Source organism: Melozone crissalis, unplaced genomic scaffold, assembly GCF_028551555.1.
Source record: "Melozone crissalis strain CALT ecotype California unplaced genomic scaffold, PUWL_Pcris_2 ptg000042l_1, whole genome shotgun sequence".
Taxonomy (NCBI): domain Eukaryota; kingdom Metazoa; phylum Chordata; class Aves; order Passeriformes; family Passerellidae; genus Melozone; species Melozone crissalis.
Window position 1 is genome coordinate 12,043,490 of NW_026535820.1, and position 224,494 is coordinate 12,267,983.

A 224,494-nucleotide genomic window follows, 5' to 3' on the forward strand; every position below is an offset into this window, starting at 1 on the left:
TTTGGAAAAAGACACTAGCGCACCATTTCAGGGCATTTGCTCTGCACAGCAGTGGTGTTTCGTTCACATGTGGTACTCACAGACACCAGCTATCATTTAGGGCTATCAGGGACAACTTTGGGATGCAGACACTGGGTCAGTGTAAATGAACACAGCACAGAGTGACCTCAGGAGCATTGGGCAGATTCACACAAGGCTGAGGATCTGGCCATGTGACTGTTTCCAGCTAAAATTACATTCTTCCCCCACCACACACTGGAAAATTAGAGACTGCAGATCTTTCTAAACATGCTTATGGATGTAGAACACCCTTTCATAAGGTAGGGAGGGCCAAGGAGGAGAGGTTTCTTCTGGAAGGCAGCATGGGATGGGATTGGAAGTGCCACCACTTTTGCCCCCTCGTTGTCACATTCCTTTCCCAGGCCCGGAGGATGAGGCAGTCTGTGAGCCACAGTGGCTGGGAAGGATTGCATTGCTGCAGAGGGACGGGAAAGGGAATGTGGTTTCCTGAAAGGCTTCCAGCAAGTACATGGGAATGGAACACTTGAGAGAGACATGGAGCTGGAAGCACTTCCCTTCTGAGAAACACTTCCAATCTGCTCCTGGGGCCAAATGTAATAACATCTCTGACATTATTATTACAAAGGGGGAAAAAGTCACTCTTTTAGCTTGCTGCTGTGATTTCTCCATTTTGAAACCACACCTTCTCTGAGACCTGGAAGTCATGTGGTTTAACACGCAAGCCAGCTCACAAGGGATGCTTCTTGGACTCATCTCTACCAGCTTATCTGGTAGAGACTTATCACCAAGTCTTACTGAAGGTGCCAGGAATGCTTCTGGCAACAAAGAAAATTAACTTATAGTTATGATTTTCTGCTTAGGTCCCTCTTGATTTATGTGGAATACATTGACACAAATTATCTGCAATACTTTCTTTTTCCTACTGTCAGTCATGAGCCAGTATCTTAGACATGAGGGAAAATTCTGCATAAAAAACATCTATTTTGCCATGTGATGTAGCAAATTTTTGTAGAATCCTTCTACAAAATCTACTACAGGAGAGTCAAACTCTCCCCCTTTCTCCACTTAATACACTATATTGCACAAAAAATTAAATCATTTGAAGCATCTCCCTAAACAAGGTGGCAGGAGAATACACTTAAAGAGAGCATACAAATGGACTTGTGCTGAATATTCAGACTATCACTACAAGGGTTAGGAAATAACCTTTGAAGGAAGAAATTATATAGCAAAATCTGCAGGACCCAGTTTCTGGTTTACCATCCAGGAATATGCTGGAATATGCACAGAAGAGTTACAAAACAAGCGCTGTTGACAGTACAAAGGGGGAAGTATAGCCATTAGGAACACTATAAATTGCACTGACATGAATAATGCTTCTCCCCAGACTTCATTCTAGGAAAAAAAAAGAAAAGGGGGTGGCATTAATTCAGCAACCTCTGTGTCTAAATAGGTTCAGTTAAATTGGTACCATTTTTGTTTAGATAAGGCCTCAGACTCACTGACTCTCTGCAACCCCCTCTTAGTCTTACCTCTAACCACTTTTTCCAGCCCATAGCAGGGAAAAATGTACCACAGAAGGCAGAGCCAGACACCAGCAGTATCATAAGAGCCTCAACCAACAGTGTCTCAGCAAACACTGGGCCAGAATCCACCCCCACACACAGTGAGCAATTCATTTGTTTGGGACTGCTTAAAGAGGCAACTTTTAAGCTGCCAGCTTACTGACACCTGACAGCCATCATCCTGCAGTGCCTAAGTTGCTATAAAACATGAGTCAGTCAATGAATTACATGATTTTTGGAAAATAATAGTAATTTAGAACATTCTTTTCACATTTCTGTGTATGCATCATTTAATCTCGTGGGTGTTTTGGTTTTTGGTTTTTTTATTATTATCATTTTAACTAAGCATATGAAAGGAATAAGAACACAAAAGTTCTTATCAGGATCAGAAAAAAATTTAAAAAAATTTAGGGTTATATCTGTATTTTAAGTAAGAACAGGAATCTCTTTTGACATTTTAGAGAAAAAGATATCTTTTTTTGAGAAAATATAGGCCTAACAATACAGCCCAAAACTGACAGCAAACCTCCCTTAAAACTTAAAATATGTGATTACAAACAGTTGATAGGGAATTTTATCTTAGAAGTCCAGGTAACAACTGAGAAAGCTATTTCTGTAGTATTTCTGGCTAACTCAAATATCCACACACTTCACAGCCTCATTTCCACTGAATTAATTTTTTTAGGAGATAAATACACTGCACTTTGGATGAGGATTTCTTCTTTCAATTTGAGTCTTTCAGTCAAATGCAAACAGCAAAGAAATCAAACATTCATAATAATATATAGAAAGTACTCTCCTAAGCCAAAGAACTCCTAAACTGCAGTCAACTTAGGCAAAAGACTGTACTAATATACCTTAGAATACACAGAATCTTGCAGTCAGAGCTAGGTGGATATGAAACATCTGAATGCAAAGGTTTGGCAAAAAAAAAAAAAACAAAAACTAAACTTAAGGATGGCTAAAGTCATTGGAACCCTTCTTCCTGATGTGAAGTACACCAGGCTGCAGGAGATTCCTTCTACAAAAATGCAAGATTGCCAGAATCTGTGTTGATAAATAATTTATTCCTGAACATAGACATGTTTTAGAAACATAGTTTCTAGTTTGCATCCTTCGAGGAAAGAAATCCAACAAGTGCTTTCAGAACAAGTTCAGCACACACTGATAAACTGAGGAGTCCACAAAAAGTCAGTTGTGGACACTGTGTTTAAATGCAGCAGGAGGAGGAATTTGTGTCATTGTTACCTTTGTGCTTCTCATTCAATACCAGGTTAATAATACGCAGACTTGGGCCTGGAAGCAGGATTCCTCCCTCCCAACAGAGCACCCTAAGCACTAAGCAACAGACTCACACAGCTTTTTTCCTCGCTTTGCTTTGATGAATCTCATGGTCCTTCCAAGCAACAAACAAGTACACCAAACAGTGGCACAAACAGGAAACTACTCCAGGTCATCCCATCCTGCACAGGGTAGAAGGACACTTGGAGGAGAGCCCAAGAGGAGGATTTGATTCCTCTCTCGTCCTCCATAGAGACTAAGGAGAAGATGGAGCCCATGTCTACCCCATTCAGACAAGCACTCTAATCTGCAAGCCTTTGCTCTGGTTACATTGTGGAAGAGAAGTTACCCGCTTGCTTCTGCACACTTCAAAGAGGATGCTGGGCTCTGGATCATGGCTGGATGGAGGAATCTTCCCACAAACCCTGCTGAGGCTTGGCAGTGGCTATTACTTGAGGCACATCCTAGCTGAAGTTCAGTGCTTCCCCCGGCTCACTCTAGACATCTGGCTATTCACTGTGAGGGTTTTCCGACTCATCCCTGTGAATCACCACTTTTTGGTGTACAGTCTGGTGCACTCACACTGATGGTTTCCCATCTGGTGAAAAGATTGCTGAGCTCATCAGACACAGCATTACTTAACAATGCAACAGTTAGAAACAAACTGTTCTGGATCAGTGAGCACCTCTTCACATTTGCCTGGCTTTCTGACTGACTCCTTTTAGCAGAATGGCATGCTATTGGCATCCCCTGTTTTTTATTAGTATGACGGTCCTCATGTACGTCAACAAGAGATTTTCATGTCAGGCCAGCATGACACTGACATCCTTAATCACCAGCAGCCCCATCTGGTTCTTGCAGGGTCCCATAAAAGCAGCATGAATGCCCATAAACTCAGAAATGCCATCAGCACCATGGAGGAAGTTCCCACTCAGGCAGAGTTACCTTCATGTGATCTTCAGGACTGCATTTTCATCAAACCAGGCTCAACAATTATGACAGTGCAGCCTGTACACAAACCAGACAAGAGAACAAGCCATCAATAACCATAAAATGCAGGGGTAGGTGACCAAGCAGCAACTAACTAACAACCAAGTTTAGGAAACGAATGTCATCCACTTTGATTCTGTATTTGAATATTTCCTAAAGTTTTCTATTATTCTACTTCAGCTCCCATCATACTTTCCAGCAAATACTCCACAGAGGCCTCACTGTTTTCTATCCCTGACCTTGACATCATGTTCCATGGTGAATTAATGTGGAATCCCTATTGGGCATCCTGGACTTGCCAGTCCAAATGAGAAAGACAGGAGATGAGAGAATGGAATCACCAAACCTAGCAGAAGTATGGCTAAAATTGTTCTGAAATGTTCCTATTGCCTCCACTGCTCCAAGGCTCCCCATCCTCTGCTGTCATTTTCTTCTCTCTTTTATAAGAGGAAATGGATGCTAAATTAGCAAGCTAGGTTTGCTCTTTAACATAACAATTACTAACAATATACCTTTTCCCCTTTGTTATAAATTACTTTAGTGTGTAATTCAGCCAAATGAAAAGACAGACACCACTTATACACAGAGTCTCCATCCTTTTGTGTGAGGCTAGGATTAGCTGCATTCACCAGCTGAGAGATCTGCAAAATGAGAGCTATTTCCTTCCACTCTAGTGGCATTCATAGCTCTCCTTCAACTACTACCTCTCTTCATCTGCAGGAAATGAACTGTTGCATACAGAAAGAGACTTTAGTCATTCAAGATGCTGAAGACTAGAGCTTAACCACCATTTATTCCACAGATATCTTTTTCTCATGTGAGGTTGGGCCAAAAAACACTCTCCTACTTATACACCAAGCACTACTTGAGTTAAAAGTACCTTTGGAGACTGTCCTTCGCTTCTTCAGTTGTATAAAACACGCCTTATTAGGTCACTCCAGCAGTGGTGGAGCACACCATTGCATAATCACCTACAGCACACTTAGGCATGCCATCAGTCCCACAAAATCTGGTGGCATTCCCAAAAACCCCTTTCTAGTGCTTTCCACTATACCTTTCCCATGTGCACTATGCCAACCTCACACCCATAACATACGGCCCTACACACCTCACACCACAATGTGCCAACCCTTTAGCACAGGGGAACCCAGCAAGCATGAAGGGAAAATGTGAGCCAGAGGAAACTATGGGTCAAACAGCTTCCAGACTCCCATTCCTGCTTAATAAGAGAGAGGAGTAAACACCTGCTTGCATAGGCTTCATGTGCCTTACTATCTTCATGGAACAGGGTTGTCCTTTCCCAAAGAATCAGGGCCTATAGGTATTTGCCTTGTTTCCTTAATGTATTCCCAAAGGCTTGCATGTTCTCTCCCTGTCAGAAGCCTATGGAGATAGACAGGATCAGGAGGACTTACCAAGACCCATGCACATGGCAAAGCCCAGGTAAAGAGGGAGAGCAATGGAGAATTTCCTCAGATCATTAGTGTGCATATGCAGGGGAGATAGAGACTGAAGATGTTGCCAGTGGAATTCACACAAAGCACTGGACAAGGGAATCAGCCTTCCAGTCCACCCTGATCTGCTTTGCAGCCAGACAGCTTGCAACTGCTTACACTACTAAAATCCTGGCATGTCAGCTTTGCAAAAGATAGGAAACATCAAGAGAAATCTCCTTGGTCATGTCTCTGCATAGGTGTCTTGTCAAATCTCTGTGTCAACAGCATCTGTCTCTACGTCTTGCACAATTCTCTGTTGGTCCTGGGAAACCTCTAAACTAAAAGCAAGGAGTGACCATCCAAGCTCTGGGGCAGATGACCTAGAGAAAATAGCACAGAGGTCCCCCTGATGTCCACCCCTGGCAGAAGGGAAAGGAAAAAGGGACGCCCTACTCTGTCCTGCCTTGTGGGGACTCATTTGCTCCATCACCTTGCGCAGACGAGCTGCCACAGTGGCTGTGGTTTTGCCTGCAGGACACAGAACCAACCTCAGGAGCGCTGTGGGGAATTTGCCGTGAGGCACAACACTGATCTTCAGCTCCTGCCAGCCCTCCCAGCTCTATCACCCCAAGTCTGATTGTTTGAAACTTGCCAGCAGGCAGAAGAGGGGAATTTCACTCAGCCTAGGGACACCAAGTTTTGGCCCTAACTGATACCATGATAATGATCTATAAGAGCTAAAGAACTATCTATAAAAACTAGGAATGTTTAGGGCATAATTACCCAATTTGAATAGATCACGAGAGTATGTTTTTCTGAGGACTCAGGTCTTGGATGAATCACACACACTGCAGACACTGGTGTGTCCCTGGCTTGTTCGGATTTCAGGTCTTACACTTCCAAGTCAGAATTTAGTCAAATTTAAAGACCATTGTTACTCACAGTTCACTTAAGAGATCAAGTCTGAGGTTCACAGCTGACCACATTTTCTTCACAAGCATACTGTGTAATTTTAACTCCCTTTTGACTTGCTCTGTCGCAGATCTATTATGAAAAAAATCAATGTTCATTATTAAGAGATTTCTTACAGTATTAAACAGGCGAATTGTGGAAGGGTAGTTCCACAATTGATTTGATCATTGTATCTGTACTAAAATCCTTGAATGATCACTAAGTTGCACCAGTGGATAGGAAGTCTTGTATTTTCAGTATCAAGATATTTGAAAAGCTTTATTTTATTTTCATTTCTCTTCAGCTGAAGTGGTGTGAGAATGGAGTAGTGTCATTGCTCTTGGAAAGACTCAGCTTTGTATTTGTTTTCATGAAGCTTCCAGTCAAATTTTTGCAAACTCAGACATTTAGTTACTGTGGTTTCAATACACACCTCAGCCTATAGATAATTAGCTGAAGAAACCATCAATTCCAATTCTCTGGTAGCTCACCTATCATCACTGGTGTAAACCAACCAGCCTTTCCTCCACCAGCAGCCTAAATTCCCCAAAGCGCTGTTTGCAGATGGGGAAATTGCCTTCACCAACACCTGTTACATCTCATAATATCAGATAGCACAACGTCTGTAATTCTACCTCAGACTCATCCTACAACTTTGTGAGTCACACTACATGTTTCATGTACCCAGTGAACTAAAGCAAACAAACAGGAACTATTTGTATTCTTCTTACTTATGCCAGGGCTTATAATAAACCCCTTTGAAAACACTTCCGAACAGGTAGCAGCTGGCACACAGGTTTTGCCAAGGATTTAAACTAGTCTTTACCTGTTGCAGCTGTTGGGAAATTTCTAGCTGTTGCTAGAAGTGTACTTGTGCCTGCATGCTGGGATTGGGAGTGTGAGCAGGTGTTTTCAAACCACAGTTACATTGCTAACCATGTCTCAGACTCAAAGCCAATCATACCAGCAATGTCTGGCACACTATCCTGCTGCAAAGATTCTCATTCAATTCGTCTTACAACACTGATCAGAACTGCTTTAAGCTACAAAAGCCTCTCCAGCTAATTTCTGAGTACAGCATGATGCTCCTTACTCTGAAGGCCCTTTAAGATCTGACCTTCCACTGTTTTTCCTGCTGTCAGCCAGGACAGCAAAAGAAGAGGTGGTATGCAGGCTGAAAAGACTACCAGTCCTCAATCAGCCCTTTGTCTTCCATGCTCAGCTTTTTATCCAGGGGCAACAGTCTTTTTCCATTACCAGTAAAAATGAGCCCCCCAGTAGGGGTGATGAAGAAACAATAAAACTAATCATTAAGCAGGCCTGCTGAGAAGTGAATTCCAGTCTCAGGTCAGATCTAATTGCATTCTGACACTGAAGTAATGGCCTGGTCATTTATATTAGCAATGTCATGTTTCTTTTTATTTATTTGTCTCCATTCTGCTCCCCATCCCCATAAAGAAAGAAACATAAACATGCAGATTGATAAAAAGATGTACATAGAGATCAAAATACATATATTGTCCTGTGGTGTGCTTTCCAAATTTTTTAAACATTAAAAATTTAGCTCTCGTTAGCCAAGATCAATATTGGAAAAACTAAAAAAATATAGCATGTTGGAAAATGATGAGCAACTTTAAAAGGAAGACTTAGGAAAAATTATGGTGGTATGTCCTATGACCAAGGAAAACCACATACACAGGGAAGAAAAGACAAATTTAATCATGCATGTAAGGACACATGATATATAGGTATAGCTGTGATTTTTGAAACTAAGGAGATTTAGATATTTACCTTTGAGTAATTACAGGGAAAATAGGCAACTTTTGAGTTCAAGTGCACCACATGCATGCACATGGTGTACACACACACGCCCACGCATGTATTCCTGAAAATATAATTATTTTTAGGTCTCTTTCCTCCCTTGCCACCTTCCTTTTACTGCTTTTTTACCATTAATGATGTTTTGCCCCTGTCTGCATCCTAAGCCTCCTCCCCCACTGTTTTTTTGCCCAGCCTCACAGTCAGCCTCACAGCCTATGACTTCTTCCTTCGAGAATCTAAACAAGATGGCTTTGCATCTGAGTGAACACAATGGGCCTCTCTTCAAAGCCAAGCAACATTTTTCCTATCATTGTTTGCAGGGGAAGAGTCACTCTGCACTCTGCTCAGATATTAGGGTCACACAAGCCTTATTAGCTTACGGCTAGATTTGCTGTCCTAAGAGGGTTCGTACAACTAACAAGATCACTTAATCCCTTTCTAGGTCCCTCAGCATTTGTAACAAGTTTTGTAATCACTTTTAAAATAAAATGTTCTGACCTTGCAAACTCACTTGCAAGCCAGCTCAATCCTCTGGCTTTTTTCCCTCCATATAGCTTTTATGACCTCTCCTATCTGGATAGCAAGCCCTTTCCCAAAGTATCTTAGTCCAATCCTCTTGATGCTATCCAGAGCTAAAAGCCCTCAGCATGTGCTTTGGATCCAATCCCTACCTGGCTGCTGTGCTCAGAGAGGCGTTGATCAAATCTGGTAACAACAAATCAGGGCCCAGAAAAAGTAGTTGTAGAACCTGGAGCTGTTCCATCTAATTGCAAGCAGGCTTTCACAACTCATTTACTGAAGAAAACTTCCTTATCAGGTGAGGATGTGACTAACTTCCACCCAGATTTCATGCTGTGGTTTTTATCAAAAACACATGAAATTTTTTTTTTCTTTATCCATAGAATCAGCTTTCCAAACTTGCTTTATCAAAAGTCTCAGGATGGCACAGTGACAATCTTGCCTAGCAATTGCCATGCACTTCATGTTCTAGGGTTAGCCCTGCTAGTGAAGCAGGCCTGCACAGGTATGCCACAGTTATATTTTTGTATTCAGCTCCATGACACGATGAATACACTGCCACTAGTTTCCTAGGTAGCTAGTTTAACCACTCATTTATTCCCAATAATTCCAACCTGGTGAACATTCATCGTTGCTAGGACAGGCATGCATTCCCATTTATCTGCCCACACTGGCTCTTTTTAGTTACCTGTTGTGAATCTCTTAAATGTCACCCATAGAAAGCAAGCTGAAAACATCTGTGAAGGTCTGGTACAGTCCAGCCCTCTCTGTGCACATGTGCCAGAAGAGCCAGCCTGTAACATGTGGACTCTGCTTCCACCTCTGCCACTGAATTGCTGGACAAATTCAAACAAATCACACTACTGGTGCCTACATTTCAGCCTTTCATCGAATGCAGGGCAGTTCTCTAATTCTCTAGGGTATTCTGTGGCTTAATAAACACTTACAGGGTGGGATGGATCAGTGTGCAACAACATGGAAAATACTGGGATTTGCATCTAGGACTATATGTGTCATGGTGTGCAGCAACATGACTGAACAGATTAGAACAGGAAAGTAAAGGAAATGCCACATCCAACCTGCAAGTTCAAAGGGGATTAGGTAAACAAGAAGGATCCCAGGTGGAACCAGGATTAGAGCAACTTGAAGTTGCTACTGCCAGAGAAATGATTAAGAACACTTAAGACCAGTAATTGTGAAGAAGGTATTTAATACCATTTCTGAAAAATATTACCTGCATCAGCAGTGTTCCCTATGTCCTATTGAGACATGAGCACTGACTCAGGCAAGGATGTGCCACCTCCAGAGGAACGACTGCTGACTGCAGCACTTGGGAGCTGCAGGAGCTTCCCCAGCCCTTCCAGGACATCGGAATGGCACCAGGCAGCCAGAGCCTCTTGCATAAAGTACTTCACAGCATCCCCTCTCTTCTCAATGTCAAACTGCCTGGAACCTTCTTCTTCCACAGTCCCACATATCTCAAAACATGAGCAGAGGAATTTAATCGCAAAGAGGCTCCGTTACTCTTATACCCATAAGCTGCTATTTCATTTTATATTTTGCATAAGTAAACTAAATTCATTTTCACCAATTATTTTGCCTTAATCCCCATGTCCTTCCCAAATCTTCATTAAAATATTTAAAAATTTTAATACATTTAGTTTTCCAGTCTTTGTCTTTTTTCCTAAAATAGTGTATTACATCTTAAACTCCTATTCCTTTATGTTTTTTATTTTTATTTTTCTAAATTACAGGTTTGCACCAGAAATTGCTTGGGTTTATACAAAACACACCACTTAAAACTATTATATAAATAGTTTTAACATAAATAACATAAGTAACATAAATGAATGAAGATTGCCATTTTGTTAGATTTTTTTTCTAAGCATATAACACATCACGACACAAATGTGCCCTGGTACAAAAATTTCAAACTCAAGGCTGCTTCAACTTAACTATTTCAGGTCTTGATCCAAAGCTCTTTGAACACAGAGAGAATCCTTTCATTGACTTTTACTCCTCTTCTTCTATACCTCTAAAGGTGTCACTAGACTATCTGGAGATAGAGCTGAGTTTCAACAGACAGCTAATCCCCAAAGTCTGGGAAAGACTAAGCCTAAGCTTAGGAACGACAACCCCAATATTATCCATAGAAGTGATCCCATCTAGCCAGAAAATATTGGCAATTCCTGATACTGTCTTTTTCATATTCCAAAGATAAGATTATTGGGAAGAGTTTCAATGTACTGCGGCAGCATCCAACTATATTAACATATCAGCATTAATAAGGAAAAAAATAAACACATGTGAGAGAGTTGTCCAACACCTATCAACCCTCAATTTAGGGCAACTGCAATTAAAGGCAGCAGCAATCAGGAGCTTGCTAATGGTTCTGAGAACAAACCTTCACTTAAAAAAAAAATCTGGTTTGCAGGACAGTTATTCCAAGGTTTTCTTGGCATTTATGGTTTTTATTAACATCCATATCAGCTTCAGCTCCTTGTCATGGACTGAATTTCCAGAAGCTCTGCTTCATAAGGCTTGTTGGAGCCTATTGTACACAAGAAATTACTTGGATAAAAATTGCTGGAGTCAAGACAGAAAAAAAAGCTCCTCTCCTCTTCCATCCTCTAAATGATTTATAGAGACTTAGTGTAAGAGCATATTTTACCAGTAGTTTTCTTACTCAGGAGGATAACTAATTTAATAATCCCATTGAACAAATGACAAGTCTGATTGTCTCTGGGAGAGAAGTGAAGGAACAAAGAAACCTTGTCACACTATGTTTTTTAGGATGATGTTATACAACCCCCATACCCTTGCCAGAAACTTCTCGTGACTCACTCTCCTCTGAAAACACTGTTATCGATCTCATATTGAGACAATGAAATTTGACTTATTTGGTGTCTGTTTCTGTTCATTTGGCCTTTCACAGAAACCAGAAAACATTTTTAAAAACTGGAATGTAATAAGAAGATTTGGGGATAACTTATTATGGATAAGTATGATAAATAAACAGAGGGCAAAAGTTACTGGGAAACTGAGGTTTCTTCCAATTCTTCCTCTTCTGAGGAGGCAGCAGAGACTTTCCATCCTCAGTCAGAGGAAACTCTGGTTTCAGTCTCAGTCATGCATTAGGAACCAGCACCCCAAGGCCATTATAACAGCAGATGCTCCATCACCAGCAGCTATGTGTTACTCCACCGGGGATACCAAGACACAAAAAGCTGTCTTCTTTACTCTCCTTGCACTACCTAAATTATTCACAGCCACTTCAACCAACTATTGCAGGCCTACAGTAATACTTGAACAGGCCATTTTAAAACCTGATCTTACTTGTACTGAAGGCAACAGTAACCTGATTTCGCTGTGAAGGCACTTTGGGGATCACCTTAGCTCAAAGAAAAGTCACCAGAAGCATACTCCAAAACTTACTTTGGTAAGAGTGAGGAATAATGAAAAAATAGGTCTTTAAACCTTGGTGCTCTACCAAGATTTACCAGGAAGCAGGCAATCTGCCAAACACCCCTGTACTCCTTGCCCCGTTCCAAGCCTTCAGCCTTGCTCCAGAAGACCCATGTTCCCTTCAGGCCCTTTCCACTGCCAGAGAGAGCTATTCGAACCTTGCTGGAGCTTGCTCCCTCTCCTGCACTACCAGGTTATTAAAGAGCCTCTATTCCTCTGCCTGCCCCCACAAACATAAATCCTTATTTTACATTGCCTCTCCTCTAACACTGAACATAAAAGAACATACTTTTTATTGAAGTTTTATCTTTGCCTGGGCTTCTAACAACCCACACTGAACACTCTGTTCTTATAGTCCCTTCTGGATTTAGAGGTATATAAGCTGTTTGTGCTTGGCTGCATGCATTGGTATTTTTATGTTCCTATGTATCTTTATCTATATAGTATCTCTGAATATGCTTAAAACTGTTTCAAAAAAACTCCCTAAGACTTCATTCAAATACAAGTGTAGAAAAGTGATCTGCTGCACACATATTTCCCCATCACTTGAACTTTCACATTCAGCGAGGGCAGCAGTGTTTAATTTTGGCCATTTGTTTTAATTTGTCCATTACAGTTTAAAGGCCATGCCCCAGATTTGGCCCTGTGAAGAAGTATTTTGCTCCAGTTTAAATAGGTACAAGGCATAGCATTTTCACATCATAGAAATGCTTCTCTCTCCTCTTTTTTTTTTCCTAATGTAAATTTTGCAATGCTAATTCCTTTCATAAGGGACGTAGGGATAAGTGGTGGTTTACAGTTCAACCTTCCCCTGGTGCCCATAAATATTTATTGTTCCTTGCCCTGTTTCAAGGCCCAGATGAAATTCATCTTCCTGGGGGGAGGGAGGGGTGCTGGTGGTGGAGAGGGAAGGGATGTGGAAGGGCGAACATCATCTTTAAAGTATAAATGTGAAGAAAACGAAAACAGATGCGTGGAGAGGAAAAGAGAAGCTGGTGGGAACACGGCAGGGCTGGAGCACATTTTCCCTGGGAGACGCGCACTTCCTCGGGACGCCCCGCGGGCGGAGGGCTCCCCTGCGGCCTCATTCCCGGGAGGAGCGGGGAGCCGCCGAGGCGAGGGGCGGGATGGAAACCGGCCAGCTCCCCGGCCAGCTCCGGGCGACGCAAGTGCACCATCCGCCCCCTCGTCAAGCCTCCGTCCTTTCCAGGCAGAGAGGAAAATGCCTCCCCCCACCCCGGGAAGGCTGAGGTCCGGCCCGCGGCGCTGAGGCCCAGGCGCTGGGCAGGGCCGTGCAGCGGGCAGCGGGCAGGGCAGGCCGGCTCCAGCGGGCACTGCCGTGCGAGGACAGCCCTTCGCAGGCGGCGGCCCCGCGGAGGAAAAGGGGGAGGAGGTGCCGGGAGGGGGGACCGGGAAACTGTAACTCATTGTGGATGGGCTGGACTGGCCGCGGTGGCGAGCGCTCGCAGGCCAGCACATCCATCAACCTGCCGAGCGGCCGACAGGCTGGAGCCGCGGCTGCTCCCGCGCTCCCCGTGTCAGGAATGATCCAGCCCAAGTGCGCCGCGTCGGCGCTGCCCGGCCAGCGCTCCGGCCAGCGCTGCCCGCCGGGCTCCCGCACGCCCGCGGGGATATCCCCAGGCTAAACCCCCTCCTATCCCTGCGGCTGCACTCCAGCTTAATTTAATCCCAGCCTGTCCAGTCGCATTAAAAGCCGCGTTTGGTCTCGCATCGCCTCTAAGTCGGCCGTCGCCGGCTCCAGCAGTCCCCGTGTGTGTGAGGGAAGACCCGGGCCCTGGGGCTTTCTTCAGCACTTCAAACGAGGCACACAAATGCTGTCTTTTTTTCTTTTTTTTCCCATTTTATTGTTAAGGAGACTTCCCAGTCTGACCACTCACAAGACTCTCTGGTGGAGGGACCCTCCTCGGAGGCACCAGCCTCGAGCTGTTTCTCCGCTGCTGCGCCATGAATAAATGGCTTTATGAAGCTGTACATCTTAGACTTTGCCATGGAAAACCTGTGCTCAGACTGGTGAGACGCTCCCTTGCTGCCCACTGGTAAAGCCGTGGCCTTAAGAGCTGCAGGAAGCCAAAATGCCTGGGCAGGGGGCCAAATCTCCGTTTGCTGCTTGCCCCCCACCCAGCTGGGGCGCTGGCACAGGACATGAAGGCGCTGGCTGTGCTGCGCGGCCTGATAGGCATCAGCTGCAACACCTCCGCATGTCACGGGGCCTTCGCTCACAGCTCCCGCTCCAAACTTCCTGCACTTTGTCTGCTTCAAGCAGAGCCAGAGCACAGCTTTAGTGATGGAGGCGGTGAGAGTGATTTGTCTGATTTCAAAGCTTTTGCTTGAAGGATTTCAATATTTTTTGCCTTTTTTTTAGAGGTTGATTTAAATAGGCATTTTGAAAATACAGGTAATAGCCCTTGCTATTTTCTCAACATGGTAGACCATTTATATATGATACAAACCTGTCTCTGACATGTTTTCCACATAATTTCCGAATTTTCATCAATCTTTTTGTTTAGTTGGAGCTCATACATCTTAACATGCCCATGTAAATTAATAGATCTGTGTATTATTATTATTTACTATTCAGTTGCACAGTTGTTACCCTAAAGGAGAAGACACAATGAAACATGAACAGTTCTTTCATCTCTAAGAATACCAATGCAATTTGTAACCTTATGTCCTGCATTACGAACACATCAATACTCAGGAGAGCAGTTAGCACATTTTAGCTTTACGTATATTCTCACACCCTTCTGAAATCAAAGGCACTTAACTACAGAATCAAAGTAGGGAAGGGGAGCTTTTGTAAGAATAAACTTCAAAATATAACCATAGAATCAAGGGTGGAAAAGATCTCCCAGAGTCCAGCCACTCAGCACGACTGTGTTTACCACTAAGCCATGTCCCCAAATGCCGCATCCACATGTTTTTCAACACTTCCAGGGATGGTGATCCCATAACTTCCCTGGGCAGCCCGGGAAGCAATGCTTGATTACCCTTTCATTGAAAAATACCCAAACTGCTTCCCTGCAGCTGCAACCTAAAGGATATTTCTGCTTTAGGATTTATTATTCCACCATCGCCAAACTGTTCTTTCTTTTTTTATTGGACAAAATAATTATGTGGTCTATCAGGGGGTGAGGAATTAAATGAGATTCTGTTTTCAAATGAAGTGAGAGGGTGGATTTTGGATGGGCAAATACAATTATTCAAAGAGACTAAGCAAAAAAAAGGATGAATATCCCTATACTTAAAATAAATACACACTCAAGAATTCAATACAATATTTGTCCACAGTACTGAAGCTCTCTAATGGTACCATTTTAAGCTCTATCACTCCTGCAATACCAGCTCAGGAGGGCTACTACAGACACAATGATTTTATTGTGATGTCTATATCTTGATATAGCATGACAATAATATCTATTACTAGGACACGAGAAAAGGAGGAAGCACATAAAATCTGATAAATTCACCTCTCAAATTTCAGAAATTGTTACCAAAATAATTTCTCGCAATATTTAAGTGTTTTCCAGAAAACCTCAGCCTCTGATACCAAGCCAGTCCAGTTCCTGTTCAATCATGTGCTCAATCTGACAGGATAAGATACCAGAATGATTCCCACTACCTCCAGATGAAATTCAAAATGCAGAGTGTGAAAGGTGGCTCTCATGTTTATGAATGAGCACACCTTGGCAGAATCAGGCTCACCTCCAGCACTCTGATCTTTCTACACATGTAATTAGCACAACCAGCCTGGCATTTTCCTAAAAGATACCTCTGCATTTTGAGGACTGCAATTTTTATTCTCAGCATTCATGCATGTGGAGGAGCTGCAGTAATTAGGAGCTGATTTTAGAGAATCTTTGTTGCAGCCAGCAAGGGCAACTGTTTCTGCAGCAAGGCAGGTGGGAAACCAGTGGAGGAATTAGCTTTAGAGTAGTGTCATTCCAGTCTGTAGTGTAGCTGCTGCATTCTTAAGAAATAACATCAGGCTTTCACTGGTGTCTGGAAAACATCATTTGCTGTGCAGGTACTCTGTCAGCTGTTGCAGGACAAAGGACACTAGTGAAAGATTACATATGATGTGTCATTCTGAAAGACTACTGTTCCATCAAACTTTTCCACTTTCAGCAGTACATAGTGCTAGAAAACATAGTGGGGGGAAAAGAAACCTTCCAAAAATACCTTGAAAATATGAAAACAAAATAGTATTACTCTCACCAGTGAAGCATTCTCACCAATGCAGCAAATCTGCTAAAATTCACAGAAAGACTGAAGTATTATACACCAGAGAAATTAATCCTGCATTAATTCTCAAAGGTGGCCATGCATGTGACAGCTTTGTCAAATCATTCATTGTTAACTAAAAGGAAGTTTAATACCTATTAAAAGGGAAACATGGTTTCCTCAGAAAATCTCTTGAAAAAATTGTTGCGATTGCTGGTTTAAGGTGAGCCTATTAAAAGAGTATAGGCAAGTCTTAAAAAATATTTAGGGATCAAAACCACTTTACTGAAATGCCAGCAGTCACATAGTAGTATTTATGCTAGGTGGCTGCCCTGCATTAAATGATGCAGATTAAAAAGGATTCGGCTAGTCAGATAACATTCAAATTATAATTGAATCTGAGCCAGAAATTGTAGATCCAGATACTCAGATATTTATGGAAACCAAATCCAAATGTAACATGTTTCGTAGCTAACAAAAGAATAACAAGTAGCTGTTGCTAGTTACTGGACCTGTCATACATTATTAATTGTGGATCATCCTTGCCAACTCTCATGGTTGTTCTGTGCTCAGGTCTTAAAATAATCAGTATTTTTCTTGAAGTACTAGTTCCTGGAGTCATGAATATGTACAAATCTCATCTTTCTGTCTGTATTCTTTTAGCATGTCCTAACGAATTCTCACAATAAAGTACTACATATTATGTTTTATAGAGAGGGAAATTCAGGGCCTTGTCTTACTTCCTTTATAGTCTGCAGAGGAATTCCAGGTTTATTTTCATCAAACTCCTGGCATATTACCTGGGCCTGCACTGCAATAGGTGTTACATGAAGAGATCATGATCACCTATCTGATCAAGATACTGTGTCTTAATAAGCTATTATCTATCAACTAAGTAATAGTAAGTGGCTGGGGGAGTGCTCTTACCATGTCAAACTGTGAGGTACTTCTAAATTAAAGTGCCTGTTCTGCACTGACTGTCCTGACATCAAGAATACCCCTGACTGAGGAGCTAAAGGAGATCGTAATCACAGCAGAATTAACAGCAGAATCTGAATCTATACTTTTTAATCTTTAATTTAGTAGTTAAATGCTCTGTAAATTAAGTACACAATAAAGTACACCTGGCTTCTGGCCATGTAGAAAATAACCCTACAAATATTGGTCCACTGATTCCACATTCATTTAGTAAGGCAGAAATAAGCCCATTGTAACAAGAGATTGCCATAGGATCCCTATCTCCAGCTTTGCAAATGAACATGCCTTGATGTTTAATTTTCCGTGAGTTCCTCTGCATTTAGGCACCAGCAGGAGGCTATTACACTGTGACAGCCCTCAGTTCTGATGACATTATCTTAAACTTTTCCCAGTTGTCCGTCCTCACCCCTGTTGTGCTGCCGTCATCTATTAACATTCCACTGACAACAATGAAAGATGTTGGAGCGCAGCGCCTTAACCCGCTGGCCAGGCTGGGGTGCTTTCACCTGGACGTACGTTTGGCAGTAGCCATAGAGCTAATGAGCTGGATGACACTGTGCCAGTTCCTCACAAGACTCGTCTGAGATGCTTTGCATTTATAATTTGTGGATTTGTAGTTTTGTAGGGCCAGAAAAAATCATTAGGTCATCAGGCTCTCCTTCTCTGTTACAAAGGCCATACAATTGCGTTCACTTACTCCTGTTGTTAACCCAATTACTTGTGTTTCACTGTCTTCCAAAAAAGACATCCAAAGACTTCAAAAGGTGGCTAACCCACTTCTCCCTTGGAAGTTCATCCCTACAGCTAATCACCCTAAGTATTACACAACTAATATAGGCTTGGGACTAATAAAGCTTAGTCCCCTGTGGATTTGTGTTTCATGGTTGATTGGCTTCTATGCCTAACAAGCTGTGAGCTCTGATTAAGGTTTCTTCCCATATACAGAAGAACATTTTTAAGGTCTTTTCCCCAGGTCTTTGTGGATCCTCTGTGTGTTACTACTGTGCCACCTCACATCATGGCCCTGACAGTACTTCAGATCACTATGTATCTCTCTGTCAGGACTGCTCGGAGAGAGACTTCACCTATTCTTGACCAAATGCTTTCATGAAAGCTGCAGAAACATAATTGCTTTTCAGACTTCACCCCACCAAGAGTGACTGCAGAGAAACATGTTCAAAAGTTACTGGAGGTACCTGTACAAATACATGCATGCACAAATACACATAGCATTGTTACTTGTCTTTTTTTTTTTTTTATAATTGTGACTTATTTCTTTTAAATTGTTTGTTGCTGTCTTCCTCAATATGTTTTTCTTTTCCTTCTCAGCATGTCTTTCATCGCCAAATCATAGTGCCCCTTAGCACCCACAATCTGCTCTGAACTGAAAACATTCATGCACTCAGTATTTATTTTAATATGATGAACATCTTGAGTTACTTCTATTTCTTATCCTATTGAGGTTTTTTTCACAGGTTGGAACAACTTTTATATCTCTTTTCTGTACTCTTGCAAAATTTTTCCCAATACAGACATCATGATATTAAGACAGGCCCATATGCCCTACTGTTTTTCTGTATTTTTCCAAACATCTGAGCTGGTCCAATAAACAAAAATGCATCCCTTGCTACAAATCTTTCTCATATCCTTAGACCACTGTAGTTACAACAACATTGCTAAGAGACAGGAACCGTATGCAGTGTTTTCAGTGTTAATCTCCCCAGTGTCAGATAGAGGTAAAAACACCTCCTTATGCTACTCACAACTCCCCTTCTTATATATCAAAGGACCACATCAGTCTTTTCCCAGAACATCTCACTGGGAACTCATGTTGAGTGACTTGTCTTCTTTGACCTCTAAATCCTTTCCAGAGCTTTCTAAGACACAGTCTTCCTATTGTTCACAGAGAAGCTGCTAATGTTCCCCAAAAATACTATACACATTGCACTAAGAAGAAAGGTTTGTTGCAAACAATTGTTTTGGACAGCAAAAAAGGGTCCATAGCCAAGTTTCCCAAAATCAGTGTAAGAAATATCCAACAGAAAAATTTTAAAATTAGGAAGACTGAAACATACTATACAAATCTTAATTTGTCAAAATATCTGCTTTAATATTGTGGGAGAGATAGAAAAAGTAGAAATGGGAATTCACAAGCCAGTTTTGATGATTTATATTTTGGAGAAAAGAACAGAAAAAATTGTTGCAAAGGCAGGATTTATTTAGTAGTACTGGTAATCAAGCCCTGTGTGTGTGAAACTAGTGAACTGAAATGGTATGAACCAAAATCAGAGGCTGTTTTGAAAATAAAAGGCTTGGCTTTCCTTTCAGGATTTATGATAGTAAAAGTGAATTCATATGTCATAGAGATGTTGAGACACTCCAATTAACTGCTTTGACAGTCTTCAAGAAAAACAGATCTATAACCACTGAAACTATGTTTAAACATTTTTTGGTTTGCATATTACTCAACTAAGATATCTTTTTTCTTATTATTCAACTAAGAATTCTTTTTATTAATCAGCTCCATCTCACCTAACCCCTGTCAGTTTTGCTAATTAAAAAAAATTTGTCTGTTTCACACCATGTTCTTTTGCATCTACAATGAAATTAAGTAAAGACTGAGGAGAAAACAAGTCATTTTCATGTGGGAAAACTATGGCTAGTTTCCACTGGGTCATCTGACAAGAAAATAGCACTAAGTGATGTTGATTTTGGTGATTACATACCAGTTCCTGAGACAACCATTCTGCTTGTGGACCAGCTCCTTGAAGAGCTGTCTGTCTCCAGGAAAAGACTGAAAATGCTCAGCTGCTGTCAGATAAGAAGGAACTTGCTATGCCAAATCCTACCTTTGAGAAAATGTTTCAGGGAAAAACCTCTGAACACAAAACACAGTTAAATGGCTTTTAGAGACAGTTCTGTCTCTTGTACCATATTTATCAAAGATATAGCTGGATTTAAAAAATAATTATAAGGTGATGGTTAAGAGAAGTTCTTGTAGAAAAGGAGTGTTTATCAAGTTGCTTTCAATTGAAGCTTGCAGACAAGAATAATTTTACATTTAATCTTTATTACAGTAGTAGTAATAAAGCAGTAGCACAGTGCACTAAATATTTTATTTTTCTTTATATCTTGTTGAAGAATATTTCCTTGAAGATGTTCTTCAAGGAAAATGAGAATCAAGCCTTTTAACTGTGAGAAATTAATGGCTATTCTCTGTTCTGGTGAGTTAAATGGTTGCAGAGATCTGATTCTGCAAACACTAACACATAGAAATTACATATCTGCATCAAGTTATTTTCATTATCAGAAGCCAACATTGGCTTGTTTATACAGCTTTAAATAGTAAGTGACAAGCCAAAGGAAAAAAACAAATAAAAGTCAGGAAAAGACTAAACCTGAGGCAATACATAAATCTGCTGATACTGCAAAGTCAGCACTCAATGCATCCATGAAAGAAGAAAGCCAAGGGAGGCAAACTGGGCTTCTAACTGTGGAAGTTAATTAGCCCTATTTTTAGCTAGAAGGGAATTTCTGTTTAAAATTCATCCAGGTTTTAGGTTACAAGATTTAAGATTGCAGACCCCCTTCACCCAAAAAAAAAAAAAAATGTGTACATGGCAAATTTGTTTTAAGGCCTTCCACTGAAAAAAACCATGATAAAATACTAAGGCCACCTTGAGGGTTCATCCATATATTCCTTCCAGCCATACAGGAAAAAATATTTCCCATGAGATTACAAACAAAGAGGGATTAATTAGTAAGAGATAATTCTCAGGCATTGCACAATGCATTCATGTCCCTCAAGTCAGCACATTTTACTGAATGATAATGTCATCAGCATAGGTTCTTACTGGTCAAAATTACATATGCATGATAGCTCTCAGTTTCAAGACTATAATAATCTTAAGGGATTTGAATTTGTATCCAGGCAAAGGAGACATCAGTGATATGATACAATTCCTGACTGGAACACTTTTTAGTTCAAACTACTGATAATGAACATGGGGGGATTTGCTTTTGATTTTCTCAGCTTTGGGAACAAGCCTACTGGAAAGCTCATCAGTGGAAGCTGCAGGTGCACACCCCCTCTGAAAATGTTAACCTAGAAGAAAAGCCATTATGCCCCTGAGATAAATACAATGTGATAATTATAGAAAGGCTTCTAAATAGTAAAGGAGGAAAGTTCTGGTACAATCTTCTGATAGGAAAGCAGAAATTTTGACATAAATTTTAGATGAAGCTGTACTGGTTCATGAAAATGCCTTAATTCTCTCTGACAGCAGAGGACTGTTGCCCTAGAGATCTCCTCCAGTCTCAAATTCCCGTATTCATTGGAAAACACCCACTGACATCATTGTAGATGGAGCTGAATTTGTCCTGAATTTGACTGGAAATCTGTCTCTTCAGATACTGAGGTAAGATTTGGAAATACAGCCTTAAACTCTTCTGCTTCTTTAGTTATGTAATAGGTATGCCAGTTGTGTACTACGCTAGGCAAAACCTTTGTATGCACATTTGCAAAAGAAAAAAAAAAACAGCGATAGGGACAGAAGATTGCCATCTCTCTTTAGTGTGCCTAGACACTGTGCCATTGGAACACAAAACAAAATACACAGCAGAGGATGTTTGTGAAAGAGAGGGCAGTCATTGACTGAAGAGAAATCTGTGGCAGTCTTTAGTTCAGTTTCTCAGACAGCTCTAAGGAAATCAAGGGTAGATATCTTTATCATTAGGCAATAAAGCTCCAAGGGAAAAGAATATACTTGTGAATACCATCTCTCTAACCATCTCTGATAAATTAACAGTCTTAATCCCTTTTCCCACTCCTTTTTTCCACCCATCCTTTTCTTTTAGGTGACTACGCCCTTTCACCTGCTTCACCCTCACCCTTGCCAGCTTCAGCACTTGGAGCAATCCAGAGAGCCCTGCCAGCAAACCTCCCGCTCCACTTACTGCAGTGCTGCCCCACCTCCCACCTGCTGCTCCACAGCCCGTGTGAAGAGACTGGGATTGGCAAGGGAGCAGGTGGAGCACTCCGAGAAGGCAGACAGAGGGAATCAGCAGGTTCCCAGCTGGCAGCAGGCAGAATAGGACTTAACTTTTCTCCCACGAGACCTGAGCAACCCGTAGCTACATGGAGTTGCCCTGCAGTCACTATTCATTTTCCAGAGACATCAAAGGTATAGCATGCTACATTTTGCACTGCTTCTTCAAAAAAGAGTAAGATGCTATTGAAAAATCTAGTAAATTGACTGCATTTTCATGATAAAAATTGTAATTGCCTCTGAAGTGGAGTTTAATAATTTTAAACAAAGCTCTGAGGCATTCAAAGAAAAGAAATATAGGACAAAGTATTCTTCTGTAATATAATGCAAACCCCTCACTCAAAAATATGTTAGTGAAATTTATGTAATTAATTAGTGGAACTTAATGAACATTTAAATATGCTGTGCCTTTGGCTGTCATAGGGAAATATTCTGGTCAATGAATGCAATCAAATTAGTTCAGGAACAGTAAGGATTTTTTTTTCTTTAAAAAAGCATGAAAAGTTATCTAGTGAAAATTTACGTCCAAAAATTGAAGAATAAGTACTTGGTATGTAGTGTTTGTGTCTGAGGCCAGTCTCATTGAGAAGCTCACTAGTTCATTGCAATTAACAAATGAAAAGCTTTTCATTAACCCTCATATTTGGGGAGGTAAATAGCTGCATTGCTGGCTCCAAACCAAACCAGGCTTTAGACAAGTGGTTCCTGAGATCACAGCAGCTAAGTACAATATATACATCATGTATATGTTGATAGCAACAACCACACACAGCATTTCACAGAAAGTCAGATTTGCCTAAATTTTCTAGGGTGCTCAACCCAGCAGAATTTTTTCCTGTGATCTTGAATTACATATCTATACAAATGTATAGATATTTTGCCAAATTTTATTTTCCAGTCAAATTACTAGAAAACAACAGCAAAAAGTTCAATGTTTTAAGGAAAACCTAATGTCTGAGTCCCATTGGAAAAGCCTATCAACAACATCAGTTTAGGTAGGAATTTCAGCTAGGACAAGCCTCCTAGCCTTTTGCTGGAGCAACTAACTATTTCAGCTAAAATCATAAAACTTTCTGGAATGCCAAGGTACATGAAGAAAATTTAGATATGAATCATGTTTATTTAACTCTTATTTAAAGGTAGCAATAACTCCTTTGCACTCTTTGGCAGCCTAGGGCTGCTTACAAGTTACACCTGTAACTCCCATTACAGTAATGAGATTATACCTACTCATTAACCTCTAGTGTATTAATGGCTAATTATGTGTCTTACTATTTAAAAGTGGATGCCCCATACAGGTTGTGTGGGGATAGGATGGCTGAATATGAGTGAAGTTTTAGGTGTGTGAAATGAAAAGGTAAAGCTGTATCTACAAAGGGTTCTTAGAGGTTAAATATTTCATATTAGGAGGATATTCATTACATTGTATATAGATTAAATTAATGTGCAGGTGGAATAAAGACAAAGTATTGATATTTTAACTTGCAGCAGGCATTTGCTTCAAAGATGCTCTTGGTCTCAGGGTGAATTTCTTCAGTGCCAGTTTCAGCCTCTCCTTAGAGCACTCTCATGTACCTACAGCATGCAAAAGCACATGATGTGTTAAAAAAAAAAACCTATTCCTGGCTTGTCTTCTGAGACAGTATTAAATTCAGGTCATTTTGACTGAATTTTACAGAATTTGTAGCTACAGTCCTTTTTCAGAATAGAGGTGTTGAAATGTGCTGAGTAACATACAGATGTTTTACCACATTATTTTGTGTAGGGGTAAGATAGGAATATATTTTAAAACATTTCAAGTAGCAATACTATTTACCCATTTAAATTACATTTAACAATGTTTCAATGGGAAGCATTTTGATTCCTGGATTAAAGAAATTTTTATTTTTAAATTCTCTTGAAGTTATTTCTCATGTAAAATATCTTCCTCAAAATTTTATCCAACCTCTTGTTATTAATATTTTGGTTTTTGAAACTGCTAGAAAGCCAAATAACCCATTCTACACAAAGTCCCCTTTCTTAAACAGAACTTCTCAGACAGGGTTTAGCCTGCTGAACAGCATTTAATGACAACCACCAAAGCACAGTTATGGTGTCATGCAAAAGATAGTGTCACAGTGTCTCTAGGTATGAGAAAATTATTTGTTTGACTTGATTTTTTTTTCCTAATAGCACTGAGAAATCCCTTTAGGCAAGACCTTTTTTTTTTTTTCTCTTTGTTTTAATTTTTCCTTAGAGCAAAAAGGAGTGGGACTCATTTGTTAGGTGTGTGAGACTTTGCAGGTCTGGTTTTACAATACACCATTTAGTCTTTGGTGAGGCTTGTTAAACCCTGAAAGAAAAGTCATGCATTGACTGAGTGACGCCACCCTGAGGTTGATTCCCAAGGGAAAGCAAAGATTTGGTCCTGCCTTACAATCATTAGGGTGACCGAGAACACCTTCTAGCAAGTGATAGTGTACCCAGCCTTGGCAAGCTGCATAATGACATTAAACCCAGTGATCTAATTATTCACTTCTAATATAAAGGGCAGGGTTCCCTGGGAAATCAGGAGCAGGGCTGAGAAATACATTTCACAATACACACGGAGGCAGTTTGTCAAGACTCTAACCTGGGAAAATTAACTTATGAAGCTGTCCTATGCATCCAGTGTGCCCAGTTCTGAATAATTTCACATGTATGCAGGGAGGATCTTTAAAGCACTAAATTATCAGACTTGAACACCTTGTTTGAAATATCACTTTAATTTGTTGTGGCTCAGAGATCTTTAACTTCTTATTAATTATGGAGATACATAATGTAAATATATACATAAGTTTAGCATAGAAATTTAAACTAAGCCCTACTGACCTGTGAACATAAGAGAAATTTATAGGTAGAAAAAGCCAATGAGAAAGTCAACAGCACTCAAGATGGCATATAAGATTTTTCTTCAATGTCAAACTTCTTTTTCATGATCATTTCTTAATTTTTTCTTTATTCTGAGTAACCTTGTGTGTTGCCAGGTAACAAATTTTTGCTGTGCAAAGGTACCCATTTCCAAATGTATCCTTAAATACAAACTGAAAATACTTGCATCTTCATTCATTTATACACCTACAACTTTGGATTTGTTTGCAAAGGAATGCCAAAGAAGTCACATGCCAAAGAAGTGACTGTTCTATACCTCTGTACACAGAAAAATAGATTTTTCTACAAGCATATTTCAAACTGTGGAATATTTGAACTACAGCCTAAGTAATTACCTGAGCAGTCTACTGGGAATGTACATATTAGAACAAGTTGTAAAATAATCTCTTCCAAATAGCTATTAAAAACAAAATTACAGATCCTGGGCCAGATTCTCAGCTGTTACAAATTGGTGGCTGTTACAAGTCCCTGACTTCATGTGTGCAAAGGTTGAGCTCCAAGAGAAATTTTATAGTAAAACTAAAAACTACTGAAAAATGAGGTTCAGAGTAGAAGCACAGGTGGTATTCACACCGTCTCCTTCAAGTTCCTTTAGGCATTTAGCCTGGCTTCTCTGAATCATGCCTGCCTCCTCTACACTGGCAGTATGAGGAACCTGGCTTCCTCCAAACTGCGCCATAACAGATGACTAAAGTAGAATCAGTCAGACAGTGTAAATGCCCTGAATACCACAGAAAGGTCGTGTCTTCTGTCAATAAAACTGAATTGCTAGAGAGACTCTGCTTTCAAGAAAAAAAAAAAAAAAGAAAAAAAAAAGTACCAAGCCATTTCACCGTAAAGGTTTTGGTTATTTGCAAAAGCAAATCAGTTGTGGCTCCAATTTCTGCATCACTTTCTAATTTCTCTGGGATTCTCTTAATTAAAAAGTATCCTGAATATTGTCTTGCTGTCTATAATAAGAAAGATTCTTATTTTCTTCTTTAATGACGGTCTAAATCTAGTGTAGTAACCAACTGACTAACACAGGGAAATCCCAATCTTTCAGCTCCATTGTATAATTTATACAATATGTTCAACACTTTCCCACATAATAAACGTGGGAATCCCTTACAACCAGTCCAAGGTCTGAGGTTTTTAGTATGAATCATGTTCACTGCATCCTGGCTTAACCACACCCCCAGCTACTTCTGCTGGGAGCCAAAGAGTTACTGCAATCACCACTGCTAGGAGATACCATGTGCAAAGGCATTATTTACAGCAGGATGCAGTGAAGATGAGAGACAGAGACTGATAACTTTATCTCAGGGGTTACCTGGGAAAGACTGCTCTAGGTCTATTTAAAAGAGTAACTTTAAATAATGAATAAATTAAGAGATATTATCATTCAAATATTACTTCTTGCTATGACAAATCTTTCATGTAACCCTTAGCCAGGTTCTGTTTATTTAAGGTGATGCTCATTTGAATAGTTTGGGAAAGAAGTGCTTTCACTCTACCTGTTATTCAATTTGACAGTTCTTTGCAACATGGGAGAGTCATGTTTGAACTTGTACAGAGAAATGTCATTGTCTTGTCTTAAGAAAAGATATTCAAGAAAATGTTCACATGCATTTAGCCTCCCTGAGTGGAAAATTAATGTCTGGCAGAAGTTTTTATGTAAGGGAGAAAGCAAATGACAGCACGTTGTCCGATCATTAATGCAAAACCGGCAATTTTAATCAGTCTTCAAAAACTAATGTGTAGTTTCTGAGTTATGCTCAGTACTGCACATCCAGCTAGACATTTGCCTGTAACATAGATGTCTCCACTGTACATTTATTCCTATTGCTTAGAGCCCTCATAGATGCACAAACCTAGCACAGACATAATCACTATCTCTTGGTCTTTTCTCTGTCAGGCATATTTCACTTCTTTTATACTGTGTTGTCAGATGAATATCAGCTCCGCCTTTTGCAATCAGGAACAGGAGTTTGTCAAGGCTTTAGGCACTCACTCAAATCTGACCACCTGACTTGGACTTTTGCTCTGAATCATGCTTTGGAAGAACCTCCTAGATACACACCTGTCTGTTGACTCCAGAGGGAACCAAATCTAAAGGCTAGTCAGCTAACTCAGCCACCCAAGTAAGAAACTGGATTGTGAATGTTAAGTAAAGCCAGTCACAGTTATACGGGGGTAAAAAATTAAGGGCAGAAATGGTTCAGTGCTACATTTGTAAAAGTGAGATTTTTAGAGCGTTCTCCTCTCACTAAAGGTAGTTTTTGAAGTGGGAGGAGGAATTCATAAAAGGAATTGCTTTTGCACTATCATGCAAAGGTGCACTAGTCACAATCCAGCCACTTGTTGAATATTGTGAGTTTGCCATGTCTGTATTCACTGTATGAAGCAAGGAGGTCAGAAGAAGGGATCCCGAGTTTGGTTCTTATCTACATCACTGATTCAGTTTGTAATATTAAGCAAGTCAAGTAAGCGGTGTCAGGTAGGCATCACAGGTTTTCCCACATCACAGAAATGCTGTTTGGCTGAATTAATTTATGCTTATGAAGCACTTAAACTTTTTTTGAGAAGTCAGTGTAGTAGTATGAAAAGGAATTTCCCACAGGTTCCAGAGGTGCTGGGATCCAGAGGAACTGAGGCAATTAATCAGTGTTCTTACAGAGTCAGAGCACAGTGCCTCTCTGAAAGACAAGCATACACAAAAGTTAAGAAATTGTTTATTCCAGCCGTAATAGGAAACTTTTGTATATCATTTCCCTGCTTACTCAGAGGCACTTTAGCATCTGTCAGGCCAGGCCTAGCACTTAGCACACAGATCTGAGGACAGAAACACATGCCCCATTTCCTGATAGCAGCTCACCCGCCACTGCTGCCAGAGCCAGGGACCACGCACGCAGGAGTCGCCAGGCTCAGTTCCACCAGTTAGCTGGGCTTCATGGACCAAATCCAAATTTGTGCAGGTGTAAATGAGAGCCACACAATCTGTTCTATGCCTTTAATGAAATTTCAGTTCTGATTACATGGCACTCTCTTCCTTTTAACCATTCAAGAAGGGATAAGGACTGGAGCCAAAAGCTACTTGCCTTCCATTCCTTGCTTCGTTGAGGCATGCAGTATTTCAATCAGAATCCTTATCGACAGCTCCAAACATCATTCCCACCCCTTCCCATTCAGACAGTGCCAGTCAGGTTATACAGCAATCACCACAACATTTAGAGTCCTTCAGGGAAAAAGTGTTTTAGGGCATCCACTCTTTTCTTTTAAATCACTGATTTCAGTCAAAAATCTCTTCAAGTTCTGCAAGAGAAAAATTGCATTTTTCCCTCAAACACCACCAACCCACTCTTCTTTCTTGTATTTGATCATAATTCCTGTTCACTGAGTTGTTCTTTCTCCTGGGTTTATACACCTGTGCTCCTCTCCACTTTTACTCAAACTTCAAGCATCTGGTAACATCCAGTGCTGCCAAGTTTTCCTATGAGAGCAAGCACACTCAGAGGCCAATAATGACAGTAATCACTGTAACAGACAATTTCAAATATTGTGTGTTTCTCTTACACTACAGGGACTGCTGTCCCAGCCCAAAGGGAAAAAAAATAAAAACTGAAAACCTTAAAACTTCCCAAAAAATATGTATTTTCAGCTAGTCAGGAAAGATAATGCAGTGGTTTTATTTTTTATTCTTTACACCTACAGACCCCTACATGCACTCACACATCTAAACTTCAGAGCACTTTATCACTTCAGTCATAATTTAGAAATTTTTAAAGGCCTACGGTGCAAGGCGTTGCAACTGATTGCAGTCTCTTTCTATCACCCAAAGAGTCTGGAAGCATAATCAGTGTTGTATTCCTTATCTGCTGTATTTCCTTGTCTCCTTTTGCACCCTGACAGAGGATTAATCACCTGATGGGAATACCACAGACTGCAGAGATCTGGTGGGAAATATATTTCTGAATGACTTCACACTAGTCAGAAGTTCATGATGTCTATGATTTATTGTCTCTAGTGAATTTCTCATTGCTTTTGAGAATTTAAACTAGTTCAGCTGCTCCTAGTGATGAGGCACAGAATGCAAATACAAGGCCACAGTAATGCTGTGAAGCTCATATTTGGAAAGCAGTTTTTCCAAAATACGCAGAGAAATTATGACTTTAGAACTAAGGAGGAGAAGAGCAACTTACTTTTCAGCTGTTTCCACATTCTCTTCTGGCTGTGCTGTAAAGACTTATACATAGGAAAAAAAAGTAGAAGAACTGGGGCCAAAATCCGAAGTCTTCCTTCAGTTTTCATCACATTTTTACATGGCAAACAACCTCTCAGCATACTTCCATGTAATAAGATACACACATGGAAGAGCAGAAAGAAAAACAAGGCCAAGATGTCAGGACTGCTCTTTGGCATATTCAGAATGTACCAACTAGAAGCTGAAAATAAGAGCAGCTCAGGTAACAGACACTGTTGGACAGATGGGGGTTATTTACCCCAGGAGGGTAGAAATGCTCAGTAGGATCATTCAAAAGCAAAGGCAGATGGCAACATCATACAAATTCTGCCCTGAATAAGGATTTCAGGTTCAGAGCCCTGATCTTAAGGAGCAAATATAGCTGGCTGCCATCACTTAATGTTTCAACTAGTTTTTAAAGCATTTTTATTTCTTAATATCTTCCTCACTGTTCAGTTTTGATATTCTGTGCTATGTCTCCTCTTCAGCCTTGAATATGGTTAGTAATTTCTTTGGTATCACATAACTATAAAAGCAATGTTTACTCATACAAAATAAACACTTTTAACATTTTACAACCTCTAAATATTCTTCTGAAAACATACAGTATCTTCTTCAGCCCAAAAAAAAAAACCATTAAAGGCTGTCTTCACTGAGCAATGTGATAGAAAGGACTAAAAGTATTAAAGACACTGGCAGTGTTTTAAGTGTTAAAAAGTAAAACACATTTGAGCATGCATGTGAGAAAGGATCTGACCACTGACTGGTCTGCCACTCTGTAAAGGGGCATAAAGCCCTACTGATATGAACAACCGCAAGTGACAATGCTAAGCAAAAGTACTGGAAAAATAAGGTTATCAAGAAGGCAGTAAGCTATAACCAAGCTAGTAAGTCAAGCAGCTGTTTAGTCATATCTATATAAAAACCAGAGACTTACAAATTTGAGTGCACAACAAAACCAGAGAACTGTCCTAATGCTTGACTTAGGAGGAAAGAAACACTGTGAGATGAATAATTGGTTAGGCTTTCTTCCCTTTGTCACTCCCCTAACAGTCTGGAGGTGCCTGTCCTCCATTTTGAGAATTTATGTGTTCCCTGAAATGAAGAGAGGTTTCATCTCCTTTCAGCTATCATGTTCACCTCTTTCAGAAGGTTGGCTTTGCCCAAATTGTTTGACAAGGAGTGAGTGAAATCTCAACCTCACTGAAGGCAGTGGGAAATTTGCCATTCACTATAACAGAGCCAGGGTTTCAACAGAAAGTTTATTCCACAGAAGACCAGACTGAATCTAGTCCAGTGTTTGTGAAGTGCTTTGAAGTAGAAAGTGTTGCAGCACAGAAAGTATTGGTATTATTACTATTGCTATTGAGTGCATGACAGAGAAGAAAGGTAGAGACCTCAGAGTGAACTGTAAGGAAACTGATTCTGGAGATCTTTCTCAAAGGTCAGTACATGGTATTTTTCTAAACAGTTTCCTTTAAAAGTGTCTAGTAAAATTCTCTTTCAACCTCAGTACCTTCTTGGCATGTTAATCAGAAGCAGGTCTTCCTACCAAGCCCAGCCATCCTTATGGAAAGCATCCTATCTTTTTCTTCACATACTTTTCCTGAGTTGTGTAACTGGTCTCTAAAGATTAACTGAAATAAATACTCTACAGGGAGTTGGGTTGTTTTTTTGGTGGTTTTTTTTTTTTCAGAAGTGCTGCAAAAACCCACGCTGGAAGGGAAAATCTATGTTTTGCTTTCAGCCTGTCTGTTCCTCCTCTGAACTGCAGTGTGGCCCATGCACTGCACTGGCCCATGGAAAAGAAAGCCTGGGATCCAGTATTGTTGGCAATTATAAGCTCTTCCATTAGTTGTGGTTGTCGTGTATTTATTACCACCAGACAAGACAACGGTTGGTCATCAAGGAAAAAAAAGCCCTCTCCCATGATCTCATTAACTAGTTTATTCTGCCACAGACTCATTCAGAATTCTTTTCAAGTTACATGGACAACACTGCAGTCAGGAAATGTGTTAGCTGCTACCAAAGGAACTATTATTTGGGTCTTGGCTGTTGCTTGCCCCCAGTATTCTCAGATCACAGTCCCTGCAGTTCCCTCAAACATCTTGCTCACTGGAAAAAAACCACTCCCTGTAGGGTTCAGATACCCAGGGACTGATCTTCAGCTGGTGCAGGCTGTCAGGGCTCCCTTAACCTCAGGCAACCCAAGGTTTTAGACTTCAGAGGATTTATCAGCAGCCCAGCAGCTGTGAGAAGAGCACAGCATTAGGTCAGAGAAGGAACAGGCCAGCAGTTGTGAATCAGCCATTGGCACACTCAGCTCAGCTGAGAATTCCCAACCACAGCCTACAGAAGGGAGTTGTTACATCTTGATTAATTTCAAATCACACTGTCTTCTTTCAGTCTCTACCTCTTTTGGTTATCTCAGTGCACAGCAATGGTCCCAGTGGTTGAGATCTGCACAGTTGTGTTCTTGACTCTGATCTTAATCATGTGGCCTGTGATGGAAACAGTGACAAATTACTTCCATCAGTCAACTAAAAAGAAAGGACAAGCCCGTATAGTCTTCTAAATTTAAACTACACTACAAGCCAAATAAAGGCGGTGCTACAAAATATGCAAAAATATTAAATACTCGACTATTTAGTAGGTTTAATTGCAGCTACAAAGAAATTTGAAATACTATAACCTAGGAATCTTCCAAAAACAGTTTCTTCTTCTGATTTCAAACCAGATGGCACTTACTAACAAGCTGGTGAGACACAGGACATTAGCACTGAATGAATGCACCTATACGTCTTCTAGAATTGAATCTGGAATGGATCTGATTTCTATATGAACAACTGTGATCGCATCTATCCACATGCAATCATGTCAACACTTCACTTGATGCTCATACAATTATTTTTCAAGAAGTCTCATAGTCTCTCAGCGCTTTGGAAAATAAGACCACTTCTTTATAAACTGAAATATGTATCTAAATGCCCAAGTTTATACAGATACATTTTAAAACATTGGCAACAGTGAATAACTGCATTAACAAGAGCAAACCCAACTATAACCATCTATTTAAGTATTTGCTACAAGTATATATGTATTCCCTATTTAAACTTACCAGTACAAAATGGTATCAGATGCAACATTTCAACTAATAAACACATTCCTAAGGGAAGATATGGCATGCTTTTCCACCACTTATCACAGTCAAACACAGCAGCTGCATCTGTTCAGGGCAGTTCATATCTCACTTAGCACTACTTTTCATGGCCTGTGACATAAAAAAAGAAGGTACCTGGGCTCACTTCTTAGGAAGATCCACAACACTGTGAAAATCAGTGTTTCCTTCATGTCACACTGTGGGATTCACATTCTCTGAACCTGAGAGAAGCAGTGAGAGAAGCAGAGAAAAGAATGCAAAACGATTCTTATCTCATTCACTGCTCCTGTGTTGTGCCAAAGCAGAATGCAATGTGGAGATTGTTTACCCAGAGTGATGGTGTTTTGTTTCCTTGGCCAAGCGAGTGTGCAGACTGGTGGTCAGCAGTCATGAGATTCTGGGCAGTTGAGTTGAGTTGGGTGCTTGTGAAGTTTAGATTCAGTGTAATATAGTGTAATATAGTATAGAATAATATAGTATCATAAAGTAATTCATTATCCTTCTGATAAGATGGAGTCCTCCTCATCATTCATCCCGGACATCAGGCAAAAATATCACCGATACTGCACTGCTTTTCAGCATCCATGGGTGATTCCAACACACACTGGGTTTTGACTCCAACAGAACAGGCAGATAAGGGGAGAATTTAGAAAAGGAGAAAGATCGACAGAGTACTGATCCCTTTCTGTGCCCTTAAAAACCACACAGGCAGCTTGGGCTAGAGAGACTTAGCAAAAGGGATAGGTTAGTGTTTTACTGCTCTCTGAAATCAGCTGTAACATCCTTATGGATTTAAGGGGGTCAGGATTTCGCTCACTCTGGTTTTTTCCTGACAGAGAAAGCCTAGTGCTTTGCTAAATTAAGTTTTAGCTGGGCTACTTCTTCCTTTTCTGTAATTTGGAGCAGCAGAAGGGCTGGTTCTGCCAAAGCCCTGTGGTGTGCCAGCCCTCTCGGGCCTCCGTGTCTCCTCGGGGTCACATCTGTTGCCAGCCCCATGGCAGAGCAGCACCTCACAGCACAGCTTCCCTGCTGGTGCGAGCACACAGGCACCTCCAGCCATGCACCTCGCCTCCTCAGCAGCTCTGGAGGCCTGCGGTGGGTCGGCTCCACTGATCAGCTGGAGATTTTGTTTAGAAGGCTTCTTTATGCTGTTTATGCTGCTGTCAACACCACAAACCTAACACTGCCACCTTGTTGTTTACATACCTCCACTCCAGGACACCCTCTACTAACACTGCCCAGTGTGTGAGGGTGCAGCTTCTCCTTTTTATTTTTATAAGGTTTGTTAACCACATTGCTATAAGATATTCATTCAGATTTCACCCCAACAGACCTCTTGCTGTCAGCATTTAATTATGCTTGCATTCCTATGTAAATAGAGTGTTAGCCAAAATAGAGCTTTTTATAGAAGATAAGATCAGGCACATCTTTACAAGAAAAGGAAGCTTTGGAAGCTTCTGTACTTCTGACAAGAATAAATTTCTAAATGCAAGAGAAAAATGCATAGAACTGAGCATGTTCTGTCCATGATAAATCACAGTATTGAAAGTAGTACTCTTTATATATCTTTATTTGGAGGCTTAAAAGTACATATTTAATGTGTGTATATAAAATATGTCCTAGTAAGACTACGAAGTCTTTTCAGACTTCCATTGAAAAATACTGTGCACTTAAGATTACTCTTTTTAATGATTCACAGTTCAGAAGAGATTTCAAGCAAGTTTTTCTCCAGAGCTGGATATTAAATTATTTGACAATCTTTTTCTCAGTTTGGCTCATGTATGTAAACATCTGGAGAAACATTATGTTCTAAGCTTAACCACGGATTTTATATCATAAGATAAGCATACATTTTAAATACTAATTTAAAGCTTAAAATACTGAAATCTCATAAATTCAAATAAGTCCCTAGTCTTCCAAGCATAAATGTCCATTACCCTTTCAAATAGTTTTAAAAGAATAACAGAATCCTTCAAACAAAAATACCAGACCCCACTGTGTTTAAATTGATGGGAACTGCAGCAAGCCTCATACAATTTTTCCTCACCAACCATGAGTCTTAACTCAATTGTCAAGTTTGCTGTCACCTTCAATCTAGATTCCTGTGAAAGGTCATGCAGATCTAATGCATTGGCTCAACTTTTATTGTACTGGGACATTGTGGTTAACTTCAGATCTCCAGCTAGCATTCTCAGTAACCACACTGAGAGGCAGAACTGAAATCACATTGAACAGAGCTATTTCCGTGATAACAGCTTTTGAAGAACTTGTGCAAGTTTCTGGGTGATAAGAAACTGCATCAACTATTTGGCTCTTGATTTGGTCACATTCGATGCAGCTGAACAGAAATTAAATACCAGTTAACCTGATGCTGCTCCAGAAATCTATACAGAACACAATTTAGCATTCCCAAAATGAGACTTGACAAGCTATTTTCTTGTGGCAAATTTGCCTTGACAATACAATTTCGATTTGCCCAAAGGCTCCTATGTTTCTAGTATCTAGCAGTGTCAGAAGTAAGTACCACAATAATTTGGGGGCTGATAGTTCATGTAGGTAACACAAGATCTCCTTTCTGAGACACCATTAGGAAATCAGAGCAGAATTTGGTTCACCGTATTTTCACTTGCAAACCTTTAGGTACCCTAAAAATGCTTCATGAGGAAGACAATTAATGAAGCATTTGCAATTAACGTCTTTTATTGCTGAGTACCGCCCCAGTACTGTGATGTAATTCACCTGTGCTGTTTGACCTAAAGGGGAATTTGGCAGTTGGAGCTGAGATGTTCTCACGGATCTGCCCTATTACCTAACTTTACCGACTGCTTCATTAAAGAAGTGTAAAATGATTTCCATATAAATACAAAATCAATTTTATACAAAGCACTCTGAACAAATGTCTTCCCCTGTATGATTAAAAAAAAAGCATTTTATTTGGCTGGAAATGCTTTGATAAACAACAGGTCTCATTCACTACACCATTGAAATGCTCTAATGAATTTTTAATATCTTTAGTTGTTTAACTGGATCTTATTACAAAGAAGCTGAAGACAGGAGCATGATGTTTCCTCCACTGGCACATTTAAGAAATCAGTAGAGGCATGCCAAGAGAATGTTCTGTTTTCAAAACAAGGCTGCAAAACTGAACTCGGGATCAAAAATTAAAAGCATTTTGTCATTGTTTCTAGAATTAAACTACTGCTGCTGATTTGAAATGTATATTACCCTTTCCTCAAACTCACTACTTGGCTCTGTCCTTGACCTCCCTACAGGTATGATATTGCATCTGTGGCTGGCTGACAGGTGGCAGAAACTGATCACATTTGAAAACAAATTAAAGGTGAGAGATCTCTTGCTACAGACAATAGGAGGGAAATTCTGCTATTATAATCTATGTGCCATTAACCCATGAAGTTAAAAACTTTATTTCCACGACACTGACATGCTTCACTTGTAGCTACTATTGCACAGGCCTGCCAGCTGCAGAGATCTTCCCTGTCTGCTCAGTAACCCCGTACTGATTAGCAAGATTGAACTGAGAAAGTTCACCTTACACCATTTTGTCAGGACCTTCATTTACTACCAATGTCCCCACGTCTACTGCAGGTTTTAAATCTTGTATGCAGTCCTGAGCCATAGGAACTCAAGCACATTGAGATGATAAATCATTACAGACTCCTCTAGCATTCTGCTGGTTTTCTGGTGACCGACCTGCTGTGCCTTGAGAAGCCCCCCAGCTTGCATGGAGGCTTTCTTAGCTGTAAAAGCCCATGTATTATCATCACCAACAGAACAATGGAGTTGGCTGCACATGCAGTGGGAGCCCAGAGCACCACTGGACAGAAGAGCCTCTTGCAGAGCTTGCAGAGCAGGGATCATGAGGAGTGTAACACAATGAGGCCCGCGGAGCACTAATGCACGTAGGGGTTGCTGTGCCAGGGCTCCACTCAGCAGGCTGCATCTGCTGGCAAAGTGACAGGGGAGGATTAGTGCTGATCAGAAAGACAAGCTACTTGCTCAGTTTCCTCATGTAAGAAGGAGAGGAGTAATACAGCAGGGGTAGGAAGAGCTTCAAAGCCTGCAAGGACATGAGAACTGTTTCCACACGCACAAAAAAAAAAGGAGATGCATCTTCCAGCAATTTTTCTGAGCACAGTGAAGAAGGTACCAAAGTTCACTCACCCCATAGATTACCCTGAATGAGAAAAAACATGTAGAAAGTGGGTGTCTTCTTCCCAGAACACACTCCAGAGTGTTTGAGAATGTACCTCATCCTCCCCCACATCTGTTTGTTTTATCCATCTGTTATTGCCCCATATTTGATTATGAATTGAAAGCATTCTCCTGGAGCTGCACTCTGAGCTTTTCAAACTGAAGTGTTTGAATAAGGCTTGTCACTACAGGAAGGATACAGAGGGCATCACATTCCCCAGCTGCCTCCCATCACCCTTTCCCCCTCCCTGCACCTCAGGGCCAGCAAGCAGCTTGGATGCAAAAGGGGAGAGCTCTAAGCAGCTGCTACCTCTTCCCTGTTTCTCCTGCTGAGCAGCTTCCATGCAGGAAAGTGGCTCTGTTGCTTGATTTCAAGTTGGAGGAGCCTGAGGGCAAACAGAATGGTTCATTGGGCTGTCTAAGCCTGCAGTGGCACATTAGTAGAGGATGGATTCCCCCCAGTCCTACACAGCCACAAAGGACAGGCATATGAGAGAGAGGTCATGTGGCTCCCCGATTCTCCCTGCCCCAGCCGCAATGCCTGATTAAAGAAATTATCCTAATTTTTCCCAGATGAGTGTCCCAAGGAAATGCACAGTCTAACAAAGCATTTATTCTGGAAAAGTCTGCTGAAATAGGATGTTCTGGCAGTACTCTAAAGTTGGGAAATTCCCTGTCTTCCAGAGGACTTTCCAAAAAGGGGCATTTGAGGGTGATTTTCACTTCCTCTGCACTGGCTGCATTGACACATGAAATAACCTGTTTAAGTCGTGGGCTATGGAGGAGTTTCTTTGCTCCAGCCAAGTGTCCTGCAGAACAAGTTAAAACTCTTCAGCTCAGCCTATCACACTGTCAGAATGTGATAAAAACCATGGCAGCCAGCAGAGCTGGGAGCATCCATATTGTTTGCACACTGTTCCTAGGCGAGAAGAATATAAATCTTTTAAATGTATAGCCTGTTTCTTAAGAAGTAGTTTTGGTTTTTTTCCTGAATTACTCCAATAAGCCATTTGCATTTGATAATTCAACTGATATGGGGGCTGTTTCAGGTAGCAAATTTGCCGCTTTGTTCTTCACAACACGAGGAAATTTATTTTAAAAACAAGTTCGCAACTTCAAAGCTTTATAAGCTGACACAAAACACAGCACACACACACACCACCCATGCTTCGCTTTTTAGCCATTTGCAGAGCCCAAAGCAGTGTGGAGACAACTGACAGTAAGGGGATTGAAAGAGTTTTTCTGTGTGGGCTCCTGCTGCAGCCAGATTGGATGAGGGAATTAGAGACAGGGTGTGGTTCCCACCTCGAATGCCTCTCCTGCAGTTCACAGACCTTCACACTGCCTTATTAACACGCACTTCCCTCTCTCCTTCCAAACATGCAAACTGCGCCCTCTCCCAGGTCCCTCCTTAGCTTAAGGGTGCTGGCATGTTCTCCGCTGACTTTCTGGAACCCAGGGATTTCCAATTATTTCCACATCCTCCTCCTGTTTCTCTTCTGGCTGTGGTGCCTTTGGGCTGCCTGCTTGACTTCCCACTCCACAGGTCTGCAAGGCAAGGGCAGAAACGCCAAAATTAAGAGAGCAGAGTAATATTTGCACAAGGCAGAAGGGAAGAGGAACAAATATAAATTGCCTGGGGCCAAATTTGCTTATTCTCTCTATCTTGCTCCTTTCTGAAAAGGCAGCCTTTGTGTCTCCTCAGGTTCTTGTTAAGCTTTCCAGAGCATCCAGCCTTGTCTCTCTCAGTTGTTAGGAAGCAATGAGGAGTGTCTTCTTTGCTTTTGGGGACAAAAGGCTGCGTCAACAAGGTGAGGTACAGGTTCACTGTTTTATTCAAGTATGTGGCACCACACTGCAGCAGATCTGAATCCTTGAACATACTACTGCAATGTTTTAAATTCTTGCATTAGAAGACATCTTCCCAGAGCAAAAATTGCCCCAAATCTGATAAGCAGTTGTTGCAGAGCCTGCACCTAAGTCCTGTCCAGCACTCAATCTAGCAATTCCCCGACAAAAATTCCAGCTTGGCCAATCACACAGCCCTAAAACACTCCCTTGGCTTTGCAGTGCTTATTTAACTGCTCTTCTATTTTGCTGTGTGTCAGAGACATACTCACTCCATTCCTTCCCGACTGGAAAACTGGTAGCTGCAAGCAGCCTCCTCCAAGCCCTTCCCTGGCCAAGGCTACAAAGGGCCTCCACCCTCCTGCTTGCTCTGGGTACTACTACAAAAAACCCTCTTCACCCTGTTCCCAGGCCAAGTATTGCAGGGAGAGAAGGGGAAGGAAGGAAAAGAAGATAGCAAATGGACTTATTGTTCACAAGAAGGGTGGGGGAAACATAGAGAAAAGCTGACCTGAGATGCAAGGCTTTGTTAGTTTCCTCCTTCTCCTGTAAGGAGAATTTCTGCTGTTCCCATTCTTCCCCACTCTAATCCAGCTCCTACCCCTAAAGGGAGGGGAGGATCTGTGCCTGTCTTTTGCAGGAGTCCTGGCTTGATGCTTTTCTCTAGGAAGCCAGTCAATCAAAGCAGCTCTCCACACTGGCAGAGCTGGGCCTGTGGTGAAGGCCGAGGGCCAAGTTACCGACAGCACTGCAGTTCTTCACGTGCCCCTCTGTAGGATGGCCAGAGTGAGACAGACACCAAGCATTTATCTGGTTAATTACTCCATTTTCTGAACTATTCCTATTTCAAAATCTGGATGCATACACTTGCAGCCCCTAACAATAGCATGTTTGTGTGATTCCAGCTGACCAAACAGCAGAAGTTATTTATAACTACAGATGACCGGACTCTGCTGTATTTTCATTTATGTATTTTTCCTTAGATCATCCATTGGAAAGGGGTCATACTTTCATGTTTCTCACACGCAGAGGCCCTGTAGATTAGCACACAGGAGATGAACCTTGGCAGCCTGCACTGCTGGACTGCCTGAAGAAGAATTCTCACTGCAGCTGCCTGAACCAGGAACACACAAGGGCTAAGGGGGAGGTAATTGTTCTCAGTGCCACACCAGGCAGCAGGTGGCTGAAATGGCAGGACTAGTGATTCTCAGATATAAAGCTTTTTTAAATGACTGCTCATTTGTGGGTTTTTCTTTTGTCAAGGCTCAGTGGCATTTCAGAGGAACAGTCAATGCCTGAGGAATTCCAAAATAAGTGAGTGGAATATTGAGAAGTGGCATTTAGTAAACAGGATAAGTGACCATAAGGTGAAGCCTCTTATTCTTAGATGGGAAACAGAGCCACAGCATGTCCATCCACGCTAACAGAGCATAATTTCCCACCCACATCAATGCACTGAATTAAAAAACACTTTTAATATATTTAGATGCTTCTCTCAGTACAAGCTTAAATGGGGACAGGCTTGAATTTACTTTGGTAGTTAGGACATCAAAGGTTACCTCTTTGAGGCCCTTCTACCTACAATTTTTTCACATTATATGGAAGGCTTACAGTAGGTAAAACACTTTCTGTAGTCCCATCACCATGCAACAAGACAAATTATTCAAACAAACATACTATAACAAAAAACCCCACAAGCTACAAAATCCCTTGTTTCTATGTAGTAAATAGGGCAGTTCTTCACAAGGCTTCTAGAAGAAGCAAGAGACACAAAGGGAGCTGCTATGTCCAAGGTCTGCTTTTAGGGTTGCACACCAAGATTCAGAGCAGCCAGATGGAGACAGCAGCATATTTTACAGTATGCTGATGTATGAAATAGGTCTCACAAGTAATCCTAGCAGATACATACCCAGCCAGAGCATATCTATAAAATAAAGCTACAATATCTTTTTCTTAAAAGAGAGAGTATTAAGGAACTTGGTGATTAGAAATACACAATAAAACTCACAGATCACAGTAAATGGGACAGAAATTAGTCATCAAGGTTTCATTCCTTTATGTTAAAGCACCGTGTGTTTAATTGGTCCAGCCCAAATAACAGAGAAAAATGTACCCAAATAAAAAGCAGGGGTCTTCTTTGGGGTCCTTAAAAATATTAAACTGCCCTGAGGAGGCTGTGTCCATGCAACTGAATAGTGGTGCTGTTCTCTAGTACAAAAACTTTTCCTACTTACAGAGGGTTATCTTTCCCATTTGGTTTTCTTCTTTATCTGTGGGAAATTTAGGCATTTACTAAAGATTTCAGAAAAGGGAAGTCGCCTGGTATTGGGAATTCTGATATCACAGCCGTGGAATGCCACACACTTACTAGCCAAGTGTTTCCATCCCTCTGTATACATGACTCCTTCCTCAAGCCAATAATTTTCATAGCCTTTTGCCCTTTCCATGGCATCATAGCTATTTAGTAATATTTACTTTTTTCCCATCTTGTAAAATATATGACGCCATTGCCTTGCTGGTTCGTGACTGATCCCTGCATAGATCAACTCAAACTCAAGGAGTAGTTCACAGAGTTTGTGTTCCCAAGTATGTTAGTCAATAACCCCTAATTTAGCTAAGGAAAAAGACATCCAAATGATTAAGGGGGAGGTACCACAGCTTTTTTAAGCTTCTATCTGGTGCCATTAGTCTCAGGCACCAGTCTCACAACAGAATTTACTGGAAGAGCTTTTATCTTTTGGAAACCAGTGCCTTCTGGGCTAATACTGAGAATACGTACTTGGCAATATATCCAGCATAGGCCTGTAATTAGCAGCCAGTATAGCACTTCTGTTCAGCAAATGACCAGTTTATTACTAAGGACCTATTTGTATTATCACTATCTACTAAAACTAGACATTATTGTAACTGCTACGTGGTCTAGGCCAGATAAAGTTCCATTGTCATCTTTATGTCCACTTGCAAGAATCATGAACACTGGCTAAAGTGCCAATTTGTCACCAAGTTACAGACTTTCTTTAGAGAAGTGAAGGAAAAATCCAATTGCTGTACTTACATCAGAAAGAAGACTTAAGTTGCCTTTAGCCTAATTCCCAATGTAGAATGGATTGTGAATCATTTTTCTCAACATATGTATTAAAATGGATGAGTTTCCTGAAGGACATTCAATTAATCGACTTAAGGGGCTACACCTTCAGTAAGAGAAAACTCTGCTGCCTACTGACCATTGAGGAATCATCTTGTAAAGAATAGTGAAAATTTAAGAATATAGTTACATGTCTTCTCATCCTGGAAAGTCTGTATTGAAAGAAAAACTGATTTGAAATATGCACACCTAATTTTTACTGAGTCCAGAACATGTCCACATTAATATGTGCTTTAAAATATTTATTTTGCCAGGAAACTCCAGGAATACAGACTTTCTATACTGCAAATCAAAACAGAAGTGTCACAAACCGGCCAAGTTCCTCGTGGTGCCCTGTGGGTACCCCAGAAGCTGTGTGCATTGCATCCTGTCTCCTCAGCATGAGGTCATCTGCAATCTCTGACTCTGAGAAAGGTCCTTTCCTCTTACTGCCTCTAGCAGACTCATGTAAGAATCTGAAATACAAAAGCACAGAGTGTGAACAGAGTAAACCAGAGTAGAACTATTATATCTCTAGTGTATTGGATTTTCAAAAGTGTGAAAAATTTCTTAGAAATCTTACAGACTAAAAAAATTTATAGAATGAAGTGTAATACTGACCCTCAGTCCTTCTTTTACCCTTGAGCAGAAGAAGTAAAGAAACAGTCGTCCATGGGGAGGAAGTTGAACAGACCGGGACCTGCGTTTTCCTCCAGGATGCTCACGCTGGATGACACACTGCCTATGGTATTGCTGCTAGAGACATTCCTGAGAAGCCTGAAAGAACACAGCAAGTGTCTGGTAAAATATGCAGGGATCTCTGCAAGATTCAGGCCAAGCACTGAACATTTTCTTCCTGCAACATTGCTGCCCTTTTTTTTCGGTATGATTGATAAAAACTGTAGTCATTCTTCTCTGTATGGTCAAAGAATAGAATCATAAAATCATAGAACCATTGAGATTTGAAATGACCTTTAAGATCATTGAGTCCAACCATTAACCCAGCACTGCCAAGTCCACCAGTAAACCAGCAGTGACTATTTAGGCTGCCCATCACATATGGGAAGCCTTGGGTAGGAAATCTGTCATACAGGTTTGTGTAGCACCTCTCCCCCAGCTCCAGATGTCGGAGGGGAAGCCATACAAGACACAGTTACAAACCTCAGAAGTATGCTTGGTCTTGTCTATCCCTCATCCGCCACCAGCACTAACACTGCAGATCTGTCCAGTGTGGAAATATGAGTTCAAAAGCCTTTCCACTCTCTCTGCTGACTTCAATACAGCTGCTAAGCTTATGCATGATATGTTTATGTTAAGGGTTTGGTGTAAACGGGGCTTGTTTTGCATAGCTGTCTGAAAATGTCCCATCCCCTCCTTTTCAAAAATGGGCAAAAGACCAAATATTTCTGAAAAGCTTTTAAAATCCTATAGTCTACAGAAGACATTAAGTCTTCTGAAGCAAAATTGAAAATTTGCAGAGAGAGCAGGCATTTTTTTCTGTGAGAATGTTACATTGTTAAAAATGATGAGTTTAAAAACTTTGAGATAATCCTAATCTCCAAACTACACTAAAAAGTAGAAAGGATAATTCTGCATGAATTCTTCACCTTCCAAATGGTTCCTTTTTAAGATTCCTTTAAAGATTTGTCTTTAACACAGGCAGCATAGTAAAAATTCTTTGTAAAAATGAGGATTAGTAACAGCATTTCACATAGTGAAGACTTTGTAATGCACCTCTTCTTTATTTTGGTCTCAGACTCATTAGGAAAAGAGAAAGAGCTTGCAATTTCTTGATGAAGAAATTTAGTGAATGGGGGTCAAAGAAAGTAATTTAATTACTGGCTTAGATAATTTATGTGACAGCCATGCAGTTCTTTTCTGTTAGGCAATGTGTTCATTTTTTTATGTCTAAAGCTTTAACACAGTGTGTCACAGTGCTAAACTCAGAATGTGTGGAAAGCCCAGGGTCTCTGTGACAGAGAATCAGACTGCAAATTAATTAATTCCTCTTTGCTGCTTGGAATGGGGAACTATTAGGCACAGCTTTTTCCAAGTTGTTCCACCCTGAACTACATAGATATGCTTAAGACATTTTCCAGTGGGCAATACAGTATCACAGCAACCTTGCACTGAACAGTACTGAGGAACTCCAGAGACAAGGTGGGGAATGGTGTGAGCTGGGCTCAGCACAATGCTCACATGCCTTTCTCTGGGCCAGGGAAAAGTCTGGTGAAGAGGGCCACATGCACAGCTCCATGAGACCTCATAAAAAGAAGCTAGATCACTGTAAGAAAATACCACAGGCTAATCCAAGGCCACAGGTGGGTGAAATCTCAGTTGGAATATCCCCCTTAATGTCGTTAGGAATATTCAATGCCAGTGAATCTGGCTCTCTTTAGCTCCAAGACTTGCAGACCCCTCTGCAGAAACAATTCATACCCAACTTAGGTAATTCTGGCCCATTGTTACTCTTACTCTGAAGTACAGATTACATTCAAGAGATGGTGTTGAAAAATCAAGGACAAGAAGCAATCCAGTTATTACCTCTGTATTTATCTTCTAGGAGGGGAAAGTGAAGCATGAGACATCAGTGAACCAAGCCCCTTTACCTCTCAGAAAAGATTACATGGGAATTCAAATGTCCTGGTATAATTCACAGATTCCTGAGTTCACATGAACAGCAGCAAAAGAAGAAAATTGCTCCATATCCTGTAGAGAGGAAATGAAAGGTATCTGGAAGAGAAGAATGTGCTGTGTGGTGCGAAAATGCTGTTTTGATTCCTGATGCTAAACATCTGCCATATTTTTGTGTGGAATCACTTGACTTAGTGAGAGAATAGCATCTTCAGGATTGTGAAAAGTCTATTCCAGACTTGAGCTGTCTGAATTGGCAGCTGTGAGAACACCCACAGGAAGCATGGGACCCTGGAAGAAAAAGTGTAGGAGTACATCCTGTGGGGATAGATAAAAGTCAGAGCTGGGCTATGGGAACCTCTTCAGAACAAACATGCAAATACAGTTTCGCAAGTCAAAGCCCCAACTGTTTGTTTAGGGATTTTTCGGTTATTTGTTGCTTTTATTTGGCTTTCACAGAACAGAAACAGAGAAAGGATCTCAGGAAAAAAAAAAAGATGAATGAAAGCAAACCTTAGATGTTTTCTTTATTGTTTGGTGTGGGTTCATGTGCTTCGTGTGCAGTGCCACAGCTTGCTCCATTTGCCTTGTGACAGGAGATTGCCATAACATACCTATTTCTGGTCCACTGGGTCTGATAGTTTGCACACAGCCAATAAGAGCAATGCTAGGGAAGAGCTGCCTGCAATTCCTCACTGTTGCCCTTTCATGGACAAATTCCTCCTCTCACCCATGTGAAATCTTACAGCTCATGAGGAAGTGCAACAACTGGAAAGAAGTTAATCAATTTCTTAATTATTAAGTGCTCCCAGTCACCGAATTCAAATAGCAATTGGTGTCATGGATAAAGACAGCTTCCCATGAATACTGACAGGTGACTGAGAGACCCCCTGCCATAAGAACACTCATTCCCTTGTGCTCCTGTCATTGTGGTAATATGCTTATCTGTCTTCTATCTTTATATGCCCTCCTGAATAAAGCTAGATGGATTTGGTTTTATCTTGCCTAGATGACATTTTCATTTAATGCTTGTACAATATTTTTCTCAGTCTTTCAGGCAACTTTCTGCTGTTTGCACAAATGATACCCTGCAAAATCGATGCCCAGAGATTGATTGCACATTGTGTCAATTAATATTTCCTTTTCCTTCTGAACATTCCTAATTCCTATATCACTGAGAAGGTTGAAAGGGAGGTTTATATTGGCTTTTTGCATACTATCTATTATTCCTTGTGTGACACATGCTGTATACGCTCTTGTTCTATTTACTTTCCTGCATAAATAATCTTAATATTTTCAATTTCTTCCTACAAGAAATATGTTCTATGTAGTTCTCTGCTATTTTTGCTACCTGCCTGGAGTTGGTTTCTACTTCTGCATCTGCCTTTTTTTTTTTTTTTTTTGCATGGGGTTAATAATGAAAATGAGGACATGGCATATTAGATGCAACATGTAATACTCTCAGTTTGAGTGTCTACTTACTTCTAATAAGCAGATGAACAAGTTCTTTATTCTGTCACACACCCAGAAGAGACATTGACTGCATTGTTCATGATAACTCCTTAAGCCTTCTTGTTTCCCAGGAAGTTACTACTACATTCAGAACCCATTAGTACGAAAAAAGTAATTTAAAGTGTATTTTCATCTCCTTCTGTTGTTAGTTTCCTAAAAAAAAAAAAAAAAAAAAGGAAAAAAAAAAAAGGAAACAACCACCAGCTCAGTAGAAGTTTAAAGAAGTAAACATTTTACAAGTTATCATGCAGTGTAGAGAATTGGTGACCATCTCTCAAAGTGCCTTTTGATTCCCCAAATGCTGATGGGAAATATTCTGGAGGCACAAATAGACTGCAGATGTTGGAGACTACATCTTAGAATTCTGCTGAACATATTACCCTACTGGGAGGCTGTTTTGAGTCTCCAGGGACATTCCTCTGAGAGCCCAGCTGATTGTCTCATATTGAAAAAACATGTCCAAGATACATTCCAAGTAAAAGAAAATAGAACAGGGGTACTCTGACCAAATATAAATCATGGGGCTAAAGGGCAGTTTATCTTCCATCCTTCTTCCATTTCTTTTCTCCCCCAATGAATATTCCCCCCAGGGAAACAGACCACTGGGTAAAGGACTGCCAAACATGATGACTCAAACATTAGGCACTGTCCCCAAGTGCTTCACAGATGGTGTCTGGATGGGAAACCCAGATCTTTCAGCACCTTGAGCCTTGCTACTTTTTTTTTTTTTTTTTTTACTTTTTTTTTTTTTAATTCACTGTAGTATTACTTCTGATCTCATGTCAAGCCCTTATAGCACTGTTGCCCCCCACAATGAATCCTGATCCTGACCTTGTAACAAGCAATGTCATTGGCACATAAAAAAGATAGGAGAGAAATCCTAGCAGACCTTGGGGAGTGGGAAAAACAAAGCTAAAATAAACACATTACTTAAAAGATTATCCTGTGTCCAATTGAAAAAAAAATTAGGAAAGAGTCTGCTGCAAAATACAGGCACATTTCAAGTACAGTGCATTAGCAAAATTGCATAATTGTAGGTACTATGAAAGAAAATGTTCTCTGCACAGATTTTATTGGTCTGCTTCTTTTTGTAGAATCCTGTTTGTTTCAGTAAAATCCTGTTCCCTTCAGTTTGCTTTATGTTTCCCCAAAGCTAGCACTTCTTGGGATGCACATCTGGGCCTGGGCAAGCCTGAAAGCAATGGCATATTTCTGTGCTTCTCCAGTACTGTAAGTGCACACTAGACACTGGAAAAGTCCTCTGTAGAAAAAAAAAAAAAAAAAAAAAAAAAAAAACCCAAAAAAACACAGCATTTTTTCCTTCCAAGAAGACAAGCTGAAGAAAAGCTCTGTAAAGCCTTATAGATTATGCACAATGAATGCAGCTATCACAATCCCAAACAAAACATATAATGAGAAATGTGAAATACTCCTTCCTCTCTGTCTCCCCATCTCGCACACACGCACGCACAAACCCAGTTGCAAAGGATAAAAGAAGAGGAATTGCATGATGAGAAGAACCAGGTCCAGCAAGTTTTTTCGTTTTTTTTCTTCCACTTCTTTCTCTTTGTTTTTAAGGTTTACCATCAGTATGATCATAAGAAGCAAAGGAAGATTTGTTCGCTCCAACTGCAAAGAATAAATATCTAGGTGTTTTTGTAGGCTTCATTCTGTTCCAAAGGTTATGTAGCAATTCATTGAAGTTCTCCAATTTACACAAATTCAGCTGAGCAGTAATTGTTTAAATCAATAGAGTTATTTTAGCATGTATAAAAAAGAAATGGAACGCAGACATTTTGTTTCAGTATTCTAATTAAAAGGTCCCAGACTTGAAAGCAGCAACTATTATGTCAGTTGATTTCTCTATTTTATAAAAAGAAGTGTCTGATTAAAGTTGATAGCACTCTGCAGAGCCAATGTCCCTGAGCCAGGGGTTTTACAAGCAGCAGGAACAGGGTCGCAGACACCGACCACCACAGGGTTCCTTACTTGAGGACAGTCTCTTCAGAGTTACACCTGGAAAGATACACTTCTTAACAACCAGTTGTTGAACTGCTAAGGAACCGACAGCATAAATCAGCATAAAACTAGCCAGGTTTCCAAAATGTGCCTAGCAGGCAGTTTTCAAGCTCTGCCTGGTTTTGGAAGCAACTTTGTCAAAATTGGACCCTCTCCACAAAGTTCTTTGATGTTGATGAATCGGTAAATTCCAACGAAAACTTGTTTAGTCAGAATTTTTCTGACCAGCCCTACTTCCTCCTTCTGCCAAGCCTATTTACTCATTCTCAAACTTTCTGTGTGGCTTCAGGCAAAGATTTTCTGCCACAGCCATCCCAGCTGCAGAGTTCAGGCACAGCTCAGCACAAGCTCTTGCCCACCAGGATCCTCCCCTTCCATGTCCCTATGGGAGAGAAGCTCCGTGCAGGAGCACAGCTCCCAGCCTCCCTCAGCATCCATAGCACAGCTCTAGCCAGACCCACGTTGCTCAGGAGGCTTTGTTGTGGGAACTAAAGCACTATCACCCAATTTTACTCCATTATCACCCCAGGGAAGGGGAAGCACAGAGAAATAACCAGTGTCACAGCAGCATTAAAGGTATTGCCTGGTCAACATGGTGCCTGGCTTCATACTGAGCCCAGTGGTCCGTAACCTCTATTGGCATGTTTTGAGTCACACAGAGACTACTGAGAACTAGAGTCCACCATGGACGTGGATGAACCTGTGCATAAAATGGGTAGGGAGGCTGGGAGACAATAGGCTAAGATTATATTAAAGCATTTCTATCCTGGGCTTGCAAAAACAATGCACTGCATTGAGACGAGGTGTTATTGTCTGCTTTTAAGTGTACCCTCCCTTTCAAGTTAAAAAAACTTTCTTAATAAAGTATCTGAGGTCATGCTATTGTCATGAGAGCTTGGCGAGTGCTCAGCAGCTGTCACCGTGGCAGCAGGAGTGTGCCTGGTGCCAGTCCCCTTTGTCACGACAGCCACAGCAATGTAAGGAGAAGGGCCTCGCAGGATGCAGGACAATACTGGGAAGGAAAAGGAGGGAATCCTCGACCTTGGGCCAGGGCCTGGTGGCAGACTGTTGAACCCCACACATCTCAGCAAAGCACAAGGAGTAAAAATTCTTGGAAGCTGCAAAGGTTGCAAGTGAAAACAAAAGATTCTATCATGTAGGAAATAGAACAAAACACAGAGAAATTTGTTTTGTTTTCAGAGATAAAATAAGCAAACAGCACTCTGCAAGGGTCAGGAGCACTGCACCCCACATGCAGCACTCACGGAAGGGAGGAGGACAGAAAAGCTGGAGGGAGTCTGGAAGCAGGTGGGCAAGTGCTCTCTGGAACTTTCCAAATCTTTGCTGCGAGCAAGGAGACTCCCTCATGAGAAAAAGGGTGATGATGCTGTCCACTAGAATCTAGAACATAAAATTGTCTATCCAAACAAAACCCTGATTATGTAATACAATCAAATAATTGTCTTTTGAGCCCATAGCTGAAGCAAGTGATAGAAGTGAATAAATCACTGCTACTGAGTTTTGCCAGTTGGGTGCTTGGAAAAGACCAGAGCAGGATAACTAGCACCAACTTCCTCATGCTTCTGTTAAAGCAAGACTAAAGCCTGTGCCCATAAGTGGCTGCAGGAACAGACAGTGAGGATGGTGTTATTGGTCCTTGTAGGCTTGTTAACTTAATAAATGTTTCACAACTGACATGTTGGAGCATTTTGTCCCCCTTTTTATTTGTATACCAGCGACACCCTTGAGTAGGAGCTGCTTAGCTATTTCTTTCCTGCTCACTTCTGTTCTGAAGAGCCACTCCAGAAATGCCAGCTATTACTAGGCTAACCCTCACCTAGCAATCAGGGCAGCGTCCTTTGCACTCTGTGTACTCTGTGCACAGCTTTCACAACTTTGTGGGTGTTCCTTTAGGACAGGAAGTGAAGAAATAAATCCTATCCCAGTGGAATCACTGGTGTAGCTCTGAACTGGCAGGATGCTACCCAAGCTGCAGTTTGGCTGGGATGCCTAGGCCAGCACCCCTGTATTTTGAAAAATACCTTGGCATTTTGAAAGACCACAAGCAGTCAGAACCTCAGCTTTATTCCTCATCCAAAAGAAAAATACCTCTTGCAGCAGAAAAGCCCCACAGTGGGTGAGCAGGACTGACAGTGCCACCTGCTGAAGCACCCAGGCTGCTCAGAGCCACAATGTCCTTCCAAGAGGTCAAGCAAGGAAGGCCCAGCTGCACAGCCACTGCTGTCAGCCTGGCATTGCAGCACCAGCTCGTCCTGACCAATTTCCTACATGTAAAAATCTCCTCTTGCAAACAAAAAAAATGCACCCCAGTGATGAAGGGGACGGGGGGGTGGCACACACTGGGTGCTGTGGCACTGTGGGAAGGCAGCAAAGGTTTGGGTTTTGTGACATGAGAAAGATGATTGCCTTTGGGTCACAGCAGTCTCTGTGCCAGCAGCCAGGCTGGTTATTACCCTGAGACAATACAAGTTGTTCTTTTCCTTTCTCAGTAATTTCACAGCTTTCAGCCCCTGCTGGAGTCCTTTTCTCACATGTTCCCTGCTCTCTGGTTTGTGGATCCACCCAAAAGATGGCAAAGCTCCCTCACACTCGAAAAAGGATGGTTAATTTAAACAGACTAAGGACATCACTTTTAACCAGCTCCTTTTGTGGTTTCCCTGACCTCCGTCTTGTCAGTATGGGATTGCAAGAAGCCAAGACCTGAAAAAGAAAGGGCACCTGATAGAGTGCTCTCCCTCTCCTAGCAGTGTTGTGTAGTCAGTCACCAGCTCCCAGGAGCTCACATCCAGCAGCAGCAGCAGCACCAACCCATATATCCCCCAACAGCAGGTGCATTATTCCCCTGAGCTATTTACTCATAAGAGCCCTCATGAAGACTGTCCCTCTCTAGTGCGATACCACTATCTGAAATGATACAAAACATCTGAAGAAGGGGAGAATGTCCTTGGTGCAGTCAGAAACAGACAGGAATGGACACCAGGACATGAATAAACAGGGCTGGTTTTGTCTAGACTCAGGTACTGTCGGCCTCTCAAGACAGCATGATAAAACCTCAAAAATGAAGCAGAAAGGTAAACATGCAGTGTCTTTCCTTTGAGGGTAAGCAAATTGCATGGACAATCTACTGAATGAAATGGTGCAGGGAAAGGGAGCTCCAGTTGGTGGGTGACAGAGACAATTTGTTGTCTGAAATGACTTGGGAAACATGAGTGTGGCATGTATTTTTCCAGGCATGCTTACAGCAAAGAACTTCACATGATACTCACAAATCAGCCACCCTTCCCCTTGCACCCTGCTGAACTTTGTTTATGCTTACCATCTTTCCCACTTTTTTTTTTAAACATTACTAATAACCACAAAAAAAAAAAAAAGATCAGTTTCTTGGCTTCACATAAACTGTTCTACAACCTTTTTGTAGAAGAAGAAACAGAAGGGGGAAGGGACGAGCAAATGTGGCATGGGCTCTGTGACTGTGGTTTTTGTTTCCATAAACCTTAGAGCACAAGAATCCATGAGATATTTACACAAATCTTTCCACAATTCCTGTGGCCTTTGGTAGCATTGCATTTGCATGACTTCACCACTGTGGCTGGTTTGTGCTTTCTCAGCAGCCTTGCCTACATCAGGGAGAAATCCTGGCTATTCCCAGTAGTTCTCTGTCTCCCACCCTCAGAAACAGACGCACCAGTGCATGTTAAATACAAGCTGTGTTAATGCAGGAGTTCCTGTCCTGCTTGTTGTCCACTTTCCCAGGGATAGTACAGGAAGTTTCCCAATTCATCTCATAAATGCAAAAAGAGAAAAATGTTATACTTTAAGAAAATATTGGTCATTTAGATCTTGAGGGAATATCAAGGGATATGAAAAGGAGGAGGATGCTTCTGAAAGGTTACTGAAGTTGGGCCAACATGTAAGGAAAAGTGCAAAACAAAGATTTTGCATCAAGAACTCACCCTATACTTGCCTGCCCTTCTGCCATCACAGGATGGAGGGAAGCTGAGTGAATGGAGAGAGTGTCTCCAAGTGAATAGGCTACTGAATAAGAGCTTGGCTACTGAATAAGAGCTTGGCTACTGGGGCTCCGTCTTCTGCTGCCCTCATTGGGGACTTCCAACAATCGCTCTGGTCTGTTTCAATTTCTCAATCTAATAAAGGGATGTTGCTCAACCTTTGCAAAATGCTTTGAGTCAGTGGACAAAAAGTGTTGTGCTAGGACCAAGGAATTTTTTCACTGAATGGGAGTATCAGGTCACTGAACAGACAGGCTGCCAGTTGAGGAAACAAAGCCACGATGTCTTACAGGGCAAGGTGGTCTTGTCCCTTACTATTACACCAGCGGCAGCCCTGGCTTTTCCAGTGTTAGGGAGATGTCTTTAAAAGCAAGGTTGCACCCTGGATGCTTGTTGTGTATGATTTGGAGGGAGGGAGACTAGTGAAGGAGGAGGCACACACCACAATGCGTAAGTCTCAGCTGTGTTGCTGTGGTCTGTGCAGGGCAGGTAGAAATTGCTTAAAATTGCTTTCAAGGCTGTGCCACACCTCTCTTCCCCACTCTGGCTGAGCCTGAGGGAGATACAGCCCAGAGGCAGAAGTAATTTGCAGGAGTTTAACACTCGATATCAGAACCAGTGTTCAATGACATAAGGCAGAAGCATAACCACAGGCAGCTTGTAAAAATTCAGCTTTGTCCCTCACAAGTGAATCCCTAATTAAAACTGCAACCCTAGTCCGCTGTATTTATCCAGCAGAAGGACTCACGCCTGCTACCACTTGAGTCAGCAAGTTTCTCTATTTGCAGTAATCCTTTACTCTGACTTTCCTTCATTATTAATAGAACAATTTTAAACTCTTTAATGTCAGCCAAATGATGTTTCAAATTATATTTGCCAGGGAAAAGAAAAAAAGGATAGTTGAGTGTTCAGGGGAGAAAACTTAGTTATGTTATAGTTCAGGCTGGGAGACTCTGGTGACTCTTAGAAAGTGTTGAAATTACAGGTTCATGACGTGCACAGTGTTGAAACACCATGTTTCTGCAACACTTGGTCCAACACAAACTTGCAATTTCAACACTTCCTAGGTCTTTTGTAAAACCTTATAACTGACCAGAACAAATGTAAATTCCCAAAAAGTCTAAAGCAATGTGCTGCACAACAGGCAGACTGGAAAACCCATTTAATTTCCAGTACTCCTACCCTTACACAGGATAATCATTCCCAAACTATGTTTAATTTGTAAAAAACCTGTCATCCAGGATTAGCTACTCTCACAGCAACATAGTGGTCTCAAGGCACAGCTGGTCTGATCTGAAATGGTAATATCTGTATTCCTCAAACGTGTTAACTTTTTCCCTTGGTGTCACAAAAAAAAAAATCCATGAGGAAAGTACCTGCCTCAGCTTAAGCAAAGGATATTCACCAGCAACCTCCAAAATGTGCTGTCCTGGAGCTTAGCAGAGACCATAATAACAAAATATTAAACACAGGGACAAAACCTTCTTGACCAAATGGAATCTGCAATTTAAAAACACAGCAAAATTTGATATTTAAAAATACACTATGGCATTATTTCAAAATACCATTTGTTAAACAAGCAGGAGGCAAGAGAGCAAGCAGAATCAGGGCTCACACAGTGCTTGTCTGGAAAATGAGAAGAGTCCAGGATTTGTCCTCAACAGGTTACACTTAGCTCATTCAGTTTCATTAAAAAAGGAAAATAATTGTCACTCAGGGAGGACACTGAGAAACAGCTTTATGCCCCAGCTCCTGTAAGCAGCTTGGATCAGGAGGCTCCTGCACCTGAAGCCATTGGAGATGCAGCCACCTGAAGCACTTGGCAGGATGGGGATGCCCCAGATTCTGCTTCTGTGAGCAGACAGGGGACCATCCATGTGTGACCCCACACAGGCATGGGAAAGAGGTCAAGTGAAGTAAACCCTCAGGCTGAAAGTCCACAAAAAAGCCAGGTCCTGTGTGGAGGCTAGGTGGGACTGGATGTGATATGTGCCTGCTGGAGGAGTCCAGGAGGAGTCCCAATACCAGCACATACCCTTCTGAGCACTTACACAAAGCACACTCCAATAATGAGAGGAAATGGGAGTTTAACTGTACATTTCTTTTTTCTTACCTGGCTGTGTTTTGAATATTTAATGGTAATTTTAGTACTTGGGCACTTGGAAAAGGTTAACAGAGAATAAATATGTTGCATGTATTGGGCTGTAAATAGAGTCCCTTACATACCAGTCTGGGTCACTCTGCATCAATCAAACCTGGAATGACAACAGAAACAGCAGTTTTCATGTTATATACAACTAAAGTTCTCATTTATTTTTAGAGAACATAATTTCTTAAGATAGCAGAGAGCTTATTTGGAAAATCATGATAAATTATTACAAAGGACTCTCTTCTCTGCAACTTCTTACAGAAGCTGCTTTTTTTTCTGGACCATTGCAGTGTGCTGCATACTAGGAAGAAGGTACTTATGACAGGATTTATTTGTAGCAGTGAGCCAAAATACATATTGCCTTAGACAAGAGTCAGTATTATCACAAAGAACCATGCTGGCTGGGGTTTAATGAAATTGGACCTGGATGTCAGATTTTAGCTGGGTAAAGTCAGCAGCTGGGATGAATTGGACCAGAAATGTGCTGCGTAACAGGATTTCGCTGGAATTCTTGTAAAAAAAAAAAAAAAAAAAAGAAAAAGAAAAAAAAAGTATGTGGAATATGTCATGCAAACAGTTGACACTGGAGCTGCAACACCAAACATTAAATAAATAAATTCCATAAGTAACACAGGCACCGAAAAACTTTTCAGGAAAGCGCCACAGAGCTGCATGGGCTCGCGCCTATAAATCTCCATTAAATCAGTTTGAGTGGGGCGAGTGTTTGAGACAGAGCTGCTAGAAATAGCTCTTTTCCTGCAAGATGTAGAAAAGATTACAGCTGAGATTGAGACGGTGGGGTGGGGAGGGAAGGCAGGGGAGGGGTGGGGGAGAAAAGAGGCAAATGAGTTGAGCTGGAGGAGGCGGGGGAGCTGTGAAAGGCATCTCATAAAAGTCCCATTTGTTGGAAGGCTGCAGGAAGTGGAGGCAGCTTTGGCACACGTGTCCATGGTGCTAAATTAACTGTTAACACAAATAATCAAAGTGCAAGGCCCATCAAGCCGCTGGCGCCAGCGAAATGAGGGAGCGGCCAGGTCAGCGCTGCCTCTGGAGTGAGCCGGCTAGCAGGTGGAGACCAACCGGGACCCGACAGGATGGAAGTGCTTACAGAACACACTGACCCACTGGCAGAGGGAAACGGGGCCGCACTCCTGCTTTCCAGCTATTGTGCGCACAGCGCCTTCTGAGTGTATTTTTGTTTTGTGTCTATTTATTATATTTTATGCAATTTTTTCCCCATTTTATTTATTCCTTTAAAAGAAAAAAAAAATAACCGCAAGAAACACCTCTTCATCCACAGCACTGGAGTGCTTGGAAACCCCAGGGTGAGCTGTAGTACAGTTCAGCCTTTATTTGGCAGCAATGATGGAGGAACAGCTGAACAGGACAAAGGGATAGTTCAGGAACAAAAGCACTGATTGCCCTCCAGCCCTACCCTTTGGAAGGAAAAACTGCTCTTTAGAAAGAGATCTGAAAAACAACGTGGGCAGGGGTATTTCTACCTGGTTTGTTCTCCCACTGTCAGAGTCCAGAGCCCTCCTCTGTGCTGTAAGCATGATGCAGATACTTCAGGAGGTGCCATGGCATCGCAGCCACCCCAGCAGTGAAGCACACAAACCCACCACAGCTCATGCTGCTCTGTGCAGAGCAGTCAGACAATGTGGTGGTACTTGCTCCCTCTGAGTAGGATTAGACCTGTAAACAAGCAGGACTTCTCCAACAATCACTTTGAACACACTGAGGTTCACTGAAGGTCTCAAAGGATCTCATTGTTTTGTGCTGTGAAAACACAAATCTTTCCAACTACTGCCCAGCTCCGATCTCACGGAGATGCTCACTGGCAAGGGTGTCTGGGGAACAGCTTCCCCCACACTGCAACAGCAGGAGTTCTGTGCTGAATTCACTGGCTGCTTCACTCAGCTCCCTGACACAAGACAGCTGTAAACCCACTTTAACTGCCCAGTAAAGCCAGGTTTGCAATTACTTTGCATGACCAAAGCAATCACAGTGCAATGGTGAATCAAACCCTGGAATTACTGGCATCTTCTGCCTCCTTGCCCAGGTAACAATACACAGAGCTACACACTATAATGAATCACACATATATCATATACACGTGCTTGTACATACATATTTACATCTCACACTTTGGTCTGTTGTGGCTTTTGTTGGCTGTCCATGCATTCTCTGCAGATACAGTTGTGGGCACTTATATTTTACAAAAAAAAACCAAAAAAAAACCAAAAAAAAAACCTTGCAGTTATAAGGTGTTACAATAGAAAATGTGGATCATTCCTTTGCAGAAAACAAAACCCAGAAATGAACACTCATGCTGATTCAAATTATTTTTATTTATAATTACTTATGATATATAATGAATAATCTGGTGCAAAAGGGTATCATTTCATGGAATCACAGAATGGTTTAGGTTGACAGGGACCTTAAAAATCATTTAGTTCAAATCCCCCTGCCACAGGCAGAGGCACCTTCCACTAGACCAGGTTGTTCAAAGCCTCATCCAGCCTGAGCTTGAACACTCCCAGGGATGAGGCATCCACAGCTTCTCTGGGAAACATGTTCCAGAGTAGGAACTTCACCCTCACAGTGAAGAAGAATTTAAGAATTAAGAATTTTTTCTTAATATCCAATCTAAACTGATCCTCTTTCAGTTTCAAGCCATTCTCCCTTGTATTACTTCTAAAAAGTCACTGTCCAGCTCACTTGCAAGGCTCCTTTAGGTACTGAAAGGCCACCATAAAGTTTCCCAGGAACCTTCTCTTCTTCAGGCTGATCAACCTCCATTCTTTCAGGCTTTCCTTATAGGAAAGGTGCTCCAGCCCTCTGGTCATCTTCATGGCCCTCCTCTGGACTCACACCAACAAATCCATGTCATTTCAGTGAGGATACACATCTTCTGAGCATCTAAATCTTAATATGTCTTTAATTCATACCTGAAAGTATAAAATTACTACATATCTTTAAAAAAATCTCATTAATTTTTTTCTCAGCCAACTGAGAGCAAAATGCCCAAGAAAAATATGGAGAAGGTGGCTGTATAATAATCTTATCATCGGGCATAGTCATTGCTTTTACTGTAGAATTTGCTAGTAACTAAAATTAAAACAAAAAATCATCATTGGACCATCGGCAGAAATATTCACACATGACATAGAAACAATGTTTTAATGAGGTTTAAATCTAAAGAAATCAATTGTAATCTTGCCTGTATTCCATAGGGTCACTTTGACATTTATCAGATATGAACTCTGGTAAATCCAAAGATGTATCACAGTACTAACAGTAATTTAGAGCAGCACCTTTAATATTAGAGATCATCCTTAGTTAATGTTGTAAACTTTACCTGATCCATGGCCAGCTGCATGATCTGTATGAAGAACATTCGGGAACATTAGCAGCAGATGTTTGATGTGATCCAAGGAGCAGGTATAAAGATAATTTTCTCATAAGTCAGATTTGTGTAGACTTTTACAGGGCAGAAAATGCAAGATCTCTCAGGAAAAGAATTTGTTAGAGACATAGCGACAGAAAAATAGAGAAGGAAACAAAGCGAGAGGAAATACTACTGTCATAGGCAAAAATTACTTATTATTACCCTCTGTCCCCTTCTTGATAAGGGTTAAACCAACTTCAGGGAGACCTTCCATGTGTAAAAGTCAACTTGACACAGACAGAAGTTTTCTATAAGGGGAATGGAATAAGTTACAAAAAGACTGAGAGCTGTGATGTACACCAGAGGTTGGATGGCCTCTGTTGTAAAAGTTTATCAGATTTACCTCTATGGACATGTTATAGACCCCTTTAAAGATTCCACTTTATGTGACTGGTTGATGGGTGGGTGAGTGCATGCTTGTGTCATGGCAGAGTGCTATCACAGCCATCAAATTAATGGAAAAGGTACAATTGCTCTGAAAAATTGAGGCCAAGCACTTCCTGAGTAGGCGGGAAAAGGGTAATTGAAAATCTTAAAGACTACAGAATCTCTGTTAATTGAATAAGAAATTAAAAGAAAAATCCAATAAACAAAATGTGTATATTTTAAGAGCCCCTTTTCTGACCCTAAGCCAAATTAAAGGAAGAATGTCATTCTTAACAGTGATAAAAACTGTTGGAGAGATGAAAAAACCAAGTCAGGAAAGCAAAGTTCCAGACATATAAAGATGAGATCGCCCCAAACACATCAAGACTGAGTAAGAGCTAACTTGGCTCCTGTCCTACAACTCATAAATCCAGGCAAAATTTGGTTTTGGAGTTTTCAGGGTATATCATAGATATAATTTGGGGTATACTATAGATAGTGCTAGCTGTATAACGTTAGGCATTGCTGCTTGAATGGTTATCCCTTTTCCAATGCACCCTTTTGTGAAGACACCCCAGCCTTGTTCCCTGTGGTCAAACCTTGGGGCAGGGCTCTCCACAGCATTTGTCTCTCTTCTATGTCTTCTACTGCTTATGCCACCTGCTGAAGCATGACACTGCTTCACTTTGGCCTAGGTTTTCTTCCAGTGAATACTCTGGCATGAGCAGACCAGTCCAACAAGAATTTGGGACATAACTGGGCCAAAATCCTGTGAGAAAAGATGGGCATGGAGGCAGGAAGATTTCCCGATAAGTGATGCGATGTACATTCCTTTGACCCTGCTGCTGATTTACACCAGTGTGGTATAAGAATGACACTCCCTGCCTCCTTTAATGTTTATATTTCTAAATTGTTTGTCCTTTCAACTGTCAGGAAGGAATTCTTCCTCCCCACTGCTCAAAGCAAAGACAACAAGAACTCACTTATGTATGAGAGAAGGGGAACAAAAATTCCTGCTTTTCTTTACAAGGACCTTAGAAAAAATAACTCAGGAGATTGCTGTAGATCCAGACTGGGAAGAAAACAAATCATTCCTTTACAAATAGGAAAGAATTTCTTCTAGTCTGAAAGAATAAAGGTTAGATAAAAGGGTAAAGTGAGCCTGGGCCCAATTGAAAATCTTAGCCAGGGATTCAGAGGGTTTCTTAATAATTATTATCTAAATATCAAGAAACCTCCACCAACATCTGTACAGGAAAATAATAGAAATTATCATTTGAACATTTCTTCTGTTCTTAACAAGACTCAAAATAACCAGAATAGGAAATATTAATGGAGCAAGACATCCAAACTATAACAAACAAGGAAGAAAGAGGCAGTAAGAAGAAACAAAGAAGACACAAAGAAGTAGGTGGGAAGGCACAAAGTATTCTGTGCAGAAATACATTCTTTCCACTCTTCATTGTTGATTGAAATAATTTCTGTGTACCTTTTACAAAATCAGTTCTAAATTCTCAAGAATGCAGAGCTGTAACTGGAGAGCACACAGTGTAATTCAGCCAGTTCATTTGGGAACAATCTGTGATTTGGCCCTTATCTTCTTCACCAGTAATGAATACCTAATCTGTGCAAGAAGAGCCTCAAGTTCCATATGACACCAGCATTGTGTAATGTCCATCCCCAGTGAAAGCTCTTAGGTCATGGCAACCAATCTCCTGAAGCATAGGGGTGCATGGACTGCAGAATTTGCATAATTTAGGATGAAGGCCATTTACCAACACACTTGCCAGAGAGCAAACAAAAAGTAGTAGCTTTCTGCTGATCATTTCTGTGTTTCATTTCCTTTAGTCATTCTCCAGACAGTATCACTGAAGCTTCTTCCTCTACGAGGTTCTACAAGACCAGTGGCCTCCTGTTATGAATGAGTGGATGCACCACCACAACCCCCCAAAATTCATGTATGTTGAAATTGGAAGTTCTCACACTTAGATTAAATCTTTTCACTCAGCTCCTCCAAACAAATGTCAGTTCATACAACACACCATCAAAGGCAAGGAGATTTCCAGATTTAGTTCCAAGGAAATTTTTGCCAGTACACCTCTACCGTTCCAGAACTGGAGAAGCAGAGCAGTCAGAACCTTTAGCTGATACAGAGAGAAGGAAAAGCCAAAGGGAGATGGCTGCTCAAAAGGCAGCTTCTGTCCCAGCACAGAGAGAGATGGGTACAGCCCATGGTACACTCACTGAAGTTCTTATTTTCCCAGGTCCTGCCAGACTGTGAACTGCATTTCCCAGTAAAGGCTTGAAAACTGTTTGCATTTGACTCTCAGGAAAACACAGCAGAATGGATTTGATGAAGAAAGCTTTCCCCTTGTTCTGAAATGGGTTGACAAGAACAGGCTACAACTTTCAAAACATTACCATTTCCAGCTCAGCCCCATATCAGTACACACATGAATAGTGAACTTGATTTAACTTTGACTTCTTGTACCTTCAGCAGAAGTCCAAATAAAAAATTATCACTGAGAATGGTCACTAAGACTGTTTTCTAGAGTTGAGTAACATGGCTATTCCTCTGGGAATTTCAGAAAGGCTGACTGAAAACCACCATTTTTTAATTTCTTTCTTCAAAACTGGCAATTCTTTAACTACTGACAAGCAAATCCAAGAACTGCCTGTTTCATAACCTAGGTGTCCACCTACACTAACCTAATGTGGTTTGCTGTCTTTGGTTTCCAGGCTACATGTGATCCTAGACTAACACAATAGGCAGTACTTAATATTGCCCAAGTGGCCTTAAATAATCCTTTCATTTTCAGTTGCCATTAATCCATGAAAGAAAAGAAGAGGCTGCCTGAACTAGCACTTTCTCAGTTTGTTCTATCATGAACTGGTTTTTCTCAATGGAATTGTACACAAGCAGTAAAGATAAGTATGCCAGGAGACGAGGAGGGGAAAAGAAACAGGCTTTTTTCTCCTGAGGGGTTTTTCTCTTTCCTCATCATTTTCTGCATGATATAGCTCCTCTTTTCATTGCTCAGCAGGGAATCCCAGAGGCCAGAGGCAAATTTTCCCTTTAGTCTTGGAGCATTCATGATGGATTCTTGTTTTAAGAAGAGGTTATTAGTTGTTTGCTCTTGAGTATTATATCATCACCATTACAGCAAAGCTGGTCTCATTCTAAATTTCGTTTATTCTTTGGCATGCACAAGATATCTTGGGTTACACAGCTAACATCCCTTTATGTGCCAAAGTCAATGAAACCCTTTCCATTGGCTCCAATGGTGGCAGATGAAAAGTTGCAAAGGTGCTGAAAAAATGATCTCTTTAGGGCTTAATTCTGTTTCCATTGGTAAAATTCCCTCTGACTTTGACAAGAGTTACTTCAAGTCCACTGACTTAAATAGCTTTTTAGAAATCATGAAGCTATTCAGCTATCATGTAAACTTCTGCTTGATAAGGAATGCTCACATACCTTGAGGTCTGTTTATACTGTACCTTGTTAATAGAAGATATCACTTAAAAATGTCTTGGCTACTGTTTACATTTTCACTACTTATACCATAGTTCATATAAGTTCCTGTAGAAATAGCAAAAGAGGCAATATTTAGAAGAGATCTCCAATTAGGAACAACATGTAGTTCAATTTTTAAAATACCATTATGTTTCCATGTTCCTAATAAATAATGGAACATTGTTAATCCTGATTAGCAAATTAACCAGTGAGGACTTGTAGCTATATATATATCATCTTCTACAGCCATCTTTAGTCCCATTTTTATCTGCTTCACAGTTTGGGAAAATATAACCTAGTCTCCTCTCAGCACTTAACTTCTCAAGGCTCATACAGCAAGCAGAATATTCCTTTGATGCTTCTCCAGCTTTGTAATAACATTGATGTGCAGGAAAAGATCCATAATTCAAAAAGACACTGTAGTAGCTGTATGCATGGATTAAACATAATTTTCCTTTTTTCAGTGTCTTTGCTTAATAAATTAAGACATTTAATCACACACACAGAAAATCAATCTTCCATATACTTAAGGTCTGGATAGGAGGAGTTTTCCTCCTTGTTTTCTTTTTTGTTGTTGCTGTTGTGCCTAAAGGATTGTTCTCCCCATCCCAAAATAGTTTGTTTTATCTTGTATTAACTTCAGCAAGTTCAAGAAACTATAACCAGAAAACTCTCCATGTTCAAAGAAGAAAAAAGGCACCTTTTATCTTATCTATTCCACACATACTTTTAATTCTGAGTCTGACATCATTGCTGGCTAAACCTTCATAGCTGCCAGAGCACTAGCAAGTTCACTATGGTAATGAGCTTCAAAAGGTAAGTTACCAAATCTCTGCTTACAGATGTCAGTATCAAAGAGTTTGAAACTTCAGGCTGTTACCTGATATTTTTCAGAATACCAGTTTTAACATTTCCACTCTCCATTGCTTTGTCATCTCTATTAGCTCTTGAAACAGAGTGTAAGGATTTCAACTCAAATCATCAGGTTTAATTTGTGAAGAGTTTCAGATCCAAATACAATTAAAACCAACCTATCTGATTTCAAATTGTTTCAAAATTGCTCTGATAAAATTATCCCTCCCTTCAATTCTGGTCCCACCACCACCCTCTGGGACTGGTGATTCTCACATTCCAATATTTTAAGACATAGTTCCCTTCAAAAGAAGAGAAATGGAAAATATAACTTTACGCAGATATTTCAACAGCTATTTTAAGGTGTTCTACACATCTCTAGGTTGGCCACTTTCAGCATGGATGATCTTACTTAGATTGTTGAAATTTATTAACCACCTAATTTTTGCAGGGAATGTCAAGTATTGATGCCTGATACTCGGGAATAAGCGTTTCCACAGAGAAAGGGTTTGCAGTACCTTCGAATTTTCTCTCCAAGGTTAGCAGGAGGAGGTCATTAAGGGAAATCCCTCTGCTTTCTCTGCTTTTGCACAGTATTCCTGTTCTTACACAGGTAATGCATACTGCAGGAGCCACCAGCCAAATATGCCTTGTGTGTTTACATCCCAGAGGATGTTTGGACAAAATTTTAAAATATGAGCACCTGCCACTACACACAATTTAAAAAAAAAAAAAGTAATCAGCTTTTAAACACCTACTGAAGTGTTGGGATCATCAGAGGTGCCAGCAAGCAATCACAAGGTTACTTACATCTTGCACTCCTCCTTGGGCTGTGAGACAATCCCATGCTCTTGTGCTGTCTTCTACAAGTGCTAAGGCAAAGCAGAAACACTGGCACAAAGGCCTGCAAAGGCAGAACTAACAGCAGCCTCCAGGGCAATTGGGATGGCACCACAGCAGAACAGCAGGTGTTCAGTTTTTCTTCTCCCACCCCACCACAAAAGCTCAATTTCTGCCTTTATTAATTTTTATTTTTTCTGAGTTAGTCATGCTTCATCTTGACTTTGTGTTTGTTTGTTTTGAGGAAGAACAAGGCACCAGCCTAGTCAGGCTTCAAATGCTGCTGTTATATGCCACAAGTGGGAAGGATCTGGTTAGCCTGTTGGAGAGGGAGCTGCCTGGGAGGAGGGGAGGTAAGAGGGAATACAGACAGGAGAGAGAAGCAGGATGGTTGCCTCTGGGTCCCTCGAGGCTATTACACAAGCTCTTGTCTCTCTAAGCACCATGACCTTCTCTGGGTATTAAAGAGGGTTGTTTTGTTTTCTTCGAGCTAGAACGATTCCTGCCACGTATTTGATATTAGAATTTCTCTCTAGTGGTTTGCAAGTATTTGATCCCCTAGGGCTTGTGATGCTGGATCCACTAATGATTCACACAATGGCATTAATGTCATTCATGGATGAAACCACATTTCCTTACCCTACAGGGTGAGAGCAAGATGGGAAGACTGTGGCTAGCATTAGGAAGGCACTGGGTGGGAAAGAAAAATTGAAGTATTCAGGTCAAAAGACAGTGGGTGGCTAAGTAAAAATCCATGATTTCTGATCATTCTGGAGGTGGGGTGAACAATAGAGATTTCACCCTCGAACGCCTGAGGATCCAGCACTAAAAAAGAAAAAAATAGACAATAAATGACCCCCCAAGTGAGCAATTTAAAACCATTCCCTTTGAAAGCAGTTCTTGAAAACAAGTTGGCAGAACAGTTAGATCTCCCCACAGCAATGCATCATGAGATCACGTACAAGGAAACAGCAGAAGTATCAAAGCATGCTTTACTCAAGCATGCCCTTAGTTGCTCTGTTCTCTTAAGCTGGGCAGCCCAGACTAGTGCCTAACAGCAGAGGCTGCATGAGGGGCTGGGTAAACACTGCCAGTTAAATGGTGGCCAAATCCCTCTTGCCTTTGATTGGGAAATGGGGCTCTTAATTTTTAATTATTTAAAATAATCACAGCAGACTGAAAGTAGGAACTTACATTTAGTTGCTAATGTGCATGCATAATCTGGAAGGAACATTTCACACACTCGTTTCCAGCAGAACTTCCACCAATAAATGGTATGAGGAAGGTGAGAAATAACACAGGAATGTAGGAAACAGCTTCCAGGAGGACAGAGGGACTGAGCCAGCCAATTGACACTAGCATGCCAAATCACCTTTACCCAAAACACAAGAAAGTTTAAGCAAAAGTAGAAGATAAAAAATAAAAAAGGGTCCCTGAGTAAGAAGTACATCAGAATTATGTGCCTGTGGAGTGATGCTGAGAGCACCAGCAAAATCAGGTCAGAAAAACATGGCAGAGAAATTTCCAGCAGAAAGGCCTTTCCAAGGCTGGGACATAACTAGGTGATTCAGAAAGTCTTCCCAGCTCCAGGGTGGAAGAAAGAGGAAAGATTTCCAGTTCCTCACAAAAGGAGAAACATTGGATCGGATACCAGCCTAATAACCAAGGCGCACTTTTCATAATCTCAAAATGTCCAGGCTAAGGAAATATACATTGTTCACTGGTTAACAAAACACAATAACTGTCAGAAAAGGGGTTTGCATCTTGATTTGTGGATATAATTTATACACAGGAGAGTCTCAGCTCTAACTTCAGTTTTGTTGGTGCCAATCCTACCATTTAAGGATTTGATCTCGGAGACAGCTACTCCTCCAAGCCACGCCACTGACGTCATTTCCCAGTGAAGTCCCCTTACACCCACAAATCAGGTGCTGAAATCCCTTTGTGGGATAGTAAAAATGCTGGCACAACCAGCTGCCAATGTAAAATTATTTCTGAAAACGAGAGGGACAGGTCAAAGCCCCTTTAAAAAAAACAAGTCTTGGTGGCTATGCAGAAAAGGATTATATTATGCTTAGCTAGTGCGTGGGTGTGGAGAACAAGGGACAGAGACAGTGTTCCTCAGCACGCCCTCCCCACAGCCCCTTGCAAGGCAAAATATATAGGCAACATTTCAACCTCAAATCCACAAACAGATCAGGATACACTGGAGGAGAGAGAGACAGATTCCTTGTTTTTTAATAAAAGGTAGGATTAGGAAAAGACGTAGGTGGGGAAGGTGTAAAACAAGCAGGCAGGCGGTCCTTACTCAGCTTCCTTCTTACATTCATTGCTCTGAAAAGTGGACAAGCTTTAGGAAGAAATAAGACACATGGCTGTGGGTAAAGGGGAGGAGGAATTAGAAACTGTAATTCAATCTAATATTTGAGGCTTGGCAAATGCACCTATGGGATTTCATGAAAACCCCCGAATCTTTTTCATTTCGGAGCAATTAACCAGATCCCAGCATCGCTGGCTCCAGTGAGCCGCTTAGCTCTCTGTTTTATTACCCATTTCCTTTCCCCCTCGCCAGCACTAGCTCCCATCCTCGCACTTGGGAAAAAAAAAAGGGAGGGGGGAGGTAAAAACCCCACACACTGTTACAATGCCACAAAGGGGCCACCACAAACAAGTGCCAGCCAGTGCATTTCAGAGCAAACACAGAACACACATAAATGAGGCTCACATTTGGATTAAAACGCTGTTGTGTTCAGGCATTTATGTGTGGCATAATTAAAAACATCCAGCTGTAATTTAATAGTTCCCACCAAGCACAGACATAAAGTCTAGCAATTTTTTCCCTCTGCATATTTAACCCTTAGAGACAGAAGGAAGAGGAGGCAGGGGGCAGGGGGAGGGAGCAGGAAGCTGGGGAGAGACAGAGGTCTTTTGAACACATTTTTTTCCCCTTCCTTTGTGTTATTCTAGTTTGCTTTTTACCTCCTCTGATCTTTTGCTTCTACAAAGAGAAAGCAACTGTCTTCTGGATGTCGTAGAAACAGGAATCACATTCTGAGAGCATTTCTGTAGTTCAGCAGCAGTACGGCTGGGTACAGGATCCTCAGTTTCCAGAGGATAACATCTGTAGCTGGATGCACTGATTCACGGTTTGTGAATATGCCAGATTTTTCAGGCTTAAAAATCAACTACTAAAAAGACGAATTTCACCACCATTACTCACCCTGAGTACAGTCTTTCTATTCAGAGCGGGCCTTCTAAATCAAAGGCAGCAGTGACAGGACTAAGTACAGTGTTAGGACAGGAAGGGAAAGCCAGCATTTGCAGCACTAGCTAAGCATCTGGGACACCAGGGCGGGTTCAGTCCCTGCTCTGCCACGTCGCTCATTTTCAGAAAGACATCTCTAGGGGCATTTTTAAAAAATGTTCAGCTACCTGAGTCGGGCCCACCTGTACCACTGGAAACCTGAATGTTTTGAAGTTTTCACTTCTCCCCATGTCAATTCTCTGTAGGCAGACTTGGGAAGATAATATTTTCCTCCATCCAAAAGTATGTTGCAAAGAGAAATGTATTCAAGATTGGGATGTGCTGAAATCCCACAGCAAGGAAGAAAGCTAATAAAGAGGAGATAATCTACTTGGCCCTCTATTTCTAAATGCATTCAGGCAACCGTCCATTACACTGACTCAGCTGAACAGCAGGACTTTACTACAGCAAGGAACTCAGAATTCCACCCTTATTCTGGAAGAATGAAAATTGAATTAAATGCTCTGCATAAGTTCATAGTCATGGCCAACCGTGTCCTAATTTTCCAACAGTGTAACAATTGGCCTAGGACCTTAAATCTGTGAGTCTCCAGAGACAGAAGGCTACCTTTGCACATAAAGACCTATAGGATTTCTATTGCTAGCTCTTCAGCTCTACCCTTTAAACACGTACCTACCCTACAGAAGACACGCGCAAAAATAGAGAGGAAATGGAAAGAACTTCCAGAGAAGTGCTGTAAAGTAGAGAAAACTGGGAAAGAAGCCTCTTCTGTTCATATTATTTTGAATTTTAAGTTCATTCATACCTCTCTTCAGCTTTTTTCTGTCACATCCAGGTCAGTATCTACTGGCATGAAAACCTGCAAGAAAGCATATGTCATTCTTACCATCCTGAGGAATAAGAGAAACCATCCAACATATTCACACAGGATTATGGAAGCCAGCCATGTTTTGAACTTGTCCCAGCTCAATCAGAAACATAACCTTGACAGGCCTCATATATAGCTGCAAATAAGTAATCAAGAAGCCTGGTGATGCTTATAGAATGGTTCCCAATCAACATCTAGAGAAAAGTTCTGTGAAAAACAGCTTTTACAAATATGTAAAGTAATGAATGTGAAAAAAATATGATCAGCTCATGTCTCATTTGTATTATATGCCTGTCAGTAAAAGATACTGCATCAGCTTTGCTCTGAACTCTTTCTCACATGTGCAAGCAGGTGAGCAGCACCACTGTCAGTATCAGCACTGTCCTACTGTGGGTGCAGCTGTGGGGTGAAGGAAGGGATTACCTAGGGCTGCAGCAACAGCTCTGCAGCTGGAAATGTAGGATCCCAGGATCACAGAGTAATTAAGGCTGGAAGGGGCCTCAGAAGGTACACTGTGCTGCTGTGAGGTAAGTCACTTGGCTTTTCACCTGCTTTTTACATCAGAGCACCCAAAACACTCACAGCTCTGACCACCCTGGATACCACTTGGCTGTAGTTCAGCACAGTGTGATGCCAAGACAAGAAAAATTCTCACTCAAATCTGGTAGCAAGAAAGCCTCCAGTCCCAGCACATCCCTGAGAAATTCAGGATTCTTCTTAGGAGGATCAGTTAACCTGGTTCACTGTGGCAGTGATGGAAATGCATTGCTCCTGAATACTGAGTCATTATTGCTGTCTCTGTACCTGCAGTGCCCATATACCCTTACCTCTGAGCACTTCCCCTTCCCAACAATAAAGTATTCCAGACTGCTCTGAGAACTAAATTTAACCTTTTGACAGCCTCAAGCCTTCCAAAGAGATGACTCCTGTAGGTGCCTAAGATAGATAGATGTGTGGGAGTGGGTTAGGTAAATAAGTTCCAAATGAAATCCCACAAACTGTGGCTCAGGACTACTGAAGCATTGTTTTTGATTGCCACTTTATTACCTCCTTTATTGCCTCTCAAATAGATTGCAGAGAGCATGGCATGCCAAGAGAGAAGAATGAGCCTCCCTGTCCCAGTAAAATTGTGGGTTTCTTCCAACTAGAAATCCTAACCTAGATCTCTTTTTACATAAATAAAAGTCAGAGCAGGTCTTGCACTGTAGCAATTTCTTACAGTGTCATTTTAAAAGTGCTCTGCTGCAAACTTCCCTGCAAATGAAAACAATCCGTCTTCCCAAGGCATCCTGCAGAGTGTGTGATTTTCAGGCAAGGTGGGAGTGGGTGATGTTGAAATGAAGATGGAACAGGGTGACACAGTACACGAGGACTTCATGAGATCTGTTTTCTGCATACTGACCTTACTAATGAGAAAAAAGCTCCGCTGTGTCTTAAACATCATGAAATCACAGACAAAAACAACTAGCTGGTGATGGCTGCCAGCAGCACTTCTGTTCTGTCTCTGTACCTTGACACTTAGCAGTGAGTGCTGGGCTTCAATAACACTTGTAACAGGGACTAACGACGTGGAGCACCCAAGCAGCCCTGCAGCCAATCTGCCAACCTGCTGCTTTTGGTGTTCTGCTGTAAAGGTAAGTCCCAAGCACACAATGTAGGACAATAATGTTTTATGTTGCAAGATATTGCTGTCATAAAGTTTCCCAGGTAAAAAGTACTTGAAGGGCACTAAAAGTGAGGGGAGTCACAGGATGAACAGTTTTCATTCTTGCCTGAGTCAGAGCTGATATCAAGGTTTTAGTAAGTCCTAGTGAATAGAAAAAACCTATTTGTCCTGGTTTTAATAACACAGACAAGCTGGAAAGGTGCTACTTTTGCAACATAGCTATTCTGCTTTACCCTTCACCCACCCTCCACCATGATTTCAATGCAATATATTGAATCTATATATAATACTATAAAGGTGCTAAGAATGTTACCAATAAAATAAAATAAAATAAAATTTTAAAAAACACACCAAATCCAGCAATCATATCTGTTCTATGTCACCTCCACATCACTATGATGAGAAGCATTTCTATCATACAAGCTGAACCAGTGAGTCCTAACGACATCACTGTCAGGGTTTCACCATGTAACTCAGCCAGTGCCCCAGAAATCTCCATCACCACCAAAACACAACCGCTGGAAGTCAACGACTGATTCAAATCTTGCTAGACCATGGTTACTGTGGCACTTAATTATAGCCAAGGACCCTGCAGCTACTCCTAGGAAGGAGCCTAGTGGTGTCTTTAATGTCAGCACAGAGCAGATGGGGACAGGGTGTTGGGCCCTGCAAGGTTCACTGAGCACGTGGGTAAGGCTGTGAGCCACGACATGAAGCTTCCTGGCACAGTGGGGGCAGAAAGGATGACGGTGAGTTGTGAGGACGTGAATTCAGAGTATGGCCCTCTGGCACTGTGAGCCTGTAGGTACAACCATAACTCACAGTCCTCTGGAAGGCCCTTTCCCTTTGCCAAACTGGTAACAGTATAAGTAGGACTCAGGATACAGGGCTTCAAAGAATGAACCATTGTTTTTCTTTTTGGCCATGTTAAAAAAATATATATAATAATCCCCTAAGTTTTCTTCTACACTTTGCATGCTAGTCAGAATGCACTTTCCTGGGAAATGCATTATAATAACAGGCAATGTTTAGCATCACATTTGAAGTGAGCACATCCCAGTGATTAAAATCCAGGCAACGGAAATAAACACATCAGCAGGACATGCTGCACAGTACTGAATTGGGACTTCTTTGTTTTATGACTTTCTTGAGCGTTAAATACTGTGTGAGAAAAACATTGTTCAAACTTAACCATCTGTATTTGGTTTCTTTTGAGTGCATTACAATCATCAGTAAACATTTTAAGCCTAAAATCAGAAAACCTGCCTGTACTTGTGGGAGAATAATTGTGACAGTAAAAGGTGTCTTTGTAGCAATAGAATTGTTTGATTTCTTTTTAAAGTGAATTTATTAGAAATTTGTTGTTTTTAAATGGGGCTAGTTCATGTTAAAGTGACATAGTTCATTATGTTAAGCTGAGAGAGAAACAATTTCCCTGTAAACAGTTTTCTGCATATCAATATCCCACTTCAAAGTGGGAGGAAAGTTTTAAATTATTGCAATTTTCAAAGCTAAAGAGCTGGAGTGAAGGAAAAAACCCTGGAGTTCAAGGTCAGCATTTTGCTTTGACAATTTCAAAATATATCTATTAATGCAACTTCTTAAATATGTTATTAGGTTTAATTTTCAAAACAAAAAGTATTTTTAAATGAGAAAGCCATTCAGTTAGAAACTACCAAAACATTCTGATGGTTCCAAACTTTTATTTCCACAAGAGTTTTCAAGTTAAGATATTTGTGAAAGCCAACTCTTTCCCACAAACAGTCTCAGTGAATCAGCATGTTCTGTCTCTGAAGACTTTACTACCAGCATGACACAAAGGCTCCCACCTCACAAGACCTCTTCTCCAAGAGCCTTTACTCTCCACCCCCCTGGGAGCTGCCACTGCAGCAAGAGCACTGGGTTGGGCTTCGACCCCTCGCTGAGAGACAACATCCTGCACCAGCTGTGCTTCTCATGTCTCTGCTGAAGTCTGCTCTCCCTCCAGCCAAACGCCAGAAGAACAGGAAGAGCACAGGGGAAGAGAAACGCTGCACCTGCAAGCATCTCCTCATACCTACCTCTTGGATAAGCTTCAGATCCTTGGAAGGTCACTTGGAAAAGATGAGCATGAAGAGGAAGAAGCTGGCCATCTCACCCACAGCTCCTTGAATTCACACAGCCCCCTGCACAGAAGTACAACACAAGGCATCAGGACACAGAGTGCTATCAGGTTCATATTTTAATCATCCATGTTGAAAAGCACTGAAATGGTTTCACTCACTATTTGTTCTGCCTCACTGGAAAATGCAACTCTGGCTTCCAGCTAATCCTCTGGGCTGCTCTGGCCAAGCCCACAGTCATAGAATGTCTGTCACCCCAGACACATCACCTCAAGGCTCCCCAGCCTCAGCCTCAGCATTGACCCCCTCAGCAGTCCAGCTTACAGCACCCCAGGGATCCTCTCAGTCTCCCAGTTCCCCATTCTCCATCCCAAAGTTAGCAGCTGCTGTCACTGCTGTTGAGCTCTACTCATGGAAATCCTGGCCCAGGTAGAGGGGCTGGAAAAAATTGCCTTGATGCAGTGTTAGACTTTCTGTTCCACTCGTTAGAGGTACTCAGGTGCTGAACTAGCTGGTTGCATGTGGCAGCATCACTGTGCAGTCTTAGCAGGTTAACCAGCTGAGGCCAGAAGAGGCATGCAAGAGATACAGGCAGTTACATACTCCCCAATCAGTATAAAATCAAAGCTTGGTTTCTAAACTGTATGCAGAAACACTGCCCACACCATCCCACTCTTCCTTTCTCTAGCACTGTCAGCATCAGGGGCTTTCTGTGCCTCTTGGATGATTAAAGCCATGCAACCTTTGGCCTCATGCCTTATAACTCCACCCAAGGCATGCTGTAATTCCCTAGAAATGCACTGTTTGTCATGTTTTATTATTTAATTACACTCTGGCTTTATTTGATTTGAGACATGTCTGTTTCTTCAATAGCTGTTTGAATTTTAAGCCCTTGAAGGCAAGACTGCAAGCACAGATGCAAACTTTGCTGATACCAGAACTGCTGTGCTCAGCACCTGTCCTCTTCCATTTGCCTTGCTCATGCTCCCACTAGGAGAAGCACAGCCCTCCCAGCTAGCACAGTGCCAGCAGCAAAATTGTTTACATACATACATTGCTTGTATCTCAGAGTGGACAAGGTCCTCATGTCACATTGTACATCCCCAGACTCCCAGTTATGAGTTAACCTTTACAGCACCTTGGTAATTCCTTAAATAAACAGAAATTAACAAAGAGAGAAAATGAGCACTTACTGGAAAAATTATCAACTAGGGAGGTATTTTTCTTCATAGATTTTCATCCCAAGAAGTGACAAAAGCAGATGCCAAGAATTAATGAACAGCACGCCTAGTATGTTAATCAGAAAAAGAAGAGGGCCAAAAAAGAAGAAGAAAGGTGAGTGATTTGGTCATTCCCAGGTCTAGGCATGAATTTTGTGCTTTCTGGAAGTATACAGTCCTTAGGATGAAGGAAAAGCAAAGCACCTTGATGTAGCTTCATTTCTCAAGGTTTGGCCTAGCTTAGCACATGCAAAAATCCGTGGTAGTACTAGACAGGCTGACAAGCTATCCAGTACAACAATAATTATTTCCATATCATGAATGTCAAGGTCATTATTCACACGAATTCCCATGGAAGTTAGTTGAGCAAAGTTTGGAGAATTCCCCCCAGTATCTGAAAATACCATAATGGTATTTACAGTAAATTGCAAAATATAATTAAAGTTGGCTGGTATGTTCTAGAATCCCTCTAATCCTCACTAGCCTCACTGATCTTATTTCTCTCTTTTTTTCCTCTATTTTAAACACTTGCTAGAAATATAAGTCCTACCTAGCTAAGAAATCCTTCTAAATAGGAAACTGCATATTTAGAAATGTGTAAGGAAGAAGGAACAACAAGCACTCTCTGTAAATATCCCTTACCTCCTTTCATTTTGCCCTCTCAGAGAAAGGGAACTTGCCATTTGGAGCCAGTGAAGTCTTTTTGTTGCCTGTTTCTGGGTCCCAGTTGTTCAGTATTTCCCAAAATACAGCACTGCTGTTTGAGAGTTGCATGTTAGGCATCTAGAGTTCAACAATAACAGAATTCTTTTTGTTTTGGCAGAGCTTGCCTCAGTTTGGCAACTTTCTGTCTGAGTTTGATGTCAGTCAAACAGAGCAGTCAATATGGCCATCCAAAAAAGTAATGCTAAGTAAACAGAGTTATTTTGCACCTTCTGCTAAGGCAACAGACATCATAATGTGTTCCCAAATTTTTTGTAGACCAGGGTTAACAAACAAGGGATACAGATTTCATTATATCTATATGCATATATACATATATATACATAAATAGGTTGGTTAGTTAGTTAGTCAGTCAGTCAGTCAGTCAGTTAGTTAGTTACTTAGTTACCTAGACTGATGGACACTCCTAAATTTGTGTAACAGTCAGATCTGAAGCACAGGAAGGACAATTGTCCTCATCATTTCTGCCAGAGCCGATGGAATCTATGCTGACATTAAAGAATTGGTTATAATAATCTAATCCTTCTGGCTAACTCAAATCCTTCAAATCTGAAACCACCAAATATTGTCCAGGATACATTTGTGAATGTAGAAGAAGATGCTGAAACAATAATTGACACAATGTCTCTCCTATGTTAACTCAAAGGACTGCCCCAGGACAGGAAAATATTCATGTTCTTCACTATTTATTGCACAGGAAGGAGAGAGAGACATGGACCTTCTTCAAATCCCCAAAAGCATGGGAAGGAGAAAAGAAAGCTAAGGTAACTATTGATAAAATTCTGGGTAATATGCATGACATTTGCATGACTATATGTCTCTGTTCCCTCACAAGAAAACCTTACTGACATTTTTCACCTTGCATCTTTCTTTATCTTTCATCTGTAACAAAAATTAACATTAAACTAATGATTTGCACATCAAGTGTCATTTGCCACAAATCAATTTTTAGAGTTAGCTTGTAACCTGTAATATACATCATTTTTAAACATCACTCCATACCATTACGTGTCAAAAATACAGAGATGTTTGCCTGTTTGGTGGATCACTGACAATTTTAGGTGCTGAGAGATACTGAAATGGTTCTGTAAGGATTATGGGCTGCTCACTAGACTATTTTCCCAAAAGCTTGATGTTTCTTGGTAGTTATGGTATGACACATCAATAACAATTCTTTTAAGTAGGAGGCTGTGAATCCCACAGCTGCAGGGGTTGGAGAAGCAACTTGCAATGTGACCTCAAAAAACTTCATTTTTGAGGGGGAAAAGTTTCATTTAGACATTTTGACACTTGTGTCATTCTTTGGGTCTGCTGTTTTTAAATTGCATTGGCTTACTGTGAAAACACTCAGTACATAACTGTAAAGTAACCCTTAGTACACATCTATTTACTTGCCTTGTTACAAAGAACAAGAAACCTACCCTTCATTTAAGCAAAGTCAGGGATGTTTTCTGTTTACTTGTCTGTCCCCTTTCTATCCTTTCCCAAAATTTACTTAGTTTTATGACTGGCTGTGAGCTAAGGTTTGCATAGACTTGCCTGCAACTATTTCAAGGTGACTTCCCTGAACAGCAGCAGCTCATGTGGAGTTGAGCACTGCATAATGTACCGTCACAGCTGGCTTTCCACCCTGAGTGGATTATTTTGCATTTATTAACATAGAATTTCATCTACCACTTTATAGCTCAGTCTTTAAGTGTTATGAGCTTTTTTCTGCTGACCTGTAAAGGACCTTCTTCTTGAACAAGCCTACCTTGTCCTTCATCCTCTCATAAATACAGCAATAGGCCCATGTATGCAGACTAAACTAGTAAGACTTTAGCGGAAAAACCCTTTACTCTGCAAAGTTACATTTTTACTTCTCACATCATTCCAAGAAGGGAACTTTCCCACTCACTGAACAACATCATAATTTTATAAGAGGAATGGTGATGACTTTGGATCATGTTTCTTGGAGCAGCTCACAGCATCCAACCAGTCCACGTTAACTCCTTCCAAAAAAATGGTAGAACAGCAAGGCAGTGCTACAAAACCACAATGTAAATTTTTCATAATGCATGTGCCTGTGCCTTCTCACCTAATCTTTATTACTTAGCTTCTAAAAGTCTCCCTACCACAAAGCCAAAGACTCTAGACTGGCAGCACAACAGCCACTTTCCACCCTCAAACAGCTAGGATGCATAGTCCGTTTAAAAATCTGGCAATTTCATATTTGTGTCATTTAAGCAAGCACTCTGTAAGCAGTGCTTTTCTTTAGAATTATATTAAAATTATGCTATAATTAGCCTAAAACTATTTTGACTCAATTTGAATATATTTTCTTTCCTCCCCTCCTGAAAAATGTTACAATAGCTGTAAGCTCCTCCATAGTGAATATCGGTAACTGCTATCACACTGTTATCATATTCTATAGATTTAGAAGTAGACTTTCAACTTCTAATGTGTTTGAGATAGAAAAGTGAATTTGTTTCTTTTTCTATCTTTCATAATTTTCTTAAAAATCTTTTTGGTGTACCTTGCTATGTTTTGGCATGTATCTTGTGAAAGTGAATTCTCCTTTGTATGTTCCTTATTCATAATGACTTCCACATATTCAATTTTGTCTTTTTGTTTCTTTTATTCTTTTGATATCTGTTTAAAAGCTAATTTTTCTAGGGGAAAAAAAAGCACATTACCTCTCAAAAAGACCCTAGGATGATGCTATGTCTTTCCCAGCTGAAAGGGAAGCAAAATCCCATACTATCATTGGCATAATCTGGAAGGGCCCTTATTCCTGCTTCCTGAACTGACAGCAGGAGCAAAGAAAGGGTGAACTCTTCAGTTTCTTAACAGTAAGGCCTGAGGTCAGGACCTGGACAACTTAAAAAAAAGAGAGGGAAGGAGCTCTCCTCTCCTACACTACAACCTAAGCAAAGTCCTTCAACAGTGCTAACTAGCACATTTTAACAATTAGACATCATTATCATTTTTTTCCTGAAGAGAGCCTACTCTTTAGTTAAGAATTAAATATGCCAAAAAACCCATAAAGTTTAAGCGTTTATTATTCTTGTCAAGTTGCAACCCATATTTGGCCTATTTGACAGAAAAGTCAGAAAGTATTAGTCACTTAAAAAGAAAAAAACTTCCCTTTTTCCTTACTGCTTTCCTGTGGTACAACCTAGAAATTCGACAGAAATACCCATCTCCATTTGGACCAGCCTCCTGATCACACAGACTGTAACTTCTGGCTGATTTACAGCTCATATCTTTTAGATATCTTGTTTTAAAGGCATCCTTATAGACAGTCTTTACACCTTAGCAATTTTTCCACTAACTACATACCCTTGCATAATTTATTTCTCAATTTATTCCCAGGTTAAACCTGATTAGTTTTAAATGTCCAGTACTTAGATTTTGTAAAACCACTTTACCAAAGAGCCCTAAAGTATCACCTATTTTTCCTCAGATACATACTTAAAAAATGGAGATCAAGCCATTTTCAATATTTCATTTTTTTCTGCACAGACTTAATTATGATGGTCTCCTGCTACTGCATTGAGGAAAAGAAGTGAGAAGCTAAAAGAAACCAGAACAGAATCGAAGTGGGAATGAAGATGAGCACTGATGATTCCAGTGTTGATTTTCTCTTGCTTCCCTGAAGCAACTACTGTCCTAGTGTCCCACGACACTGTGAGATGTGGAACACAACCAAACCCTCCAGCTGCTTCACTAAGTCCTTTAGGCATCAAAGCCAAAAACAACATAATGGGTGTGTCAACTTCATTAGCAATGATTAGAACAATCACACAATTGAAGCATTTTGTATGGCTCAGCAAAGGACTCTTCAACGACTTAAATCCAAATCAAAAACATCTTGTTTTACTGTTAACTGTTTGGCTATTATTAATTGTTTATGTGATTACACCAGTGAATGTAGGATTTAAAAAATACAAACAGGATAAGACCTGCTCTTTAAATGAAACATAATTTTAGCAAAACACCTGCAAAATAGAAATGCTTCTGCATTCAAGGAAACTAGTAATGAACCTGACAACTTAACAGAGCAGATTCTGGAAATAAAAGCAAACAGAGGATCTCATTTCCCCCAGCCCTACAGCGCATGCATTATGGGTACATGTGCAAAGGACATCTCCACATTATATCATTTGAATAAAGAAGGCACCTTTCTCCTGCTGATGCAACACAAAAGAAAAAAAAAACCAATAGTGGACTTGTTACTCTGTCCCAAATTACCTTGCTGTGCCTCCTTCTTTGGTCTCTCAAAGGAGGGCATGGACTTTGCAGTCTCCCTTTACTGCTCTTCTCATCATGCACGTAGTTCAATGAGACTTCAGTAACAGAGCAAACTCAAAGAGTGGTTCTGGACATCCTGATTGGTGATAAAGATTTTGATGTACAATTTTCATGTTGCACCTGGACAAACAAGCCCAGTCATTTCAGCTTCAGTTCTCTAAAAGACATCATACTCAGTATGGCAAAGCCCAAGAGGTGGTTCCAGGAGACCACCTGTTGAAATTATGAAAGCTTTTTTCCAAAGTAAGGGCTGAATAGGAACGGCAAGATTGAGCCAAAGGGGCCAGAGGGTGGGGGGGAACTAAGAAGAACTGATGACTATAAAATCTGCAAATTTGGGAGGAAAAAAGTAAAATAAGGTGGGATAAAGTGTTGAGTACATAAGCAAAATGACAGAAATGTGCCACAATAAATAAAATAATGTTACACATGTTCTCAGTAGCAAGTGTGTCTCCTTCTCCATCAGTCATGCTACAGCAACCAACAAAACAAAGCAGATAAAATGTCCAATAAGATCTGCACTGATTTATGTCTTTGATTTGTTGTTTTTTATAAAATAGGCATCCACAAATAAACCCAAATCAAGTCTGTTATTGCTCTTCAGCAGCAGGAGGGCAGACTGTAGGATTGGGAATTTTCAGATGTTATTTCCCTGCAATGCCGGTGGTCTTAGGTTCCTGGCCTTTTTAAACTCTTTGCGCAAGCCAGACCAGCAAAACAGAGACTGGGAAGAATTAACACCATTACAATAGTAAGAGTCCAGAGCATTATTAGCTACACTTCAAGAAATGGATCATATTTCCAAGCTACATTGACATATAAGAATATTTCAAGGCAATGTGTAGAATCAGTTTAAATAAAAATCACCAGTCACCATAAAGCATACTGATGTTTTCAAAAACTATAAACTCAGCTAAAAAAGAAAAACACATAACAACAAGAAATTTTGCTGAAAAGAAAAAAAGAAAACATAACCAGGGCTTCTGAAACCACTCTTTAAGAACAACATCTAATTTACAAAACAGAGAGATAATACATTCATCTGTTAATTATCTGCTCATGAAAGCTTAATTCTGCTTGACTTCTGCATATACAGTTCCCAACAACAACAGTGGAGAGATGTGACAATATATGGAGAGCACATTAGTGCAAATAAAATGTTGATACAAATGTTTGTTTTTCTAATAATTTCTGCTGTCAAGAAACTAAGTTTTACAAAATTCTTTAATTGACTATACTCCTTCTTGGATATATGGCAGATTTCAACAAGTGCAAAAATATAAAACTAAGGAAATTAAATTCTTGAGCATAAACCATGTGTGCCAAGGTTGTAAGAATGATATAAAAGATAACCAGTGTACACCAATGCTTTACAATTCCACCATAACTTCAGGGCTGTCATTTACTTTCTAAGTACATACCTCTTTCTAACAATTCATGCAAGTTGTGCTGAAGCAGCACTGCTTACCTTGTTACGTGCACTCTGCAACTCTAAAACTGTCATTTTATCCTGATTAAAATGCAACATAAGAAAAACTTATTTTCACACTCTGCACTCCTAGACCTAAAATGATGTGCACTAAAACAAGGACATGCCTTATTACTTCTACATGCATATATGTCTTTGAGAAAAGATGAACAAATATTGAAATTACATCACAAATTCCTGGAATCTTAAAACTGTTGTTTCGTTCTCTGGATTGAACAGGTTTATGTTTTAGGCAGATGGTATTCTGGCCTTTCTATTTCACTTCATGAAAACTGCATGTTCCACCAGATCTTCAGGTCTTAGGCAAAGATTTGATAAAATGTCAGTGATTTTATATTTTAAATTATTCAAGTATTTTAATGAAATTTCATACAGATGACTACTGTTAGAAAATAATCATCTGACATTCCTCTCATTTAAGATGTAGTTCAAAATAAAACACCAGTTCACTAACAATAACCATAACCTACCTCATGTTTATTTTTTCAAAGGCTATTTAGAGCTTGTGGCCCAAACAGATTTGATTTGGCTTTCCCACCTTGTTCAGAAAGTATCAGTAACTGATTCACTTTTGGGGTTAGTTCACTCAGAAACGTAAGGCTCAGCAAGCTGCCTCAGAATTTTTCTGCTATCCTTATCCTACATAAACATCTCAATCATGATATGTTACTACTAAAAGCTCGACAATACTGAATTATTTTCTGCCCAACATGCAAAAAATAGATGATAGCTAATAGTTAAGGCACTCTAAAGTCCTCTCTAAATCAATGCCTGTTTTAAACACAGATTTCCAGTCAAACTGGGGATCATTTTTTATGTCTGTGGAAAGCTTCTGTCTGTCCACTGCAGGGAGAGTCCAGACAAGTGAGATAAAATCAAAAATAGTGAACTCCCCTGTGGAAGCTGGAAGAATAAAAACTGTGTTTTGCCACATCAGCCAGAAAACATTGCTGAATCTGGATCTGTGTATGCCACTTTCTCCAAATAAGGTAGTTTCCTCAAAAGGGAGGTTAAGCAGCAAATGCAGAAAGCTGATACAGGAATCAGAATCCTGTAGTCTTCTCTTACATCATCAGTCCCAGAAAAAGGGCTTCACAACTGTCCTGTCAGGAATATGAATGAACTGTATCTGTACAGTCACTAGAGGTGAGACTAGCCACAAAAGTGTCAGCATAGTAAGACAGATTGAGTGGAAAGCTTTATTTCCATCATTTTCCTCAAAACATTTGTGCTTTTTGGAAGTTTCTTGGGTTTTGCTTCTTTTAAACACAAAGAGAAATGTGCATCTCTTAGAACCGCCTATTTCTGTGATAATTAGAAACCACTGAATTCAGACAACTTCTAACATGCAATTTTAGTGACCACCTGCATCTAAGCAGGTGTTATCATAGAATCATAGAATATCCTGAGTCAGGAGAGAAGCACAAGGATCATGGAAGTCCAACTCCCACCCTTGAACAGGACAAGCCCTAGAATCAGATCATGTGCCTGACAGCATTGTCCGAACACTTCTTGAACTCTGTCAGGCTTGGTGCTTAGACCACTTCCCCTGGGGAAGTTGCCTAAATACCCTCTGGGTGAAGAACCTTTTCCTGATACTCAACCTACCTGCCCCTGAAGTCACCTTAGCTGCTCTTGTAGGCTTCCCCTCCAGACCCTTCACTATCTTCACAGACCTCCTTTTGATGTCTCCAATAGCTTTAAATCTTTTATAACATTGTTGACATCTAAAACTACTCCCAGAACTCAAGGTGAGGCTGCCCCGGGGCAGAGCAGAGCAGGACAATCCCCTCCCTTGGCTGGCTGGCCATGCTGTGCCTGATGCCTGCAGGACAGGGTTGGCCCTTCTGGCTGCCAGGGCACTGCTGACTCATGTGCAACTTTCCACCTACCAGTACCCCCAGGTTCCTCTCTGCAGTGCTGCTCTCCAGCATCTCATTCTCCATCCCAGGTGCACAATCTGTCACTTGTCTTTGTTAAACTTCATACAGTTGCTGATAATCTACTAATTTAGATACATATAAATGTTATTCTTGTCTTTTTCTCATTTCTTGGTCAGATGACTAATAACAGACTTCAGTCCCACAGGGGATGGGACTGCCTTTGAGTTTTTCCTTCAGTGTTTATAGCACAGAAGATTCACTAGAAATGACAATAAAAACTTCATTTAAATCACCTTCCATACTTCTGAGACACCTCAACAGGGAGAATAATAAAAATATGGAAATTCAGCATCAGACAAATGACATGTTTTCTTGTTCACATGGAAAGGTTCACTAGTTCTCAAAAAAAAAGTGCATCTGTCATAGGTCCTGAGCAGCAGCAGAACCATCACAAAACACACCAAAGTCCTGCCAAAGTCCTTGAAGAAGACATGAAAGCAAGAAGCTCCCTGTTCTGCCTTTCATAGTCAAACTTTCTCCTCCTTGCTCTTCTGGACACCCAGAATTGTTCTTTTCTGCACAGCAGCTGGTGAGACAGAGCAGATCCCCCCCTAAGCTGCCCCGCTCACTGCAGCTGGGGAGCAGCCCTGTCTCTGTGGTGGGCTGGTGCAGGGCTCACCCAGGCACCAAGGTCTCCTGGGCTGCTGGCCCCTGCCAGTTCAGACGGGCTGCTCAGGCCAGCAGGGCAGACCACACAGGCTGCTGCAAGCATTGCCACAGAAAGCGTCGCCACTCTTGCAACACACAAGATTCCCATGCCTGGGGAGCTGCTGGTGTAAATAGGCAGTTGCTTTTCATCCCTGGACCCTACCTCAGCACAACATTTATTACACATAAAGATGTGCACACTTAAATACACTGCCATGCTGCAAAGCAGCATATTAAAGATTTGCTCAATCAAAGTAGAAGTAGTTAAAGTTTCAAGTTGTTTGATTTTTTTTTTCTGGGAAGATTAAAACTCAGCTAACAGTGAAAACATCACAGGGAGAAAAAAAATCCATAAAACTACGACCAGAATCTTGCAGTAATTATTTCAATACTGATCAAAATACTGCACTGGATACTGGGAATCAGGGTGAATATGCAGTTGTATGCAGCTGGTCCCATAAGCTTGTCCATCTAAATCAAGCTTTAATTTGTGAAAAATTTGGACTTTAGGAGGAATATCCTAAAAAGATCTGGGTATTTTGCAGTCTCAGAATTAATTAGCTCTTCATCTGCCCCACTTGTACTCCTTGAACAGCTTGGGTGAGCTGAAGGCATGCCTCTTATTTGTTTTTTATTCTGAGCAATTATAAAAGGAGACAAAAATCAAAGTCCTGATGTTACTTAGCACTTTATCATTTTAGTTATCAGAGACTTGAAAGCATCTTACATTTGCTATGTGAACTCTTTCATTCTTATATATTTGTCTTATCATACACCACACATCATTTCATGCCTACAACTGTGCATGGAATCCACAAATATCATAAACCATCGCTCTTTGTCTGCAAACTGCTGTGTGCCAACTACAGTGTATAAGATAATGAAACACTTCACATAGTATTGGCAAAGTATATGAGCTGTTAAATATGGGACCTCACAGTCTTACAGCCAAACACCTGGCAAAGCTGAAATGAATTCCATGGGTTTGGGGTTTTTGTCACTTATTCCGTGTCTACTCACAGGAATTTTGGTTGTATAAAAGTCAAATATTTATGGTTCAGTGCCTGGGGAGGAGCATCATTCCCATCAGCCTCGCCAAATAAAAAGCAGTCCAAAAAGCATCGCTTAACATTCTGCCAAAATAAGCCTTTCTTGGCGGCTGAAAAGGTTTGGCAAGAATGGCATCCCACAACCAGCATTTTCTCTCCTGTTTTTGCCCAGTCACTGAACTCAACTTGGATCAGCGGAATATTAAAAAGGTCTTTCTAAACTCCTTCTGTTCAAGGCAAGACAGGAAGCCCTGCCATATTTTAACCTGCTCATTGCTTCTTTTTTTCTATTGAGAAGTTCAGACAGCCTGGAAGAGTCACAGAAGTTAACAACGCATTATGGGGTATTCAGCCAAATAAATCCCAAATTTCATGTCCTGAAGCCTAACCACCTGTATGAGGATCTCTTCAACTAGGGCTGTTCCTCTAACTTGAATGAACATGAACATTCCTAGGCTCCTTCATATACATGGATTATTTGCAGGATCAAGTGTTTTGAAATGCTCATTTAACTTCAGAAGGCCTGGTGAGTGCTAAATGCATACTAATGTTTGCAAAAAGCACTTTTTTTCCAAACCAAACACTTCCAAGTCTATAGCACATTTCATTGCACAGGTATCCTCAGTCACACCCTACTGTCACCTTGAAAGCAACACTCATGTCCATGATGATAGAATAAAATTTTCAGAGACCTCAGCTCATTTGCCACAACAGTTGCTTGTAGTGCCATCTTGAAAATCCTCTTTTCATAGTTTTATGGTTTTCAGACAAAATCTTGAACAGCATAATGCATCCTATCATAACTAGTATCACAAAGTCTCTACTGGGACTCTACTAGTTAGGAGGACTGAGTGGATCCACAGTGATCCAATGAACTCAATGCTCCTGTCTAATCTACTTGAGCTCTGTAGGAGAATGACATCCAGCACATTCTTGGGGATTATTTAGAGGTCTACTTAGGGACTTAAAACACATAGCTCAGAAGGATCTAGTCAAAAACCAGGTAAGTCAGTCAAGGATAAAGACATTCAGAACCTCATGAACCTAGAGCACTGGTTAAGACATGGGATAACCCAAGTCATTCCCATCTGACAGCTGTTCAGTAGCCCACACAAAATGAACACAGTGGCTTCAGTCAGTTGGCAGACAGATGTTTGCAGTGTAGCTGGAAATACGTGGCAAGCTCAGCAGAGTAGCCAAGCAGTTTTGCAGGGTTTAACACACCAGCAGTAACGGAAGAAAGCATCCAAGCCCAACACTGCTCACCCTGACTGGCTGTTAGTGGGGTCAGTCCAGGTCGCAGCCAAGAAGCTGTGCAGGAAGTGCTTGTGCTTCTGCTATCTGCTCTGATTGCAAATACAGCAGTCCAGACAATGCGGCATTCCACGCAGATGCTAAATTAGCAATTGTAAGCAATTTTTAAGTAATACAAACCTCTCTCATAAAAAATCCCCAACAACTACATGTGACAATTGTTTACATTCCTTCAGCCTCAAAAACAATTTTGTATTTCAAACTGGCTTTGAAATATGAATAATCCCAAAATCTCAATGGCCTTGGCCTCCTTGAGTCCCAGTCTGGAAGTGTGGTCTAACTGCTCTCAACTTTTTCCCCAATGAATGCACAGAGTAAGTGGCTGTTAAAGCACAGGGCTGTGTTCTTCAGACAGTTTTGCTCCCAAAAAACATGCAGTCAATGTACTAGTTCTTTTAAAGACAATGCTCAATGAGGGAAAACCGAAACACACAAGGTTCAAAAGGGCAACACAGTCAACTGCTACTGAAATTCAACATCCAAGTTACTTGCTGTTTGGTTTTGGTTTGTCTTGAAGAAAAATCATTTGAGATCATCACCTTTAATGAACAGAGCACTTGGGTTTCAGTTACAGGCACCTATCTCTCTGTCACCATAAAATAGCCCCAGTGCCGGTGGCTCTGCTCTCCCTGAAGAAGCCTGCTGAATCCTGTCCACTGCCAGGGTCCTGAGTGTTTGAATTTAGTAGCCTCACCCAGCCTCACTAGCAGGCACCCCCAACCTGCCTGCAGCCCAGTAGAACCATTTCACCAAGATGATGAGGGGTCTGGTGCATCTCTGTTATGAGGAGAGCTGCAGGAGCTGGTCTGTTCAGTCCAGAGAAGACCGAGAGGGAATCTCATTAATACATATAAGTATGTCAAAGGCAGATGCAAAGAGGGTGGTGCCGGACTCTTTTCGGTGGTGTGCAGTGACAGGATGAGGGACAATGACCATAAACTGCAGCAGAGCGTTTGGGCATTGGAATAGCCTCCGCGAGGAAGTGGTCACAGTACCAGCCTGACGGAGTTCAAGAAGCTATTGGTTAACACTTTTAGGCACATGGTGTAACTCCTGGGGACGGTGCTGTGCAGGGACAGGGATTGGACTCGATGGTCCTTGTGGGTCCCTTCCAACTCGGCATATTCTATGATTCTGTGAACTTCTTTACATTTAGGGCAGCAGAGCACTGGAACAAGCTGCCCAGGGAGGTCATAGAGTTTTTCTCTCTGGACACATCCAAAACCCACATGGACGCCTTCCTGCGTCACCTGCTCTAGGGGGGTTTCGTCTGGATGCTCTCCAGAGGCCCCTTCCAACCCTAACAATCCCAGGTTCTGTGAGTGGAGCTGGACACGGTGCCTCCCGCGAAACACGGCGGGGGCGGCGCGGCGCGGTGCACTGCGCCCCGGGAAGGCGGCACGGCGGCGGGGAGGGCGCTCCGCGGGCGGCCGCGCAGGGCCCGGGGCGGCAGCCGCGGCCGCCAAGGCGTTGGGCAGGGCGGCATCTTGCGGCCGCTGCCGGCGCTGCCGCTGCCGCCTCCGCCGGAGGAGCCCGCCCGGCGCCGCCGCGGGCGGCCGGCGGCAGCTCCGGGCCCGGCGGGGGCCGCGGCCGAGGCGCCGGGAGGCGGCGGGCGGGCGTCTGCCGGGAGCGGGGGGCGGGAGCAGGTGGCGCCTTCCCGCCCCGTCGGCGCGCTTCGCTCGGGGGTCTCCCGCCAGCCCCGGCTGCCATCGGGCTCCTCTGGGCCGTAATTCGGTACAAAGCGTAACCGTGTGCTGTCAATTAACAGCGGCGAGCTGAGAGGTGCGAGCGCGGCGCGCATTCCAGCTGAGGTGCCTGTTCCCAGCTGCGGTGTGACCGGCGGCCTCAGCCTGGCTGCTCCCTGCCCGCCCAGACACAGAATCACAGTCACCGAATGGATCAACTTGGAAGGGACCAGATCTGGTCCAAACTCCCTGCTCATGCAGGGTCTTCCTATAACACACGGCACAGAATTACATCCAGATGGTTCTGGAATATATCCAGTGAGGCAGACTCCACAGCCTCTCTGAGAAATCTGTTCCAGTGCTCAGTCACTGCACAGTAAAGAAGTTCTTCCTCACATTCAGCTGGAACTTCCTGTGCCTCAGTTTCTGCCCATTGCCTCTTGTCCTATTGCCTGGCACCACCAAGAAGAGTGTGGCTCCATCTGCTTGGCCTCCCTCTTTAGATACTTAGAGATATTGACAAAGGAATTCCCCCCACATACCCTTCTAGTGAGCGCCCCTGCAAGCACCAAATACTGCCATTGGCCTCCTAACAGATTGCCCTTCTGCTTCTGGTAAGCCGATCAAGTCTTACAGAGTAATGTGTATTTAGCAGGAAAATACAAGTATTTAGCAACTGTGCAAGACACCTCTGGGTCACCAGCCATGCAGTGACTTTGACAAGAAGCAAGGTGGGTGCATAACAGGCCTTGCAGCGCCTGGACAGAAAGCCAGGCCAGGCAGGAGGCGTGGGATATCTGCCGCTGCTGAGAGGGACAGCTACAGAACCCATGCTAAGGATCAGAGCAGATGGGGGAGCTGAAATCCATGCTCTTAAGGAGAAACTGCACGTAACACTTGACAACACCTAATGGTCATGACCCAAGTTTGAAATCTCTTCTGAAGGAACAGCATCTCTACTAATCCAGTTCCCACTCTGAGCGCACTAGGGCAGTGGTTCAAGGATGACTCGGAGGGAAGGCTGCCATTTCCTGACTCACCATCCCCATTTCCTGTAGCCTGGCCTTTCAAGTCTCCATCCCGTTACCAGCTCCTGAAGTGAACCCTCTTATCGTGTGAAGTGCGATGAAGTCACATCCCCCCCCAGACTGTGTCTATACATACTCTCCCTCCTCCATGTTTTTGTCTGGAAATTTGTTGCTCATACTGCTAATAAGAACATTTTTCTCACTAAGATCCAAGTAAAATTATTCATTAAATGAATCAGGTTTGCCAGTAACTGCATGGACTATGGGACTTGATTAAAATATTTTGTACTTACTGATGCTGTAAAAAGCCTACTGGGCTTTATTCATAAAAAGTTGAAAAGTCACCTGTTAGGAGTCCTCCTGTCAAAAGCAGAAGTAAAATGAAGACAGGTGTAAGTCACCTGGTAGTGCTCCTCCTGTCAAAAAGAGAAGTAAAATGAAGACAGGTATTCAGTAAAGAAACCTCCCATTAACAACAGCGGATTTGAGATAGGGATAATACTCCCCAAAGTATTCCTCACTATCTCTGTGATAGGGTGCAGTTTTATCTGCCTCCTCCAAAAAAACTACAGAAGAACAAACCTAAACAAGAACATACATTGAGAGATTTCACTGTGAGAGGTCACAATCTCATAGCCATAATCTCAACCAATTAGTTGTGTCTGTTTTGGTCTGTTCAGGCAAACGTAATTAAAAACTTCAAACAGCATTTTGTAAAATGCCAGGCCTAATCTTAAAATATATAAATCACATGGGAAAACTGCACTTAGCCCCTGATCTGCTCTGTTTATTTCTGTAGAGACCTTTTATGCAGCTCTACTCAGCTTAATTCATCTACAAAACTCTAATAAAAAAGGTGACATTCGCTGGGGTATGTCTCACCCCCAGCAAACTATGAGCTTGCCTTGAGTAGCCTTAACAAGATGTATTCTGAGCCCAGTGAATGAGCAAGAAATGCAACCCCTCTGACCATGCCTGCAGTGCCAGGTAATGGCAATTCAGAGCCCTCTGTTTTGAAAAGAAGAACAGGAGCACTCAAAGCTTTGCACTAGTCTGGAAAAGTTACCTTGGAACAAGGGAAAACAAGGGGAGATAAAAAGTGACTCATTTTCTATTCAAATATCTTGGCTGTGAAGTAAAGCAAGAAAAATTCCAGAATTTCTGTAAATAAATGTATTTTTATGTAAAGCAGTCAGTAGCAAAAGTGAAGAAATAATGTCCAACAGGAAACAAAACAGGAAGGGGAAGTGGAAGAGGGAAGGGAGCAGAAATATGGAGAGAAAATAACATGGCAAAATCCTGTTAATACAAACTGCATTGCAACTAATACATAACTATTAGGAAATAAAAAAGTACTGTATGAGAGAGGAAGAGCAAATGCTCAGAATACTGAAGAGAGAGCCACAAATGAGCTATGAACTGATGGGATATCAAAGGCATCTGGCCTGCAGTATGCAAGAATAGTTTTAGCAGCCTAGTCCATGCACCTATCTTAGCAATATCCTAAATCCATGCCTTGGGAAACTTTAGTGACCACCGATCCTACACAATAATTTGCACTCATAGGAAGGAAATGCAGACATAGGGACCAAAAGGGCACTGCAAATTGCCTTGATCTGGCCTCCCCCTGTGCCAGTAGCTTGCTTTTCAGAGGAAGAGCCTTACCAAATGCAGATGGAGCCATAGATCTGCTTCCTCTTGAGGTGCTCTGTAAACTCTTCTGACTTGCAATGCTGCGGTCACCCAACTGGAGATCTCCCTAGTGGTGCTTGCAGCCTTATTTTCCATGCCACACACTGGATGGATCCCATTTTCAACATTTACTGTTCATCTTTTCTTTATTTTCTTTGGTCTTCCATCTCTGTTGCCACCAACATGCAAACAATTTAAGAAGAATTCTTTCTGGCTGAGGGAAGCAACATAAAAAAGCAGGGAATAATAGACACAAAATGAGCTTCTGTGCTGAGAAGGGTTCCATGTTGGGCAGACATAATAAAAGCAGCAAGCAAATGCAAAATCAATTAACCCATACCAAAAAAATTACCAGGAACTACATGGGAAACAAATTGTAGAGGTACAAAGCTCAGTCTGTCCTAAGAAAGCCAGAAAGGCTGTTGACAAGTAAGTTTATCATTCTGTGTCCTGCCAACCTCCTATTACAGCATCCAGCAGCCATCTGCCCACCCAAGTCCTACTGTCAAAAGAGCTGTATGTTCTTGCTGACAAATGTAAAGAGTCGTGGAAAAATATGTCCAAACCCCAAAGCCTCACACACAGCACCTTACGGGTTTTAACTGTTATAAAACCACCCTGAGTAATTTCCAAAATCGCAGCCAGACCCTAATGAATAACTTTTCATAACAATGTTGTGGATGTTTCTGTTAACATGTTGAGTGTATAATTCTTAATTTCTTCATTTGAAGCTACTCTGTGCTAATGGACATTATGTTCCTTTCAGGAGACAGCAGACAACAATGTGGCTGTACTCAGGGGGCATCTTTGGGAAGGAGGAGGAAACTGTGCTTTTCCAAGAGCAGTTGAGCAACTTCTTGGGGAAAAAAATTCTGGAGTGAAGAACAAATCTTAACAGAGTGGTGAAACACACAAGGAGTAGGAGCCTTCAGCAGAAACAGAAAGGAGAGCTGTGGGAAACAGAGACGACATCACAACCAAGGGCCCAAGTTGCTGTAAATTTCTCTCAGGATGCTGAGAGGGAATTGTGAAGACTTCCTGTCAGTGCAAGAATCCACTGAAAACTGTGAGAAAAAGACCAGAACAAAAGAACACGTTGCTTACTAGAGGGGAAGGTAGCAATTGGTTAAAAACCTTACATTTCCACTGTTCCCATGTTTCTTCCTTTAAAAATAATCAATGTTCTGGCTTATCTTCTAATGAAATCATGCTTTTTTGTGGCAGTATATATGCTAAAACTTGAATGATAGAGAAGATTAGTATGATACCTGCACAAGTCAGTTTGTGGATGAAGAGAAGTCTCCAGTACAGCAAAAACATTGACATACTGGAGGAAATCCAGCAGCAGGCCACCAGACTGGTCAGGGAGCTGGAGCACAGGCATGAGGAGATGCTTAGAGAGATAATTCAATTCAGCTTGGACTAGAGGAGACTCAGAGAAGACTTGATTGCAGAAATTGCCTGTCCTTAGGCCACAGATGAGACAGAGTCAGATTCTCCTGCATGTGTCCAGTGATAGGCAATGGACTTGATATGTAGCATGAGAAATTCAAATAAAGTATAAAAAAAATTTTTTACCATGCAGATGGTCAAATACTGGAATAGGGGATGTGGGTTTTCTATCTTTGAGGGTATAAAGGGCTTGAATAGCCTGAGTTATCTGATCTAGCTGGACCTCTTTGGAGCCAGGGGATGGAGTAGATGACCTCCAGAGGACCCTTCTAATGTAAATTCTTCTGTGATTTTGTGAAACTCAGCTTTCTAGGTTCAAAGAGCTTATGTTTTCAGATATTCATCACCTTAAAGACAAGATGCAAGAAAGATCCTTGTCAGAGACACAACCTGCCTAGGCTGAGTAAAAAATATTATGTCATTTTTGTGAACAATGCTTATATTCGATGCTGTGGTTGCCATATGAGAAAAGTAATATTTTTTATTTGTATATCCTGCAAAACACTTCTCTCTTGGGCCCTTGATTCTGTGTGTTGTACCTCTGTGCCATGCTCTCAGCCCTTAACTTGCACCAACACTAATTTCTATCCTACCGCTTACCTTTGAAGGATTAAAAAGGTTTCTATAGGTAGTAGCCTGTATAATTGTAGGATAATCAAGCTCCAGATACACATCATTTGTTTACTCCTCTTTTTTTTTTCTTCAAAGGAAATGTGTATCCTCATCCTTTGAGACAGTGCTTTGCCTGTCTCCTAAATTACGAATGATAGTTTAAAAAGGGTTGAGTTTTTTACCTGCATATATGTGCATGTTTACATTTATACATACACACACATGCCAGAGATATCAACTCGTGTTTATTTATTTTTTACATCTCACGCTTTCGCAGAAATCCATCCTTTGCTGTGTTGGACAAGCGTGTCTTAGGGAGACTTCCAGGATGCATTCTCAATGAGAGAGAGAGAACTTAGACAGGACTACAGTGCCTGCTCTGCAGGGGCAATCCTTACAGTCCTCCCTGCTGCATGGTTGGCTTTGCTCTGTTTACCAGGGACAGCCCTATCCCACTAGAAACACTTCTGTGTGGCAAAACTGCCAAAATGTGAGAGGACACGGGAGTCGCACAGCTTGCCATGCCTTCTCTTGGTGCTAGCTCACTTTGCAAGAAAGAGACTAATACTGAGCAGAAAAGAAGTCAGGAGTCTGAAGTTCTTTTAGCTCTGCTGCAGTCTCACTTTCCAGTCCTCAGCAGGCTGCTTCATACCCCACATCTCAGCTCCAGCATAGACAAGAGGGGCAATTATAGCAACACCACAGCAGAAGCTGTGGTACTACACATCTAGAGGGGTCTTTGCAAATATAAACTGCACAAAAATATAAATTCTTTCTTTAACCCTTCAAAATAAAATATGGAGAAGCTGGTAATTCTTCCCCATTTCTCTGCTGTCAGAGAGTAAGGAGTAGCCTCAGTGGCAGAATGTTGAGTCTATGATCTATGATCTCAGCTGAGCAAAATTCACCAGTTTAATGAGATACTGCAAGTTACTGAACCATTTCATTGCTTTGGCTCCTCAGAAGTGTCTAGGCATTGATTACAATCACATAGTGTAAATAATTCTGGTTTGTAACTCCTCATGTGTTTGAACTCTGTTGCTGGCATTCCCATGCCATACCATGTTAGACATTCAGACAACTGTGCTGATCACATATTTCCTCTTGCTTTAATAGGCCTTTCAGGAATGAACAAGCATTCCCTTGTATACTGCTATGGTTCCCATCACTTGATGGTCACACTTAATTAGGCACTATTTTAGTAGAGAGCTGGTTACACTTCATTTCATTAAGTGATTTCATGATCACCAGTGGTACACTGACAGCTCTGTTAGCTAAAGCTGTGTGAAAAGGGGCAGCAGAGACAACAGTAACATTTTGCAGCACTTCCTCATCAGTGATTTTCCAGGCTCTACCCTTGCAGAGTGCAGCTACATTTCCATTAGCATTTAGATTTTTGCCTCAAGGCTATCTGAGCCTTGAGGTATGATAGACCATATCATATTACCAGTACCTTTAGCAATGCTGTTCCCTGAATCCTTTAAGTCATCATTTTTATATAAAGTAGATACAAAGAATTTCTTCATCTGTTTTCCCTCCCTTAGGTTTTTCTGTTCATAGTCAGCAAATAAATGTGATTAAAGGACAAAATCCCATTTAAAAAATGTGAGAAGGAATCAGTTGTGAAACAATGTCGAAGAGTTCTCCAGTGTGATAAACCAGGCTGTTTAAAAACACTCGGCAATTAACTCTAAAGTATGTAAGTATCACATGACAGGAAAAACACAATGTTACAAATGGACATTGCAGGATACCTGTAAAACCATACATTAAAGCTGCATGCTAGAAAAAGCTTCTCACAACAGTTTATGTTCACTCCTAGGGATATGTAATGCATAGATAATGTAGTGTTTCTAATGTGCAGGCAATGTTCCTAATTGAATTGGGAATTTTGCACAACTGTACTTCAATCCTAGATCTAAAGTTCAGTCTGCCTGTGCTTTAAGATACATTTCAGTTTAAGAGGGAAAGAATTGTTAGGAAAACATCATCGACCGTGAGACAAAACATATAGATATGTAGTAAAAGCCAAAAATAATGCCAAAGACTTGAATTTTGTTGTGAAGCCCTTTGTCACTGAAGTTTGGGTTAAAAAATTGTGAAAATTGATAAACTGTATCTTATATAAAATAGCATCTTTGCTGTATCTAGCTTTTAGTTCAAAATGCATGAAGAAATAGCAGAAATTTACAATAACTAAAGCAGACAAAAAGAAAAAAAGTATCTTGTGCCCAAGAGTCAAATGATATGATTACGTGTTACAGTGATTCCTCAAATACCTGTTCTATAGAAAGATCATGAAAAGGACATATTAATGAAAAAAAACCTACCATTTCCATCTGTTTTCACTTTCCTGTATGTATTTCGCTTTCCTATATGTAATATTATGTGATGAGTTTGTCACTGGAGTCCAGAATATAAAGGAGTGACTTCTTTCAGTCCTGGGAGGAATTCTCTTTTGTGTATCTTCATAGACATGTATACATTACATAAAAACGAAACTAAACCCAAAACAAACCAACCAATCAAAGAAACCCTCATCTAGAAATCAAACTATATAGATAATGTATGGAAAAATGCAGCATGCCATGCACCCCCCCAACACAGTTATGAGAAGTTATGTAAATTGTGTGAACTTTTGCTTAGAAATTACACTTGTACTAAAAGGGGGGGGAAAAAGGCAACCCTACTATGATTTTTACAACTGCTCAGCCCAAAATATTCTTAAAAATAGTTTATATTCCTAAAACTTCTTTTGCACATATACTCTTCACAGTACCTGTGGTGGATTCACATTCACAAATTTAAAGGCAGAGTAAACAATATGCCGGGCATTTCAATGTCCAGTTCAAAGTTGTGTAACAAGTTACTGTTATCCTGGCTATCTCAAGCTCTCATACTCTGCAAATTACAACCCAACTACAATTTGTACTGAGTCATTTAGCCATAGACATGGTAAGCAAAAAAAATTACATTACTCAGGTCTTAGAAAGGTGATACTCTGTGTACTCAATAAATCAAGGAAAAGGAAATCAGCAATGGGCTTTGAACCAAAAATGCAAATTCATGGCAAGGTTACTCAGATTTCAGAATCCCAGAGCCACACAGAATAAGTTCAGTTGGAAGGTACCCACAAGGTTCATCAAGTCCAACTCCCAGCCTTGCACAGGTCACACCATGTTCCCAAGAGTAGATCTGGTTATCAAGAGAAGATATTCTCACTGCCTTAAGAGGAAATCACCAGGGATTTCTAGACAATTCTGCTATCACACAAACCCTAATTCCTTCAGGAAGAATTTGGCATTTTCCAGGCAGGTGAGGCATGGCTCAGTAGTGACAATGACCCTGCTAGTGTACTAATGAGCAAAAGATTATGAACTATAACAAGATTTAAATAAATATCCATGTCCATATTTCTTAGACGTATGATTTGCAAAACATTTCTTTTCCTGCTTATGACATATTTTAAATGACCATTTAAAGAGCCTGTCTCTTGTGACTTTGAGCATTTCTGGGCTGCCAGTAATATGCATTGACTGGACTCCAGTTTAAAAGTGCTGTGCTTTCTCTATGGTGCTACAGAAACAACATTATTAATATTAAAGACAAATTCCTAAAGGGAAAAGTAGAAAACATCCAACAAATCTTTGACTTATAGGAAAGTCAGAGCTGCATGATTCAAATACCAGAAATTCCCTTTCAGGAATTTTGGCAAGTTTTTATAGCCAATAAATTATTACTAGTTTTCCTTGGTATTCATTATAACATTAATAGTGGTGGATTCCTTCATACATGTTTGGTTTTAGTGTCCAAAAATGTGGGAATCCCTCTGGTATTTAAAAGAACAAAGTTAAACATCAAAATCATTGGAGGAAATCTAAAACATTTTCATTTTTAATAGGCAAATACTCAGAGACTGAAGATTTAGTCTTCACTGAAAGGCTTTGCCAGCATAGCTGCTGCTGATAGTTATGATATTTTCCAAGACATAGACACAGCATGACAAAAGCATTCTTGACATCCGTCTTTCACATCTTATTTTACATGTCTTCCACAAACTTGTTAATTCTCATGTTGTCTCACAAGCATTTAAATTAGTGAATTTTGCAGCTGAAGAGACACAGCTCTGGGGCTACAATCTCTCATGTCAAGATGCTTGACAAGGTGTACAGGTGTACAGGTGTACACCTACAAGGTGTAGACCTTTTAAGCATGTCTTCTCTGGAAGGAATCAAGCGGAAAAGCTGTGATTATGTTTTCCTGAAGAAGAACATGGGCTTCAAAACAAGTGACAAAGCCTAGGAAGGCATGCATGGCCTTGAATCCAGAGGCTGCTCACTGGCATCAGGGCTCTGTGGTGCCAGCCTGAGCTTCTCCTCCAGCAGGAAAGGCAACAAGTCTTCCTGCTGATCACTCCAAACACTTGGTTCCGCAGGTTCTACAGCATTCAATAAGAACATGTACTCAATAAGAACATGTATTCCCTGCTCCACATCCTCAATTATATCTAAAACATCAGGAAATACCATAGTAAAAGAATCACTTTATTTTTTGGTAAACCATAAAGTTCAGTCTAAATAAATTATTATGACTGGAATGCACTCAAATTTCACAGACTGGAAAAGCAAAGTTGAGGTCCACTTTCTAAGTCTAAGGCTTTTCTGGTCTAAGATTTGCTTGAAAATAGTCAGTAATCCCAATTTTTATTAAATTTTAAATTTTTTTATTGCTGCTATCTCATTACACAACCATTTATGACATTGTATAATATTTTGTAGCACACGCTTATAAAAATCAATTCACGTAGAAACATAGGCTGCAAGGAAGAGAAACAATCTCATGGGTGTGAGAAGTGGGCCTGGTGACTGAAAACTATGAGGGCTTTAATGGTTTCTTGATAGGAACAGAGCTAGAGATCATTTTATTGTCAGCCACGCTGGTCTATATAGAGTATGTAGTTGTTCACTAAGACTTTATTTTCCCCATAATTCTACAGTATTATTCTAACTGTGACTTGGTCAATTCTGTCAAAGAAGGTGTGTTGTGCTTACCAATGCTACGCCCCAGACAGAGGAAGTTGGGAACAAAGACATGATAAAACAACATAAATAAATGCACAGCATAGAAGGGCACATCTCTTCTCCCTCTCTCATTTACAGAACAGACCAGGAATTCAAAGACATAAGGAAGAAAACAAATTAAAAGTAAATAAGTTTCCTCTTTCTATACTGCATGTAATTTTGCTGTGGAAATCACCACTGCGGGAAATCATTGCACCCAGGAAATTCACAATGGATATTTATGTGGATATCAGAAAAAGAGCTTTCATGGGTGATAATAACAAGTTGTTGAAAGGGATACTAAACTTTGTTGCTTCAGGGATCACATCAGTATGAAATGTAATTGAGTTCTATGGCTTTCCCTTAATAAAGAAGTTGTGTGGCACAAAGGCACGAGCACTGGACTGAGCCTCAGTTTGAGCTGGCTTCTACTTCCATGTAAAACCTCCTCTTGAACTTCGGGAAACCACATGTCCTCCCTCCACCTCAGTTTTCCCATCTATTAAACAAAAACTCTCAAACTAAACTAGATAATGCATATTAGGAGCATTGCGGGTTTTGTAAATTTTCTATCCTTCTCGCTATTCTCAAAGCAAGGGATTTAGACCAGATGGATCTCAAATGAAGTCTCATCATCTTTACAGATGAATTAACAGGAGCAGATTTTATATCTTTTTAAAGAAAACCCAACTGAATTAGGCCTCTGACCTGGATTTCTTAGTGTTGCCCATCTCAGTTTCAATGACTGGAAATTCACTGAGGCAGAAACTGCATTTATTTTGTTTATAATATATTTATTTTAGGCCATACTCTGTATACCAAACTTATTATTGCTTTTGGACCCAGTATTTTAATACAGTATTTAGGAAATAAATGTGGCGATGTCATAGCAGGGATTAAAAAAAAAGGAAAGGGAAAAGAAATATAGTTTTATTTATAAGTTGATGTATAGGCACTGTACTGTAATGGAGTTTAAATCTCAAAAGCGTTGCTTTATATTTGCTTTATAGAACTATAAGAGCCAAATAATGACATTTAAATGATCTATTCCATTAACATTGTATCATTTTGTCAATCTGGAATGTATTTTAATCAAAAGCCCCCTTGAAATGGTCTCCTTTGTTGTATTTTCTTTTTGGCTCATTTTATCAACATCTGTTATGTTTATACAATATGAATTAAAACTTCGGAATGCTGTTTGTACTCAGCTACTTTTGTTGAGAATGTAACATCCCAGGATTGGCAGTGTTTATGTAAATCAGTGCGGCTGACACAGCCATCATAAACAAATGAGAAAATATAACAAACATATTGTTCATGGAGGAAATGTTTGTTTTTAGAGTTGGCTTCAGTCTTACCAGATTGATGAAGAGTTGCTGATACCAGGGATCTGTAGCGTAGCGATTCAGCAGCATGGTTGGGCGCGACAGACTGGGCAGCTTCTCCGCTGTTATCTGGAAAAGGCAAGAATGCATTTCTCTTTCCTTCTGTGCAGCACATTAGAGGTTCAAAAGACTCCCAGTCTGACTCCTAACAAAAAGACTTCTAGCAGAGCTACATCAGCAGAACTTGTCCAAACTTTATAAATTCTTTTGCCAGGAAGACTTAAATTAGCAATTGAAATTAGAGCACTCTTCAGTTACAAATTTTTGTTTTCCTTTACTGTAACTGTATCTCCATTAAGACAATGTCAATTGTATTGGCTTAGGGTGAGGATTTTCATGTTGTTAAAATTCACGCACTAAGTGGTAAATACATGATAGCATAGTGCAGAAATATGCAGCAAAACTGGTATCAGCCTTCAGCTGAGCTTCAGCCATTTTCCATAGGAATAACTATTTGAGTACTGGCACCTCATCATACATAACTGCCCTGATCCTTCTTAACATTATTTTGCCAGCCACATTCCCATGTGCAGACCAAGTTTCAGTAACACATGATGACTTCCCAGTTGGACCTGTATAAATTCCTTAAGCTACATTACTAGCCTTGCCTTAGAAACTCAAAATTTTTTTCCACTAGGCTTTAAGTTTACTATTACTAAAAATCCTTTGGTCATCTGTCAAGGGAAAGAATGCTACATGCTTTTCAAGTTTGAAAGCTTTTATAAACACTCATCATTCAGAGAGGTGCTATCCCATAGTGAATTAAATATTATAACAATTCTGCTATCCATAGAGAAGTCGAGAAAGAGAAGACTGGAATGGCCTGTCTGAGCAAAGAAATTCTTTACCAGCAGTCCTGCACTTACTGAACTTCCAGACTCTGAGTGGCATCATAGTTTATGAGATATGTCCCTGTAAGTTCTCTGATCATCCTTGAATTCAAGTTGAACCCATCACTTCTTTATGTCAACCACATATGTTACACAATCTCTTCATTCATGGAGCACTCATCCTAAATCACCCAAATATGCTTATTAAACAAGGAAATAACTGAAAGAAGAGAGGTTACCTTCTCATAGGAGAGCAGATGAGATGGGGAGAAAGATTCATCATTTGTCTTCAGTTCAGAGATGTGCTTTTTCTCCAGCAGTGTGCACAGCCTTAACCCGAAGTTAGAGCAGACAACTACATTCATTATAATGGGCAAATTTTAAACAGCAAGTACACAATGCTTTAGCATCATGATGACACCACAAGTCCTGTGTGTTGGTTTGGGTTCTTGATATAAGAAGGACATCAAACTATTAGAGTGGGTTCAGTGGAGGTCAACCAGTATGGTAAAAGGCCTCAAGGGCAAGATGTAAGGCAGTGGCTGAAGCTGCTTCTTTTGTTCTTGGAGAAAAGAAGGCTAAGGGATGGATCTGTCGCAGTCTACAACTTCCCCAAGGACAGCAGTGGAGTGGGAGGTGCTGATCTGCTCTCTGGTGACCAGCAGTAGGACACAAGGAAATGGAATGGAGCTGCATCAGGAGCATTACTTATGGGTCCCTTCCAACTTGAGATTTTCTTTGATTCTAAAGTATTAAGTGGGCTGACCACACATTTGGCTTTCCTAAACATCCATTAGTAATAGCAGCATCACACACATTTAGGTTTGGCATATTAACAGACATCACCTATCCTACATGTTCTTCTTGACCTTGTCCTTTGCAGGACCAGCTCATGAACTGTGTACTTTGCACCCAACAAGATAATACCTGTAATAAGCAAATACAATTATCTAGATGCAAGTAGGTAGACTGTTGTTGTTTCCCTCATCCTTCTTAAGTAACAACTACATTAAAACAAGGTCTGCCGAAATATTATGTTCTATTTTAAATCATCAGGGAAACCTTCGCTCAGAGTACTGCACTCTAGAGTTCATCAAGACATCTAATATTATTGCTGGCTTAGTAATGTTAAAATTGATATTTTTATAAATTAATTTATAATTTCAGACCTTTCTTCAGAGTTCTACCTTTCCGCATTACACAGATAAGGCCTTGACAAGCAAGATGCATAAAATTGTTCTTTTTATCTTAGTATTTGTTTGCTACACTCACACACACACACACACACACACATTCCATTCATACTATCCACTTCTCAACTTTTAACTTACATTTTGATAACAGATACCTTGGGGACTACCACAGATCTTTTTGGTTTATAGCATACTTAACATCGTGCTAGACTTATTTTGTTGTTACAGCTAGGAGTTAATACAGTAGTACAAAGTTGTGCAACATACTGCTAAATTATGTGCTTGATGAACTCAGAGGAGAGCAGACACCTAATCTTCATAAGGGCATCAGAAAAAATATAAACAACATACCACGTGGCTTTTATGATTGGAACACCAAGTATAAACTGGGAAATTTTTAACTGAGTATTTCTGTGTCCAAAAACACTGTTTTATTCAAACCAAAACATGTTATAGGGATTTACTAGTTTTAACATAAATGTCTCCTAGGGAAGATTAGTCTGCTTCAAGGTGTTATTAGCACTCCACAGCAGAGGGCTTACACTGAGGTCTTCAGCCATTTTAATGATTCCATGATTCTATGATTCTAAGAAAACATCCCGTCCTGATCCAAAAGATCCTAGGAACTGGATATGGAAGAGCTAGGTTCAAGTCCTTTATTATGAAATGCCATTTAAAGGAAGATATTCTGTGAGATATCTCTGCATTTAGATATGCAGATATCTCTGCATATCTACCTCTGCATTTTTGTACAGATCTGGAACACACATTTGAAGAAAACTATCACTTCTATGCAAGTTAACATTGGAGAGAAGAGCAATTGACCCTTTCTCCTGAAATGATCAGTTGTTTCACCATGTAATCTTGAAATTTTTGCATTTTTTTCAATGGCTTTGGTCTGTCACCTAAGGTTCTCAAAGAGATTTTTATGAATAAGTTTGCCTGTGTGAGTATAACTTGTGGAAAAACATTAGTTCTGAAGGAAATTAGTGGCACAGCCAGAAATACTAGGAGTCTATCACCTGCTCCCACCTTTAAAGCACATCCCATTCACAGGACAAAGAAAGAATTGGGTCTTCTTCGGAACTATTGAAACTTTATTTTTCTCAATTTAAGATCTGATTGGCTTTGGTTTTAATAAAATGTCTTTCAGATTACTAAAATAATCTGCAGCAGATCTAATAGCTGAGCAAACACTTTGCCCTGGGCTCACATCTCCCCTCCTGGCAAAATCACCGATCTTCCCTAAGCCTCCTACCACATGCATGCCATCATATGGACATGTAGCATAGACAATTAATGAACTTGGTTTTGAGGACAACAATAATAATAACAACACACTAATAAGGCATGCTACAACAGGCAGGACCTCTTCCACTCAGACTTTCCTCCTCATTTGGAGAAGGAAATGGAGAAAAACACAATTCACTGCAGCAGAGAGTATGGAGAAGAAACGAATCCAGTCATTCCCTATGAATTACCTTTTGTGCATTACACACTTTGTTCTGCAAGACTCTCTAAAGGTTCACATTCTACGGTCTTTCACAAAAAAGGTCTGTAGTCATTCTAAGAGATATAAATACAGAGATCTAAATTATGCTCCGAGGTCATCATGCACAGCTCCAAGAAGTCTACTTTAGGAAAGATCACTGGGCCAGGAATACTCCCAAGACTTTAATCCTAACATATATAGACAGCAAGTGTGAAAGTTATGATCCACCCTGATCCTCAGCCAGACTCTTTTGCTCAGGTCCAAAACACTGTTCAGGTCTGTAGTCCAGACTGCACCATCTTCCACTTGAACATGATGCTGGAATTAAGGAAACAGTAACATTCACCATGCGCTGAAAGAGCAGAAACATTTGTTCATCACCAGTGGTTTGTTGGCTGGTTTTGGCAGCTTGCAATTTGCTCAGCACTGCTCTTAACTAAACCCAGCAGGGAGTCACTTAACAAAACTTAGAAAAGTGTGAGAGAAATTTGGATAGTCAAGAAAAAAGCACACACAAACACAATGAAGGAAATCGTTGGAACATTTCTGATAAGAATCCAAGCCTATTAAAAACTGCCATGTTATGGAGAAAAATGAGCATACATTATTTCACTTGGACTTCCAGAAGTCAGGCTTCAGAGGTATAACAACATCAGTCTTTGATGTTACATACAACATCCTTCCTATCACATCATCAAGCTTTAGAAAGCAGACCAAACATGTTTCTTGCACTATTTTGTGAGGTTTAACAGGAAGTGCTAAGATTCAGACTTGGACTCTGCAGTTGTTCCTATACTCTTTATTTATTTAAGAAGGAAGAAAACTCTTAAGGAGGGAATCTCATTTCAAAGATACCCTGGCAAGGCATTGCAGTAGTTTCATGTGCTCTATCTGTTATAAAGCATGTATCATGAAGATACACCTAATTAAGATAACACATTATTATTCCAATATCCACATGTCAGTTTTGGCATGGAAGTCAGGAATGAAAAGTATCTGACAGCTGATTGTGTCACTCTTCTTGTCAAGATGGCCAATTATCTGAGGAAACTACAAATTCTAAATATTGGGTGAGTGACATAAAAGCAACTACAGCTCCAAAGTAGCTGCAAATGAACAGAAGGAACATTAAAAGGTGATGCAACTGGCAAAAGCATTTAGGGCAGGACTCTCCTAAACAAAACAGATAAAAAAGTTACAAAAGGGACAAGGGGAGGAGGGAGAATTAAAGAACATGAAGCATCATTTTTTCTTTTACTTTAGAAAGCTTTAGGCTTGTTTCTCCTGCCTTAATCCACCAAAAGTACCTGGCTTTTTTTGGATGTTTTATAGCTGATTTTATCTGTTGTTTTGGCCAATATTCAATGCAATCATTTGCCTGACTTGAAATAGTGTTGTACTTTTTTAAACTTGAAAAAAAGAGTATTCTGCATATGGTGAGCTGGACAGTAGATAAGGACTAGGTCATCACATATCAGGAACTGTTTTAAATCAACCAAGTCTTCATCTTACACAATAAAATCTCAGGGTTACAGGGTTGTTTCAGGTTAGGCAGACTTAATCATTACTGTTTACTTAATATTTCGTTCTTCAAATGAAGAGGGAGCGTTGCATGAATTTTTGGCATCTTACCTAAAAGATGATAAAAAGGTCACTATCAAGTACTAGGCTGAGGTTTTCCAGAGCAAAGATCAAATTCTGTCTATGTTACAGCTTTTCAAAGGATATTGAGCAAATATTTAATCTCTGTACCTCAGTTTTCAAATCTTTCAATACAGAGATTTCATCTATGTCAGGGCTATGTTTTGTTATATACTCATTACTGTTAATACTCATTACTGAAGTTGCCACTTGTCAGGTTTTATAGGCAACATCATCAGGGTGAATGAGCAGACAGCAAGTCCACAACCTCAACATGAAAATGTGAAGGCAGCTGTTAATAAATTGTAAATGCAAACTTTATTTTTCAGACGTGCAGAAAGGCTAGATATTTGAAACGCATGAAGACTTAAAATCAGATTTGTATTTCCCTACAAGCTGGCTTGCTGCTAGGCAGACTTTGAATTTCAGAGGAGCCTACCACACATTTAAACGGCAGGACAAGCATGTGATCAGTCTTTCCATTCACACACCAGTTTTCCCCATGCCTATATTTGATTTCGACATTTAACAACCCTCTGCACTTGCCTAAAAGCCACCCACATGCTGCAGTGTGGCTGCATACGTTTTTAATTTGGCTTTTTGGGTTAGCACACAGCCTCTGCAACACTCCAGTTTTCCCTGCAAAGGACTCCATCACAAAGCCCTACAGCACCTGCACAATTATTTGTAAGGCCAAGCAGGCCTACTTATTTTAAAAGTATCGTATAATGTTGTTCTTTGGAAGAAACTTTTCACACTTTGGACATGAAATAAAACCACTGCCACAGACTCTATAAACCTTCCTCCATCTGTGTTATTCATGAGCTACAGTGCCCCAGAACCCTGACAATGCATGGGAGGATCATAACGTCCAGGGCTTTTGTTGAGAGTACTGAATTCCATTTATTTAAATAGGCAAGATTACTGTATGGTGTATCATTGAAATTAACTAGAGCAGCTCTTCAAAAGCAGGAGGCTGGACAGTAAAAACAATCAATGCGCTGACAGACTCTACTCTCTAACATGAAAACCAAGTAATCACACAGGCACTTTGGTATTGCCGTCAGATATTGCTGTCAGCTCCCTAGCCTGCACACCTAAAAATAGTTTTCAAGTCCTTAATGTGCTTCCCCTCCCCTTTTTTCTTCTTTGCTGGCTGAGTTCAGATGAAGCCTTCTAACCACTGCCAAGTGTGTTTCTAGCTTTGATCATACCTGGTAGAATCACTGTTGCCCAGAACATACAGCAAAAGCACAGTGAAAAGGAAGGGGGGAAGTTGACCATGATTCTCTGGTAAGAAACAAAACCCCATTTTTATCTCCATTTATTGCATGAACTTAGCAGACTTCTGTGTTTGATTGAGTAACTTTGCATTCTTGGGATCTAAACTTAGCAATCTCTCCACAACTGTGCCAGAAGGAAAAGGCTCTCCAATGATCTTTCAAACCCATATCAGTTATTTTGGAAGTGCCAGCAGCAAGGCTGTCACAATATTAAGGTAGATATCTAGCTCAGTAGTTAATTTATGAATTAAATGTTTCAGGTCTCCATTAATCTTTAACTTTCCTTTCTCTAAGCTGTTGCTCTGCATCACTACTGGAGGCAAGTACCTCTTCTCTTGCTAACGAAAATAAAAGTATTACCTTATTAAAACAGTGTGTGAGGACTCTCTGAACCATGTGCATGCACAAGCCTTGAGAGCAGTGTTTCATTAGTCCCAGCTGGGAGTGCAGATTAAAGAAAAATGCCAGAAACCATACCTAGAGTCTGACATATCTATGATATGTTGCAATGCCTGATATGTTCTGTGGGAAAGGAGATCTATATGCTATACTCAGTTTAACTGAAGTGCTTGGCAGAAAGCATTCCTGACTCACAACGGTGTCTGTTCACTGGACTGGCCAGAGGGGAGTCATACCTAATAAACTACCATAAAATACACATGCACACACCACTTTGGATCATTGATTTCACTGCTAAAGGATGTTACTGTGTATTACAGCTTTAAGTTTTCAACTTTGTCATATTTTCTAAACTCTGATCTCTTCAATTTACTTTCAGTTATGTGACATTCCCCTTTAGCAGAGCGAAAGCATGCATTAGCTAAACAATGTGGTTTGGATTTAGCGTTCCCATGCATCATTGTGAAAATGTTTGTCTCAGCAATAGTGTCATTATTGTTACTGGGAACAGCTGCTCTACTATGTCTTCTGACTGAGGAGAGCAGAGTATCTCCCTTCCCATACCACCTCACATGCAGGGAATCTAAAGCAGGACCATTGAGTAGAAGTAGTTCACGAGCACACACTGCTCTGTACCTAGCTTCCTCCTACCACAAAGGAAGCAGAAAGTACAGGAGCACAGCAAAGAACAGCAGCAAAATAAATATTGCCAATATTTAGAAATATAAATAAATATAGAAATGAAGTTTGGCTGCCTCCTCTGGCAGTTCTTCTGGATCTGGACCGGGGATTAACCTGAGTGAGGCAGAAATCCTCCTCACTCAGGTGCAGCTTTCTGGCAGCTCAGCTCCATTAGACATAACATGCTTTGAGAGAGAACTGGAGCAGGGAGTTTGCTGCTGATCGAGCGGATGTTTAATATCTCCCCTGAGTTTCTGAAGTGGAAAGATGTAGCTCTCAGCATTCTTGCCAGCGCTCCCAGCCCCACTGAAGTCAGTTTCCACGTCCAGATCTACAAGAGCGCTGGAGTCCCGCTGGGTTTGCTGGGAGCATCCCAGCGGCGATGCGGTGCTCTGCAGGCCTGTGCAGCTCGGCTCAGGCCAGCTGGACATTTTTAGGGAAAGCTTACAAAACATATTTGTGTGATTACACAGAGCAGCAGGCTTTAACTCACCTTTCAGAACAAGACCTTCAGAGGTAATTAAGTTTTATTTTAAGATGGATCGAATCTGGTTTCCAGGGTATTAAAACTTTTGAAATGTCTTTGGATGGGAAGCCATGTTTTCAGTCAGTAAATGTTTCTGCAAGTCCAGCCTCTAGTAACATTTTAGCTACACGAAGACCACAGCTTTTGGATGTACTTTGTCTTTTGAGAGGATCTTAGATTCCCAGCTTTGTCCTGAAAATTAAGTACTGTAAACACTTCTTTTGTATGAAACAAATTTAAGTAAGGTAATCACACAGTCAATACACTCTTGCATAGCATATCCATAACATACAATCATAAAACCATAGAATGGTTTGGATTGTAAGGGATCTTAGAGGTAACCTAGTTCCACCCCTGCATAGGGATGGACATCTCCCATAGACCAAGGTGGTCAAAGACCCATCCAGCCTGACCTTAAATGCTTCCAGGGGTGGGGCATCCAACTGTGATAAAACAGTTTGAACAAGCATGGTAAAGTACAAGCATTTTTGACAACTTAATCTTCTATATTTTATTTAAATTTCTTTTTGGGTTCAAAGTACCTATTTCAATCAACCACAAATGCTGAATTTCCAGTAAACTTGATGGGTGAGAAGAGATGGGGTTTCCTAGGGGAAAAAATACACACAAAAATGCAGACACAATGCCAAAAAATGTCACATCCCTCTACAGAAGTAGCATAAAACCAAGTTTTACCCACTTCTGCTTAGACAGTTATATTCTGTACAGTCTGCTTACCATCAGAGATATCGTGGTTTCTGCATAATTACTTTATCCCAGTCAAATTAAATCAAGCAAAAAAAATTTTTCCTTCATCTAAAAGATAGACAAACAGAATGCAGAGTAATGGCTAACAGCTGTGTAGGTAAGAATACAGAGGCAAGCACAGGGAATCCAGCCCTCAGCCTGACAGGAGGAGAGGTAGTATGGTACAGATCTGAGAGCCTCAGGCGTGAAGAGAATGGCTTATTTGTTATGGTAAAATTCCCAAACAGGCTACTCAGTGGTATTTGTCAACCTCGCATTTTCTCCAGGAAAATTGTCTCGCAGCTGTGTTCAAGGCAGAAATTAAGATTGCTGGGCAGCATTCCAGCTTTTACTCTCCTCACCATTTTTCCTCAAAGGACACAGAGGGGACAGCCCCTGGTCTAACAAGACTCCAGCATGCACCTGCTTTACTTCAACAGACACCAGGAGGATTTAACCACAGTACGGAAAAGCTGCTCCCTAATTTTCCTTGGCAAAAGTGAAGACACAGGCAAAAAAGGCCACCAACATCAGAACAGTCCCTGGGAGGAACATGGTATTCATCAGTCACAAATACACAGGAAACCTGCATAAAACAAGGAATAAACAGCATCCCAGGAAAAAAGCACCAAGGTAGAGAACACGTCGTCATCCATTACTCATGCCTGTAGAGGGAAGCAATCAGAGGATGCAAAGCATGGCAGCAAAGGTGTTGCTGCTGACCATGGAGTATCATCACCCTCCAGGTTATATCCCAGACATGTTCACAGACAGGGAAAAGAAATTCATTACCTACAGCTTTTCTCCTCAAATCCTGCATGTCTTCTGGTTTTACTGTGCTTTACATTATGAAGTAACCTCTGGCAAAGAAGATGGAGCAGCAAAACACAAGTGATGATATGTCTAATCTCTTCATCATGTCAAAGAACCACTTCATTGCCCCACAATGGCCCTGCTCCAGTACATTGTAACATATGTGGAAATTAAAAAATAGCTCTTTTTTCAGATTTGGTCTCACAGAAATTAGGCAGAAGCATAACTCTATCTTTTCCCACTGGAGCAGGATCTGGAGCCACAATCTAGAGCAGCCAAGACAAAAGAGAGCCAAGGGACCTCCCAACAACTCCTCAATATGCATTTACAGCCTCATGCTGTTTCTCTGGCAGAAACAGCCTGGGAAGGAAGGCAGTGGTCCTGTCCTCAGGTCACTCTGAAGAATGAATTCCACCTAGCCAGGAGGGCATGTCATTGAGGGCATGACATTTATAGCTCTCAGCAGACTCAGGGCTAACACATTCATAAACAGCTCAGCTCAGCTGCAGTCACTGGGGGGCAACAGGGGAGGCATTTCAGCTGCAGTGAGAAAGAATAGCCTGTTTTGTTCTGATGTGCAAGTATCATCACTACTGTGGGAGAAATGAAGGGGGCCAGCCAGTTCCTCGGCCCTCTGCGCTGCACACAGTAAATCGATCAACCATCAATGCATCAAGTTCACCACCAAGTTCTGTGCATGCCTGGGAAACCCTTGCAGGGTTCAGTTTGAAGAAGATGTAGCCACACGTTCCTCAGACTGAACTCTGCAAGGGTTTCCCAGGCATGCACAGAGCTCTTACCGTGGCAAAGTGTCAAATGTATTACTCTAAGGAGATCTTTGTTTTGGAAACTTGCTTCTCAGCTACAGCTTGCTTCCTCTTTAACAATTTTAAGGCCAAGAAGTTTTCTTTAGTAGTTGCTTTTGTTTTTATTTTCCACTGCTTGCTCAGCTGGGCAAGATAACAGTTTCAGATTTAGGTCACCCATGGAAAAACGTGTTTGGTGATCTCATGTTGATCCCCAGTGGGTAACCGTCCAGATCACAAAGAATAGGAGAAAAATCTAGCCAAGCTAGGCAGATCTAGAGGATCTGGGGGAGAGGGGAAGGCACATGTTTTTCTTGAAGAAAATTGGAATATCTACATGTTTGCTACAGGCCAACACTAAGGTGCATTTGTATGCAAATTCCAGCCAACATTGCTTGGCCACCTTCCTTGCTTTTGTAGGAACTGGCATTGACCTTTTTTCTTCAAAGGGTCAGAATCATTCATATGTGTTATGAAACATAACAACACTTCATCCCTATACAGCAACTCTCATTGCTACAGTTTCCAAGTGTGGCCAGGTACTGAATAACTTCTACATTTGGACCAAATTTACAGTGTTTTGTCCATGCTTATTTAATGAGAAAAAAATGGTACAAAAACATATAAATGAGAAGCATTATTAAAAAATTATGAGCTGCCACTGCCTTGATGCAAGCTTGGCAGATCGTTTGTTTCTTTCCCTTCATTATCTTGTTACTCCATTCTTTTTAATGTAATAACAACATTTTTGTCCCAGAGAGGAAAAAACCCAACAACCATATTTGAGAATCAATAATTACATCCAAGGCAACTCTCAACAAAAACATCATGGCAATTATTTTTTACATCTTCCCCAAGCCACTTTTTTAAGATATGTCAGGCAAGTCACACATCCTCCACTTTAACATAATTGATGTACAGGATGGGTAAATAACTTATCACTTTTCTGCTGTGGTCACATCTGGTCCATATGGGATTTCCTTGGGTCCCATGGGGTAAGAGGTTGAACAGCACCCTTCTCCTTTAAGGAGTTCACAGCATTTGTCATCTTGGTCTTGAGAGCTACGTGCTGCAAGAGCTGTAATTTTATGAGTAAGATGGAAAACCTAAACCCTAACTGCTTCTGGTCATGAACACACAAATTCCATGACACATCACATTACTGGAGATTTGTTTAAGAGGATGTCTGCAGAACATTCCTTTCCCAGTGTCGGTGAGAACAGCAGAACAGCAAAGTCACCTGTGGTCCCTGCTGGGAACAAGGCATTCAGAATTCATCATGAAAGTCCTCAAGTCACTGGGCAAACACTGGGGCAAGAAGGGGTGTTGTCAGAGCACCCCAGAATACAATTCTTGCTCCCAAACAACCTCTCTGTATGTGTTTCCCTGGAGTGAGGTACTGACTAGCCAAAAAAGCTATTTGATTCTTCTTTGTCAACCATTTTTAATATTATCTTGTTTTTATTCAAAACAGTCTAACAGCAGTTCATTTATGCTGAAAGTGACAGGGAAACAAACTTCTTCCTTTATCCGTTTGAAAAAGTTCCAACAGAATGTATCAGCAAAGAGCTCTGAGGACAGAAAACCACAAGCTCACCAGAATTTTCAGGGAGCATCAGCTTTTCTCGACAGGCACCTCTCTTTGGAGTGTCCTAGTATCAGCCTTCCTTTACACCTTTTTGCTTCCAGCTACACCAATTTGCTCTGCATTATAAAGCACAACAGTATTTACATGAACTCTGCATATGCCGCAGCAGCCTGGGCCTGTAAAATGAATTTTGAAGGAACTTCAGCTATAGCTGTTGCTAGTGTGCTTTCTAGTTTTATTGCTGTGAACAGCTGAGAACTAAAAAAGCACACTAGTTTATGTTCTATAATATCTTCAGACTGGTACACACGGCAGACTACCACTCAGAAATTTAGATTTTGGGGCCTTAGCACATTTTGTATTAATTATGTTTATGATAATATCACTGTGAGAAAGCAAGCATATGTATCATACACAAGTATACAATACTGCACTTATTGATGTCATTACTCCTCCAGGCCACTGAAACTCAAAGAATTCCCACTGTACAATTCTCATTGCAAGAAGGTATTTGTCTTCCTAAAAGGAAGACAAACTGTTTCACTTGTCACTGAAGCAAGTTCAAAATTTTCATTAAGTATTCACTCAGCTGCTGGTAGTTCATCCTTGAAAATTTGTTATAAAGTAGGCAAATGGGCAAGTCCTAATCAAATCTCCACCAACGATGCACAGATCGTTTTTTCCAGAATCCACGTTAACAGAAAAAAATACTTTTATCCTTGTTTGCTCACAGGTAGGTCCAAGTGCTATGCAGTTAAGGAGATAAAACTAAAGTGGATAAAAAAGGAACTCTGTAAAGAAAAGATATAGAATACTACAGCCATTCAGGACAAAAGAAACCATGAAAATTATGAAAACTTATAATATTACAAAACAAAACTGGCTATCTGTTTTTATTACATGTGTCCAGTTTTATTGGTGTTGGAAACAGAATTCATAGGGTTTTGCTGTGTGAACTCCAATGCAGTAGGAGGTGCATATGCATCTTCTCCTTTTCTCTAGGATACTCAAACTGGAAATTAAGTCACTGCCTCTCCCACTCATGACCCACCACTCAAAGGACAGTCTTAATATCCCTTCCTAAAAGGATGGATTCACTCTTGCTGTCATATGAAATACAGTACCACAAATACTTCATTTATCAGGAGATTTTATGTGCCTTTTGAGAGTGTCCCATATGGCAAGGATTCCTTTAGTCTGATTATTGTTTACCCTAGCATGTTACTTCCAGTGACTTTGTTGCTTATCTTGTCTGTAATATGATTTATGTTAACTTATTTCCTGTAAAAGCATACACTAATAAAATGAAAAAAAAATGTGAAGAAAGAGTGGGCCAGCTTTGAATTGGCATGGGAAATGTCATGAGTAGCTGGATTCAAATCCTTTTAAATTACTGTTTCAGTGAACCTTTAAGGCTCCAAAGGGCATTTTTCCCTTTTTGTGCTGTTCCCATAAGATCATTTCATTGTTGCTCTTTCCATAAATTCCTGATGCAATAGATGACCTTGTGCTAGAAAGGACCAGGGTCCTTTCTTTAAAGAACACCTGCTTTTCATGCTAAAGAAAGTAAGAACAAGTTTCATATACATCCCAAATAACCTTCACAAACAGATGCTTAAATGAAAAAAGAAATCATCTGATAAGCAGCCAGAAACATCGCATGACATCAATTTGATACCATTTTTACCTTTTAATGGTTCCCTGGAACACCTCTGCACGGTCTGGCTTGGGCCTGCAAACCTCTGGGAATCGGCCATGGCTTGTATTTGCAAGGAGACAAGCCAAGGAGGCAATGTTTTCCTTCAGGTGGGGGGCTCTGACGCCAGGCTCCATGACGTCCCTGGCAGAGAAGAGCTCCAGGTTCAACCTGAAAGACACAAAGCAGACGGCCAAAGGATTACTTAGTAAACAGGAAATGGCATGCTGCACCACGTTAGCGTTTGACGAGTTTATAATGTGTTAGTAAATTACTTCAAGATGGAAATCAATCTGCTTTATTTGCAAATGTAAAAAAAAAAAATGTAATTACCCAATAAAAGTGCTTATCAAGCATTGCCTTGCTTTGTGTGAGATACGTGATAAACTCTACCATATGCATGACTTGGTCATCCTAGGCAGGATGTCGTAAGACCCACTTATCAATCTGCATGACTTTTCATGGTAAAAAAAGATTTTTAATCTGAGCTGAAATCCTCTGGAATTCTGGATGATATCAAATAGATTAAAGTTAAGCGCTTTGGAGAAATTCATGCTTACCTTATCATTGCAATAGGGTTGGTTTTTTGCAGCAGTAGCAGCAGCTAGAAAAAGTGCCCTTTCAAAGATAGTTCACAAATCATGTACAGACATCATGTACAGACTCTTCCAGTATTTTCTAATAATTTTCAGGTTCTAGGCAAAGTTTCAGGAAATATGAACATACAAAATTGAAAAACATGTGTACCCCCTATTTCTGAAAGTTGAGTGAAATGGAAAATATACTTTCTGCAAAATTTAAGAGTAGTTTCTATGGAATTATAGTAGGCCAGAATCTTAAAACTGAAATCAAGTAACTGCTCTAGTTATAAGCTTGTTTCATCATTGCTATTTTCAAAAAAAATACCATTAATTATTCTGACTATCATCTGGACACACCATAAGCCAGAACCTCCTGGTCAGAAACAGGCTGACACAAACCACAGACAGAGACAACTGGAGCATACATTTGCCCACATCCTGTTTTACCATGGTACCTTTCATCCCTGTGGTAAAAGTAATTCTTTCCATATGCTATTAATTATTGTCCTCCCTCCTGACAGACACAAGGCTGATTTTCAAGCCAGTTATTCTGATGGTTTGTTATATGACCACCTGTCTAAGAGTAAATGAGCTGAGAAGACAATGCACTTCATACGTGGCACCTACAAAGCTGAGGTAAGTTTCTTCTTCTAAACTGGGATGGATTTAAATGAGTCCCCAAAAAAATAGTCTTATGTGCATCAAAACACGTCATACCCATCCCCAGTTATATGAAACAGACTGCAGGCAATATAAATTTGGAACATCATCTTATTATAGAGCCACATTTCAAGGGACCAAGAACAAAATTTATTGAAAAAATGAACCTCTTTGAACTGCATTTTTTTTATGAGTTAAAATGAGAAGCAATTTACCTTGTAAATCAAAGTGGCTGGGTGGAGAGTAAACAAAATTTTTAAATCCTCAAGAGATGTGTTTTTTCATTCTTAACCTCATTGAGTTCTACCAATTAATGAAGTACAAGTGGTGAAACTCACAGGGAACCATAGATGCTCACAAGCTGCTGTCAGAATTGTGCCACTGTGGCTGCTTGTTGTGTAAATCACTCCACCAAAGGAATTTCATTGTTCCTAAATGAGTAGATTCCTGCTCATCCTCCACCTCTTTTCCATTTCCATAGGTTAGATAAAAATCTATATTTGCCTGCCTTTAAGCTTTGTCTAGGAATATGATAGACCTAGCACAGTGAACACAATGTGAAAACATGATTAATGATAATAGCTACTTCCTGAATCACGTGAACTATGTACAAACCCTAAATGGTTTTTTAAATAAGAGCAGTGTGAATACTGTTTCATTCCAGCAATTTCTAGAGTGTATTTCTTAGCAGAAATAAGAGTGTAGATTTTCAGTCTTCTCAACTTCACAATTTTTCTCTGTTGCACGGAAAGCAAATATTCCACGTTATTGTAGAAACCTATGAAATATCCTTCTGTTTTGTCAAATCAACCACTTCTAAAAATGTGAGGGATATCTCATTAAATGCTTCTGTGATCTTGGTTTTGTCTGGTATTATGAAGTGTTTGTATTGCCTACATCCACCATACCCCTTGCATTATCATCAGTGAGCTTTTGCAGAGGTAAGAGCACACAAAGGACTGTGCTGATTCACTACTCATCATCAGTGACTTTTCTTTCATGAAGTCTTCTGTCTGTCAGTGTAAAGAATAACTGTGCTTTGAGGATGTAGGAAACAAGCAGGCAAAAGAGTTGTTTTATGAAAGACTGTTACAAGGCCAAGGCATCTTCTAAAAGAATTGGCTAAAGAAAGCCTTTACCAATATATTGCTTCTCAGGTAAGCACCAAGCCAAACTGTAGTGGCACTTGTAGGATCATAAGAATCAGGGATTGTTCAAGTCAGAAGTGATCTCAGCAGTTCTCTGGACCAGCCTCCTGCTGAAGGTGGGCTCCACCATGAGCTCAAACAATGTGCATTTCTCCTGTCAGGTCTTAAGGACTTCTAAAGCATGAAGCCTGTACAACCACCTCGAGCAGCCTGCGCCACTGCCCCAGAGTCCTCATGGTGGGAAGGTATTTCCTCATATCCAGTATGAACATCTCTTTTCAACTTGTGCCATTTTAACTTGTCCAACATGCCCCATTGTGGAGACCATGGCTCCATGTCCCCAATAGTTCCCCATAACTATGGGGGTGGAGAGGAGGAGGGGACACACTGTTAGGGGCCTCCAACCCCATAACTATGGGTGTGAGGAGAAGGAGGGCACACACTGTTAGGGGCCTCCAACCCCATAATTATGGGGGTGGAGAGGAGGGCCCACACTCTTAGGGGCCTCCAACCCCATAACTGTGGGTGTGAGGAGGAGGAGGGCACACACTGTTAGGGGCCTCCAACCCCATAACTATGAGAGTGGAGAGGAGGAGGGCACACACTGTTAGGGGCCTCCAAAGCCACCTCATGTCCAGGATGAACAAGCCCCAGTTGTGCAGCCTCACAGCATGAGCAGTCCAGCCCCGACCATTCCAGTCTCTCAGCATCTGCCGTTCTGTTGAAAGCACACTCCACTGTCTCCTCCAAGTCATTTATGGAAAGGTTAAACATTTCTAGTGATAGACCCTGCAGTACTCCCCTTGTTAGGCCTCCAGGCAGTGCATGTCCCACTAATCAGCACCCTCTAAGGCAAACCACCCCACCAGATATTTTACCATCTGGCTGTTCAGCCTCTAGACTGAAGACATTGGATACAAGAATATGGTGCAAAACAGTGTCAGAAAACTTTGCTAACCTTCACAACCACAAGCTTGCCCAAAAGCCTCCCAAAGGACGCTTTGCTCAGCTGGTGAGTGCCACTGCTGCTGCACACTTGTGTTGATGCAACAAAGGTCTTGGTTTTGAAATGCAGTTTCAAGCAAGGACATTTCATTTACCATGCTGGAAATGCCTTTTTATGGAAAAATGCAGGGTACTTACATTTGGATTTTATCAAGTAGGCCTGTCTCACTTTAATAAATTTACCTCAAAGAGAGACACAGAGCTGTAGCCACACTACAAAAATAGATCGAGTGTAAATTTTCCTTTTATAGGACATGTGAGAACATTTTCTCCCAAAATATAACTCACTATACTAGCATAATGTGTTAAAGTACTAAGGCTATTTCACCAAAGTTATGATATCCAAGTTTCAGGTTGCTTTCAAGACCACATCCATGGGACTGGATATAACATGGAATGAAGACAATCTGCCTTATGATCTAACTGAAAAAGTCATTTGGTAAGAAGCCAGTATTCCTGAATGGCAAACTGTCTTGAAATGATTCATGAAAATGTAGTTCAGACCCTGTTGCTGTTAAATCCAATGGAAGTTTTCCCACTGAAATAAATTGTTAAGGATCTAACCATAACAGATCTAATCATAACACAGAGGTTTCCTTAGACAACCTGCAGTACAAGGGAGCTTTTCTTCAAATAGATTTATTCCCTATTTTATGTAAATTTCAGATTATTAAAAGGACTTAAAGGTGGGTGGGAGAGAAGCATAATCCTAATTCAAACACATGACAAGGATTAAGGTGCATGAGAACACAGGCAACATTGCTCGCTTGGATTTATTCACAGATTTTCCTTCATCTGTTTTAGGCTGATTCTCCCCTTTTTTTCTTTCTGCACTGAGAATGTTTACCCATTGACTCGCCACAGGCCATCCTGCTCAGGACAGCTCTAGGTTTTATTTGGGCTTCTTGTAAACCACTGTTTTACTGCCCTGACTGACCACTGCATCTTGTATAAATAGTTCTCAGGAGAATGTTTTGGGGGTTGCTTAATACTTGTGGTGGATTTTTGTCTGAGTATGGTCAGAAGTTTAAGCAATTAAGAGGACAGGCTCATTAGCTAAGGGGAACTTCTCAGGTTGGAGGATGTTAAAATTACTTACCTGTGTTATGAACATTGACAAGTACTATTCTGTTCTAGTCTCCACTATTCATGCATTTTCTGAGACTAGAAAGTTCTTTTTTTAAAATACATTTCATTTTGCTGGAAAAACAGAATATTCATTCTAATATTGAACAAGTCACACTGCTATGATGACCTGTAGCTGCTACTACATTATAAATACAGTTTATTTATTTATATTAGCTTACTATCTATCACCTTTAAAGTTACCCCATTGTGAACAAACAACATCACAGGAAATTGCTTACATTTGAATATAAATTCTTTTTTTCCTTGCCTTAAAAGTCATAAAAAAGATTTCTACATACTTGTCACAGGCACACCAATTTTCTTTTCAACAAGACATTTAGTGAAAACAAACTATGAAAAAGCTTATCCAAAAATTACATGCCAATATGGATCTCACTATGTAACAGAATAGTACATATGTAGTGCAAAAATGTTAATCGTGTGCAGATGACTAAATTCAGTAGTTTTTCAAGTAAGGTGTGTGAAAAATAAAGGGTTTTTTAGCATGTGCATAGAATACCATTGAGATCAATAAAGGGAAACAGAAAAGCCTATAAAACCTCCTTACACTGGAAAAGAACACCACTTTAATTATTTAAAATTGATTTGCACGACTCAGTGCTAGCCCATGAAATAGACACACTTAAGCTGATTTAAAGTTAAATTAAACCTATAAAATCTCTGCATGCTTTGATGTAAGTGCATACATGCTATGATGTGCTTTTGTTTAATTAGCTCTATTGAAAATCACCCTTCAGTGGAACTTTGCACGGCAGACCAGGCCTACGACTCCTTGCTGTCTCTATTTTAGTTGACCACTAAACTAAGTGAGAAATCCTTATGGCTAATTCAGGAGCCAGAAGTTTTTCAGGGTTCAGACTCCCTTCAGAATATCTACAAATATTTACATTGACTGTAAGACAACAAGCTTCCCAGCATTCCCTGATCCTGGCTCCCTCTATATCCTTAAATGAGGGGACAGTTAGCTATTCAGTCTAAAGGCCTTTTGCTAGAACAGCACTTACTGTGAAATGTGTTGTTTGGGTTAGCTGAATGTCTCCCTGTCACTTATTTCCCAGAGAGGATTTGAGAGTTATATGTATTTAACTACTGTACACTAAAGAAAAATGGATTTCCACAAGGTCTCATAATCTGCTGGTAAATTGTCTCTCTCTAATGCTTGAAAAATTGCATAACAAAAAAGAAACAAAGGTCAAAGATTAAAAAGTCTGTGTGTTTTGGAAAAAAGATGGATTGGGACAAGAAGGATGAGATGTGGGAAAGATTGGGAAAATGTTGAGTGTTTGGAGATTTTCTTCCAAGAGTTTGCTTTTCTACTTCTTTACCTTTTTTTCCTTCTTTCTTATGAAGTTTTTCCCAGCAGCACCATCAGTATAAAATACTGCTAAGTGAGAAGAACAGCAGCACCTACCCACTTTGTATAGATGCAATTGTTTATGCAAGGGCATTTAACTACAAATAAATGAATTAGGATGTGCATGTGACCTTGGGATAAACAGGTAAAGGATCATGGAAGTGGATCCACATGCTTGAACTGTCAAAACAGCAACTTAACCACTACAGCCTCAATTCCCCACCTGCAAAGCCATAGGTGAAATATAAGGGTCATAGTTCTTGACTAAGTTTTCACCCTACATGTCCAAAAACAAATTACAAATTGTAATTAGCAGCCTTCATTAGCCATGTCAGTATTTAGGGGAGTACAGGCATCTAAATATTCAGAGCTATTGACAGTGCCTGCTCACTGCTTCCACCCAAACCCGAATGCATCTAAACTCAGTTGGTGTTTCTGTCCAGAACTGGGCATTCTCCATGTGATTAGTAGCAGGTGTGGAAATGTCTCATTTCCAACAAGCAGCTGCCTGGCACACATCTGGTCTCACCAGCTCTGCAGGTCCAACAGAAGGTGCTGCACCGTGGCCACTGAAGAGTGGCATCCAGCAGACATGGCCTGTAAAAGCCCACTTTTGGTAGAAACATAAGAGAATCCAAAGTGGGTTCTCACCTCAGCTGTGGGGATTGATTATGAGCCCTCACCTGGGATCTCCAAGACACGGGGGATGAAGCAGCACCCAGGCTCTCAGGGGGCCAGGAGCAAACACCCTCCTGCCAAGGCTGCTCAGCTGAATGGTCAGGAGACAAGGAGCCCTGCAAGTAATGCAGAGCCAGCTCAAGAGAGAACATCTATGAATGTGTGTAAGTGTCCACAGACAGAAGGATCCAGTGTCAGATTAGCTATCTCGATGTCCAATGGGCTAACCCTAGAACACCCTGCTGATTATTACTTTATTAAGAATGGCAATGATTCAGCTAACCTTGTATTTTCCAAGTTATTATCTAAGCCTCTACTAATCTTTTCCAAAAACAAAAGGGTTAAGCTTGTGTTAAATCCATCTGCCCTGGCATTATAACCAACGAGAGGCGGAGAAAGTAATTTCTCAAAAAGACACCATTACAAGCTCTCTAAATTTAAAAAAATATTTCAAACAAACTTCCATAGGAATGGAGAGGAGAGAAGCAAGTAAATTGGGCACTAAAATAAATGCCTTGTGAATTTGCTTATAACCAAACAAACAGGGAAATGCATCTTCTCTGGATGAAGCATTGCAGAGCAATTTCCAAGGGAAATTCTCAAAGTACTAAGCTGGCTTTTGCAGTTTGAATGCAAAGACATGATGAGTTTCTTGCAAACGTATGCCAAAAAACCTAATCCAAACTGGAAAGAAGAGAGGAAATCTACTATGAGACAGTTTTTATAAAAGCTTCATTCAGGGCCTCCACCCTCATGTACTGCACCAGCCACCTTAGTTTTTCCATTCTCCTTGGTCCAAGAAAGCACCGACTAGTATATTAAAAATTCTGGCTTTAAAATGTTTGGGAATGGACAGTGACAGCTGTATCTGTTTTAATAATCACAGGCACAGATTATCAGCTGATGTTTTAGTCAAAATGGGCATCGAGATTTAGGTCTAATGGATTACAAAATGAGTAAACTAAAGTAACACAGATGGAAAAAAAATATAACAAATATTTCAAATTTCTCAATCTCTCTGAAAATCAGACACTTTGTAGTGGAAAAGTGTAGTCAGGTTATTAAAACACAACATTAGTTACCTAGAGATACAGATTACACCCTGTTCCCAGTCCAGTAAATATAGGGTTTTGACATTTTTAACCAGAATTTCAAGCAAAAGCACTTCTCCTTCCAGCTGTACAATCAACTTCCATGGGAAAGGCATTTAACCCCTCCAACTTCAGCATTCCCTTTTCTAAAAAATCTATATCCCTCTTATAGCTCTTTCACATTAGGAACCATAAATAATTTTTCATAAAAACACTTTGAGCTACAAATTTCTACAAACTTTCATAATTTTAAAAAAATTCTTTTAACTAATCCCCCTGCTTTTTACATACCATTCACATGCAGCACATTTTTACCTCAGTTCTGACTTACAGCAAGTAAGTCACTCCACTACAAGTAATTCTCCACTACAAGTGCAGAATGTGTTTAAAATAGTGCCCTGGATGCTGGTATTACTTTCTGCTCTTCCGGGAAATAAGTGGCTGTCTCTGCACCTGGCAGTTTATTTATAGTGAAATGTGGTCAATATATGGGATTCTGGGAACAGAATTTCCCATATCCCAATTTCCCATATCCCAGAATTCCTACAATTCTGGGAACGGAATTTTTGTGTGTATGATTTGCTTTCTCTTTCTCCTTCCTTGTTTCTCCCCAGCACCAAGATTCAGCTTCCTGAGGCTTTTTCTGTCTAACATGGCTTTTGTGTCCCATTCACCTACTGTCAGGATTCCATGTATTGAAATGGCAGCAGCTAATAAAACTATGCTCATCTCTCCATGGCTTTTCATAAAACTACTCCATTCTATGTCTTTTTATTTTTGCCTTACTTCTGCTGTCACTCTGTATACGCTCGGTGTACTCACAATTGTGTGAAATAGCATTTACCACCTTCACAAAACTGATCTTTCTAAAACGGGTATGTAGTTTCACAAACATGCTGAAATTCATTGAAGTATTTTGTCCCATCTGTTTCTTCTTTTTTAATAAGTAAGTCTTTTCATCATGGCAACCATTATGACAACCTACCAATATTTATGAGGACGTAGCAACACTCACAGGAACAGAAAAAGTGACATATGAACACCAAAGAACTCTGTTTCAGCTTAAGGTGAACTTGGAAGGAGTCCCTGGTGCCAGAATGAAGATGATATCCTTACATGCAACTCAGGAACGCTGAGGTGTAACTATTACGTCAATGGATGTCTGTATTCCCACATCCAGCAAAGACCCCCAGGGGATTCCAGCCTGCCTCGAGTCAGACCCACCATTTCTTGAAGGAGTTCAAAGGGTTGTTCAATGACATCTTCATGAGATCAGCCGCACAGCTGGCTTTCTGGCGAGGCTGGCTGCCTTTAAGTGGAAACTGTCAGTATCTGCCAAATGGTGGCCAGACACCAGAACAGACTTTCCAATTAGTGGAATACCCCATTTGATGGCTGGATGTGATTTTCCTCTGAGTGTGTGTGTATGTGCATGCTCCACCTGCGTGCTACCACATCTGAAGGCTGCGGTGATGCCCTTGCAGGGAGCCTGTTGTCCCAGGTGAGCCAACAGGGAGTCAGGCAGTCTCCTCCTCCCCGGGCCAGCAGAAGCCGTTTCAGATTTCCCACAGCTGAAAATCACTGTGTGCAGGTTTTACATAAGGGCCTGCTGGAGCCGGAGCGGCTCCCTTGCTGCCCACCAGTGAGCTGTGAAACACAGGTTATTAGTTCCAGATGCTGCTTCAGCGCCTTTCCTTCTGCAGAAAGTGTGCAGAAGTCACTTCTTTTGGTTTCTCAGGACTCCCCAGAAATAGAAAACACCACCAAAAGTCACTGTGGATTTGTTATCCCTCTCTCAACATCAGGCAGAAAGTCTTGTCCGTGAGCCAAAAGGGATCTGTGTTACACTCACTATGGACCTTACAGCCGATTCACAATGGACCTCACAGCAAGAGCCAGAGCCTCATATTAAGTACCAATCCATTGTCACTGCTTGTCTAATACATGCAGCAGGTGTGCCAGCTCCATGACAGTCCCATTCACACTCTAACAGGAGCCTTGTTTTGGACAGAAAAGAGAAGCGCCTTGTGACAGAAACCAGAGGAACACTCAGCTGCTGCAAAATTCCCTACACTTGATCTATGTCTTCATGCCTCCAAACTTTCACCCAGAGGTTTTAAAGAACTGCCTCAAACCTTTCAATCTCCTTATAGGTTTGTTTGTCTCAAAAATCTCTCTACAGAAAAGTCATTTTTCTTATCACTTCTTAATTATTATAGAGGCAAATACTGTATATGCATCTTTTTGCCAATTTATGGTACAGCATTCTCTTGTAAATTCAAACCTTTTCTTCTCACTACACCGTGATCATAATCAATACATAACTTTAGTAAAACCCACCATTTACATTCTGCATATTTGGGGGTAAAAAGGAATCCAGCTTTAATTGTTCATGAGAAAAAATGTGCCAATAGAGAAGCTGAGCCTGCAGTTTTCAGACGTATCAGAAAATATAACTTCTTAAAGCCTGAAAACATTCCAGTGTTAAAACATTTTGGGCTCATGGAAAGGTAATTGTGAAAATATACAGGCCCTGTGTAAACATTAAAGTATTTACGAGGTCCTTCAAGGATTTCAATCCGACGGATTGTTGGCTCGTCTTCACTATCCCTGTGTCCGTAACTTCTATTGTATAACCTTGGTTATGAGCACTGCAGTAACTACCAGTGCACTTCCACGGCCAGTAGGTCAGCACTGTGCTCAAACTCAGCCTCCAGCCCTTCCAATCAAATCCCTCCAGCCCTTCCAATCCCTGACTTCAGCCAGCTCCACACTTGCTCCTCACCCACCACTCTGTGGAAGCCTTCAGCTCCAAACCTGGAGGACACCGTGCCAGCTCTCATCCTGGACATTTTAGGAAAGGGAATGGCTAAGAAAGGGAATGGCTGGGAAAGGTTTATTTTAGATTAGAGGAAGGTTTATATCTGTTGGTATTTACTCTACCATGGGAAAGGCAATTTGTTTCATTTGTTCAGAGTCTGCTCTAAAAATAAACAGTAATGCAACTGGAATCTTGGGCTTCTTTTTATGGTTTCACCAATCTAAATAGATAAAATAACTTTGATTCATGTACTACCTTTAGGTAGTAGCTTCATTAAATAGTCAAAATGAGGTCAGGTGAAAAATCATCTAGAGTTCACAAGAAATCTTGCCTTTACATACGGCCAATTTCTTAAACAAAAGAATTTTGTTCAAGAAATTGACAATACTTGGCAAAGACAAGGGACACTGAAAGCCACATGAGACATGGAGGCATTGTTTTCCCCTCTGTAACTGAGAATTTTGAAAAATTAATTGGTTTGGCCAAAGCAACGTGAGAAAATGGGGCAGGCCTGAAAACAGAACTCCCTCCATATAGCCTCCCTCTCCCTGTCTCCTTTGAATATTCACATAACACGATTAAACTGTTTGCATGTGACTTTTTTTCCTAATGGATTTGGACACTGAAATGACTTCATGAAAAATTTGAAGTTTGGGGTGAAATTTAACAGTAGAAAACAGTGTCTCTGTTCTCTGAGGATTAAAGCTGAAAAGGCCCATTAGTTCATCTTTGTAGCTCATTCGGTGTCACTAAATTTTGGGGTTTTTTCCAAAATTCTTATAAAGAGAGAAAGTCAGGTCTCCTGAAAACTACAGAGCTAAGTAGCCTTGTTTACCACCACCTGTCAGAAAAGCATGCCTCCATAACATAAATATTTGGGTTAATATACACCAGTAACTCTGCCCAGCTGGAAGTTTGCCTTCCATTCATGTTCAGATTAACCTTCTTTACACAGATTCATGTGCATCAACTCCTCACTTTGTTTTGTTGCTTTTAGGAGCAGTTCTGGATAACCTGGTGTCTTGGTTTGGAAAGACAGGTGTCTGCTACGGAAGGCAGGAGCCTCTCCTGAAATGGAAAAATGTAAACCCCCTCCCTCTGAATTGTCTTAAATTTGAAATTAAGGGGGGCTCTCAGGCAAAAATATGGAAGCAGGAATAACAGTTCTTTATTAGGGAAGAAAATAAAAATATAAAATTAACAATGCAGTACACTAAAACAACACTGATAGAGTCAGAACACAACCTGACACCCTGTTGGTCAGGGTGTTGGTAGCAGTCCAATTGGAATTGTGGCTGCAGTCCTCTTGGAGTGTCAGGTGGAGCAAGGATCCTGTAGAAAGCTGTAGTCTTCCTGTGAAGATCCAGTGGAAGAGGCAGCTGTTCCTCTAGTAAATTCTGTGGAGAAGCTGCGCTGGTGTTCCAGAACCTCAAGATTATATCCGGGTAGGAATGCTTGGCTCCTCCCTTTAGGTGGAGCCTCTCACAATGGGATGCTCTAGTTCTGATCAGTCAGGCAGTGACATTCAATAGCCTGTTATCAGCAGATGTCTCTCCTGAGGGAGGAGTGATTGTGGAAGAGATAAGGAAAATTGCCCACTTAACAGAAGACAACTGCCATACAAGACGGCAAATAGAATACAATTTACTTGGAAATCCAGGACACCTGGAAAGCTGGTGTACAGTGAAGCCAGCTGGCAACAGCCCCTGGCCAGGTTAAGAGGATCATGAGGGGAGACACGCTGGACTGTTCCACACAGAGCTGCTGTAGGTACAGGAGGGAACAATGGATCCTTTCACCCATCCCACGTGGGCACCACCAACTGCACCACACTGAAACCAAGGCAAGGCTGCACTGCTGCTCTGCCGTGCACATAAAGCAGCACCTGGTTCTGCCATAGTATTTTTGTCAGGGGTTCAATTCCACTGTTTATGGCTCATACAGCTGCTTCTTGGGTCATGGGATCACACCAAACTTAAAACCCAGCACAGGAGAATAGGCAAAAAAAAATGAATAAAAATGGTTCTTTGCCATGTTTTCTTAAACCTGACATAGGCTTAAAGCCCAAACATAATTTTAACAAATCTCACCCACATCTCAACACATTCTCTCCATCTTTTCTGTGGTAGCCAGGATTTTCCCAAGACAAAGCCTTGTTACAACAGCTCCCTTTTTCCTTTGTGCAGCCAGAAGAGGATCCAGCTTCCCACACAAACACTCTAGAAAAGATGGGCTGGATGCCCTCTGATGAGAAAACTTTGCCAAGTTCACCACCTAATGATGTCTGTCAGTAAGAAAGCACCAAGCAGTCATAAAACACACATCTTCTCAGAGAGGCAAGACAGGATGCACCACATGTTCCTCCATGTTGGCAAGTTGTCTTTGAGTGAATACTTATGTCAGCAGGACGAGAAAGGAATCTTTTCGTGTAGTAGTTGCTAGTGCAGGCCCAAACTAAAAGCACCCTCCCAAAAGTCTGGTGATTTTCAAAATCTAGGGTATTGTCTAAAAAAAATCACTAATTACCCAAATTTTATTACAGGCCAAACCAAGACCTTGGATCCCAAATAACCCTCAGACTTGGGTTGGCTCAAATTCTGGATCCAATGTCTGCAGTGTGGGCTAAGGCAAAACCAGAAGAGAGTGAGAAAAAAAATCAGCCTTGCTCCATGGATCTGTAATATAGGGCCACCTCTGATACACTTTAGAAAAATATAATGAGACCACTATAATATATATTCCAGCCAAAATTCTTGGCTCCCAAAACCAGCTTTATATGGTATGCAATACAGAAACACCCAGGAGACACTATAAGAACTTTGACAAGGCTAATATTAAGCTAGAACAAAACAGAACTACTGGCACCAACTCCACTCAGCTCTTAAGTAAACTTGTCCCATTAAAAAGTAGCCTCTAAGATATTTTCTCTCTGAAGTGTATAGTAGCTTATAAAAAGCAGGAAGGGTTGCCAAGTCATAGATGTGTTCAAGTACTCCTTACCCTCATTAAGGAACATTCCCTGGCAGCCAGCAGCTTTGAGTGCTCCAGTGAACCAGATTTTATAAGGGGGGTGTTTACAGTGGTGTGCAATGTAGCTGGAAATCATAGTGCACTGTAGCAGCCCTGCACTAGATACAGCTGTGTTTGGAGCCTTATCACCCAGAGCACAGAATAAAACAGGCAGGGTGATCAATGAGGTTCCAAAAATATAATGAGTATTAAAAAAACAAATCTTAAGCTTCCCCGCTCCATAGGAAGCAGAGCATCCAGAGATGACAGTGCCTAAATACAAATTAGGCAGTGAAATACCACTGAAGATCCAGGTCTCACTTCCACCAGTTTTGTACAAAGCAGTATTTACAGAGATGTCATCACAGTGTAGATAATGGAGCTTCTCAATGTACCCACTGACTTCTGCAGCAGTTAGGAGTCACATCCCTTTGTGGGGCTGGACCTTAGTGCTGCCCCCCACCTTGCTCATCTGAGGGCTGGTTTTGCTTTTCCATTCAGTGTGTAACATAGTTTCTGCCTAGGGATTTCATCCAGACCAGTAAGTGGAATCAACAAGATGATCAAACACTGAAGGTCTCATCATCCTTAACACCGATGAAGAACTAAGAGAAGATCCACACTTTGACGGTACCAGTGCTGAGTACCTAAAGTCACTTGTTCTTTTGAGTCTGTCCCTTTTCCTCTCTGCTACCAACCAGGTGCTGTTTACCAAAGGTTTTTCAGTTTCCATTGAAGAAGGATCCTAATTTATGTGGCATTTAAGCAAGCTGTTAGTTATCTGAATCTTTCACTCTGCATCCACAAATATAATTTATCACCTGTTTATAAATACATGCTAGCTACCAGTTCCTACATAGCTGACCCCTGTTCTGATTTGGGGAATCCAGCAATGCACAGTTTATACATCTTGTGCTCTATCAGAATAATACCGAACAAAGATGCAGAACCTGGCACAAATGTAACCGTGTCACCCACGCTTTCCCAGAGCAGCAACCTTCAACCAAGCCGACACAACCAGAGGAAGAGGACAGTCTCTGCAAAATTACATCTGGGTGGAGGCATTTGAAGATTAAAATACTACTTAAAATGCTACTAAAGTGTAGCAAATAAGTGGAACTTAAAAACAGCAGAGCCTTACATAAACTGTGTGGTCACTGAGAAAAAAGACTAAAGAAGCAAATAGGCAGGCTCCCACAGCATCTTGTTAGCTGCAGGATCAGTCAGAGAGAAAAAAGAAAGAGAAACCTTGATCCACAGGGAAACACATGGAAAGAAAAGATCATTGCCAGACACCTTTCTGTGGAATTTCTGCTCCAGAACTTCTGCTAAAGTATCAAGGATGCTCAGAAGCAAAGAGGAAAAAGAGATAAGGTAACATGTAAAGAGACTCTTTTTTTTTTACTGTCTTATCCTTATATGTGGATTCCCTATGCTAGGTGAAATAATAAGATCTAAGGCTTGGAATTGTTACAAAGACTTAATGGTAGACCTCATAATTTGTTATATTTTTTACTTTAAGAGGCAGACCAGAAATCCCTTAAATCACTATTCAGGGGTTTGGGATGCCCAAGCTACAAGAGAGCTGGAGATCAGACCAAATCCCAGAGGTCTAAGGTGGCTGAATGGTGAAGCATCATTTGTTTGAGAGGATAACAAGGTAACAGAGCATCCAAGTATGCTGGGGAGACCAGGGACACAGAATGATATAGAATGGGTTGGGCTAGAAGAGCCCTTAAAGATCACCTAGTTCCAACCCCATGGCGTGGGCAGGGACATCTTCCACTAGACCAGGTTGCTCCATCTAACCTGGGCTTGGACACTGCCAGAGATGAGGCATTCTCATCATAACAAATATCTTCCTTATGTCCAATCTAAACCTATTCTCTTTTAAATTTAAAACTGTTGACCTTTCTCATATCACTGCAGGCCCTGATAAAAAGTCTTTCTCCATTTTTCCTATAAGACCCCTTTAAGCATTAAAAAGCTGCAACAAGGTGTCCCCAGAGCTTTTTTTTTTCCAGGCTGAACAACCACAACTCTTTCAGCCTTTCTTCACAGGAGATGTGTACCAGCCATCTGATCATTTTTGTGGACCTTCTCTGGACCTGCTCCAAGAGATCCATGTCCTGAGGGTTCCAGAGCTGGATGCAATGTGCCAGGTGGGGTCTCACAAGGGCAGAGTAAACCTTTTTACACAGTCCAGGTTACAGTTGGCTTTCTGGGCTGCAATCACACATTGCCAGCTCATATCTGATATTTTGTCAACCAGTATCCTCAAGTCTGCAGGGCTGCTCTCAGTCCATTCATTACCTTGTCTGTACTGTTTCCAAAGATTGCCCCAGCACAGGTGCAGGACGTCATTGAACTTCATGAGCTCCACAGTGGCCCACTCCTCAGGCCTGCCAAGGCCCCTGTGGATGACATCTTTTCCCTCAAGGAGATGAATAGCATTACTCACCTTTTCATCATCCACAAACTTGCTGAGGTTACAGTCCCACTGTCTATGGCAGTTCCTGGGGTCTGCCTTTTTATCCTTCTTAAAAACGGGTATGAAGTTTCTCTTTTTCTAGTCACTGAAGACTTCACCTGGCTGTCATGACTTTTTGAATATGATGGAGAGCAGCTTAGCAACTACATCTGCTATTTGAGATATATATCAGCCTACTCAGACTATGTCTAAGAGGATTTAGGCTAAAACTTGGCAGTCTATAAAGTGTCTAGCTATAAAATCCTTACCAAGTTGGGATGCTATGTATTTTGCTTTAGAGTATTGGTATAGTCTGTGATCAGGTTGTCCAGAAATCTTCTTTAATGTGCTTGGAGAGGAAAAAAAAGAAGGAGTGGGAGTAAAATGAAATTTTATATATATATAAATGTATATATATATGTCCTTCAAGTGAATAGGACCTCATTCTGAACCAGGAAAGCAGTTATAATTCTTTCCATGGGCTTGTCATCTAATTGGAATACCATGGGAAACTTTATGGCTTCTTCCCCTCTGTTTTATCTGCCGTGGTACATATAGAAGTCATCCATAATGTCACAGATTGTTTTTATTTCCTCCTACTGCATTGCTGGCAATTTTTCCTCTCATGATAAACACAGTTAGATTATACCCAGCATTCAATGTGCTTGTTAAAACCTTTCAGACATGGCTACATTTGGAAGAAAATGTGAACAGAGTGAGTCACCAACATTTTATTTTTCTAGAGGGTCATTTGAAGCTAAAAGATTGCCCAGTAGACCTCAGTACTGGGAGAAAAGTGAAGTGTCCTGCAAATAGCTTTGGCTGTGGATATATACCTAATTAATTCCTAGAGAACATCTTAAAGAATCAGCATTTCTGCTAATTATTTTATAGAAGACAGTAGTACAGAGTTGTCACTAACTAGGATAAATACAGACCCAGCACCTACACTTAGGAGAGGAAACAGTACTTATTACCTGGCATCAATGCCATGAAAAAATGAAGATTTGGATACTGGTTCATACACTGAAAGATGCACAAGACTTAATGGATTTATGTAGATTAAAAAAAATACAGGATGCAACTTTTTTTCCAAGCTATTAATTTAGTCTTTAGTTAATGCAAGCACTTCCAAAAAACAATTCTTCTTACCTCCCTTTAATTGCTGTCTTTGGATGGCAGGAATCACCACCTGAAAGTGTACATTTTATGGTACCCAACATACAGGAAGCCCAGACCAGTCATCCAGAAGTCAAACCACACTCCACCATACTCTGCCATTGTTCCTCTGTTCTACAGCTTTTGCTCACAAGAAACTGTGACAATGGTCTGTGCAAACCTCCTCTGGATTCTCAGTTGGACCCTTAATAAACAGCATCCAGCTGGGCACTACGGAGCACTTACTGCTCTCAGGACTCCAGGGGCTGTGGTAATTCAAAACCTACCACAAGCCTGAGGAGAAAATGAGTCTTTCATTTCTTTGTACAGCACATCACACCATGGGGGCCTTGTTCAGGACCAGGGTCTCCATTTTCCCCTTTTTCTCTCTAAGCTCCAGGTCTCAGAGAAGCCACACAGCCTCTGTGTAAAACATGACACAGAAAAATTGCAGATCAGCAACATGAGAGACCTCACCATTTTCTCCTGTCATGAACAAAAGGTTCCACATCCAAGTAGGGAATGCATTTCAGCTTCCTGAGGGAACCTACAGGGACATGTTGAGCACCAACCATCTTGGCCAGCATGACAGCCAGCACCACCAGTGGGGAGGACTGGATCATTTGTGAGCTCTACCTAAGGAAAAAAATGGAACAAAGGACTTTGCAATTTTTTCATATACCTGGAGATGAAGGCAATGGTTACCTACTTCTTTCACAAGGGAATGGAAAGCAACTCATTCCACTGAAAGGGGAAGGGTGCTCTGCTCCTTTCCCAGGTATAGGTTATCAATCAACACTTCCACCAGAGAATCTTGGCTGATGCAATGACAGCTCCCCCTCCCACCCCTGTCAGCTTGAAGCATGACTCTTACATTAAAATTCACATCTGATTCCCATATTTTAGGTGGCTTGTGATAATTCAGATGTAGAAGAGGATAGTAAGTAGAGATGAAGTAGCCAGATTGCTTAAAATAGCTTGGCATTGTGACAAATATTTTAAAAAGCAAACAAATTCAAATATTTTTTCTTTCTTGCTGAGCTCTGGAGATATGAACTTATTTTCTCTTACTCCTGCTCCTTGACAGAACAAGCTCCTTGTACAAATGTTGTCTTGAAGGATGCCAGGAAAGGGATGGAGCAGCTTCCAACAGAAGTCCAGCTCAGGAGATCAAGCAGCAGGAACATCAGTTACCCCATAGAGCAATGTTGGGCAGTGCAAGGCATGGTGCAGGCATCCATGTCCCCACAATCACAAACCTGTGAGTTGGCATGAAGTTCTGCTTGTAGAAAATCATGTGCACAAATTATGGTATCTCACCCCAAACACCTCTTCTAAATGTACTTGTCCTTTTTCCCTGTGTAGTGACTGTATGTTCAGAAGAGTGGTGAGGTATGAAATATATTTTTATACTTTATTTCCCTCGAGCTGTTTTGCCTCCATGGTTGCATGCACCCTCTATAACCAAGCACAAAGGTAGACCAGGTTCACCTGACCTGCTACTGCAAATGTGTAACAGCTGTGGGGGAAGGGACTTAAAGCACACCAGTACAACTGCCTTTGAATAAAGGATTCAGAGTGAATCCTCCTACACAAAATAGAGATTAATGTGACTGTAATTAATGCTGTTTAGACCCACAATGAAGTCAGTCTCACACTCAAACTAAAGTCAAATATTTTTCATGGTGAAAACCACTGCACAGAAATATTGTCCTTATGATACCTTACTAAGGCTTTTCAATAACAATTGCCATCTCCTTTCACATCCCACTATTTCCTCTGTCATTGCATCCCATTAAATAGGTATATTTATTAGCAATTACCCTGGGACTAAGTATGCAACCTTTCCTCATAAGACTAAGAGGCTTTTGCCCAGGAACTTTTCTCCAATTCAGACAAAGTGAATTACAGCACATGGCCATTTAATAGACCTCATCAGTCAGAGATTGTTAAGCACTTCAAGTATCTACATTCAAAGAATGCCAATAAACACATTTCTGCATGATAAGCTGTAGGAAATTTATCCAGACTTAAATTTTCACCCTCCTTCTGTCTCTGTTCTGGGTTTGAAAAGATAACATTCAGGATGATTTACAGCATATCCCAACAAAGAACTCCTATAGCATGGTCAGCCATGTACAACGCAGTCATGCAACTGTCCTTTCTGCTTGGACATAGCCAGAGATTTCCAATAACACCACAGCATTCTTTGAATTTCTCTTTAAACCTAGCATTCAACTGTTTTATTTAAAAACAGGAACATGTCAGTTGAAAGGAAAACAGCAACTGTGGGATTTTAAGAATTGCTTCATCATATCTGCTGCAACTCATTCACACAAATGGAGTGTCCTTATTGTGGATTCCTTTTAAGGTTTTTTTAAGTATCATGCTACAGGACACTCTTCTGGAATAAAACCAACAGTAAAAATTACTATAAAAAGCTATAAAAGCACTCTGAAACTCTAAATATAAAAATTCTTGAAACTTAAACTCTGAAAAATACTTTCAAGTGATTGTTTTAACCTATACAGAATATCTTCAGAACATCAAGAACCAGAGCCTGGCTCATCAGCCACCACTTGTTTTTCATCCCACTTTGTGCCTTCCTCCTACCCTCCTATCCTCTAGCAGGAACAGTCAGGCTGACCTGGCCCAGACCCTCCTCCTTTACTGTCAGAAACATTCAGCAGCATTTTCCATCTGTGATTGAGAAACCCTGAGGCTTGTGCTGGTTTTCCCCAGCCCTGCAGCCTTCCTGAGTGCTGGGATCTGGAGGGAGGATTGCTTCTCTCTACGACAGCACCCTGAGTGCTCGGAGCAAGTGCCTCTGCATTCAGCGTTGGACTTCACTTCCTCCAAGGGTTAACGCCTGTCGAGCAGAAATGCTGTTTATCTTTGGCAAGCTAGGATGGCTGAGGTCATTTCAGAAAAGACATGTTAAAAGCATTTTGAGCAATATCTTTTGTACGTAAGTAAATTTAAACTTTGGCCACAATAGTGCTGGTGGAGTTGTTCAGAACTCTCACTATAGATGGAAGTTGGAGAGGCAATTTCTGTGATGCAAAATTTTCTTGGACATAGGCAATACTGGAGGAAAAGCATAAAGAAAACATGCAGATGACTTAGAAATCAATGATATATTTGAAGCATAAGCATAAAAAACAGATAAAATAATTTATAAAATTTCAAGAAAACTTTGCATGAAAATTTAACCCATTATGTGATCTTAAGATAAAGTTATACAGTAATTATAGATCAACTTATTTATTAATCCCAGCCTAAAGCAAAGTTGTATCTAAAAATTGACTTGATTTCATATCCTAGTACTTAGAGACCTAAAGAAAGCCATTAATTGGAGTTCAAATAAATTCTGGGAAAAGGAATTGCCACAAAGAAAGATTCACACACGAAAGATGCAGTCATTCATATAACAAAAAATATGGCGTCTTGGTGCTGAGGAAGGAGGAAGAAATCAAAACCTGCAGCTACAAGTGTCTACTAATGACAAGGATGATGGCAATTCAGCACCAAAGTTCTCCTTAGAGTATCTTAACAAAAATCACAAGCACAGAAATTAACCCAAGAACTGTGATAAATTCAAGTCATCTCATATAAGCACATGGACAGGCACGAATCTTCATGCATACAATATCTGTGCTCTCCATAAGGCTTTATTGGTATTCCCTGTTTAGAGAAGGGCCATCTGCTGCCTGCTGAGAGAGACAAAGTGCAGAGCCTCAGGATTCAGCTGCATGAGGAAGTTCATGCTCAGTGAGCTTGGGTGTGAATTTACTGCATATTAGCTACTCGGCACTGACTGCCCATTTGAGTACCCTTGGTGCTTGGGAACTGAAAAATAGCATATTTCACCTTCAAAAGGGAGCCTGCCTAGCTCAAACAAAAGCACTCTTGAAACTAACCTGCACAAAAGCACTCTTAGTAGGTACTAGAACCATCCACCCAAGGGAATTAGTGCCAAGTAACTAGCAGGCTGTAAATCCACTCTGGAGCTCCCTGCATGCTAATTCTCCCAGCAGACAGACCCTTGTGAGCCCAGAGCAGCAGCCAAGCAAGCCCAGCCCCAGCCCAGCACCATCAGGAGCCCATGAGGTCCAGGGCTGGAAGCTTATACACACCCTGTCCTTTAAAAATACCTATGTGTACAAACCAGCTCCTAAAGATTCTCTGAAAGGAACAAGTCATACAGATTATTGCAGAGGGAGAGAGAAAATGTAGGTGACAAAAGCAGAGAAAGGAGGGATGGAAGTTGGGGGCAGTCACAAAACACCTACAACTCTTCAGCCATAACGCGGAATGTTTCATTTATCAATATTCATTCCAAGACTGCATTCTAGGGGCTGCTCTTTAGGATGCAATTTACTCTCTGTGCATATTGCCAGATTAGGGTTTTTTTTGTTCCTTTTGATCCTACGGGTGAGACAGGCTGTGCCAAAAATGTCTTTGCCTAGGGCACCCGTCTGTGCAGAGCCAGCAGCTCTAATAGGCACTGGAAGCACTCGGCGCTGACACTTCATACATCAGCAGCCTGGTAAATTGTACTTTTTTTTTTTTTCAATAATCTCTCTATATACAAAATCCTGGAAAATGTCATTTACACACAAAGAGACCACAATTAATTTATCAGCACAGTTATTCAAACCTCTTTAGACATCATCTTTGTCACCAGAGGAACTTTTCAACAAACCCCAATGGTCTTTAGTTTCTCAGGCCTCCACATCATTACAATCTATTAGGCACCTTCGTGTTAGCTCTGTTTTATTATGTAACACATAATTATGCATTTCATTAACAGCATCACCAGGCACAGTACATCAAAGAGAGAAAAGCAGCTGCCCAGGAAATTCAAAAAGATGCAGTTTACTTAAAGCTCACTGTTAAAAACCTCCCCCGGTTTCAGTTAAATCGTGACTAACATGTTTCAAAGATTTTACTCTGGCTCAGAGAGCAGAGTCCAAACAACCTCATTAGACGCAAGGCTGCTGACACAGTGAATATTCCCTGAACCCTTGATATTTCCAATAATATAAAAGGAAAAAATCATCAGCAAGCTACATAGTGCAAATCAATTTTCTTCTACTGAAAACCACTTAGCCAGAGATCTCTCTTGCTACTTGCAGCTTACAAGAAAAAATGCAGAAGTGAGGGCCCATCAAAAAGAGAAAAATATATATATTTCTTTTGTATTTTAATTAATTTTTCAATATTTGTTCAAATAGAAGAGCTATCTGGCCAACTGAACCAAGAAAAGGCAAAATCTTCTTCAGATTTATAAAAATCATCATCCTTGGAAGAAGCAAACAAAACAGAAGAAATAATTTTGTCATTTTTCACAAGGTTACGCTAAACCAAAAGGCTTGGAATTAAGAAAACATTTAGGAAAAAAACCTAAGCAGCTGCAGGACAAAGGTACAAGACAGTACATATGGGAGCAAATTTCAAAAGGGGGTGGATGGGAAGGGACTTGAAGTCTCGGTAGTATCAGCCAAACCAAATAGTTTTGCAGTTGAGGCTGCAGCTGGCACAATATACTACCTCTGGGCATGGTTTCCCAGTCTTCTCCCAGATTTTGTGGAAGAGTACACACTCCCCCTGGAAAGCACCTTTCAGTTCTCACGTGTACAACCAGAGCTTCCCTCCTTGGAAATTTTTGCTCCTATTTTTAAAAGACACCAAGAAAAATTGTTCACGGTCAAGAGAACATTTCCAGAGGGTGGAGGGCTTGTAGCCAGCAGAAAACTTTTGATCATTCTTCTCTTGGAGCAAATACAAGCAAGGCTGCAAGCTAATAATTTGATGTAAAGAATGGAAGGAGACTACAATTGCCTAGTCACAGAAGTAAAAGAGTTGCTCATGAAGCTTTCTTGAGAATAGGAGTTTATGGAAGTAACATCAAACAGGACTAAGTTACTTGTATTTTCACAACCATTTCATAGACAATGTAGATCTGCATTTCCATTTCTTTTATCTTGGTCTTATCATCTGCTGGCCCTCAGCAACCTGTGTGTTGGAACACTTGAGTCACTTTAATTGCCACTTAATAATGTCCTGACAAACCATGAATTAAAATGCTGTTATCATGATCCACTATTTCCATCTGGGATGATGCCAAAAGAGGCACCTTCTTCACATATCGATACAACTGAATACTCCCTTCCTGAACTTGAATTAATCTCTCTCTTTAAAACAAAGTGAAAAATATTCCTTTCCTGTGCACTTCACCTTTAAAGAAATCCTTTATAGTCTTAGGACTACATTCATTAACTCAATTTGCTTTACTGTCTCCTTATCACTCACCACCATCACCGCTAAAAATTTTTGGAAAAGTGGGATGCTGCATTACAGTAAACATAAATCTCCTGAAAAGTCACGATTGTCATTCTAGCCCTGAAAAGTTATGCACTAAAGTTCCCTCACCCTGCTGAAAATGATTATTTCTTGCAGCCTGAGGCACACCAAACTGTGCATCACACTCTACAAAGGGCGGCACACCCAGCGTAGGTTCACTGCGAGGACGTCCTGCCAAACCCCAGTGCCAGGAGGATTGCACAATTAGTGGGATTCTTCCTCTTCCAGAACTCAACACCATTAACTATTCCAAGCCATTACAAGGAGTAGGCAGCCTCTCGTACCCTAGAGCTTAACTGCTGCCAAGACAGAGCACGAAAAAATATCTCAGTGCAAGGCACATACTTTTTAAGTAAAGTAGTTCTAATTAATCACACTGGCGCACTACTTCTTAATTTAACTTAATTTGTAGTGCTAAGTAAGGTCTCATGCCAGTTTTCTCTGATGTGAATTTAAATATTTTTGTGAGTTTTTCTGAAGCCAACCAGCATTTTGTTGATGATTTCGTTGGTAGAAGAGAGATTTTTTTTTTCTAAGACCTAGAAGCAGGACATTGCAAAAGAGAACATAGAAATAGTCAGTGCAGCTAAGTAATCCCTGGAAACATATCAAAATCCTTTGAGTCTCAGTCCTTGGGAATTTGATGAAAAATGCTATGCAAATGTTTGATTTCTTGTTTCAGTCCCTCAAGGCCTATAAATACACCTGTTTTGACAGGTTGCAGCAATGGATGCAAGTGATACCAGAAACAGTATTGGTGATAGCAGTGACTCTTGCCAAGATCCCCTGGAAAGACATCTATCAGTGCTTTTTTCTGTAAGCTGGCTCTTCACCCTATGTACACAGCAGACATGAAACCCAGAAAGGAGGTTTCAAAGCAGTCTAAATCTGTGTCAGAAAGGTAACACTGGTGTGTGTTGTGTCAAGTGAACTTTCTATTAATAAAAAGAGCAGCATTGTGTATGTGTGTTGCTGAATATGCCCCAACATTCAGCAGGCTCACATATTAAATCTTTTCAAAAAACAAGCTCTGTACTGTATAATAACCCAGCTAAGCAACCTGGTACTTTTTAAACTCACAGTATTGCAGAATGCTTTTAATTATGATTCATGAGCATTTTTTTATATAAAGTAGACAACTGCAGTGAATCTCTGTCGAATTTAAGTGAAAGCTAAAACCAACATCTTCAGAATGCCAGAATTCTGAATGTTCCCAGCTCCTGAGGTGTAGAAAAGGCTGGAGAAGAAAGACACACTTGACTACAGACAACTGCAGACTACACAAGGTTTTTACCAAGGCTTTTTTGATAAACTCTGTACACCCCAGGCTGAGAAACTCATTTCAACTTTAACTTCAGTGGCAGATTAGACCTTAAATAACAGAAAACCTACAAAATCCTTCTGTTGTGTAAAATGAGCCTAGATATTCATTCACTGCCAGTTTCTTAAAGAACTGCATTACAAAATCTGAGGTCCTGAAACCATTCCCCATCCCCTTCTCTGTGAGAATAGTTTCACTTATTTCATTTTCCAGAGAAGCTACTGCCAAAAAATACACAGTGCTCTTCCCCCAGTTGGAGTAAATTCAACAGAAAATAGCAGGACCTAGTGTATTGAACACTAGGTGTTTGCTGATTACACCTGGTTACTCCAATTATTTTGGGACTATTTTGAACAAGGCTAAAGTCTGTACCACACTATTCTGCATCTCTTCTTCTTTGTAAAAAGGTTGCAATCTGAAAAAGTGTAAAACATACCATTTGAACACACTGGGCTCCTCACAACAGGCAGTAGAAGGAGAGCAAATGCTTACCCTGTTAGGAATATCTGCAGGCTTGAAGATTTTGAAAAATTGTTTTACTAGGGTTTAATCTCTTCATTAGAAAAACTATCAGGCAGCTCAGTAACAGAAAGCTAGGCCCTGTCAAAACAACAACTGTGAACCATCTCAGGTGTAATCAAAAAATGGTAAGTGATCCCTAAACTGTTTAAGTGTGACGGGCTGATGCATTAAACAGCCTAGCACTGGGAAGAACCTGCCAAATTATTTTCCAAATAATTATGCACTTCCTCTGCTTTCTTTAAGGAAACACGATGTGAAAAATCTTGAATACTACTCATTTGTCCCAGCTTCTGAAAAAGATTTTCCTTTCCCCACCAAAATCAGATGGAAAAGCAGCCTTGTGGCATTCTTTCCTGAGGAGTTAAAATGAAGACTGTGGCCATGGAGAGAATCCAAAGCTAAATTTACTATTGAGTAATCCTGCTGGAGTAACAGCATTTAAGGCATCTATTTTTGAACCATTTTTAAGCAACTAAGGATGAGACAATTTGAACTTGCCTGTTGGGTGGGCACATATGCCTTCCTGCCCCTTCGGTGAGGACTCTGTAGCACATGCCCTGTTAGCCAGCACTGCAGAAAAATGCTCCCTGATCCAGAGCATGCACATGTGTACTCATTCTAAAACAAGGGTCAAAATCTTCTCTCATCTGCCCCTATGTAGCACAACATGACCTGTCATGAGCCTCTACTGCATTCTCACACAGCAATGCCTCCCCTGACAGAGAATGTGCTTCCTCTCATTTTCTCTCCATGTCTGCTCCAGGAACACAATGTCCCTTTCACGCCCTTCCATCTTGAGCAAGCCACAGGAAGGCACAATCAGAAATCTCCCAAGGTCTGTGCTGCCAAAGTGTGCTGTGAGGATGCAGTCGTTTGTTACAGCCAGTTCTCCCTTGTCTTCATCTCTTGCCTCCTGAGTATTGCATACACTCTGCTGAACAAGTGGGAGAAAGGGAAAAATATGACTCAAGCCTTCCAAATAAATTATCTTTTCTTTAAACAAGGGTCAGACTGAGGAACAGGGTGAAATGGGAGCAGTATAAGACCTGATGTCAACCATTTGCTACATGATTTGAAGCACCAGACAACACAACCCAAATTATCTCCACAGTCTGTGCAGCTTTGTCCTTTCTGAAATCAGGCACTGCTGTGCACATGTTGCACCAGGGACTGCAGATACCACCTGCTGCTGCACAACTCACCAGTGGATAACAACCTGGTTGGCCACTGCACTGCACTATGTGTTAGTGGGGGTTTGTTTTAGAGATTTAAGAAGAGAGCTCAGGTTTGGCTCTGCAAGCTCTGCTCTGCCACATCCATCAGGCACTCAAAAGTTTTTTCCACCATTACTCTTTGGTATTTCACAATGAGAGAAGAGCTGTCATTAGGACAGGTCCCACTGGACACCATTTATGCTCCTCTTTTCCTCAATGCTCCTACTTTTCCACGTGCCTCCACAGCTTCCCCTCGATGCCCATCTCCATTCACTCTTGTTCCTGACAGCAGTGCACCTTTCCCCCACGTTCACTGCCACCACCATGTGTGTCCTGAACCCAGCCTTATTCCTCTTCCAAAAACACAGAGGACACGTGGAAACAAAACATCTTGCTGTGCCCAAGTGAGGACCAGGGTCCTTCCTTAGGGATTTGCCTCTCTCAGGACCTAGGGTAGGATCCTCCATCCCACTGACACACCGTGTCCAACCCAGCAGCTGCTCTGTTCTGTAACCACCTGCTCCTGTTTCAGCAGGGCCCAATAATCTAATGGGGATCTCTGGCCCCAAGCCCCCATTCATCAGAGCACCCACTTACATGGGGAGTTTCATTCAAAATTATTATGAACCCTGCAGGCCAGAGAAAAAAAAAATCCCCAAAAATGTTTATTATGGTAGCTTTTGTTCCAGAGAAAAACATTTTTCTCAAAATTTGCGAAAAAAAACACTCTTGGCAGCATTATGAAACTTTCAAAGTTAAAAATATAGCAAAATTTAATGGTTTCAGATGCTTTTCATGTCAGTGTAACTGGGAAATACCGTTAATATGGAAACAAATTAAATTTGGCAAAGAATTAGTACTTAAGACATCCCAATTGCATTTTGTAATTCAAAAGAACTGAAAGCAGATAAGATACTGTGAATTAAAAATAAATTCTGCATGTTAAATTCTTGTGAACTTTCATTAAGGTTTGTGTTACATGTCCCAAATGTACCATTGCATGTTATAATACACTTCAACCCTTTATTTATAAAATACTTTTAAAGCTACTGATAGCTAGAGCCAGAAAAATGACTATATAAAAATGTTATCTTCTCAAATTACAACTTCATTTCCAACGTGTGTATTTAAAAGAGAGATGCAATCTCAATTTCAATATTTCAGATGCACAACAGAACTTTCAGTGCCAATTGAGTCCATGTACAATTCAGTCATGTCTGTTTATTTTACTGATAAAACCTGGTACCAAAGCTGACACAGCTATATTAGAGATAAAGCTGGACTCTCTTCTAGTCTGGGAATTACCTGCAGGCTAACCAACTGTCCCATAGGTGCAGTTCTTCTATACAGATGATGAATGAAGGATTCAGAGGGGACTTGTTCTGACCTTCTTGAGCTGGGCTCACAAGGCTGCCATCCAGAAAGAAAAAAAGAGCTCATTCCATTTTCCCTACAAGCATACATCTTTTATCAAATGTTCCAGTGACCTGACAAATTGTTTATCATCCCTACAGAGCAGTATTTTTCAGGTTAGAACCCAAGAAGCTTTCATTTGGAATGCTATATTGTCATCTCTTGAGAATTTTAAAATTGGATTTGGTTTGGCCTCTCAGATTAAACTACATCTCCCACGATGCACCATGTATTGGGCCTCCTTGAATATACCAAGAAAGTTTCTTCGGTGTTTCAAGGCAAATATTTCATTCCTTAAAGGAAAATGTTAATGGGGAACAACAAAGTTTGTAGCAAGACAAGTAATTTTTTAAATTTTTCTTTTAGTTTGGGTTTTTCAGATGTTCAGCTTTCTGATGAAATGTCCAGGGTTTTTGTAAAAAAAAAAAAAAAATCTGAAGTTCTCATTTTAGGTCAAAAATAGAGGAGAACCAAACTTTTTGAAATCATTCTAAACCGGATGGTGAGGAAAAAACAAGCTCTTGCAGACTTCAGTGTTTACCATCCCTCCAACCACAGAGTTATTTTACTATATTTTACCATAAAATCATATTAATCTTACTTCAAATCAGTCTGCTGCTTCCTGGTATGCCAAAAGCATATTCAGCTCTCAGAGAATTTTTCTCCTCACACTTCAGCAAGCTACAATCCTTATCAAGGAAAGGATCGCACTTTGGATGGCACCATGAGTTTGGAAGAGAAGTCCCTCCTCTTCAACTAGCCAGATATAACACCATGTTTTGTGTGCTGAAAACAAGACTGGTTTATTTTCATACCAAAAGGACCAATTAAAACAAAATTTAATTTGACATCTTGCAAAATATCCTGCTTCCTGCAATTCCTCATGCTGTAAGACCTGCCCTGGAAACCTGTCCTGGATCAAGATTGACTGGTCTCCATTTTCTGAATCTCACAGCATGGCTGTGCCACAGCTCCTGAGCCCCATTACTGCAGGGTCAGCTGCTGCTCCATTTGCAACAACATAAGGGCACTGGTAGAGAGGCCCAATTTTGTGCCAGTGCTCACTTTGACCATTGAATAATTTACCAAAAAAAAAAAGCTTAAGACAAAATAGGTGGAAACTATATATCACAGAAAGCCACCTGCACTCTAGTTGACTCTAAAGTCAGCTGTTTGAAGAGTATTTTTATTGTTTCTTTCACAGAATCATAGAGTGATTTGGGGTGGAAGGGATCTTAAAGATCATCCAGTTCCAAACCCCTTGCCATGGACAGGGATACCTTCAACTAGACCAGGTTGCTTAAAACTCCATCCAACCTGACCTTGGCCTTCCTCTTACCATAGCAAGTTCTAAGGCAGTCAGTGCATGAGCAAATCTCACATAAGACATAGTTTTTACTGAAAACCTTTTGCACCTCCAAGTCTGGCCAGCTCTGCCAGAGCACCTGCTGCAGTCACCCCAGCTCCCTTTGCAGGCTCTCCTCGTTGCCTACACAGCACAGCAAGCACCACCAGGCACTTATAAACCAGGGAGGAACAAACCATTTCACACTGTGAGCTGCTTTCATCCTTTCCAGCTCAAGGAGCAGACGGGAAGAGGGAAAAACTGGAGGTCAAGGTGGCAGAAAGAGCCCTCACCCAAATGGAGGTAGGGGCTGCTCAAGGCCAACAGGCACTACTGTTTCGCTGCAATGAGGAATCACAGAATATCCCAAGTTGGAAGGGACCCACAACGAGGCTCAAAGGCACAGCTACACAGACTTTTTCTAGCATCCCATTTGTCAAAAAGAAACCAGAGTATTTACACCCAATTAATATTCACATTTAATCCAAGCCTGATACATATCACTATTTTCTTGCCCAGTTAATGTACAATTTATCCATCTTTGCCTGTAGAATAGAGCTCTCATCCATTAGATCTGGACTCCCTCAAGAGAAATTTAAGTCAATGAGGATTCTTGGCCTCCTGATGGTCCGTTTAGCAGCCAGAGATTATTTTCCCTGTTTGGTCTTCAAACATCAGCTAACATTACCTTACTCAGCTCAAGAAGGAAAGACTTGGAATTTATATTTGTGCTAGCATTTTCAAAAACATCCCTCCTTCTTGCATCATCATCACTGCAAAGGGTTTCAAATGCAGCATCTTGTATCCTACAACCATTAAGCAGCTGTCTGATTAAAAATCTGCACTGGTACCAGGCAGATTTGACATGCACTTTAGAAGTTTTGATCTTATTTTTTCAACATCTTATATCACCATTCTGATTTTGTTATAACTTCCCTCTAGTTACCTGGATTGGGTGGCTGTCTGTGTTGTATCCTCATGTCACACCCATAAAATAATGTCCCACAATAAATTTATTGTGAAAGGAGGACTAAAGCTTCTTGAGAGTCTCTCTCAGAGGAACTGAGAAGGGTAACCCCAGAATTTCCAACAATCCATCCTGCCTATAATTTCAGGTAAGTACATTCTGCCTAAATTAGAAGTACTGAAGGAGTACACAGAGAGGGGAGAGGTACTATGTGCTGTCAGAGCTATTTCATCACACTTAGTCCAGATGACCTGTGGCAATGCTGTGGAACATGTCTGAAGTACACATTGCAAGTTAGGTATTCAAATTACGAAAAAGAAAAGTTCATTTCCATTACTAATGGAATGTGTATAACAAAGACATGTCAAATTTCCTAACTCTAGGACAGTGGTCACTTACAGCAACGTAGTTTATTATATACAGTATGTTTTAATGTAGGTGTGAAACAACAGAAAGCATGATCGAACCTCATTTCTGAGCCTTCATTACTGTCTTAAGAACTAGTTGATTTTACATAAAGCTTTTTATTTCTGCCATATTGCAGACTCAGACAGACATTAACTTGTCATAAAGGTATGAAGCCCATCAGATGGTCAGTATATTTCATATTTCATTACCAATTTCATGCCTGTTTGCTCAGCCCATTCATTCACAGCAGACACACCCACCATTCCCAGAGGAGACTCTGGGACAGAACCTCTCTTGGGAGAGTTAATCCCCTGAGATTTTCCTTTGATTTATATAATGACATTGCACTTCCACTTCCAAATCCTAAGAAATAGTCTCTTTTCTCCTTTAGTCTACATCTGTCAAAAGCCTGACATTCCAGTGTTTCACACTCAGAGAAGGGTTTAGAGTCTTAACCTTTTCAGAATTAATTGCATTTCCCATCCATCAGAAGAGATTTATTGGATAAATAAATTTGGCCAATAAAGTGATATGCTGCTTTAATTCTGTTGGAACAGAATAGGCAAGAAAGGGGAGAGAGTCAGGGTTGCTTCCTATCATGTGTAATAGAAGGAAAAGCAACTCACAGGACAAAGGATCCAAATTGCTGCAAATGAAACTTCTCTCAGCTTGCACATAGGCACAACAGCACTGGACACAGGCACTGATACTAGGCTAGCCAGAGCCACCTTTCCTGTTTAACACCTGTGAGACATTTTTATTGAGAAGTAAAAATAAAAGGAATGGTAAGAAAACAGGATTAGCCAGAGAGCAAACACACTATAGAAAGATGCTATTCCTCTTCCACGTCTAGAGCACCCTGAGGCCTGCAAGCCCAGGACACATGACACTTAAAAAGACATGGGAAACAGAAGGCTGTGGGAAGGCAAGTCATAAGGCTGTTCCTTGTACTTGCCAAAAAAAATGTCACCACATCTACCCTTTACCACAAAAAGCTGAGGATGAGGGTCAAGTGTCAGCATGGGGGGTAGAAACAGGCAGCCAAGAAAGAAGAGGTGGGCAGATGCCTGTGGGGTCTGCCATGAGGGAAAAAAGGGAAAAAAGGCATCTTACAAACCTGTTCACTACAAGTCCCACATTCATAACTGTTTCCAAATGGAAGGCTGTGAAAAGCCAAAACAAACATTTCCAATTCTTTTTGAACCCATCAAACAATATAGGAAAAATATGTGCATTTTATGGTTTGAGGGCACAACCTTTTAATTATGTGTTTGCATTGTCATGTCCAAGACCTTTTTTTTCCTCAGAAATTAATATTTCCTCAAGCAATGCAGCTATTTATCTTGGATGAACATAAATTGAAACAGAATCTGCCTGTGCAGAGAGAGGCTCAGAAGGGTTAGAACATGACACCTAGGGGAATTCAGAACGCACTGCAATGCAATCCTCTTCATTTTTCTAGGGCCTTTTCAAGTTGGTTCCCTACAGTTCTTAAGAGTTTCCAGATATTGCTTTGCATACGGTGTATGTGCATGTGCAGAGGCACTTAGAGAACAAGCACAGGTAGTCGGGAAGGTAGGGAGAAACTGAAGGAAAGAAAATGTAGGAATTTCCTCTGTACCAGAGCTGAATGGACAGCAGTTCCTGGCATCCAAGAGCAGCAAGTGCTGTGGCAAATGATCACCTCTCGTTTGTGACAGAGCACAGCCTCATCAGCTAAGGAAAATGCCAATCAACTACTTTTGCCCCTAAAGGCTTATACCTGCAGAAAGAATGTAAAGTAATGGTTTACAAATTATACCTAAATCGTACTGAGGCATTACAAGAAAATTCAGGCCTACTTTGGAAAAGACATTACATTTAGTCATAATTTGGGCTCTTAGACAACTTACATTTAGCGTGCAGGCATCAACTTTCCCTTCTTCAAGTCTTACAGACTTAGTTGGCCAACAATTCACCCAGTAACTTCCAAGATATGCATAACAGCAATAACAGAAGCAGAAATAGCAGAGGTCATTTTTACTTAATTACTTGATGGATCAGTAAGTGCTAAAGCACCAAGAGGACACTGAAGGAGGACGTTTTCCATAATCAATCTAATTATTATTTCACAATAGAGAGGGTTTCTTACACACACAACACCTCTCAAGCTAGAATATAAGAAAAAGAAATGCTTCCTACAGAATTTACACAACCTATCACTAACATGGACCCTTGGCGTGAGTGCCAATGAACAGCCACTTTATCAAATACTGTGCAACAGCACACTAGGAGGGAAAATCCAGGCTTAGTCACTCTGTGTGAATTCTGACATCTGCAAAGATTTCAATGAGATAATTTTGGGCAAAACCAGCTGGGCAGCCAAGTCTGGTTTTAGTCATGGGTGAAATTTCCACACACACTAACACTCACAGGCCTTGAATGTCCTGACCTGGAAGGGTGAAAAGTTCCCCTTGTGACCTCAACTTCACTTTTCTGTTGATTAAGCTGACTTTCAGCTGCGCCTTACAACTCACTGTCCCCGGGTGTTGCAATCAGTGAGAGAAAAAACACCCTCTCTAAGTAAAAGAAAATTATTTGCAAATACTTCAGCTTTCAGAAGTTTGACTGGAAAGTATTGTAGTTCAGACTCAAGATGTTCTGTTACGAAAGGAGGGGGAAACAGAAATGTGAAATGTGTTCCCAATGAATCCCAAAATTTTGAAATCTATGAGGCATAACTTGACCAGAGAGACCTGTGAGGTTTCCCATTAGATCACTTGCCTATACTGTAAATCCTTACTCCATCCACGAGGCCATACTCAACCCCAGCATTAAAAGGTGAATTGTACAAGAGCCTCATCCACCACAGAAGTGAATTCACAAGGAAAACAGTGTGACCTACAACTGTTTTGTGACCCAGCAGAAACCCCTTTCCTTCTTTGTTAACCACTGATGGCATTATCATTTCTGTAACCTCAAAAAAAAAAAAAGAAAAATAGGAAAAGAGACTGTGGAGAGATAGAATGTAAGAAAATGAAGATAGTGCAGAAGGTAGTCTCACACCTGAGGAGCTGCAGCTGTACTAATCCCCAAAGAATAGGAACAGGCCTGCCTTTAACAGGCCACAGCTGTGTCCAATAATGATGAGTGCTACAAAAGAGTGGGTCAGCTGGCTGAGGAGAGAGATGGAGTTTATTGGCTGTGCTGTGAAGAGGGAGGAGTTAGTGCTGTGAGGAGGTGACCATGAGAAATCACTGAGAAGGTATGGGAGCTTCACAATAAGACGACAACAAGAGATGGTCAGATTTCTCAGTCAAAGCGTTACTTCCAAACTTACAATCCACAAGTAAAAGTTCCCAGGTAAAACAAAACAAAACACCCTCTTTGGGCAAAGCAGAAACAGACAGGCCAATACCTTATTTCTCTCTGGTTCAATGTGCGCAGGGTACCCACAGTGCTGTATTTAGTTGTAGCAGCAAAAGCTAAACTCAACCTTGGCCACAAAAATGCTTCAAAACTGTACATACTTACCATTATCCCAGTGAGGGGGATGGTCAGTCTTAAAACACCTCTCAAAAATGAGGCAGCTCAAATGGCAGCAGAGACCTGTATCAATCCATACTCCCTATTCACTAGTTTGGACACCAGTTAAGAAACAAGGAGCGAGCCCATCATCCTGCCACACAAAGCTCCTCTGCACCTGTATGCAAGAAAAAAAAAGAGCAATCTTTTTGCCAGTAGTGGTGTTTTCTGGAAATGCTTTAACATTCTTTTCATCCCAGATTAATTTTGTCAGGTTCTGTAGCAACTACTTTCCCACAAAAAAGCTCTAGCAGCCTTCCTTAGTATGACCATTTACTTTATGCCAATCTCAAGCATGAAGCTGCCAGATTTATCACATTCTGAAGAAACAGGACTAACACCATGTCTGTCTGCATGTCCTTCCAAGCACAATAAGAATTAATCTTATAGCAAAAGTCAAAAGTATAGGTCAGAAAGACAGAAAGACACACTGAGAAATTTCAGATTAAAAGACCACACTACTAGAGCTCCAGCCTTATATAATTTCTCAAAATTAAGGCTGCATTTGCTCCATAAACCTGGCAAGTAGAATATTACAGTCATATAATAAATGGGCAAAAAGGAGTAATAGATATTAATCACTTGGCCAAAACTAAGAATGAAGTTGTGAAGAGAGCCCAGAAGTCCTCAAACCAACCTACACTGAAGAGCTAAGTCAAAATGTAGCACAGTTGTGCAGATAATTGCTGATGTGATACACAACATTCCATGCCAAATGCAAGGAATTAGATATACAGACTCAAGTGTCGGACAAGGAACGGGACTTGTACATTCACTTCACAGAAATCATGAATTATTATTATTCATACAATAGTCATTTTTATTATATATTGTTTATTATTTATAGCTATTTCTTTTCTGCCTGTGCACAGGGGGAATTAGCTCAAATGGTAGAGCGCTCGCTTAGCATGCGAGAGGTAGCGGGATCGATGCCTGCATTCTCCAGCATCCCATTTTGCTGAGCAAGGGGCTGGAGAGCAGCACTGCAGGAAGGGCCCCAGGGCTTGATGGCACATTGAACATGAGCCAGCAGTGCCCTGGCAGCCAGGAGGGCCAACCCTGTCCTAGGGGCACAGCATGGCCAGCCAGGCAAGGGAGGGGATTGTCCCGCTCTGCTCTGCGGCCTCACCTCGAGTGCTGTGAGAAGTTTTGGGCTCCACAATATAAAAAAGGCATTGAGCTCTTACAGAGCATCCAAAGGAGGTCTCGAGGGTGGAGAAGGGTCTGAAGAGGAAGCTTTATGAGGAGTGGCTGAGGTCACTTCGTCTGCTCAGACTTGAGGAGACTGAGAGGAGACCTCATCTCAGTGTGCAACTTCATTGTGAGGGGAAGAGGAGGGATGGACACTGTCTTATCTCTGTGTGACCAGTGACTCAAGGAAATGGCTTGAAGCTGTCAGGGGAGGTTTTGGTTGGATATTAGGAAAATGTTTTTCATCCAGTGGGTGTTTGGGCACTAGAACAGGCTCCCCAGGGAAGTGGTCAGAGCACCAAACCTGACAGAGTCCAAGAAGCATTTGGAAAATGCTCTCAGGCCCATGGTATGATTCTTGGAATGTCCTATCCAGGGCCAGGAGGTGGACTTTGATTATCTTAGTGGGTCCCTTCCAGCTGAGAATATTCTATGATTCTGTGATTTGAGGAGCATCATCTTGCACTATTACACAACTTTTTCCCATTTATTCATACAACTGATCTATTTTATTGATGGATAAAGTTCTGGAATGGTTTTTGAAACTCTATGTAGTTCTAGACTGGTTATAAAAATTAGGTTATCAGGTCAAAAACATGAGTGCTGACTGATAGACTTAACTGTCTATATCTATTCAGCCAAGTACGCCATGTTTCAGCAAGCACTGCATATTAAGAATTGATTCAGACAACATTTTTGGGGAGGGCTGGAGGTGAATACACAGGGGTAGAGCAAAGGCAGGAGGTTGTGCACACAACTAATTCTTTCTATAATTTTCCAATATTTTTGAATGGCATTATGCACTCGCCAGCCATGACCCCTTGCTTGCTGAATATTAAGCCTCTCAGCATCACTGCAAGAACCTTGCTCTAGTCAACAACAGCTTTCTAAAAACTATGACAAAGACCCAGCTGCAGTTTTCTCCGAAGTTCAGGATGTTATGTCCAAGATTAAGGCTCAGGCTATTACATACATAAAAAACAGATGAAAAGTCTGGATCTGAACCCACAGTCCTACAGTTACAGAGACGGAGCCAGAAGCTGAGAGTCTTTCTGGATACCTAGAGGATTCAAACGATCTAAACTTGGAAAGTCCACAGTTTTGGCTATGGTCCTTCCATAGCTATTCTCAGATGATATTTCTTCATTCTTTTCCCCAATTTTAGCATCTCTTTCCAAGTAACCCATCCTGTTCTACCTGTAAGCTTCCTCTGAGCACTTGGTGCTTTGCTATTGCCAAGTTTCAACCTACAATTCAGATTGTTGCAACTTGACACAGGCCTTTTATACAGAAAGCACAAACCAGGACTGAAGTGAAGTATAGGAATAACCAGGCCACTGGCAAGCCCAGAACCTGCTGTTCAACAGCCAAGGACGAAATAAAGTGCCAAAGCAATGCAGAGGGATGTGCATCCAGATTCTTCAGGAGTCCCACGTTTAAAAAGCTATGTGATCCCTTGCTTCCCACCCTCAACTGGAAGCACAGCGTCTGCAACACAGAGGAAGAGACATGCAGAGATACAAAACATTAAAAGGTCCTTTTACAAAAAGGGAGTTTGTAGTTGTTCTCATTTGGCTTAACCTTATTTTTAAAAAGCAATGAGTTTACATGACAGCTTCAGCATCGGGGGCAGTTCCAGGGAAACAAGGAGTATATGTTCTCTCCAGTCTGGTCTGTGTGATGTTAATCCTGACCTAAATAAGGAGAATCTGCAGTGATTTAAACCAAAGAAAGGCAATTGGACTACTCGAGCAGGACTCCTTTCCTGCTTCCTTTCAGAGGTAGCAACTCAGGATCTTCCCAGCATATTTGTCTCAATTAGTTCTGATATGTCAGAATGGAGCATTACATTACTTTAAAGAAAACCTGCCTTATGAGTAAATAAGCTTTAATATACCCTCAAGTTGAGTTTCTTCTCAAGTATCAATCACATAACTCCCCTTGATTGAAGGCTTGATTAGAATATCTGACTCCATCTGGACCAATCCATACACTTGATGAACTGCTTGTTTCTGAAATTTCCCTCTTGAACTGATTTATGCTTAAATATGAAAAGAAAAAAAAAATTAAATGGATGAATATAACTTGCCTTGCTGCCTGTATAGGATGTGTCGATTTACACAAAAAGCCAACTTTCCATTAAATATCCCAATTAAGTTGTTTTGTTAACAAATAAATCTAGTTTACTAGATCAGTTTGTTATTTATTGTGCTAATCTATCTGGTTTATTAATGCTTATATTCCTCTACATAAACTTCTGGCTGCTGAAACCCCAAATTCCCAAAACCAGGAATTACTTTATGCTGTCGGAACACAGAAAATGAGGGGGAAAAAAATTGAAATACATAGAGCCTGGCCTAGACTGCTTTGCCCACACAACACTGTAACTCTGTCAAAGGGGGTTAGCTGACCAAGAAGTATCATTCCTGAGGAGCACTTCAGTGGATAAGAACAGCACTCAGAGCTGATGGATGCATTTGCAATTAGAAAGCTTTGCACTGGAGAGCTCCATGGAGAGCTGGAAGGGTGTAGAGGTTTCCTTTTCCACAGCAGCATGGGCTATACTCAAACCACACCTCAAAGACATCTGTCCCACGCGTTCCTGAAACTCTCCTTTGGTAAACAGTGCACCAGTTATTTCAACATTTTGAAGCTTAGATTGCCAGTTATCAGGCTGGCCACATTTAGCCTCCCTCCACGGCTCTGCTATTCCTGGACGCTTTCGCAATCTCTGTCATCCGGAACAAGTGAACTCTCCAAGCAGGTACAGCTTCCTTCTTCCAGCCTGGAAAGCAGTCGGCATGTTCTGGACATCGCCACGAGCTACACGGTAACAGTATGAACTCTGTTCCTGGAACAAAGAGCAGCAGATCTGTGGTATTTGACCCACCTGATCCCTGCTCAGAGCTACAAGGAAAAATTAAAATGCAGCCAACATCTAGTACAAGAAAATTTCTTCCAGACCCCGGATTGGCAACCAAAGGGACACAAGATGCTTTCCAGTCTTGTATTTGCTTTTCACATTATTCCAACCTCTCAAACAAGAATATATTCCAAATTCATAATGGTCAATAAAGAAGAAAAACCTGGTTACTCTGCCCTGGTTTCAAAGCCATATGATTGTGTAACTCACTTGTATCAAAGCCTCAAGTTCTATACATAGGTCTTTGCTACCAGTAAAGGAATACACACTCAAAAAACAGCACATCTGAGAAGCAATTCGAAGCTTGCAGCAATGCCAAGATAACTGAGAGAGAAACAACAGAAGAAAGTGGGTTTTTACAATTAAAGCACAAATGGTTGAGCAGGAAGAGCAAAGCACAGAGAGTGGAGGTGTTGGGCTTGCTTACACACAGGGTTTTGTACCACTAACTCCTCCTGTTTGAAGTCAGTGCATTTAGTAAAGACAGATTTCTCCCTGGTAGCGACAGGAGGGCTGCACTGCCACACTGCAGGGATACATGTGCAGTACTGAGAGTTGCTGGTGGAAAAACCCATTGCTCCTTAACCCCCTTCGGTTTCCTTCCTGTGACTTCCTATTCCTCCTTCTCCAGGGAACATCAATGCCTGCTGGAAGAGCTACAAAACACTACCAAAAGCACTGTTCAGTGTACATGTGTGAGGAGAAGCTATGGTAGAAGGAAGTGCTGTCATGCTGGCATAGCCACATGTGGCCCCACCTGGAGCTGCAGTCTTTCACTATCACAGTTTAAAAGCAAAACCATACGCTTGACGGAGTTTGATCAGCACACAAGAAAAAATTCAGCATCGTATAATTTCTTTGTTATTTGGTTCTTATTGCATCTCTTAAAGTCTCAAGAGTGTTTATTACTAATCCATTGGATCTCAAAAGGGTAATTGTATTTATCTGCTTCTGGACCACTGACTGATAATCTCACATTACTCTGAGATGAGCCAAATTTAAATGGTCCTAACTAAAGTCTTACAGCTGCAATCATAATTCCCTTTTTCAATTCCTAAGAAAAAGAGAGGAGGGAACAAGTTTCTTTTCCACATTTAGTCTTATTACAAGCTCATTAGAGACATCATCACTACCTTCAGCATGTGCATGACCTTTCAAAGTCCAGATCAATTTGATGCTAATTCCTTTCAGATCTATCCAGTTTCCACATGATGTACTCTTTATAACTTGTAGCCCCACCAAATGAAAAATTGACACTAAGCCCATCCAGCCTCTAGGTTGGATCAGCCTGACTATTTTTGATTCAGAGACGGACAAATAATTATCGTGGTTACAGATATTTTTTCCTTAACAGCAAAAAAATAGTTTTGTTTTGAAAAATAACATTTTGCAAGCATTTAGTCCTTAAAATAAAGAAGGGGGGGGGGGGGGGGGGGAAGTATGTCAGAGTGAGGGAAAAGGCTTTTCCTGTAGCAACCCAAATAGCCAGAGATACCAAAACCTGGTACTAAGTGACAAAGGCTGCTTTTGTAAAGAAAATGTAAATACATGTTATAACAAACAATACTGAGTCAAGCATTACAAGTCAAATAACAGAATTGGTGACAAGCATGGGAAAGCATGTATCCTGTATAAGTATATATAAGTTTATATAAGAGTTTATATATAAACATATGCATAAGCTGTTTGGAATTGTCCTGGTTCTGGCCCAGATCAGTGGGATGGGGTGTGGCATAGACCTTGTGGAATTCAATACCATTTTACATCAGGGACATCTGAAAAGCCAGAGACAGGGGAAAGAGGCTCCTTTTCTTCCAAGAAGGAGTAAGCATGGAAGGCATAGGGTCTGTCCACTTTTGTTTTCCTTGACTTGGGTTTCATGAGCATTTGGCATGTAAATTTTCCTCTCTTTGTAAATTTGTGTTATTACTTTAGTTGCTGTTACTTTTCCCTTATCTCAGTGCTATTTCCAGTAAATTGCTCTTATCTCAATGTGTGATTTCTGCTTTTTTCTCCCACAAGAGAGGGAAGGGGAGCAGCTTATAGTTTTTAATGGGAGTACTGAATTGGGGACTACCATTCCTAAACCATGAAATTAATCCAGTCACTAATGGCAAGCTAGTCAGTATTTACAGTTTGTTTTCCACAATGTGTATAGGATGCTGCCCACGTGGAAGGACAAACAAATACATTTTACAAATTTGTGAATTTGCAAAACTGGAAGATGGCAGTGGCCATTTGCAATGGCTGTGAAATCAAGCTGACATTTAACCTCAGTCTAAGTCTTTTTCTACTTCCTCTGCATTCCTCACCTGTATTTCTTAAGAAATATACTTGTACTGCAAAGCCTGCATCAGATTCAAGGATCTCTTCAGGTGTTTAACCCCAAAGTCCCAAGCCATTCAGCCACATATTCCCTGCCTGTTTATTAACACAATACTTGCCATTCTAAATTCCTGGATTACAGTTTGTACTGAGTTACCTATTCACGTCCTCACAGAGAGAACTGATCAAATCATGTCCCTCAGCCAACTGGAGCTGAGAATAACAAACATTTTTCATCAGTTTCCAGTTCCAGATTTCCAGCTCAAACACAGCCTGTCTGCTATAGATGGATATACCTCTCTACAAGGCCTTTACGTTTTGTAAAGCAGAATTAGGATTCCAAATTGAAGAAGAACTTGTGTGATACATACAGCCACATTTCATACTCTTTTACATGTTTAGCTCCCTTTTGTTTCTTTCTTTCTCTTCCCCCCCCCCCCGCTCCTTATTTTGACATGTCAGCAAATGCCTCTTACTGGAAAACTTTAAATGTGATTAAATTTCAGTGATTAAAAGATTAAGTGTTACTTTCGTCTCTACATGAATTCATTTTAAATACTCAGGTCTGACACATCTTTGAATTTTTTCCATCTGAAATCTTTGCTAACTGGAAGAAATGGTTAATAACTGTATTCACATAGATATGCTCATGGTGATCCTCCCCACTTATGTTTCTGACTTGTTTCTCATGTGGCAATTTCTCACACTCAAGACAAGGGTGCAAAGAAGGAAATACAGTAAGTATCCTGTAACAGCTGTCGTGCAGACCTGCAGGCATTAAGCAAACAGTCCGTTCTGAGATGTAAGCATGGCCAAAACAAAGAGAGGAAAGTGTCTAAACCCACTAATGCCACCACTTACCACAAGAAACTTGCCCTTTTGCCCTGCCCATGTATCCCACATTTGCTCATTAGCAATGAGTAAGGCTGAGATTCCTCCAATCTCACTTCAGGGATGCTGCAGCCAGGGAACTGGCCTCTGGCTCTGTGGCCAGCAGAGAGCACTGGTCCCTCCAGGAACATTTGGAGCACACGGGATGCTCTACCCACAGCCAGCCTGCCCACCTGCACCCTGGCAGATGGTGGAGATGCAGCCAGAGCCGGTTCTTTGCAGGCTGCCACTTGTGCACAGCAGGGACTCGGGATCTGTGCGTCTTCCCTTAAGTTTTTTTTTTTTTTTCCATTGGTACTTAAAAGTATGCTGTGAGTCAGAAAGGGTCCATTATTTCAATTTAAATTCCTCCCCATTTATGCAAATCTGAAGTCCCTGGTCAGTATGAACAGTTTAAGACTTGTTTCTAACTTGCAAACTTATTGCTTCCCTTCTCTCATGAGGATGTTATGACAGGATTAATACTCAGTTAATCAACAGAAAATGTTCCTAGACATCCTAGCAAGACTAGACAGCTATAAAGCCTAAAGCTAATTACATGCTACGTGGGGGAGAAACAGACTTGCAATCCAAATGGCTGAAGATACTTTATCAGGTCCTTCTCGTTTTCCACATGCCCATTTTGAAGTAAACATGAATGAAACCAAAAATGTTTGAAATAGAACACAGCACAGCAGATGTGGTTTTCACTGGCTGCTTTGCATTCACCAAAAGCAAAGGGAGTTTTTACATGAGATGACTGCACTGCATTTCAGGGCTGCATTTTTCATCATAATATAGCTCAGTATAACAGCTATATTTCATTCAAAACTAATGTTCAGGGTTTTATCTTAATTGAGATTAATTTACCAATTCCTATACCAATTGGAGATACACCCAAAATAAAAAGATATTTGGAAAATATTTCAGTAGACATCTGGAGAAAAATTACAGGAACACACAACCAGAGTAATAATATATTTTCCAAGCACAAGGTTTCATCCCCTGTGTGGATAGGTATTAAACAGCTGAGATAGCACATTTATGGAAACCTTCAAGCTGAGATTCAGCTGTGTGCAGCTGTGACAAGTTGTCAGACAATTGTATCTCGCGCCTTTGTTCCCCTGTATCTCAAAGATTACAGGCTCAGGGGCAGAACACATTACAACAGATAGATGAAACTGGGAGTAGCTCAGTCTTCACAAAGCTTAGGTCAGGTTTTGTTTTTGAAAACTTGACTCTGGGACAGTTCAAACCCAGGTCAACTTTTTGCCAAAACCCTGAAGTCCAAAGGGAGCTGGAAGGACAGCTAGCCTGGAGCCAGTGGCTACACATTTAAAGCAGTAGCCTATCTTCACAGCTAGGTAGAAAGGAAAATAATCCTCTCAACTATCCCTTTAAAGTTTTGACAGCTTATGTATTAAGTATATGTGCCTATATCCCTAAATTGTCCACCCTGCCCATGGAAACCCTGAGCTTTTGGAACAGAAGCATTAGTCAATGTGATTTAAAAAAAAATAGAAAAAGAAAGATAGCTCTGCCAGATTCTTGGCAAAACATTATCTACATTGTGATTTCCTCACAGAGAGAAAGGTGATGAATTGAGGAGAAGCAAAAGCAGGCCAAGGGGCAGTAGGGCCCTTAGAAGACAGCTTCGTCTAATCTATGGGCTGAAGATTAGATATTCAATTCCAGTCAAAGGAATGGTACTCCGGGTTATGTTGTGGGTGTGGAAGATACTGTGATGGGTTCTTTCCAAGTTTAAATGCAAGCTGGTTTATACAAGATTATTTTTGGGTAAAGTCACTGTGACATAGTTTCTTTCAGCTGCCTCATTATGTGAGTTTATTAAAAAAAAAAAAAGTTGCATGGTTCTCCCTCAGATCAAACAGTTTCTTTCCTGCCTTTTTCTGCCAAGTTATAATAAAATAAGGACTGTGACCTGAGCAGGATCTTCTACAGCTAACAGAAAAGGAAAAACAGTCTGAATAAGAGTTCATGCTACAAAGTTAACATTAAAAAAAAAAAAAAAAAAAAAAAAAAAAGGCAGAATTAAAAAAAAAATTCAGGATTAAGGCAAAAATATATATACAGAAAAGCTTTATAAGCACCACAGCCCTACAAAACACATCCTGTTCTCCCATTTTCAGGTATGAGCAGACAAAGTGCTAACTACTCTATGAACTTTTGGAGTCAGCAAGGCACTGCTTCTTGAGCAACATAAAATAACTCTGAGGAGTTTCCTTAGTTTCCTTAGTGTTTTCTTTATATCTGGCACTAAATCTTTGCTAGATGGTCTTACATTCAATTCTGTAGTGTCTTCTGACACACTGGCTCTTACTGGCTGGTGTTGGTGCATGTTTTGGTTTTTATTCCAGAGAGCAAAAAGCAGTGTTTTTAATGTGCTCATGCAGTTTGTGCAAGATTTCACATGGTAACACACCATGAGAAAGCCAAAGGCTTCCCAATGGTAGGAGGAATGGCTGGCAAACACAGCACTCCAGCTCCAAATTGTTACAACAGTCATGGTTACAAACCCAGTCCCTTGCAAACAGAGGTCCCTTGGAAACCATGGCATTTCCACAGGACTCATGGGAGTCACACGTGGGACTCTGCTCCTCACCCTGCTGGACTGAAAACTGGATTTTGGCTAAGACATCTCATTGCACTGCTCAATAGCACAAACCATGAAGCTGTAGAGACATGGGGGAGCAAAGCTGTAGCACAACATGAGAAGGCTGGGCAGGGGAAAGGCTCTCCCTAAAGCTGAGAATTCCTGTTTTCCATACTGACCTTACTGACTCTTTCAAGCATGGAAGCAAAAAGCTGGAAGTGAGCTTCATCGGGCTGTGTTCCCTCAGTAGATGGTGAGCAAACACACTGCCAACAGAAATGCCAGCATCCTGCCACTAAGAGGAGCTGAAATTCAGCTGTCATCATCAGCACGGGCATGCTCCAGCACAGCCCTTCCACAGGGATCCCTCCTCCTCCTCTTCCATTTCACCTCTGATGAGCCAGCAGAGAACCCAACAGCAGATTGCTGCTCTGACCAAGACAGGATTGGGCAGAGGAGGTGGTGAGCTGCCAGAGCACACACAGAACTTCCAAGAGCTAAATGAAATGCACTCTTCCTGACCCTATGGAGAGGTAAACCATTGGGAAACATGCATCTGTACCAGCCTGTGGAGAGCTTGCAGAGACTTGGCTATGTGCCTCAACCTACAGTTACTTACACTTTTAGCTCTAAACGTTTCCTCTCTCATATTCAAAATTTTGTTTTCCTCCCAGGATCATGTAGGCTGTCAATGCAAGTCAAGGTGATTGCCTTTCCCTGAAACATATGTAGTTTTCCTGTCTCGGAGTGGAAGCTGCTGAAGGGGTGTCTGGGCTGATGGGAGGAGAGCATCTCTATAACCAACTCACTGGTCTTCAGCTGAGCAATCCTCTTTCCAGCAGGGAGAGAAGAGAAAGAAAGATGTACAAAAAAACAGATATGGAATACATTAAACATAATGGAAAGTCTGCCTGTAAGAGGGCAGAAGAAAGGGGCTTCAGTGTGCACCAGTTTCCCTAAAGACAGGTTATCTCAACACTTGAAAAGACTGGAAAACTCCTCAGAAAAAATTCCCCAAAAATTATGGAAATAAAGAAAACTTTTGACAAGTAGGTATTTACTAAAGAAACTTCCAGAGAATCTCAAATATGCTCAATTTACTAAAAGTGCAGTAGAAAATTTCTGAAGATTTTCTTTCTTCACATTTAATCATAGAATGGTTTGCAATGAAAGGGACCCGAAAGATCATTTAGTTCCAGTGCCCCTGCCATGAGCAGGGACACCTTCCACTAGACCAACCTGGCCTTGGGCACTTCCAGGGATGGGGAGTACACAACTTCCCTGATTAACCTAGTTCAGTGTCTCCCCACCTGCACAGCCAAAAATTTCTTCTAATATTGAATTTAAACCTGCCCTTTTTAAGTTTGAAGTCATTCTCTCCATTCCATCACTAAGTGTTCTTCTTGTAAAAAGTCCCTCCCCATCCTTTCTGCAGCCTCCTTAAGGTATTGGAAGCTGCTCTAAGGCCTCACCAAATCCTTCTCTGCTCCAGGCTGAAAAAACCTAACTCTCTCAACCTGTTTTATAGGATTGTTAAGGTCATAATGTTCTTCATAACAACATGCTTAAGCTATAACCAAAGCATAAAACTGAAAAGCATTAAAATATTCAAAATACGGGAGCCCTTTGCCTATACCCTTTCTTTACCAATGGCATGACTCTCCCCAAAGGCATATGATGCCAAATGGAAATCCCAAAGCCCAGATGTAAAGTGGCCCCATCATGTCTTATCAGGACATTCGAGCTCTTCATAGATTGCAAATAAATGCAAAAGCACACCAACAAAACTGCTATGTGCCACTAAGCTGTAAAGTGTCAGAAGGGTAGAAGAGCAGCAGGAGAGTGACTCTACAGGTAAAATACTTCAAGCATACAAACCAAACCAAACCAAACCAAACCAAGAAAAAAACATCTTTTCTATTCTTATATACCTACCAACATTAAATACATATATGCATTTTGAAAATCTATGTTTTCTTTACTCTGTTGCACATTGTTAAGTACCAGCAGGTCAGATTTATTTTCCCATCCAGCAGCTTGAGACCCACCCTCATTAGTCTCTGTAAATGTTATATAATTAAGATAACTTTTTTTTTTTTTTTTTTTTTTTTACAAAGATAAGCACAGTCTCCAAAAGGTTGCTTGTTTTTCTAAGGGACAATTTTGGAAATGAATTAAAGAACTGCATATGTCCTTGATTCATCTTTAAATTTAGGAGGGGAAAAGGAAGCTCCTAGAAGACCTCTAAACACTTCAAGGAGAATGGTTGGAATGAAGGCCAAGATGTTCATGTCCAGCAAGTTCTTAATCTGAGTCAAAGAAAGGAGAAAACTGTTCTGAGCATCCTGCCAGTGACATGAATCATTGCATCCTCTCTCACAAAACCTGATGCCTTAGAGTAATTTCCATGGAGGAAATAAATCTTTCCTTTTGATTTAGAGAACTCAGCTTATTAATTTAAAGCTGATCTCTTCTTGCACACCTCACAGAGGTGGAACCAAGCAGGTAGACACTGGTGTTGGCACACATAGGAGATGTACTGCACTTACCACTTCAGGTTACATCCAAATAACACAATATAATGGCTTTAATGAGCACTTCAAAAGACTTTGCTGCATCAGAGCTTTGCTGAATGTTCATTTCTTAAGTGTCAATCTGCATCCATGTGCACTGAGATAATTTATAAGTAAATTTATTTAAGTGAAACTGTGGAAATTCATGCTGAGCTAGAACAACTCACAAAACAACAAATCACAGGCACAGAACATAATCTGGCAGCTGTAATAGTAATTGAATTTTCTGCTTGATTCCTCAAGAAGCAGCAAGGATGAAATCATGTTTTAATTTTATCTTCCAGGCAACAAAATGGGGTCAAGAGGTCAGTGGTAATCTATTAAAAACTGTGAGGATATTATTTCCCTAGCCTCAGTTTAGAGTTACACAGCTTTTTGTCATGATTAGGATATTAACTGTATAAAAAGTTACCTGCCAGGATGTGGGAAGGTCACATGTCAAAAGCTGCCTGCAAAAAACCTTAAACTGGTCTAATCTTGGGGTTAGTGGATTGGACAAACTGTCAGCTGTCAGCCTGACTTAAATTGCTTGAACGTGACGTCCTCTTATTGTTCAAATTATATTTTCTCCTTCCTTTTCTTCTTGTCCCTGATCTTGTTCTTGCTAGAAATAGCCTAGAGTTTAACGAATGCACCAGGTTTAGAGTTTAATGAATGCACTAAACATGGGTAGTATTCCCTGAAAAGGGAAATGCCAGTGTCGAAATCCATTCAGGCTTCAAGAGCTGGTCCACAGGGTGCTGCAGACAGAAAAGCTGGGTCTGGAACAGGGAGAATCCCAGCAGCCATTCCCAGGCACCAGAAGCTCAACACCTGCATGTAGTCACAGGGAGCAGGGACAGACTCAAGGTACATCATGGCTTAGAACCAGAATTACAACAATCACCTACATAGGTACCCTGTGTACTAAGCAAAACTTTAATAATGCTGTTTTTACCAACAGCTGTAACTATATCCATCTTTTTCCAAAGGATTTAAAGAGATCTAATATTTAAGATATTGGAATACAGAGGGAACAAGCTTTATTTGAAGTAGAAAAAAGATCTCGTTTATTTACTTCAGGATCCGAATATCTTGCATTATATTCTACTTAATTCCAATCCTGCACTAAAACTAAAAATAGGCATACAGGATTTTATTGGTTTTTCTCCCTACCTCCATTTTTGCCAAGGAAAAGACATACTGAGATATTTGCTTTCAAGTAGAATATGCACATTACACTGTATGTGTGTGGCAGTAAAGGTGGAGTCAAGAGAGTATTCCACAGGCTGTAAATGAAGGTGGCACAGTTTATTTTTTGTTTTTGTTGTAATACAAACCACAAGCTTTGGCCAGTCATCAAGAAAAAATGGTACCTACAGAGTAAGTTTCACCTTTAGAATTAATCCTATGGTCTTTGTAAAAATAAAGTGAAGTTTCCTGAAAATCTCATGCTCTGGAGTACAATAAATTCCCCTGGTAACATTATGCTAGGTAGAATGAAACTAAAAAAAAAAACCAAATAGTTTCTTGAGAAACATAACCCACAAGCTTTCAATTCAGTTTATTCACTGTAAACTGTGTTTTGTAAATGGCACAAAATATACAAGAAACAAAATTTCCCCTGAGCCTCATGCTCAGTGAAATGAAAATGTTTCTGCTTATCTGTACCACATCAAGAGCCAAAAACTTATTGAACCCTGCCAGAAGTTATGTCGTTAATAATTTTAGCTAACTTTTCCCCCTAGTAACACTAAGAGAAGATAGAAGGAGACAGAATCCACTGCTCTTTCAGAAAACATCCTCAACTGAGGGTTAAAAGAGCAAAGCTTATTGTAAAATAGCAACAGAAGCAAATCCACTTTCCCCTCTGCACGCAGCTATTCATTACACAAGACTTTGGTTTCAACAATGAATCTGGCTTCAGAAGGCTTCATCTCTTCCCTGCCCAGGTAACCTCACCTTTCTGCCACAAACTCTCGTCTTCTTGGTGTGGAGCTGCTGCTGTTTGGGCACCTGAACTATGTACTAATCCACAAAAAGGATTTGGGTGGAAGCCCAGTGTTTTCTCCACTTTCCCCTGCTAAAGCTGTGGTAAAGCTAATATATCAGGGAGCATGCATGCGAGAGACATGGCCCATTTCCCAACTGAGGTACAGCTACATGTGGAAAATGCCATGATCTTTAGTTTTTGCATTGCTAGAGGGATACAAGCCAGAAGAAATTCAGAGATCAGTGAAAGACATTCAGAAATTACTTTAGGAAAAACTCACCTATAGTAAAAAGTAGCAAAAAGTGGATTGAGATTCAGAATACAAGGCATTTATTTCTAGCTCACTAAGTGATCTACAAGTCAAATACAAAGAAGGGTATTGAGGCTGGAAGAAGTGAAGATCCTGACTTTGCACATCACTATTGGATAATCATCATCGGGAGCAATACAAATGAATTAAAGCCATGAAAATAAAAGCAACTACTTTTAGGTGGACATAAGGTAAAAGTCTGTGTCATGCTGGAAGAAATAAAGCAAAGGTGGCTGAGGCTGAAGGTCACCTCCATTTTGCAACTGGGAACAAACAGTGATTGCATCTTTTCAAATGTTTAATCTGCAAGCACCAAGGAACAGGGGCACAGTACAGCAATGCCTGCAACAACAACAGAGTGCTTGAGCCAGCTACAGAAGGGCAGGACAGTTTTATTTAAGAGCTTGTCTGCTTTTTCCTTTACTTCAAAGTATCTTCTTCTATCCAGCACCAACACAGAAAATTGTCTCATTAATAGCTAATAAGTAAACAGTAGATGTTCTGTCTGTCCACTGTGGTTTAGAACAAAACACTCTGTGTTGTATTTAAGTGATTTCCAGACGTAAAGTGTGAAGGCTTCCAAAATCCACTGATCTGATAACTCTCCGTATTCCAGCTTTCCCCCTTCTCTGTTACTCCCCTAGCAAAAACACTGAAAGAAACAAGCCTAAACCCCTGCATCTATTTCCTCCCACACAGTACATACCCATAACAGAACTCTTTTCTCAGCTTCAAAAATCCAAAATGACCCCTGTAAACAGAGAAGAGAAGAGAAGAGAAGAGAAGAGAAGAGAAGAGAAGAGAAGAGAAGAGAAGAGAAGAGATGCATAGTGAAAATGGCCACCAAGCAGCAGCAGCAAGTTTGCCAGGCCAGCCTGATGTCTCACTTCTACAAAGAGTTTGCTGATGACAGCACAAAATACCAAAGCTGTGCCTGCTCGTGACCAGCTGCAATGAAACTGTGCCTGCAACAGGTAGAAGAGAAGGTGTGGTAACAGGAGTAAAAAAAGAGAAAAAAAACCCACCATAATTTCCTCTCAAAGCCTGCTGGTTTATTATGGGGTTATAGCAGTGCCTTGCATCTCTAGGATGTGAGTTTAGACATGTTTGCCTTGACAAAATCCTCAGCCTGGGGGTAGCACCATTTGGGTACCACGGGTATCATGGGACAGTGAGCTGCTGAGCTAGCACCAAACAGCCCAAGGCAGATGTGCCACTTCCCATCCTGGAATAGTGCACTCTCAGGAGTGAGATATGCAGTGACAAAGTGGTGAGACAGCTGGGGATTCACTAGAGAATGAGAGTACAGCCCTGCAGCCTGAAGGCTCAGCATGCTGCCTCGGTCTGTAAATGTCTGAGAAAGCCACATGGAATATACATGCCTTGTCCCCTCCCTGTACAGGTGTGAGCCCACATGTGCCCCAGGGAGCAACTCCATTGCTGTAAGCAGCACCAGGAGCTCAAGCAGCAGAGATCTGCACTGTGAGCCAATTCCAATAAAGGGGGGAAAAAGGGAGAAAAAAGAGGAAGGAAAATAATTACAATTTTATAAAATAAGGCATTAATGGGCAGTCTTCCTTAAAAATTTATATTATATATTTTCACACACACAACATAATTTTCTTTCCAAAACAACCATTTTGTTCCATTAAAACAACATCCTGCATGACAAATGTTACATTTTTAAGGGAGGCCACAGTGTGCAAAACAGAGGGATGGCTTTAGAAGGAGGAAATAAAATTATGCTTGAATTCTATCTTAGAAAAACAGAGTCAAGTCCAGCCTTTGAGGGGGTTACTGAAGTGATGCTGATACATCTAATGAAGTAATCAATAGTGCTCAAAAGCTTATAAAACTTGCATCCTCTGGATGTGCTACCTGACACCTCAGGGGTAATTTGTAGACGTGCTGAGCATTCGGTACCAGCTGACGTCAATGAGTGTAAAAAAACACTTGAGTATTTTAAATAGTAACAAATAGCAAATTCTCAGAATAAAAAAAACACTATCAGAGTTGTCTCTAATCATCTGGAGGCCCTTTTAACTTTTCTATAGTGTTCACAAGTTTTATCAGTACAAGGACAGGTAGCAGTAAGGATAATGGAGAGAAAGTGAAAAAATTAATGAGGTTGTGTCAAAGTCCTTAACAAAGCTCACCAGTAAAGTCACACAGGGAACCTCATGACTGATTTCCCAACTCACAAGTGTTAAGACACTTTTGTGTAGCCATGATATTTTCTGAAAAATCCCTTTGCCAGGATTTTTCTCCTGAGAAGCTGAGAGCCCTCAGGAACAAAATGTAAACAATGGTTATCTGCTGCTGTGAAATGCAACAGGTGCATCTTTGATTGGTCTCATGTGGTTGTTTCTAATTAATGGCCAACCACAGTCAGCTGGCTCAGAGTCTCTGGTCAGTCACAAGATTTTATTATCATTCCTTTCTTTCCTTTCAAGCCTTCTGATGAAATCCTTTCTTCTATTCTTTTAGTATAGTTTTAATATGTAATTTACTTGTAATATAATGTATATAATAAAATAATAAATCAGCTTTCTGAAACATGGAGTCAAGATTCTCTTCTCTCATCCTGGGATCCCTGCGAACACCACCACACTTTTGTGCATGGATTTTTACTTACATGTGGTGCTTTCCCAGTGACATTGTTTCCAGCAGAAGGGAACTCAAGAGGTGCTGCATGCCTCAGCACCAGCTGGAAAAGCTTTCCTTGGACATCCCCAGCTTCTTGCTCCAGCCAGCTGTACATGCTGAGGTATCCACGACAAAATCGGAGCCTTCCAACACATCCAGCTCAGCTCTCCAATGGAGGGAGGCCTCAAGTGCCTTGGACAGCCTAATGCTTGCTGAGTGACTGCTCTGCCTGGGCTGCACCTGGAGTGGGTGCATCTCTGAGCCTGCTCAGCACCAGGAGGTACCAGGAGAGTGGGAGTTTGTCACCCTGGTCCTTGTAAAGAAGTGAAGTCTCACTTAGACTGACATTTGTCTCTGCTGCCCACCAACAGCCCTCTCTGTGAAGGGGACTTCCACACAACCTGCTTCCCCCAGGATGGCTCCTGACTGCAAGCTAGGCCTTCTTTCTCATTAACTGGATCCTGCACAGAAAAAAAAACATTTTCTCCACTTACCACAATTGTTGATTTCTCCTATGAGTAATATTTTGTTTAACCAGCATGTCGCAGACATCTTTTTATGAAAATCCTTTCTTAGGATTTTTTCTTCCTGAGAAGCTGAGAGGCTCCAGGAACAAAGTGTAAACAATGGTTATCTGCTGCTGTGGAATGCAACAGGTGGATCTATAATTGGTCTCCTGTGGATGTTTGGATTTAGTGACCAGTCAAGGCAGAGCTGGCTCTCTCTCTCTGTCCGAGCCAGCTGCCTTTGTTATCATTCTTTTCTATTCTATTCTTAGCTTAGCTAGCCTTCTGAGATGAAACTTTTCCTTCTATTCTTTTAGTATAGTTATAATGTAATACATATATATCATAAAATAATCAATCAAGCCTTCTGAAATATAGAGTCAGCTCTATGTCTCTTCCCTCATCCTGAAAACCCCTGTGACCACCGTCACACCAGCACATCTCAGATTTATTTAAATTACTGTTCTTAAAACGCTAAAGGTAAAGGACATCCCAAATCTTCCCTTTGATGCTTTTTTATATGCTTTCAAGCTACAGATAGCTCACAAGTGACTGTTCATTAGAATTCTATTTTTTGAGGAAATTAACACAGGATTCTTTTTTTTATCCTTACTTTAAAAAAAAACAAACAAGGTTTTGTAAGTTAACATGACAATAAATATCATCCAGAAGTCATAAAGTGCTTGCACTTTCTTTTCCTGGAAGCTAATGTAATTAATTTCAGTAGAACTGTTCAAAAAGACTTTACCAGCATTATCTCAGAGGCACATGAGCAGATAAGAGCCAGACTAAAAAAGTGTCACAAACAATTTAGTTTTTAAAAACTAAAAAAAAAAAAAAAAAGGCCCCCTGTGAACATTGAGCAATCCCCATAATCTCTTTTTTCCTGGGACAGCATCACTAATTTAAGGATTAAGTCCATGTGTAAAAATCTTGTTGTTTCTTCTTTCTCATATAGACCAGAAAGCAATGGAAAAGTGTCTTCTGCATTAAACACTTGTGAACGTTCTTTTAATTAAACAACTTTAAAGTTGTTTCATTAACTAACTTTCTTCTAATTAGAGCAGGTGGCTTTTTCCCCATTCCAAAGTGACAAACAGAGGGAATGCTGAAAGGTTGCTGGTGCAGCATCTCTGTTTCCCTTCCAGATGCAATGGGCTCACCAAGGACTCACCAGACACCCCTGGGGCACCAAGGGCAGTGGCAGGGTGGCCCTCACAGAGCCCCACATCTCTGCCCATCTCTTACTTATCAGTTGGTGAAGATCAGGAGGTGGATGCCAATGGTGTCCAACTGCAGCTGGCTCAGGCCACAACCCAGGGGAGCACTAAAAGTGATGTTGCATAATTGAGAGCACTCTTTGGTAAATTATTCATAAATCAGTTAAAGGCAGAGGAGGACAGAGCCTTAGCTGGCATGCAGCAGCAAAGCCAGGTTGGCTTCAACAGATTTAAACATGGAAAATGCTGAACATGTCTTTTAAATATGCAAAGTCCCATTGACATAAAGGAGGAAGCTACCAGAGACTATCAGAGACTTCAGAGTCTCTTTTGCAGAGATTATGGTAGTCCACTAAATGCCTCTGAAGAACTGCATGTTAATATCTGCCCAAGTGTGGTGACACATCAGACTGGAGCCCATCATTCCAATCATCTGTTCCCAGGTTAACAACCATGGCAGCCAGAGCAGCCCTACTTCTAACAGAAGACGTGTGATGATTTAAATTATTACAGTGTGTTCCCAGGCAGCACTTCAAATTACATTTAAATGGGAAAAAAAAAATTCCAAACCCTTAGTGGAATGAAAAATCTATTCATTGTATAATCTTGGAAGACTTTTCTACAAGACTTAAATTAGGAGCCTTAATAAATCTCTCCGAGGCTTTTAGCAACTTACGCTGTGTTTATGTTTAATGAAAATGGTGGAGGGTTCCAACTAAATTAAATTAAACTAGCTCTTAATTCCTGTGTTTTGAAAAGGCATCACGTTGATACTGTGATGACTTTATTCATGGAAATATGATTCAACCCTTTGGCTCACAAATCACAGTTACCAACCCCGCATGAAGGAAAAAAAGAAATCCCAGCTGCAGTCTCTGAGCTCCTGGAGACAAATGTCTGAAAGCAAAGAAAACAAAAGAAGCCAAAAGAGAGAGCTAACCCTTGGGAAGCATTGTCTAGGTTTGTGGCCACCTCTGACTAACCATGCACTCCTATTTTGGAACATCTGAGTCATCCCCCAGGGTGCTGCACCTCTGTGCAAATAAATAAATACGGATAAACCAACAGAGCAACAGAAAATGTGAATGGTTAGTGGGGAGAAACATGTTTGGTCAGGGTGGTGAAGAAGGGAGAACAAACCTCAAGGATAAATACTTTCCAACCCCAAAGTGGATCAGAAATAAAACAGCAAAACAGCCAACAAACAATCTATATCCTTTTAGCAGAGACCAACTTTACCATCTCTATTCAAGATAGGCTTCCAGACAGATAATAAAGTGCAGCAGGATTCTCCTCTGAATGATGAATAAAGGAAATTATTCATGTCACTTTCCAAAGCAAACAAAAACCCCAAAATCTGGCCCGCAGTTACCAAATCTGATTGTGTTGCAACATAGCAAATTTTAAGATCCTCTCTGACCTACACAGGAGGACCAGGCAAGCCTCCTGTCTCCCCCTCACAAGGCCAAAGACAACAGCAGGGTCATGGGGGTTCTCTTCCTTTGCACATAAGAAGGCAGCATAAAAACATTATCCTTCAGACAGATTATAAACTCTACTTTTCCCCACCTAGGAACATGGTGCAACACCACTGCAGGAAACACAAGCAGCTCCAACCCAACTTGCAACCTGCCACCTGCAGGGCAGCACCTGGTCCCTGTGGCTGCCCTCAGCTGGCCCTGGTGGCTGTTCCCAAGCTGGACACACAGACCACATCAGTCTGCACCTTGTACAGCCACTTAGGGCATGTCTGCAGGTGGCTTTAAAATCACTGTCCCTGTTGTGTGAAGCCACTTGACACCAGCTTTATTTTTATACAGACTCTGCACAGGTGAAAACATGAGATGTAAAGCAGCCAGCAGGCCATGGCTGTGTGGCAGGTGGCTTTGCAGGAACAAAACTGACTGCAGTTATCCAGATAACTGCTTGCTGAGCATCACTCAGGGAATCGTACCAGGGAATCAAGCCAGCATCTGAAACACACAGCAAACAAATCCTTTCCCTCACTGCAAGGCACAAATAGTTGTGCTAATGAGAAAGGGATGAGGAACAGCACAAGTGAAAAGAGCTCCCGGTGCAGGGCGTTTTTTAAGTCAGTGCTGCTACTAAGACAGATGTTGCAAAGGCATACCCTCAGCCTGGTAGCTTTAACGTTGAGAATTGCTATTTCTCACCCCAGATGGATCATGGGACCTTCTGGCTCACAGAGGAGCCTGTAGGCTACAGCCATCATGCATGAGAGAAATGTCCCTAAAAATGTCTTGATGTTAAAATGATGTTGAATAGAAGTGCCATTCAAAATACCCAATGATTTCTGGCAAGCCAGACAGCAAAGCTGCTGGCAAAAGAACTGCAAAGGGGAAAAAGAAAAAAAGGAAACAGAGTCAACAATCATTAGATGTTGATGTGTTAGATTTGTCTATGGACAATTTTTCAGTGTGACCCTCACCTTGCTCTGTTCACAAACAAACTTTCCCAGAATCAGCAGCCAGCACAGATGCCCATATAGCTTCTGGCAATGCACAGAAGTTCAATCTCTTGACAGTGTTGCCATACACATACTGGGGCTAAGGAGAGAGAGAAACAACTGACAAGGGCCCCTGTCCCAAGCCCCAGCCTCCATCCTGATACCTGAAGCCCATCAGCCTCTCATCTTTGCACAGGCTGTCTGTGGGGCAAGGTGTACCTGTGAACCTTTGTGATTTGTCCAGTCAGTTCAGTCTTTAGAAAGTTTAAACCTGCTCTGTCACGGTATGTACAGCAACAGCTAATTCCCTTTTCCTACTGTTGGTGCATTTCGGGGTAAATCTAGTAAAATACTCACTTTTTCTCTCACCTATGCTGTTAATTGCCTGTCTATAATTAAATTGAACACAGCAGGACAGTAAATGATAGAAAGGCTCAATATTTTAGCTTTGGTGCCTCATAAAGTACTAACCTGGGCCACATGCAATACCCACATAGCACAGCTATATGATCTATCTAAAACCAACAGGAACTTTTATATGGACTGATGGTCTTTGGCTTAGACCCCTTCCAAACACTGAGTTTTCATGAGTTATACCAGCTGCCACTTGTATTTATTTTATAAACACCACATGCTAAGTGTAAATTGCATTGCCACCACCACTGATTTCACCCCAGACACTTGTATACAAGTTATGGGTGGTGGAATCCAGGTTTAGGCTGAAGGCCAAGAAAGACCTCTCCAGTGGGGTTGTATAATTGAGGCTCTTTTTTAAATTATTTAAAGAAAACAGTGAAACAATAAGCACATGGAAGAGTAAGAGATTTGGTTTATCACAGTGTTATTGACTTGTTGCATAGGAGACCTAACACTTGCCAGCACAGAACCCAGAGAGAGAACCACTAGCCCAGACAGATGCACTCACAGCCAGATCATCAGCACCCACAGACCAGGTCTGGCTTTTCAATCATCTTTTGTACTACAAATTTCTGCAGGCAGAAGATACAAGGCAGGGGAAAACCAAAACAAGCAATGAAGGCTCTTCAGAAGGAAGGGAGTGAATAAAGGTAAGGTGAATCATGACATTCAGAGCCAAGTCATGGGGTTTTTTTCCAGGACTTCCTGCCCATCTCTAAAAACACTATAAAGGAAACATGGTAACTCCTCAAGACCCTTTTCAGGTCAGAAGCAGGGTTCAAGTACCTTAAGAATAAGCACAAAACCACACTCTCTAGAGTCTTCAGGCATTTTACCTGAATGGAGCCTTCAAAGTCTGAGATCTGTAATTACCTTAATGAAGCTGCAGCTATTATTAGTAGGCAGAATATAAGTGAGCGAGCTGTTTCCTGCTTTATTTTAACCAGCAGGCCATCTCTCAGACTGGGCATTCTCACACTCAAAACACATGTTTTGGTCACCCCAGGTTTTCGGTTGGTTTGTTTATTTGTGCTTGGGCTGACCATGGCCGTGCTGTCCCCAGATCTCCTCAGCTCCCACGCACTTTGCTGCCTTCCACAGGGCTCAGCTGTGACACGCTGTGGGTGCAGGTCAAGCACATCCCTGGTGTTTCTGAGGTCACACAGTCACAGCCTTCCCAGCAGCACATCCCATCAAGTGTTCTGTAAATGCATCATGCAGCACGGCCACACAGCAAAGCAAAGTGCACAAAAAGGAATTTTGCTCATCTGCAGCTGAAGGAATATTCAGATGGGGAGATCTTCCAGGGCAGGAATTACATGTTTCTACTGATGTCAGAGCTCACCTCCTGCCCTTCTATATTAATAATACAATAGGACAGATTTTATAACAGAGCAGGACCAAGAGTGTGTGTTAGAGCTGTCGTGATGACCTGGAGTCAAAGTATGGTTTCTTTCTATGTATTATTTACTTATACTTTAGTGTGTATATATACACACATGCTTGTATATACATACAAATGCACATATACACGTTTGCATGTGTATTTATCCACTGTTTATATATTTTATAAACTTACATGTAGTTTGTATATTAAAGAAAAGGGAAATAATTTTCCAAGAGGATTATATATGCTTTCCTCATGGAAAACCTAAACTTGTTCATTTTTTAAAATATTTCCTCTGATAAATTCAACTTCCATATGTTCTGCAGAATAACTCTTCCCTTGCATTTCTGTGAAGTGATTGAGGTCTGTCCTTCAGCAGTTGATGGTATTATTGCATTATCTTGAGTCCACAGAATACTGGAGGACACATCCATGTCTCCATTGCACTGGAGAGCCCAGAACTGCAGATGTGGCCTCACCAGTACTGAAGAGGCAGGAAGGATCACTTCCCTCAGCCTCCTGATAACATTCTGAATGCAGCTCAGGAGGTTGTCAGCCTCAGTCATGGTCTATCAAGCACTGCCTAATTTTATTTTTACTTTTGTTTGTAGGTTTGCTGAGGATGCACCAAAACAATATCCCATCATCCAGGTCATTAGTGAAAATATCCAACAGCATTTGACCCCAGGACTGACCCCTGGGGTATATCCTTGAGGCCCAGACTATGGCTGGACTTTCTCCTAGTGGTTATAATGCTTTGAGCCCAGTAGTTCTGCCAGGTAAATCCATCTCACTGTCCAAATATCTAATCCACATACCATTAGTTTGCCTATGAAACTGTTATGGGAGACAGTGATGAAAGCCTTGCTAATGCTGAAATAAAGAACAGACACTGTTCCAGTCATTTCATTGTGGAAAGTTGTTGTCCACTGTAAATCCATGCTTGATTTTGCTCGATTTGCTCATTGGAATGGACAGCTCCTCACCATAGATGAAAACCAATCAGCCCTCTTAGACCCCAGTGCTCTCCAGGATGATCTCCTCACAAGGAGAGGAGGATCCAGGAGAATCCAGGGATTCTTCCATGCAAATCCCTGAACAAACCAAGGTGCTCTCCTGAAGTCCAGTCCTTCACCTTTTCCCCTCATCTCAGGATCGCACACACCCCAATCTCATGGTTACTGCTGCCCTCAACCCTCACATCCTGATCAGTCTTTCCTTCTCTGCAAGTACAAAGTAAAGCAGAGTGTCCCCTTATTTGCTTCTTGATCCCCTTATCAGGAAGTTGTTATCACTGCACTCCAGAAACCTCATGGATTGCTTGTGTCCTGATGTGTTGTCCTTCCAGCACATATTGGGATGTCTGGCTAGACTCCCACAAGGATGTGGGCCAGTGACCACTAGACTTCTTCCAAATATCTGATGTCAGCTTTGTCTAATTCCTCACAGTCCACAGCAGGCATCCACAACACCACCCCACGTGTTGCTGTGCCCTCCAACATCTGCAAGCTCTCAGCTGACTCATCTCTTCCCAAAGCAGAGCTCCAACCATTCCAACTTTTAACTATGGTGTGGCCTTCCTACAGAGCCTCTATCCAGCCACTGCAGTGCTACAGCACTGTCAGCTATCCCTCCACATCTGTGCAGACAAGGAGCTCATCTGCCTTGCTCGAGCCTCAGTGAGAGACCCCCAGCCACAAATCTGCAGAGCTGCACCCTCCTCGGCAGCCTGCTCTGGGCTGTGGCCTCTGCTGAGTCAGGGGGAATTTCTCTGCCGAGTGCTGGGGACCGCCTCTGGCAGCTCCCTGCCACTGCTGCCGAGCACAAGAGCACTGCCAGCCCAGACCCTGGCCTCCTCCTGCACAAAGTGCTGCTGGCTGCATGTGTGACTGATGGTTTTACAGGCTGCCCCCAGCACCAGCTGCCAGGATTCCTGCCCCTGCCTGGTCAGGATTCAGCTGGAACAAAAGCTCAAAAGCCCCTCCTCACAATTAGCTTTTCAATATTTATACCATCTACCATAGATATCACAAACCAAGTGAAAATTTTACCATCTTTCTACAGGTGAGGAAAAGCAAGCAGTCAGGGTCAGAGATGCCTTAAGACTTACATTGGTTTTATCAATTCAGTGATTTTTACAACCACCATTCCAATTATCACAGAGATAATGACCGCCATCAAGGACAAATTAATAATTCCACAGTAATCTATTACTGAAAATAAAACTGACCCAGACATAGAGTGAAATAACATGTCTCATACCAGGTCCACACTCACTAAGTACCTTAAAGAAAGTTAATCCCTTCCCTTGGATAGCACCCAGACCTAAAGCAGCACATGCTCTGGTGTCCACAGAGAAAGAGAAAGGTAACAGTGTGTTAAAGACTGCTTTCATCAATCCCATAACAAGAACAAAATCAGATATTATACTGTACAGTGGGCCAAGTTGCAGCTAGAGACACCAACACAAAGGACCACAAGGGGATCTGATCTCCACACTCCCCTCCACAGACAGAACCTTCAGGCTGTTAAAACTTGACACTGTGCATATTCTAATAAACTAACACAGAAAATGTCACTCTGACTTTCTCTTCCTCACCTGCAGGTAATTTTCCACCAGGTTCCATTTCCATTTGATGAGAGACTTAATTATCTGATGAATCAAAAACCCCAGCACCCCCACTGCTGTTCTGATTAGCCCCATCAGTAGCCACCATCCCGCTCTTTTCTAGAAACAGGAAAACACAGTTACCTCTCAGACTATAAAACAGGATTAATTGCCATGCTGCCTCTTACAAAGACACAAATTCCATTTTTAGAGCATTTTGAATATTACCTGTGACTGCCTGAACAACAGGCTTCTCTTGCCAATACCTGTTTTAAAAGTGTACACTCAATATTTACCTTCAGGGTGAAAGCCATTTTCATTTGGGTAAGGAACACAGTTTAATTTTTTTGTCTGGGATTTGTTTGGGTTTTTTTAATAGAGAATTACCAATGCAGTCTGATCTCTGATGTTGAATGCTTGATGTCATATCAAAACAAATTATATTACCCATTAATTAAACATTTGGTAGAGCACTTGGAGATGTTTCAAAGTAATCCCTGTTTCCTTCAACTGAAATAATGCATTGAGCACCCATCATGTAAATGTACAAACTTTTACCTCCAGTTTCTGTCCTTCCTAAACTTACACTTCTAATAATAATGTGCACCAGTAATAATGAGAGATTTATTTTAAGAATCACCTAGGACTAGAGCAGGCCTACTGAGATTCAAACACCATGGTTCCTGCAGATTATGCTGTGAGAAAAAAATTTGAAATTAATTACTTTGAATAGTAATTTTAAAAGTTAATTGTAATTTTAAAATTAATTATAATTCATTTTAAGAAGTCCCAGTAAGAGAACATTTACCCAAACTTCTGCGAAGTCTCCTTTTAAGTTGTATACATTGAGAAGTTAATAATTTAATTCTTTTTTCATATTCAGTAAGTTATGAAGAGCAAAGACATAAACACTTACAAAATATGCTTTTAATCCCTTGGCCCCTTTCTACATTCAAAATATTTTCCTGTACACAGAAACAATAAATAACTTTTTCTTAATTCCTTCTTCTGTCAGGCATTTCCCTGGAGTGTCCAAATTACATATAGTTTAAGAGGCAACTTTACACTATTTGAGGTAAGTTGACCTGTATGTTTTCTCTTGCAGCCACTTCTTTTAAAGCTTTTTGTGTGAAGACAAATAATCCAGACTTTCACGGGCTAGCAGGTGTTCTCTCTACCCAAGGTACTACAGCTTGGATGCTTTACCCGAGGCAGTTTGCAGGTTGGCAGCTTGGAGAGGAGCAAGACTCGATGCATGTGAAATGTTCACCGTAAATCAAAATCAGCAGCATGCTGTGTGTTTCCCACCTCCAAGGCACGACCTCAGCCTACCAAAGAAAGAGTAAAAAAGGATTTCTGCTGTTTTCCACCAACCGGAATTTGGAACAATTTGACAAGGTCTCATCTCAAATAATTGTAGAATCACAGAACAATAGAACGGCTTGGTTTGGAAGGGACCTTAAAGATCACCTAGTGCCAACCCCTCTGCCTCGGACAGGGACACCTTCCACTAGACCAGGTTGCTCAGAGCCCCATCCAACCTGGCCTTGAGTGTTGTCATCTAATTGCAGGGGTTCCATGCTGTTGTCTCCTTATCACAAGAGTTCCGTACCTTGGCGTTTCTCATGGGCAACTCCTCAGAGCACTGACTCTTTCTTCTTCACAAAGGAGACAACAGACTCCACCTCCCTTCTCAACCAGCCATCCCCACTCTTTTATAGCTTCTCATTGGTTACAGCTGTGGTTACTTCTTCTCACTGGTTACAGCTGTGGCCTGTTAAGGTCAGTCCTGCTCCTAATCTTTGATAATTGGCCCAGCTGCAACTCCTTAGGGGTAAGATTACTTTCTACACTATCTTTATTTTTCTTATATTCTATCCCTCTGCACTTGAGCACTACCCTGAGTGGGGCACCTACAGCTTCTCTAGGCAACATGTTCCAGTGCTTTACCACCCTCATAGTGAAAAATTTCATCCTAATATCCATTCTAAACCTACCCTCTCACAATTTGAAGTCATTCCTCCTTGTCATGTCACTACATGCCCTTGTAAATGGTCTCTCTCCATCTTTCCTGTAGGCTGCCTTCAGGTACTGGAAGGCTGCAACTGGGTCACCCCAAAGCCTTGTCTTTTCCAGGCACTGAAGAAACATAAATAGCTCCTGGTTGTGAATCAGTGAGTACTAAGGGGCAAGAGAGAAGAAAAAAGCCACATGCAAATTACCCAAAATAGTCTTCTCGACCTATGGTTTTGTAAAACTGAAAGTTTGCTTGTAGCCACTACTCACACTTCTCAAATATAACAACACCTGGTCATGAAGGAAATACTGCCCAGGGCAGGGAGTACATCCATGTCAGGATACAGCAATGGCCTAAGCCAAATTTCCTACACCATGACTGGGGTTTTTTGCCAGCTCAATCAGGCATTTCATTCTAGAGACTTCAAAAGTACTATGCAAATTGCAGACTTGGCAACAATCAATCTGACAAAAAAGAGAACGGGTTGAAGAGAATTTATCTCGGTGGAAATCAAAGACTGCAGAAAATAATTGTTGCTGGAAACTGTGGGAATAGCTACAAGCAACAGTAAATGCATTAGAAAAGTTACCTTCCTTCAGATACAGGGAAATAAATGTATCTGCCACCAGTACCGCCACAGTGAAGTTATCTGACAACAAATACACATTGTGTGATCAATTAAATCCTCCAGTCAAAAGTGAATTAAGTAACAGCAAGTGTCCGACTGATTATGTACACTAATAATGTAAAAAGAGGTACTTCACAAACAGAAGCTCAAACCTTAGTTTTGTGTTTAAGAACCAAAATGAGATTAGATTGCTAACTTCTGCTTGCATAAAAGCTGGGTTTAACTACTCCTATTCCAAGTTTAAAATGGAGCAAAAGAAAGCAGAAGCCAGGCAAGAAAAGCAGGCACCTGAGCAGAGCTCCTGGCTGGGATCCCATGACCATTTCATTCAGGTATGCCAGACTGGTCACCCCAAGGCCTCCATTTAGCCCATTTATTTCTGGAACATGGGAATTTGTATGATGTCATTTTCTAGTTGTGTTAGACCAAATGCGAATAGATCTGGGTATTATAAAGATTGCAGCACAAACAAAAATACAAAATCCACTGAACAATACAGACGGGATGAGAGAGAAACACTGAAACTAAAGGTACAGTTCATGGGGAAATAGATGAGGCCAAGTCACTGCTCATCGACAACACATATTCCTCATTCCATGTCCCACTGACTTGCTACATAAACAGGATAACTGCTTTTACCCAAACAGGAATATCATTCCCCTCCTTAAGAGCACACCTGAGGCATTTGTCTTTGCTGTCCCCAGTCGCCAGAAAACCAAAGCTGACAAGTCCTCTTCCACCAGACTGTACTGCAAATTCTCACATACACCCTCTTGTGCATTCAAATTTTAAAAATCAAAATAGAGTAAGAATGCATTTTTGAACTTTGACCCATAGTTATTTGTTCCCCATGGGCTCCTCTGCAGCCAGCTTAAACCCACCAGTACACCCACTTATCTGAAATACATTTCATGAACCTCTGAGAAGCAGTACGCAAACAGCCAAAGTTAAAAAGCTAGATGGTGAAAAACAAAGCAAGATTTGAGGTTGCAGGAGGGCATTGCTGTATACCTAAGATGCAGGAGTTGAGACAAATCTCCACAAGACAAACAAGGCCTTACAAAACACATACACACATGGAGCTTTGTTCATTTATGATGAAACCTGAAGACTGAGAGACATGTAGGCAAATGCAGACTGAGTTTGTAAAAGTTTCTGCACCAGACATTCCTCTCCTAAGAATACATACTGCTTAATTAGCCTGTAAGAATTTGACCCAAAACCTATGCATTTTGGCTGTCACTGTTACATACACTAACACCTCGCAGTGCAGAACATGAGTCTTCATCTTTCTTTTGAAAAGTATTTCAGATCATATATTCTCAGTTCTGTGAATTTTGCATAAGGATTGTCCTACTTTCTGTAGCGTTTTTATCTCCAAATATCACACAAGGATCTTTCTGCTTATTGAAGAGCTTCCAAAACTCAAGTTTTGCCATGGATAAAGAAAACCACAGGTAATGATGAAAAATACCTTCTCAATATTGGAAGATAAAATGTCCCCTCCTATGTAAGGAGACCAGAGAATCCAGGCTGCAACCAGTTCCCAGATTTTTTACTAATTTCTGACTTCTGCAAGGTGTGCTACTTGATTTAAAAGTGTTCTTACCTCATCACAGCCTAATTGGGAATAGCTGCTTTGGAGACAAGGAGGAGGAGAAGGAATCTGTGTTCATCACCACTAAAAGTTACCTACACACTTCTATGAGTAAATGCTTTGAGGAGTCAAGTTATAAATTGAATTTTTCTCAGTTAGGAAAGACTTTTGAAAGACCAGTGTGGGAAGAACCCATGATTTTAAGCTGCCAAGACCCCATTTGGGAACCACAGAGCTCCTTGTTCCACTCCCGAGCATCTTCTATTGCAGGCCATGGGATTCTTTGCAAAAGGGTGATGGCCAAATAAGGAGGGTGGGCAGACACTGGCACAGCTCTGTCTTCCTTGGTAAACATAAGCAGGCTGAGCCAAGCTGCCCCCAGTGAGGACCTGGAAAGTAAATCCCTTGAAACAGGAAAGACCAGCAAAGGATTGTACCTCTGCTACTTGGTGATCTGGGGGACAGGCAAGGTGTGCTGCACAGCAGAAATGCAGCTACCTCTATCACCAGCTGGCCATTCCAAAAAGGTTTTGGGCTAGCTTAACTAACTCCTTTCCCAAACAACTGAGAAGACAGAACAACACAATTTTATTTGCCTAAATGCTTTGTAAGTGAAAGAGGATGTGCATGCATGCATCACATGTGTTCTTTATCCCTTAAAAGACCAGGAAGGAATAACCCCGACTAACACTATGAAAAAACAAAGAGTTGCTAAATTAGAAGCCAGAGCAAATAAGAACTACCCACCAAATGGCTGTAGAGATAGCATGAATTTAATACTAAGACATTTTGCCACTTGTCTTTAAATAATACAGACATAAATCAGATTCCAGCTATTACACACAAAAGCATCTGCCACAGAACTCTAATTCTTGCTTTGGTTGCATTAAACCTCTCCTGCCTGAGCACAAGCTATCGGTCACCCCTCTATCTGAATAGCTCCATAATGTAATTTTAACTCTGTAGTGGCAAACATGTAAAAAACCAGGCAAATCCTTAGCTGGCATCTCAGTTTTAAGTAGACAGAGAACCACGTACTTTTTGAATGCTGTCAGGAGTTGTATATACTTAAAGGGTAAGAATTTCTTCCCTCTCCACTGCCCTTCTGTCTTCAACCACAGGCTTGTTTAGTGCAGAACATGTGATTTGTCCATCTGTCAAGGAAAGCAGCCATTCTTGCTGGCTTCAGTTTTAATACTAGAATCATACAGGTATTATAGGATCATACAATCACAAAAGTACAATAAAGGATTAGAGAGTGTGAGTTAATGTTAACACTGCATGAGTAACACATCAATTCCAAACAAATCTGAAGGTAAAAGTCAAGAGGTTTTCAAATGCAAGAAGAAATAGTTTCTACTCTAAGAAACATGAGCAGTTCAGAATATATTTTTCAACAGATTGAAAGCAAGGTGGTAGAACAAAGAGCTTCCAAAACAGTACTCTGTTCACAGCATCCCACTCCAAAGATCAAAAATCATTACACTACTAATTGAGGTGACACTCAAAGACTTCAAATAATGAATGTTTAATGCTCAGTCTGAATGACAACTCAAGGAAGCAAATAATTATCACAGTCATTGGACAGATATAAAGACATTGTTAACTAGAAACGTCATGGCTTTTAACTTTCATTTCATGTTATTTCAGAGTTATTTCAAAGTTACAGCATTAAAGGAATGAAAGTATAGTACTACCTTGGCATGAGAATTTTCCTATACATGCAACAACTCCTACACATGGTGCTGACTTAAAGGACAGAGATGTTGAAACATATTCTGATAACACTGTAATAAATCTCACATAGTGCAACGAGTTAGTCATATCATATGATTAAAGTAAATTTAATCTGCAAATCTTTAGACAGAAAAAGAATGTACATATGACAGGAAATAATTTCATAAAACACAACCCAAGATGACTATGAGCATTTCCACAAATCCTCAAATTGTGATGTTGTGGCAAGGAGTTATTTTAGATTTCTCAGAAGCAGACAGTCCCAGAGTTCAAAGTGCAACACACCTCCTAGAGATGGGAAATAATGCCCTCTCCCAAAACTGCAGTCATGCAAACAAAAAACCCTGGAGGAATCTGTCAGCCAGAAAAGGGCAGGGCTGTTGGCAATTTCCCAACACCATTACAAAAGCAGAGCTTTTAGTACAGGGTTTTCTCAGAATAGTATTGACTCCCTTTAACTACACGCACACATTTAAACCCTAAACTGCTGATCACCAACCACTCAGCTGAATGTGGAAACTAAGAGCCAGCTGCCACCACCACACACGTCCACACTTTTGGTTTACACAGCACCTCATTGTGGCAGGTTTTGCCAAAACTGAAGAGAAACAGTGTCATCTCAACCTGCTGTACTTCACCAATGGTATGCAACTTCACCAACTGTATGCAACAACTCCCAACAACTGTATGCAGGAATACTCTATCTTAAAAAAGTAAAAGAGATTAAGAGAATTGGGATAAGTCATGTGAGGTTGACTTCAAGGAGTTCCAAATGCTAATCATTTCCCAAAGTAATTCTGTGAAGCTGAACCGTCACTCCCATACTAACCCAATTTTTATGATGCTGGAAGATCTGCTAGAAACACCTTCTTCCATATCTTCATGACAACTTCACAGCTCTACTGTTTGAGCTGCTCTCATCCTAACTGAAACAGATCTTTATTTCTGTGACAATTGGAAAAATAGAGAAAATTTTTCATGGGGTATTTTCAAGTCAAGTCAGTAAGAGATGTGTTTACCTTTACTATGTTTCTTCTTTTCTTGGTAATTTTTAGTAGAAATTGCAGAGGGAAATCAAACTCTTCCCCCCTCCCCTTGTCATTCCCACATGCTTAAAAAAATAACAATAGGATATAATAATAGTAATAGTAAAATTGAAATAGCCAACGTGTTAAATCACCATACCTACACATTTGTAACAATCAGCAGGCAGCAGAGTGGGAACAAGCACAAACCAGCTTAGGAAAACTTTCATAGTATGACTGCATAGCCGTTCCTTCATACTTCTGATTTAACAAATATACAGTTTGGGGTTTTCTAACCCAAACTATTTGGAGTTTCTAAATTATAAAACCATGTTTACATTTAATCCACATTGCTTATATTAAAAGCAGAAGGTTGAGATGCTGCTGTTAAGAAATGGTGAGAAATCATAAATTAGTATAGAAAACACAAATTTTATCAAGAGATCCAAAACACTCCATGTTATATGTGCATTATGTCAACATCTTCCATTAAGTTACCCATTTTATACAGTTTGTCGCTTATATAAATAATTTTTAAAATATTTCTTACTATTTTTAAATGGTAAAGACTAAAAAACTTTATAGAACTGCTTGAACATGGAAATGCTACTTGACAGTTGGCTTATGTGTATTTTAAATAATAGAACTGACTGTACATAAACTTACAGCTCTTTAGAAATTGAGCTGAAAGTATACATCCATTTAAGTTTAAAATAAAGAAAAAATCCAACAAAATTATAAACCGCTATGACAGTAACACTATAGTAATGTAAGAAGTTATTTTGCAGGGAGTTTTTTAAAGCATCAAGTATGTTATTTTTATGCTTCCAGCATTACATCCTTCATACTTCAGCTCATGATCAGTCTGGTCTTCAACAGAAAATGTACAGCATATTGATTCAGGAATAAGGCAATCAGCAGAACAAGAAACAGAAAAAAAAATTCTCCCACAATTGTTTCAACAGAGAGAGTTAAAACAGATAGATTAACAAGTTTCAAAGCTTTTTTTAAAATTTATTGTCATTATTATTAAATAAAGACAACAGATAGTCATGTTCCTCCAACACCTCCCCACCTCATAAATCTTTCAAGCTTCACAAAAGAGTTCTGAACACATTATTTAGAAACATTGACAAGAAACATATTTTGTCCCACTGCTTCACATCTATCTGGAATTTTATTCACATAAAAGACCAACAGGAGTTTTAAGTCATCTTTCTTTGGTACAGTAATGCTTATTCAGACTTGCTTAGTACCAGTTTGCTCCTCCTCTAGCAGTTGAAATCAGCCACACCAGGGCAATCTGGCTGAGTTTTCATAAACTAGAGGCCAGAATTCAAGCAAGTAGTAGTCAGACATCCTGCTTCTACCACAGGACAATTATCAGGTGGTCTACTAAGTGTGCCTTCTGCATCAAAAGAGAGCATAATAGAAGTGTAACATATTTTTAGGCCTTGAGCTATATTGTCCCAAAAGCTACTAAATAGCTACAAACTCACCATATGAGTAACCATGTCAAACACAAACACTTGTCTAAATTATACAGTTGTTACCATTATAGATGATCAATTGTCATAATACGTACTAGAATTTTTCTTTAGGTATCCCCTACACAGTAACAAACATTTAAGAGGAATGTGTACTATGCATTTATTTGATAATAGTTGAGGGATGCACTGCTGACTCTGTCTTGCTTGGTGAAAAGTATTCTCGGCTTGCATTCAGGAAGAGGAGAGCAGTCAAGGCCATTGGTATCTTCACACCTTGCAATGTTTTTTTTCCTTTATTATCTATGAGTAAGGCACATCATTTATAATGTGGCTATTTCCATAGGCTTGCTCATTGTATCTTAAGGTTTAACAAAGTATGAATCATACCATCTTTGGCTTTTTTTCTCTGCTTCATAGAAAATGGATCTGTGTGTCAAACAATGAAAACACAAGAACTTTGGCAATGCTTCAGAGCACAAAGCTAGTTTAAATCCCAGCCAATGACCATCAACACAAAAAGAATTATGTATTTAGAGCTTTTCCACTTTGTCTCTCACTCAATTGGCTTCAAATCTGCTTTGCAAGATTTATTTGATAATAGTTCAAATATGGGTTTGAAAAGAAAAAAAAAATACACATTTGGTAACAATGGCAAATTCAAGTCTTGCCAAAAGAATGTAACACAAGTTAAATAATCATGAGAGGAAAATTAAAATTCTGTCACCTAAGTAGGTTACCTAATGAGAACTTCAGAATATGAGAAAGAAAATATGAAGTAAACATTGATCAGACATCGACACTTGCAAAACATTATTTTTCTGGAGGAGAGTAAGCACAGTGCTTCAAAATCTTCTTCAGGTAGTAGAAGTGCTTTGAGGAGGCTCTGAACTTTATGCAGTAGTTGAAGACATTTTAAAATTTCATAATTAATTACACTTCAGACTTGTCCCAGTGTGAGCAAAATAGAAAACCAGCACACCTAAGATCACTGCAGGAATATTTTTGTAGTCATCCATATATCACATACTCCAGTATCAGAGATCAGCTCAACTCCCTCCAGAACCGATTTTTCCTTTGCAAAATGTATCTGTTTAGAGCTGGATATGCAGATTCTCACCGATACAAATGGACAGACTATTACAGGATCACCTTGTACTACACACAACCATGCAAACAACAGGCTTTTCTTGATGCTCTGTGAATAAGCCAGTCTCTTAAATTATGTTACCAACCAAATAATAGTCTACAAGCATTCTCTCAACAGCTTCTGTTGTAATCTTCCCCAAAAATTCACATCTCAGAACTGTACAGTTCCATTATTTTAATTGATTGAATATAGATTAGCAGTGTTAGTGTAAGAAAGATTTAATGGCATCAAAGTCATTCCAATTAAAACAAGGAAAAAAAATGTTGCAATGCACTTCAGCCAAACCATCACAAATGATATGTTATATAAATACAGACACGAGGTAGCTGGCAGCTATAAATCCACCAATTCTGGAAGTGCCTAATTTGTCTAAAAAGCATAAATTGACAAATATCAATCAAATCTTTCCATTAAAAAAAAAAATAATACCTAGTTTATTGCTTTTCATTGTTTACATCAGAAACAGGCAAAGGCTTATCAAAGAAAGTTACCTAGCTGTTGATGGCTTTTGATCATATCCACTTTTCAAAAGAACCACTAAATAAAACTTTGAATGCAAACAGCTGACTCACTCCCAATGTCACATACTCTCACCAAAATGAACAAAGGTTTGCATTCTCCAAGGTGAGGGGCAGGGAAAGAAGACGTAATATCCAAAAGAACAGCATTACCTACTTGCTTATGAGAAATCAGTAACAGAAATAAAACCAGTGTTCCCACCAGACAGAACACATTGAAAAAACAGATTGAGGACTGCAGGAAAGGCAGAAAGCTTCTAGCTACAAACACAGTGGCATCACAGCAAATGATTCATCTTAAGCAGATGAAAATATGATGATCTGTAGCACAGGTGTGATTTTTAGTAAAGCTTCCTGAAGTTTCTTTTTTGTGTGTTTCAGAAAAGGCAAAAGTGGAACAGACAAGGAAAAAAGGCAAGTAACATAAAAGAGGAAAAAATGTAAGAAAACAAGACAGAGGACTGAGAAGTAGGACAGACTTCAGCAATATGATCTGAAAACTGCTTAGAGGTCAAGTAAGCAAAGTGAAAGTTAAGTTCATTTCTGGAAAGAATCTGGAGGTGAACTAAAGGGCAGATGGGTAGGCAAGGGGGTTTTGTTTGTTTTTATTTTGGGCTTAGTTTGGTGTTCGGGGTTGGTTTTTTTTAATATATTTATATACACACACACAGAGTGCAAGTTTCTCTAACGAAGTGATACTACAGATGACAGAACTTACTCCCCTGCAACATATGGAATATCTTGACCTCTCAAGTAAACTAACCATACAAAAGTGATAAGAGCAAAAGGTGCACGTAACACCAGCAGCAATATTATGTTTGGCTTTCCACTACTTCTGCCAGTTACTGTACATATATTACATGACTATTATAGAAATGGCACAGCCTCAGACACTTTCCACAGTTTATTTACATTTTAAGACTAACTTTAATCTCAATCACATATCCATACATTTCCTTTGTTTCACTAAAACTTAAATGCATGGTTTATTAGAACAAAGACTGTAAACAAATATTTGCCATGTCCAATACATGTAACACAGGAGCTGCTTAACAGAAATTAATCCCCCCATTTTATAAATACAGGTATCAAAACAATCCTGAACATACTTTGTGACACTACTAGTAGTCGGCACCCACACCCTTGCAAAATTAAACAAGATGAGCAACGGTATTCACTGTACCTGCTACCTTAAAACAAATTTAACTGCAGCTCTTTTACTAAGCAAGATGGATAAAGCATGCCATTTATATTTTGCCTTCTCCAGAAATTATTTTCAGTAACATATATTATTCCACAGCAATCTGACACTTTCTGTCATGCTTTCATCTTGTAAAACCTGAATTCCAATCATAGGCTATTTCAGGCTTATGCTTAAATGACAGTGCCTCAGTAAGAGAAAAAAAATAATTGTGCTGCCTTTTTCTCCCATAGTGCCTGAAAACATATTGGGCATACATATATTATATATATTCTTACAAATGTCCAGGTCATGTATACCAGCTGAAATTCTTTAATGTGTGGGTGTTTGCATTGTGAGATTTAATCAAGACATTACATGAGTAGAAGGTTGTTGTTTTAAGACAGAAGTTTGAGAATCAGCTAAAATTAATTATTGTAAGTTTGTCCCTCTGGAGGTTGTGGAAGCTTCATATTTTCTTTGGACATCATTAGACGTCTTAGCTCTTGAAGTACAACTTTAATGCTATATGAATTTTGCCATTTTGCTAACACTGGTATGCTCCGTGCATCCACCTGGAAAAAGAAGAGAGAAATCTAATTTATAACTGAACACAAAATATCTACATAAATAACTGTTATCGACAGTTGCTCTAAGAAATGGTCTAAGATTCCCTGACACCTTCTCTGTGGCATAAAGTCCCTGTGTTCCTAACATATTTTAAGGAAAACAATCATATACTTACACACAGATACAGATTCTGCAATAAAATCCATGCAGGTGGACCCTTCCATCTGTGCTGCTACTTATATTAGTGTGAAGGAAAAAAGGACGGTAAGAGGACATCAGCAAACTGTTCACTGCAAAACTGAAACTGCTACCTCACAAAATTTATAGGTCTTTTTCAAATGACCCCCAAAAAGAAACAAATGATCACCTTCACTATGCTAATATATGCACCTTTCTAAAGGAACATTTCCCTTATTATTTCTTTGCTAAAAGTACTGTTGGTGATTTCTTTCACACAGATATTACACGCTGCTTCTCATACATCTAGAGGCACTACATGTATTAAGAAATGTCTTGAAACACTGAAATAATTGATTTGTAATGCTTGGACATTTCTTAGTTCTTTGCATCCTTCTCACAGTAAGTCATCTTACGGAGCCGTGAAGATTACTGTACATCACTTACCAAGTGGAATATGAACTGAAAGGAAAGGACATGGGACTTCTCCTATGCGTTTATAAAACCTGTGGGACAATTTACACAATTATATTATAACAGGGAGGTTTCCACAGGAAAGTCAGCAATTGAAAGTCATCCTGGGAATTGTTCTGGCAGCAGGTTAATTCCCAACCCCTGCATGGAAGAGCTTAAGAGCACAGAGGGGCCTACAGCTGTGCAACTGCAAAGCAGGCCCTGGGGCAGGAATAGGGCTATTGCATGCTACTGGATTCCTTTGGTAGAGTTGCAGCCCATATGGCTACAAGAGTGCTGGAAACCACTGTTTTATGATTTAGGTAGCATAAAACATCAAGAAGTTTCTTATCCCATCTTAATTAGGGCAAGCTGAAAGAAAAAAAAAAACCTGGAATCAGAAATGTTAACACAGATGTTTTATTTCTAGATTATTTGAAGTGAGGCTATTTTCAGAACACCAGATGAGACTAAACCTTTTTGTAGGAGGAAACTGAGGCCAAGGTTTAACAACATGCTGGCTTGGGCAGCAATACTATCCCAAGAAACTTATGTTCCCTCTCTTGTTCCTTCAACAGTGCTACTGCCTACCAGCTCAGTTAAACCATATACAGGGAAATATTTTGTGATCTGAACTGACAGAACCCACCTAGTTTAAAGCACCACCTTGGAATGAAGGTGGTGCTTTAAACTAGGTAGGATCTGTGACCTTATTTACAGCTCAGCACTTTAAAGCATTTCTTTTCACACAATGTTCTGCTCAGAGCTGGGAACCCCTTAAAGTCAGCAGAGTTGCCAACAACAACTTGTATCATCAAGCTACAGTAAGAATGGCAGTCAGATGATTTAATAATTATTGCAAACATTTGATAAAAAAGAAAAATACCATAAAAATAAAAGCTAAACTATGGAGCAACATCATGCCAGTTTAAAATACATGAGTGTATGAGCCAATACAGAAAAAGGTTGTGAAAGTTAGCACTGGTGAAATCATCGCTGTAATTCCTGTACTATTGCTACTTTTTTAAAGGGGTATTTGGGTTAACGTGGTAGATAGGATGCAAAATGACTGGAAAGGAAGTAGGCCTGGGACTACAGAAATTAACATCTAACTTCAGTCTGGAAATTCTGCTTTCATATCATCCTCCTTCCCCTTGCTTCTCCTCAATTCTGCCTTTGTAGTTTCCCTCAGGTCTGGATGTTTGCCTCAATTACACCACACAGCAGCCAGTCACCACTGCTGTTCAAATAATGCAGTTCTACAAAGACTGGAACATGAGAGCTGATCACTTAAGAGTAAGCTCCTCCTGGTTTTCTTCTTTCCTGGGAATTTGCAACAAAAAAACTCACAGACTGCAAACTCTGCTTTAACGTTACTGTGAATGTTTTCTGACTAAAGACTACTGCAACATGACATTTTTGTTGCTTGTTTATCTCAAGTCTCTTTTCTGCAAGTCACCAACTTCTTTCATAACATCTTGCAGCAGTAAAGATTTTGGCTCAGGTTCTGTTTTCTGTCTTGCAGAATTGATTTCCAAGTTAGTGCATAATAAACTCACTTTATGAAGAACAATGATAAGACATTTAAAGACATTTAAGAGAGTGACACAAACTATGTTCAAATCACACAAAGGCATAAGGTAATATTCAAATGCACATCCTGGAACACAGGGAGACATTTCAAGGTCTCATAAAAGCTAATAAAGCTGCAAACTGCAATCTGAAGACTATTTAGACTATTTTATTGGGGGGGGGGAGGTACACCACTGTGGAACCCTGAATAATAAGAGAAGCAATCTATGAAATGCATTATTTTTTTAAACAGTTGAAAACAAACCAAATTATTTAACACAATTATACAAAGTATTTAGTGTTTACAATGTTCCAAGTAACTTCAACAACTAGCAGCAAATGTCTACAGCAAACATAGTCAAAGCAGTAACTGGGCAGCTTACAGATTTACAGCTGAGAGTCCTAAGTGATTTAAAAGTAAACAAGTATTTCCAGCTGTAAATGGTATCCTAATGAACAGAAGTGATTGCAAATCCTGCAAGATAGACTGCTGAGGAGCACTATCACAGATGCAAAAATCAGACAACCTCAAAAGAAAATGGGAAAACAAACAGCACATTAGAATGCAACCTGTGTTTTATCAATATGAGATAAGTAAGTAAGTCTCCAAGAGAAAAGACCCTGTAGCATTAGCAATAATAATCTACACTTTTACAACAGTGATGCCATTAGCACATAAAAGCATTTTGTGCAGCTCTACACAAGTACTTGGACTTGTTTTTCTGACTTTAGTAACCTAATTCTGTACACAAATACAGCAGATCCATAGGTAAGTTAAAAAGAAAAAACCTACAAACTTTTTTCTTAACTTGCAGATAAGAAAAGAAAGACAATTTAACGGGGTGCCTCAGAGCACCTTAGTGTTTTGAGATAAAATATTCCTGAACTAATTCTCTCCTCTCCTGCAGTAAATTTATCAAACAGTGATTCCTGAAGATATGCTGCTGGCAGAAAAGTTACTTACAAACTCCTCTCTCACAGACTAATCAAACAAAAAGTCAATAAAGTTGTACCTGTCAGTATTGATAAATTCATTACACACATGCCCTTTCATGCAAAGAGTAAAGGAATTTCTGAGTAAAGGGATTTTTAATCAAGAAAGTAGAGAACCATTGCCCACAGAGCAGTAAGAGAATAGCTTGCTCAGATCCCTAGTAACTACACTTATCTGTCTTTCCCCTGTACCACTCACACTCTAACTCAACAGAAATTATCACCCTCTAAAACCCCCAGGGTGGGCCCTACTTTTCCACAGATGTTAACTGGCACACAAGCCTACCATAACAACATTACAAATGTTTTGGGTATAACCTGCTAAGACAAAACAATTTCAGCTGCTGTTTGTCTCAGGTCTCTTTTCAGCAAGTCACAACTTCTTCCTGACATCTACAAGCAATGTGACCAAAAGCTGGCCACATGTCAAAACCCAGGGTGCCTGCAGAAGCACGGACAGTAGAGGAAGTCTGCAGATGAAACCCTGCCATTAATTCAAAGAATTCAAACCACTTATGATCTATTAAATGAAAGATGACCAGAAAGTGGGAGAACAGCTTGGAAGAAACATGAAGGAGCTATGAGGAAGCATCTATATCAACTGCTCCAGGATGCTGAACCTGCCCCACTGTTTGTTCCACGGTTCCTCTAATGACCACAAAGACAAAATAAGATAAAATGCGAGACACTGGGACAATGGGCACATTAAAAATTATATAATAAATATGTTTTAAATTCACTACTTATGAAAATTCCTTTCATTAAAAATACTATTCATTCCCATTTGAACCCATTAGGAAAAAAAAAGAAGTTATGCATTTGCACAGGAAATCCTTCATAAGATATACAAGTTTATCTTCTGGGGCAAAAAATGAATGATGGTTTGATGTAAGATTATTAACTTACTAAAATCAATTTTTCCTGTACCAATGACTCAATTTGAACAGTGCTTTTAAAACAACAACACAGATTTCCTGTCACAGTAGTCATCCTGTTCCTCAGCAAGCTGAGTGAATGTAGACTTTTCCAAACAGAAGCTCAAACTTACTGGCTTCAGTAAACAAGAGCCTTCAGGCTCTGCTAGTCTAAGGTCCTTCTTCTGGAAACCAACACCTATACCTTGAGGTATGCAGAGATTAAGCCATGACAGCATACTTCTTCACTGAATCACAATAATACACGTTCCTATAGTACTAGGAAGAGGTATGAAAATCATCTTCCAAACATACCATAAGCAGCTTTTGCTTCTCACAACTTCTCAATAAACACACACCCTTAGTCAACAAGCCACACTTGTGATTAAGGGCATGAGCTAATTTGCAGATAGCAATTTTAACAGGATATTCAGGTAGAGTAAGATTGTTAGCTACATAAAAGTATTTTCAGAGTAATTTTAGACTATTTCTGAAGCATTAGTGAAATAGCTTTGGATGACCAACCAGAACACCACTTTACAACTTACAACAGCTCAAAATATACCCTGAGAACCTCTTCCCCTGCTACAGTCATTGAGACACTTGACCTTCACAGTTCAGTACTGTTAATTACAGAAATGCAAGTCCATCTTTCTTGTAAATCTCACTAATTATTTAAAATCCAAATATGCTAACACACCTTTAGGTATTGCCTTAACCCTACTACTCTGCATTCACCAAAGACAAATGTACCCACAAATGGTGATTGTGTTTGTGATTGTGCTTCCTGCTGACAGATGCACACACCACTGCAAATGCAAGGCAGCTCACAGCTCCTGTCTGAGCAAAGGGGCACCCCTGTTGCTCACAGTATTTAAGGAACCTGGTAACAAGCTTGCCTGAGCTGCTGCCACAGCTCCTCTGTTAACTCATCCCACCCTAACTGCAGGATCAGAGAAAGCAACTTACTGCAAATTGACCTTTAAAATGCAAGTGATTACCAGCTATATCAAAAGGTCTTAAGACCGAAGTTCAGAATCTCACCTTGGATTTGAATAAATCCAGTATAAAGGAAACAAGAGTATAAATACACCAGTTCATTACATCCAGAGTGAGTCTCATCAGGAACAACCTCAATTTTTAATTAGTGGAAACATCAGACAGAATCTGTAATATTCCTCCTACAATACAAAACTAATCCCCTTTTATAAGAGTATTATGAGGGAAATACCTACACAGAGCTTAAACACTTATTGTTTTCCTGTTCAAAACTAAAACCTTCATCTTCATTTAAAAGAAACAACTGTCTTAATATTATAAATAATGCTCATCTCATTGGTAAGCCACAAAAAGCCACAAAGATTTGAAGAAATAGGCCACCAAATTTCAAATGAAATCTGTACTTATAACCACTAAATAGAAAGCTCTGTGCAACATGCATATTCCTCACCTGATTTTCACAGAAATATTTTTAGTGTAAATTAACAACATGGTTGATCTTACCATTTCAACTTACCATTCCATTGGAATTATTTATTCCATTCATATTAATTTTAGTAACAAATCTAACTGTAGGAGGTGCTTCTGGGTATTTAGGTCCACACTCTACTTTCAGACTGTATATTCTGTTTTCATAGTTTGTCTAGAAAGCAAAAAAACAGACTAATGCATTTTACTGAAAGCTAAATATTAAGAATTTTTTAAAAACAGAACAAAGGCAAGAGGAATAACAATTATGAAATATGAAATAAATATAAATTTGTTCATATTGTATACCAACTGAAGGTCTTGGATTACTGACTGATTTCCACTGTTTTGGCAATATTGATTACTTCATGATTATGCATAAATTGCACTGCTTTTTGACTGCACCATACACAAGTTTTAATACAATTCTGTTTTTAACTCACATTTGCTCTCATCCTTTCTATCCACCTGCATCCTCAAAACAACACAGTACAGGACTAAGAGAAATCAATTAGCTTTAGGAAAATTACCACCTTCCCCCATAATGAAATATGTAATACTGTAAAAAAAATGGAAATGGAGGAAGACAGGAATGCCAGTAATTTAACAGTTAAGATATAACCAAAACCAAAATAAAAATATAACCTGCAAAAGAAACATATCCTGGAAGTAGTTAGCACTACAGAAAATATCTGAAATTTCTGCAGCTGAGAATCACTTGGTTTACTGGAGGATTTATGAGCTTGGACAGTAAAGTGACTGCTAGTTTGCAGATGTCATTCCAAAGTGACCAAGGAACAGATAATTCTAAGTGCAAGTATACTTAGAATTAGATATGGTTCTATTTTTTTTTATCTTGTCAACTAGGCCATACCAAAGATCAATGCTTTGCTGGTCACTGATGCACGTGCCTCTGTGTTCCAAAATGAAGATGAACTCCATTTCTACACCTGCTTTTGCATTGGCACAACAGAAAGAGCCAACATGAACAAAAAAGCAGCAACATGCCTCTCAGCTTTCCAGAAGTAGCATCTTTAACCTGTTCTGCATCAGTCAGCTGTCACTCACTCTCCATGCAGAAGCATCAACCACACAGCCAAGCATCAACCAACAGGCTAGTCTGTGGTTAATTAAAATGCAGAGTGAAAACAGGACTACTGAAGCACCCTAACCATGTACCATAATTTCTGAGCATGCACAGAGACTGAACAGCAAGCAGGTCACAAAGAAACAGCGAAAAACTAAAGCTTTTCCATTACTCTTTCCCATTACTGCGAGTGTAATTAGGCACTGGACGAGGTTGCCCAGGGAGGCTGTGGATGCTTCAACCCTGGCAGTGTTCAAGGCCAGATGAGATGAGCTCTTGAGCAACCTGGTCTAGTGGGAGGTGTCCCTGCCCATGGCACAGGATGTTGAACATCTTAAGGATGAGCTTAAGGATCTTTAGGGTCCCTTCCAACCCTCACCATTCTGATTCTATGATTAAAAGCTGAAGGCCAGATAGAAGTCATCTTATCCTGCTACAGGTAACATTGCTGCTGCCACAGCCAGAAAACACAGTAACTAAAATTCTCATTATTCATTCAGCCAGAACAATTTTCTTCCCCAGAGAGGGATGCTGTCAGTTACAGTGAAAATAGGCCAAAATGTATATAATTCTGCTCACAACTCTGGAAAAACCCAAGAACAGCACTCATTTTCATTCCCTTATCCAGGTGGCTTCTCAATTTTGCTCAATTTATCAAGTAATTGTTTTACTGCAAGCCAGGCATCCCTGGCCAGCTTCCCAAAAAAACTAAAATTTCATTTTCTGTAAGTCAAAAAAATGCTTCCATTAATCCAAAACAAATCTAAACTTCCTCTCTTGCTGTTGGGTCACCTTTCAAATGAAGCAATAAAAAAAACTGATAAGCAATTTTTTTTTCCACAACTATAGAGAAGCCTCATATGAGAAGAACTTCATGGACAATATTAGCAACTTTCTCCATGTTTTGCCTAACTGTACCAGCTACTTAATTCAGCCAATTCCAAAAAACACACATCTTCTACAGGCCATGAAACTAGATATGCAGTTCTTCTCAAGGTGCTGTAACTGGTTTGGGAGCTGGTGGCTTTCACTTTCTGCAGTCACTACATATTGCAAGTCATTCTATCTGCAAGGCTGTGTGTCCCTGAAATGGCACAAGATATATTTTTTGCATACACGCTTTATCATAAAGGAAATAAACTCACAAAACTACAAATTGACCAAGACTGAAAAGTGTATCCCAAGCTGGGCTAAGTACTTTCATTGTTTTTTAAAAACACAAGGGATCTTCTATAGTAGTATTATAAATATAGTATTATAGACATAATAATCTCTTTTCAAAGATGTGTAGTAGTCTACCTTAGGTTGAACAAGAAAGCAGTCACAGGCAGTGCTGGAGGGTTTTTGGAGAGCCAGGGAGACCCCATGACAGCTAGGTCAAAATTTTCAAGTTTTTATCCCAACAGATTAGACTACAAACTTTCTTCAAAATGGACTCCAACACTGATTCCACAGAAGCTAATATCCAAAGCATACAGTCATTGTGATTATACATTAAATCTGCCCTCTCCCAGCTGCATCCAATTCTTAGGAGCTCAGCAAGGTCATTCAGGTGTTCAAAGCAGCCTACTGCAAGTGGCAAAGGACTTCCAAAAGAAATCTGAATTACACTGAATCTATCTCTGGAACTCTGCTACTTTGGAAGACGTTATTTTCACTGAGGCAGAGCTCTGATCTCTGTCTTGGACAGCTCATTCCATAAGCCCTGCAGCACCAAGGGACACACAAGGCAGGTCTCGCTCTAGCAGTGAAAGGCACGTGCTAACTGAGGGCTACTTAGATATACTCATTTAAAGGTCTCAGTTACACACTGATCTTTTGCATCATATTATAACCTAGGAGAAAGCGTGCAGTAAGACAACTGAAGTCCACTCATATCTGATATGGTTGATATACACAAGAGGTGATTACTTCTCTTGCAAGCTGTGTCAGTCTAAATGACATTCTACAGACCTTCAAAGGTCAGAAGGATTAGAGGTAATTAGAAGCTGCTAGTATTTAAGTATGATTCAAGTGAAATTCCAACACTGTTATACTGAAAGACTCAATAAAACTTGTAGAAGTTGAAAATGCATTGCCAGTTTACTACAAAATTGGAATTATCAGGCACATGTGACAAAATAGGGAAAGACAGTTACCTGTTTATTGTACTATCAGTGTACACTTATGTTCAGTAACAGTGGAAATACAGAATTAATATATTCATAACTAAGTAAAATATGTCTCAGATCACAACTGGCTTTTACAGACAGCTGTAGAAACAGGGAGGCTAGCCTGAAACACTTACATGCCAGAAAATGAAAAATTATACACTATTTCTACAAATTTATACATTGAATTTTAACTATTCCTTTACACTGTAGAATAGTAACATTTTTTTATTTTGTATTGCCTAAAACCTAACAAAAATGATTTATTTCATCACACTTACCCTTGGTGGCCCAATAATCATTCCTGTCCATCTGGTGAGTGTCATATCTTCATCATCTTCAAGGCCCCAGCTTACTGTACCATCACCCACTCCCTTCTGCCCTTCTTCAAGTTCTTCCAACAAGCGAAAATTACGAGGTACTTTAACTAGAGAGAATGGAACAATGTAATTAATACTGCTCACATTAAGGAAAAGGTAATAACTTCCTTGCTTTTATATGTTCCACACGGGCAACTGCTCAATGTATTTTCCAAGTCAAGCAAATATTGCCTGCACAAATTTATTTAGCACTCTAATTGCTTTGAAGCAACTAACTGCTTCACTGGAGGTTAATTGCTACCAAGTAATACCAATACAAGCCATAAAACAGAAAATAGGAGAACTCTCTTTAGCCTAAGATGGCTTAGTTCACATTCTCTTTCCCAAGCACAGTACATTTCAAAATCAATTGACTGTCTGTCAAGTTCTAATCAACCAGAATCCACATTAAATCAATACAGCAAATTTACTCCAAAACAAAATTAAAGAATGTAACATTTAACACAGATTATCCTAAAAAATGTCAACTGAAGACTGAAATATTTCCACTTGATTACACTTGTTTTTAAAAAAAACTCAACAAAAGACTAATATCTGAAAGCAAATTGAAAATCAAGTCTTTTTTAATCTAGTGATTAATACTGCCACTTGCCAGAGGAGAAAAAAAAAGCACAGAAGCATTGATTAAATTGTTAAAGAGAGATAAAGACATATTCAAAACAGAATACACAGATTAACTGCCTTTAGAGAGCACCAACTAATAGTCACTAACCAAACTATAATTACAGGATTTGTATTATTATTCATGAAAATAGGCAGATATTGATAGATATTAAACAACACGATGCTCAATTGCTTTACAGCATCAGCTAAAATGGTACTTCAGCACTTGAGGGAAGAAAGGTAATTAACAATCATGGAACGCATGCAATCATGGAATGCTTTTATTTTCAAATATAATATGCACAATGATGTAGTAACAATATTACAATACCATAAAACTTCCACTTAGCTACAGCTGCTTATAATTACTTATTTTTTCTTATATCTTCTTACAACTATAGTATTATCCATTATCTTCACTAGAGATCCTTTCCAGTACTGTAAGAATCCAGGTGCTCCATAAAACTAAAAATTAACACTGGGTATAGACAATGTTATTATCAAGTTTGAAAAAGATGAAGGTTAAAGAAAACTGTTTTGCATATCAGTTATTCAGGTTTGCATATCACTGTGATTTCAGGTTTTACATTACCCTAGTCTGTTCTCCAAGCAGTCTCTATGCAAGAAATCAAGAGTTTTAATGTACTATATTATTATTCAGTCAGATAATTGATGCAGATATATGGACCAGTATAGATACACATACCCTTTATCAACTCTTCAAATAGCTTATCTGGTAGAACCATAACTTCTCTTAAACAGTGTTTGAAACTTTTTTTTAGTAACACAGACTAGGGAGGCACTTCCAAAAACTGCACAAACTATTGTGTCCAAGTTGTCCAAATTCCCAGGGAAAAGCATTACGGGTACAGTACAGGACAGTGGAAGGAAATTAAGTCATTCATGTACGGCCTCACCTTCCGTCCTGCCTTGGTGCTGCCACTCATCTGAGCCCTTACTGAGCTCCTTCAGCTTGCTAACTGAGCAGAAAATGAAACATTTTGGTCTTCTCACAGCCCAGCCAGCACATGTGCTGAGAGCACCAGCAGAGTACATCAAGAAGCAGACCACATCTCAATTTTTTGACATAAAACCTTTTAAAAACCATAATTAAAACACATTTTCCCATCCTCTGGTCCCACTCTGATTTGTGACAAACATTAAGTGCGTACATTTATGTATCTAATTCTGACTAGAGATGAGAACTGACAATCACACTTCAACCACAAAGTTTTTATTCCACATTCATACATGTTCTGAGTTGAGTCTGCCAAACCAAATGATAAAGTTCTACTTTGCATCACATAACTGAAAAGATTCTGACTGGTAGGTGCAGTCTCAAATTAAAAAAACCCACAACAGCCTCCTCCTACAAACCCCATGTACCTTAGCATTCACACATTTAGGCTTCCCCAGCAGCTTAAATCCACCTTTTCTCAGAACCTCTGCTCTGACTGCAGAACTTCTGAGTCACAGTTTAGCTCTTTAAAAAGAACATAAAAGATGGTACCAAAGAGGATTTAAGCTTATTTCTCATTATGTGCCATCACCTTTCAGCACAGCCTAGATGACCCAGCTGCTCACTGTCCTGATGTTCCATGCCTTCTCCCAGAATTCTGTTGCTCTTGCACTAACCAGGCTCCTCTATTAGCCAAATTGTCACACTAATTTAGCAAAAAAAGCTGGTTTTCCTTCAAGGAAAAATCAAATCCAACCAGTTAATCAAGTGAATTGACTCAGGAAAAAAGAACAACAAATGCCAGAGCTGACTGCTGTGGCTCTCAGTGCCTTCCTTTGCAACACCAAGGCTGTGAGGATAAAGGAGCTTTTTCTGACAAAAAGCCACTGCACTGACTCAGCTGTATCATAAAACTGTACCCAACACATTAAACTGGAGGAGATGACACTAGAAAACAACAACCCCTTATGATGAACTGACCTGCGTTCATCACATTTTTTCCATCATATTATCTGTGCTCACTGATTCCCATAACTGCCCAAGGGGAGCAGTGAAGGACTTGGGAAACCTCCAGAACATCTCCAGAAAATAATTTAGATCTGCTCTGAAAAGAGACAAAAGCATCAGAGAGCAAGAGCCAGACTCCCCACACTAACATTCTTATCACTGCTAGAACTAAGTAGCAAAACACTGTTCTGAAGTTAAAAATAAGAATAAAAACACCTTGTGTTAAAAAAAATACACAATAATCCCAACTAAAAACCCAACACACGTGCACACAAAATCTTGTCAATAACAACAAAATTCTCCCCCCCAAAACCCACTAAACTGCTTCTATGTCCCTGGCATATATGACTAATGTTTTATCATCAATACTTCAAACTTTTAATAAAGTAATTACTGAATGCTTTCATAGAAAATGATTATTGCTAGATTTCTGACAAGTGACACAGAATAATGTAAAAATTAACACAGTGGATTTAAAACAAACAAACAAACAAACAACCTAACAAAAGACAATCCCTTACTATTATTTATAACTAGAGACTTAGAAACTTACAGCAAAATTAACTGGAATTAAATATTGTCTTGAGCATCTACCCCTGTCCTTGTGCATGCTATTGCACTCTACATGCTTGCTTTGATCATGCTATAACCTTTACACAAAACAAATTTACCTAGCTTGAAGAGTGGAACACACACACAAGATTGTGCTCTCTTCCCAGTAAAAAACAACAAGAACTTCTGTCTAGAAATCCAGTCAAGGATGATCTGGATTTTCCAGAAATTAAGTTTCCTCCTAGTATAAACAGAAAGTAAAAAAATTCCTCTTCTCACCATTTCAGGTATTTCAGAGAGCAGTTTTATCTTTAATCCAGACAATGCAATTCATCAAGTATTTGCTAAAAACTTTGAAACATTCCTGACTGAATTTGAGTAAGAATCGTTATTTCATTTACAGAATTTGGACAATGAAACATTTTTCTCTTTTCACGTGCAGCTCATTAGCTGTATGAAATTACAGAAAGCAGCACCATTCTTCAGGTGACTACCAGACCTCAGGTGTTCTCCCCAGTGCCACCTGCTCATGGGACCACGAAGCAGCTTCAGGCAGGCACAGACAGGTTGGTTTTACTCTCTGTAACAGGCAGAGCTAAAGCCTCACACTTCCAAGTGAAGGGGATTAAAGCTGTCAATTTGAACACTGGCAGAACTACAGGCATGGTAAATTCCCTCAGCAGGCTGTGATTTACAGCTCAATACAACACTGCACCCAGCACAGCTCTTTGCAATGATGGACTAAGGCTCTGCATGTGCAAACACAGATGGTTCCATCCAGATTAAGAAAACAAAAAGCAAAACCTCTCTTCACTTTATCTGCAAAGATCACCTCACTGTGGATTTTACTGACAAATAGCCTCCTGACACCCCTGCCCAAAATCTGTCACAGGAACTGCCAAACAACTTCTACCAAACTCTCACAAACAGTTGAACTAAATATATTTCTCTTAAACAAAACATCACTCATGCTTACATATACTAATAGTTTTTAATTTAAAAATTGAATCATGAAACTGGACTACACAAATCCATGAAATAATCAGTAAATTTAATACCCTGGAATTAGAAGAGAATGAAAGAAGACTCAGTAAACAAGGCCCCAAATTTAAGCATGAGGGCCTACTTTCATGTATCGGAAGCTACTTCAGGCACTACATTCTAAATCACCAAGTTAATAGAAATAAAAAACACACTACCACAAAGGATGAGTGAAGAAAAAAAGTTATAGCTATGCTTTGATCCAGAATCTGCATAACCTGAAAAAAAATCAGGAAAGAAAATTAAAAGGAATCTTCAGTGTCCATTAGTAGTACCAACAACTTTCACTGGAGTAACAAAGGAGAATTGCCTGGATGAACCTGTTCTTGCTAGACAGAGTTCCCCAGTGGGTAATGTCAGATCACGCAGTGATACAGTGATTTAATCAGCAGCAACAAGACAGAACACACAACCGCACTTATGTGCACTTAAGTCAGATTTGACAGACCTCACTGGATACATTAAATCACATTTTTAAACAGTTCACATGGACACACTCCTGCAAAGAGTTGGCAGTTCAAGCTCCTCACACATCAAATGATGCTTTGCTGTGTAAAAGGCAAGAGTGGGATAACCTACACCCTGCTCTTGTCCCTGCAGGTTACAAAAGCAAACCATAACCCAAACTTTTAATGGATTAGCTCAGAGCCTAAAGTGTGAAGTTTTCTGTAAGACCCAAAATTATGTTTTTTAGAGTAATTGTCCATAACCAACATTCCATACCAAGATTCAGTTTCTCTTCAAATCTCTCAGTTCTTGACTGTAATCACTCCTGAAAGTTACCTCAGTACCAGGACCATTTCACCCAGCACACCCCATGCCCCCAAGACTCCAAAAGACAGCTCTACAAACAAATCCTAACGTGCACACAAGAACAAGTTATATCAAAAAATCCTACATCAACACAATCAGATACTGTCAGGGATGCTATTCTTCCTGATTGAGACAGCTGTGTCAGGGAGTCTGTAGTATGAAAAATTTTGAATTTTTGAGTTGGCTCTTGCCCACTGACTTCCAGCAAAACAGAAACTGAAAAGTATGTTCAGCTTGGTAACAAAGAGAAAAACCTCTCAAACCCCATTTATCAGCTTCAGGCTCACAGCAAAGTAAGCATTTCCTAAGGACATGGAAAGGGGGGAAGGACGTCAGTCTTGCAAATTTCAAGCCATAAAACAATTTCTCCTGGGGCAGGGAGAGGAAGAAAAAAAATACAAAGAGAAACACAGAGAAAACAACTTGTTCCTTTCAGTCTCTGAGCAATTCATCTTGCTCTGGACAAAATGAAGTAAAAACCTGAAACGCTGTACTAACAACAACAGTCCACACACCCACAAAAAGAACAACCAAAGCCTTAAATAGGCCCTGAAATGCCAATACATTAAAAACAACAAAACAAACAAAGAAAAGTAAGGGGAGAGAGGAAAGAGGGTCAGGGTATATGAAATACTAACATACTCTATTCTGGCTGCAGAAGATATTCCTCTGAAATAAGCTTTTTTTTTTTTGTAAACTTGATGTGTATTCTTGTTTGCCAGTTGCCCTGCTCGCACCACTTCTGAAAACACACACAAGAAAAGCTTTACTATCACAAACTTACTATCAAGAAGTATTGCCTGGTGTACCCTAATGACATTGCAGTTATCTGAGGCTGATCACAGTAACCAAGCTCCAAAACCCTGAAATATTTCAGTTAGTACAACAACCAAGCTGGACACGACAGTTTTGTCTAGAATAGAACTCCATTGCTGGCATCAGTAGCAGAATGCAGCAATTCAATAATGGACTTTGTTATTCTTGTTGCTCTTGTTTTAAAATCAAGTGTGTTACTACACACATAGTAAAATCACTGTTTCCAATAACCAAGACATGATTCTTATTCAAGGTAAACTGATGTTTCCAACTGCTTTCCAGGACAGTTTCAATGTATTTCAGTAAAATTCAAATTCATAATTCTTTATGTCAGTCATTTTTATAAAGTTGCATTTACTCTATGCTATTTTTCTCAACTTTCCTCCACCAAGTATGTTCCAAAGCAGTGAAACTCGAGCAACAGAATATTCTGCATTAACAATTTGAGTTTAAATTGAAAAAGTCCTATACTATGTTAATTTAAATGTTGAAACCGATATATTTACCAGCAATAGGTGACCCATGCACATTGATCAGGATGAGGAATAAGGTACTAATCAAGTCTGAACCTCACAGAGCTGTAAGCAACATGAATTTAGGTTAGTCTTAATGAATTTGAAAATCTAACTATGCTTACCTATGGAAATTTTCTAGGAATAGAAGTCAAGAAGAAAATCAGATGAAAATTCATTTCCACATAGAAATTATTCATCCCAAAAGAAAGAAGCAAGACAACTAACTTGAAGAATTAATAAGAGATGAGTAGAAGGTAAGACTCCACAGCTCAAGTAAGCAGATGTACATCAATGACCACTACAGAGCAAATAGAGCACAAGGCCATTGGTTCACTGTGCTCAATGCTCACTGTAACTCAGAGCCAGCTTTGCTACAATACTGAACAGGTATGAAGTGGTAAGAACTAAATGGGTTACTGTACTTCTTTGCAGGACTAAACCTATATATATATATGGATATGTTTATATAGAACACCATGTAGGAGCCCTGTAACTGATAAACCCCTTTCCCTTTTACAATATTTGACATTAAGTATGTTTAAGTATGTTGAAAGCACACAAGTTGGAAGACTACAAAGAAGAGGTGCAATTCCAGGAACCACACTGAAGCTAAACTATGCATTTCATCAGGTTTTGGGTTTTGTTTTTTTCATATAAAGAACTGTCAGTTGCTGAGAAACATTTCCCAGCATGAGGCAATAAAGAGCCACAGCAGTGTGAAAGCTATAACCCTTTATCTTAAAACCTAATTTTTGGTTAAAGCTAAGTAAAGTCATATTTGTTTTCAGAATTATATTGGTGAAAATTTCTATTTATTTCACCTAAGTGAAATCCTACATTTGATAGTATCTTAATAGGCAAAATCCTAACTTAAGCTAGGCTTCATGAAAATAACTTTCATAGGAATTTCCTTTTTATTTCAGTCCAGCCACAGCCATAAACATGCTAAATATGGCTCATATTAAGAAGGCAGCTAATGAGAAACAGTTAATAGAGCAGAAGTCTCGGTCATTTACTGCAACTCAGCATTCAGATTTTGCTGGAGGGGAAAAGGGCTGGACAGGTATAGAGGTTATTTCTTTAAGGCAGGGCACTAATGCTAGTTTAAAAAACAAACAAACAACAAAACAATAAAGATAACACAGGTTTATAGAAGCAGTTTTTTTTACCCGGCTTTCCATTTCATATGCATACTCATAACGTTAAGACACTACCTACTAGCAATAATAACTGAAAATGATAAATTCTACATAGAATGACATTTTCAGTGCTAGCTGTAGTTTCACTGGGGTGGGAAGAAATTAATTTCTAGACAGCTACCCATTAGTAGCTGGATTGGCAGACACATACCTGATTTATAAGCATGTTAAAATGGTTTAAACCACAAATCTTGATGCTGGAGTAAGAGATCTCAGCAGATCAAAACACAAAATTGATGTTGCAAAAGCAATAACTTACTCAATGTTTCAGTTGCTGATGGTTTCACATTAAGAATGACGAGACCTTAAACTTGAGTTCTCCAGCAGAGTGCACATTCCAAATCCAGAACTTCTTCGGGAAAAGTTTGTACAATTTAAGGTTTTATTAATTATGTTTTAAAGTGTGAGAAATTACTAGCAACACAAATAGGTACCTTACCAAGGCATCACATAAGCCTTCCCTTCCTTTACCTTGCCTCCTGAGTAACCAGAAGGAAGTGAGTTAACTCCTTCCAATAACTTTGATTTTTACCAATTCTGTTCCATAACCCACTGAATTATTGACTGAACGCAGCCCTATGGACACAACTCTTTCTATGATGGTCAGGATCCCCCCAGGAAAACACATCATATCTGTTAAATTTTTATTCACTTCTAATCATGCTCATGGCCTCTCCCCTCTTTCACTGCTCCCCACTGCCACCCCTTTCCCCTTATGCACCTTTTCCAGAGGAGCAGCAGATGGAGGTGCAGCTGCCATTAACTATCTGATTCATCAGAGCTGCTCCCACCTCTGACCAGCAGCCCTGGAGGAACCAATCTCTTAAAAATTCCATCAAGTTTTTCCCACTCTCCACTATCTCCCCTTACCAAGGCTCATGCACCTCTGAAAACCTGCATTCCACAGCTCCTGCAGCCCAATTTCCAAATGCCCTCTCCACTGCCCTGATTTGTTATGGAACAACAATATCCTACACATCCTAAAGCTGCACAAGGCACAACAGTAAATAATAGCAAGAGTCATCACTTGCACATCAGCGAGAAGAAGCACAGAGCAGTCAAGGTTGGATATGTGCACACACAGAATACAGCCCAGACCTGACAGCAACTCCAGCTGAACTCAGCTTGTCAGCAAGGATGCAACAACATCCCTCTGTCTTGACACTTTGATGCAAACACGATCGTCCTGAGTACTGCTGCTGGCAGGGAATGACTAATGGTGCTCATAAAAATTACACTAATGAAGAAACTTGCTTCACTACAGATACAAATGCTGTAAAGACTACATAACAGAGAAGGCATAAGCAAGCTCTTGGCAAAAACAAAGGGGGGGGAAAAAAGGAAAAAACCTCTAACCTTCAAAAAGTCCCATAATTTTTTAAAGTAATTAAAATACCTCATCCAAACAAACTTTTTTGAAAAGCTACCACAACAACAGAAAACTATAGCATAAATCCCACTAAACTGGACTGCAGTCCCAAAAGAAAATTGGTGTAAATTGCTTAAAAGTAGTTTTACAAATCTGCACCAATATTAGCGGCATTTCTTTATCAGTGTATATTACATGTAAATGGATTTTTTTTTAATAAACAAGACACTGCATGACCAGTGATGCCTCATACAATAAGAAAAAACATATAGGTACTAAACAATTAAATCACTAAATAACTCATCAATTGACATCCATGAACGGTGGAAATGCACAAAGCTGACTACAGGTTCAAAACTTTACTCTTTATAGGCAACCACTGAATGAAACACATGAGATACTAAAATTCAACCACCTTCCCATATGTTTTAGTGTATGAAATTAGAAAAGTAATTTAAAGTAAGCATTGTGATGCTTAGCAAATTGAGAATTAGTGTTTCAATTTTGTACGAAACAATGTAAGGCAGGAAGCCAGCAAACAGGAGTTAGAAAAAATAGCTGTCACTTCAAAAACCACCAGCAATATTAACTGTGATTTAATAGTCTAAGGAATCAAGATTTTACCAGGCAAAGAAATCTTTCCAATTTCTACCCTGAGAAGTTATAAACTAACCCCCAAACTTGTTTAGTAAATTTGTTTAGTAATTACCCCACTATTAAAAGCACAAAGCTAAATAACAGCCGAAAAAAAAATTAATGGAAGTTAAAATGGCTCATTTTTGAAACTTGCATTTTAAACCTGACTTTCTGTTAGCAGAGAGAAAAAAATATTTTAAACAGATACTTATTAAGTTACCTTTTAAATTACAATGACATAGAAACTTATTTTTCCCAGATAAAGGGACAGGAGGAGCAGGAGACTACAGGAACTCAGCAGAGGCCAATATTTCGTCATGAAACAGCTTTCCCAGCATCTGCTTTAAAAGTTAAGAATACAATGTGTGACCCAGATAACATGAGGAGCATCAAGGATTTAGTCTGGCAAAGCTGTAAAGCTGTCTTAAACGGGTTACAAGTCATTGATTAGCAAACAGTTGTTCTGACATGTGCATGAAGGTCCTTTCCACCATGACTCAGCACCTGTCCACAGTACAACACATAAAGATCCTTTATCGATGCAAAGCAAGTAATGTTATTCTTTCAGTTATACACATAAGCATATGCTTATGGATATAATCAGCACATGCACCAATCACCACACATTTAGTAAAAAAGAACTGCCATTAAATTATTTTCCTACATTATTTTTGAGAATCATAGTTCAGTCTGCTATTTTCTATATGCTGTGGTATTCAAAAGCTCAAATTATTTAATATTTACATGATCACACATTCCATTTCAGTGAGAAGAAAGAAAAAAAAAACATGCAATTCCTTCTCTGGAAAAGTTCTAAGTTATATGAATAAAACTGGACATTTTACTGCAAATATACTGAATAAAGGACACTCCTTTTATATGTATTGGACAAAATGTTTTGATTTACTCAAGCAAATTGCAAACACACTTAACTATCCAGTTTATGAACAGTCACAAATACAATGGAGGGAGGTGATTTGTTTCTTTATGCTATTAAACACATTTAATGCAAGAATTTCTAAAAGAGCGTACTGAATCTATATTTTTTCTGACTATTTTTAAAATCTAGTTGAAATATTTCATCCTTCTGAAATAAAGATTGTAGAGCTCTGAAGTTCTAAGTGTCGAAGATTCCATTCCTTCCAAAATGCTAACTAGGAAATGCTTTAGAGTCACAGACTTAAATCATCACACAGTTTTGAAAAGGCTGTAAACCAGAAGCTCATGTTATTCAGAATCAGTCTGACAGCTTCACAAGTCATAAGTTTCTGCCCTGATTCAATTCAAAATATTGTTTGAATTATATGTCATTAGGGTATTCCAAATGACAAATACAAAGAAAAACATTCTTTGGGCAGGACAGCATATAGTAAAACCCTTCCAAATACTTAAATCAAGGCTACTTTGAACACTTCCCCCACAGCACTTTCTTGTCTTCCCATGGTCTCTGCTGAGGTTCCCACAGGATAACTGAGACAACATGACAACAAAACCTAACAGGAGTAGCTGAAGCTGATTAGTACTTTACATTAAGTCTCAGTCAAGATGAAATATGAGCTACAGTGTAGATAAAAAAGAGTTAATAGTGGATATACTAAAATAGCAGATAATATGAAAGATAACAGATAGAAGAGATAATAGTGGATAAAAAGAGTAGGGACAGAGAGAGGAAAGGTCTGTTAACAAAAAGAGGCTGAATAGTTTCACAGCATGTATTTAATACTGCCTCTGGAAAATCTTCCATAAGGCAAAACAAAAATACTAACAAATACATATGTAATTCAATTCCACCAACTCCTCATAAGACTTGAAAATCTAATTCTTACATGAGAAGCTTTCTCATGCATGCTTAGGTTTATAGTACGGACCATCTGCCTCCAACTGCTGAAAGGCACATCCTCCTGAAACTCTGTGTTGTGCCTTTATCCAGGCTAAAATTTCCCAGGATTGTACAGAACAGTTTAGATAATGGGCTTCAATACTATGTCTGATAACATCCCTGAATTTTCAACAAGCTCTTAAACAAATAGAAGATTACAAAGTAGGCCACTTTTTTATTGCAGAGGTAAGTTGCTTTGCAGCGAGAACACTTACACAGCTATTGTGGCAGAAAGACATAAGTAGGTTTGTATTTAAAGACAGAGTTATAAAATACCAGGAACAAAGGCAGGAAAATGATACAGGCAAAACTCTGAGAAGAAACAGAGTATCTTGCCTATATATGCCCCAAAGTTGGAAAGAACTGATGGTCTATATATAGTTTTAAAGCAATTTGCAATCTAAACTTTTCTCAACCCAGCTGAAATTATTTGTGGTTTGTCAAGATGTTTTTAAGCAGGAGAACAATCACAATTGCAATTCCTTGTGCATAGGACAGGATGGAAAAAATGCTCCACACAGAGTACTTGCTGCCTCATGGAACACAGTATTTTACTTCTTTTGTTTTGTTTGATTACTTGCAGCTTTAAGAAGTCTGTGCTTACAGAGCTAACACTGTAAACTCACAGAACAAACTCTGAGGACTCTAAAATTCTAAAAAGCTCTTAAACTTCTTGGACCAGTTCTGAATAAATGAACAATGTGGTGGAGACATAAAAGAGAGAATGGGAGGGAGTAATACATCCTTTAAGGTAAAACACAGTGGATAAAAACACATCTATTTCCTTGAGAAGGAAAAAAAAGAGGAAGGAAGCGAACATTGAACGGGTCAGAGGGAAAGAGAAGCCTACCTGTGCAGAGTTTTCTAGACATGAAGTTTAAACTGTATCACATCTCCTACGTGGAAAAAGTGGTCTTTAAATCGTTGCTTCTACATCCCACTTACGAATACATCCCCTTATTACTCCTCTGAATGGCTTTTAATATCTAGCTGTCCCACACTCAGGGTATAAATCTTTACCCTACTAAGCACAGAAGAGACAAGACATCAGCTTAATTTGGAATGAAGAAGAAAAGAGCTTCAAGGCAATTAAGAGAAAGTATTGCAAAATATCTCACGTTATCGAATATCTTGCAATTGTGGGTTTTAAGAGCAGAAGAAAAAATCCCAACCACCACCAAAAGCCCCAGCCATTAGGGATGGCACACTCAGCCCTTGCTCCACAGCTCAGGGAGTCTAGAACGCACTCAAGACCACTTCCAGCCCTTCATTTTTATCCCAGCCTCCTTACTGTAGTCATGCACACTTAGAAATGCTTCCACAACCACCAAGTGTTTGCAGATAGAAGTAAAAAATAAAGTTATGAAAATAAGTCACTGACGTGCATTGTGCCATTTCTACTCACAGAATCAATCATCTATAAATTCAAAGGGAAGGACATTTTTGCATGGGCAAATGAGGTTACACAATGAAGCTGTTTCATCCTTATAGAGTAGAATGACTGGAAATTTAAAGTATGGATTTTACAGAAAAATATTTCACAGGGATCTAGCCACGTATCTTTCAAACACACTTTCAAAAAAGGTTGCTCAAGACTACATACTAGAAATAAATCAGGAATCTCGTATAATGTATTTTGACTGTAGATCAGTCAATTTTTCTTCCCTGAGCACCCAGTTTCAGCAAACCAAGGGGAATTTTCATTAACTCAGCCCTATCCACCCTCCCCCAAGCTACTGAAGCTCTCAGCTGAAGAGGAAGGAGACAAAAGCATTAGCAGCCCATAGTTACAGCACCATATTTGACACTGCTGCCTTAATTCTCCTATTTTCCCACATAAACTCTAACCACTTAGTGACACCATCAGTGCCTTTAGGGAACATTCACATTATATATATATATATATGTATATCTATATATATATATGTGTGTGTGTGTGTATATATATATATATGTATAACCCTATATATAAGGTATATAATATTACGTATCATAGGCAATATAATACTGAGACCCAAATTATCAAAATGCAGAAGTTAACTCCTCAATTAACTCCTTGTAATGATGTTTTTTATATGCTTCTTTTTCTTGAGATAGACAAGAGATGTTTAAATGGTATGCCTTAGTGAAATATTTCTTTTAACTTGAAGCTGTTTATTTACATCTTCTACTATGTGTTTTCAAACAGATTAACAGAATGAATCTCCAGCTAAGCAATATGAAACTGGATAATTATATATTACATATAGCTGCTCTCTTCTCCAGAAAACTGACTTGTTTAACCCCAGACCTCCAGCTGTACCCACACAAATAACCTAGATCAAGCTTCAAGCAGAAGGAGTTGTAATATCAGATCAAACTGCAGCTTACAGACATCCATTTCTAGCACATGCAGGATCTACATGCAAAATTTACTCACTACAGTAATTTTTGTAAAGCAGGTAAGATTTTGTAAAGCAGGTAAGATGCTTATTAAACAGCAATGTAGCACTCATATATACCATTTCTTTGGCACACATTAAAGAACAGCTATTTTCAAACTAAATTCTCTGCTGTTAAATGCACATAATTTGTTACATTATTGCTCACAGAATTAGCAAGCCCAGGAAAGGAATTTCTGGGATAAATGACAGTTGACCTTAGTAAAAGTTTTGGTGTTGACTTCCTTGTTAGAATTTCATTCCTTGACTTCATGCAGTCAATTTTTTTTTCTGAAATAAATAATGATGAAGTTGAACTTTATAGCAAGAGCAGGCTAAAGTAACAAAGCTAGGTAGATTTAAATCTTAAGTCTATAACAAAGTTAAGTCTATAGCAAATCATTCCCTGTCCTCCTCCACAAATGATTATAACACAGCTTCCTGGCAAGAGCAGTTCTGGGTGAAGTCTGAATTTTTACATACTATGTGGAAAGTATAAAACAAACCCCCCACCACCCCATGTGTGTGCCAATAAAGTCTCAGTATTTTCTCCACAAGAAGATGTTGTTTTAGAAGCTCTGACTAATTTTCCCAGCAGTTTTGTTGATGATTCAGCCTGCTTGCTGCATTTTACTACAACAAATTAGTTTAATTTAATTTCTTCAACAAGATGTACATGCAGTACTGGCCCTTTACATTGTTTGGAGCAGTCACACGTATTAGGAGTTTCCTACATCTCCTCCTTTTTATGAACTTTAAGTGTGGCTGTATTTCTGAGGCAAAAACAACCCCATCTGATTAACTGCATAGAAGAGATTTTAAAACAACTCTTGTAAGACTGTAAAGAACACTTACAGCAGTGAAACCATCCAAGTTCAGTCAAAAACCATTTATTCTTATAGAGTTGAAGTAGAAAGAAAATAGCCTCACTATAAAGATTTTTTGTAGCTGATACTCTGCACTATCCAGGTTGAATGCCAAATGCCAGTGCTCAATACATGACCTAAACCAATTTTGCCTCCTTGTGTATTACAGGCAATCTCCAGTGTCAGCCCAGACACAAACTGAAGTCTTGCAGTGTTGCTCTGTAATAAAACCCTTTTAAATTTAGACAACAGGAAAAAAAGTAAAAAAGAATCCTAACACAATAAAATGCAGTAATTCCCAGATGAGCAAATACTTGGGTTTCTCTATATCCATACTAGCTCAGTTTATCATAGGCAATAGCTATCTTTTTGGACTGCTCTTCCACATAAGTTGCAAAAGCTACTTCAAAAGCTACTTTATCAAATTCCACTCTGAAAATCCCACATCCCCAAATGTATTACCAACTGGAGATGACTCTCCTTCCTCAAAAAAAAAAAAAAAAACAAACAAACAAAACCTGCCCAAGGTACCAAGACCAGTTTAAATATACAGATGTTTTTTATCTTCTGTGATAGTCCCAATTCTCCAAAGATCCACTGGATTGGCAGCAGAAATAAATTAGTGGCCAACATTTACCCTAGACTAGCTGCTGAAGTCAATTCATTTCCCAGTCCTGAGGTCCATATTAATCCCACTTACAAAGTCTCAGGGATGAGAGAAGAGGAAACCAGCCTCTGAAGACTTCAGGTTTTAGCACTGGGGGAAAGGTCTTATTGTATTTGAAGCTTCTCATGAAATGAAACTGAGACAGTCAAACTGTGCTTCTACATTTAGCACTTGAAGCACTATTCTTGTCCCTTTCTTTGTCACCACTTTCCACAACATTCTGGCACACCAGTGCTCCACACACGGTGTGCTGGCTACTGAGAGTGGCTTCCTGGGATGACTGGCAGCTCTTTGCCCTTAAATTTCACTATGAGAGAGCCTTTGGCTTCAATGGATGCCACAGAGAAGAGAGCTCCACTCCTCCTTCCCATTATGCTACAGTCACCACCAAAGTGAAGTACCTTTGTCCCAAAACACAACACAGGCCTGAGCCCTTCCCTCCCGAATAAAGAGGGGACACAGACAGCCCTTTTATTTTAGATACCGCTATACCACGTCTTCTGTGCTCACCCAGCAGTACACTGGGACAAATCTTCAGCACAAATCTTTCTTTCCTGCAGCATTTTCAGCAGGCTAACAGCATCTCCTCCCTTCCCCACGGACACCAGCATCTCTCCATCCATCGCTGGCCCTCGGCAGGTCAGTTCTCCCCTCCCCCGGCACTCGGAGCCCGGTCTCCCAGCACGCACCCCAGGCCGGGCTCTCACAAGGATGGCGCTGCCCCACGGACGGAAGGGATGGGGCCCGTGGCAGAAGTGAATTAGGAGGGATTTCTTTTCATTGGACATTGGAAGGGGCTGCCCAGGGAGGCGGTGGAGTCACCGTCCCTGGAGGTGCTTCAGGAAGGACTGGACGTGGCACTCGGCGCTGTGCTCTAGTTGACAAGGCGGTGCTCGGCCATAGGTGGGACTCGCTGACCTCAGGGGTCTCTTCCAGCCTAAATGAACCTGGCATTCTGTGATAACCTGTTCCGGCGCCCCTGCAGCTTCCCTTTCCCCCCTGTCAGCAGACAATTCCTCCCCACTCGGCTCTCTCCCATCGGGGAGAGCTCGCCCCCCTCCATCCCGGCGAAAGGAGACCCGCCCCGGGCCCTTGTGGGGGCGCCTCCCCGGCCGGAGCCCAGCGCGCCGCTCTCCCGGGCCCAGCGAGCCCCCCCTCACAGACCTGTGGATCCGGCCATCTTGTCCGAGCCCCCCCCACACCGCTCCGGGCCCGCACGCCACGCGCGTCACTTCCCCTCGGAGCGGCTCCGTCACTTCCCGCCAGGAAGGACGGGGCGCATCCCGGGAGCGCGCGGGGCGGGCGGGGCCAGGGCACGGTGCCGGCATCAAGGCGCGCCCCCGTCCCGGGAGCCGGCCCGGCTGTGCCCCCGCCCCAGCGAGCTTCCCTCTCTCTCTGCACCCTTCTCGCCAGCCCCCGTGCATACACGTCTCTCGCCAAGCACCCGCTACGTCTGATCCCGTGGGAGCTATTACACCTGGGAAGCAAATCCCCATGGCTCCGTCCCTACCCTGCCAACCCCGCTCAGCCCGCACCCCAACCTCCAGTAACAGGGAAGCCAGCACACAGCGGTGAAGCTTCACTTAATTTTTTTGGTTTTTCAGCTCGGCTTCAAACAAGACACTTAGATTCAGAGGTCTCTTTGGAGGAAAAAAAATTTTTTTTTTTAAAGTGCCAAAGGCAGAAAAGGAAAGAATACAGATAAAAATTTAAAAGCCACACAAATGCCAGAAGAACCATATCAAAGAGGTGCTAATTAGAAGTAGCTCTCAGAACGATCTGTCGGTTTCAAAGGCTGAAATACCTGACATTCAGTAGCATGAAAACTGGAAAATTAATCCCACAAATGTCTAGCCACGATGCCAAATGTTTCTTCACCTGCAGAAATCAGTTACAAAACTCAAGTTCCGGGCCCTTCCCCAAGAGCCAAAGCTGAAGGCAGCTGCTGCGGTAGCACCTTGCACATCCTGCCTGGGAACCACAACCTGCACCGTGCTGGGGACCCACTGGAGGTGGGAGAAGGCAGCTCCCCTTGCAGAGTGCAGCAGGCTCAGGAACAATCCAAAAGGGCCATGCTGGCATTCATGTGGACATGAGGGGAATGCACACCAAAGCAACCTCCAGGTGAACACACCTGAAAGGGGACACATCCCAAAACGTGTGCCAGGGTCACTGCAATGGGGGATTCCCAGGGAGGACCTACAGCACAAGCACAGGCTGCTGCTAGCAGCAGTCTCTAACAAAAAAGCCTGTCACACACACCTCGCTAACTAGTGACAACACCCACATGCTGTCCTTGACATCCTGTTTTAAAACTAATGCTCAGTTTTTTGCTTTACAGCTTATAAAGAGAGAGTAAAACACATTCACAGACTTCTTGTAGAGATCAGAAAGAGCAATGATGCAAGATGTTCTTCTTACAGCTACCCTGAGACTTCTTCCTCAGCGAAGACTCAAATCACAGAGTATGCTGAGTTGGAAGGCACCCACAAGGACCACAGAGTCCGACTCCTGGCCCTGCACAGCACCATCCCCACCCTCACACATAAAGTGTTCTGCCTCCCCACATTTATCCTTTGTCCATTTTAGCCCAATACTGGGTTTGCTCTCTCTGCATACATAAAAATGATACATCTACTATAGTTTTTAGTCCTTGCATTGATTTCTATTTTCTTTTATCAAGTTACTAGTTTTGGCCAGATTTTTGTAACAACAGAAATAAGCAGGAGTTTCAATATTTACACCAAAAGAATTAGAAGTAAGCTTTTCCAGTACAATGAAACTGTTCCTTAAGCTGTATTTCAATGATCTGTGGAGCTTTCTGTTGTCAAAACAAGCTGGTTGTAGGGATTCTCTTGTGTAGCCTATTTCAGTATTTTCATAGAAGTAGTAACAATACTGAAAAAGTCAGAATAATTTGACAAGTTCTCCCATATTATAACATCACTGTAGAAGATATTGTAGCCTTGAACAGGAAAAAAAAAAAAGTTGTCCTTCTCCTATTTTGTGGAATCAAGAGCAGCTGTAGGAGGGCTGTTAGAGACCTTTACACAAGCCTTGTCCACTGTTGTCCATCCATGATGTAACCAGGCTGTGCTCCTACTTGCATTAAGATAAAACCTCCTCAGCTCCAAGGTCAGAAAGAAGCACAATGGCCACCCACTGCCTATGCATTTTTTTTAAGATGAATCCTTCTTTTTTGGGTGATTCTGTGCTAACAATGAACAGCACACCTGCAAGTCTTGAGACATGACAGAAACAGAGCCACAGGCTCACCAAACCAAAGCCCACCTGTATTCCATGAGTCTCTGAAAGCAGACTCCACAGTCCATCTGTGTCCAGACCCATCCACTAGATGTCAAGGCCTGCATTTAGCAGCAACAAATGTTCTACAATCATGTTGTGAAATAATTTTATTTAAAAGAAGAGTTTCACAGAGTTGACATTTTTGAGTGCAGATTCTACAGATGGCCTTCATGTTGCACAACACTGTCTCCAGAGTTGCCATATTATGGTCCCCAAGCTCCATCTCAGCCTGAAAGATTTTCTAAGTAATATTTGGAACACTGTATTGATAAAAGACAACTAAGGAATAATTATTTCCTATTTACAGACTACAACAAAGACATAGCAATATCTTCCAGCAAGTTTAGTACAAGTTATTTTACAGAATGAATAACTACCTTGTGTAACTGATTTAAGCACGACATTACAGAGGACTGTAGTGTAAAGTGTGAGTGGTAAGGGTAATAAAAATAATATAAATCAAATAAAACTGAATTCCCTCATGGTTCTTTACATAGAATATCTCTATGCAATTTCTGACACAGAAAGCACAAACAGACCCAGAGTGGTCAGTCCTTTGACATGGGGCTCTGGAAACTACTTACCCATTAACAAGTAGTATACTTACACAGGTAGTAGTTCTTTTGAGAGCCAGGACCCTTGAGTCTCTCACACCTGTAAATTTTTCACAGTATAGTTTACCTAAAAAATAAGGACATAAAACACCACATGGGGTGAGCAAAAACCTTTTACTTCTATTCATATTTACACCAAAAGAATTAGAAATAAGCTTTTCCAGTGTTTACAAGCTCTAATAGACAGAAGTGCCCCAATGTAGGAAGCTGGGCACAAATGCAATAAAAGTCATTAGTCCTGAGAGCTTTCAGCTTTGTGAGTGGTTGCAGACTGCACCTGAACAGAGCCACACCAAATTCCCTCATTCCATCAGTGCACAACTTGCATTTGATCAGCCAAGAAGAGCAATATAACTCATTTCCTTTAAAAGCACACAAAGTGTAAGGTGTTACGCAGTAAGAGAAACACAGAAAACACAGAAACAATAATGATCACAGAGAAGCCTACTGAAGAGTCTCATTCCAAGCAAACAGACATTTAAATTATTACCTGAGTCCAAAAGGGACTCATGACAAGACCACAATACTTTTCTCTCCATCAGACTTCATTTTAAGAGGCATCAAGCAGCCTTACAGTAACAATTCCTTTTTTCTCTACAGTATTTGGAAAATACAAGAGAAAGAAGCAAATGCAATTTCTGTCCCATTCCATCTAGAAGTTAATTCCTTTTTTGTCATGGTCACAGGAAAATCTCCCTTATTTTCTTCACAGGTGCTAATTGTAAATCTATGCAGCAGAGTTTCTCCTCCTCCCTTGACATGGAGCCTAATTAATGGAAAATAATGGGAAAATTTTGTTCCATTTCTGTTTGTTTTAATATGTGCACTCCCAAGTTCCTAACTGCACAAATTCAATGTACGTGTAAGAAGCACACTCTGCTTGTTTCCTCATGTATCTCAAACTGGATATAAGCAGTTAAATATCTGAATGAGCCAGTAAATAAAATCAGCACTAAAACAAACAAACAAGCAAACAAACCACTAAACAAACAAACAAAAAACCTCATTAATCCTTAAAAAGTGCAAGCATAGACTGAGAGAGAAAATTTTCATGGTACTTCAGACCTGTAAAAGTTCAGAAGCAAAAGGCACAATCTTGCTAGCAGTTTCAAAAGAACTAGAGAATAGTTCTAGCCCACTCTTTCTAATAAATAGCCTATACAACCAAAACAGAGCAGAAACAATGAGTCTTACTCAAAGCATGAATACAAAATTTTGTTCACTACACACTAAACTATAATATCAAATGTAAAAGTTAACTAATGAATGAAATAATTAAAAATACTTAAGGACCAATCAAAAAATTCCTCATTTTCTTTTCCCAATAAATTTTACATGTCATTTTTACTGCATTAAGGTGTCAGTAAATTTGATTATTTCACGCAAAGATTATATTTTTTTACTTCCTCTATGTGGAAGAGCAAACATCTGATTTTGAAATGGAAAAATTAAATATTTAAGTGAATAAGCCTTTTTTTTTATTTACAGTACTTTCTGGGTTCTGTACACCATTATACAAGAAAAATTAAGCGTAAATAGGCAAATACTTCTGAACGCTGCCGTGTGCTTTTTGACAACTTCAATACTGAAAACACTGGAGAATGCGGGCATCGATACCGCTACCTCTCGCATGCTAAGCGAGCGCTCTACCATTTGAGCTAATTCCCCACCTGGAGAAAAAAGGCTTTAAAACTAGAATATAGACATTTTGAACTTACAAAAAAACCACAACATAACTACATTTGATTATAAATTCGTTGTTTCTTGCTGAGTCATTCTTTCCACTCAACAACTGACTGCAGCCCATAGCGGCAATCATGGGACACGTCTTTCAGCATGCACACTACCAGAATAATCTTATTCATCCTTTTATAGCACGAGTCTTTGTTATTTAGCTGGTTTCATACATGAAGCTCTCCAAAAGATCAAGTTACTTAAAAGAAACCAAATGTGTGTTTCTAGGGAAAAAGAAAAAAAAAAAAAAAAGCCCTACTTTTATTGAACAACTGTTCCAAATTCAACAAGGAAAACCCATGTTCTTTCCAATTTTCAGGGCATGCACATGTAAAGACTGGTTCAGGAAATGTTTAATAAAGGAAAAAAATGTTATATGCTTGAATGAAACAGAGTTTTACAGTCAAAATTTACACATGTGTGTGTGTGAGCGCATATATATATATATATATATATATATATGTACATATATATGCACTCACACCGCCTGTCATATAAATATATACATATATGCACATACACATCTTTTTGACACGCGCCTGGCTTCTCCGAGGTGACAGAATCAAGTGAAAATAAAGCAGATCCGTATTTTTCTTATTTATTACCTCACCAAACGCACTTCCCTATAATTAATACATTACTTTTACCAGCTTTAAAGCACTAACCTTTTTGAAAAATGAATAACTGCTGCTCACGTGGCTTGACATAAAGCTCGTATCGTAGGCAGTGAACACGATGAGGTACCCCCCCAGACTGCACCCACAGCCCCTGGCGCCTGGTCCTCTGGTCCTTAACCCCCCCAAAACTGCACCCAGAGCTCCCCGGAGCTCGGCTCCCCCCAAAGAGCACCCAAACCCCCGGGGCCCGGCCCCCGTCCCGCCGGGGAGCAGCGATGGCGCGGCCGCCCCGGAGCCGCGGTGCGCCGGCCGCAGGGGCCGCTCCGCGCCCGTCCCCGGAGCTGCCGTCATGGCCCCTGCAGCTGCGGCTCCCTCACGGCCCCTGGGCCGCGGCTCCTCGCGTTTGGTTCGCTGCTTCCTCGGGACAGCAGTCTCTGCTTCCACAAAGCCTTTCCCTTGGTGTTCCAAAATCCCCTGCCACTGCTCCATGCTCTGCCGTCCCCTCCTTCCCCAGCCTCCTCACTCCTGCTTCACAGAATTACAGGATCGATTAGGTTGGAAAAGACCTCAGAGATCATCGAGTTTAACATCTGCCTGAACACCACCACCATGTTAACTGGACTGTGTCATTAAGTGCCACACCCAGTCTTTCCTTAAATATCCCCAGGGACAGTGACTCCACCACCTCCCTGGGCAGCCCATTCCAATGTCTAATCACACCTTCTGTGAAGGAATTCTTTATGATGAGCAAACTAAACTTCCCCTGGCGTATCTTACAACTATGTCCTCTTGTCCCCTCCCTAGATGCATGTGAGAAGAGGCTGACCCTCATCGGGCTACAACCTCCTTTCAGGTGGTTGTAAAGAATGATAAGGTCTCCCCCTAAGGAGCCTCATTTTCTCCATGACAAACACCTGCAGCTCCCTCAGCCACTCCTCAATAGCACATGTGCTCCAGACCCTCCACCAGCTCCATTGTGGTCCTCTGGATACATCTCAATATCCCTCTTGGTGCAGGCGGCCCAGAACTGAAAATGGCACTCAAGGTTGAGGCCTCACCGGTGCTGAGTACAGGGTGACAACTGCTGGTCCTGCTGGCCACACTATTTCTGATACAAAAATAATGCTAACACACCTGTAGCTCACACATACACGTAACTTGATCGACCCAGGTTTTTTGAACTGAACCAAACCAAAGTGGCTGAGGTCCGCTTTACATCTTTCCTCTACTTATTTTAACCACAGAGGTCTCTCAGGTCTATCTTTGAAACATAAAGCGATAGACCAAGCAAGAGAGCTGTGTTTGGCTCTGGTTCTCGGTAGGGTGAGAAGAGTTTTTACAAACTCCACCTGATTTGTCATGGCAGTGTTCACTTCTGCTCTTCTCCATAAACCCTCTCTGTTCCTGCACATACACACATATTATGTAGCCCATAATCTGCCACCCAGTGACTTTCTGACTGTTGGCTGAACATCTTCATTTATAGAGGAGAATGTTCCTGCACTGCATCAGCACTAAACCAGACAATGGCTCCTTGCTAAGCCAGGCCGCATTGCTCACTCCACACATGGGAGAAGTTACTCATCCATCAGGTTTAAGCCAGGCCAAGAAGAAATTAAATCAGAGCGTGAGTGGAGGTAGGATCACCACCTGACTAGTTTCTAACCAGCCTGGCCAGTTTTTACATCATTTACTGGCTTCTGGTGATGCTGAATCATTTTATGTACCTTAGCCCTGACATGTGATGAATGGCTTGGAGATATTGTACATGCACATCCAGTTGCTCCTGGAGATGGATTCTTTGGCAGGAGGCAAGACAGACTAGGAATAATTGAAACTAAGCCACTGTCTTTATGTGGCAGCATCCACTCTGTGCTTGACAACCTTCACAGATTTGCTACAATTTTTTGACAGTTCCAACCACAAGAAAATAGGAAGGGGAAGAAAGAATAATGTATTCAGAAAAAAATATAGCTGTCAGTCTAAGAGCACTAATGGTACAAGTGAGAGTAATAATCAGGTACAAAGTAGCTCTGGATTTATGGCCAGCTGTATGTTTAAGCTATACCTGATTTTTTTGCTTGGTTGGTTGTTTGTTTTTTTAAAATACTAAAGCTAGTCCTGTCAGAGGTAAACCCAAGAGTTTTGAAGGGCAGGAGAGAGTGATTGATTGTGTATAGTTTTTCAATATTTGGAGAATGTTAAAAAAATTAAAAGCAGCGTGAAAATGATGAAACATTTGTGAAGTAAGGAGAGATCTTTGCCATGTAAATAATTCAATTTTCTATGACAGCTGCTAGAACATGCACAGGCACTTCGGCGGTTTTCTACTGAAAACAGTAGTGGGAAACTGTGATACAAAATACAGCAGAAATAAGCCACATTTTTTTCACATGATCTTATTTATGAAACATGAACCACCTTGGATACTCATCTGGGCCTAAAAGCACCTGCTTATTTGATCATCTCTAGGAATTTAGAGTTAGTTAGCTAACCAACACTCATTATTCCATTATTTAGCAGTGATGACAAGGAACATATTTAGACCAGGCATTCCTGAGTTACTTCCTGGTCAAGTCTTTGGATTAAAAAAAAAAAAAAGTCACCTTATTTTTGTCTTTATCTTCAGAAAAACAAAGTTTTCTTCACAGGAAGTTGTTTGGAGATGGCTGGTAACAATTCAAATGCTGCTATGATCTTAAAGGACTGGCAAACAACTCAAGATTCTGCATTGATCTTGTTTCAAGTTGTCGAACACCATTAACATTTTTTTCACAGCCTTTTATTTATTTGAGAAGTGTTGAAGTAGCTGTAGTTTTACTAACAACATTTAGCAAAAGAAGAGCTTAAGAGCTACATAAAAATAGCTCAGCCCTTGCTGAAAGAAATCAATGAATTTCTGTTTTTTCCTTATTTTACTTTTTTCAGGAAAAATATCTAGCAACACACAAAAATAGCAAGGTTATAAATGCACAAGAGATGTGTTATTGCCAAAGCTTCAGAGACTCCAAGGAACTGAGGAAGAAGTGTGTGAGCTAGAGCACCTTAGCCTACACAGTTTCACCAAGCCTGCTGGTTGGATAAACTAAAGGTGGGTTTTACCATTTAATGCTAAAACTGCCTTTTCTTGCTAACAGTTAACCTGATGTTTCGTGTCAAAGGTGCAGAAGCTGAGATTGTTTGCAAGACAGGAATAGCTTTTACAGTTGCAAATAACAATTATGTTCTATAATCTCCTTTAAAAGAAAAGAAAACCCTGAAAGTGACAGAGAAAGATATATTGCACATCCAAATTATTCAGAAGTTGTATTCTTAGCTGTTAGAAACCATCAGGAATGTGGTTGGAAAATGGAAATTCTGTCCTCCTTAAACACATATTGACGTACATTTTTCTAAATTGTTTTTGAACCTCCACCCTCAAAGCAATGCCTAGGAAAATGCATGAGCATAAACCTTATAATGAATTTACATTATGAAAAAAAAATAGTTCTATTTAAAGGCATACGCGCTCAGCCGATATTCCTGCTACTTACAGTCATTGCATTGGGAAAACTAGGATAAAAATCTGCTTTTTCCAGCATTACCTTTCCCCCCTGATGATACAGAAGGCAGCTTCAGGGGGATAGAAGAGCGGGCCAACAGGCAGGTTGGTGGCTTTTCTTTAGGACATTTACCTGCCATCCCACAGCTGGTTCACGCATCAGGAGGAGGCACAGCTATGGCATTTCCCTGTTCCCACGATGACAAAGCTCCCAGCACCGCCTGCTCACCGCTCCATCTATAAAGGAATAAAAGCAGGGCAGCAGCTGCCCTGGAGGAGAGAGTTGCCATTGGGGTGGGTGGAAGGTTCTAGCACAGGGCAGGGCACGCTGAGTGCTTGGGAAGGGTGGAGCAGAGCCCTGAGAGGCCGGGGAGGTGGGAACATGTGGGCAGGGGAGCTTGTCTGCTTTGCTGACCCCTGGAGCGAGTCCGGGCTGAGACCATCGAAAGACAAAGCAGGTGGAGGAGGTTTGTGCACAGCCTTTCACCCAGGGGCTTTCTGGATGTGGTGGTTGTTTTAGTGGGTCTCACAAAATCTAATTTTGGAGTCGTGGAGGTGCTTGTTTGAAGGAGGAGGTGCAGTGGGCCGTGCAGCTCCTCAGGAGAGCCGGTGGTTTTGTGGGTTCTCCTGGGGTTCCTACTCCTGTGCTTCCTGTTCCTGTGCTGCTCTGCCATGACTCAGGCCACAGCTCTCCTTCAATTGTTCTCGACACCTACAACCATACTAATCCTACGCAGCATTAGTAAATTTTAATAGTTGTTGTTTTCTTTACTGCTGACACTGCTCCTCCAGAGTTCGCTTAATTTGTAACATTGAGCCCAGGAGAGAAGTGGAAGACTCAAATCAGAGGATAACTTGGGTTGAAGAATTTGTTGAAGTGGGTGCTATACTAAACTTTTTTGTTGTCTTAATTCAGCATGGCTGTGGTGTTTCGAATACACTGCAAGCAGGTAGCTTCATCACTGAATGCAGCTCCTCTAATGATAAGTCTGGTTTCTCGTTTCTAGTTTCAAATTATTGTATGTCATGGTGGGGGATAAATTTAAGAAAGGAAAGCTGTCAGCTTTCATATGGACCTAAGTAATCAGATGTTAAACATACACTGAACTTCAGTGAGTTCTCTGTATCTTAACCCTGTAGTCTTTGAACATTGCAGCCAAAAGACGCTTTTCAGTTCATTCCTTATAACCTATAGTTCCCTGGGGCTTTTTATAAATAGTTGATTGATTTATTTATTTGGATGAGGTTATTGTTATTAAAACTACTCTGTTATTCTGGAAAAAAAAAGTCTCATTTAATGAGCATGTAGTTCTGTTCCTTAGTAAAAGCCACAGGATAGAGATCTGAATCTTCTTAAGTCTTCTAAGCTATGAAAAATCTTCATTCTCACCCTTGTTAAATTTGGCACAAAAAGTGAAAGTTGGATAAAAATTGAAAATATAAATTGTTTACTATTCTGTGGTAATCCGTGTCTTGGAAGAGACACTAAATGAACATGAGGAAAATCTTGTATGTGCTGTTTGTTTAGTGATAGCTGAGTAGCCAGGTGGCTTAGGCATAGCTAGCCCACATTCTCTGCTACGTGGAATTGTAGGGAATGTAGAGAAAATTTAGATTTTTACAGTGGTGATTTAGAAGACAAAGGTTGCAGATCCAGTGGGATTCAGGCATAGTGAATCTCATTACTTTTGTAATAACCTTGTTTATTGATATTAGCTGTTAAGAGGGCATTGCACATGTAGCATGATGTTGAAATTTTTTTAAACACTCATTAGGTTAGTAGGGATACAAGGTCTTCCAGAAAAATTTGGAATAAGTTGTAATGTGAGTGTAGCTATTTTCCTAGGGAAGATATGCATAATCATGTTAATGTATGACTTCCTTTTTCCCCATCTGGAAATAGAATGAAATCTTTGCTAATCTGGATTCCATATGATAACCTTGGTGGAAACCTAAAATCCATGGATCCTTTTAGAGAGAGAGGATGGTAACTTGTATGTTTTCTTGGTATTTCAAGTCCCTGGTAAATTTAGAGATTTTACAGGTTGAAATAATGAGGGTGATTTTTGTATTGGTCCCCAGCGAGATGACTGTGAGCAGCATAAAATGATCTTGCTCAGAGCTGTGCTCTGAGATCACCATCTTCTTATTAGTGCACAGAGAGCAAGCGTTAACCTAAATGCTAACATGATAAATAGATACAAAAAACATTTTGGTGTCATACTTCTTACAAAGGTAGTATATTTAATATTAATTATTTTGGCTTTTGCAAGTTTCTGCTGTGGCTGCTGATCATAACTGAATGTAGTTAGGATGCCTGGCTAGGCTGATTCTTTGACCAGTATTACAGAATTTTGTACTGGTGCCTGACCTCCCAGGTGGACTATACTGATTTTCCTCAAACATGGAAATAGTATTAAAAGTAGCAAATCTTTCTAGTGTTTATTATATTTTGAGTTTGTTTGTTTGTTTTTTCTTTTTGTTGGTTCTTATGTTTTGGGATTTCTTTAGCATGTTTATGTCCTGTGCTTTTGGGTATGAATCGATGAATAATGGTAAAATGGAGGCAAAATTTTATGAGCAAGCAATAACATCTTCACCAACAAATCAAGTTTTATTCTCATTGTCACCATTAAAAACAGCAGTAGGGATTCTGGGAGGTTTCTTCTGACTCATGGGATGTCTGCTATTTCGCTTTTTATCTGATTTACAGTGTATTTGGTAGGGTGCTGTCTGTTGGAGTTTGAGGTTTTTGTTCATGGGTGTTTTCCCTCAGAGAATGGTGTGAATTTTGCTGTGCAATTCTGTATTTTGATACTGCTTTTCAGTAAAATGATCTCTGAGGTCTGAAGCACGTTTCCTTCAATGCTTTAAATACAGCTTTTCCTTCCATGCTTTAAATATGGGATAAATATTGGATACAGAACTGGAGACATATACTTGTTTCATTTTAATGCCGTATCTATCAACTTGAAATTTAGGCTATTTAACAGAACGAACTGAATATACTAGAGCTGTCCTTACTCATTTTGTCACTGCTTGATTTATAGTTCATTCTGAGTTTTGCTTGATTTTAAGTAAATTTTACCCTACCTGCTGTGCTAAAGCCTTAAGACTGTCAGTGCCTAGTCACAAATTAAAAGTTTCACTTTGTGTGCAGTTGTAAGCCTGCTTGGGGATTCCCTTAATTAAACCAAGTGGATGTGCTGTACCTTTCAAAATCTGGCTTGATTAAACCCTGGTCGTACCTGGGCTTACAAGCCTGATACAGACACAACTAGAAAGGTTCTGTTTGCTTGCTTGTTTGTTTTATAGCATAGGTGGTTTTGAGACTTAAATGGTTTTTGTTCAGAAGGAATGCTAAGAAAAATGTGAAACATCCTAGAACAGAAGGAGCAGCAAGCTTCCTTACTTTGCCAGGCACGCTGACCTGTGGGGCTTTCAGTCAGCCAGTTGCTTAAATGTCAGTGGTATCTGCAGTGTAATTCCAGCAGTAAAAACTTAATGGCCTCCTGCAAAATAGTTACAGATGCTTCTTTACACATTGATTAAATAGGAGAGGGAAAAACTTTTTTTGGCAAAGTGAGCTGTTTGAATTAGAGTGGAGGCAGTAGGTGGCAACGCACTGGAATTTTGTTAATGGATGGCAGAATGGCCATGGGACTTCTGGTATACAGCTTTTTAGGGCTAGACCAAAGACTGAAATTTTGTTATTTTGTTTTCTGAAGTCACTAAGTCATTGACAAGGAGAGATTTGAAAGATCTTTATATGTCAGTGTGATTCATGTGTCTTCAAGCACCCTGGGGAAATCAGGAACTGTTTATGTAGTTACTGAATAAATTTCATTTTAGATACTCCTTTTTTTCCAGAAAAGCAGATTATTTAATATTGGAAGTGTAATAAAAATTCACAACTCTCTCTTGCTGTTTGTGAAACCACTAAACAATTTTCACTGGTGTTTCATTATAGTAAAAATTGTAATTTTTAACATCTTAGTTGTGTATTTTTGATTTTTTTACGTATCTGTGTGAGTCTGCTTGTCTATCTGGTGATGGCATCACAACTTAAAAATGCCTGAGAGATGTGGGTAAATAATGTGAACTACTACTTTGTTTCCTGGTGTTCCATTTGATGCTTTCTTCGTTGTTCCATGAGTGCCTTTTTTTTCTACCTCCTCTTTATAACATTAACCCAGCCTCTGTTGCCACAAGAGGAAGAACTGGAAGAACTCTTCCTATTCTGTCCTATATATTTTATATTGTAAAATATAGAGAAGGATAAAGTAATTTAGCTGATTGTCTTCCACCTGGGGATTACAGATAGGAAAAATCTGTTTTAGAAAAAATACAGTATTTAAATATATCCAGATTTCTCTTAAGCACTAATAATTGTTTGGTGTGAACATAAGTCTGCAATTGCCTGGAAACACAAGCCCGGATGTTCTCCAGATGCAGCTCCGCTGAACAAAGCGCCTGCTGTTGCTTCAGGGAGTCCAGATATCATATTAGGCAAAATTCCCACTACGGCTGTCAGAAGCAGTGCGCTTGCAGCAAGACCTAATTGTTTCTGCGTTTCGCTGTGGGGCTGAGCGCTGTTACTGCCTGCCCGTGACTTGCAGAGGGAATGAGGAGGGCTCGGACCGCCCAGCTACCGGGGTGTGGGGAGGAAGTTCTGCTCGCCTCGGAGGCGGCGGGTCGCGGTTCAGCGCGGCGTGCGGCGGCTCCGGCAGCGAGCGGAGTGCGCGGAGGAATGGCCGGCAAAGAGGGCCCGGAGCCCGCGGGGGGAATTAGCTCAAATGGTAGAGCGCTCGCTTAGCATGCGAGAGGTAGCGGGATCGATGCCCGCATTCTCCAGGCTTTTGCTGCGCCGCTGCTTTGAATTCAGATGCGTTTTCCTGGAGCAGTTTCGTAAGAATTAAAATGAATCCATTTGGAGACGCGTTTGCATAGTATGAACTATTTAAGTTTTTAACGTTGATCTGAGCTGAGCTTTATTTTTTTTTCTAAGTACAAATTATCTTCTCATGGCTAGAGAAGGGCACTAAATGACACCGTGGGAGACCGAATATCACTTGAAACTCACGTTAGAACAAGCGTGCCCTGCCCATCCCACAGCGGGTGCAAGGTAGCTGGAGAGACACTAATTCTGTGATGAGCTGATGATTTAGACATATATAAACAGATATAGACAGCTACAAACTTTTACATCTTCACAGAGACAATTCCAGTGACTTTTATTATCATTAAAAACTAATCATAATTGCACGCATTCGGTGCAGTGGTAAGGGACAGAAGCAGCTATTTGTTTTTCCTGTATCACAGACTTAACAGAGTCAGTTTAGATGGGTTCGTGAAGAAATTGTTCCTCAGAGAGTGCACAGGTGCAATCTATACAATTACCATTTCTTCTCCCCTTTTATTTGCCGCGTGAGGTGGTCTGTATATCCCGCTGAGGATTTTCTTCCACAAACCCGGGACAGTTGGCGCCGCAGCCCATCAAAAACCTGGAGAATGCGGGCATCGATCCCGCTACCTCTCGCATGCTAAGCGAGCGCTCTACCATTTGAGCTAATTCCCCATGGCGCAGATAATCTCACCGGCGGCACTCGGCCTCGGTCACCGCGCTGTCTTGTCGGGCGACACTGTCACCCCTGGATTTGCGTGGAAAACCCCATGGCAGAAAAGCCGGGCTGCACGCTTGGCGTATGAGGAGCGTTCTCTGCTGTGTTCCTTGGATGAAACAACTCGTTTTCCTGAGCAGTGTATCCTCTAGCGTTTATTCGAGGAGAGAGATCTCATGTTTTTATGTCTCTTACAAATCTAAAAAGCCTTGTAAATTTAGAAAGATTGATTTTAGAAGTCACTCAAACACAGTGAGATTTTTCTTCTCCTTTTTTTCAAGTCTTTTGTTCCTTTTTCAACTTTGTTTTCTCATTAAACATACATAAATGATAATTACAGTGGTTTAAAAGTTCATGTTTAGTTTTTGGAGAGGAAAAATTCATTCATATATTCTTGTGTTATGTTCTAGAAATTATTTCTATGTCCACCTTTATTTACTGACTTTGATAAATCTGCCCAAATAGTATTGCATCTTAAATATATGGGGTTACTAGGTACATTTCTTAAATACTAAAATTCATAGTAGTCATGCTAACTGACTTTGCAGTAGGAAGCACATGGCTAAATCTTTATTCACAGGCCATTAAATCAAAGAATGCTTTCTGGATTTCAAGAAGGAAAATGTAGTTTACAGAGAGAGTGGATACACTGGATGTGCTCTGTTTAAATGCAGAGGACTAAGTCCTGCTAGTAAACTAAAGTGTGTGCAGTAATTCAACAATGCCTGTACTGCTGGTTCTTCTGAGGGATTTAATCCACTGGATGGCAGCAACCAGTCAAAACAAAATAAATTTCAAAATTGTGCATCAGCAAGTTATAACTTGTCCTAAGTAAAGTAGTACTCCAAACCTGTAACAATCCAATTACAGGTTGAGATGTGGAACTACAACTACATTGTGGCTGTAAACATTCTCTTAAAATTCAAATATTCTCCTGCCTAATTTCAGTCTCTGCACAATAAAAAAATTAAAATTTATCCTTAACACTTCTTACATTATATTGGAGATTATTTTTTCTACCTCACTTGAGCAGACTTGATGGGGGAAATATGCAAATATGCAAAAGCAGTTTCAGTCCTTCTCACAGGTATATATCTTAGGCTTACTGATGGCCCCCTGCAGCCTGTGGCCAGGATCTCTCCCATATCGTGTTTCACGAGGTTCAGCTCTATGAACAGTTTCCTTTATCGACCCTGTGCAGAGTCATTATGAAGAAGGCAAATTACCTCTCCCTGTTTTTCACCACCATGTCTCACACTGCTGCCACTCAAAAGGCCTAAAGCTTCACCCATCCGGCTCACAAGAAAATGTTTTAGAACATTTTTAGAAACAGAACGTTTTAGAATGTTTTTTAGAAACAGAAAAAAGTTCATTTAATGCCCAAGTGAGGAAAGATCTCTGCACTATTTTCAATTAATAAAACATATATTTTATGTAACTCACAACATTGATTTGTGATCATGAATTCGTTGTGAGTGCTGATTTTCATGTAAGATGGTGTGAAAAACGTCAATCACTTGTTTTTAAAATTTTAAAAGTTTACTAGTAATAAAATGGTTATAAAAATAGTAATATAATTATAGTAATAATAATTTGGACAATTTGGATTAGGACAATATGAGACAATAGAAACAAAGAGTTACGGACGTCCAGGTACCTTTTTCTGGGCAACATAAGCCCGAAAAAGGACACACATTAACAGAGGATTAATCCTTAAAAAAACCCAATAGCCTCTTGCATATTCATACATCTCATACATGATGCATAAATTCCATTCAAATACTGGATTCTGTCTGGTCATCGTCAACTTCTTCCTCTTAATCCTGACGGCGTCTTCATGACTGAGCGATACAGGAAGAAGTTCGTTTCTTCTGATAAGAGGGCAATAAATTCTTTTTCTCTGAAAGATTTAAGTGTCCTGTGACTGCTATGTCAGTGTGAGTCTTTTCTTTTAAAAAAGTATCCTACATAGCATAGTTTCTATTTTAACATTT

General features: G+C 40.5%; 1 protein-coding gene, 2 non-coding genes and 1 pseudogene across 3 annotated transcripts; 1 reads left to right on the forward strand and 3 right to left on the reverse strand.

Moving 5' to 3' along the window:
• Positions 1-85,041: 85,041 nt before the first annotated feature.
• On the reverse strand, positions 85,042-172,250 carry LOC128942568 (chloride channel protein D-like; annotated as a pseudogene).
• An 8,173-nt stretch (positions 172,251-180,423) lies between these two features.
• Positions 180,424-208,321, reverse strand: UBE2V2 (ubiquitin conjugating enzyme E2 V2). The gene is made up of 4 exons (XM_054285014.1): positions 208,232-208,321; positions 191,627-191,772; positions 188,158-188,283; positions 180,424-182,537 (listed from the first exon to the last, which is right to left on the reverse strand). Exons 1-4 carry the CDS (start codon positions 208,245-208,247, stop codon positions 182,391-182,393), a joined length of 435 nt encoding a protein of 144 aa, XP_054140989.1. The 5' UTR covers positions 208,248-208,321; the 3' UTR covers positions 180,424-182,390.
• A 13,339-nt stretch (positions 208,322-221,660) lies between these two features.
• Positions 221,661-221,733, forward strand: TRNAA-AGC (transfer RNA alanine (anticodon AGC)). The gene has a single exon. It is a non-coding gene; the product is annotated as a tRNA-Ala (tRNA).
• A 651-nt stretch (positions 221,734-222,384) lies between these two features.
• On the reverse strand, positions 222,385-222,457 carry TRNAA-AGC (transfer RNA alanine (anticodon AGC)). Its single transcript has one exon. It is a non-coding gene; the product is annotated as a tRNA-Ala (tRNA).
• Between the last annotated feature and the right edge of the window lie 2,037 nt (positions 222,458-224,494).

Coding starts and splice junctions, on each gene's coding strand:
- UBE2V2 (XM_054285014.1), bottom strand. Junction 188,284..191,626: donor TGATTATTGGGCCACCAAGG/GTAAGTGTGATG, acceptor TTTGCTTTCTAG/ACAAACTATGAAAACAGAAT. Junction 182,538..188,157: donor TAAATAATTCCAATGGAATG/GTAAGTTGAAAT, acceptor TTCTTTTTCCAG/GTGGATGCACGGAGCATACC.